Raw genomic sequence first — 285,292 nt, 5'->3', positions numbered from 1 at the left:
GTTCGATCCCTGGGTCAGGAGGATCCCCTGGAGGAGGGCACAGCAACCCACTCTAGTATTCTTGCCTGGAGAATCCCACGGACAGAGGAGTCTGGCAAGCTGCAGTCCATAGGGTCACAAAGAGGCGGACACGACTGAAGCGACTTAGCACATGTGCTGGAATGCTCCAGGCAGGAGCTCCCTGCTCCTAGAGGCAGCTTAGTCCTGTTTTCGGAGAGCTAATATGTGTTAGTAAGTTTTCCTTGCATCAAGCATCAGCCTTGTATGAGGATCTGGAGTCAGAAGACACTAGATTTTGATTCCCAGCTGTGGGACTTGGGTGGTCATCTGAGATCCCTGTGCCTTCTCTTTACAAGGTAGGTGGGGCGGGGGTGGGGGGGAGGGGGGGGGGGGGGGGGGGTGGTTAACATACCCACAGGTGTGTTAGGGTCTGGGGTTAATTAACACAAAATCAGAAACAACTGTCTTGACAGAACCCTCATCTTGGTCTGAAACTATAAGACACACAGCTGAATCTCTTCATTATAAATCTTTATTTTCCCAGATGAAGATAATTTTAGGTGTGTGTTTTTTAAATCTTCGATTCATTGTTATATGTATTGTAATATTAAACTATTTCAAAGGTACTCACTTGGATTTTTTCTTTTTTTTTTCCTTTTTTTACCAAAGTTGTTTTTATGTTTTACATTTATGGCAAAGGATATTGATTTTTCAATTAGAGCATTGGGGTAATGTGTTTTTTAGAGTCCAGAGTTTGAGAAACACCAGACTCTCAAAGTGCAAACTCTGTTACCCAGCCTGTGCCCATCTTTATAGTATCAAATCTGAGCTGCTTCCCAAACTCTTTCTAGCCACTTGGATCTCATCCCCCAGTTATACCCTACTATTCACAAATTGGTTTCCTGATCCACCCAACCCTCCCCACCTGTTGGCCTGGCCTCATTCTTCAAGACCCAGCTCAAATGCCGTCTCCTCTGTGAGGCTTTCCAGGGAGCTGGCCTGAGGTTCCTGCTACTAGAGACCGACTTGCACTCTCACAGTGACAGGCTTACGTGCTGGCTCCGCTGACTCCTCAGGAACATAAGGCAGGGTTCATATCCTATTCTCACTGTGTCTCCAGCAACCTGGCTACACACTCTGCAAATATCATTGGTTACTATTAATAAGCGTCAAAAATTTCTTTCTTTCTAGGTTTGTTCACCACTAGGTTACAAATGGCTTCCCAGGTGGTATAGTGGTGAAGAATCTGCCTGCCAGTGCAGGAGATGCGAGAAACACTGGTTTGATCCCTTGTTTGGGAAGATCCCCTGGAGTAGGAAACAGCAACCCACTCCGCTATTTCTTGCCTGGAAAATTCCACAGACAGAAGAACCTGGCAGGCTACAAGTCCATGGGGTCGCAAGAGTCAGACACAACTGATCACAGACACACACACAAATTACAAACTCAGCATGAAATGTTTCCAGGAAGATTAACAGAAAAAATTGTATCACACAGAACCCAACCTAGTCATGGCAACAACAAAAAAAATCCTTTAAAAAAAAAAAAGATCAAGCTACACAGGTTTTTATTTAAATGATAATGTACTGTTCTGAGCATACAGGGCAACTGTAACTTCATATATTGTGGGTAGAGGTGTAAACTGATGCAAAAAATACTTACTCTCTTTGTCTCAATAATTTGACTTTAAGACTGCTATCTTCAAAAACACTCTCAAGAGTATGAAAATCACACATTCACAGATGTTCTTGGCAGCATTGTTTGTAATGGCGGAAAAAATTTAGAATCTACCCCAAAGTTCATTGATGAGGAATAGGGTGAAAAAAAATTATGAAATACTATGCAGCTATTAAAGAGAACTATCAACCATTAGCTGTGGCTACTCCTGGGGTGTGGGTTTTGTGGGACTTCCGCTTTCTACTCACACAGTGCACAAGGAAAGTTTTGAGTGAAATTCTGAAAACAAATCTAATTGCCAAGGCTATTTACTATTCAGTATCCTTTAAGATTTTTCTTCTGATCATGAGATACTTTTGTAATTAACAAATACAGGATTTAAAACCAAACTACAGTTTGATGTTCCTTCGATAAAGGGCCCCTAGGACTTACCTAGCGGTCCAATAGTTAAGACTCGGTGCTTCCACTGTGGGGAGGCGGAGGAGGGGCAGGGGACTAAGATCCCACTGGCAGCAGTGTAGTCACGAGAAAAAAGAGGGGGGGTGCCCTACCCCTCAATAAATTATATATTTAAAGCCACTAGATGTCACTCTGAGCAAATGTTCTGTGTCACAAAGCTGTAGCTGTAGAAAAAGCTGATCCCTCTGATGTTCCCAACTAGCTAGAAATATAGATGTCATCTGGTCTCAGGGAAATGCTGACTTGGGGAAGAGCCCCCCCTGAACTGCAGATGCTACTCTCGGTGCCAAGTGGCGACAATCAGGAAAGGAGAGGCACAATCACCCAGGTAGAGTCAGGATAGGATGTCTGAGGGAGGCAGGGCTGCACCTGGACCCTGAGCTGGGACAGGGATCCTCCTGGCAGGGGCTGGTCACACCATGGCCACAGGCAGGCAGGCCCCGTCTTCCTCCTGGGCCATGAATTTATGTGTATTGGCTGCCTGGCCTTCACGATTGATTTTGCTTCCCAAATTTCTACCTTCAGGCCATACTTTTCCAGCACTTAGGAAGGTATTTGGCGGGGGCAGGGGTTGGAGGTGGGGGGTGGGATGGTGTGTGGGAATCCAACCCCAATCTGATCAAACTTCTGGATCTACCTACTAAATTATAGACGCTACAGAGCCCAAAGGACAGTATGAAATACAAGAGCAATATACAGTCAGCAAAACCCAGACAACTGGGGGCAGTATGTGACATATGACCTGGTTTCTTCAACAAATAAATTATAAGGAGACAAACAAAAAGAGACCAAGGGAAAACCCTCAGATTAAAAGAGATTTAAGGAAATGGCAACCCACTCCAGTGTTCTTGCCTGGAGAATCCCAGGGACAGGGGAGCCTGGTGGGCTGCCATCTGTGGGGTCGCACAGAGTTGGACACGACTGAAGCAACTTAGCAGCAGCAGCAGCAAGAGCCATATCAAACAACTGTAACATATAGAACTTATTTAGACCCCTAGTCAAAAACACTGTTGAAGGGAAAAAAAAGACAATCAGATGTGTAAATACTGACTGGATCGTGCTTTTACTTGGTCACTAAGTCGTGTCCAACTCTTTGCGACCCCATGGACTGTCTCCTGCCAGGCTCCTCTGTCCATGGGATTCTCCAGGCAAGAATACTGGAGTAGACTGCCATTTCCTTCTCCAGGGGATCTTCCAGACCCAGGGATCAAACCCGCAGCTCCTGCTCGGCAGGTGGATTCTTTACACTGAGCTACTAGGGAAGCCCCACTGACTGGATGATATTTAGGTATTACTGTTAACTTTTTAGGTATGATAATGACACTGAGGTTATTTTGTTTTTAAGTCCTTAGAGAAACACACTGGAATATTTACTGGTATTTGTTTCAAAAGAGGGGGCAGTGTGTGGGGGTGTAGATAAAATCACGTTGACCCTAAGTTGATTCTTGTTGAAGTTGGGTGATTACATGAGTTAATTATACTTTTTTAAATATAATTTTGTTTGAATTTTAATTTAAAGCATAAAGTTAGACATCAGTGTTAAGGTGGGAGGAATAAATGACATACTTAACAAGCAACAGAGAAACTTTCTCAAGGCACTACTAGAGCCAGATGAGAACCACAGCAGTCATGAAATTTCTCAGTGGATGAGAGTTAAGCACAGTTTATCAGTTTTGTGGGATTTAGGACAGGAAACCACCTAATCCCCTTAAGCCTCTGTCCTCAAGTGTAAACGGGCATCACATCAGTATTTTCCAGGGGAGTCACAGACTTAAATGAAAGGAACATAAAAAAGAGTATTTTGAAACCCAAGACATTCTACCAAGTGCTATTAATAGTTTATGTGATAACACTAATTCATTTAGGGCTTCCCTGGTGGCTCAGATGGTAAAAAATCTCCCAGTCCTGGGTTGGGAGGATCCCCTGGAGAAGGAAATGGCTACCCATTCCAGTATTCATGCCTGGAGAACCCCATGGACAGAGGAACCTGGTGGGATACAATCCATGAGGTCGCAAAGAGTTGGACACGACTGACCCAGGATTTTCCAGGGGAGTCAGAAGACTTAAATGAAAGAAGCCGATAAAAGTATTTTTAAACCCATGATATACTACTTGAGTGCTACATGACATACTACTTGATATACTATTAGTAGTTCATGTGATAACACTAACTCATTTATTCACACATTCCATAAACATTTATGAAGAGCCAGATACTATGTTCAGTTCAGTTCAGCTCAGTCGCTCAGTCATGTCCGACTCTTTGCGACCCCATGAATCGCAGCACACCAGGCCTCCCTGTCCATCACCAACTCCCGGAGTTCACTCAGACTCACGTCCATCGAGTCCGTGATGCCATCCAGCCATCTCATCTTCGGTTGTCCCCTTCTACTCCTGCCCCCAATCCCTCCCAGCATCAGAGTCTTTTCCAATGAGTCAACTCTTAGCATGAGGTGGCCAAAGTACTGGAGTTTCAGCTATAGCATCATTCCCTCCAAAGGAATCCCAGGGATGATCTCCTTCAGAATGGACTGGTTGGATCTCCTTGCAGTCCAAGGGACACTTGAGAGTCTTCTCCAACACCACAGTTCAAAAGCATCAATTCTTCGGTGCTCAGCATTCTTCACAGTCCAACTCACATCCATACATGACCACTGGGAAAACCATAGCCTTGACTAGACGGACTTAGTTGGCAAAGTAATGTCTCTGCTTTTGAGATACTGTGAATACAAAGATGGAACATTAGCCTTGCTTTGTCTAATTCCCTGTTTATCAACCTTGGGTACACATTAAAAACACCAGTGCCTGGGCATCCACCCAGACCAATTAAGTCATAGTCTCTGGGTGTGGGTCTTGGTTATAGGGATGTGTTTGTTTGTTTAGAGCTTCACAAGTGATTGATTCAACTTTGAGGGTTGAGAACCAGTCTTCTCATCAATTTCGATGAGTAGTTCTAAGCAATCTTTTACAAGCCTGGGTCTTAAAAAAAAAAGGTACAAATGAATTTATTTACAAAATGGAAGTAGAGCTACAGATGTAGAAAAACTTGTGGTTATCAGTGGGGAAAGGTGGGGAGAAGGATTAACTGGGAGACTGGGATTGACATACACACACTACTATATATAAAACAGGTAACTAAAAAGGGCTTATTGTATAGCACAAGGAAGTCTAATCAATACTCTGTAATGATCTATATGGGAAAAGAATTTAAAGATAAATGGATCTATATATCTGTTGTTATTGTTTAGTCATTCATGTCAGACTCTTTTGTGACCCCACGGACTGTAGCCCACCAGGATCCTCTAATGTGTAACTAATTCACTTTGCTGTACAGCATAAACTAAGGCAACATTTTAAATCAGTTACACTCCAATAAAACAATTAAAAAAAAAAAGAAACCTGGGTCTTGGTTTATGTAATTTTCAACACCCTCTAGCTGTTCGATCTCTGAAAGGACAAGGACTTGTCCAGCTGTGCACCAAAAGGCCATCTGGCCATACCTGCCTTCCCAGTGGTCGACAAAGTCACGTAATTTCAGGTGATTCCCCTGGAATTTTCCATTGTGTCTTTCTTCCGTAGAGGGGATTTACCTTTTTTGATTATAAAAGGTTTTCCTGTTGTTGTTCAGTCACTAAGTCATGTCCGACTCTTTGCAACCCCATGGACTGCAGCATGCCAGGCTTCTCTGTCCTTCACGATCTCCCAGAGTTTGCTCAAATTCATGTCCCTTGAGTCGGTGATAAAAAGTTTGAGATTGTGCAAGTTTCTCAGTTTCAGACATGAACGAAGGAGACTAGGCAGTGTTCTGACTCACATTTCAAGTCAGACTTTCTTTCCTGAGTCACGCGGAGCCCTGAAACCACGGGGTGTGAAGGAGGAGAGCATGAGCCTAGCCACACCAGTCTACCCCAAACAGAATTCCCCACAAACACTTCCTGTTTGACTTTCCAGTTTGTTCCAGAAGGTTCTGGAAAGAGAGAAATAGGCTCTGCTGAAATGGTTAAGAAAGGAAAGAAAATCAGGTTGAGAGTAAAATTTCTGGAGAAACAGTAAAATAATGCTCTGAAAGCAGAGTCCCAGATTCTCCAAGTCTCATGAGTTATATAAAACCACAGAAATACGGATTTATTTGCAGGAGATCTTATTTTACTTCTTGCCTCTACATATCCAGGTATCTTTTCTTCCTCAACGCATATCCTCAAATGCAAGCACCTGGTTGGGATCTTTCTGGGCACAAAGCAAGTCCAGAAGGAAGACAATATATGCTCTGAAACTACAGATACCAAGTGACACCCTAGCTCTACCCCTTACCCACTGTGTGACCTTGAATAAAATGCTTAAAGTTTCTGTCTCGGTAAAGTGGGGCTCATGATAGATAATACCTACTTGAGTCAAGTTGCTGGGAAGATTAAATGAGATTACACATAAATGAGACTGAGATAAAGAATGCTTAGCACAGCATCCGCTGCATAGTAAACTATGATTAAGTTTAACACACAATCTACTGCCAGAAATCCCTCAGACCAATGCTTCTTAAACTTTGTGCACATAATTATCTGGAGACTTTGCATATTCAGGAAACAAGTTTCAGTTTGGGAAGATGAAAAAGTTCTGGAGATTGCACAAGGTTGCACAACAATGTGAATTACCTAATGCCACTGAACTGTACTTTTAAAAATGGTTAAAATGGCAAATTTTCTTCTGTACATTTTTGCCACAATTTAAAAGCACTTTCAGGGGCTGCCCTTGTGGCTCAGTGGTAAAGAATCCACCTGCCAATGCAGGAGACATGGGTTCAATCCTTGATCTGGGAAGGTCCCACATGTCTGGGAACAACTGAGCCCTGCGTCACAACTATTGAGCCTGTCCTCTAGAGCTTGGGAGCAGCAACTACCGAGCCCACATGCCTCAGCTACTGAAGCCCTCAAACCCTAGAGCCTGTGCTCTGCTACAAGAGAGCAACCCCCGCACGCTGCAACTAGACAACAGCCCTCACAGTAGGGTCCAACTCTTTGCAACCCCGTGAACTATAGCCGGCCAGGCTCCTCTGTCCATAGAATTCTCCAGGCCAGAATACTGGAGTGGGTAGTCATTCCCTTCTCCAGGGGATCAATCCTGGGTCTCCCTCATTGCAGGCAGATTCTTTACCATCTGAGCCACCAGGGATGCCCAATGAAGACCCAGCACAGCCTAAATAAATAAATAGAATGCACTTTCAGTAGCACTTTGAGTAAGCTCCTAGATGAGGCTGATGAAGATAGTTTGCAGACCATACTTCGAGTAGCAAGGTCCTCTGGGTATTGAACCACCACCATCAAATTGATATTACACTTTACAGTTAACGTAAGGCATTTCTACATCCCTTGTCTCTGTGATCCCCAGAATAACAACACATGATACTGTATTCAAAGCAAATGCAATTCTTCCTCTCCTTTAAGCAAAACCTTGATCTTGGGTCATAGCCCTCTTACATCAAATCAGGGCTGTTTCTCTATGTAAGCAGACAGGATCTTACTTGACGGTGTCTTCTTTTTTTCCCCTGTATTGACTGCTCTTTTTATGGAAATCTCCCAAGCAAATGCTTCCCATATCACCTTAGGCTTTCCTTCCCCATTTACATTTATGGTTGGGGTAAAGACAGGTTCTCCAGCCTAAATGGGGTTCCCAGGTGGCGCTAGTGGTAAAGAATCGACATGCCAATACAAGAGATGCTTTGGGTTCCATCCCCAGGTCAGGAAGATCCCCTGGAGGAGGGCATCACAACCCACTCCAGTACTCTTGCCTGGAGAATCTCATGGACAGAGAAGCCTGGCAGGCTACAGTCCATGGGGTCACAAAGCGTCGGACACGACAGAAAGACTGAGCACCAGCCTAAGCAGGGAGCATCTGCTTCACCCATGGATGCTGGCCTTCCTCCCAGTCTGACCGGGGGCATGTCAAACATCCCTGTATTGACCATCTTACTGACAGGACACACAGAAGACTGCTTTGTCATGCCTGTTGAGCGTGGGACCCGACAGCATTCATTAGAATTCTAGTTTTTATTCAGTCGTCACTGCTATGTATCAGCAAGTGAAAACAGACTGGATGTGCTCAGCCACACTGTGTGCTGGGCATGACTGGCAGCCCAAAACAACAGTTCTCCAAACGTGCCTGCGTAAGCAAGTGACAGCATATTTCCCCGGAGAGCTGCGAACGGAGCTCTAATTAGTGCATTTGCTCACAGCTGTTCCTTGTACCAGAGGTTCACACAGCCTCAGACTGTGGGCTGCTGCTGCTGCTGCTAAGTCGCTTCAGTTGTGTCCAACTCTGTGCGACCTCAGAGACGGCAGCCCACCAGGCTTCCCGTCCTGGGATCTCCAGGCAAGAACACTGGAGTGGGTTGCCATTTCCTTCTCCAGGGCATGAAAGTGAAAAGTGAAAGTGAAGTCGCTCAGTCGTATCTGACTCTTTGCAACCCCACAGACTGAAGCCTACCGGGCTCCTCCGCCCATGGGATTTTCCAGGCAAGAGGACTGGAGAGGGGTGCCATTGCCTTCCCCTGTGGGCTGCTACTATTGTGTATCTCTCCGTGGAGTGGTCTGCAGGAATCCTGCAGTAATGGGTCCATTTCCTCAGCCACTGGGAACAGCATCAACGTCACTGGGCACAAGAACAAGGTCATCAGGCATCTTTAATTCCACTTGAAAAAGCTGTTCTGTCCACAATCTAATCCAAGAAGAAACTGCTGTAGAGGCCAAAGTGCCTGCCACCAGCCCCTCCAACAGTAGGATTCCCTTCAGTCAGCAGCACGAATTCTCAGGGGTCTCCAGTCTCAAAGGGAGAGGCGATAGGACAGATACCCCAGGGGTCAAGTCCCTGAGAACCTGGTTCTCCACATTAGAATCATCTGGGGAGGCAACCGTTTACTGATGCCTGAGCTCCATTCCAGATCAACATTAAAATAATCAGGATGTCTGGGGTTTGAAACTGGGCATCGATCGACAACTATTATAAAAAGTCAGTCTAGGGTTTCCCTGGTGGCTCCGTAGGAAAGAGTCCACCTTCCAATGCAGGAGTCACGGGTTTGATCCCTGGTTTGGGAAGATCCCACATGCCATGGAGCAGCTAAGCCCGTGTGCCGCAACTATTGAGCCTGTGCCCTAGAGCCTGGGAGCCACAACTACTGAGCCCACACACCACAACGCCCGTGTGTCCACAACAAGAGAAGCCAGCTCCACAAGAGAAGCCAGCGCAACGAGAGGCCTGCACACTGCAACTAGGGAGTAGCCCCCCTTCGCCGTAACTAGAGAAAAGCATGAGCAGCAACGAAGACTCAGCACAGCCAGAAATAAATAAATAATTGCTTAAAAAGTCAGTCTAATGTGTGGCCATATTGAAAACCGCTACCTCAGGGGGTTTCTGTTTTGTTCAGACTTTAGAGCAAAAATTATGATGACCAGGAAGCAGGAGCCTCTCATTACAAAACAGATTCTAATGTCTCTAATGACACAGTGGGAGCACTGTGCCTGAGCACAGCAGTAGTTGGGGTGAACTGTAATCATGGTGTAAGTGTGTTTACTCCAAGGGTGAGGATAATTCGCTCTTCAGTGAGGGCATAGCACCAAGGACCAGCTCCCACCTTGGGAAGCCCTGGCTGCTGACCCGGCCCCAAGGGGAGACCTGCAGGGAAGAGGCTTTGGTGTGCCTCACTCACACTGGCTGGATGCATTGGATTTTGAAATAAAAGGCATTGTAAACTATAAAAGAATTCCAAAAATTAATCTCTTTATCTGAGAGGCAAGTTTGGAATGAACCATTCCATGAAGTAGACAGCAAACATAGCAGAACTTGGAAAACTACTAACACATTCACCAAATTCTCTTAAGATGAATAAGGATTAAAACTTGATTTCTGGATTTCCTGGCCACTTTCATATACTCCTCTCTATCAGGAGGAGTATTTGGTTGAACATGCTTTAAAAAAATGACATCTCCAAAGATAAAGGTTTTATCTACAAAATTAGTGTTCTAATTTTTTTCTTATATCTTTATTGCTCTTCAGTTTTCAATTAAGTTTATTTGTAGATAGTTCTTAGTTTTTAATTCATTCCTGAGGAAAACAGCATAGAACCTCTCATTGCAGTTATAAGTAGTATAGAAAACAGACATAATACAAAATACAAACCAACTTACTAAAAACATTATGAATTGACACCTTCTATGCAGATTGGAGTCATACGTGAACACACAGTTATTGTGTGTGTGGGTGGGTATATGTGTGTTTTCATTGCAAATTGCTTAATGTCAAAAAGCTAAGAAACCCTAACTCCACAATCTTGTTGAGGTTTATTCTATCAGTTAAAAATAATCTGTTATTATTCTTATTTATTTGTTTTTGGTGGCACTCAGTTAATGGTTGATTCAGGGAGGATATTGTGATTCTGTCTTCATGTGGTGAGTATTAAAAATTCAGTTTCATAAATAAAACCTATAGATATTCAGAGATAAGAAAATATATCCTACTTCATGATGTTAATTACATTCATGTATATACAATGTATTAATATATCAATTGTATGAGTGCAGTGACTATATGTATGCTGTTGTTGTTTAGTTGCTAAGTCATGTCCAACTCTTTTGCAACCCCATGGACTATCGCCAATCAGGCTGCTCTGTCCTTGGGATTTCCCAGGCAAGAATACTGGAGTGGGTTGCCATTTTCTTCTCCAGTGTTCTAATTTTTAAGAGATTTTAATATATGAAGAAACTGAGTCAACTGATACCTGACCCTTTCCTTTTGATTTCATTAATGACTGAAGTTTGCTCTTTCCTAAGGGAGAGTGAGGATCTGGTGATTTTTGCTTATCTCTTTTGGCTTCTGAATCACTCAACTAGTCAGGATTTCTAAAGCGTCACAGTGCGTGCAGACACTCCTGCCACTGCCTGCTTCATCATCCTTTAAGAAGACTGACCTACCTACGGATCCATCAATCCACCATGTTCTTCTCACTTCCATGATTTTGCTCACACTGTCCCCTTTGCTTGGCAAGTCTTTTTCGTCCTTCCCATTAAGCCTGGGTGAAATTTTGCCATTTGCAACATGGATGGACCTGGAGGGTATCACACTTAGTGAAATAACAGAAAGACAAATACTATATCACTTACATGTGCCATCTAAAACATAAAACAAATGAATGAATATTAAAAAAAAAAACAGAAATAGACACAGATACAGAAAACAAATGAATGGTTACCAGTGGGGAGAGGGAAGAGCAAGATAGGGATAGGGGATTAAAGTAGTACAAACTACTTTGTATAAAACAAGATACAAGGATTTACTGGAGAAGGAAATGGCTACCCATTCCAGTATTCTTGCCTGGAGAATCCCATGGACAGAGGAGCCTGGTGGGCTATAGTCCATGGGGTTGCAAGAGTAGGATATGACTTAGTAACTAAACCACCACCACCCACAAGGAATATAGCCAATATTTTATAATAATTTAAAATGGAGTATTATCTATAAAATATTGAATCATTATGTTGTATATTTTCAACTAATATATAAATCAACTAAAAGAAAAGAAAAGAACAAAAGGCACACTGAGAAAATGTGTTACATTCTACTCTAGGTGGTAGTCTGTGCTTCTTAGTGCTGAGAGCTTGTGAATCTTAAAAGGGAAAGCACACACTCCTTTAGGATGCCACACCTCAGAAAGTTGAGAGGTCCACCCCCTCAAATTTATTCCTGAAGGACCAAAATTTTGATCCCCACTGTTGAGAAGCCAAGAGTTAGTGCCTCAATTTTAAGAGACACAGATAGGTTAACAAGCAAGGTTCTCTTGTCGGTCAGCCACCCTTTTGCAAAGGCAGGAGGAACAAGCAGGGTCTTCTGACAACTATGGTCCTGAGGAAGCAGACTGGAAAAGGTGAAACCTGTATCTTTCAAGACTGGTTGCTTCTTGGAAATGGCTGCTCTTCCTTGGACGCTGCCAGGTTTTGTGATCCTGGTATTGGCAGGCCATGCTGGCTGTTAATTTGCCCCTCAAGTGAGTGGTGCCACATCTTTTGTGTTCTGTCTTTATCCACATTTTCTGTTCTTACACCACACCACACCTTTCTTTTTTTTCCAAATATAAAATTTCTTTAAGGTTTAAAAACAAGCAAGGTTCTCATATGGCTCCCAGACTATCCTGTTTGCTGCTGCTTAGTAGGGTGGTTGGGTCCCCATGAGGATAGATCCAGAGGTTTCTTTGACTTTTCTCACTTATCACTATCTCTGTTCCAGAAAAGATGAAAGAGAAGAGGGGATACTGCTTTAAAAGGGCTCAATCTGTTTCACCAAACTAGAGAAAAAGAGTGAATTCTGGGTTGCAGGCAATTACACTATTCACATAGTTTCATAGCTAGAACATGGGAGGTCTCTGAGGCAAAGTTGTGAAGCTTGCATTTTATTTCATTTTGCATTTGAGCTTAAAAGTACTAGAATCTTTTCACAGAACTAGGTTATATAGCCCAATAAAAGACTGCTCATTAGAAAGAAATACTGTGAAAGGAATTGGGTTTGGCAAAGTGATGCCTTAGCTAAGCTGTTAGTGTCTCACAGGTGATGTTATTCAAGACTGAATAACCAAGATTTTGATTTAAAAAAAAATACTACAGACCAATTTCGGAGAAGGCAATGGCAACCCACTCCAGTACTCTTGCCTGGAAAATCCCATGGATGGAGGAGCTTGGTAGGCTGCAGTCCATGGGGTTGCTAAGAGTCGACACAACTGAGCGACTTCACTTTCACTTTTCACTTTCATGCACTGGAAAAGGAAATGGCAACCCACTCCAGTGTTCTTGCCTGGAGAATCCCAGGGACAGGGGAGCCTGGTGGGCTGCCATCTATGGGGTCGCACAGAGTCGGACACGACTGAAGGGACTTAGCAGCAGCAGCAGCAGCAGACCAATTTACCTGGACCACAGAAGTAAAACTTACGGACATGGAGAGTACAGGACTTCTCCAAAAGGAACTAAATATTAATCCTACCAAACACAGAGCAAGAGATGAGTGAGCTTTTGTCAGAGGAGGGAAGAATGTATTTTCTCTGGTACTGAGTTAGCAGGAACCTGGACTCGGAGATAAGCAGAGCCCTGGAGTGTTCTCTGTGGGAAATCGAACTGACCTTCAACAAGTGACGCCCGCACCGGCAGAGCTGAGCTTGAACTCAGGGGCTAGTGCTCCCTCCACTTATCCAGCTCATAGCCTCTTGTCTCCCCGATGAATGAGATGGCGAAACAAGATTTCCTCTGTCAAGGCATGACTCATGCAAATGTCAATGGATTTATGTTAAGTCTTTTAAGCTGAAATTCTCAAGGTGTATCTTTCAGCCAAGCTACTAATACAGTTTGGTACTTTTCTAGTTGTTGCAATTATTTGTCCTGATTGTTCATTAGCAAAACCATAGGTCTCCTGAATTATTCATATCTCAAGAACAACCAAAGAAACGTATTCTGATCGGAGACAAGGGTCTTGGCCCCGCCAAGAATGAAATATTGGCCCTGTCCTAGTCCCATGCAAATGAGGGTCATGAGGACTCATTGTTTTTTAATGTACTGATACTACACGTCATTAGAATCCACATGTATAAATACCTTCCAGTTATCCAGATCATCTGGAAACGAGGCGTCAAGGAAATCTCAACCATCTTGAACATTCCGTTTTTCCTGGTGTACAAGGTAATAAATACCCTTTCAATTATAAATTTTATTATTTTATCCAAAATATGGACAACTGGAAAGGCTGAGGATTGAAAATTTTAGTTTAATTTATTGACAATAACATTTTAATTGTCTTTTATAGTCATGTGGCCTATGTGTTTAATTCTTTAAATATTATCCCATGGACTCACATTTTATTTATTTTAAATATGTTACTCTGATACTTGTTCCGGGTTGTATTAGGGTTTTAAAATAGTGAGTGAAAACAACTTATAGAAAAAGAGAAATCACAAAAATCCTACAGAGGTAGAATTTTAGAAGTTATTCTTATTTCCCTTCTCCATATTTAGAGCAAATGAATATATGGAAAAAAAGAGGAGCATCAATCAACAGTTTTAAGAGGGGAACATACAGGATGCAAGCCTTCCAGTAGGCAATAACAGTAACAAGAATTTGGTCTTGATATCATCCTCTCGAACGCTCTCTCCCCATTTCAAATATTGTTTAACCTCGAAGATGGATTTTTAAAAATCAATCATTGGCAGCTTGTTTTAAGACATATTATGGCATTTCACAGATCTAAGGTTACTGGATATGTGTTGTCATTTTCTGTCTTGATTTATTTTAAAATTACAGCTCCCTTTGTAAGAAGTATTCCAAATGACAGAATTAATTTCTATAATAAACATTTACCAAGTGACCCCTCTTACAAGAATGAATCAATTAATATACTCTTGGCAAAAATTATAGCATTCTTATGGAGAAGGAAAACAATTATTTATCTTCAGAATGCCTCATCTCTCTTCTCTTACTGCAAAACAACAATAAAGGGCATTTTGTATATCATTTTAAAAGATGTTCTAATAACAGTGTAGCTTTTTCTTGTTTTCAAGAAAAATGAAAATGATTGAAATAAGAGTTACCATGATATAGCAGAAAACAGAAAACCATAAACCTATTAGAATTTACTATCACATCAAATAAACCCTCTATATCATAGTATAGGAGTATAGACAAATACCCACTTCTAAGTGGATATTATACTAATATCTACCTATCAAAGTCACTGTAAGAACCAAATGAAATAATAACTGTATTTCAAAAACTGTGTTTTTATAAACAGCAACTGATATTCTTTTAAACTCACTAGGTAAATATTGCTAATAAGTATGAAATCCGCCTGCAATGCAGGAGACCCCAGTTTGATTCCTGGGTTAGGAAGATCCACTGGAGAAGGGATAAGCTAACCACTCCAGTATTCCTGGGCTTCCCTGGTGGCTCAGGCGGTAAAGAATCCACCTGCAATGTTGGAGACATGGGTTTGATCCCTGGGTTGGGAAGATCCCATGGAGAAGGAAATGGCAACTAACTCCAGTATTCTGGCCTAGAGAATTCTATGGACAGAGGAGCCTGGCGGGCTACAGTCCATGGAGTCACAAAGTGTCACACACAACTGAGCAACTTTCCCTTTATGAAATGTTTTATACTGTACCTGAATGTGTGTGTGTAAGATGTCGATCTTGAATTAGAGCCACATGCCATTCATAAGGCATGTGAATCATAATCTATATTCCAATTGTTTAACAGACTTAGAGACTAAACAACAACAACAAAATTATCTTCCAGAATCTCTGATCTATACATCCTTTGGTTCCTAATAGCATAAGCTTCAGTCAAATTTCTTAAGAACATGCCTGATCCAGGGTCAGGCTACATAAGCAGGAAAGCGTTACATATTTTCTAAGTTAAGAATTAATACTCTTGTTTTACTTACAGATAGAGTCTAAAGATGAAAGTGGTGTTTCTGATCACTTTCCTTTTGGTCACGGCTCACTGCACACCAGTAAGTAACCTCTTAATGTTTATTTCTGCAAATCAGCCTTGGTTCACGCATTCTAAACTTTAATACTCAATCTTAAAAAAAAAAAAAAAACACCTATCATTGGACTCAAAGTCAAAGTCTCCCTTTTAAGTTTCTTGGGAGCTAAAAGTAGCTCCTTCAAGGTATTTTTCCCTGTTAGTGGGCTTCCCTGCTGGCCCAGTGGCTAAGATTCCCAGCTCCCCAGGCAGGGGGCCCGGGTTCGATCCCTGGTCAGGGAATTAGATCGCACATGCCGCAAAAGACCCACAGGAGCCAAAAAAACAAATACAAATAAATATTTAAAAATAAAACCTGTCAGAAAAAAGAAAAGAAGACTGTCAGAAAAGCAACAGATTTGAGTCAAACGTAGCAGGGAACCTCGCCTGGCCTCAGAGCACAGCTGTGGTTCTCAATCTTGGCTGCGCTTTGGAATTGCTTGGGAAACTACAAAGTCCTAAGGCCTGGGTCCTGCCCTCCCAAGCCTGACTTAATTGGCCCGGGGATGCAGGCATCAGGATTTTTATCATCTTACCAGGTGACTGTTCCACTGGGCAGCCAAAGTTGAGAAGTGCTGGTGGAGGAAGGGGAGTTGACAGCTCTGGAAAAGCCCTTGATGAACTCTGAGACAACCGGAAGCCCCATGGTGGTTTAGGAAGACGGCAGCTCAGGTTGTTACTGTGAACAAAGCAGAAAGTGAACACAATGAGACAATTACAGGCTTACCTCAGAGATATGGCGAATTCAGTTCCAGACCAAAACAATAAAGCAACTATCTCAAGAAACCAGGTCATACAAATTTCAGTTATGTCTATATTATAACCTATTATACGAATTTCAGTTATGTCTATATTATAACCTATTATGTATGTATGCAGCAGCGTTATGTCTGCCAAACAATGTGCACCTTAATTTTTTTTGTTTGCTTAAATTTTTCCTTTTCTAAAATTTATTTTTAAACCATGTGCACTTTTATTGAAAAATAATTTATTGCTAAACAACACTAACCATCATCTGAGCCTTTAGCAAGTCGGAGTAGTAACATTAAAGATCACTGAGCACAGATCACCATGACAAATATAATAATAATGAGAAAGAGAGAATTACCCAAATGTGACTCAGTGAGCGAAGTGAGCGAGTTCTAGTGGAAACATGGACAGTAGACCTGCTCGTCACTGGGTTGCCACAAACCTTCGATATGTTTTGAAAAATATGTACTCTCTGTGAAGCACAATAAACCTAGGTGTACTTATATTTGAGATAATGTCTTTGGTACTAAAACAGATTAGTGACTGATGTTAACAGATACAATATTCATTTGCTTATTCTAAAAACAAATGTTTCTTGAGATGGACGATCATTCGAGGTGCCAGAACTACACAGATGACAAAACATAGTCCCTGCCTTTTGGGAACTCAAAGTCCAAGCCTCCTAGTTAATTACTTTTATTATCATTACATCTATTTCCTCAGTCTCCATATTCTGTCTCTCAATTTCCACAGGTACAGGAATTTTATCCTGGACGTCACCATGATTACTTCTTAAACTGGCAGGTAATTGTGTGCGTGTATGTTTTAAAAACCACCTAAATTAGGAATATTTGTGGTCTCCTAGGAAAATGTGATTTAAAGAGAAAATATGTGAGACATTTTCAAGAAGTAATATTTTCAGGAGCATAAAGTATGATTACAAGATCTTCTCTTAGGAAAGGGAACCCTCCTACACTGTTGATGGGAATGTAAATTAGTGCAGCCACTATGGAGAACAGTATGGAGGTCCCTCAGAAAAATGAAAATAGAACTACCATATGATCCAGAAATTCCACTCCTGGGCATATATCCAGACAAAGCTATAATTTGAAAAGATACGTGCACCTCTATGTTTATAGCAGCACTGCTTACAACAGCCAGGACATGGAAGCAACCTAAATGTTCACTGATAGAGGAATGGATAAAGAAGGTGTAGTATATATACAATGGAGAATTAGTCATGAGAAAGAATAAAATATTAATAATGCCATTTGCAGCAACACAGATGAACCTAGAGAGTATCATACCAAGTGAAGTTAGGTCAGACAGAGAAAGACAAATGTAATATGACATCACTTATGTGTGGAGTCTAAAATATGACACAAATGAACTTCTCTACAAAACAGAAATAGACTCATAAAGAACAGATTTGTAGTTGCCAAGGGAGAGTGGGATGGAGGAGAGATGGATTGTGAGTTTGGGATTAGCAGATGCAAATTATTATGTATAGAATGTGTGTGTTAGTCACTCAGTCGTGTCCAGCTCTTTACGACCCCATGGACTGTAGCCCACCGGGCTCCTCTGGAGGCTCCTCCCCCACTGGGAATTCTCCAGGCAAGAATACTGGAGACAGCTGCCCTTTTCTTTTTTCTTTTTTTTTTTGCCCTTTTCTTCTCCAGGGGACCTTCCCAATCCAGGGATCAAAGTCAGGTCTCCCACACTGCAGGTAGATGCTTTAAAGTCTGAGCTACTAGGGAAGCCCACACATAAAATGGATAACAACAAAGTTCTACTATATAGCACAGGGGAAATACATTCAATATCCTATATTGAAAAGAATATGAAAAAGAATATATATGCATAACTGAGTCAGTGTACCGTACAGCAGAAATTAATACAATACTGTAAATCAACTATATTTGAAAAACATTAAAAAAAATATTTTCTCCAAGGTAAAAATGAAAAAATCTAAGGTGGGAAGCATTGGAACCAGCCTCACTGGCATAGCTAGGAATTCTGTGGACAGCTCCTGCCAGTTGGGAAAATCATCTCCAGAGAAATAGACCTCTCTAGGCCTGTGAAAATCAGAACATCAGCCTTGAGTTATCTCTTGTCTGAGTGAACACCACCGTTCTCAGTGTGCAACTGATTTAGATTCTTCTCTTTTTGCAAATAAGTGGACAACATAAGTCATGAAACTGCTTTTACAAATTTAGCGTAATCTGACTTCAATAATCTAGAACCCAGAAATCACCAGAATATTTTGTTTTTACAACGTAATATTGTTTTTACTTTTTAGAGGATACATCACAGAATGAGACCATATCAACGATTCCTGTATCACATGGTAAACTCATTCAATCTAATATCTAAAAGTCCTCATTAAAAAGTTACAAGTGCAAAAAAAGGAAAAAAAAAGTTACATGTGCGATTAATTCCTTTTAGAAGACTTCATCTCAATTGACAAATGTCTTTTTTTTGCTAAACAAGCTCAGAGATAAATTTATACTTATTTTCAGGAATTATGTTTTGTATAGACTTTTTGATCTGTAAATGGCAGCTTCTTCGCATCTCCCTGAAGATACTTGGAACATCTTTGAAAGCTTAGGTTTCTGCTCAGAGAGAACTGCCAAAGCATATAGCTCTCTGTTCCTCACCTTGGTACTTGACTGCCCTTTCCTTTCATAGGCAGGGATGAATCTCTATGTTTCTATGGATCCTTGTTGCTTTTTTTTTTTTTTTAGTGAGGCTGCTAATCTCTGGAAAATTTTTGTACCAGTACTCTTCTCGGCTAACTCCTAACTCCATTCTCTTCACATGATTGTCCAATTAACATTACAACAAGCCCCTTTATTATTCACAGACCTCAAAATAATTTTTGTAATTTCCTCTTGGAAGTAATTTTTTTTTTTGAGAACTTAATAAAATATCTTTGAACTGAAACAAAATTTCCTAACAATTAAGTGTCAGATAACTGTTTGGGTTTTTCTTTTCCCCCTTACAGTGCCTTCAGAGGCTTTATGAACTCTGCAATACCTGTGTAAGTTTTCATTCTTGATTTTTCTATCATTACCAGCACCTGAGAGAAGAATGAAGGCTCAGGAAAATAAAGGGAAAGACATAGGAAACGTGAATCATGTTTGAGGGTTTGTCATCATAATATTGGCTAATTTCCCATTTATATCTTGTTTTTAATACAACTTTAAGTCACTTATTATGAATTAAGAATGTTCCACATACTAACAAAATTACTAATTAATGGAAGAACTAACATTTGTGAATTTGTTTGAAAAGGCTTAGAATTTTTTGAAAATGTTGAAGACAGTTATTAAGCCAAAGTCCTCTCAAATTTTTATTACATGTATCCTACTAATAATATCTGAGAAGGAACTTCAATTTTTTAAAAAATACATATATTCATATATTTAAATATGTGAAATCATTTAATAAATCATATTGTATTCCCTTCCTTCCACTTTTCAGCTCTAAAATGTCCATTTTATGTCAAAGTCACCATCTTATCTTTTAATCCCTTGAGCATTTTAATCATAGCTATCTTAAAGTTGGTGTCTACTTTTTTCCATAACATGGTGATGTATTTTGTAGCTGTGTTCCTGGCTGGTGGTTCCCTCTTTGGTATCATTTATTCATATTCTAAGACAGTGTTCTGCATATATGAAATCTCATCCTCTCAGGGGAAGTGTAAAGCATTTTCTACCTGGGCATCTCACTTCTCAGTTGTCCCCTTATTTTATTGTACAGGTTTAGGAGTGTACCTTAGCTCTGCTGCTACCCACGGCTCACACTCAAGCGTAACAACCTCAGTGATGTACACTGTGGTCATACCCATGCTGAACCCCTTCATCTACAGTCTGAGAAATAAAGACTTAAAGAGAGGTCTGAAAATACTCTTTGGAAAGGTGACTCTAAAAGGGCCTATTTATCCTAGGACTTATGAAGCATCCTGGTAGCAGAGCTCAACACAAGAGCCAAATGTTGCCACTCTTCGATGAGACTGTAAACATAGAACATGCCTCTTTCATTTTTTGGTGGGGGTGGGGGGTGGAAATCTATTTTGATTTCAAATTCTCTATACAATGTATGTAACTCTATTTTATGTTTTGTAATATCTCTCATAACCAGGATTTTTCCCTTTTTCATTTTTCAACTCCATCATTGTATTCGCAAACTTGTTTGTGAAATATTTGGAAATTCCCACTTATCCCAAGGGACCGCATGGATCCCTTCAAGGATAATTTCTTCTCAAATAAAATAGATCATATGGAGTAAAAAATAAATAAATAAAGTCGGTGTCCAATAACTACGACTATTTGGATCTCCTGAGAGTCTGCCTCTCTGATCTAATTTTTTTTTTCATTGTCAGTCCAATCTTGTCCCCACCACTCCCTCTGATACTTTTTTTAAACCTGGTTGTTGTTGATTGAGCAGTTAACATTGTTTTTGAAAACTGTAGACAATTTGAGGTTCTAGATGAAATTGCCTTCCTCCAAAGAGAAAGTATTTTTTTCCTTAGACTGTGTAGACTATGGGCACAACATTCACAGACCACCTCGATCCATACAGAGACTGAGTTGATTAGAACAAGTCCCGCTGGCTCACTCTTACTCCCAGGGTGAGGTCTTTGGAGTTCTAGCTGTAAGACTGGTTACTTATTAAGTCTCCTTCTCCCTGCGTGCTAAGTCGCTTCAGACTTGTCCGACTCTTTGCAACCCCAGGAACGTGTATAGCCTACCAGGCTCCTCTGTCCATGGGATTCTCCAGGCAAGAATACTGGAGAGGGTTGCCATGCCCTTTCTTCACTCCTTCTCCCTGGCAGCCCCTGAACTTGGAACTTTTGTCCCCTAGCCCTGTGAGTTTGTTAAAAGTCCTGCTCAGCTTCCAGCCTTCCAGCCACTACTTTTGGGATTGCCAATTGCCTCCCTGGGATTCTTGCCTCCCCACAATCTCGAGTCCATAAGCTTACTTTCTTATAACTCTGCTACCTTCAGAAGCATGCTTAAACATTTGTGGGGAGGGGGAGTCCAAGTCTTCCAGTTGTTCTTCCCAAAGGGATTGGCTGGAACACCAGGTTGGAAAGAAAGTCATTGATTTTCTTTTCAACTATCAAATACAAACAATGTGAAATTTCATTAACTGTCTTACACATACAGAGAACTAGAAGAAGCTGATAATTTTAATAAAACTTTAAAAAAATGGTACTGGTTGAAAATTCTCTTATCTATAATAAATTTAACAATGTCTTATGATGCAAGTAATGGCTATGTAATATTTGTATGTTGAGTATTTATACATGCATTCTTGTGTTTGGATTTTTGTCTTATCAGAGGAAACCACCAGTGACCAGACAGACTACCATAGACTCCATGCTACCGTTCTCACCAGCGACAGAGATTGCTCCTCCTCTGACTCCTACTCCATCAGGCCCCTTTACCCCACCAGGCCCCTTTACCCCTGACACACGGGGAGACATATGATTCATGAAGTTCCACAGAGGCTTCCTAGCCAAACACAGCATTCTTTCTCCCGCATTGTTTATCACCACAACTGATGATTAAAGTTTCTCTCTGCTCCTTGGACCACAGCGCACCCTTTTCAGTATCCTGGATAAAACAGCAATGTTTCATTAAAAGAATGCTTTTATCACTCCTATTATTCCTGAGTGGAATGTAATTTTCCATCATTATTGACATTTAAAGATAGATCAGGAAAATGAGCAGAGGAATCTCAGAAACAGGATCTCTTTCTCTGGGAAGTCACAGGCCTATAGTTAAGAACCAGAGGTTCTATGACAAAGGAAGGAAGGAAAAAGAATTTCGGGGAGGGGTATGCAGCCTGCATTCTCTGCCAAACATGGGGAGGTGAGAGGTGACAGGACCATCCCCAGCCTACATCCAAGCCCGTGAGAGACTTCTGGGATGCTTTCCAGCAAGAGGAGATGGCGTTTTGACCCTTTTAACTGGGAGAGAAACTGATGAAGCCATGAAGAAATGCACTTAAAATTTATTTTTGTCTTATTTGAGAGGCATAGTTACAAGTTTCTCCCTGATCTGTTTATCCAGATGTACAAAGCAAAAAGGAAGAAAGATTTTATGGCTATGACTCCTTCTCCATCTCTACAAATACCAGGCCCACTGTTCAGGAAAGAGAATGGTTACCTTGGCACCTCTGAATTAAGAACAATGGTCACAGTCTATTAGTCCGCTCTGTTCCTCCACAGTGAAAAACCACTACATGACATTCATAGGGGACTTTGGTTTTGTTGGGAAGTTTCCCAAAGGTCTCTCCTTAGACCGGGTTGCAACAGGCTATACCTAGAAATCAAAGGAAACGAAGTCTGCATAGGAAAGGTGTGTGTGCATGCTACGTCTCTAAGTCGTTTCTGACTCTTTGTGGAAAGAGCCCGCCAGGTTCCTCTGTCCGTGGGATTCTCCAGGCAAGAATACTGAGTGGGTTGTCATGCCCTCCTCCAGGGGATCCTCCCAGACACAGGGATCGAACCCTCATTTCTTATGTCTCCTGCACTGGCAGGAGTTCTTTACCACTAGCGCCACCTGGAAGCCCATAGGAGAGGACACACAATCAACTTCACAGAAGTCAAAGTCTCAGACTTGAAAAGAACCTTAGAGGCTCCTGAGTCGACATGACCTGGGGGCTTGTTAGAAATGCAGGTGAGATCAGCCTCCACTGGGGACCAACCCAAGCAGTATCTGCATTTAATCAGGAACCCCTGATTAAGCGTTCCTCCACAACATGACTGACAAACAGACAGCTGCCAGAATACCTCAGTCTATGCAAGAGAGCCATTCCATAGTCCTTTCTTGGCTAACTTTGATCTTGAGAAGTTATTCTTTAAAACACCAATACAGTATACTAACGCATATATATGGAATTTAGAAAGATGGTAACAATAACCTTGTATGAGAGACAGCAAAAGAGACACAGATGTATAGAACAGTCTTTTGGACTCTGTGGGAAAGGGAGAGGGTGGGATGATTTGGGAGAATGGCACTGAAACATGTATATCATATAAGAAGCAAATTGCCAGTCCAAGTTCGATGCAGGATACAGGATGCTTGGGGCTGGTGCACTGGGATGACCCAGTGGGATGGTACAGGGAGGGAGGAGGGAGAGGGGCTCAGGATGGGGAACACGTGTACACCTATGGCGGATTCATGTTGATGGATGGCAAAACCAATACAATATTGTAAAGTAATTAGCCTCCAATTAAAATAAATAAAATTTTTAAAAAGTTATTCTTTGTATGGAATTAAAATTTGGTTCGAATCCACTCTTTGTGGTCATATCGGATAAATCCAGTCTGTTTTCTCAATGTTAACCTTTCAAATAAATAAAAATAATTTAAACAGTCCTGCATTCCTCCAGGCAAAACTTGCCCAGTCCTCCAACTATTCTCTGTGTGACATGGTTCAATTTTTCCCCCACATCCTGGGAGTCTTTGCCAAATATTCTCTAGTTTTTATATTGTCCCCACCCTCAATGGTGGTTTTCAGAACTGCACATAATACCACAGATGTGATGTGGAAAAGGACAAGAATGGGATGATTGCTTCTGACATTCCAGATCCTACACCTGTTAATATGATCCAGGGCTGTCTCTCTGGGTAACCACAAAGTCCTTTCCATGCATTGCTAAAAACACTGCACATGTCTTCTGTGCCTGGAGCCTTGGACAGAAGGATGGGGCCTCACTTACATTTACTCCTGTTATCACTTATGTGATCAGACCTAGATCAACATTCTCACACACAGATATTTCTAATCTAGTTATTTAAATGTATCCTCTAGTCTTTAAATGTATTCAAGTTCACTACTCAATGTTATGCTGTTAGGCAACCTGGATAGAAGGAGAGTTTTGGGGGAGAATGGATACATGGATATGTATGGCTGAGTCCTTTCACTGTCCACCTGAAACTATCACAACATAGTTAGTTTTGTTTTGGCATACAAAAAAAAAAAACAGTAAAAAATAAAAAGTTTAAAGTTTGAAAAAAATTTTTTTAAAGTATCTTTTTAAAAAGCAATTAATACATTTGAGTTCAGTAGTTCAATATATGGTCTTAACTCAGTTTGTTCACCTATCCATCCAAAAAATTTTAAGTATCTCTTCAGTTTCAGGGGAAATAGATGAGAACAGGACAGTCTGGGCTCCTGTCTTCATCTGATTCTACTGCTTTGAAGCAGTATTTGCCATCCCTGGGAGGGTGCTTTTAAATATAATGAAATATATTTGATGGTATAGCAGATACTTTAAGGGCTGTAAATTACAGTTTCATGAGCACCGAGAATGAACAGAGGAAGGACTTAGTAAAGCAAATATTTACATGGCTAATAAAGGATATGTTACATGCATCTTGACAGCTGGGTCCTGTACAAAAATGCTTATGCAGAACTACCCAGCCCCGGCTCCACTTCAGAATCATCTGGGGACTTTAAATACACCAAAGTCCCATTCCAAGCCTACTGAATTGACCATTTGTGGTTGCGGAAGGAACCAGAGCATCACCATTTTTTAGTTGCCTAGGGTGGTCCTAACATGTAGTGCGGTTTGAGACCCACAGCTCTAAATGGATTCTCGTAAGCACAGAGGTCCCTCTGCTCTCAGAGATTGGTTCCAGGACCTCCTCCCCCTCAGATACTAAGACCTGGGGGTGCTCAAGTTCCTTACATAAAATGGCCCAGTATATGTGACCTATATACATCCTTCCTCCCTGAATACTTTAAATCATTTCTAGATTACGTGGTGGGTACACAGTTGCTCAGTCCTGTCTGACTCTTTGGGACCACATGCACTGTAACCCATCAGGCTTCTCTGTCCATGTAATTCTCCAGCCAAGAATACTGGAGTGGGTTGCCATTTCCTTCTCCGGGGGATCTTCTGCACCCAGGGATCCAAATCCGATCTCCCGCAGTGGCAGGTGGATTCTTTACTACTGAGCCACCAGGGAAGCCCACTTATAATACCCAATACAACGTTAAGTACTATGTAAATAGTTTTTACATTGTACTTTTTAGGAAATAAGGATAAGAAAAAAGAAGTCTGCCTGTGTTCAGTACAGACACAACCATCATTGGCCTAACTACATAGTACAGGTCAAAACCAACCTAACATTTTCTTTCAACACTTAGACTGCTTTTGTTTAATGACCTCAAAGAGAACTACAGAGAATAAAACAGTATTTAAAACACAAGTATATAGAGAAAATATAAAGAAACTATAAATTCGTTCCCTCTGTCTTCCACACACACACATACACTGTTAACACTCACCAAAACCCTGGTTTTTCTCTCCTGATAAACCTAGATAACCAAGTCGATGATGCTGAGGATCACTGCCTGTATGGTGCCTACAGGGTCCACATGGATGTCTGGCACTGAGATTTAAGGCTAAGCTGAACTTCTGACAGAACATCAGAAGGATCATCTCAGTGGGAGAAACTGAGTCCTGATTATAGATTATGTATACTTCAGAGGAGGCTCAGTAACAGCCACAACCTGTTATATAATAGAAAACTGTTCCCTTTGGAAGTGTCACTAACCCCATGCTCGCTGAAAATCAGACCCCTCAACACTTATACATGTTAGAAAGCTGCCACAAACTTCTCAAATTTCCAAACCAAGAAAACCCACTGTAACAATTCTATCCAAGGCAAACCATTCAATATCACGATAATCCAAGCCTATGCCCCAACTGGTAATGCTGAAGAGCTGATGTTGAACGGTTCTATGAAGACCTACAAGACCTTCTAGAACTAACACCCAAAAAAGATGTCCTTTTCATTATAGGGAACTGGAATGCAAAAGTAGGAAGTCAAGAAACATCTGGAGTAACAGGAAAATTTGGCCTTGGAGGACAGAATGAAGCAGGACAAAGGCTAATAGAGTTTTGCCAAGAGAATGCACTGGTCATAGCAGACACCCTCTTCCAACAACACAAGAGAGGACTCTACACATGGACATCAACAGACGGTCAATACCCAAATCAGACTGATTATATTCTTCGCAGCCAAAGATGGAGAAGCCCTATACAGTCAGCAAAAACAAGACCGGGAGCTGACTGTGGCTCAGATCATGAACTCCTTATTGCCAAATTCACACTTAAATTGAAGAAAGTAGGGAAAACCACTAGACCATCCAGGTATGACCTAAATCAAATCCTTTACAATTATACAGTGGAAGTGAGAAATAGATTTAAGGGACTAGATCTGATAGACAGAGTGCCTGATGAACTATGGATAGAGGTTCGCAACACTGTACAGGAGATAGGGATCAAGACCATCCCCAAGAAAAAGAAATGCAAAAAAGCAAAACTGCTGTCTAAGGAGGCCTTACAAATAGCTGTGAAAAGAAGAGAAGCAGAAAGCAAAGGAGAAAAGGAAAGATATACCCATTTGAATGCAAAGTTTCAAAGCATAGCAAGGAGAGATAAGAAAGTGATCAGTACAAAGAAATAGAGGAAAACAATAGAATGGGAAGACTAGAGATTTCCTCAAGAAAATTCTCTTCAGAGAAGGCAATGGCAACCCACTCCAGTACTCTTGCCTGGAAAATCCCATGGTCGGAGGAACCTGGTAGGCTGCTCTAAGAGTTGGACACGACTGAGCGACTTCACTTTCACTTTTCACTTTCATGCTTTGGAGAAGGAAATGGCAACCCACTCCAATGTTCTTGCCTGGAGAATCCCAGGGATGGGGGAGCCTGGTGGGGAGCCTATGAGATTGCACAGAGTAGGACACGACTGAAGCGACTTAGCAGCAGCAGCAGAGATCTCTTCAAGAAAATTAGAGTTATCAAGGGAACATTTCATGCAAAGATGGGATCAATAAAGGACTAAAATAGAATGGACCTAACCAAAACAGAAGATATTAAGAAGAGGTGGCAAGAATACACAGAAGAACTGTACAAAAAAGATCTTCACGACCCAGATAATCACAATGGTGTGATCACTCACCTAGAGCCAGACAACCTGGAAAGTGAAGTCTAGTGGGCCTTAGGAAGCATCACTAAGAACAAAGCTAGGGGAGGTGATGGAATTACAGTTGAGTTATTTCAAATCCTAAAAGATGGTGCTGTGAAAGGGCTGTACTCAATATGCCAGCAAATTTGGAAAACTCAGCAGTGGCCACAGGACTGGAAAAGGTCAGTTTTCATTCCAATCCCAAAGAAAGGCAATGCCAAAGAATGCTCAAACTACCGCACAAATGCACTCATCTCACACGCTACTAAAGTAATGCTCAAAATTCTCCAGGCCAGGCTTCAACAATATGTGAACCATGAACTTCCAGATATTCAAGCTGGCTTTAGAAAAGGCAAAGGAACCAGAGATCAAATTGCCAACATCCTCTGGATCATCGAAAAAGCAAAAGAGTTCCAGAAAAACATCTGGTTCTGCTTTATTGACTATGCCAAAACTTTTGTGTGGATCACAATAAACTGGGAAATTCTGAAAGAGATGGGAATACCAGACCACCTGACCTGCCTCTTGAGAAATCTGTATGCAGGCCAGGAAGCAACAGTTAGAACTGGACAACAGATTGGTTCCAAATAAGAAAAGGTCCCTCTAGTCAAAGCTATGGTTTTTCCAGTAGTCATGTATGGATGTGAGAGTTGGACTATAAAGAAAGCTGAGCACCCAAGGATTGATGCTTTTGAAATGTGTTGGAGAAGACTCTTGAGAGTCCCTTGGACTGCAAGGAGATCCAACCAGTCCAACCTAAATGAAATCAGTCCTGAAAATGCACTGGAAGGACTGATGTTGAAGCTGAAACTCCAATAGTTTGGCCACCTGATGCGAAGAGCTGACTCATTTGAAGAGACCCTGATGCCGGGAAAGATTGAAGGCGGGAGGAGAAGGGAACCCACAAGGGATGATGGTTGGATGGCATCATCGACTGAATTGGCATGAGTTTGAGTGAACTCCGGGAGTTGGTGTTGGACAGGGAAACCTGGCGTGCTGCAGTCCGCGAGGTGGCAAAGAGTCGGACACGACTGATCGACTGAACTGAACAATTTTACCTCGTCATCGAGCTCTCAGTGGTTCACGTTATACCCCTCTCCAAACACCTGAAGTAAAAAGTGCGCCGGACACTGCTTACCTTCAGATTCCGAACACTCCGAATATTCGGTCATTCTCTTCATACAAGCTCTAGTCTGTCATTTACAAAAGAAAGACATCTCCGAACTACAAAAGCCAAGCAATAATATTTTGGATCCCAGAGTATCTGCGAAAATCGTACAATGTGAACAAGGCCAGAAGACGCTCCGCAAATTGACATGCTCCACACCCATTTTAAGTGACGTCATTCTCTAGCCCCTGAGCATGACGAAAAAATCCGCAGGTTTTATGAAGGTGGAAGGCTGAATATGACAGCCCACCAAAACTGTCGACAGCCCACCAAAACTGTCCACATCCCAATCTCTGGAACCTGCGAATATGTTCAGTTCAGTCGCTCAATCGTGTCCGACTCTTTGCGACCCCATGAACCGCAGCACGCCAGGCCTCCCTGTCCATCACCAGCTCCCGGAGTTCACCCAAACCCATGTCCATCCAGTCAGTGATGCCATCTAACCATCTCATCCTCTGTCGTCCCCTTCTCCTCCTGCCCTCAATCTTTCCCAGAATCAGGGTCTTTTCAAATGAGTCAGCTCTTCGCATGAGGTGGCCGAAGTATTGGGAGTTTCAGCTTCAACATCAGTCCTTCCAATGAACACCCAGGACTGATCTCCTTTAGGATGGACTGGTTGGATCTCCTTGCAGTCCAAGGGACTCTCAAGAGTCTTCTCCAATAACACAGCGAATATGTTACTTCATACAAAAAAAGAAAATTTGGCAGATGTGATTAAGGATTTGAGCGGGAGAGCAGTACTGCAAATTACCAAGACGGCCTTAAGGAAAGGCCAGAGAAAATAGAAGTCAGCGGACACAAGATGCTAACATTGCTGGCTTCAAAATGAAAAAAGGGCAACAGCACGTAATTCACAGAGGTGGCAGAGAAAGAAGAGGAGAGTGTAAATTCTTCCCAGGAAAAGAAAGGGAGCTTCTACATTTCGACGTTCGACCTGTAAAAACTGATTTTTTTGAACACGTTCAAAGCCGCGGTTAACGTAGTACATCCTCAAAAAGTAGTACTTTGAAGATCAGAAACCAAAACCGGCGGCAGCTCTGGAGTCTGACACCCGCCTCTGCGCACACCCACAAGAGGGCGGAGCTAAGGACGGAAAACAGGACGCGCGCTTCACTCGCTGAAGTATTGAAGAGAAAAAAAACGATTCATGGGAAAAGGCTGATTCTGGGAACGATTGAAAACGAAAGAAAAACGAAACGACAAAATAGATTGTGGGACAGTATCAGCCACTCAACTGACCGTAAACTTCAGCCAATTCCAGAAAATAGTTAAGGACAAGAAAGCTAGGTGTACTACTACGGAATCGCAAAACACCAACTTACTATCTAAATAATAGATAACAACCGTCCCGCCTTAGAAAAAAAACTGAAGCTCCAATCACTTAATTTTCATTGAGTAATAAGAACCCAAAAAGTCTACTTTTAAACAAAGAAAGACCAGGGGAAAGCGCGAACGCAGTCCCCCACTACCACAAATTATGCAGTCGAGTTTCCCACATTTGGGGAAATCGCAGGGGTCAACACAACCGGAGTGCAATGGATGAGTCTCGCCCTGGGAAAACCACCTTCGTGATCATGGTATCTCCCCTGCCAGGTAAGTATGAGTTGGTATCGCTGCTTGGAACCACACCATCAGATTCAAACCACTCTCTACGTAGGACGACTTTTCTCATACAGTCTATACCACTCCCCTTCTGAAGTATAAAGAGTTTCCAAGAGATAATTACCACCAGCAACATTTGACATCTGGAAATTGTCTAAACTCTTAGGAAATATATATGTTGCTTAAGCACGACCAGCAGTCACTGCGCGTATCTACATATTCCACACCCCTTTCATGATCTCATTTAACGCGCGTCCTGTTCTTAGCATTGTTAGTGGCGCAGTTCCAATAAAATTTACAAAGGTAAATACGCTGCACAAACTTAGACAATATAAATAAGCTTCTATCTTGAAAGCCTTGGGACAGGTGACGTCGATGTTGACATCTGGCGCGGTTCAACAAGCCGCTGTCCATGTAACTAAAACAGCAAGTCAGGAAAGATGAAACTTGACAAAAAGAAAAACTATGTTTGACGGTCCAGTCCTTGGGTCGATAAAAGTAGGTTGTCAGTTTAAAGCTTCAAGCCCAAGGACAAAACACGCTTTCTTTCAAACAAGCAGCAAATGATCTCCCTTAACCTGAAAGGTCAGTTGCATAAACACTCACTTTGACTCTGGCAAACCAGACGGACAAGCTCACACAAGCGCCCCCCTCCCTCATATCTGTGCAGTCTCCGGACTTTGCACAGCCGCAGTGATCACACTCCGCCAGCGGAAACCAGCTTCGTGATCAGTGTCTCCCTTCCCAAACAAGAATAAACTGTTTCCTTGTATTCTTAAACCCTCGTGCTCAACTCTACGAGCACAGGATCATCTGTTCCCTTTTTCACAGACCTTTAAAATCCAAAACAAGACTGCAGGAGAATCCATCTTGCAAGAAAGAAACTTCCGAGCCCTCCTAGACTCATATTAAACTTCCCAAAGAGCAAATCCTGTCTCAGGCAGCAGTTAGTAATTCACATTTCCACCTTCACGAAATAAACATTATCAGTGTCCCCAGTCCTCTTCCCCCCTCTGTTAGGAAACAGAGGTCTTGGCCTTCCCCAATCAATAGAAATTGACTAGCGGCCCATGCTGCTGGCAGAAGACGGGGATAATAAACAACAGGTCCCCTTGATTGCTGGTTCCCCAGAGTGGGGGAGAAGCTTATTCCTTATATGGGGTGAGGGGAGGGGTATATGGCTGGGGGCAAAGGAGTGATTTAGGTGTTTTGCCCACTCCTTCAGGTGGTGCAGTGTCCAAGGTGAATGCTCAATACTCTGCTTTTGCTCCTAACACTGTTTTTGCTCCAGGCTCCTCGAAAGGGGAAGTTGGATTTTTTGCTCTCTCTTCATCTTTTGGGTCCCAAATTTGCCGCAACTGCACATGCACACAGTTATTTTTACTCCCATAGAGTTTCTTTGTATTTGTTGTTCCAGGAGAGGTGTGTCCAGGTACAAGCATTGAAACAAAGTGTCCCAGGTCCCAGCCTGACTCACTTCTTCGCTGTGAATTAGAATTGGAGTTTCCAAGTTTACCTAGTCTTGAATCGTCTTTCCTGGGATTGCGCTGAAGGAGGAAACAGAACAGGCTCTATCTTGAAAGCAGGACTCTTATCTTGGGCCAGACTATGGGTTTTGAGCTATATGCCCAGTATCTATGGAAACAACATACCACCTGGAAAACCAGGCCCCTGGAAAGAAGAGCCCCAAAGCTCTCCATCGCCTAAAAGAATACCCTAATTATCTGCGTAACCTAATAGAATCATACATTCTGTTATGCTTATTGGGATATGACCACAGGCCTATTGATAATTGTTCACTGTTAACTACCTAGGCTTAAGGCATATGATCACGGATTAAATTTGATTGTATCTTTCTTTTTCCTTTGTTCAGACTATTTTTAGGGAACCTTATACACTTAGGGTATATAAGGTTTTCTCGAAAACTGGTCGGGGTCCTTGGCTAAGAGGAGACTCTGCCTTGGACCCGCCAGTGTAATAAACTGCACTCCACTATCTGCATTATCCTTCTGAGTGAGTTTGTTTCCGGGAACGCATGGCTACAACAGCACCAGTACTCTTCTGGTATTCTCCCTTTGGCCAAAATAAATTAGCCAGAGTTTTGTATCTTTAAAACAGGAAGAAATATTGCTGTTTTTAAAAATCTTAATAAAAATGAACCAGAATAACTGAGAACACAGAGGTGTTTGAGGTGGGTAGAGACACAAATATTATTAGAGCAAGAAAGGACCGAGCTCTGTTGTTAAAGGGAAAAGCCAATTCTGACTCCATGTTGGAACTGTTCTTTGACTTGCATTTCCTCACATTTATTATTATAATCATACAGAATGGCATGCCTCAGAGAATCCTGCCCTCTCAGCCTGACCCTGTCCACCTGCTGGAAGAAATTAACACATCCCCTTGCCTGAGGCTTGCCATTCTAGGACGTATTAGAAAGGATTAATGACCTTTTTACTTTGTTTCCTCATCTCCCCCATCTCTGTTCAGTAAAAGAACCTGGCACTCAGAGGACCCCTCCACTCCCCAGAAGATGGCCATTTTGAAACATTAGTTTGGTATTTTCTCAGTGGGAAGCTTTCTGAGCTTTCCCAATAAAGTCATATTCCTTGCCTCAACACTTCCTCACTCAGATTCACTGGTCTGTCCTGCCGGGAGTGGACTTGGTAATAATGTGAGCTGCAACTATTCCTGAAATCTGACCTTTTGACAGTCTACTAGTTTGATTTTTTACAGACTATCTCCTCCAAAGTATTATGTAATATAGACATACATATGATACATACATACACCCACATAAACTTATATATAGATAAAAATCTATATATAGTTTGTTTTGTGACATAAAAGTTAAGATACTTGGAACTCTGGTTTGGGAACCACTCATGTAAGGGGAAAAAGTGGTGCTACACTGGGCTTCCCAGGTCGTTCTAGTGGTAAAGAACTCTCTTGCCTATACAGGTAGACTTAAGAGATGTGGGTTCAATCCCACATCTTGGGAAGATCCCCTGGAGGTGGGCGTGGCAACCCACTCTGGTATTTTTGCCAGGAGAATCCAATGGACAGAGGAGCCTGGCAGGCTATGGTGATCACACAGAGCTGAAAACGACTGAGCGAGTAACACACTATAGTCTAGTGTATGTGCGCGTGTTTGCTCAGTTGCTTCAGTTGTGTTCAACTCTGTGCAACACTTTATACTGTAGTCCGCCAGGCTTCTCTGTCCGTGGATTCTCCAGGCAAGAATACCAAAGTGGATTGCCAATCCCTTCTCTAGGGGATCTTCCCAACCCAGGGATCAAACCCGTGTCTCATGCATTACAGGCAAATTCTTTACCAACTGAGCCACCAGATTACTGTTACCATCAAACAAATTTTAAATGCAAAATGCCATTTTCATATTTGCAACTAATAGTGGTTTCTTAAATAACAGAGCTGTTCAAGAGCCCATAGTCTTTCAAGACTAGTCTCAATATTTTACAAAAACATTCAGGGGCTTCCCTGGTGGTCCAGTGGTTAAGAATGCACCTGCCAATGCAGGAGACAGAGGTTCAATCCCTGGTCAGAGAACTAAGATCCCACATGTCATGGAACAACTAAGCCCATGCACCACAAGTATTGAAGCTTGTATACCATTACTCCTAAAGCCCCCTAGAGCTGGTGCTCTGCAACAAAAGAAACCACCACAACTCGAAGCCCGGGCATCACAATGAAGAGCCCCTGCTCACCGAAACTAGAGAAAGCCCACATGTAGCAATGAAGAGCCAGTGAAAGTGAAACTGAAGTCGCTCAGTTGTGTCCGACTCTTTGCGACCCCGTGGACTGTAGCCCACCAGGCTCCTCCGTCCATGGGATTCTCCAGGCAAGAATACCGGACTGGGTTGCCATTTCCTTCTCCAGGGGATCTTCCTGACCCAGGGATCGAACCAAGGTCTCCCACATTGCAGGCAGACGCTTTAACCTCTGAGCCACCTGAAGAGCCAGTGCAACCAAAAATAAATTAATTTAAATTAAAAATTTTTTAAGAAATTCATTGATTTTGGCCTAGGAATCAAAATATTTGTCTAAGACAGTCTACCTCAGGGCAAGAAGGTCCTCCACTCTCTGGTAGCTCAAGCGGGTTTATTAAAGCATTAGCGTTATAATCCTCACAGAAGCCCTGAAGATCTGGATATCCTTTGAGGAGAGTCATATTTGATTAGAAAAACATAAGGAAATACACATGTGTGTTCAGTTCAGTTCAGTCACTCAGTCTTGTCTGACTCTTTGCGACCCCATGAATCGCAGCATGCCAGGCCTCCCTGTCCATCACCAACTTCCGGGGTTCACTCAAACTCACGTCCATCGAGTCGGTGATGCCATCCAGCCATCTCATCCTCTGTCATCCCCTTTTCCTCCTACCCCTAATCCCTCCCAGCATCAGAGTCTTTTCCAGTGAGTCAACTCTTCGCATGAGGTGGCCAAAGTACTGGAGTTTCAGCTTTAGCATCATTCCTTCCAATGAACACCCAGGACTGATCTCCTTCAGAATGGACTGGTTGGATCTCCTTGCAGTCCAAGGAACTCTAAAGAGTCTTCTCCAATACCACAGTTCAAAAGCATCAGTTCTTTGGTGCTCAGCTTTCTTCACAGTCCAACTCTCACATCCATACACGACCACTGGCAAAACAATAGCCTTGACTAGACGAACTTTGGTGGCAAAGTAATGTCTCTGCTTTTCAATATGCTATCTAGGTTGGTCATAACTTTCCTTCCAAGGAGTAAGCGTCTTTTAATTTAATGGCTGCAGTCACCATCTGATTTTGGAGCCCCCAAAAATAAACTCTGATACTGTTTCCACTGTTTCCCCATCTATTTCCCATGAAGTGCTGGGACCGGATGCCATGATCTTCGTTTTCTGAATGTTGAGCTTTAAGCCAAAATTTTCACTCTCCTCTTAAATACTAACATGAGTTAGCATAGAGAAAGCTTCTTTAGTAATTTTACAAAGGTTGAAAACCTCATGCCAAAACCAAAGTAGACATAATAATCTCATAGATAAATCTCATCTGTGAACAAAAACGTAAAACTCTTAACTAAACCTATAAAATCTTTATGCACTGAAGCTGTTGCTGCTACTGCTGCTAAGTCGCTTCAGTCATGTCTGCCTCTGTGCGGCCCCAGAGACGGCAGCCCACCAGGCTCCCCCGTCCCTGGGACTCTCCAGGCAAGAACACTGGAGTGGGTTGCCATTTCCTTCTCCAATGCATGAAAGTGAAAAGTGAAAGAGAAGTCGCTCCTGGAGTGGGATGCCATTGCCTTCTCTGGCACTGAAGCTAGTAGGGTATTATTGAAAGACATATGCAATAACTAAATAGGATTCACACCAGGAACATAGGCCTGAAGTACACGTAAGTATACTGTACATATATGCAGGATACAAATTCACTCTCTAGAAATCTCTGTTGGAGGAACTCCCCTTGCAGGTTGTGGATGTGTATATTTTCTGGTACATTTCTATGTGCCTATCAAGGGTAACATTGGAGCAAAGGCCAGCACAAGAGATGTGATGTAACTTGCTGCTGTTGCTTAGTCACTTCAGTTGTGTCTGACTCTGTGCAACCCTATGGACAGCAGCCTGCCAAGCTCCTCTGTCCATGGGATTCTCTAGGCAAGAGTACATGCCCTTCTCCAGGGGATCTTCCCGACCCACAGATTGAACCTGGGTCTTCTGCACTACAGGCAGATTCTTTACCACTGAACCGCCAGGGAAGCCCCATGATATGACTTAGCTTCACTCAATTAGAATTTGACATCTGCCTTGTATTTTTCTCTGACAACAGTGGTAGTTTCAACTTGGAAAAAAATAAAACTGACACACAAAGCACTTCAAATGTTACTCGTCTGCAGTATTTGGTTCTGTTTCTTTGATGGGTTCTCTGTTGGTTAGGAATTCATTGTCGGTTTGTGTACGGTACACCCGGGCCTCACCCAGCTTCTGACATGCGCAGTCCCCTCCAGCCTCTGTATAATTATGTGAAATCAGGGATGTGTGGTTGGCTGCAAAGCCAGGGGTAAGCAGTTCTTTTAAAAGCAAATCCTGAAAACAGACTGTCATTCCCCATCTGACATCATGTTTTGTAAGGCCTCCTGTCTAGAGAGCGCAGAAAGCCACGGGCATCTTGTGGGGCTAAGAGAAGGCCTGGTCGGTATTACTCTCAGTGGAGCTTCCTGTCTATCTCACAAAGCTCCAGCGGCAGCAGGTGAGTCTTGAGGAGTCTGGAGGGAAACACCTACCCTCAGATTTATTGATTTATGGATCTGAGGCTTAGTGAACCTTTTGGTGTCAGCTAGAGGGGGAACGCCTTCTGGTGGATGTGGCAACAGGAGATAGTCACTGGAGTAGAGTGGAGTGTTTGTATCCTAGGGGTGGGCAAAAGGCCCACTGGGAAGGGAAAACATTTTGAGATTTTTATATTTTTAAATCCCATTCTTTTAAACTTATTTTTCAGTGATTTCTATAATGTACACAATAAATATGCAGTAGAACATGTTTAAGGATGGATACATAATTAAATGATATCTATAGTCTATACATTTATATATACATAGTGCATGCTCAAAATTTTTTACTGATGAAATGTATGATAAAAAAACAATAAGAAACAAGACCATGGTGGTAGAAGTCTGTGAGGGCCTGATTTGCCTGCAAGGTTTCCAGTTCCTTCTCCCTAAAGTTCTCCCCCCGCAGTTTTGCTGAAGGGAAAAGGCAGAAAGGGAATCAGCCAAGTTTGTGGCTGCAAATGAGAAAGATTTCTCCATACATTTCTTTGTTATTCAAACTTGAAATGATAAGACTAGGTCATTATATGTTTTCCCCTTTGCCAAACATCTAGAGAGGAGCGTATAGTTTAGTAGAAGAGCTGAAGGAACCAAATCAACCCCAATCCTACAAGACATTTTAAAAATTAGGATCTACTGGATAAAAGGGACATTTTACTTAGACTGTTCACTTTACTAAAGTCATTCCAGCCATGCTTTTAAAAAAAAAATTTAACAGAGCAGGTAATTTAAACATGTATTGATTATTTTGTAGCTTGTGTGTGTATGCCTAGTCACTCAGTCATGCCCAACTCTTGGGACCCCACAGACTGTAGCCTGCCAGGCTCCTCTATCCATGGGATTCTCCAGGCAAGGATAATGGAGTGGGTTGCCATTTCCTGCTCCAGTGGATCTTCCCGACCCCGGAATCGAACCTAGGTCTCCTGCATTGCAGGCAGTCTCTTTACCAACTGAGCTATGAGGGAAGCCTCTTGTAGCTTGTTGGGAAGGTAAAACAGATAGCACTGTAATGAGAGCTGTAATGAGAGCTTAGTGAGGATTAGTTTTATTATGATTGGTTTTTAAATTATTTTTAAAAAATTTTTATCGCTATGACAGAGCTCCCCACTTGGCCTAACTTTCTTGAGGTTGTTCTCTAGATTTCTGGAAGCTATTTGGGACCCTGAGAAATGTATTCTCTGTGACCCTTTCTCCAGGCAGTTCTGGCTTCACTTCTCATTGTCCCTGACCAAACACCAGTGCATAATTCTCCTCTGACATGGAGCATTCTTAATAAGCAGATTGGGCCAGGTTGCTTTTCCTTCATAAGGGCCCAGTGTAACTGGCAGACTGACAAGCCTTCAGTAAAAAGATACTAACTTTCATCTCTTTATCCCTATCACCTTTCACAGTAAATGTTTATTGGATTGAACCAAATATTAGGAGAGGCAGTAACTTAAGTCAAAGGAATGATTATTTAAAGGTGCAATATCACACAATGTCATAGGGAGGGACAGAGAGCTTATCTTTGTGGGTTAACATTTCTCAGACAGAGAATCAGCTTAATCAGCCTCCATAAAGTCAGGCCAGCTGTCCTTCATTAATACAGAAGGCTGAGTGGTGGGTGGGGAATGGCCCGCTCTGGGGAGTGCTGGTCTGGGGTGTGTTAGAGGAAGACCCTAGATTCATGGGAAGATAAAAGTAGACAGGCAGGTGGCTCCCAGGTGCAGAGGTATCCCAGCACCTGGAACTGTACCACACTAGAACCAAGGGGCTTGAAGAGCAAGTCTTGGGAGCAGTACAGTGGGCCTGTGTCTTAGCTTGGGCTCCTATAACAAAATACCAAAGGCTGGGCAGATTGAGAATCGGGTATTTGTTTCTCACAGTTCTGGAGGCTAGGCATGGTCAGGGGCCAGCATGGTCAGGTTCTGGTGAGGGCTTTCTTCTTAGCTTGCAGGCAGCCTCCTTCTTACTGTATCTTCACATGATAGAGACACAAAGAAAGAGAAGCATGCAATCTGTCTGATCTCTTCTTAAGGGCGCTAATCTTACCAAGGGCTTCTCTGGTGGCTAGGTGGTAAAGAACCTGCCTGCAGAGACCTGGGTTTGATCCCTGGGTCGGGAAGATCCCCTGGAGAAGGAAATCGCTACCCACTCCAGTATTCTTGTCTGGGAAATCCCATGGACAGAGGAGCCTGGTGGGCTACAGTCCTTGGGGTCGTAAAGAGTTGGACATGACTGAACAAATAACACTAATCTTATCATGAGGATCCCAGCTTTATGACTTCATCTAAATTTACTCATCTTCCAAAGGCCAACCTGTAACTATAATCCCAGAACACAATGTTTGTCAGCTCCGTGGCCTCCAGGCAGACTGCCATGAATACAATAGGCACTTGCAAATGCAAGTGGCAGGCAGTTGGCCATTGGCATTGTGATTTTCCAAAATGGTGGACGACTCCTGGGAAAATTCCAAATAAAGTTCAATTTTGCCTGGATCTACCTGAGAACCACAGCTTTAGGCTGTTTTGAGAAAAGGATTGTGTAAATGGTAAAATATTTATGCATGCCCATTACCCTGTCCAACTCCAAAGAGCCTAGTAAGAAACAGAGGCATAGAGATCAGAAAAAATCAGCTGGAATCAGACAGACATTCAAACCCTGCTCTACCACCTCCTTTGGTGTGACCTCGGAGATCTTATTTAATTTCATGGCTGCAGTCAACATCTGCAGTGATTTTGGAGCCCCCCAAAATAAAGTCTGACACTGTTTCTACTGTTTCCCCATCTATTTCCCATGAAGTGATGGGACCAGATGCATGATCTTCGTTTTCTGAATGTTGAGCTTTAAGCCAACTTTTTCGCTCTCCTCTTTCACTTTCATCAAGAGGCTTTTTAGCTCCTCTTCACTTTCTGCCATCAGGGTGGTGTCATCTGCATATCTGAGGTTATTGATATTTCTCCCGGCAATCTTGATTCCAGCTTGTGTTTCTTCCAGTCCAGGGTTTCTCATGATGTACTCTGCATAGAAGTTAAATAAGCAGGGTGACAATATACAGCCTTGACGTACTCCTTTTCCTATTTGGAACCAGTCTATTGTTCCATGTCCAGTTCTAACTGTTGCTTCTTGACCTGCATACAGATTCCTCAAGAGGCAGGTTAGGTGGTCTGGTATTTCCATCTCTTTCAGAATTTTCCACAGTTTACTGTGATCCACACAGTCAAAGGTTTTGGCATAGTCAATAAAGCAGAAATAGATGTTTTCTGGAACTCTCTTGCTTTTTCCATGATCCAGCGGATGCTGGCAATTTCATCTCTGGTTCTTCTGCCTTTTCTAAAACCAGCTTGAACATCAAGGAGTTCACAGTTCACGTATTGCTGAAGTCTGGCTTGGAGAATTTTGAGCATTACTTTACTAGCATGTGAGATGAGTGCAATTGTGCGGTAGTCTGAGCATTCTTTGGCATTGCCTTTCTTTGGGATTGGAATGAAAACTGACCTTTTCCAGTCCTGTGGCCACTGCTGAGTTTTCCAAATTTGCTGGCATATTGAGTGCAGCACTTTCACAGCATCATCTTTCAGGATTAGAAACAGCTCAACTGGAATTCCATCACCTCCACTAGCTTTGTTCATAGTGATGCTTTCTAAGGCCCACTTGACTTCACATTCCAAGATGTCTGGCTCTAGAGTAGTGATCACATCATCATGATTATCTGGGTCATGAAGATCTTTTTTGTACAGTTCTTCTGTGTATTCTTGCCACCTCTTCTTAATATCTTCTGCTTCTGTTAGGTCCAGACCATTTCTGTCCTTTATTGAGCCCATCTTTGCATGAAATGTTCCGTTGGTGTCTCTAATTTTCTTGAAGAGATCTCTAGTCTTTCCCATTCTGTTGTTTTCCTCTATTTCTTTGCATTGATCGCTGAAGAAGGCTTTCTTATCTCTTTTTGCTATTCTTTGGAACTCTGCATTCAGATGCTTATATCTTTCCTTTTCTCCTTTGCTTTTCACCTCTCTTCTTTTCACAGCTATTTGTAAGGCCTCCCCAGACAGCCATTTTGCCTTTTTGCATTTCTTTTCCATGGGGATGGTCTTGATCCCTGTTTCCTGTACAATGTGACTAACCTCATTCTATAGTTCATCAGGCACTCTATCTATCAGATCTAGGCCCTTAAATCTATTCCTCACTTCCACTGTATAATCATAAGGGACTTGATTTAGGTCATACCTGAATGGTCTAGCGGTTTTCCCTACCCTCTTTTCCTGTGGTCATGTGTGGATGTGAGAGTTGGACTGTGAAGAAGGCTGAGCGCCGAAGAATTGATGCGTTTGAACTGTGGTGTTGGAGAAGGCTCTTGAGGGTCCCTTGGACTGCAAGGAGATCCAACCAGTCCATTCTAAAGGAGATCAACCCTGGGATTTCTTTGGAAGGAATGATGCTAAAGCTGAAGCTCCAGTACTTTGGACACCTCTTGCGAAGAGTTGACTCATTGGAAAAGACTCTGATGCTGGGAGAGATTGGGGGCAGGAGGAGAAGGGGATGACCCAGGATGAGATGGCTGGATGGCATCACGGACTCGATGGACGTGAGCCTGAGTGAACTCCGGGAGATGGTGATGGACAGGGAGGCCTGGCATGTTGCGATTCATGGGGTTGCAAAGAGTCGGACACGACTGAGCGACTATACTGAACTGAACTGAACTGGAGATCTTATTAACCTTTCTAACCTTGACTTCCTCACGTACAAAATGTGCATATAAAATACCCTCCTGATGCAGTCACTGAAAGGATCAAATGAAATAATATGTGAAAAGCACACTACATGGGACCTGGAGTATAGAAAGTTTTCAATAAAGGATTTTGGGGTGGAACTTCCCTGTGGCTCAGTGTATAAGAATCTACCTGCCAATGCAGGGGACATGAATTCGATCCCTGCTCCAGGAAGATTCCACATGTCACAGAGCAAATAACCAAGCACACCACAACTACTGAAGCCCATGTGCCGAGAGCCTGTGCTCCAGGAACAAGAGAAGCCACTGCAAGGAGAAGTCCTCCCACTGCAACTAGAGAGCAGCCCCCTTGCCGAAACTAGAGAAAGCCACACATAGCAAAAAGACCCAGTGCAACAAAAAATAAATAAATGAAAAGGATTTGGGGGTGACAGGTAGGCAGGAAATAGGGAAGGGAAAAAATCCATTTTCCTTTACTCATTTTAGGATCTCCAGTTGGAACCCTGGAAGACTGACAAAGACAGATAAACAAGAGAAAAACAAGCAGAAGTTTGTTAACATGTGCATTGCACATGTGCATAAGGGAGCACCCAGCGATGAGAAACCTTAAAGGTATTGTTAGAACTTGGGCTCATAGCCTATCTTGTGCTAACACAAAGGAAAGTGATTTGGGGCTTCTGAGGGCGAGGGGACAAGTTATGTGTGTCAAGAAGCATCCAGGATCTCAGCAGTGTCCAGTGCTTAACCAGAACCTGATTTTCTAGGACCCATGCAACCACTAGGTTGCTTTAAATATTTTTCAATGTCAAAATATTCATCTTCTGATCTAGACAGCTGTGCAAGGCGCTGTTCAGGTCAAACTCACTCTGAGTTGCATCCAGTTTATGGATCCTCTTTATCCCATTTCCCTAGTGGCTCAGACAGTTAAGAATCTGCCTGCATGAGGGAAGACCCCGGTTCCATCCCTGGGTCAGGAGGATCCCCTGGAGAAGGGAATGGCAACCCACTCCAGTATTCTTGCCTGGAAAATTCCATGGACAGAGGAGCCTGGCAGGCTCTAGGCCATGAGGTTGTTGTAGGAAGGGGTTGCCGCTCTCCAGGGCCCCAAGAGTGGACTCTTGTCTAACACTTGGAAAAGAATTGTCCGAGGAGACACATGCTGACAAAGCAGGAGACTTTATTGGAAGAAGGTACCCAGGCAGAGAACAGCAGGGTAAGGGAACTCAGGGGAGCTGCTCTGCCACGTGGCTCGAAGTTTCGGGTTTTATGGTGATGGGATTAGTTTCCAGGTTGTCTTTGGCCAATCATTCTGACTCAGAGTCCTTCCTGGTAGCGCACGAATCGGTTATTAGTTCCGTATTCCTTACCAGGGCCTCCTGTCATAAAATGACTCATGTGAATGGTTACTAGAGAGCCTGGCCAGGGTGGGCCGTTTCAGTCACTGTGCTTCCCCTGACAGGGTCACAGAGAGTCGGACATGACTGAGTGACTAACACAAGGGATAAAGCAGTAAGCCATGGAGGCAGAAATCCACTCCTTTTATGTAGTCTCTTGGACAGACTATAAATTCTTCACAGCCAGGCCTCTATTTTATTTATCTCTCTATTTGCTGCCCAGCTCAGAGCATGGTAATAATAATAAAAGCTAAAAACGTATAGAGGGCTGCCGTGTTCCTGCACTATTTTAAATGCATCATATGAACTTCCTCATTTGAATTTCATAATCACCCTTGAAATAGCTTTTAATGTTATCTGCATTTTATAGATGAGAAAAATAAGGCACAAAGAGGTTAAATAATTTGTCCCCGGCCTCACAGCTAGCAAGTGTTTCAAAGTGAGGATTTCAAACCCCACCTGCTCTGGTACCTTGTGCTCACGGTACATGGTCACTGTTAAATAAAGACTGATCAAGACATCATCTGTGTATATACACACTTGTGTTCATTTACATGAATAAAAAAGTTTCTCTTGTGCTTTCAGCCACTCAGCATGGCGCAGCATGTGAGTCTTCTCGTCTTTCTCCACGGACTTCTCACATTTCAGATGGTGAGTCGCCACTGATGTCTTCACATTTCTTTCCCTTCCAGGTCATCTAAATTTACCTATCAGAACACAAAGGCACGTGACATCTAGATTTCTCATGCTCTGGACATAAGAGTGACTTTATCAATTCTTTTTTTTCCCCCCTACATTTTCCACCCTTTTATATCCATTCTCTCTTTCAAGAAAGGATCTAAATTCATTTATGGTAAATTGAAAGCAACTAAGGGTAACTTGCATGAGTGCTCAGCTGCTTCAGTCGTGTCCAACTCTGTGCGACCCCATGGACTGTATGTAGCCTGCCAGGCTCCTCTGTACATGGGATTCTCCAGGCAAGAACACTGGAGTGGGTTGCCATGCCTTCCACCAGGGAATCTTTCTGACCCAGGGCTTGAATCTGTGTCTCCTGCATCTTCAGCAATGCAGGCGGATTCTTTACTGCTGAGTCAGCAGGGAAGCCCTAAGGGTAATTTAGGTATCCATACAATGAAAGTGAAAGAGGAGAGTGAAAAGTTGGCTTAAAGTTCAACATTCAGAAAATTAAGATCATGGCATCTGGTCCCGTCACTTCATGGCAAATAGATGGGGAAACAGTGCTTTATTTATTTATTTTTTTGCTCCAAAATCACTGCAGATGGTGACTGCAGCCATGAAATTAAAAGACACTTACTCCTTGGAAGAAAAGTTATGACCAACCTACACAGCATATTAAAAAGCAAGAGACATTACTTTGTCAACAAAGGTCCATCTAGTCAAGGCTATGGTTTTTCCAGTAGTCATGTATGGATGTGAGAGTTGGACTATAAAGAAAGCTAAGCACCGAAGAACTGATGCTTTTGAACTGTGGTGTTGAAAAAGACTCTTGAGAGTCCCTTGGACTGCAAGGAGATGCAACTAGTCCATTCTAAAGGAGATCAGTCCTGGGTGTTCATTGGAAGGACTGATGTTGAAGCTGAAAGTCCAATACTTTGACCACCTGATGTGAAGAGCTGACTCATTTGAAAAGACCGTGATGCTGGGAAAGATTGAGGGCAGGAGGAGAAGGGGACGACAGAGGATGAGATGGTTGGATGGCATCAGCGACTCAGTTGACATGAGTTTGGGTGAACTCCGGGAGTTGGTGATGGACCGGGAGGCCTGGAGTGCTGCAGTTCATGGGGTCACAAAGCGTCGGACACGACTGAGCGACTGAACTGAGCTGAACTGAAATGTTCCGAAGTGATGTTTAAGTTACTGACTCCAAGGCGTGAAGAGAGACTAACTTGGATAAAGGGAAGATCTTTCTCCTTAAGAATAGCTCCACAACACATTCTACCTGAAAAATATTTAAGTTTAGGTTTTGTTTTTGAAGACTCAGAGAAGAGCCCATGGGCATAGAGGCAGAAGAAAAAGGAGAGCAACAGAGATCTGACTTAGTCTCCACTGTTGCTGCTTGCTTCCTCTGAAATATTTTTTCCCTCCAGCCTGCCCCAGAGCTGCCCTCCTCCCCATGCCCAAACCTTCACTGCTAGTCATCGCTGGGAGTGTGGTTTGAACTTCACTTCTCTGATCCTCCCTCCCCATCCCCAGTCTAGTCAAATCACCCCAGGCTCACTTGCACTCCCTGCAGTTCTTTGTAGCACTTCTAACAGTCCTGACTGAATCATCCATGCTGTACTTAGTTGTTTGACGTGTGTCTTCCCTACTATAATTTATGTTCCCAAGGATGGGGGCTCTATCTTGCTCAATACTGTGACCCCCGCGCCTGGCAAAATAGTGTCTGCTCAATAAATGTGTGAGTCATGAGTGCTGAATGAACTTCCCAGTATGGTGGTGTCGGGGGACTTGGTGAGCAAGTGTGAATCCTCTTCCTGTGCCTCTGTCTGCCTTCGGTAGGGCCTGTCCCGGAAGCACCAGTCTTGTACGGCATGTGAGCATGGCAGGAAGTGGACACCATCTGAAGCCTGGATGGGGTCCGAGTCCCCACTGCATCACTCACCAGATTCTCGTCACCTTGGGCAAGCCTCCCAGTTTCGTCGATTTTTTTTTTTTTTAATGAACTGCCTTGAGAATCAAACACAATCACACATGTGAAAGAGCTTTGTGTGCCAAACCTTGTAAACATTGCCCTCTGAGGGGATTCATTTACGTTGTGTGGCATGAAGCCAGGTCTGCTCAGAGACTAAAGGTCTTCATGTGGAATTCCAGGTACCTTACAGGCAGGTAGGTAGAGTCAGGTGATAATAAAGTGTCTTCTCAGTGCCCCAAATCATACTAAATTGGTGGCCACTAACATAAGGCTTGTGGAGAAGGAACTGACACCCCACTCCAGTACTCTTGCCTGGAAAATCCCATGGACGGAGGAGCCTGGTGGGCTGCAATCCATGGGGTTGCTAAGAGTTGGACATGACTGAGCAACTTCACTTTCACTTTTCACTTTCATGCACTGGAGAAGGAACTAGCAACCCACTCCAGTGTTCTTGCCTGGAGAATCCCAGGGACGGAGATCTGGGGAGCTGCCGTCTATGGGGTCGCACAGAGTCGGACACGACTGACGCAACAGCAGCAGCAGCAGCAGCCACATAAGGCTCGTCGAGAAGAAAACATCCTAAGAATAAAGACAGAGTAAAGAAAAATCATGAAACACTGAAATTTAGTGACAATCTGGCTAGTGCATTTATTCCAGTTATTGTCATTTTGCCTTTGACTGTTTTATTTTAAATTTTTATTTATTTATTTTTGGCTGTGCTGGGTCTTCGTTGCTGCACAGGCTTTTCTCTAGTTGCAGTGAGTGGGGGTTAACTCTTTGTTGTGGAGCACAGGCTCTAGGGTGCACGGATTACAATAGTGGCAGCATGTGGGCTTAGAAGTTACGATTCCTGGGCTCCAGAGCACAGGCTCAACAGTTGTGGTGCAGGGGCTTAGTTGATCCAAGGCATATGGGATCTTCAAGTTCTGGGGATAGAACCTCTGTCTCCTGCAACAGCAGGTGAATTCTTTACCACTGAGCCACCAGGGGCTCTGCCTTGACTGTTTTAGAACACTGGAGAGATAGAAGTTAACTTGCACGAAACTGATAGTAATGTAATTAAATCCTGTGCATAGAAATGAGAACTGTCTGGTAGGACACAATTGATTGTCGCCTGTGGATATTGACCAGTTGTGCCCATTTTGCACTATCTGTAAATTCATTTCAGTTTCCCTTATGTGAGCAGAAATGTGTGGTATTTAGTTCTTTTTTAAACTGTTGTAACAGCTTGCCAGTGCCCTCATTAATTAATGAATTAAATATAATCCTTTACACTTGTTTCTTTTATGTTTGTGTAAGAATCATGGCTACATTCTCTTTTTCTAGTGAAAGTGAAAGTCCCTCAGTCATGTCTGATTCTTTGTGACCCGATGGACTATACAGTTTGATCCCTGGGTCCAAAAGATCCCCTGGAGAGGGAAATGGCTTCCCCCACTTCAGTGGGAAGGAGATACCCACTCCAGTATTTTTGCCTGGAGAATTCCATGGACAGAGGAGCCTGGTAGGCTACAGTCCATGGGGTTACAAAGAGCTGGACATGACTGAAGCAACTTAGCCCACACATACACACAAACTCTCTCACACAACACTCTGGACTTCCCTGGCAGTCCAGTGGTTAAAACTCCATACATCCAATGCATGGGGTACGGGTTTGATCCCTGGTTGGGGAACTAAAATCCCACGTGCTATGCGTTGCTGCCAAAAAGTAAAAATTATTTAAAAAGAAAGAAAACCACCATGTGATCCATTAAATACCATTATAGTAATGTTTTTAATGTTTACAAAGTCAGAGCATTAAAGATCACCTCAGCATCTTAAACACTGCTTATTCTGATTTTGTTTTCTAATCAGTTCTCTTTCATCAGCCATGTATAAAATGCTTTTTCCTTTTCTAGCATTTTGTGGATCATTTTCAAAGTTTTAAAATATATGTGTCTGTTAAATATTTGAAAAGGAAGCCACAAAACAACAAAAGGGGTTCTAAGACAACTGCATTTTTCTGTTTACAGAAAGGGGTGCTTGGTTTGTCTGAAGAGAGCAGTGACAGCAGTCCTGGCTACAGAAAAGGCTACTATATAGTTCCAGTGCTGGTAAGTCAGGGGCGTTTATGTTTCCTCAAAGAATTCAGTTACTTTGGATCAGTGTGTCTCAACAGCAGCACTGTTGACTTCTGGGGCGGGATAATTCTTTGTTGCTGGGTTGTGCTGCATTGTAGGATGTTTAGCCAGCATCCCTGTCCTGTCCCCTCTAGATGCCACTAGCACCCTTATCCTCTATTGGGACAGTCAACAATGTCTCCAGACATTGTCAAGTGTCCCCTGGAGGGCAGAATTTCTCCCAGACTAGAATCCTTGTTATAGATCACTTACAAGAGAAGTCCATATCTGAATTGTAGAAACTGCACACTGCTAATATTTGAGGGACTGGTAAAATTAAGGTGTCTAAATTTTTCAAACTTTTTGTGTACTGAACCCAAATAGAAATGTTTTAGATTCAGTGAACACAGATTTTTTTTTTCTTATCATATTGTTATCATATCAGAAAATTTCTGTACTGGGAATTTTAGTTTAGAAGATATAAGGTTGAAACTATTTCAATTCCAGTATCATCCTGAAGGGAATCCTAAGTCTACAATAACAGCTACCTCAGGAAAATATTTAATCATTTAGGACACAATGATTAGGATGTTTGTAGGCCACTTAAGAACTCTGTGGCTCCCTCAGCAAGAAAGCCCAGCAGAACTTGGGCTCTGTAAAAACTACGTGAGACTTCCCTGGTCGTCCTGTAGTTGAGAATCAGCCTTCCAATGCAGGGGATGTGGGTTTGTTTCCTTCTGGGGAACTAAGATCCCACATGCCATGGGGCAACTAAGCCGTGGGCTGCAACTACAGAAAGCCCACATGCTGCAATGAAGACCCAGTGGAGCCAAAATTCAAAAAGAAAGAAAAAGTTTGACCTATTTGTATTTGCTTGTGGCACTTTACCATTCTAATAGGAAACTGGTGACAAAAAATAGGTCAATGGAGACAAGAAAGATACAAAATATTAGACCAAATTAAAGGACACTGATTGGTGAAAGGGTTTGTAGAATATAGCACAGTAGTGCCAGAAGGATTTCTTTGTTGAAAATGTCTTACCGTTTTGACACACTAATACTAAAGGGGAGAAAAAATGAAAGGACAGGAAATATCTGGCCCACTGTAATTGTTTGGTCAAAGTACCAGCATGGACATGACTCAGGCCGTGGGTGGCAGGGATCAGGCTACAGCAGGGATCTAAGGACACTTTAGAAACTTTCTCCTTGGGGACGTTGAGGTGGACCTGTCCTCGGGACTTGCTTCCTTACGCTCTGTTTGTATCTCTGGGGACAGATGGCATTCAAAACCTAGGCAAAGCAGGCAAAAGTCAAATCAGTTTCCCAGTTTAGCCCAACTTCAACCACACCTACCTTTTGCAAGTCACCCCAGTCTCAGACACTCTCTTCATCTCTTGCAGAAGCCATACACGCGCTGTGTGTGTGTTTTAGTCACTAAGCTGTGTCTGACTCCTTGCGACCCCATGGACTGTAGCCCTCCAGGTTCCTCTGTCCATGGGATTTTCCAGGCAAGAATACTGGAGTGGGTAGCCATTCCCTTTTCCAGGGTATCTTCCCGACCCAGGGATCGAACACGGTCTCCTTTATTGCAGGCAGATTTTTTGCCACTGAGCTAATTCTTGTGCACTGCTCCTTCTAAAAAAGAAGATGTTCTTTCAGGCCAAAACAGTCAATTAGCACAGAGCAGCCTGTATATTCCAGCCAGGAAGTGTCTTCTCTAACTTGGTCTCTCCGTCCTCCTTACAGCCAATTCAAAGACCGATGGAGCAACCAGAGTATGCTTACAACAGGGAGGCAGCGCCCTTGCTAGCTTTGTGGCCATCCAGCATTTTTGGAGCGCCAGACGGAATTAGGCCCAGAGTCAGCACGGTGGCACGCGTCCAGCTTCAGCCAGTGCCCGTCATTTCCAGACCAAGCGCGTCCACCCGGGCCCCTTCCTTGTCTGGGAGCACAGCTGTGAGCGGCCCTGTCCTCACACCCTCTGCCCAGCCCAAGACCTCGGAGGGGAACAGAGAGGCCTCTGCACCTGGGAACCTGGGGAACTACTGTGGCATATCAGCTAGGTTTTCCCCAACACCCCAAGTTCTGACAACTCCAGGTCTCCCCACAAAGGGTGTACATCACAGCACCAGCTCCCCCACCTCCTCTCCAACTAAGGAGCCCCGAGGAGACATGTAAGCTGAAGTCTGGGAGGAGGCCAGGCCCCACGTCTGCAGGGACTGCTATCTGTGTGTGGAAGCTACTCTCAAGGGAAGTTTTCAAAGTGCAGGTGGTCCTGGTCACAGTCAATCACCCCCGGGGATGTATCCGCGGAACCTATTTTTATCACAGGATTCACCTCAATCACCAACTCCTGTAGAAACGAAGTTCCATAAGGAAGCTCCATAGAACCAGGAAAGTGGCATAGTCTTTGAGGCAATTTCTCAGTTACCTAAAAATAAAACAGCACAACTTTTAAACCATCTCTGAGCTATTTATTTTATTTTTTTTTAAGCCAATTGCAGGCAAAAGTGGGAAGCCATAGGAATTTGCCATCTGCCGCCCTATCCTATCTTTTTCTTTTTGCTTCTTTTTCCTGCCTGAGGGATTGGAATCTCCTGTTCTCAGATTGTCTCTACCACATCTGGAAACATTCTGATGTTGGTAATTTACAATTTTAATTCCTATAGTACTCTTTAGATTATTGAGATTATCTTGATGTCATTGTTTTCCAACATTTGAAATCTGGCCTCCAAAGAAAAGGAGAAAGCCTGGACGATAACAAAAGGAATAATTCTAAATTGCAGAATTCTTTTTTTTTTCTCATAAAAAATAAGGAACGTTTCATGAATTTGAGTGTCATCCTTGCGCAGGGGCCATGCTAATCTTCTCTGTATCATTCCAATTTTAGTATATGTGCTGCCGAAGCGAGCACTAAATTGCAGAATTCTTAAAAGCCTCAGAAAACTATGTACCGTTCTGGCAGGAAATTAAAAAAAAAAACTACATTAGTTTTCTTCTCGGTTAAATCAGAGTCTCCTTCAAATGGAAATAGCTGTGTTGACAAAGTATCTTCAGAGAGTGAATTGGGAGACTTCCCTGGTGTTCCAGTGGCTAAGACTCCACACTCCTAAATGCAGGGGGCCCAAGTTGGATCCCTGGTTAAGGAACTAGATCCTGTGAGTGCTCAGTTGCTCAGTGGTGTCTGACTCTGCAACCCCATGGACTGTAGCCTGCCAGGCTCCTCTTTCCATGAGATTTTCCATGCAAGAATACTAGAGTAGGTTGCCATTTCTTTCTCCAGGGGATCTTCCTGACTCAGAGATCGAACCTGTGTCTCCTGTATCCCCTGCATTGGCAGGTGGATTTTTTTATTGCTGAGCCACCTGGGAAGCCCTCTAGATAGGGAAATCTACCTAGATCCCACATGCCGCAACTAAAGATCATACATGCAACCAAGACCGAAGATCCCAAGGGCCACAACTGAGACCCAGTGCAGCCAAATAAATAAACAAATATTTTTTTTAAAAAAGCAACTGTATTTAAAAAACAGAAAGAGAGAGAGTGAATTGGTAGAGATGATAAAAGAATAGTGAACATGAGTTAGAAACTAAACTATGCCAAGTATGCAGATGACTGTAATTGAAAAGCTGCAACAACTACTACACTTTGATTATGGTACAACTGACAGAGATTCAAAGAGTTTAGTGGTGCTTGTGTGCAACAAATGAAATAAAAAACTTAGAGCTGACTCAAAGGAAGAAGCTCACCTACTCAATGAGACAGATGTTGATCTTCTGTTAGCCAACTTCTGTTGTCTAAACCAAAGATAAAATTATCCTGTTTAGCCAAGGTTGAAAGGACAAAGCATATGACTTGGTAGAAACCTTCCTATGAACTGATTGCACCAATCTTGAAACTGGAAGAAAGAAGAATGATGTTAAGCACATCAAAAGTTAGGATTTGGTCATTAAAACTTAATAAATGATCAAGCAGATTTTTATAGGCTTAGAGCAGTGGTGTGCTGGCTTTCTAGGGGGATTAAACTCCAAATTGTGGCTTTTGCCCTGACATCACTAAATATGAAGTTGGAAAGAGGTAGGCAGTAGCACACCATATACAGTGTTGCCTCCATGCTGATTGATGTATGTGAGTGCGTTCTCAGTCACTTCAGTTGTGTCCGACTCTGCAACCGCATGGACAATAGCCCACCAGGCTCCTCTGTCCATGGAATTCTCCAGGCAAGAATACCGGAGTGGGTTGCCATGCCCCCTCCAGGGGACCTTCCTGGCCCAGGGATTGAACCCAGGTCTCCTGCACTGCAGGCAGATTCTTTACCACTGAGCCACTGAGCTAGTCCCATACAGATGGACAGAATCAGGAATCAGCATAAACATCCTCAAGAGCACAGATAATAGTATAGTAAAATAATTATGAAGTGTTGGGTTGAGTTTGAAGTACTTATTACCTATGTTTTTAGCATAATTTATTTAATTGCAAGTTTATATAAGTCAATTTTTAGTAATAGCCATGTTTAAAAACCAGTTCACAAAATCCCTGAAAAATTAGCAAGCAGCTCCAGCACACCACCAGGCATGAAGATTAAATCAGAAGACAAGGAAATCTTGCCATACCAGAATGGCTATATTATTGTGTTTCTACATGTAACACAGGAACATTAAAAGAAGATGAAAAATGAAAGTGGGAAATAGACATCCTGGTGCTTACAGTTGTAAAGTACCACAGGAACTTTTCTATACTGTACTGCAGGTAGGAAAGCATGTGCATTAATAAAGAATCCAGAGGAAGAAAGTGAAGAGAAATATTCAAACAGATGGGGCTGTGCTAGAATGGGATGAAGAAATAGAAGGAAAGGAAGAAAAGGACGCAGCCGGTGAAAAACAGAGCAACCTGAGAGATTTAATGTGGCCTTTCTGTAATTTGGAATAAATTTTTGTATTTTGGGGTCTTAGACAACACAAAAGCTCTTGCAGTGAGAAACAAAATTTAGAAATTTAAGTTGATTCACTTGCTTTATAGATCTGTTGACTCCCAATGGAGACTGAGAGGAGGCAGTGTCTTCAAAATCCAATTTAAGGAGCTGGGAAGCAATCGCTTCCTTCTTCCACAGAAATCTTCCACTCTGAAAATAGGTAAGCATTTGAAAAGGATCAGGATGCACCCCCTGCCCACCACCCACCAAGGATGCCACTTTGGCACAAGGATTATTTTGAGCTAAAGGCAATGGAGAATCAACAGATACAGGGAAGTTCTCTGCCTTCCCCTCATCTGCCTGAAAGCAAGCTATACATTTCCCTTTAGGATGGTATAGTAAAATAATAAAATGTATATCAAGCTTTACATTTCCCACTGTACTGGGAAGAGAAGAGCATTCTTATCATCAGAGACTGGGAGTCAGCACTGTGATGAGTTTACATAAATAGGCTTTACTAAAATAACACTGTCTTCCATTTGTTGTTGTTGGTAGTGGTCAGTCACTAAGTGGGTCCAACTTTTTGCGATCCCATGGACTGCAGCATGCCAGGGTTCCCTGTTCTCCACTATCTCCTGGAGTTTGCTCAAGTTCATGTCCATTGAATCAATGATGCTATCTAACCATCTTATCCTCTGCTGCTGCTCTTTTTGCCTTCAGTCTTTGCCAGCACCTTCCACTAGTTCTTCTATACATTTCCTAGTCACTTCTCCATAATTTATCTTCCTTTGAACTTCAAATGCCCTTTCCTTTGTTAAAAATGGTATACAAGTCCCCAAGTCTAGCCACTTTAACTTTTTTTTTTCCTGTGCACATAAAAAACCCAGTAAATTTAGGGACTTCCCTAGTGGTCCAGTGGTTAAGATTACCCTCCCAACTCAGGGAGCACAGGTTTCATCTCTGGTCAGGGAATGAAGAGCCTATATGCCATGCAGCAGGGCCCCAAACTCCTCAAAACAAACACATTTATATCTTTTTCCTCTCCTATTACCCTGTCTTTTGTCAATCAAATTCACAGACCCCATTCACTAAACAAACCTAACAGGGTAAAGAAGTTTTCCTACTGTACACATTAATGGTAACTCAGGGTCTTTCAAAGTTTGTCTAAAAGCTTAACTGTGCTTGGGCACAATCATAGAAACTGAGCCTACTGTTAATGGCCTGTGTATCCAGTTGCCTTTAATGGAGATAAAATAGCCATTAGGATCTTTTCCAATTCCTTGGGTATTCGATGAAAATTTTGCAATTAGTGTAGCAGGAGCTTTTGGCTTTGAAGTCCCTGAAGCCATAAGTTTGACTTTAAGCAGCTGTTTACTTTCTGAGGCAGTAGATTAGATGATTTATGTCTGTTTCTTATGACCACTTGAAATTTTTATAGTTTTTAGAATCATTTGAAAGTGAGTTTATTGTTCCCTCCCAAATGGTTTATCTTTCTCCAACACGTCACACACACACAAATACACAAGAGAAAACTTAAAAACTCAAAAAGAAGGAAACTCTGAGAACAAATGTTTTAAAAAATCAAGGAGTGCTTAAGTTTATTAAATGGCATTTTAGCCCATAGAGAACTTTTTGATTCAAGAAGGTAAAGTTAGTGGACAGCAAACACAAACCATAAAGGTCTACATTACTCCTTAAGTAAGATGGGAAATTGGAGAAGGCAATGGCACCCCATTCCAGTACTCTTGCCTGGAAAATCCCATGGATGGAGGAGCCTGGTGGGCTGTAGTCCATGGGGTCGCTAAGAGTCGGACACGACTGAGCGACTTCACTTTCACTTTTCACTTTCATGCATTGGAGAAGGAAATGGCAACCCACTCCAGTATTCTTGCCTGGAGAATCCCAGGGACAGGGGAGCTGGTGGGCTGCTGTCTATGGGGTCGCACAGAGTCGGACATGACTGAAGTGACTCAGCAGTAGCAATAAGATGGGAAATTATTTATTAATATCTCTGTATTATCGGTCTTCCCTGGTGGCTCAGACAGTAAAGCATCTGTCTACAATGCGTGAGACCTGGGTTCGATCCCTGGGTAGGGAAGATTCCCTGGAGAAGGCAATGGCAACCCACTCCAGTACTCTTGCCTGGAAAATCCCACAGATGGAGGAGCTTGGTGCAGGCTACTGTCCATGGGGTCACAAAGAGTTGGGCACGACTGAGCGACTTCAAATATTAAATACCTAATCAGAGGAAAATACTCATTATAATCAAAACAGATTTATCATGAATAAGCACTAGTGGATAATATAAGAAAAATCACTATTAATTTCACAAAATGCACAAGTTAATCAGCTACTTAAAGGCACTCCTTTGAACATTTTGGAAGAAAAAGGCCTTTTGAATGAAAGATAATGAATGTTCCATGTAAGTTATCCATAAAACCAAGCAATTCTATGCCTGCTGCTGCTGCTTAGTCGCTTCAGTCATGTCCAACTCTGTGTGACCCCCATGGACTATAGCCTGCCAGGCTTCTCTGTCCATGGAATTCTCCAAATGAGAATATTGGAGGGGTTTTCCATGCCCTCCTGCAGGGGATCTTCCAGTCTGCCCTCCTCCAGGCAGACTACAGTCCTTGTGGTTGCAGAGTCAGACACAGTTGAGTGGTCTAGTGATTGTGAGGGTGTGGCCCCATGATGGGATTAGTGCCCTTATAAGAAGAGATACCAGAGAGGCTTTCTCTCTGTCTCCCTCTCTCTTTCTTTCTCTCCTTCCCTCTTCCTTTTCCTTACCTTCTCTTCATGTGTAGACCAGGTCAGGATGGTGGGAGCTGCCTACAAGTTAAGAGAAAGAGCCTCAGAGGGAAACCTACCTTTAGGGCACATTGATCTTAGATTTCTTGGCTTCCAGAAGTGAAAAAATAAAAGTCTGTTACTTACGTCAGCTAGTCTGTGGTATTTTGTTTTGGTGACCTGAGCTGATGAAGACACAGAGACATTTGACAGTATAGATGCAAGGGTTTGTACTTAAGTCTGCCCATTCTTTATACTCCTTTAAGTATCGAATCTGTTTGCTCACCGCCATTACACGTGTAGGATAAACTGGAAAACAAGTTGAGACTAGTGCCCACCAGCTGTGGAACACAATGTTTCTAATAAACTCATTCTGCAGGTGAATTACTGCTTGCTAAGAAAGAACTGTCTTGAAGGGGGAAATCTCCCCCACCCTGTATCCCCCTTGTGTTCTTGCTGCTAGACTAGTAATAAAATGGACACAGGACAGATTAAGAGGAGAAAATTTTTTTTAAATTTGTGCAGAAAGAGGTCTCAAAGAAATGGGATGAAAGGAAGTGGCCAAAGTGGGCAGCTTTTATATTTTTTTAGACAAAGACTATAAATTTGTGAGGAATTGACAGGACAAAGAAATTGAGGTTTGAGATGCTCAGTTAGCAAAGGATCTAAACAGAATTTCCGCTTAAGGTACTAAACTGAAGAAGCAACGTATTTGTAATACAGGCCTCTCAGCCTTCATTCCCTGTCACTGACTATTAGCGGTGTCCTTCTACTTCCAGATGTGGGGTGGGGGTCAGGGGGTACCTTTCACAGGAGAGATTTAATTCCTGTTTCAGGGAGACAGAGAACGTCTCCCATAATACCCTCCTTATGTTGACCATTTCTTAAATAACTTTAATTCAAAATAAGTGATATGCCATTGAAGCCCATGTTGGTGACCTCCCCTGGGCCCCATCAAAACAAATGAGTAAAAAGTAAATTTAGGAAGATAACTGAAGTACTGTAATGAATTTTTCAACTAATCTTCAGATATTGGTAACTTTGCAGTACTTTATGCATGACAATCACAAAAAAATACATCAAATAGAGATCATTTGATAGGGCCTAGCATTCAGAATAATGGCACCCTACTCCAGTACTCTTGCCTGGAAAATCCCATGGATAGAGGAGCCTGGTAGGCTGCAGTCCATGGGGTCACTAAGCGTCGGACACGACTGAGCAACTTGATGACTTGACTTTCACTCTTTCATGCATTGGAGAAGGAAATGGCAACCCACGTCAGTATTCTTGCCTAGAGAATCCCAGGGATGGGGGAGCCTGGTGGGCTGCCATCTATGGGGTCGCACAGAGTCGGACACGACTGAAGCGACTTAGCAGCAGCAGCAGCAGCGTTCAGAATATTTTTAAAGCCATAAGATGTGAATTTCATATAAGTGTGACCATTATATGAAACAATGGGAAGAGTGGGTTTGGTGCTTGAGTTACATATCTGGTCTGTGTTATAACTCATGCCTAACATGAAATAGCCAACTTTTCAGTAGGATTTTTGACATTAATCCCCATCTCAGCAAACAGCTACAGAGACCTGAGAGAAAATTCAGTTTTACCCTGATAGTGTGTATGTCTTAAATATATACAACAGAGGCAACATATTGCCTACACAATCTCCTTTCACTGCCAGCCCTTGGTACCTGTCTTTCCTTCTTCTTAACATAACCCTTGTTTTGTTCAGTATGTCTCACGCATACAAACCTGTGGGCTCTCAGAGAAGCATTCCCCACTTATCCACACACCCCAGGGTGAGCTGCAATTAGTCCATGCAATCACTGTGGTCTTGTTTCCTTTGCCATTAATCCATTTGCCAGTAAATGGGTCTGTGAGCCAGTTCTGGCCAGGACACAGGAAGACACAAATCGAGCTAAGGATTCAAATGCCAACCCTGTTCAAATGCCATGCTTTCCCATATCAGCAGTAGCTTGGGTTTTGACTGTCAATCAAACTCATACAGTAGACTTTATTCTAATACTTCATTTTTTTTTAACTTCACAGAGAGATGAAGAGAGGAGTATTGAGTGCACAGTACCTTCATGCTATCCACAAGTTGAGGGACTACCAATACACACAGCTTCTTGGCCCCTGTAATCCAGGTGCATTCATTTGATTGGCTTCTCACCAGTTTCTCTCTGGATGCCAGCTTAGAGCTTTCCCTCTGCAGGCGCAATTCCACAGACCAGGGATTTCACAGAAAACAGGCAGATAGCTTCCAGCACAAAGCATTCCTCTCTAGCTTAACATGACATTTGCCAAGGAAACAGTGTTGTGAGAAGGAAGATCCCAGGTAGGTCTAAATCTCTGTGGAGCTCCAGGCCTGATGTTAATTCTTACTCATAGGCAACTGGCTGGGAGCTTCAAGGAAATGCTTCCAGGCTCTCAAGAAGGGACAAAGAAGATAGTCTTATTCCTCCTCACGTTTTTGTGTCTGAAATTGATGCCTAGAACTACATTTTCCTGGTTCACTGAATTTCCCAGCTCCACTCTAAGATATCTGTTTTCACGACTTCTCCACTTTCTTCAAACCTCTTTTCCCAGTTCTTACTTCCAACTGATATCTTGCTTTCCTACTTAATGGAGAAAATAAAAACAGTTAGAGGAGAACTTCCACACACACCCACCACCACCACATACCAAAAGGTCTCCACATCCTCCACCTCCCCTCTTGTTACTGAAGATGTATTGTCTACCCTCACTCTAAGGCCACCTTCCACTTGTACTTTATCTCCTGACCCCATTCATCTATTCACGGACATCACTTTAGCAACTGTAAACCCTTCTCTGCTCTAGTTGGTTATTCCCATCTGCAAACAGTCATTAGTATTTCCTATCTGAAAAATCTTTTACACTGGACCCCACTCCTAGTTCAACTGTGGACTATTTCTCTACTCCCCATTAGAGCAAAACATCTCTATGTCTGTTATTGCCAATTCTTCTAATGTTATTTTTCATAATTCTTTGTAACTCAAGTTGCCTTAAATATTATTGCATGAACTCAATAATTTTTTCATTAAATACTGTAGTTACTATGACTCAAGGTTATTAAGTTGTGAGAAAGAGTGCTTCAGTATGAGAAATCCATCACTGAATAGTAGTGTATTGGATTAATTTTCGAATAGCAAACAAATAAAAGAAATGCTCATGTCCAAACTTGAACAAGGAAGTTACTTCTTTGAATCACTCAGTCATGTCCAACTCTTTGTGACCCCATGGCCTGTAGCTGCCAGGCTCCTCTGTCCATGGAATTCTTCAGGCAAGAATACTGGAGTGGGTTGCCATTCTCTTCTTCAGGGCATCCTCCTGACCCAGGGGTTGAACCCCGGTCTCCTGCATTGCAGGCTGATTCATTACCATCTGAGCCACCAGGGAAGCCTTTGAATCTTATATACACATATTTTTTCATAACTGATTTATTGCCTTGGCCTAATATGGGAGTATTTGAAAGATTATGATTGACAGCAAAGTATAGTATTATCTTAGCAACCCAATTATATGCTTTGTCAATTTTTGGGCGCAAGATGATTTTTAAACATTTATCAATAAGAAAAATGTTAATTATACAAGATTAGAAAATTTAAGTTATTTGACATGTCATGTATGTATTAGCCCTGTGGGCATGATTAGTCGCTTCAGTCTTGTCCAACTCTTTGTGATCCTTTAGACTGTAGTCCACCAGATTTCTCTGTCCATGGGATTCTCCAGGCAAGAACACTGGGATGGGTTGCCATGCACTCCTCCAGGGGATCTTCCTGACCAAGGGACTGAAGCTACGTCTCCTGTCTCTCTTGCATTGCAGGCAGATTCTTTACTCGCTGAGCGATCAGGGAAAGCCCATGTATTAACTGAGGTAGTTTAAAGTGAGCTTCAAAGTTCTGTTATCTTTATCACATATTTATTAAATATCTTTATGAGATATCTCGGAGAAGGCAATGGCACCCCACTCCAGTACTCTTGCCTGGAAAATCCCATGGACGGAGGAGCCTGGTAGGCTGCAGTCCATGGGGTCGCTGAGAGTCGGACATGACTGAGCGACTTCACTTTCACTTTTCACTTTCATGCATTGGAGAATGAAATGGCAACCCACTCCAGTGTTCTTGCCTGGAGAACCCCAGGGACGGGGAAGCCTGGTGGGCTGCCGTCTATGGGGTCGCACAGAGTTGGACACGATTGAAGCAACTTAGCAGCAGCAGCAGCAGCAGCATGAGATATCTTATTAGCTGCTTTAATCCATGAGTGATATCAGTTATGTCGTATGTTTATAGTATTTCTTTAAAAATTATTTGGCCATGCTGCACAGCGTGTGAGATCTTAGTTCGCTGACCAGGGATAGAACTGATGCCCCCTGCATTTGGAAGCATAGAGTCTTGACTACTGGACTTCCAGGGAAGTCTTATAATTTTTCTTAAATAAAAAACAAACTTGAAATTTTATGTTTTCCCTTGTGTGAGTATATTGAATTGTGGCAATAACCTGGTGAAGTCAATGAAAGTGTTAGTTGCTCAGTTATGTATGACTCTTTGTGACCCAATGGACTAGAGCCCACCAGGCTCCTCTGTCCTTGGAAATCTTCAGGCAAGAATACCGGAGTGGGTAGCCATTCCCTCCCTGGTGGCTCAGAAGGTAAAGAATTCACCTGCAATGCAAGAGATCCGGGTTTGATCCTCGAGTTGGAAAGATCCCCTGGAGAAAGTGAAGTCAGTAGAGCAAAACAATTCTTCCATTTTTTAAAAAAGAGATGGCTAAAATGAAGTGCTTATGATAAAAACCAGGATATGATAAACATCCAGAAAGGCTCAAGAAATGCAGGGGAACCACACGCAAGTCTAAATTTAAGCAGGTATCCTTTGGAGTCCAAAGAACAACTACACAAGTACAGAATGGCTGAACCATAACAATGATGGAAAGCAGGGCAATGAGCCCGCAATTACATTTTGTCTGCAGTTGTATTTCAAAACTCTACCAAAATCTTAGATTGAGTCGAGAATAGGAATTTTTGTGTTTGGCCTACATTTACTGAGCATTGTACTGGCCTTGCTTTACAAGGAAAAAGCAGCTGTAATACAAGGAATACTCAGAACATGGAGGTGATTGTTTTTTCCACTCAATTTGGGCACTATGTACACAGACACAGTTTCTCCCAGGAACCACTAAAGAACACCTGAAGGAGCAGGGAAGATTTCTTGGAGTGCAGCCCCAGGGATACATGTTTGCTGTTTAAGTCTGCATGACCCTAAAGACTCAAGCTATGATCAGTGAACAGGGCCACGGGAAAACAGATTTCATCCCAGTAAATATGGCAGAAATTTGGGATGGTAAAAAGCACCAAAATTAGAAAGGAGACTTGAGAAAGGAAAGGGAACCAGTACTATGTACCATACAACACGGATGAGCTCTTTATAGCTGCATCATAAATTACCCCCAAACTCAGTGGCTTAAAACAGCACACACTTATCGCCTATGGTCTGCAGGTCAGGCTTTGGTCCATGGCTTTGCTGGGCCTTTTCCTACAGGGTCTCTCAGAAGGCTGCAATCGGGTGGCAGCCAGAGATGACGTCATCTCAAGATTCAGCTGGGGCAAGAACTGCTTCCAAGTTCACTTTATGTTTGTTGGGCAGGACTAAGTTCTTTCTGGGCTACTGGACCAAAGGCCTTAGTTGGATGTTGGTTGGAGGCTGCCCTCAGTTTCTTGCTCTTCATCAGAGCAAATGCTTGGGGAAAGACTTCTCAGGTGGTGCTTGTGATAAAGAACCTGCCTGCCAACACTGGAGACATAAGAAACGTGGATATGATACCTGGATCAGGAAGATCTCCTGGAGAGGGGCATGGCAACCCACTCCAGTATTCTTGCCTGGAGAATCCCTGGATGGAGGAGCCTGGTGGGCTCTGGTCCATAGGGTAGCAAAGAGTCAGGCACAACTGAAGTGACTTAGCACAGCACACACAAAGGGTACCCTAAAATGGAAGAAAATAGAAACGAGAACGTCTTAGTAACTGAAGCCAAAGTTGAGAGGTAGGTATTAAGGATGACTGAAATTTCTTGTTTGTGCAATAGGAAAAAAGCATGGCACTAGTCCACCTGAAACGAGCCTATAAGGGGACCAGGCTTAGGGAGGGAAGGAACATAAATTTGGTTTTTAACATGTTGTATCTGAGATAGCTTTGTGATACCACTTGGAGACAACGAAGTGGACATCAGCTCTGAGCACAGAATTGGCCTGAACATAAAAAAATTTGTGACAGTATGTCTGGATGGTGGTTGATAGCTTTACACTGTTATTACCGACCACTGTTACGGTTACTCTGACTTGTTTAATCATTCATTTGCAGGGATCCCAGCCTAGAATAAGGTGAGGTTAAGAGATCAGTCAGTTCAGTTGCTCAGTCATATCCGACTCTGCAACCACATGAACTGCAGCATGCCAGGCTTTCCTGTCCATCACCAACTCCCGAAGCTTGCTCAAACTTATGTCCATTGAGTTGGTGATGCCATCCAACCATCTCATCCTCTGTCCTCCCCTTCTCCTGCCTTCAATCTTTCCAAGCATCAGGATCTTTTCCAGTGAGTCAGTTGTTCGCATCAGGTGGCCAAAGTATTGGAGTTTCAGCTTCAGCATCAGTCCTTCCAATGAATATTCAGGACTGATTTCCTTTAGGAGTGACTGGTTGGATCTCCTTGCAGTCCAAGGGACAGGGACTCTCAAGAGTCTTCTCCAACATCACAGTTCAAAAGCATCAATTCTTCAGTGCTCAGCTTTCTTTATAGTCCAACTCTCACATCCATACATGACCACTAGAAACACCATAGCTTTGACTAATGGATCTTTGTCAGCAAAGTAATGTCTCTGCTTTTTAACATGCTGTCTAGGTTGGTCATAGCTTTTCTTCCAAGGAGCAAGTGTCTTTTAATTTCACCATCTGCAGTGATTTTGGAGCCCAAGAAAAGAGTCTGTCACTATTTCCATTGTTTCCCCATCTATTTGCCATGAAGTGATGGGACCGAATACTGTGATCTTAGTTTTCTGAATGTTCAGTTTTAAGGCCACAGGACTGCAACAGGTCAGTTTTCATTCCAATCCCAAAAAAAGGCAATACCAAAGAATGTTCAAACTATCGCACAATTGTACTCATCTCACCCCCATGTGGCTCAGCTGGTAAATAATTCGCCAGCAATGCAGGAGACCTGGGTTCGATCCCTGGGTTGGGAAGATCCCTTGGAGAAGGGAAAGTCTACTCACTCCAATATTCTTGCCTGGAGAATTTCACGGACTGTAAAGTCTGTGGGGTCGTAAAGAGTTGGACACTACTGAGCAACTTTCACTTTCACATGCTAGCAAAGTGACGCTCAAAATTCTCCAAGCCAGGCTTCAACAGTACATGAACTATGAACTTCCAGATGTTCAAGCTAGATTTAGAAAAGGCAGAGGAACTAGAGATCAAATTGCCAATATCCATTGGATGATCAAAAAAGCAAGAGTTTCAGAAAAATATCTACTTCTGCTTTCTTGACTATGCCAAAGCCTTTGACTGTGTAGATCACAACAAACTGTGGAAAATTCTGAAAGAGATGGGAATACCAGACCACCTGACCCGCCTCGAGAAATCTGTATGCAGGTCAAGAAGCAACAGTTAGAACAGGACATGGAACAACAGACTGGTTCCAAATCGGGAAAGGAGCACGTCAAGGCTGTATATTGTCACCCTGTTTATTTAACTTATATGCAGAGTACATCATGCAAAATGCTGGATTGGATGAAGTACAAGCTGGAATCAAGATTGCTGGGAGAAATATCAGTAACCTCAGATATGCAGATGACACCACCCTTACGGCAGGAAGCAAAGAACTAAAGAGCCTCTTGATGAAAGGGAGAGGAGAGTGGAAAAAGTAGGCTTAAAATTCAACATTCAGAAGTTAAGAGATACTTGCTATTAAATTTATTACCTCCTTCCAACTGCACTCATCATGTCCCCCACCCTCAACACCTTGTTTTGAAGAGTTAAGGTTCAATAAAATAAAAGCATGCAGCATCTCATGATCTCCACATCCTGGTATTCATGCCTCTGGGTAATTCCTTCTCAAGAGTGGGCAAGATTTGACTTGCTTCTAGCCAACAGACTATGGCAAGGTGGTGGATGCCACTCCTGTGATGTATTTATATAAGACTCAGTCTGCTGTGGCTAGACCTTCCCTTGCTGTCTTGATGAAATCAGCAAGCATGCCGAGGGAGCCCATGAAGCAAGGAACTACAGGTGACCACTAGTTACTGAGAACAGGCTTCGGTCAACTGCCAGCAAGAAACTGAAGCCCCACTTCTACGACTGTAAGGACATGAATTCTACCAACAACTGAATGAACTTTGGAAACCTATTCTCCTCTAGTTGAGCCTGCAGATGAGAATACAGCCTTGCTGCCACCTTGACTGCAGCTCTGGGACAAAAGCAGAGGATCTAGTTAAGCTGTGCCCTGACTCGTGACCCAGTGACTGTGCAGATAGTGAGTGTTGTCACTAAATTTGTGGTAAGGTGTAATGCAGAATAGAAACCTAGGTAATATTTAAGCTTTTATTCGGCTCATCCTACTTTTAAACATGCTAACCATTTTTGTTGCATAACACTTGCCTGCTTTTTTTCACAGGCTTTATTTATGCAATCTCATTTTGGATCTAGAACATAAGGGTGAAAAAAGGATCAGAAAGCCCTCATCATGTCCACTGCAGCAACTAATTTACATCTCACCTTTTCCCTGATAGTTATTATTATTTCAGGGTGTTTCAGGGTATTAGCAACATGAAACCAGAGAGGTGAGAGAGCTTATTAAGAGTCACAAAATGGTGAGCTTTACCTCTATAGATATCCCACTAGATTCAATACATTTAAATAAATCTAGAATTAAGAGCCAGAGCTAAAGAGAGACTAGCAAAGCAATTAATGGAACTCCTGTTTACATTCTCATAGGTAGAATAATGTAATTACAAAGTGGTCTCATGTTTTTGTAATAAGAAAAAATCAAAGGTAATATATAATTGTAGCAAGGTTGCTGTGTAAAACTTTTTCAAACTAAGACTAGTCACAACTGCTTAGAATGAATACGGAAAAACTTACATCAAGACAAAAAAAAAAAATGAGTTAATCCAAAGGAAGGGAAACTACATTTAAGATACGTGTGTCATACCTCAATGTTTTTCCCTCTGCAAACAGTTATTTTCATTCTGAAAGGTTATAGAAAACTGTAAAGCTTCTGAGTTTAGACATTGAAAACTGCAAGAATAATTTTAGTTTCTGGAAGGGAAAGTCACTAATCCACAAAAGGGACAATTTGATAAAGTAACCTGCATTAAAATGAAACCTTTCAAAGGATATTATTTTCTTTAGATATATATCTTCTATTTGGTTAGCAGGGCAGATTCTTAACAATGAAAACAGTTTGATTAGGTTCACTAGTAAAGAACTAGTCTACATTGATGATGTCTTTCATTAAAGCTGTTGGGAAAGGCTTTTTTCATTTTTCAGAATTGCAGTAAGAAACCAGTTTGAAGGTCATAGCTTGCTGTTTTTCCGTTAATTCCAAGGCTCAGATTTGCTCTGGATAAGATGATTTCATTGTTCATTTAATATATCTTAAGATCCTTCCCCAGGACCCAAGGCTGAGCCGTCCAAAGGTTTAGTTCTTGGCTGTCTTCTCCCTATACTCACTCTCTGTAAGAACTTACTCTGATGGGTGGGCTTAAATTCCATCTATTTACTATTTTTTCCAGCCCTAATTAGCTCCAAACAGCCTACCAAACATCTATTTGCAGAAATATATCTACTTGAGTTTCAGATTTAGCAAGCCTAACACACAACTTTAGATCCCACACCAAACCTGCTCCTCCCACCTTCCCCGAGTTATTGTCTTGCTCCTCTACTCCCCAGACACGTGCAATTCACCAACCAGTCTTCCTGAGTCTACCAGTAAAATGTATCCCAAATCCCACCATTTTAGACCCTACCACCCCTACAGTGTAGTCTGAACTATATCTGTTTTTGCTTAGATGAGGCCAATAGCCTCCCACTAGTCCCCTGGCTTTCTCTCTTAACCTCTTCCCCAAAGACAATTCTTGACATAGTGGAGAAAGTAATCTATGAATACAAACCAGATCTAATCACTACTCTGGCTTCCCATCAGAGTAAAATATAAACTCCTTTCTAGAAGCTACAAAGCATTTGATACTTACATACATGTTTACTGTTGTTTATGCTGCCAGATATATGGGGAAGTTAAATGGGGAAGGGACTTTGTCTCATTTATAAACTCAGTAAATATTCATTGAATGAATGCATTTTGCTCTAACAGTAAAGCTTTTTGTTCTGATGAGCATTATGAGGCCTCTACCTCGCTGCAACAGAACTTTCAAGAACAGGTTTGATTTTCAATCAGCATAAGTTCAAAGTAACTAAGTTGGTGATAGATAGGGAGGCCTGGCATGCTACAGTCCATGCGGTTGCAAAGAGTCGGACATGACTGAGCAACTGAACTTACACATTTAAAATGTGAGCTGTTACTTAACCTCTTGTAGTAATCTTGGATGATTATTCTTTTCTGACATGCCAGAGACATGCAACTGTACTTGAATAAAACTTAAAATAAGGAAAGGTATGTTTTGTGCTTTTATGATTGCTCCACTGTTGTAGTTTCCAATACATGGGAATAGCCGCCCTCCACCTTTTTCTTTCTTTTTTGGCTGTGCCACACAGCATGTGGGATCTTAGTTCTCTGACCAGGGATTGAACCTGCACCCCCTGCATTTGCAGTGTGGAGTTTTAACCAATGAACCTCCAGGGAAGTCCAGAAATAGCCTTTAATGTGAAGGCTGACAGTTGAAAGAACATGTTCAAAAGCAAAGTGAAGGATGAAAAAGAAGGTTATGTGCCCTGATAGCTAATATATTGGTATAGATCTAAAATATTCTTGAAGGAAGCGAAATTAGAGTGGTAGAGCACTGAAGGTCTTATTCTTCTGGCTAAGGACTCCAAACAGTAGGCAACTGGAGTCTCTTTGGCTCCTGTTTTCATTTCAGGAAGCTTCAGTTCAGTCGCTCAGTTGTATCCCGACTCTTTGCGACCTCCAAAATTGCAGCACACCAGGCCTCCCTGTCCATCACCAACTCCCAAAGTTCACCCAAAATCAAGTCCATCGAGTCGGTGATGCCATCCAACTATCTCATCCTGTCGTCCGCTTCTCCTCCTGCACTCAATCTTTCCCAGCATCAGGGTCTTTTCAAATGAGTCAGCTCTTCCCATCAGGTGGCCAAAGTACTGGAGTCTCAGCTTCAACATCAGTCCTTCCAATGAACACCCAGGACTGATCTCCTTTAAGATGGACTGGTTGGATCTCCTTGCAGTCCAAGGGACTCTCAAGAGTCTTCTCCAACACCACAGTTCAAAAGCATCAATTCTTCAGTGCTCAGCTTTCTTTATAGTCCAACTCTCACATCCATACGACTACTGGAAAAACCATATAGCCTTGACTAGACGGACTACTGTGGTGAATACTGAGGACGGCCCCGAGAGGCAATGACCAATTGGAGGTGGAGACTGGGTTAGGAGGCTTCAGAAGCAATTCAGGTAAAAACAAACAAACAAGACCCCCAAACTATGGCTACGTTAGGAAGGTGTCCTTTTGGGCTCCAGGCTGGACTGTGCAGCTTCGAGGGCTTCTTGCATCTTCTCTACTCCAAGCCAGCCTGAGTGACTTAATTCTGGCAAACTCTCACTGATTTTGCAGCTATTTCTTTCTGAAGATCTTTGGTATTCTGTTATTCTTGGAAGTCTTTTTCTTTCTCCTGACCCACTTTTCTTTATTCTTATATTGGCCTGAAAAGGTCACAACATGGTGTCAACTTTAGAAGAAACGTCACACAGTGTGAGCTGGTCTGGTAATAATCACATGGTCCTCTGATGGCTGATGCCATCTCCAGAGGCGTGGCAGTGTGAGGGGGTGGGATGTGGTGCATATTCATGGGCGCTCTGTAACATACAACCACCTTCCTTTTCAATACTTCCTTTAAACGTTTGTGCCTCTTAGTGGATTCCTCAAATTATTACTGAAACCAGGAGGTAGAGGAAATATATTATGCCCCAACTCTCTTGCTGTCTTGCCTTTAAATAAGCCTGTTGTCACTGTTCAGTCACTAAGCTGTCTGATTCTTTGTGGCCCCATGGAGTGCAGCACACCAGGCTGCCCTGTCCCTCACCATCTCCCAGAGTTCACCCAAGTTCATGCCCATTGAAATGGTGATGCCATCCAACCATTTCATCTTCTGCTATCCTCTTCTCCTTTGCCTTCAATTTTTCCCAGCATCAGGGTCTCTTCCAATAAGCTGGCTGTTCACATCAGGTGGTAAAGGTACTGGAGCTACTTTAAGTGAAAATCATTGTGAAGAAAGAACTCCGTTACTCAGTTTACAAACCCTACTTCATCTGTTTTTGTTCCAATTAAGTCCCCTCCAATCTTATGGAATCCCAATTGTTAGATTTAAATGATAAGACTGCTGTTATCACCCAGTTATAGCAAAGTCCTCTTAGTAAGAGAAGGACGCTTCTCACCGCCTCCCCCTGCCTCATCCTTTACAAAGAACAAAATACTACTCTCAAAATCTTATAAAGAGAACCAAGACCAGGGATTAAGTGAACATAATATCTATTTTTATTACGAAAACATTAAATTTTGACACATTGCTTCATTGCTTTTTTAAAAATCTATGATCTGACTTAAACCTATTCAGCAAAAATGCCAATAAATTATATAAACCATAGTTTGAGTCTTTTTTAAAACTAGGAACATAATATGTTTTATAATAATCAAACAATAATACTAAATCTGAGTTGTATGAGCTGTTAATTTGTAATGTGTTTTAATGTTTAGCTAAAAATAAAACCAAAACCAAACACATGCTAATACACTGTTGGAAAAGTTTCTCAGAAACCTCCTCTTCACTGCGTGTCTGCAGCCTTCTTCACTGAGGTACAGAACACCGCCGTGTCAAGTGTCAAGGCACTCACTCTGAACTGTCTTGTCCTGCTCACATTAGGAGTCATACTGGGTGAAGGGCTGATGATGTGTTACCCCCAGACCATGCTATCTTGCCTTTAAGTACATCCATTTCTTGAAAAGGAAATCATTAGCTAGGAACTCCAATACTTAATTTAGAAACAGTGATTCCAACATATATTAAATCAAATGTGTTAGTACTTAAAAGTCACAAATTCTGAAAAGTAAAAATAGCAGACAAATACAGAACTTCCATAAACAACCCATGAACTAAGGCAAATAGCACTGCCACCACATGCTTGAAAAAAAATCGTATATTTTTGGTGTCTGTAGTTCTTTGCAAATTATATTTTGGGACAGTTCAGTTCAATAAAAGATGTATATTCTACATAAAGTCAGAGTAACAGGATTATCAACATGGGTGGCATCATTTAAAAAATACATCAATAGTCGTATTAGTGAATGTTTTTCACTTGATTTCTAAATCTTTATTTTCTGTGGAGGCAAATCAAAGCACTGTCTTAAGACTCCATCTTCAAAGTTACAATATAGTCTCTGTCATTCCTAGAGATTTTAAAGCTAGATATGACCCTGTTCCTTGCCATCATCTTCATCTTCATCATCCTCATCATCTTGGTCTCCGGATTCAAGTTCATCCTCTTCTTCAACCTAAAGGGAAAATACTCATTTAACATTATGAAGATCTGGTCACGTCACATTCAACACAAAATGATATCTACTCCATGGATAAACTCTTTACTCTAGTAATTACAGTAGATTATGGACCATCTGATTTCCTTGATTTAATATTCAAGGTTTCCTGTTATTTTTAATATGAGACAAGATACACAGGTAAACTTGCTGCCAGATGGCTACAACTCTCTACACATAAACCTGAACCAACCCAGCAAAATGGGGATGGTACATTCGGATGGTAAGTGTCTCTGTTACCACAGGAGCAAATAAATCAAGTCACTTTCCAGGCTCAGATTCTGAAAGAGAAGAGTTAACAAAAGCTGGAAACTGCATCTAATCTGTGTCTTAAGTCAATTCACATACCTACAAGTCTATGCCTGTAGTGTTGATATACAAGCATAACAACACTCCCATGACACAGGACAATGTTTAAAAGCACATCATAAAGAAACACATATAAACCATTTTTTGAAACATCACAATCTTACTGGATGACCAAGTTCCTTGAGTTTATTCTTTAATGAAATTATTTTCTGATCTTGATCGGCCAACAGCACCAACAGATCATCTTGTTCTTTTTTAGCATCTGTAATGTCCACCTCGAGCTTGTTTTTCTCATTTTGTAAGATGGCAATGGTACTGTTAGATGAATCCAGCTGTTCTTTAATAGCAGTTCTTTCCTCAGACAGAGCTTTAATTTCATTCTAAGAGAAGAATGGTGAAAATCACAATCAAAAATTAGTATTCACTCTCCTATGGTTTTAACAAATATATTCTTTTTATGACAGATCTCTGTACTCATGCAATCTGAAGAGTTTGGGGTTAGGTGTTGGGGGGAACAGGAGATTTAAAATACACACACACACAAAGTCATCTAGTAACATGAGAATTTATGTTAGGCTATACATCAAAGATGATTGCTGTGAAAATCAGAGTTTCACAACAAAAACATAGTTTTAATTACCTACTCCTCAAAAAATCCTACTATTTCAGATAATCAGAGGAATAAATACAGACATTAACATCTTACAGCAGAAGCCTGGTTAGCACCAGAGTTAGGACTCAAATTAAAAAAAAAAAAAAAATTTATCCCAACTTCACATATACAATTAAATGGGAAAGAAAGATAGCTTCAAGTAAAAACCATAGCTTAAATATAAAATAATTTGACCACAATCCAAATGGCAAAATCACATATTATCTTCCTCTTGCCATGTTTTAATTCCTACCTTTCTATTTTTATTACTGTTACCTCATTCTTTACTTCATCCTATCTGTTTTGATTTTTCTGTCACACAATAGGCTGGCAGGATTTAAGGAGTTTGTGTTCTTTAGCTTATGGCTTGTGTATTAGCCAAAGCTATACTCCTTCTTACTGTGATCAGAGATTGATAAGAAAACTTAACTCTTTTTCACTTTGACTAAACATGTGCTTTTACTTTCAAGTACACTCATATACAATCTTATTTTACATATTTGATACCATTATTTGAAACAGCATTTAAAAATATTTATTTGTGCCACCTTTAGTCATCAAAATAGGAATGGACTTATTGTGAGGTAAGATTATGTCCCATTAACTTTCTCCATAAATGCAAGAATTTGAGAAATTAAATGAAATAAAATAAAATTCCCTAGAGTTCATCTCACATAATAGACAATGAATAAAAAGTTTCACCAAACCAACTTTTAACTCTTTAGTTTCTTGTAGTAATGCTGACAGTCTTCCTTCTACATCAGTAGTTTTTGTAGCTATTACAGTTTCACTCTCTCCTGGTACAGGAGCTGATTTTGCCTGAAAGTAAAAATTGGGAAAAAAAAAAGCTTCTTTAAAGTTATAATCAATATGAAATTCTAATGATGATTTTTCTTGCTATTTTGAAATTTTATTTCCAGTAACAGAAAAATCTAATCCCCTCAGTATTTACCCTCAATATCGTGCTCTCCCTAAACAGATGAGTTGCCCTTACAATGGAGCTGGAGGCTGGGTCAGGAGGGGTGTGGTATAAGCACTCATCAGAGATAAGGAAGGTTGGTTTAAGCAGCCTCAAGGCCAGGTCAGGCAAGTTATCAATGACACAGCTCTAATGTAGCTACGGCATAGCATTTAATATGTACAGAGTACAGAACACTTTTCAGTCTTCCTCATAAAATTCCTGTAAGTTAAGGGTACACTATCATTTCAGAGAGACAGATGGGAAAATCGAGTTGAATGCCATTAACTGGTAAAATGCAAGTATTTTCTTAAGAGTTATAGTAATCCTAAATCAAAAATTTTTAGTCCTTCCCTCATCTTTTTTCTTCCAAAATACAGGGAAGCGGGGGTGTTGATCTCACAAATACCTTAAAATGAGGAAAGAGCTTTGGAACTGGAAGAGGAAAAGAATTTTGAGGTTCATGTTAGACAAAGTCTCAACTGCCTTGAAGACACTGTTGGTAGAAATATGAACATTAAAGGCAGTACCAGTAAGGGCTCATAAAGAAAGAGGCAGGCTGTAGAGAAAGTTTCTATGGTCTCAGAGAAAACACATGGCATCATAAACAGAATGCTGGTAAAAGTATGGATGTTAAAAGTTTCGGTGAGGTCCCAGATAGAGGTAGAGGCTTCCCAGATGGCTCAGTGGTAAAGAATCCACCTGCCAATACAGGAGACTCAGGTTAGATCCCTGGGTTGGGAAGATCCCCTGGAGTAGGAAATGGCAACCCACTCCACTATTCTTGCCTGGAAAAATCTCACGGACAGGGTCACCTGGCAGGCTGTAGTCCACGGGGTCACAAAGAGCTGGACACAACTCAAGTGACTGAGCATGCACACACAGAAATAGAGACAAGGAACATGTCATTGGAAAGTGGAGGAAAGGTGATCCTTGTTATAATGTGGCAAAGAACTTGGCTGACTTATGTTGTAGTGTTGTGGAAAGCAGAACTTGTGAGTGATGAACTATTCTAGCTGAGAAAATTTCTAAGCAAAGCATTAAAGGTGTGACCTGGTTTCTCCTTGCTTACAGTAAAATGTGAGAGGATAAAGATGGATTGAAAAAGGAACTATTAAGCAAAAGGGAGTCAGAACTTGATGATTTAGGAAATTCCTGGCCTATCCCTACTGCAATCAATGACAAAGCATGTCCCAGTGAAACACCAAGTGTGTGGCTGCACAACCATTTGTGAAGAGGTTACTCGTGTGACACACACGGACCCAATCAACCATCTCTGCAGAAGCTGGAATAGAGATGCGGTTCCCCAGGAGAGATCCAGGAGAACCTTCTTGCTTGTTGGCTTGGAACCCTGGGAATTGCATGGGTCACCAATAAGGTTTTTGATAATTTTATACCAGCAGAAAACTTGCCAGCTTAGACTGAAAGATGAGGTGAAATATAAAATACCAACAGGGACTTCCCTGGGGATCCAGTGGCTAAGAGTCTGCCCTCCCAATATAGGGGTCGGGGTTCAATGCCTGGTCAGAGAACTAGTGCCCACACACTGCAACTAAGACCTAGGGCAGCCAAATAAACAAATAAAATGCCAACAAAATGAACCATAACTAACTGATAAAACTGACCTGGCAAGTCTGACTATAATACACTGTTTGCATGGCCAAGAAGCCTATGTATCTGAAACTCTGGCTAATGAATAACCTGAATGGAAGGTGCTATCTGACAAATTTGCTTCTTTTCCATAGTGGCTGAGAAATAACCTCCTGACGTTATATATACTACCTTTCAGAACAAACAAACAAAAAAATAATAACTTACAAATGCTTCAGTTTTCTGTAACAGCTCCTGTTTTTCGGTCTGTAGTTTGGTAATCTCCACAGACTGTGAGTTTAACTGAGACTTTAAAGTTGCCAGTTCCTAAGGGACAAAAATAGTTGGGTTGTAACATTAAATAGTATTAATTTCATTAAGGAAATATCTATTTACAGGAAGAAATTATTTCCTTCCTTGGCCCTTCTCTCTAAAATCATCACTTCCAAGTTTTAAAATTTAAGTGAAAGAAGTACTCTTGAACTTTGGGTTCAAGATGGAGAATTAAATGCGTACATTAAACATGTTCACCTCTGCTTCCTTGCAAGATCCAGTGTAAAAAATCGCAAAGGGAGGATAGGAGGAGGAAAGGAAGAAAAGGTGGGAAGAAGGGAGGGAGGAAGGTGGGGAAGAAGGAGGGAGAGAGTGAGAGAGAAAGGACAGGCAGGAGGGAGAAACCCACAGGGACAGAGAATAAGAGAAGAGAAAATAGCACTAAAGTGTGGAATTTCAGAAAGCAAATGACAGTGGTAACCAACTGGCACACCGGAGAGAGCTGAAACAGAAGCTGACCTTTAGAAAGCCATGCTGCTTGCTGCCTGATTTATAATGCAGAACTACCAAAAGGCCTGGGAACTGGTACCACCAGATGTTTTGGAACTGTGAGTAAAACTCGGGTCAAAAACAGTAGGGTTGGAACTTTCCTGGTGGTAGAGTGGTTAAGAAACTGTCTTGCAATGCAGGGGACGTGGGTTTGATCCCTGGCCCAGGAACTAAGATCCAACATTCCATGGAGCAACCAAGTCCACATGCCGCAACTAAGACCCGATTCAGCCAAATAAGTAAAAACAACAATAACAAAAACCCAGCAGGGCTGGTTGAAAGTCTGCTTAGAAAAAAGCACTGAATCCCTGTCCTAACTCATGCTTCAGGTAACGTCTCCTTTTCTTTTGTCTGAAGCCTAGAGGTATATTATTTGGAATGGGCAAAATAAGATGGTTTTAGACTAGGGGGCCACCAAACACTGATGAAAGTAGTAGTACTGTAGTGAAAGTGGTGGAATTAACTGGAAGTTTATGTATTAAGGTTGAAGTTTCCAAACTTCTTGCTCACTCCCCTCAAAACAAGTCCAGGAAAATGAAGCAACACCAAGGGCAATCTTCCCCCACAGTATCTGCCAAGGTCTGGAGATACTAGGATGCTGTCATGTAAAAAGTTTCCTATTCTCTTAATATTTTCCATCATGAACATACATGTCTTTTCTCTGACTGTTTTGTTTCTTCGGTTATCAAAGTAAATTATGTAAAAATTACGGACCATTTGGTCTTCTTTCAAAATACTCTATTTTTACTATATATCATAAAAAAACCCCAAAACTGTTATTTAAAATATATCTTTGGCAAATATGAAAAGTAAATTTTTACTTGGGAGTTATAGACTAAGAGTATATATTAATAACTTAATTTCACTTTAATATAATTTAAGATTTCATAAAATCAGAACAGCATATTAACTCTTCCTCATAAGAAGAAAACATTATGGCCACATTATTGGAGAATTGTAAATCATTATTGACAAATTATTATTATTTTTTAAAATGTTTCATTGTAGAATCCACTCTAGGGTACAGAGACATTACCAAAATAAGACATTTTGCTTCTCTCTGTCCAGGCATTCCCATCTGATCAGGCATGTCAGAGGGTGAGGACCAGCTGACTACTGGAGAAGGAAGTCAGTCCTAGGTTGGTCAAGCTGTTATTTTTCTTTTTTTAGTATTACTTTTTTTCTTTAAAAAAAGAAACATATATTCCTTTTATAGAAAAAGAAGGAAGGAGAGGGGGATGGAAGGAAGAAAAGGCACATTTGCATTACTACAGCAGAAAAAGTTATTTTGGTTTATTTTTAGCTAGAGTCATCTAACTGAAATATATACAAGTTTACTTTCTGTTTTTCCCTTTTCCAATTCTAATAACCAACATTTTTCTGGATAGAACGATTTAAATGCCTGATACATTTAACTAAGCAGTTACCAAGACAATTAAGCACAAGATTTTGTATCTTCATATTTGCAGCTTACAAATGTATTTAAAGTTTCCTTAATTGCTTATTGACAATCTACAAATAATCTGGGTAAGATGCTGAGATCTATTAAAAAGAACACCATTGAAAAATAAATACACCATAAAAAGCAAAATACCATTACTGTACAATTAAAACAGCTTCTGTATTTTCAAATGGCTGTTTTCACTTGATAGAGAAGTGAAGATGCCTGACAAAGCAGTTCTAGATTAATGCAGGGCTGTTATGCTATTATAATTAAAACAAGACAAAACAGAGCCTGAATCAAGTTGAAAAGTGACCTGTTTTAACTCTGCAATTTGTTCAGAATCTCCTGCTGTTGTTGAAGACTGTTCATTTGTGCCAGGTGATGGTTGGGAAGATTTCTACAAAGAGCAGAGAGATAAACTGTGAAATAAATTCAGTTTAAATAGTTAGGAAAAAACAAAACAAAACTGTACTCATATAAGCTATGCCTGGTACATGTATACCAAAAAATTCCACACTGACATTTAATATTTTATGCCCAAAATAACATTTCAACATAGCACATCTTGTCAACAAATTTTCCATAGCTAATCAACTCATACCAAGTAATTTATTAAATCTAAGCACTTAACTGAGATAATATGAAGAGAAGAGCATAAAAGCAGGTATTTACTGAGTGATTTCCATGTATTAAAAGAGCTTCATATGTGGTACCTCATTCAAATCGCACAGCAATGGGACAGATACCACCACCACCATTTTACAGCTCAGGAAACAAGTTTAAAGAGGTTAACTAAGTTGCTCAAATTCAGTTAGCTAGGATGCACTCATGCTTTAGACAGTCTGACTCCAGAGCTCACGTTCTAAAACCTTAAAATGATAACTTTAGCTTAAGGGATCCAGAAATAGAAACAAGCAGAATAATGAGAATTATTTTTGACCTCGTTTAAAAATTTTATAACATTCACTTACCAAATTTTCAATCAAAGAGTCTTTTTCAGCCAGCTGACTTTGTAAAAGTTCCCGATTACTTTTTAATTCTTCTATCTCTTCTCGCAGCCTACTAACTTCTTCTGGCTGAACGCCATTAATCTGAGCCCCATCACTGTAAGGACCTTGATGCTGACTGTCTTTTCCTATTAGCCATAAAATTTGAGAAGTCAGCATGAAACTTTTCATTTTTTGAGCTGACAATTCAAGTATAAAATAAATACATAATTTCCTGAATAATTACTTTGGAGGCACTTTTGTATGCACATTTCATCTTTGCAAACCAGTGCACTGACAAAAATAATGAACTGATATTTTCAGGGTTTCTGGGAGGAAAAACAGCATAGTCTTAAGACTAAACTGGCTCAGTGATCTAAAATTAAGAATTATAGTAGTTTCAATTCCAATTCTATCACTTAATATAAGAGAAAATAAAATCTTTTTAGAAATCTTCACAAAAGAATAGCTTCCTTTACGGCCTAAAAAAACTGATGAATTATTGTCATAAACAGAGGAAGTAAAAGTTATTTTCTTCTGAAAATTTTGGCTACCTTCATATAAATAAAGTGAAAGTGAAGTCGCTCAGTTGTGTCCGACTCTTTGCGACCCCATGGACTGCAGCCCACCAGGCTCCTCCGTCCATGGGATTTTCCAGGCAAGAGTACTGGAGTGGGTTGCCATCTCCTTTTCCAGGGGATCTTCCTGACCCAGGGATCGAACCCGGGTCTCCCGCATTGTAGGCAGACGCTTTTACCGTCTGAGCTACCAGGGAAGTCAAACTATGTTTCTAAGTAGCCAGCATTCCAATCATAAGCAGTATAGAATGAGGCTATTTACAAGCATTTGAGCCCTTAGCATGTGCCAGACACCAAACTAGAATTTTATATATATTATTTTATTTAAATCTCTGCTCCACTTTGCAGATTAAAAAAAAAAAAAATGGAAAGGTTAGACCAGTGCTTCAAAACTGGCTATATACATTAGAATCACCTGGGGAGCTTGTAATAATCACTGATGCCTAGACCCAATCCCTAACTAATTTAATTAGAAACTTCAGTGGGGGTCTCAGTATCGGTATTAAAAAAAATCTCAAGGGATCTCAATGTGCAGGTAGCTAAGGTTGAGAATCAATGGAAAACAAAGAGATTAGACTTCAAATTCTGACTTACACTTCTGTCATAGCGATTAAAGTTAAAGAAAAATGAGTCCACAAGAATAATCTCTTGGAGACACTACAATAGGAATGGCTAGCTACACTTACCTAGCTGTACTTTAAGAAGATTATATTGATCCTTGTGTTGCTGAATCTGAGATACTTGTTGTGTGACTGCTGTCTGGAGCTGTTCATTTTGACATTTTAATGTAGAAATCTGCTGCTTTAATTCCTCCAGTTGCAGATCCTGTGAAACAAAACATAATTCAAGTGTTTTAAATTCATACTAATGAGCTAAAATTAAGAACAAATTAAAAATTAGAGATTACTTTGGATGAGGATGTTAAACTACTCAACATTTTCAAAATCATTCAATAATTAAGCAATAACATATTAATATATGTACTAAGGCCAGTTAACATGTAGCAGAACTGTAAAATTTCAAGGCCCCACTACATGACACAACCTGCAATCTCACTGTGAGTTTTGGTTTGGGGGCAGTGGTGGGAGGGGGGTGGTGGTGTCAATTTTAAAAACTTCATTTTATGGTCCATCAAACTAAAAAATGTACACCAAATTATTTACGCTTAGCATATGTATGCACCTCTATTACTTTTAACACTAAAAGACAAGCAGGGGACTTCCCTGTTGGTTCAGCGGTTAGGACTTCGCCTTTCAATGCAGAAGGTGTGGGTTCTGTCCCTGGTCAGGGAGCTAAGACCCCACCTGCCTCTTGGTCAAAAAAACCAAAACATAAAACAGGAAGCAATACTGTAACAAATTTAGTGAAGACTTTAACAATAGTCCACGTTAAAAAAAAAAAAAAGACAATCATAGAACATTTAGAATTAAAAAAGAAGGCTTTCACTTCTTACCACCTCCTCCTAATTTAACTGGTTGGAATGTGATCTGTGTCTTTATTTTCTTCTAATTTTTTTCCAATCCAAGTTTTTTAAACTTATCATAATCAGTCCATACATCATTTTTTAACCTTTAATCTGCCTACTATTCAATCATAATTTCAATATAACTTATATTCAAAAACAACATGAAGGCTGCTATCCATTTTTCTAAATGATAGTATCATTATAATAAATATCTTAGTCAATATAACTATTTTCCTGAATTTTGAAGAATTTCCTTAGGATTGATTTCCAAATATAATTCAAAGTTTATATAAACATTTTATAGCTCTTGAGGCTTGTTGCCTAATTGCCAAATGGTATTCTAATTGGTGAGAATATTTAAAATTAACATTTCTAAAGAAGAGTCATTATAGTAATTGTGTCAAATCACTCTTTTCTTCTTCCAAATCAACCATATTTATCAGCTCCAAGTATAGGCTATAATATTGCCTTCCAAGTTCTTATTTCCCACTGCTGTAAAGATTACATTTTACCATCTGGAAATGACTGTGATTTTGTACTAAGATAGATGAAAAATTCTAATAACCACAAGCAGAGTAATGATTCAAATTTGGATCATTCAAAGATGATTCTAATTTACTAATTTGCTTATAAACTGAAAAGCTCAGACTGAATGCTAAATATACCTCCAGTATATTTTTATTCTTTTTTAGAGTTTCATTCCCAGCAGTATACATTGTGGGGAAAAGAAAGTGAAGGTAGCTCTCATTTACAGGGCTCTACCCTAAAGCTCCTTCTTGCCACACCTGCCTCAGCTGTGCACAGTCAGCAGGGGCTGGAGGGCAGTGCAGGAAAGGGATGGTGGACCTGCCTCACGTGAAACTGTCTCCAAGACCCTTGAACTTTAACACCAGTAATCTCATTTTACAGATAATACTGCAGCACTTTCTAGGATTCCATTCCAATAAAGGTACATATGCCACAGTGAGGAATTAAATGAGAGAAGAAAATCAAGAAACACAGCTTGAAAGAATGTAAAGAAGCTAAGGTGCTGAATACTATTCAAGTGTGGGCTTCACTGGTATCCTGCAGAGAAAATGTCAGTTGATGACTGTGAAACTATAGTTTCAACTTCAATCATTACGTACTCTAATAAATCGGCTCCCCCTACTTTGTAGGGATATTGTGAAAATTAAATGTGACAGTATTTAAACGTGCTCAGTGAGTACCCACAACACAGGAGACAAAAACCAGCAGTCACCATCATCACTGTCAGCTCCCTAATTTCCACCCATCACCACCATATTCTTCCTTCCCACCAGCCCTGCCTCTCAAATTTCCCTTTATATAGCCAACAAAGATTCTGTGTACACATCAGCAACAGGTCTTCCTTCTCTTTCCTTTTGCTAAGCTTACTCAGTTATCCTTTTAGGGGGACTCAGCTTCTCTGTTTTCCCCAAGCTCCTACCTAGATAAATTAGGTACCTCTCAGTGCTGCCATACACCTTTGACTATCTTTACTGCTCGACTTGCTAAACACATATTAAGCTCTCAGTTTGCTGAACACTCAGAAGCTTTTGAGTTATTTAGGTAAATGATGAGTTTTACTTTGTGTATCCTCTTGCATTTGGAAATGCCAGATTCTTCCCTAAAGCAGAAAAGTATGAGTGCTTAGTCATGTCCAACTCTGGGACTCCATGGACTGTAGCCCACTAGACTCCCCAGGCAAGAATATTGGAGTGGGTAGCCATTCCGTTCTCCAGGGGCTCTTCCCAACCCAATTACTGAACCTGGGTCTCCTGCGTTCCAGGTGGATTCTTTACCATCGGAGTCACCAGGGAAGCCCCAGAAAAGTATCTAAGCTTCTAGTATAACACAGACTGTATACAATTTATCAGTACGTACTTGCTCTCGAATCATATTTTTGTAGTGAGTCACAATACTGTCATGCTGCTCTAATGTTTTCTTCACCTCTTCTTCTTTTTTATCTTCTTCACTGGACTTATAAATAGCCTTAGTTATCACACCTATAAAAGAAGACATTTAAAAATACTGTTTTATTATCAAGACTTATCCGTAAAAACACATGGCCTAACCTCATGAGGCTTTGGGCTTCCTGGTGGCTCAGCAGTAAAGTCTTTTGCCAATCCAAAAGACGTGGGTTCAGTCCCTTGGTTGGGAAGATTCCCTGGAGTAAGAAGTGGCAACTCACTCAAGCATTCTTTTCTGGGAAATCCCATGGACAGGCTACAGTCCTTGGAGTCACAAAAGAGTCGGACATGACTTTGCAACTAAACAACAACTGCATGAGAGATCAGAAGTCATCTTTCCAATCTTACTGAATGCCAAAAGTCCTTCAATGGGCTACAGACCAAGAGCTAAAAAAAGGATACTTTTAGGCTTATCATATAATCTGCATGCATCCAGAATATACATATAAAATAAAATCATAGGTACTTTCTAATGAGTGTCAAGATGAACTCTTGTTGTCTTACCTTCAAGTTCTTTTACCAGTTTTGTAAACTCATGATCAAATATCATGTATTCTGGACTGGGGAAGTTTGGCTGGGGTTTCTGAGACGCTCTGGAATACAGCTCATGTTTGCTAATAAATCCTAGTTTCTCTATGAAATTCTCTTTGCCAATCCTCTTCTCTATCAGTTGTTTTAGTTTCTCTCTACAGAGATAAGTATATTGAGATGCTTAAAAAGTCATAACAAGACAGAAAAGCCTGGTCTACATTATGCTTTGGCAGAAAAAAATTTATCATTATCTATTGATGACATCAGCAAATCATTTTCCCCTTACTTACTTCATATAGGTCTCAAGAGAGTTATCATTGAAGTAAATTGAAATGCCCAACAAGAGAGCACATAAGCCTTGGACCAACTGTTCTTCTTCTCCAAGATTTTCTGCAATTTGTCCTGTAAGCTGAAATCTTTGTTAAGGAAACTAACGGTTCATAGTATCAAGAATAATTCGTTTTACAATTTGAATCTGACATGTATTTCATGTAATTTTCAACAAGAAATTCTATATGCAATCCAAGAAAACATAAAACAGTGGTATATATGTACACACACCGCCCACCCCCAACACATAGCTTAAGCAAGCATCAACTACCTTTAATTGAGAAGAAGAAATAGAAAAAATAAACACTTACATGTATTTTACTAAAACATAAAGGATACAAATGGAACATTGGCTGAATTGTGAAGAAAGTGTGTCACTGCAATGGGGCAGTTGCTAAGCCAGGTACAAAGCAACATTAGTAATCCAACTCTTGTCTGTATTTTGCTTCCCTGCAATAAACAAGTTAGCAGAAATCTTTTTATGTTTTTCAAACTTGAAGTTGCCCTAAGATCCCTCCCCATCTACATAAAAAGACATTTAACAGCTTATAAAAGATGTACCAGGAATCTGGATTTTAAAAATTGAACAAGAAAATGCACTCTTGTGTCCTCTTTGGACTGTACTTCCGAAACAGAGAGCAGAAATTAGACTTGATCCATGTTTATAATCATAAACCAGGTTATCTAAAATATTGTTAGTGGAAAACCTGATATGCTCAGGAAGAAATATATGATGTGGATGCTTATAATTTATCAATCTTAAAACACTTTAGCATAAATTTGCTGGTAAATTTAATATGTTTCAATAGGAATTAAAAAAAAAACTAGTTCCTAATAAAAACACAAATCCTACCTCCTTCAAAAAATATTAAAACAAAACAAAGACATAATCTCCTGAATTATTTAGTTAAATTCCATTAAAGAATATATTTCTCTAACAGGAAAATAAATAAACCATGTTACAAACTCCTGAGAAATGCCAAATAATGAGAAATCACAAGCATAATGGAGAAGAAAAAGATTTATTTAAATTAACTAAGCGCCTCAAACCTCTAACTATACTGCTGCTAAGTATGTTAAACAATACTGAAAACTAGTATGTCCATCAACATTACACTTTCCTAAATTTTCATACAGCACATTTATATCCCTTATATGAGGTATTTTCTTAGCTCATAATATTCAGTTCAGCTTAGTCGCTCAGTCGTGTCAGACTCTTTGTGACCCCATGAACCAGAGCATGCCAGGCCTCCCTGTCCATCACCATCTTCCGGAGTCTATCCAAACTCATTCCACTGAGTTGGTGATGCCATCCAATCATCTCATCCTCTGTCATTCCCTTCTCCTCCTGCCCTCAATCTTTCCCAGCTTCAGGGTCTTTTCAAATTAGTCAGCTCTTTGCATCAGGTGGCCATAATATTGCCCTTGCCCAAATTATATTACATAACCTGTACTTCTGTTTAAGCAAAACAAAACTTGCTTGAAAGAAAATAATGGAAATTAGCACAATAACGCATTGCTCTGGGATTAATTTCAGAAAATATCCAAAATACAATTGTTTAAAAATCCAGACAAGGGAGGGATTCAAAAGTAACTATTACTATGTTTTGAAAAATTTCTACCACTCACCCAGATTATTCTAATTTTATGAACCTTAATATCAACATCTTGGGCTTTCTATAACCTTTTTTCAAGTATATTTAATTAAATTTAAATTAGACCTCTTCAAATGCCAAGTAAGCATTTATTAGTTTTTACATAAAGCACTAGTTTTACTTTTTCCTTGCCTTTATGTCATTATTGTGTCCACAGTATATCTTCATGTTACCCAGGTAAACTGAAAATAAAATTTATTATGGGAATACCATTTGCAGGTACCAAACACACTGACAGTGGATGAACAAGGGCATCCTATCAAATCACTGACTGATGTCTGAGTAAACAAAAACGGAATTAGGTTCAGTTCTGAAAAGTATGTCTTTTGGGGTCTAGATGAAGGTTAAAAAGAGCAAAGTCAAACACAATTGGTTAGAACCAGGTAGAAGATAGAATGAAACACCTTATTACAGCAACATTTTTGATTAGGAATGAGCCTAATCAAAATTGTATATGTACACTACTATGTGTAAAATAGATAGCTAGTTGGAAGCTGCTGTATAGCACAGCGAGCTCAGCTCAGTGCTGAGATGACCTGGGCAGGTGGGGCAGTGGGATGGGGGAAGTGAGAGGGATGCTCAGAGAAGGAGGGATATATGTATACATATGGCTGATTCCTGCCGTTGTACTCAGAAATTAACACAACATTATAAAACAATTATCTTCCAATTAAAAACATTAAAAACAAAACAAAACAGGAGGGAAATTCAATTAGAGTAGTCATGGAGGGCTCTTTTTATTTAGAAATGAAAGTTCTAAAGATGTTCTCATCAATAGTATTATAATAATAACAAAATGTTAATTTTTTAATATATGATTTAGAAAAAATAATTCACTGCTATATCATGATGTCATTTAATTATAGTGAAGCTAACTGCTACTAAAATCTCTCTCTCCTGAACTTCCCTGGTGGTCCAGTGGCTAAGACTCCGACTACCAATGCAGGGGGCCCACGTTCAATCCCTGGTCAGGGAACTAGATCCCACATGCTGCAACTAAGGGTTCATATGCCACAGCTAAAGATCCTGCCTGCCACAATGAAGACTGAAAAGTCTGTGTGCCTCAACTGAGATCCAGGACAGTCAAAAATAGAAAAAAAATCTGTCTCTCACTGTTATCAATTATCCCCCACTGTAAGAAACAACCAAAGTCAACTATTTCTACATGTTGACAACATGGATGTACTCATTCTACTACTGGAATTTTTTCCAGCTTGAAAAAATAAATAGATAAAAGTATCATTAAAGGGAGCCTTAAAAAAGTGGGAGAGGCTAAAACTGACCAAAAATCTTAGTTTGTTAACTAGTGAAAAATGCTCTCTTTTTTTAGTGGGGGGGGAAGCTCTATCTAAACTAAAAATGTTTCAAAATATTATTGGAACCTACTTTTGCCTACCATTCACAAACTGCATGATGCATTTGAGTTACACATGTACTGAAAAAAAAAATGGCTGATAATTATTTCAAATCTTGTTGCAGAGAACCTCGAACATTTCAGAAGAAATAAAGTATTATTCCTAAAAATACATTAATAATAAAAAATATGTAAAGTTAACATTTTAAACAACTAGTGTTTAAGTATTAAAATGAGGTTCAAGAGTGTTATGATCAGATTTACTTCCTAGTGGTGGCCTCTGGAGACAGAGAACTAACAGGAAAGGGACAAGATGGAACTTGTGGGATTATGAACACTATGCTGCATATTTTGTCTTGGGTGATGGTTACAGAAATATATTCAACCATAAAAATCATCAGACTGAGCACTTAAGGTCTGTGCATTTTACTGTATATAAATTATACTTTCCAAAATTTCCCTTTTAAATGAATGACATGCACACTTATAAAATTCTTTACTTAGTACTGAAAATTCTGACAGCTAAAGCTGCCAAATCTGTGTATGAGGTATTAACACACGTTAAATCATGCTCATACACAAAGATACAACTCCCAATGGAACTTCAGTTATTAGTATCCACACTGCATAACTGAATACATGCCCAAATATGGAATTAAAAGTACACACCTTTTTGGCAAAATATCCCAGAAAACAGATCAAAATCAAACACAAATCACACTCTCCCCCAGCACACATCAAAAACGAATCTGAAATGGTAGTGTAGCACATACGTAACACCCAGAATAACTCAAGATGTTTAAACTCTTTCAAATTACAAATTTATACTTACTATTGTATATTTTCAATAACCTATATAATACAAAAGTCATCATATTCTTTCATACTCTGATTAAAGACAAAATTTTTAACTCTTAAATTTTACTACCTCTGAAATGGTTTTATTGGAAACAAAGCAGCAAGCTTGGGTGAAAAATCACACCAAAAACCCCAAACCAAGGAATTCCAGAAAGTGCAAGCATCCCCAGAGGAAGCACAAGAAGAGCTTCAGATGCTCACTCCCACAGTCCTTAGTAACACCACTACAGTACCCAGAGAGAAACCCGAGAGTCACGGTAGAGATTAACTTGCTGACACATACAAGTGTGAGTAGGATATAACTTCAAACAAGCAGTTAAAAAAAAACAATTAACAAAACCCAAGACAAAGAAAAAGGCTGGCTGTAGGAGGAAACGCCTAAGCCCAAACAAGTGATACATACCCGTCGGTTGATCTTATCGCCCTGCAAATTATACATTAAAGATTATTTGAAAATATTACTGTTTGAGAAAAATGTATACCCAGAAAAATCACTCAAATACAGTCTCTCTAGCAACCCAAGCCAACAGTTTGGAACAGGATAGATCTAATCTTTTATTATACCAACGTATGTACATTTTAGAGGAGAAAGGCTAATTTTATAGCACTATGATTACTTAAAAGTGGGAAGACATCACTATCTTGAGGATTTCTCATTATGCATTAGTTAGAATTGCAATGTTAGAGCTAAGTATGTGGTGATGATGGTCAGACAGTTAATTACTATTTGGCTTAAGAAAAGCTGTCAAACACCACTATATTTAAAATAAGAAACTAATAAGGACGTAGTGGGAACTCTACAGGGAACTCTACTCAATATTCTGTAAAAATCTTTATGGGAAAGAATCTAAAAAAGAATGGATATATGTATAACTGATTTACTTTGCTGTATACCTGAAACTAACACAACATTGTAAATAAAATATACTCTAATACAAAATTAAAAAAAGAAAAGCTGTTTTCCATATACAGCAACAAGAGAAAAACAAGTATTAAATAAATAAGACTATGAATATTTTGGAGAACTTCTAAAAAATCACTAAGATAGATAATAAAGATAAAGCAGTGTACTTTCAATCAAAGTACACTGATTCTAAGTAACAAAGGAGAGTTCAACTCTCTTTTTACTAGCTAATTTTTAAGCCTTCATTTATAACTCCCTATGGATGGTAATGATGTTTAAAAGCTCATAATAAAACAATTCAACAAGTATGGCAAAATTAAAAACTGAGAAGCACTCCACATATCATGGGGAAGGAATAAGATAATACCAGTGGATAGAGCAATTTTAGACTTATGGACATTTTCACTCTCCTTGAATGACTCTGAACATCTATGACTTTAAAGTTTTGCTTAAGCATCAACCTGAATCATTTAACAGCAAGGCTGGCACATGTGGGCAAATCATCTAAAAATAGTAAGGGATATTCCTAAATATCAATCCTTTAGCATTCACGTTTCAATGAAGCTTTGCTACTTTCATTAGGCGTCTAAAGGAATGCAAACATTTTACGTTTATTTCCATCTTACTAGGTAAACTATACACCTTGGGGTTCAGAGGATTTGGGAGCTCACAAACATCAAGGGGTGTACTGTTTAACTATGTAAGCAATGGATTGGTATTTTATTTCTATTTTCTGAAAGGAAGATCAATTGCCCTGGGAAGAGAAAGAGCAAGCTGTGAACCACTCTATTCTATTCCCTCTCATACACTGACCCGAATTCAGCTACTGAATAGTAAGAGAAATTGTGTGGATGATATAAAAAGAAAACAAATCCCCCCGCCTTCAAAAAAAAAATCCACCACCTTCTGTCCAGAACATGTGTTTCCATCCTGATGCAGACCTTATTCATTATTTGGCAAAACCATTCTGATAGGAGTATTATTTCCTGCTTTCTCTCCACAAAACCATTTCTTGTAACAGTAAGCTAATGAGCAGTCTGCCTTGTTCCCTTTCCATCTGTATCTATTAAGGACATCCTTAAATTCTTGTGTCACTGACATCAAAATGAAACTTTCCACCCCTTCCCTAGAGAAATCTTGCTGGTCACTTTACCTGTGAAAGAATGTTGGTGCACTGCTGCAGCAAAGAAACTGGAGGATTGCCGATACTTGTAGCAAGCTGAACCCTGAGCAACTGTTCTTTCTGGGTAGCATTTTCTTGCAAAGCGTGGGCAAGGGCCACGGCAGCACACCAATTTGAAAGCGAATCAGTAGAAAATAAACCTCCGCATAACAACTGACCAGCTGAGACCGTATTGCCTGTTGCTAAAAAGGTGGCAGGCAAATAACAATAAGGTGAAAATGAATTATGTTGTTTCCAAACACACAAAAATAATATGAAATAATACTTAAAAATCTGTTAATTAGCAGTATTAAGTAACACTTTCAAAAGTCTGTTTTTACAAAATAAAATTTAAAAGATGACAAAGAAGTATCTTGAAAGAAGAGTAGCAAAACAAAGAAATATTAGAACACTTCAGGCATCAAACAGATGATGGTATATTCCAGAAATTATGACCTTAATTGAAAACTACACTTCTAAAACAAATTGAGAGGAAATGTTATATTTTAAACATTACATGACATACTAATATTCTACATTTTAAATATCTACTACACTTTTTTTTTTTACTATTAAAAGATAATTATTTATTTTAAAAGTTAGAATTAAATTATTTACCATCAATAGTGGAAGGCAGAAGTGTTGACACAATTTCTCCTTGTCCTTTCTGATTTTTATATAAGAAACACTGGAAACAGTAGAGAACAGCACAGCGTAACACAAATGGCTGCCTTTCATTAACCATGGACATGAGAAGTACTACGATGGCTGGTCTGTTGCATTTAAAAAGAAAAGAACAAACAGAAATATTGCAGTCTACGTACATACATCAATAGCTAGTCATTTTTGTTGACTGAAAAGCCACAGGCAAAATACCAGCAAGTTAACAATTTCATCTCCATTTCACAGAAAAGATATTTGCAGCTGAGAGAAATGAAGTGATCTGCTTGCTAAGGCACACAGCTAGGAAGTGACACCCGAGTACAAATACATAGGTTCTAAAGACTGGAAACTCTTGAAATACCAACATATTTATCTTGTCAGATAATTTCTTGTTTCAAAACACAGAACTGAACTCCTTAAAAGAATAAGATGTGCAGACAAGTTATACTAATTCATCTGCAGGATCTCAGCATTTCTCTTTTCCTACCTTGGTGGGTTTGAAGGTGCATTTACAGAAGCAAAGTAGTCTTGGTTTACTTGGCAGCCTCGAATAACTTCTGATACAGTATTAATGGTCTGAAATGAACATGAGTGGAGAAGAAAATTTAGAGAAAGTGAGTTGAAGGAAAAACCACTTTTAAAAGAAGAAAATGTTATATTCTTTTGCTTTTAAACAACAAAACTTAGATAACAAAAATGTAAGTTACAGCATTATAATCTTGTAACACTTTTGTAAGATTATATTTTAAAACACTGAGCACCTCCAACTAAACTTGACCACATGCATTTAAAATCTCAAAAAAACTAAAATTAATAATGTCCTCTACGAGAGAGAATCTATTTCTACAAAGCAAGAAAAAGGATGCTTAAAAATAAGATCAGAGAACAAATTTAAAATGTAACAAATTACAAATTCAATTTAAGGATGAGGCTGAAAAAAACCTCCAAGTAAACAGAATAAAAAGACACTGCGTCCAGAAAGTCTAATAATCTATTAATAAAGTTCAAGACACAGAAAAGAGGAAACTGTTAAGGAACACATAAAACTTCCTCAGAACTGAAGTACTTATGTCTCTAGTTTGAAAGGGCCCAATGAGTACTAAAATTTAGTGGGGTTGAGAGGTAGAGTCTGTAATACAGCACATCATCAGTAAATTTCAGAAACCAGAAAGAAAGATTCTAGAGAAAGAAAGTAGGTTACATAAAAAGACTCAAAATGGCTTCAGACTTCTTAGTAGCAACACTGGAATAATGTTCTGAAAGTTGAGCATTGCTGCTGCTGCTGCTAAGTCGCTTTAGTCATGTCCGACTCTGTGTGACCCCACAGACCGCAGCCCACCAGGCTCCCGTCCCTGAGATTCTCCAGGTAAGAACGCTGGAGTGGGTTGCCATTTCCTTCTCCAATGCATGAAAGTGAAAAGTGAAAGTGAAGTCGCTCAGTCATGTCCGACTCTTTGCAACCCCATGGACTGAAGCCTACCAGGCTCCTCCGTCCATGGGATATTCCAGGCAAGAGTACTGGAGTGGGGTGCCATTGCCTTCTCCGAAGTTGAGCGTTAATGATTTCCAATTCTGAATTCCATACATAACCAAACACTAGACTAATTCTGAAGGTGGAGGAATGACATGAAAAAGCTAAAACCAAATTATCTTGCCATTTACCCCCTTTCAGGAAGTTAAGTAAAATAAGATAATGAACCAAGGGGTGGTAGAAAATGACACAGAATCTAGATAACCAAGGAATCCCCTGAGGACTCAGACGATAAAGAATCCACCTGCAATGAGGGAGACCTGGGTTTGATCCCTAGAATGGGAAGATCCCCTGGAGGAGGGCATGGCAACCCATTATAGTATTTTTGCTTGGATATTCCCAATGGACAGAGGAGCCTGGTGGGCTACAGTCCATGGAGTTGCAGAGTCGGACTGAGCGACTAAGCATGGCAAAAGGATCATTAGAGAAAGTGAATCAAAGTGCCAGGATAGGGACTTTCCTGGTGGTCCAAGAGCTAAGACTTAATTAATGTTCCTAACGTAGCGGGCCCAGGTTGAATCCCTAGTCAGAGAATTAAGATTCCACATGCCACACACAACGAAGATGCAAATAAATAAATGAAAGGTAAGTTCCAGGATAAGAGCCGTGTGACGGAAGAAGAGAATAAGCAGCCCCTATGGGAGCAGGAGGATAGAGGACTTCCAGAAGGTCTGAAGTGGGGAACATACTGTTAAGCACGTGACAGTGTTAATATGCATAGATAGACAGAAAATCAGTAAAATGAAAAAGAATCTTATTATAACTCAGGAAAGAAAAAAAGGTTATTTAAAAAAAAAAAGCATGGGGCTCTGTTTGGCTTAGCAAAAAACAGTATTGGAATAGTGACAAAACTAGAAATTCTGATTATCAATTTAAAAATAAATTACTAGGGTGACAGGAGGAAGTAAAGTGGGATGGTTATACACGGGGAAGTGAGGCTTAGATAGGAAGGAGGGAGTCCAAAGATAGTTTTTCTCATAAAACTTTCACTATTTTCTGTACTTTTAATGTACATGTGTTAATTTGAGAAAAGAAATTTAAATAAACCTTTCTTTTCTTCAAACTAACTTCTTTTTCTTAATAGGCAGGAAACAGAAAATGCGATGTCAAGGAAAAGAATTTATTATTCTACGAATAAGACTCACGTCTGACTTGACTAAGTCATACTGTTCTCAAAATTAAAAATATAAATCATTACTGTGCACTCCTGTTGAATACAATAAAATTAACAAGAAATGTTCTAAGCGTTAACATTATTTACGTGCTATTAAACTTGCGGAATGAATACACCTTTTGGAATTGCTACTGTCTTCATTATGCTAATTATACTTTATAGTGTCAGTAAGGAATTTAACAGACAAGAATGGTTAACAATTGCTGTTTCTCATTCAGCTGATATCTAGTTCTTCCCAGGCTTCCTGACTTCAGCTTCCACAGAGTGGCTGCTGCCATCACTTGGTTTACCTCAGTCAGGATATCAGCAGGAACTCCAGTGGCCATTAGGATAGTACAAAGCTGCTGCAGTAAGCCACACTGGAACATAGCTTTTTGGCAGCTACTGGTAGCACCAGGAGGGTTGTTGGGAGATACTAGTACACGAACAAGCTGCAAAAGAAAGAGAACACAAATCTGTCTTTTAGAGATTTGAAAAGTCTTGAGACAAATTTGATTTATATGAATAGAAAACCTGTGTAATGGATTCCCCAAAATGCTCAGCGAGATCTATAGCATTCAATGCTTTGACAGCATTTTACACATACTTCTTTCAAAATGGGTATTAAAGTGTTAGTCACTTAGTCATGTCCAACTCTTTGCCACCCCATGGACTGCAGCCTATCAGGCTCCTATATCCGTGAAATTCTCCAGGAAGAATACTAGAGTGGGTTGCTATTCCCTTCTCCAGGGAATCTTCCTGATCCAGGGATCAAACCTAGGTCTCCAGCACTGCAGACAGATTCTTTACTGTCTGAGCCATCTCCTCTCAAACCCTGACACTGCTTAATCAGCTAAGTTTTTGTAATATCCCGTGCTGTCATTTCCTCCTCAAGGGGATCTTCCCAACTCAGGGACTGAACCCCCATCTCCTGCATCTCTTGCACTGGCAAATGGATTCTTTACCACTGTGTCACCTGGGAAGCCCCATCAAAGTCCTAGATGGCATCTTTTTCCAAGAGAAAGCTGTTTTATCTGCACTGAAAATCTGTTGCTTTGTGGAGCCACCTTCACTAACTTGCTGCAGCTTTGACATCAGCACTTGTTTCACCTGTGTTAATACTTCTCTGTTATGAAGAAGATGGCTTCTTTCCTCAAACCTCATGAACCAACTTCTGCTAGATTCAAAATTTTTTTCTGCAGCTTCCTTACCTTTCTCAACCTTCATGGAATTGAAGAGAGTTAGGGCTTTCTTCTAGAGTAAGTTCTGGCTTAAGGGAATGTTATCACTGGTTTGATCATTTATCCAGGCCACTAAAGCTTTCTCCACATTAGCAATAAGGCTGCTTCAGTTTCCCACCACTCATGTATTCACTTATTCTTTCCTTCAATAACTCTTCCTCTGGATTTACAATTTGGCTAACTGGTACAACAGGCCTAGGTTTCAGCCTATCTTTGCTTTCAATATGTCTTCCTTACTCAACTTAATCATTTCTAGCTTTTGATTTAGAGTGAGAGACATCCTTTCACTTGAACACTTAGAGGCCACTTTAGAGGCCAGTGTAAGGTTATTAACTGGTCTAATTTCAACACTTACGTCACAGCAGATAGGGAGACCCAAGGAAGGGAGACAGGGAATGATCAGGTAGAGGAGCTGTCAAACACACACATGTATCGATTAAGTTATCCATTTTACAAGGGCATGACTCGCGGTGCCACAGAACAATGACAACACTTATAGCAAAGACCACTGATCACAGATCGCCATAACAAGTAATAATGAAAAGGTCTGACATACTGAGAATTACCAAAATGTGACACAGAGACATGAAGTGAGCAAGTGCTGGTGAACAAAAGCTGACAACTTGCTTGACACAGGGTTGCCACAGACCTTCAATTTGTAAAAAGTACAATTATCTACAAAGCACAATAAAGTGAAGCACAGTAAACTGAGGTATACCTGTATTTAAAACAAACACCAAATTATGTGTCATCTTTCCCATAAATATTTCTACATGCCTCCAATAAAAAGATTTTAAAAATATAATCATCATGCCATTATTATACCTAACAAAATCAACAATAATTCCTTAAGTAAGTAAGTAAGTGTTAGTCACTCAGTTGTGCCTGACTCTTTGCAACCCCATGAGATTTTCCAGGCAAGGATGCTGGAGTGGGTTGCCATTTCCTTCTCCAGGGGATCTTCCCAACCCAGGGATCAAACCTGAGTATCCTACACTGCAGGTAGATTCTTTACTGACTGAGCTACGAGGGAAATCCAATAATTCCTTAATGTCATTTAATAGCCGTTGGGTATCTTAACTGATGCTATAAATAATCACATTTCTAGATAACAAAGAAGTAGGAGGGATGGTTGAAGAAAGAGGTAATACTTATAATGATAAGAAAATAAGTGAAGAACTAATAGTTATATTCAAATACATTATAAATATGCAAAATATCACAATAAATTGATTTATATTTTCCCAGAGAGAAAAACCAGGGGAAGTTTGTAGATGTTATATCCAGGCAGATTTTGACTCATTATATAGATTAAGCTTTTTATAATTAGAACTATCCAACAACAAAAAGGAGTCTCTCATTAGGTAATGAGTTTTCTGAGAGTCAATGGCAGTATCAGTCCAAAAAATGAAATAGAAGGGATTCCTACAGGTAGAAACAATCATGAAATTATCATTCCAGGAAAAAATTCAAATGTTTCACAACTAAAAAAATTTCAAAAAGATGCCTTCTTCACATTTAATTTGCGAAATTTAAATGAACGATCCTCAAGTGGATCAATTTCAATCTTTAGTGGCTTAGAATTCTATCATAATTATAACTGGGATGATGAATAATTCCAGTTTGGACATATATATCCAAAAAGGATTGTTTATCACCATTTACAATGCATTTTCATTTGTTATATAACCGAGAACTTGAAATATAAGCAACCCTAAATATAAGCAAATAAAGCTATCAAGAAAGCCTTCTAATAGTTTGAAAAGCAGAAGATAACCTGTGGCCTGTGAAGCTATGAAATACATCAACTACTTCGTCTTTGAATGGAGAATACATTACAGTGAATTAAACTCAGTTTATTTCAAAGTTTATGTTCTTCAATAACTACTATCTAGTTTATTCACTTTCTAGAAGAATACTTAAAGAACTAACTTACTAACTAGAATACTGTTTTTCTGTTTATATGCAGCATTCTATTCTAAATTTTTTTTGGTAAAATAGTGCTTTACTTTTTAACAAGTGACTTTCTTGTTAACAATTACTTTTTGCAAAAGTTAATTCTTTAGGTAGTACTCAAAGCTATAAGACATGAGTAAGCTCCTCAAGCAGTTTAGATTTTTACTCTGGAAGGAAATATACAATGTAACTGGTACATCATGAGAACCCTTCATTTTCTCTAATCACATTTTGAAAATCATTTTTCTAGAGGAATTTCCTTTGTTAAGAAGGCAGTGTTGAGCAAAGATATCAACTTTACCATTGGGACACTATTTCTGAAACATTAAAAACTAACAGCCTTGAAATGTGTGATACTGACATGTAAAAACAGAAACAATGAAGTTGGGAATATCAACAGATTCTGCCCATGTTCCCTGTAAAATATTTCCCTAACAGTTTTTAAGGCATATTCTAAATAGGCTAACTATAGTTTGTTATCCAAACTGGGACACTTCTGACGTGAAAGAGGACATGATTAGTAATTACAAAATGAATACTGACCTGGTAAACTGGAGCATATGGTCACCCTAATTATCAATCAACCCTATGTGGGAAATTCCCAGAGAAGGCAACAATATGCAGATTCTAATTATCAGTCTGATTAACCACCTAGTTTTGAGGAACACAACTTTAGGAACACAGGGACATTCAAAGACCCACAAGAATCACTAGAGAGTAAGTTAGGAAACCAGTATAAACTTAAGGGTCTGGAGAAGGGGGATTCAATAAAGGGATAAATAAGTAAAATACTTAAAAAATGTCATAATTTTCTGATACAGAATTCATTTGGGATCCTACTGTCTTCACCTTTACTATCCATCACCACCAAGCTTTCACCACAGAGCTTAAATGAAATTACATGTGACTTGTTAATTTAATTTATATCAAATTAAACATAAAACTCAAGACTATTAATCTTTGAGGGTAGGGACATCTTCATCCACTTCCAAGCATCCAGTGTCTGGCTCTCAGTAAATGCTTACTGAATGAATTTCTATGCTGAACTTAACATTCTGAATACTAAAATGTATGATATTAGAACCTTAAATGAAGAAAATAGATTTAAAAAATTCAACTCAACAAGCTAACTTATTATCTTCTAGTGCAAAACCTATCAGGAAACTATGTTTGGATGTGCTTTAAAATAACCCAACAGGGCAAGAGAGGGGAATAAAAGATGAAATAGTGTTGTCAGATGTTAACAGTTATTGAAACAAAGCGTATGTGTGGGAGGAAGGGAATCTCTATTTCTGAATATAACTGCAAATCTCCATATCAGAACATTCTTACTTTTTTTTTAAAGCCCACCTGAAACCAACTCACTATCCTGGATTGACCAAAGGCAAAACATTTTTTTTTTCTTTAAAAGTATTGTTGTGAAAATTATCACATTTATGTCTGAGGACAGAGTACCTGTAACATTAGGTGCAGATTAGTCACTTTCTGTGCGGACCAGCCAGAATTTTCATCCCCAACTTCAAACCAAGGTTTCATACGCTGAATATATGAGCCTTCTTTAAAAAAATTTTGATTGGAATTGTTGTTTTTTAACAAGTTTTGGAGCAGAATCAGACAATCTTCCACTACTATACCTGGGGAAAGAATGTAAAAAACAGGAATGTGAAGGCTGATAGAACCTGAAGGAAAATTCAATCCCCAAACATTTAAAAAACAAAAATCTCCAGGCACAGCATCTCCTCAGCATGCACGGCGGTGAGCCTGATCTTCCTCAGGTCCCCCAGGGATCTCTTGACTTCTCTTTTTGACTAGCCACTCATCTCAGTAACTCACACTGTTTCTTCACAGTCAGCTTACACGTCATTTCTTCAGGAATGATTAGTGAGATCCAATGACTACGTTAGGATCACGAGCTATATGCTCTCACAGTAGCCTGCTCCTTTTATTATTATGTAGCATCTGTCTTCTCCACTAGATTGTAATTCATGAAGACAGGAATTTGTGAATGTCCTACTCACTCTGTATTCTCAGCAGATAGAGATAAGACATCAGACATATACAAGATAAAGTGAAAGTGAAAGTTGCTCAGTCGGGTCTGACTCTTTGCGACCCAATGGACTATACAGTCCATGGAATTCTCCAGGCCAGAATACTGGAGTGGGTAACCCTTCCCTTCTGCAGGGGATCTTCCCAACCCAGGGATCGAACCCGGGTCTCCCGCGTTGTAGACAGATGCTTACCGTCTGAGCCACCACGGAAGTCCTCCAATATTTAGTCCTACTAAACATTTGTTAAATGAATCAATCATTGTAATCTCTAAGAAGCACTTGACATTGTTGTCTCAATGTCTCTCCCTTGAAACTTCCTCTTCTCTTGGTTTCTAAAACACTAATGACTCCCTCCCTGGTTTTCCTTACAGATGTCTGGTCACTCCTCAGGCTTCCTAGGCAAAGAGCTCTGTTTCCTCTGCAAAGCCTATGACGAAGGCTGGATGCTTATAGTGAGTAGGTTCCTCTGTGTATATACCCACACTTTTGTGCCTACTACTTGAGCTGTATGATTATAAGAATTAATTGCTTTTTAAAAATTAAGACTATTTTTTCAGAGCACCTTCAGGTTTAAAGAAAATCTGAGCAACAAATATAGGGAACTCCCACATATTCTCTCCCTGCCAGTGTCCACTACTCTTACTATTTAGCATTAGCGTGAGGTGCATTTGTTAGACTGATGAATGAATACTGATACATTATTAACTCCTGGTCATAGTTTACATTACGGCTCATTCTTTTTAAGTTCTATAGGTTTCAAAGTATGTATTAATTTTATGTACCCATCATTACAGTGTCACATAGAATAGATTCACTGCTCTAAAAATCCTGTGATCTACCTATTCATTCCTCTTTCTCTTCTTCAAGACTCACTCATGATAAAAACTCTTAGCAAAAATCAGAGTTAAAGGTGAAACATCAACATTTTCATTAAAGTCAGCAATTATTCTAACACTGTTTTATTAAAGATTCTAATGGGATTCCCTGGTGGCTCAGATGGTAAAGAATCTGCCTGGAATGCAGGAGACCTGGGTTCGATCCCTGGGTCAGAAGATCCTCTGGAGAATGAAACAGCAACCCACTCCAGTATTCCTGCCTAGAGATCCCAAGAATAGAGGAACCCAGCAGGCTACAGTCAATGGGGTTGCAAGAGCTGGACACCACTTAGCAACTAAACCACCACCAAAGATCCTAGTCTGTGTGATGAGAGAAAGAGGACAAGAAAACTGGTGCAAGAAATGAAGAAAGAAAGCAGGACTACACTATTTGTGGAAGACATCGTATCTACCCAGAAAGTCCAGTGAGAACTAATGATTCAATGAGATAACTGAGTTCAAAATCAGTATATAAAAAATCAAATAGCAGCCATTTGGAAATGTAATTAAAAAGAAAGATCTCATTCATATGTAACAAAAAGCATAAGATGCCTAGGAATGAATCTAATTAAAAAAAGGTATATAACTCTTGTGTTTAAAATTATAAACATTACTGAAAGAGATAAAAAGATGACTTGAATAGATTAAAAGATATACCTGGGTTCATGGAGAGAAAACATCAATGATGATTCTCTTTAATCTTTAAACTCTGTATATTTTCAATAAATATCCCAATTGGGATTTTCAGATAACTTGACTAGCTATTAAGTTTCACTTAAATGAAGAATAAAGAAAACAGACACTAAGACAAATTATGAAGAGGGCCAAGATAGGAAATTCTTTCAATATTCTAATAGGAGATTATTATGAAGCTTTAGTAATTAAGAAAGTATGGTTTTAGTGCAGAACTAGACAAACACTAATGGAACAGAACAGAGAACTCAGAAAGACCTTCACATGTATGAAATTTGATTACAAATCTTATACCATCATTCAAAAGAAAATCTGTATTAATTAAATGCAAAAGGCAAATTTTTAAAGCCTTTAGTACAAGAAAGTGATGGAAACTCTTTTTATGACCATGAGACAGATATAGATTTCTTAAACAAAACCCAAAAGCATAAACTATAAAAAAGTCTAACGTGATTATATTAAAATTTTAAACTTTAATAGAAACACTATAAACAGACTAAGAGAAGATAACTAAAACATGTATAATCAACAAATGATTAGTGTCCAGAATATATAAGAGCTTCCAAGTAATCAACTGGAAATGAAAAAATGATCTTACATAAAAATGGGCAAGAAGGTAATTCAGAGGGTTCAAGGATACACAAAAATAGACAGTGATTATACTGCAAATGGTGACTGCAACCATGAAATTAAAAGACGCTTACTCCTTGGAAGGAAAGTTATGACCAACCTAGATAGCATATTCAAAAGCAGAGACATTACTTTGCCAACAAAGGTCCATCTAGTCAAGGCTATGGGCTTCCCTGGTGGCTTAGAGGTTAAAGCATCTGCCTACAATGCGGGAGACCTGGGTTTGATCCCTGAGTCAGGAAGATCCCCTGGAGAAGGAAATGGCAACCGACTCCAGTATGCTTGCCTGGAGAATCCCATGGATGGAGGAGCTTGGTGGGCTATAGTCCATGGGGTCACAAAGAGTCGGACATGACTGAGCAGCTTCACTTCACAGTCAAGGGTATGGTTTTTCCAGTGGTCATGTATGGATGTGAGAGTTGGACTGTGAAGAAAGCTGAGCGCCGAAGAATTGATGCTTTTGAACTGTGGTGCTGGAAAAGATTCTTGGAAGTCCCATGGACTGAAATGTGATCAAACCAGTCAATTCTAAAGGAAATCAATCCTGAATATTCACTGGAAGAACTAAAGCTAAAGCTAAAGCTCCAATACTCTGGCCACCTGATGTAAAGAGCTGACTCATAGGAAAAGACCCTGATGCTGGGAAAGACTGAGGGCAGGAGAAGTAGTGACAGAGGATGAGATGGTTGGATGCAGCAACTCAACAAACACGAGTCTGAGCAAACTCTGGGGCATAGTGAAAGACAGGAAGCCTGGCATGCTGTAGTCCATGGGGTCGCAGAGTCAGACATGACAGTGACTGAACAACAACATACCCATGAAAATATGCTCAATCCCAGTATTAATTTAAGTAATGAAATAAAATCTCAGTAAAGTCACTCTCTTTCTTTGCATGTGCGCTCAGTCCATGTCTGACTCTTTGCAACCCTGTGGACTATAGCCCGCCAGGCTCCTCTATCTGTTGGAGAGAATACTGGAGTGGGTTGCCACTTCCTTCTCCAGGGAATCTTCCTTACCCAGAGATTGAACCTGTGTCTCCTGCATTACAGGTGGATTCTTTACTTGCTGAACCATTGGGGAAGCCCTAAGTAACTCATCCAATCTTCTCTGCTTATCTAATTTTGTTTCATCTATATTCTAATAACCCAAATCTTTATCACCAGCGTGGCCCTGCCCTCCAGATTAGTGAGCCTACTCTCAACCATACTATGGTACTTACTAACTCCAATTCAGTGAATGCAAATATACTCATTTTTCTCCTCTGACTCTGGTGCTAGGTTTTTTCAATCAATTTCTCACTAAAAATATCTAAAAATGCTGAACTAACAAAAACAAGTCTAAGAGCAATGAAGTGACAGTACAGCAGGCTAAAACTGACAAGAAAATGGCTATCTACACAGCTAGCTAATAAAAATATCTTTTGGCTGGCGGTACATTTCTCGATTTTGATAAATCTAAACTTTTCATTTTGACAGTCTCACGGGACAGAAGGAAAATAAATCAAAGCCAAGGGTATACACAAGGTAGGCAAGGAATCTAACAGAAAACTCTTCACCTAATAAACCAGAACCTCAAAAGGACATATCCCCAGGGGGCAAACAGTGAAAAGTTAACCAGTACTCATAGATTGGCCTGGGTTTGCCTTGCCTGATGGTCCAGGAAATATCAAGCCTTCAATCTGGAATAAGGTGATCCCACATAAACTGTAATCCCAGGGCTTGCCAAAGACAAACACATTTTCTATGCAAGAAATTACCTTCATCCTAGGATTCAAATTCCTGTAACTAATTCTCTTAAGTCCGACACAAAACACAGTAAAAGAAAGCCACGTACACAAAAAACATTGTACCATGTGTAAAAACCAGTAGAGCAAAGTACCACCAAGACTTAAAATACTAGGATTATCAGAGACCATAAAATAATTGTTTCTTACATTTAAAGAAATGAAAGATAAACTGAAAATATATATAGAAAAAAGAAAAGTGAAAGTGAAGTCACTCAGTCGTGTCCGACTCTTTGCGACCCCATGGACTGTATAGCCTACCAGGCTCCTCAGTCCATGGGATTTTCCAGGCAAGAATACTGGAGTGGGTTGCCATTTCCTTCTCCAGGGGATCTTCCAGACCCAGGGATCGAACCCGGGTCTCCCACATTATAGGCACACGCTTTACCGTCTGAGCTACCAGGGAAGCTCCATACAGAAAAAAGGAAGTTGTAAAAAAATTACCTAGCAAATTTGCCGAAGTACCAGACAGAACTTATAGAAGGGAAAAATTTTAAACTCAATGATACATGCAAAAGCTGATCAAATACAGGTGAAGAGAGAATTGGTGAAATAGGAAATAGATCAGAAGAAATAATCCAGAAGAAACTCTGGAAAGATAAAAAGACAGAAAACACAGACGAGAATGTACGATGATAAGGTGAGAATCTAGTCAGATGTCAGAGAACTGACTCTGAGTTTAGGTAGATTTCAAAAAACTTGACAAAGCAGTATTGGAAGAGATATAGCTGAGATTTCTAGAAATGAGGAAAGACACCAACAGATTCTGAAAGTCTAAGAAATATTAAGCAGGATAAATAAAAAGAAATCCATACTCAACAAACCACAGAGGAAGAAAGACTATAAAGCACCCGTCCTCCCTCAGGAAAGCCTCTTTCAACATCTAACAAAACAACAAAAAAAGGCATAAGCCCTCCTTTCTCCCTTCAGTTGCATTCCTCAGAAGTTAACAATTCAATGAGAGCAAAAGGAACCTTCTCAAATCAACCTCTTCATACTATACCTCCATCACTGTTCCCCTCCTCTGTAATAATGTCCAGTAGTCTCTCAAAAGCATTTTCAAAAGCAACAATTTTCTGGATTGCTCCATTGCTTCTTGTTAGTGCCTGTAGTAGTAAGACGCCCTTATGGAGAAGAAAGATAATGTTGAGTGCAATACAACTTTTTAAAGACATTTAAAGATTACTTTAAAAATCACAGAGATTTAGAAGTGGCAGGAATTTTACAAGTCCAACTCCTTTGCTTTATAGATAGGGAAAAAAAGGATACAGAAGGTGAGCAATTTGCCTCCCTAAACTATACAGATTTCAAAAGACAGACCCCCTGACTAGAATCCATGTCTAGCAATTCCTAATTCAGTTCCTTTTTTCACCACTCAATTACAAATATACAACAATTCTTGTACATTCATCAGTCATTACGTAGTTTTCACTGTGGTCTAAGAGAGCTGAACATGATTGTATCTATCTCGGTAATGCCTCTGTATGGACTTCACAATAGTAACAGTAAGAAACTGTGAAATCAGTAATATAAGTCAATAAACACCACCACATTCTAGCAGGGAAAGTTCAAGTATTCTTGTAATTAGTCAGCATGCAAATTCTCCAGATTTAATTCTAAAAGTTGACAGGTGGAAAAAAAAAAAAGGAAGGATGAGAATTCATATCTCACGACTGGCATGTCTAGTACAAAACAATTCTCTGTAGTCTTTGATTATGATTTTTAGTTTTACTCAGTTCCTACTGAGCCAGATTTAGTTTATATATCTGCAACCACTTAATCATTCAAGAAAAACTGTTAACCATTTCTGCTTATTTCATTATCAAACAAGAATTTTACGAGTTCACAGGGAGTCTAACGATATCATAATGGTCAAAGAGACAGAAAATATTTAATGAAAAAAGCAGATATTACTTAGAGGAAGAGGAATATCAACTAATTCAAAAGTGCCTAAGAGGCCAATTAGCTGTTGGCCGTCCATACTTGGCAGGTCAGTATTCATACAAGACAAAAATGCCCAGAGCCTTATTGCACTTGTCCTACTCATCTTTCTGACTGTCCACTCTCAACATTAATATGAGCGAGAAAGAGAAAGTGGTTACGTCAAATTCTCCTACTTAATGAGTTTAACTGCTAACAAAGGAGGAAGAAATACAGTGGAAGAACACTAAGGCTATGAATTAGATACAGCAGGTTTTATAAAGTTCTGGTTACTGCCTGTACAACTTGAAGCAAATTACATAAATTCTGTGTGTAATTTATATAATGTAAGTCTCAGTACACCCATGTGTAAAACGAGGATGGTATCTTTGTCAGAGGGTTTTTACGAGGACTAAAGGAAATAAAATAGCCCCCACAGAGCCCAAGTTTTCACTGCATATCAGTTTCTTTTACCTATTATGAGAAATATTCCTCTATTCAAACATATCCACTAAAATGTTATTGAAAATCAAAGTATACACTCATTGGTCATTGAAAGTAAGTGGACACCAATTCCTGACTTTAAAAACTGGCAATTAAAGGGATTTATCGATTTATCCTTTCTTTCACATATGAATTATAATTCAGGGTAATAAAATACACTGTTCCATGAAGTAAACTTCCTCTTTGAGGAAGATTACAGCTGAATAAATGTGAAAGAATGATAAGTTCTAGAAATCATTTTGAAACTCTTAACAAAATAACTGATTCAGGCAATGTTCATTAATGAATGATAGGCTATAATGGACGAAAGGATCCACGAAGGGATCTGAATGTCATCACCTGAATCAAATCCACTGATCATACAAGTGAGACAGCCAGGTATTTCATTTTCTGATGTGTTGCAAACTACCTCACCCAGGGAACATCAAAGCAAAGAGGTGAACCAAAATCTAATCAAGGCCTTTAGAAAAGTAACAGATATTAACAATCAAATGTAATGAGAGAACCTTGTCTGGATCCTGATTTGGAAACCAACTGTGAAAGACATTTATGAGAGAACTGGGAAACTTGAGTACAGAATAGTTATCTTATTTAAACTGAGGGCTAAGACAAACTTGTTATCTCATTAAATGTGATAATTGCATTGTAGTTATATAAGGAAACACATACACACTACATGTATACTGAAGTATGCAGTAGTGAAATTATACAGAAATAGTGAAATCAGACAGGTTGATTCCTTTTAAATATTTCAGTTAAAAATAAAGGAGAAGAAATAAATTAAAAAAAATAAAGGAGAACGGTGAGGGGAGGGGTAGATGAAGCAAGTATAAAATCTTGAAAATTAAGGGGTTTAGGGGATGGGTTTGTCTGTGTTTTCTCTACTTTTGTGTGTGCTTACATTTCTCATAAAAATAAACTAAAGAATGCAATTACAGACTATCACTTAGAAGTGAGCTGGTACCTAGAGTTTTCTCAACCTTTCTCACTAATTTTTAAGCACTAACTTGAATAAATATGATATTTTAGTGCATCTATGAAAAATGACCAACTAATTCTCTAAATCCAGATCAAAATCAATTTTTCAAATATAGAACAAACTGAGACTAAAAATCTTTACCAATAGGCTCCCTGAGAGATTTAGTCATGTTGGTAACTATCACTGAATGCAATGAGAAATATTAAAAAGAAAGAAAAAAAGGAAATCAAAATTTTAAAAGAAGGATGAAGAAAGAAAACAATACAAAAGAGCGAGGGGAAGCAGTATACTATTCTAGGCAGTCACAGAGTGCCACTAGTGACTGCCAGGGTGCCGGTTAGTTTCTTCTGATTGCTATACGGTATAATACGCTGCTTATTACATAACACTCAATAGTAAGTATGCACAAAAAAATCAAATGAATTTATTAAACCAAAGAAAAGATGGCTGTAAAACTCCAAAATCTAAGAAACATTATAGCAAAAATATAACTTAATCCCTAATTGTAAAATTAATGAAAATCAACATAAATAGAGAATCATTTTATCCGTCTCAAATAAAAACAGGAAAAAAGGTTAGGAGTAGAAAAAAAGAAAAACACTAGATAGTTAAAAGAAGTGCTATATTTAAAAACCAAGATAATGCAGTTATATACACACACAAATTATATCTGAAAATGAAAATAAATGATAATAATAAAAAATAAAATAAATGATACAGGAAGAGAGAATTTCTTTATTAATTGGTTTGTATGTATGTAATAATTCTTTATTAATTGGTATGTACCTTATTTGAACTGAGGACCAAGAAAGGAGTAGAATAACAAATTTGGGTTTAAGATACATAGTAGTATTTTAGTCAAGAAAAGACACTAAAAATTCCTAATAGGTACACAATTCTTAAAACAATATTAAGGAATAAAAAAAAGTCCTCAGAAACTAATACATTTTAGAGCAATTTTCCTCCAATTAAAAAATAAATTAAAAAAATTAAAAAGCCCTTCTTACGAGTTTCATTACTATATTATTTCGTCACTTATAATACTGCATTCACATACATACTACAAAGTTTTAAATACAAAACTAAAAATACTGTCTGTATGGATAAGAAGTCAAGAGCACTTCAGTTTTGTCTTTGCTTTGCCATGAACCAGTTGTGAGACCAAGAACAATCCAAATAGTATTTACTAGCACTTAAGATGGGGAAGGAACAAGGCCGGGTGCCACAAATACAAAGATCATAAGACATCCCTAACAAAGAACAAGTCACTTGGTTTCTGTGCATCCTGGGCCTCTCAGTGTGAATATGGAGACTAAATTAGTTTGATAAGATCTCCTAGCTCTAAAGTTAATTTTAAAGATTTTTCCAATTGCTATCTAAGTACTGTAGTTTTGGTCAAGTTGTAGATAACAGAAAAAAATGGTCAAGCAGCAAAACAGTATTGCATCAAAACAAAACAGTACAGGTCAACATAAAATACTCAAATGTATATGCAAATATTAAAATAAATCAGAATGAAGAATTAACTCCAGAGCAAATCATGTGAGTTACACAGAGATTACAAGGAAAATCCTTTGAAATATATTCAATCAATTAAGGGTGGAGAGTTCAAATGCAGCACTTTGTTAAGTTTATGCAGTTCAATGTCTAGGGATGTTTCTTGTACTCTCTCTGGAGACACAGTTTGGGATCAGTACAACCTTTCAGAAAAAGATGGAAGAAATCCTAATCTTGTAGAAGGCATAAAGTCGAATAGCAAAATCATTTCTGCCTACTGAATAGGCAGAAAACAAAGAAATAATGGGGCCTTGTATATAACTTTAAAAGGTCTAAACCATTAACCCAATTTTCCAAATCTAATTTCTTATAACTCTGAAAAAGGGTCAACAAAGATTTCATTTGCAAAGAGAGAATAAAAGCTGCATATTCTTAGGCTTAAAAAAAAATTTTTAACTTACATCATTACGTATAACTTCCCTGGAATCTGCTAATAAGTCCATCAATCTTGAAACACCTAGAACATATAACCATGTGTAAAACACTGGCAGATAAAAAATACCAATAGTGATTCAAATTATAAACAATTTATTAACACATCATTTCAGTTATAAAAGTGATCCTTACTTTTATTTTCTTGTTATTTGTTTGTTTGTTTGTTTTGTTTATGATCTTCACTTAGACAAAACATCTTTTTTTGCCTTGTCATGAGGCATGTTGGATCTCAGAACCCTGACCAGGCATAGAACCTACACCCCTTGCATTCAAAGAGCAGTCTTAACCACTAGACTACCAGAGAAGTCTGTGATCCTCACTTTTAAATCAAAATAATATAAGGAAGATGAGTCACTTACCCATGGGACTGACTAAAATAATCTGCTGAACCTGAGGCCCTAGTTGTTTTAAAAGAGAAGTAAGAAGCTTCACACCAGGCCAGCGGACATGGAAATCAAACTCCTACAATATAAGAATTCGAAATATTTAACATCTGTAATTCATATTTTCAAGATAAACTTTTTTTTTTCAATTAGTAGTATGGTACCAAAAACTATAAGCAAACAAAAAGAGTTTAGCAAACTTTAAAAAAGTAATTTAAGAAATAAAAAGAAAAGTTATAAATGATCAAACTGATTAAACTATTATTGACTAGATATAGTTGTACTTTGTAAAAATGGAAACAAGCAGACAGTATTTGAAGAGATTATTTAGGTCTTAAAACAAACATGTGAATCTATTGCAAGGATACAACAAATTTCACTATCTTAAAAAGGAACATATGTATTGCTTCCTCAATAACACCCAAAAGGGCAACAAAAGCAGCTTATTAAGATGACAAAAACAACAAAGTTCTTTACTTACCTCCAATAAAGATAAGAGAAGAGTGACATTTTCTTGCTGCTTAATGAAAATTTCTGTAAACTGGCTTCCCAAATCTTCACTCTGTCTTGTGGAGTTTTCTTCTGTAACATTCAAAGATAAAGTACTTGAACATGATGCTTTATTATTTTAAAGTATCTGTTTTGCTGAAGATGCTAAGCAGAACTGATAATTTTCTTGGAACAGTGTGGCTGGAAGTGGTATCACGATTATGCTGGAAGGACATATCCTTAAAATTACTTTCAGTGTCATTTAAATAAATTTTTATTCTTTAAATGTTTATGATATTCAAAGAAAATGTATTTAGATCTCCACATTTTCTCAAGGTCATTTTTAGGTTAAACTTCTAATTAGAGTACAAGGGAACTTACTGGGGTGATGAAAATATTCTATCTCAAATTGATACTGGATACTGGTTATGCTACTATATACACACAGCACTGTACAACCCCTAAGAATAAATTTTAATGGACGTAAATTATACCCCAAAATTCCCTCCCTGCAAAAGATTGCTTAACACATAGTCCTTGCTGACTCTTAGTCTCTTACTGTTACTGAGTTAAATAATTTGATTTTAAAGTTAAACCAAACATCTAAAGAGTCTTCAGTATCTTTTTCAAAAAAATTAACATATACATCCTAGAAAGTTATTTGGCAGTAAAAACAGAATTTGCATGTAATTTTTCATTCATTTTTTAAAAGATTTTATATTTGTCCTTAAGATTTAATTCTTTATCCATTGTTTCAATGTACTCTGTCAAAAAAAATATAAAGGGTCACTAAAAACTGAGGCAACAACTGCCAAAGCAAATTAGCATTTAAAATCTGCCTACCCTATAAATGCAATATAGAGATGGCAAATACACTACTCCCATCCCCTCATCTATTCCAGACACATCTATTCCTTTTCCACATGTTGCTCCAGGCAGTGACTATAGACAATGGAGTTGGCAGTCAAGATCAAACATATTTATTATCCCTCAAATTGTTCTTTTTTCAAGTGTTAGGTTTTAATATTAATATACTTTAGAAATAGAAAAAACACAGCAGACCCAAAAAGCAAGACAATCCAACACTGATAGTGATATTCTCATTATTTGAAGAGAAAAGAAAGAGACCAAAGTAGAAAACAAAAGTTTTCACATTTTAAGTTATTAATATAACCTAATTTTGTAGCATATTAATTAATATGCTGGGTTCATCCTTCAGAAATCCTAAGAAATATTTCTCTTATCATCTTTTTTTTATCAGTAGAAGAATTCACTGTTTCTGAACCTTAAAACTATATTACTAAAATATACTTTACTTTTAAAAGGACTAGTCTGGCTGTGCTAAGAAGATGCCAAGGGAAGGAGGGAAATAATAGGCAGTTCATTTAGGAGGCAATAATCAAGGTAAGCAGTGAAGGTGGCTTAGAGAGTGGTCATAATTCTCATGAAAATAGAAGGAACAGGATTTGTTGGCATATTCCTTAGAGGAGTGTGAAAAGGGGAGAAAAATAAAAGGAAGAGTGATTCTGAGGTTTCTGCCTGAAGAAGTGGAAGGATGGCACTGCTACTTACTGAAGATTACAAACACTGGAAGAAGTAAGCTGACAATACATAGAGAACCAGAGGTTTAGTTTTGAATGTGTTCAGTTTGAGGCACATAAAAACTTGAGTGGGGTTATCAATCAACTGGATAAACGAAAGCATAACTGTTAGTGGATAGGTTTGGGTTGGACATATATATTAAAATGGTAAACATAAAAATGGTATTTATAGTCATAAGACTGGATGATAAAGGACATCTACAAAAAACATAGCTAACATCAGAACTTAATGGTAAAAGACTGAATGATTTTCACTTAAGATGAGGAAAAAGGCAAGAATATCCACTTTCACCAATTCTAATCAACATCATACGGGAGTTCTTAGTGTCACAGGGCAGAAAAAGAATAAAAGGCATACAGGCTGAAAATAAAGAAGTGAACTGTATTTATGCTTGTCTATGTAGAAAATCCTATGGAATCTACAAAAAACCTATTAGAGAGTGAGTTTAGCAAAGTTTCTGAATAAAATGCCAATATACAAAATTAATGGCATTTCTATATACTGATGATAAAAAATTAGAAATTCAAAATTTAAAAATGGCACTAATTAAATAAGAGTGCCAGAAAGTATTAAAGACTTAGGGGTAAATCTGATAAAAGATGTATAAAATCTATATACTCTGAAAACTCCAAAATGGTGATGAGAGAAATTAAGATTTAAATAATATACATACTGCATTCCTGTATTATTGTTGTTGTTATTTAGTTGCTAAGTAGTGTCTGACTCTCTTGTGACCCCATGGACTGCAGCCCACTAGGCTCCTCTGTCCATGGGATTTCCTAGGCAAGAACACTGGAATGGGTTGCCATTTTCTTCTACAGGGGATCGTCCCAATCCACCATCTCCTGCATTTGCAGGAGGATTCTTTATCAATAAGCCACTAGGGAAAAGCTTTTGTATTAGAAGGCTCAAGATTGTTAAAATATCAGTTTGCTCTCATATCAATCTGCAGATTTAATGGAATCCCAATCAAAATATCAATAAGCATTTTTTAGGTAGAAACTGACAAAGTGATTCTAAAATTGATATGGGAGTGTTAAGGACCAAAAAGAGCCAAAATAATTTTGAGAAAGAACAAAAGTCGGAGGACTTACACTGGTAAAGATTTACTATAAAGATAAGAGTAACCAACAGGGGCTTCTCAGGTGGCGCAGGGGTAAAGAATTCACCTGCCAATACAGAAGACACAGAGACACAAGTTAGATCCCTGGGTCAGGAAGATCGCCTGGAGTAGGAAATGGCAGCCAACTCCAGTATTCTTGCCTGGAACATTCCACGGACAGAGGAGCCTGGCGGGCTACAGTCCAGGAGGTTGCAAAGAGCTGGACACGACTGAGCATATTCACACGCACAGTAACCAATACCATGTCATGCAGGCAATATGAAAGACACAGAGACCAATAGAATAGTAAGTCTAGAAACAGACCCATTGGTTTGCAGACTTAATTACAAGAGTTAAAACTATACAACTTTTAAAAGAAACCACAGGAGAAAATGTTAATGATTTTAGGTTTGGTAAAGATTTCATAAATAGGAAAAAAAAAAAAGATTTCATAAATAGGAAAAAAAAAAGATTTCATAAATAGGAAACAAAAGGCCAAAATTATATAAGAAAAATAATCAATAAACTGGAATTAATGAAAATTAAAAATTTTGCTCTTCAAAATACGTTAGGAAAATAAAAAGGCTCAAAGACTGAAAGTATTTGTGAAACATATATCACAAGGACTTTTATCTAGAATATATACAGAACTCTTACAAACTGAAGTATAAGAAGACACTGAGTTAAAAAAAAAAAAGAACAAGGGATCTGAATAAACATGTCACCAAAGAAAGTAAAAGGGCTTCCCTGATCTCAGTTGGTAATGAATCCACCTGCAATGCAGGAGACCCTGGTTCAATTCCTGGATCAGGAAGATCCCCTGGAGAAGGGAAAGGCTACCCACTCCAGTATTCTGGCCTGGAAAATTCCATGAACTGTATAGTCCATGGGGTTGCTAAGAGTTGGACATGACTGAGCAACTTTCACTTCACTTCACAGAAAGTATATGGGTGGCAAATAGTCACATGAAAAACTGTCAATATAATTATTTATTGTGAAAATATAAATCAAAACTACCATGAGATACCGTTTCACATCCATCAGAACCGCTAAAATTTAAAAAGATAGAAAGTATTGGACAGGATGCGGAGGAAATAGAATTCTTATACACTGCCAGTGGGAATGTTAAATGGTATAACTACTTGGAAATACAGTTTGGTTACTTCTTGTAAAGGTAAACATACACCTACTCTATCACTTAGCTAATCTCTTCTTAGGTATTTATTCAACAGAAATGAAAATATATGTCCACAAAAAGACTTGTACATAGAAGCTTCACGGGTAACAGCTAAAAACTTGGACAAACAATCCAAATGCTCACCAACGAGGGAAGGGATTAACATATTGTTATATATTCATACAACAGCAATAAAAAAAGGATTAAACTCTAGATATACACTATGAATGAAACTCAGAATAATTATGCTGAGTAAAAGAAGCCAGACCAAAATAAACCAAAAAGAGAGTATATATTGTATGATCTTATTTATATAAAAATTCCAGAAAAATGCAAATAATCTACAGTAATCACAGATCTATGATTAAATGGGGCTAGAAGGAGGAATTGATTACAAACAAGCACAAAGAAACTTGGGATATGTTCGTTATTTTGGTGGTAGTGATGGTTTCATGGGTTTATACATATGTCAAAATTCATCAAACTGTATATTTACACATTTATTATATTTTAATTATAATTCAATAAAGTTGTGTGTGGGAGGAAAAAATTTAATTGGAGACATCAAGTTAAGTATTTGAATATACATATATGGATATCAGTGGAGAGGTCTGGGTTGGACATATATATTTGAGAGGCAGGCATCCAGACTGTACTTGAAGTCACAAGCCTAGATGAGGCTACCGAAGGAAAAAATAGAGAAGGAAAGAAATCCAAGCCCTGGGACATTCCAATGTTAAAGACTGGCGAGAAAAGAAAGAAAACAACAAATGAGACAAAGAAAGAGGAGCCCAGTGAGACCGGAAGAAAATCAGGGAGACTGAGAAATGAATGAAGAAGTGTTTCAAGGAGAAAGGAGCAATTACCGGTCAAATACTATCTCTGAACTTAACATGACTGAGAAATAAAGTAGCACTGCTAACATAGGCAGAATTTGTTTATGAACAGAATGGCTAGCCTGTGTGGTGTAGTCAGACACTTTTCTGAAAGGCAGTAAAGTGAAAAGAAAGCTCACAAAGGTTTTAAGTCAGACTGATTATACCCATATTCATCCATTTAGTCACATTACTTTGGGCAAATAGCCCAACTGTATCAAGCTTCAGATTCCTTACTTGTAAAATGGGAAGTTTTCTTTTACACAGGCTTTCCCTTAAGGATCTGAAGTAACTAAAACATCTAGCACAGTGTTTGGTGAATAGTAAGTGCTCAGTAACAGTAACAACATGGTCATCATCATCCCTAACACAGGATTTCTCAACCTTGGCACTACTGACCATGACATTGTTGTTGAGAGGCTCCCCAAGCAATGCAAGATGTTTACCTGCACCCCTGGCCTTTACCCACAAGATGCCAATTGCAATTCATTACAGTTACTCAAGTTGGGACAACCAAACATGTCTCCAGACGTTGACAAATGTCCTTCAGGTGGCAGGAGGGGCCGAACTGCCCTTAAGAACCACAGTCCTAAGATTTATAACACACTATATATCTACATGCATTGATATTATCAAGTTTTGTTTTTTTTGGTCAGTTCCTTGATCAGGGATCCAATCTGGGCCCTTGGCAGTGAAAGTGTGGACCACCAGGGAATTCCCTCAAGTTTCAAATTATACAGAACATAACAACCTCCTTTTAATGATTCAAAAAAATTTTCAGATTCTTATAAGGTTACTACTAATGAGTATTATACCAAGATGCAAAAGATGTCTAAGAAAAAGTATAACCTATGATATTCCCAGAAACATGCTTATCTGTAAACAAATCCTGTCACTGATATTTTACCTTATATCTTTCTCATAAAAGTTGTATGCAATCTACTAAAATAAGTAGTTACTTGAGTTCATGATTGATTGGATGCCAAATAAACTTGTTTCATTTTTTTTAAACATTAGTAAACAATTTTTTCTCCTTTTAGTTCCATTTTTTTAGATTAATGGTGGCTTCAGAAGAATTGCCTAGGGAAGTGGTCATTATTTCCATTATTTCAGGGAAAACAGGTAAAGGACGACATGAAGGGATTAAAAAAGCTACATTTGAAAGCTATCATCATGTTACTTCATAATTATTATGTCAAGGGTATTAAATTAAAGGGGCAAAGGCTTGATGCAAAAAAGGCCTAATAAAATCATAAGGAAGTCTAATACTCAAACATAACTAGCACAGACTCAAGGGACAATATCTATCACTGATCTGCTTAAAAGATTTCCTGCTGTTCCTTTGGGAGCAGATAAAACCCTGTGCCCTGATTATTCACACATCTCTGAAAGTAAAATTCTGCATGGTACATTGTGGTTTTCAATACTCAAAGCTAAATTTATCTATGGAGTTGGAAAAAAACTCAGACTAGGTAAGTAGCAGGAACTACACTCCCTTTCCATTTTATTTGCAAGGTGATGTGATGATGGGAAGGGAGATAACAAAGAAACTGGGAAAGATACAAGAATTGGGGAGCTAATAAAACCTTTTGAAAATCTCCCTCTTTAGAATCAGCTATGAAAAACAGCCCTGATTCCCATGGTATGGTAAATGCCCTTTATCCCATAAAATTTCACAAGGTTTGCTGGGCTAATGAGCCTATCTTGTTTATCGCTACCCTGGAACCCTAAGAAACCATGGCTATGTGGGGGATGGCACCAAGAACAAATACTTAGCCAAAATCTATAGATAAAAAAGCAAAGAAAACTGCGCAAAAAGCGGCCCACACATGTCAAGAGAAAAACTCCATATATATGAGAAATGTTGAAAAGGCAAGTAGCTTAACTGTCTCCCCCTTAGAACTGTTTCCTTCTAACAGAGTATTAATACAATCGCAGCAATGCAATGACCTAATTGTGATGCTTTGAAGGTTATTTTACATTTGCATATTTTCATATTTATTACATGAAAGCATACTTGGGTATATAAGTAACAATGCTTTTGAAATATAATTTATTTTAAAATGGTTTTTATGAGTGTTGCGAATATAGTAGAGAATATAAACTCAACTACAGGGACAAGACAGGAATGCACATGAGTGAAGCAGTCCAGGTGTAAGACTATAAATGAGGATGGAGACTATGTGCTCATCTAAGGAAAGCAGCAGCTCCTCAGCTCCAACTGACTGCTGCCATGGGACAGTGCAGGCCCAGGTGTCATCAGTTTTCAGATTTTTTTAGCAGTTCAAAATCTAAAAAGTGATATCAAAGTACCCCATTTTTAATGCTGCTGCTGCTGCTGCTAAGTCGCTTCAGTCGTGTCTGACTCTGTGCGACCCCATGGACGGCAGCCCACCAGGCTCCCCCCGTCCCTGGGATTCTCCAGGCAAGAACACTGGAGTGGGTTGCCATTTCCTTCTCCAATGCATGAAAGTGAAAAGTGAAAGGGAAGTCGCTCAGTTGTGTCGTGTCCGACTCTGTGCAACCCCACGGGCTGCAGCCTACCAGGCTCCTCTGTCCATGGGATTTTCCAGGCAAGAGTACTGGAGTAGGGTGCCATTTTTAATGTTAGCGACTTATTTATTATTTAAAATACTAAGTGGTCAAACAACATTTCATGTAAGACAGACAATGCCCTTGGTCCCAAAGACTGTGACCTCTAGAGAAGGGTTCAAAATAAAAGTCAATGGAATTTGGGGGACTTCCCTGGCGCTCCAGTAGTTAGGAGTCCATGCTTCTACTGCAGGGTGCATGGGTTTGATATCTGGCCAGGGAACTAAGATCCCACATGCCACACAGTGCAGCCAAAAAAAAAGATTGACATTTGGGAGAATATTCAAACTTATAAGTTAATCTTAAAAGGAAGGGAGGAAAACCAAATACAGATTTGATGGATTCTTCCTATGAAATATTTTTATGTGGACAAATGCAAATAACCAAGCTGTGGGTTTAAGTCTTGGTTAGTATTTCTCAAAATCCAGGATTGTGTGGCATGTGTTAACAGGTATCTCATGAAAGCAAGCACAGGTACACAAATATATCTGGATTAAACAAAACTGAATAGGCTTTTTGCAGAATTCTCAATATTTACTACACTAATGTAAATTTTGGGACATTTCAGAGGGAGATACAGTATGTTATACTTAACTACAGACATCTTTTAATACAGAGAACTCTAGAACTTTTGTGCTATACTATAAGGAACACAAATTTAACCAAAGAAGAAGTTTAATTTAGTGCAGGCATTGAGCACAAGCTAATAACTTAGCAAGAAGTAGATTTAATACTATACATGCAATTTATTCTGTAGCTATACTCTATAAAATACTATAGCTTAGCAGTATATAATTAAGATCTATGTTTTGAATTGAATTAGTAAAGTAAGAGCCTGTTCCAAGGATCTATGGTTCCTTCTGATTTAATATTAACTAAAAAATTGTTAGTGAGATGTACTCTACTTCCTTCAAGTTACAGTCATAAAACAACACTTCTAAATTTTAATGAAGAGTCCCACAAAAATTTGCTAAGTGATTTAAGTAACATACAAAGCTACTTTGATGTAGAAGTTAATCAAGCTAAAACTACAACACTAATTATATCTAAAGATTGTAAAACAAAACTAGATTCATGAAATACTATGTTTTTATAAGTAGGCAAAAGTATGAAACACGTAAACAATCCCTTTTCAACCAATATAATTATTTAAAAAATTCCAGAGTTAAGTCTATTTTTTAACATCCTATAGGTTATGTACTATTTGGTATACTTATTATAACTTGTAAAAGCTTTGTTGTTTAGTTATTAAGTTACGTCTGACTCTGTTGTGACCCTATGGACTGTAATCCGCCAGGCTCCTCTGTTCATGGGATTCCCCAGGCAAGAATACTAGAGTGGGTTGCCATTTCCTTCTAAAGGGGATGTTCCCCACCCAGGGATTGAACCCCAGTCTCATGCACTGGCAGGCAGATTCTTTGCCACCAGGGAATCCCAAATGAAAAATTAAGAACAAAATGACCTTTTGAAATTATAGTGAAAATAAACCTAAGACAGGCATATCAAATTAAAGATTGCTTTTTAAAAAGTCCATATAAACCTCTGGAAACATTTCACACCTATTTATGTGGCTTTTAACTAAATATGTATATATACATTTACTCTTCAAATGTATTTACAGTTGTGTTTTTTCCAGTTATATATACAATATTAAAAAACATTCTGGACCTTCTCGTTGAAACTCCACATTAAGTTCATAATCCGTGTTACGGAGGACAAAAGAAATATTCTGATAAAAGTAGTTATAACTCAAAGTGAGGGAATACCAAGTAATCTTTTGCACTGTGGTCAATTAGTTAAAGAAGCAGACCTAAACTTTTAAACATCTGTCTGCTTTTCTGATTATTAAATCAGAAAACTATGGACTTCAAAAAAAGGTATAAAAAATTTGTTACCCTATTTAGTAGACAATATTATGTAAGTTATATATCTCTGGGGTTTCTCTTTAGTAAAGAGAAAAATGCTACCTACCTCACAGTTTGCTAACAGGATCAAATAAGATAAAGGACATAAAAGCACTGTAAACTTTAAACTCTATAAATAGGATGAAATAATAATAGTATTACTCAACAAGGACACAGCATTTTCGCAAGAATTAATTAATATTAATTAATTAGGCAGTCAATATTATCTACTTTGAAACAAGGGGTTCAAATTTCACAAAAGGTAATGTTATATAGCTTAAAAGTTAGTTTCTTTGTTAGCTTTTTGTTAGGTATAGGAAATTTTGTCATGTACCATTTTAAACCTACTTTAGATGAGGATTTTTCTTCTTCATTTTAAAAAGTTAAGGATCTCAGGAAAAATAGTAAAACAAAAAAAAAATGTGGTTACTTTAAATTAACTATGAGGAAAAGAAGAATCAATGTTAAAAAGTAAATGGAAATTGAATTGGACCACTAGAAAAAAGGCAATATTGGTGAGTTTTATAAATTAATATTAAAAAATGTCAGTAACCAGGCCTTGTGCATGCATAATTTTAAAGGGACAATATAAACATATAAGTATTCTCTGAACTGGAATACCTTCCAGTTCTTCTTGAATATAGGTAAAATGTATATGTATACACATATATGTGTATACATACTCAAATATTATTTTTAAATAAACTGGCTCAAAAATTCCCCTCTGGAAATACATAAGTAATTCTAATAAATTGTCCTACCAGAGAAAAAACTTTAATTTCATTAAAATATGTACTAGAATATTTTCTGTGTCCTGGACAATAAATAATTTAGTAGTCATAGAAATGATAAATAATAATATAAGATTATAAAATATTCCTTTTTAATGAAGGAATTCTTATATATTAAAATAAATCTCAAGATTTTTTTTTACCAGCCAGAAGAAACTCACTTGACTGTGTCCTTTTATATTATCAGAAATTATGCCTAAAAGCATCATGCATATTAAATGCAATCTTTTACCTTCAACATCATCTGAAAAGGTAGACAAATAAAAGTGGGTGATAAAGAAAACTTTTTTATGTAGCAGTATTCACAATAAAATAAATAAGAGCTTAAAAACATCAAATAAGCAGTATCATTTCTTAAAGGAAAAGCTTCATACTCATTTTACTCAAATATTTTAGATATTCTAATAGATATAGCATGTGCTATATATGCAGAGTTATGAGATATATTTACCAATAAATTGAAGGATTATTAAAATAACTCCAATGAAGTTGAATTCATTTTAAAATGAAGTTCATTATGTCAGCTAAGAAATATCTTTTAATGAAGCAGTAAAGAGAAAGTATCAATAATAGAATTGAAGGCCCTATTTCTCAGTATCTAGATTTCTAAAAATTGACTCAGGCTATTAGCCTGCTGCTGCTACTGCTAAGTCACTTCAGTTGTGTCTGACTCTGTGTGACCCCATAGATGGCAGCCTGCCAGGCTCCCCCGTCCCGGGGATTCTCCAGGCAAGAGTATTAGAGTAGGGTGCCATTGCCTTCTCCAAGGCTATTAACCTAAGTTCGTATTTTAATCTTTCCTAGAAAAAATGACTCCACTATTGTAGTTTCTAGAATTGTTTACCTGGTTTCATCCAAAGAATCACTTTTTGGATGGTAAATTAAAAATAAGGAGCCCAAATACATTAACAGAAGCAAAAAAATAGACTTAAACATTACTAGATTATGAATTTATAACAAAGCAAAATCACCTAATTGATGCTAAACAGTTTCTTAAAAACACAAAAATTATATTAAAAAAAAGAACTAAATTTTCAATCTGAAACAACTAAGAAAAAATGTAATGTTTTCTAATAAGTGTAACTGCATCTAATTTTCTGAGAAATGACTAGTGGAAATAAGTATCTTTTTCTTCAAGATGGTGGTACTGTATTTAAGCACTGTTATGTAACTGACAGCCTCTTTTTCAATGAGAACCAAATTATGTTTACTAAAGATTTTTTTACCCCTGAGAAATTAATAAAGCTGTAAGGTAGATATCACAGAGAAATAAAAATTTAAGAGAAAGGATATTCGACTCTAAGAAATTGTGATTATGCAACACAACCCAGTTTCAAATGTTATTACTGGTATTTTGTGAAATTAATAATATCTATATATATTTCTGTTCCACTTTTACTTTAATAAAATATGAATAAATATTATCTAAACATTTCTTTATGTTAGCTACTCAGATTTTGGAGGACCCTATAATTTCAGTCTAAATTAGACTTATAATATGCATGAATATCACCCTTTAGATTGTCTAGAAAAATGAAAAACCCACTATGTCCTATTGCAACAGTCAATGTGAAATAAGGAAAGCACTTTTCAAGAGCATTGTAAAATGTTACTCAGTGTCTGTTTTCATAATACATGGAATAAAATGTATGGACTTCCAGTCAAGTATTTCACATGCTGGGATTTCCCTGGTGGCCAAGAGGTTAGGATTCCAGGCTTTCATTGCCATGGCCTGGGTTCAATCCCCAGTTGGGGAACTGAGATCCTACAAACTGCATGGTGTGGCCAAAAATCAAACACACAAAAACAAAAAACCTTCTAAATATAAAAAGTTAACATAAGATCTATGTTAGAAATTCAAGTATATATCAGGAACAATTCCTCTAACTTCATACTGCTCACCATATAACATATAAATAAATGTTTGATTTTTAATCAATAGCCAAAAATGATTATTTAACTGAGAGATTACTAATATTCATTCTGCTTAACTAAAATCAATAAAGAGAGAATAATATATTTTAAAAAGAAGAATCTAATTCCACCTCCAAATCACATACAAAGCAGTCATCTTAAAGATATTTTATGTTTTCCCTTTATTGATTAGAACAAAAGAAGAAAAAAAAAATCTTAAAAATAAATTTATAAAAAAATCAACCCTAAAACAGCAAAAATGGCACAATCCAGTTAATTTTATGTACAGAAAATACAGTGAAAGAAACTTACCTACTTCTTCCTCTTCATCATTAGATATTATATTATACAGTGTGTCCAAAGCATAACCTATTATTTCAGAATCCGAACTGGAAGAAAGAAATTATTACACTTATACACTGCCAGTTAGAGTATAAGCTGTTATGACTATTTTAGACTTTTCTTTGACAAGATTGTATAAAACACTAATCTCACTTCTGAAGACCCAACCCTAAGAAAATATCAGAGTGCAAACTGTGAAGACATATAAAGGTCTATTTTTTGTAATAATAATGAAAAATTAGAAGCAACCTAAATGTCCAATATTTTTAAAAAGTGTGGTAAATCCATATAGCAGCAATTAAAAAATGTATGTTTAAAGAATGTTTAATGACATGGTAATTAAAACACCCCTGATTTAATGCCAGTAGGAAAAAAATGGAATACAACAATCAATGTGAAGAATGATCCCATCTACGAAAAACCATATATATATTCACGTGTGTATGTATATATTTTAAGGAAACCTTATAAATCAATTTGGAAAAGAAATCCAACTTTAAAACAAGCAAAATCAGCACAAGCCAGGTAATTTTTTAAGTCTGTGTGTATGTTTACATATATGTTTTATCATAAATATGTTATAAAGTGTTACCTCTAGTTGGATCTCTAGAATTTGTTTCCTTGATCTGTATTTTATTTTCTTAAAAAAAAAAATTACAGTAAACATTTACGACATTTATAACATCAGGAAGTATAAAATTTTTTCCTTTTACTCATTTGTTTCAGGAAGTATAAGATTTTTTTATCTTTTTCTCTTTTGTTTCAGGAAGTATAATTTGTTTTGTTTTGTTTTGTGGCATGTGGGATCTTAGTTCCCTGACTAGGGATTGAAACTATACTCCCTGCATTCAAAGTGGAGAGTCTTTTAATCACTGGACTGCCAAGAAGTCTAAGGAAGTAAATTTTTTGTTGTTTGATGAACAGATAAAATTTGAAAGCACAATGGAAGATGATGGCATTCAGACTGAAAAGCAAGAATGAGACACAGGTCAGAAAGATTCAATAAATATAAAGAAGTGATGAGGAGTGAAAGCAAAAATGAGGTACAGAGGGTCCCAACCAGAGGATGTAAATATCAAATAAAACAGATCTTTAAAATTATTATTACTTGTTTTTGAGAAACTTAAGAGGGACATCTCTTAAGAGACCTTTGAGAAAGCAGGAATAGAAGGAAACTTCCTCAAAATGAAAATCTGACAACTAACATCATATGTAATGGTGAAAGACTAAATGCTTCACCCCTAAGATTAATAACAAGATAATGATGTCTCCTCTAGCCACTTCTACTCAACATTGAACTAGAGGTTCTAGCTAGAGCATTTGGCTAGAAAAGGAAATAAAAAACGTACAGATTAGAAAGGAAGAACTAAAACTATCCCATTCACTGATGACATGACCTCGTACATAGAAAATTCTAAGGAAACCACTAGAACTAGTAAATAAATTCAGCAAGGTTGAAGGACACATGCTTAACATAGAAAAAAAAAATCAACTGTACTTCTCTATACTAGCAACGAACAATCAGACAATAACAATTTTTAAATTTCATTTAAGTAACATAGAAAAGTTTTAAATACTTTGAAATAAATTTTACTAAAGTCCAAGACTTATACACTGAAAACTACAAAACAATGTTGAAAGAAATTATGTAGAACTCAAATAAATGAAAAGATATTCTGTGTTCATGAATCGGAAGATGTAATGTTGTAAACATGGTAATATACCCCAACTTGACTTACAGATTCACACAATCCCTATAAAAATCCCACCTACCAGCTGATCGTAAATCTGTATGGGAATGCTGGGAATGCAGCGTATCCAGAATAGCCAAAATAATATTCAAAAAGAAGAATGAAGTTGAAGGACTCACATTTTCTGATTTCAAAACTTCCTATAAAATTACAGTAATGAAGACAATACTGGCATAAGGACAGACACAGATTAATAAAGTAAAGCCAAACATTTCTTTCAGTTTATTTCAGTTGATTTTTGGCAAGGGTGCGAAGACCGCTCAATGAAGAAAGAATAGTGTCTTCAACAAATGGTGTGATGGACAATTTACACCCACATGCAAAAAGCTGGATTCTAATTTCACACCTTATATAAAAATTAACTCAAAATGTGATACAAGATTTAAAAATAAGAGTTAAAACTATAAAACTCTTAGATGAAAGCACAGGTACAAATATTCAAAACCCTGGATTAGGCAATGGTTTCTTAGATATGATACTAAAAGCATAAGCAAGAAAAGATAAAACAGATAAACTGGATTTTGTCAAAAGTAAAAATATCTGTCCTTCAAATGACACTGTTAAGAAAGTGAAAAGAAAACCCAAATATGGGAAAAAATACTTGCAAATCGTATGTTTATTAAGGGATTTGTATCCAGAATAATATACAACTGAATAATAAAAAGAGAACTTAAAAAAAAAGACAAGTAAACAAATTAAAATTAGGCAAAAGGCTCAGTCATTTCTCTAATAAAGACACATGAATGGTAAATAAACACATGGAAAGACACTCAACAATAATTAGGAATATGCAAAGCATAAGTCATTAGGTATGTGCAAAGGAAAACTACAAGATACACTCACTAGGATGGCCATTTTTAAAAAAGGGCAATAAAAAAATGTTGGTGAAGAGAAACTGGACCTTTACACCTGCAGACTAAGATGTAAGATGGCATAGCCCCCCTACGTAAGAGTTTGGCAGTTTCTCAAAAGTTAAACTACATGACCCAACAATTGCATTCTTTTATACAAAATATATGTTCACTCAAAAACCAGTACACAAATGTTCATAACAGCATTATTCCTAACAGTCAAAAAATGGAAATACCCCCAAATGTCTGTCAACAGATGAATGGATAAAAAACAGGCAATATCCGTGTGTGTGTGTGTTAGTCGCTCAGTTGTGTCCTACTCTTTGTGACAGCTCCATGGCCAAAGAATTTCCCAGGCAAAAATACCACAGTGGGTTGCTATTTCCTTCTCCAGGGGATCTTTCCTGGAATACTATTCAGCCATCAAAAGGGATGGAATATACTAATATATGTTACAACATGGATGGACTTTGAAATACTATGCTAAGTGAAAGAAGCCAGACACAAAAGTCCCACATTTTAGGATTCCATTTATATGAAATGTTCAAAACAGTCAAATTTATACAGACAAAAAGTAGATTAGTTGTTGCTAGGCACTTGGAACGGGGTTGGTAGGCATTAGGCAATGACAACTAATGGATACTATCGTTTTTGAAGTGATGAAAATGTTCTGGAATTAGATAGTGGTGATAGTTATACAACTTTGTGAATATACTAAAACCACTGAAATGTACACTTAAAAAAAAAAAACAATTATTGAGATGACATGGTTTGGAAACATTAGTTTCTGTCAGACAACTTTCAGGCCCCAAATGTGAGACTTGGGAGAATAAAGAGTTGCTCCTCAAGTTTTAATAGAAATGGACCCATGGACAGATGGAGTTTCAAGACATGCCAAGAAAGGGAACACAGCTCTCTGTGATGCAGCCAAGGATGAAGGGGATTCAGTTGAAGGATTCTTAGAGTATTAGTTAGATGGGCCAAGAGCATAAGCATAAAAGAGTAATGAAGATGAGAAGTGGAAAGAGATGGCTGCAGAATATATACCTTTGCAATCAATGAAGTTAAGAAAGCACTCGTAGCATGTTTTGAGAACAGAAGATAACAGATAAATATAGAAGACAAATGGATATGGAATTTGACACAAGAAAAGAAATAAAACACAAGAAGGTTCACAGACGTTTGGCTTTGTTGTCTAAGATGCATAATAAAATACCCATCAGCCTCTAATACAATCAATTATTAGTTCACACATTCACAAGGCTACATGGTACACCTTATTTCTATATGGTACACCTTATGATGCCTGGCACAGAGTAAATGTGCAATAAATGTTTTTTAAAATGTATTTCTTAACCTTTATATCAAGACTATTATTTTCTACTGTGCCCTAAAAGTGACAATAAGGGCCACTTTATATAAGGGGTAGCATTCTGCTTTCTGTATCAAGAGAGTAGTTGTTTCATAAGCAATTTTGTAAGACTCAATGAGAAATGGCATGCATAAAGATACATGGAAAAAAATTACATGTATGTTTAATAATCACACTAATTTTTTTGATCTAACATTTGTTTTCTCATAACTTATTCTTTAAAGCAGATAGCAATCTTGGGTTACTTTATTAGTTTTCTATTGACGCTGTAGCAAATTACTACAAATTCAGTGGTTTATACAACGCAAATATACTGTTCCGGAAGTCAGAGAGCTGAAATGGGTCTCAGTGGACTAAAGTCAAGGTCTCATCACAGGTGCCTTCTTTTCTGATGCCTTTCAGGGAGAATCCATTTCCTTGCCTTTTCCAGGTCTAGAGGCGCCCTCTCACTTCTAAAACCAGCAAAGACAGATGGAGGTCTTTTCATTTTACTTCATTCTGACCTCTTCTTTTGCATTCCTCTTCAACTTTTGAGAAGCCTTAGGATTACCCTGGGCCCACCTGGCTAATCCAACATAATTTCTCTATCTAAAAATCCATAACTTAATCATATCTCCAAAGTTCCTTCTGCCATCTAAGGTAACATTTATAGGTTGTGCTGAGAGAATATAAACATCTTTGGGTGACCATTATCTTCCTACTGCAGTTGCCCACCTGGTATTAAAGTAACAGATAGTACTGCAGCTGCCCACTCCAGTGTTAACAACAGATAGTTCTAGAATAACATCTGATGGATTTAATCAAACACATTAGAATTAATTGGCTTTGGGGGCTTTCCTGGTGGTCCAATGGTTAAGACTCTGCGATCCCAATGCAGGTGGCCCAGGTCCGATCCCTGGTCAGGGAAGTAGATTCTAAATGCAACTAAGAGTCCGCATACTGCAATAAAGAGCAAAGATCCCATGGGCTGTTAAGACACAGTACAGCCAAATGAATAAATAACAAAAACAAAAATTAGTTGGCTTTGAAAGGTGGCCAACATGAGTTACACTGAGGAGGATAGCAAAGATTCTATTCAGTATGAACAAGCAGCTGGGCACTGATGAAATACAATTTTAAAAGACGTTATGAGTTTTGACAGACAGGCAGCATCTAAGTCTTTAAAAAGCTTACATGCGGGACTTCTTTGGTGGTTCAGTGGTTAAGAACTTGCCATCTGATGCAGGGGACATGGGTTCAATCCCTGGTGGGGGAAATAAGCTCCCCCATGTGCTCAGAACCACATGCTGGAACTACTGAGCCCACAAGCTCTGGAGCCTGTGTGCTGCAACTAGGACCTGATGCAGCCAAATAAAGAAAGAAATCTATATATATTTTTTAATGCTTATATGCTTTGCTTTGTTTGAGGAACTTGGACTTCACACTGCACTCAGTTGCTTAAATGCATTAAACAGGTGAGTAATAGAAGGTTTACACTTCAGACAGATAATTCTTGAAATGAATGGAAAGACAAAGAGGTCAGAGGCAAAGAATAGAGTCTGGAGGTGGTGGGTGGTTTTAAATTATGTTAAAAAAAAAAACAAAAAAACCTCTCTGTTACAGCTCTCATCAAAAGGTGGACCCTAAGTCTCCTCTTCTTAAGTACAGGCTGTATTTATTAACTTGCTTCTAGTAAAGTAGAATGTAATGGGACTGACGATAGGTGACTCCTAAGACAAAGTCCTAAAAGGCATTGTGGCTTTCTCTCTATTCTCACTTGCTCTGGGAGAAGCCAGTTTCCCGTATCATGAGGATACTCAAGCAGTCCTTTAAAAAGAGTAACAAGGTGAGATATTGAGGCCTCTTGCCTCAGGTGAGTGCGCCATCTCGGAATCAGATACTCCAGCCCGAATCAAGCCTTCAGATGACTCCAGTCCTGGCTGACATCTTGTGCACAACCTCATAAGACACCTTGAGCCAGAACCAGCTAGCTAAGCCACTTCTGAATTCCTGACCCACAGGAACTGCGACATAATAAATATTTGTTATTTTGAGCCAGGAAGCTTTGAGGTAATTTATTACACAGCAATAGATAACTAATACAGTGACTGTGAAAATGACTTAAGTGATTGATACTGAGAGCCAAAACTAGGACTGACAACTGAAATCAAGAGAATTCAGGGACTCCAGCTTTTTTTTTGGTCTGGATGGGCATAATGGGTTAAGCAGAGGGATGAGTTCAGCACAAAACTTCCAGTTTCTTATTTTAATGGAAAGGTGATACTGGGATAAACTTGGGTCAAAGGCAGCTGAGGTGGATCAGGCGGGTGAGGGGATGTGGTGGAGTATTATATTAGCAGGACAACCAGAGACATATTAACTTTTGAACATTTTGAATTTAAGACACCTGTGAAGAGATCTTGATATGGTGGAAATGTAAACTGAGGAGCTAAAGCTTGTAAGATATTTTTAACTAGGGATAAGATCTAAAGTTGTTCGTGTACAGTTGTTAATTAAAAACAAAGATGCAGATGCTCTCTTAAAGAGAAACTGAAAGAACAAAAACTAGGCTGAGTGACTTTTCTCTTAAGACTTCACTCTATTAGTATGAGTTTAATTCTCTCCCCTCAGAAAGACAAAGTCTAGATAACTGATATAACATATAATATGTATATTACAGAATAGTACGCTACAGTATATCTAAGTGAAAATCAATACATTAATTTGTTCCATTCAAACTCCAAATTTTAAACCTTTAATTGACAGTTACTTCACTCCATTTTTATATAATGGTAAGCTCTCAATCCCTGAAGGTTTAGATTATGTCTGTCCTAAATGCTTAGCACAATGGTTTGGATCTAGTGTCCAATAACTGTTTACTGAAATGACAACTGAAAGTAAAAACTTAGGTAGCCTTAATCATTTCTGGACCAGTGACTCTAAAACAAATTAATTAAAATTTTAAGAAAAATTAGGGAGAAAAATCATTAAACAGACATACCGATCTGTTTGTAAAACACGAATAAGATGTTCCATAGCTTGAATACCCACTTCCAAGCGGTATTTCTGCACAAAAGAAAAATGTTATTTAAGAAAGGAATATCCAACTTAATAACCTTACTAACTGATAAAGTGTTACAGACCTTAGATAACGATTTGAGGGCTCGCACAGCATCTCTTCGATCATCCAGTAAAGTAGATGAAGCTACTCTGTCACAAAGCTTTTGAATCTGTCATGGAAAAATGAAATAACATAAATAGAATAAAAAGGAAAAAAAAAGATACATAAAGTTTTCTCCAAAATTTATACCATTTAATCTGAGGGGGAAAAAAAAGGATGTCACTATTTAGGTAGTATTACACGTATCAAATAGATTTTTCACAGAGACTTGAAAAATGGAAGCGGTACAAGAGAAGTCAAATAAAGTTAAGTCATATAAACTGAAAAATTAAAAGAAATTAATAGAATCAGAGGTTTGCAAATGTACCTATTACAGCTCTTTGAACTAAGAAGGATCCATTAGGGCTATGGTATATGATGTGTTAATAAAGTTAATAAACAAAAATTTTTAAAGTGATGATTGCTTACATCATAACTTCACTCTAATGTTTCCACTACATATCTGAATGAGAATAGTCAGAAACTGTTTATCAAAAATTTAGTTTTAAGTGTGCCTCAAAAATCTAAAAGGGTGAAATGTTTTAAGCATCTAATAAATTTTCAGGAATTAAAATCTGAACTCAATTTTAAAATAAACTTAGGAGCATTATTTAGAATAGAAAAAAATTAGAAACAACTGTCCATCAAGAGAAGAAAAACTAAATAAATTATGGTATATTTGCCAGTCAAATACTATTAAAACTACTCAAAAGATGTTAACTTTACTGACATACAAATACTATGATTTAATAAACAGTGAAAAAAAAAGAGCAAGTTGTAAAACTATGTAAATTGTGAGCTCACTGTAACAAAAGAACCAAACTGTGTATGCATATAAAACTGCAGGAAAGAAGAATTTGGAAACTTAGAAGCAACTATAAAACTTCTAGAAGAAAGCACTGGAGAAAATGCTTGTGGCCTCAAATTAGGCAAGAGTTTCTCAGACACATATACTAACAGTACAATCCATAAAAGAAGAACATAATAATTTGGCCTTCATCACTCCTGTTCTTCAAAAGACACTGTTAAGAGAATGAAAAGATAAGCCATAAAAAAGATGAAAAAACATGGAAAACATGTGATAAAGAACAGTTTTTAAAACCATTACACTCGGGTCCTTTATAGCTCCAACATTTTCTTCCTATCTTATTATGCTATTATTCACTCTAATAACAGTTTTTACTCAGATTCTATAAACGATTTTGGCATGTCACAAATTTTGCATCCAATGTATCAAAATTAATGGTGTTTAAATACATATAGTGTCTTCCAAATTATTTTCTGTAGACTTCCAGTGTCCCAGCAGATATTAACAGACTTCCTAAGATCACAACCAATGGGAAACATAAGGTTATATACAAAATTAGGTTTCTGCAATGAAAAATTTCTATGTCTTTACTATATTGATTTGCATTTCTTCACACTACAGATGCAGTATGTTAACCAAGCCTAGCTTGACCTTTTGATTTTATTCTCAGTTCAGTTCAGCTCAGTTGCTCAGTCATGTCAGACTCTTTGCGACCCCATGAATCAGAGCATGCCAGGCCTCCCTGTCCATCACCAACTCCTGGAGTCGACCCAAACTCATGTCCATTGAGTTGGTGATGCCATCCAACCATCTCATCCTCTGTTGTCCCCTTCTCCTCCTGCCCTCAATCTTTCCCAGCATCAGGGTCTTTTCCAATGAGTCAGCTCTTCGCATCAGGTGGCCAAAGTATTGGAGTTTCAGCTTGAACATCAGTCCTTCCAATGAACACCCAGGACTGATCTCCTTCCTTTATGATGGACTGGTTGGATCTCCTTGCAGTCCAAGGGACTCTCAAGAGTCTTCTTCAACACCATAGTTCAAAAGCACCAATTCTTCAGCGCTCAGTTTTCTTTATAGTGCAACTCTCACATACATACATGACTACTAGAAAAACCATAGCCTTGACTAGACGGGCCTTTGTGGACAAAGTAATGTCTCTGCTTTTCAATATGCTGTCTAGGTTGGTCATAACTATCCTTCCGAGGAGGAAGCGTCTTTTAATTTCATGGCTGCTCACCATCTGCAGTGATTTTGGAGCCCCCCAAAATAAAGTCAGCCCCTGTTTCCACTGTTTCTCCATCTATTTGCCATGAAGTAAAGGGACCAGATGCCATGATCTTCGTTTTCTGAATGTTGAGCTTTAAGCCAACTTTTTCACTCTCTTCTTTCACTTTCATCAAGAGGCTTTTTGGTTCCTCTTCACTTTCTGCCATAAGGGTGGTGTCATCTGCATATCTGAGGTTATTGATATTTCTCTCCTCAATCTTGATTCCAGCTTGTACTTCCTCCAGCTCATCATATCTCATGATGTACTCTGCACAGAAGTTAAATAAGTAGGATGACAATATACGGCCTTGACGTACTCCTTTTCCTATTTGGAAGCAGTCTGTTGTTCCATGTCCAGTTCTAACTGTTGCTTCCTGACCTGCACAGATTTCTCAAGAGGCAGGTCAGGTGGTCTGGTATTCGAATCTCTTTCAGAATTTTCCACAGTTTATTGTGATCCACACAGTCAAAGGCTTTGGCATAGTCAATAAAGCAGTAGATGTTTTTCTGGAACTCTCTTGCTTTTTCGATGATCCAGAGGATGTTGACAATTTGATCTCTGGCTCCTCTGCCTTTTCGAAAACCAGCTTGAACATGTGGAAGTTCATGGTTCACGTATTGCTGAAGCCTGGCTTGGAGAATTTTGAGCATTACTTTACCAGCATGTGAGATGAGTATAATTGTGCGGTAGTTTGAGCTTTCTTTGGCATTGCCTTTCTTTGGGATTGGAATGAAAACTGACCTTTTACAGTTCTGTGGCCACTGCTGTGTTTTCCAAATTTGCTGACATATTGAGTGCAACACTTTAGCAGCATCATCTTCCAGGATTTGAAATAGCTCAACTGGAATTCCATCACCTCCACTAGCTTTGTTCGTAGTGATGCTTTCTAAGGCCAACTTGACTTCACATTCCAGGATGTCTGGCTCTAGGTGAGTGATCACACCATTGTGATTATCTGGGTCGTGAAGATCTTTTTTGTATAGTTCTTCTGTGTATTCTTGCCACCTCTTCTTAATATCTTCTGCTTTGGTTAGGTCCATTCCATTTTAGTCCTTTATTGAGCCGATCTTTGCATGAAATGTTCCCTTGGTATCTCTAATTTTCTTGAAGAGATGTCTAGTCTTTCCCATTGTTTCCCATTGTTTTCCTGCTCACATTTAGAAATTATTCCTACCTTAAATTGAATTTATTTCTTAGTAATTATACTGACTTTCAAAAATGGAATAAAACTTTCTCTTTATTAAGTAATTGGTTGACAGGTTTTCTCATTTTTTTTTAACCAGGAGAAAAACTTCACAATTATCTTCTGAAAACACGAATCTCACTATCCTCAGTTTGAACAATTCCTAAAGCTAAAGAGTTTTCCTGAGTATGACTGTAAGATAAAACTGTTAGCTAAAGATAGATTTCTTTTCTAATGAGTTCAAATTATATATCTTCAATTAACTTTGATTAATAAATAAAATCACTAGTTTTTTCAGAAAGTTGTAAAATGTAACTTAAAAACTAATTACTAAAGTGTACTATGTATATATAAAAATTCCTGAGTTTGGGTAAATATGTCTCAAGACTATTTTTAAGATGACAAACATGCTGGGAGTTCCCTGATGGCCTAGTGGTTGAGATTCCAGGCTTTCACTGCTGTAGACAAGTTCAATCCTTGGTTGGAGAACTGAGATTTTGCAAGCCACCTGATGCAGCCAAACAAAATGAAAAGAAAAAAAAGACTATAAACATGCTTTTTATCTATTAAACTTGGGTTTTAGTGGCAAGCACATATTCTTCTCAACTGGTGATTTTAATCCAAACTTTCTCTCTAGTGCCTTAAGACAATTAAATCACCACGCTGCAAAATCAATAAGTCGAAAATGAATGTAAGAACAACTTATTTATCCAGAGCCATAATTAAGCTATTTCAGATACTTTCTGTCAGCCACCAAAACGGCCTTTTTGTATTATTGATTTCTGATAGCAATCTAAACTAATTACAAACTTCTCTGGCTTCTTAAAGAACATAATTATAAGCTTTGTTGGCATTTAAACTTAAGTCCTCTCCAATATCAGATACAGGGATGTTTTAGGTGGTAAATGAAATGAATATAAAAATCTTTGAACAGTACCTGGCACTATAAATGCTCAAGAAATGTTAACAAACTTAATTATTACTAAACTTCTATGATTCCTTTGTATTATTTTTCTACTCTATTAGGCTTTTGACCGTCATTGACATCACGTATGTTTCTAACAGATCATTCAAATTTTGCAGATTTTCAGTGAGAAATCTGATAATTAAGCTAGATAGTAATATGTCTCTAACTCCAAACTATTCAGGCTTCAAGTCAAGACTGAGTACATGGACTTTGCAACTTGTACTTTTGCTGTGAGAAAGCCTTATTACCTTGTAATAATATTTCACAGAGTTGAAGTTTCTGAATAAGTGATCTCTCCAAGATGAAGTGTTATGCTCCTAGTTTTTACAGACAATGGAAACCAAGTGAAAGGAAATTATCATATATGTTTCAAACCTTACAAAGACTTAGCCATATTTTAGGTCAAACACAGGTCTGTATTTTTTAGGTGACATTTCAGTCCAGTTCAGTCACTCAGTTGTGTCCGACTCTTTGCAACCCCATGCACCGCAGCACACCACGCCTCCCTGTCCATCACCAACACCCGGAGTTCACCCAACCCCATGTGCATCGAGTCAGTGATGCCATCCAACCATCTCATCCTCTATCGTCCCCTTCTCCCGCCCTCAATCTTTCCCAGCATCAGGGTCTTTTCCAATGAGTCAGCTCTTCGCATCAGGTGGCCAAAGTATTGGAGTTTCAGCTTGAACATCAGTCCTTCCAATGAACACCCAGGACTGATCTCCTTCCTTTATGATGGACTGGTTGGATCTCCTTGCAGTCCAAGGGACTCTCAAGAATCTTCTTCAACACCACAGTTCAAAAGCACCAATTCTTCAGCGCTCAGTTTTCTTTATAGTGCAACTCTCACATACATACACAACTACTGGAAAAACCATAGCCTTGACCTGATGGACCTTTGTGGACAAAGTAACGTCTCTGCTTTTCAATATGCTGTCTAGGTTGGTCATAACTATCCTTCCGAGGAGGAAGCGTCTTTTAATTTCATGGCTGCAATCACCATCAGCAGTGATTTTGAAGCCCCCCCCCCAAAAAAGTCAGCCCGTTTCCACTGTTTCTCCATCTATTTGCCATGAAGTGAAGGAACCGGATGCCATGATCTTCGTTTTCTGAATGTTGAGCTTTAAGCCAACTTTTTCACTCTCCTCTTTCATCAAGAGGCTCTTTAGTTCACTTTCTGCCATAAGGGTGGTGTCACCTGCTTATCTGAGGTTATTGATAGTTCTCCCGTCAATCTTGATTCCAACTTGTGCTTCCTCCAGCCCATCATTTCTCATGATGTACTCTGCATATAAGTTAAATAATAAACAGGGTGACAATATACAGCCTTGATGTACTCCTTTTCCTATTTGGAACCAGTCTGCTGTTCCATGTCCAGTTCTAACTGTTGTTTCCTGACCTGCATACAGGTTTCTCAAGAGGCAGCTCAGGTGGTCTGGTATTCCCACCTCTTTCAGAATTTTCCAGTTTGTTGTGATCCACAGAGTCAAAGGCTTTGACATTTACCAAGAAAAAAATTTGTAGCACAAATATACTTAACTCCTATTCAGAGTATTTCAAATACTTCAAAGACCACTGAATGTTTCAAAGACACTTATTCTATTTATTCCTGACTTGAAACACCAACGAAATGCAGTATAATTGTGTTCATTATCTATTCTTTTCTTCTTTATTAGAATCCTCTGTGTTTTAGCTGGGCACAAAGGCTGTCCATCTAGACTACCTTTCAAGCTCTCCTTACACCCAGGCATAGAAAGTGACTACCTTCTGGCCAGTGAGTTGTACCTTCCAAGTCATGTCCTTAAAAGGAAGCTATATGCTCATTTCTCTTTCTCCTTCCCTTAGCCTGGGACTTAAATCTGATGCTAGTGAAGCATCTCCAACAAGACACTATTATAGGGGATGGCAGAACAAGATAAAAAGCAGCAGCTGGGCCCAGACCACCCTGAGGAGCATAACTAACCTACCCAAGGGATCACCTTCTAATGGGACTTTTATTGGAGAAAGACACAAACTCTTATCCTGGTTGCTGCTGCTGCTGCTAAGTCACTTCAGTCATGTCCGACTCTGTGTGACCCCTTAGACGGCAGCCCACCAGGCTCCCCTGTCCCTGGGATCCTCCAGGCAAGAACACTGGAGTAGGTTGCCATTTCCTTCTCCAATGCATGAAACTGAAAAGTGAAAGGGAAGTCGCTCAGTTGTGTCCGACTGTTAGCGACCCCATGGACTGCAGACTATCAGGCTCCTCCATCCATGGGATTTTCCAGGCAAGAGTACTGGAGTGGGGTGCCATTGCCTTCTCCCTTATCCTGGTTAGACCTCTGTTACAGTAGCTGATCCAATACCTAAACTTATAAGACATTTTACAGGAGTGGAAACTAAGGTTCAGGGATGAAGAAATGCACCCCAAAGTACACTGCTAGTTCGGTGGTATGGTCCAGATTCTAACTGAGCCATAGAGGTCTTATTCCAAAGCCCATGCTGTTTCTACTATTCTTACACTGCCTAACACTTATCTTACACTGTGCAGGGAAATGTGAGCCTGAGCACCTGCTGCAAACTACAGGCATTGCAAGATTTCTTCCTTGGAAACAGGGGAACATGGTAACATAGTTTCTGTGAAATGCTTCCACTAGCACTACACCCCACCAACGATGCTGATTAGCCTTGGCCTTAACTGCCCAGCCACAGTATGGATGAATAGCCCCTTGTTCCAAGGGAATTGGAGCTTTATGTTGGGAAAGCTATAATCAGAAGCTGCTGCTGCTGCTGCTAAGTCGCTTCAGTCGTGTCCGACTCTGTGCGACCCCATAGACGGCAGCCCACCAGGCTCCTCCATCCATGGGATTTTCCAGGCGAGAGTACTGGAGTGCGTTGCCATTGCCTTCTCTGATAATCAGAAGCTATCAGGTATTTAAGAAAAAGGCAGCACCATATATAAGTACTTCAGAAATTAATACACTCACTTTGAAAGAATCTGGCTGAGATAATAAAGACAAACTGGAACAGAAGGTTACAGAAAATATGTCAGTTCATTATAACAAACATGAAGTAAGGTTTTTTTAAAAAAAGACATTAGGGTGTGGACAATGGGCAAAGAGCTGTAGATATAGATACGGCAAAGGGATATTTGAAAAAACTGAATTTAAGAGGCCAAGAGGCTTGAGAAGAATAAAATGTCTGAAACAGCTACTGTTTAGAATTCAACTTCTAGCATTTTGTCCTTGGGCAATACCTGCACATGTGCATTCATAATTACAAGAACCACCACTCCAGCACAGTAATAGAAAAGGAACAAGACAGAAGTACCTTCAATGCCCATTTCTAGAGGACTTTCATTTTTCACTTTACATACTTCTACAGCTTTTCCTTCAACAAGTATGTATTCAAATGTCTCTCTTATCATTAAAAAACAAAAAAATTCAGAGAATCAAAAAGCATCAGTGAATAAGCTAGCTGAAGTTTGACATGAATCAGCAATCACTCTTCAATATCTCAGAATATTCTAGCTTTGATAAGGTTAAAGGAATGACAGAATCTGAAGAACTTGGTGCCATAATTTTGAAGCTGGTAATTCATTCATTCATTCAAAAAATGTTATAGAGTGCTGCTACCCTCATGGGAGACATGGTCAGTGCAACCAGAGTCATGTTTGTGACAAGGTAAATTCAGAAACTGGACTAAGCAAAGGCACGAGGGATGAGTAAAACGGTGAGGAAGATGAGGTACAGTCATAAAATAAGTCACAGAGATATAATGTACAGCATAGGGAATATAGTCAGTAATACTGCAGAAGCTTTGTATGGTGACAGATGGTAACTAGACTTATAGTGATGATCATTTTGTAATGTATAAAAATATCAAACCACTACATCGTACACCTGAAACTTATAAATCAATTATACTTCAATAAAAAAGAAACCAAGACTATAAATTAGCAACTTCTCTAACAATTGGTTACGCTTATGGTTGTTTAATTAAAAAAACTGGGCTTATATATGTTCATGAGTATGAGTGTCTGTGTTGTCATTTCATTTTTCCTAGCAATCCATTTTTACTATGTTTTACAAAAGTATTGGTCTGTGATGGACTGGAAATCAGGGGGCATGGGGAAACCAATCCACTCGTCCTGCACCACAGTCAGTCTGAGAAATACTGCTAAACTGCTTAATATTTTGCTGGGGCCTGCAAAATTCTATTTTGGGAAAACAGCAGTGGATCACTTTAGAAGATACCTACTCAAATGAAACTATAAAAGCAAGGAGACAACAGAATAAATTAAAAACAAGTAAGAAATATACAGAAAATACTAAGTATGATGAAGGAAATGATTATAGAGAAATGAGACAGAGACTGGAAGGACAATACTGCTTTGGAGAGCACAGCTGATCAGAAGGCCTCAAGTTAAGCAGTGATTTGGATTTGGTGGACGTGTGGGTTAAGGGTAACAAGAAAACAGCAAGCAGAAAAGCAGGGAAGCAGAGTGAAAGAGGACCTTACCATCAGATGAAAAAAGGACAGTATTTTAGAACTGAAGAATATGTTTATTCAGTGTCCCAAATGGGATCCTGAGGTGAGGGACTTTGTTGCCAGCAACTCACTCATTCTCTCAGAAACTGACCAATGAGGCTACTTAGTAATTTAAAGAAAAATCCACGAATTTACTAGTCAAAGGCTGTTATCCTAGTTGACACTCTTACCTACAAAGGAATTACAAGTTTAAATCCCACAGATTTTAATGCTACCTTGCTCCTTTTCAGGTAACATTTTGCTGCTATTATTGATGAAAAGAATGAGTTACAATACTGAAAATATGAATCCGGTCTACTTTTGTAAAAAGTCAAATATTTCCTAGGCCTTTTAGCAAAGTACTCATCACAGCATACTACCAAGGCATAACATTTCAGATGACCATTCTGCAGACTTGAAACAAGTGACCTTCAAAGAATTTTACTGCCTGAATCAACAGAGATGTAAATGTGGTTGACCCTTCAACAACAGATCTGAGCTGTGCAGGTCCACTTATATTTGGATTTTTTTCAACAGTAAATACTATAGATTCTCAATCAATTAAATCTGAGGATATGGAGGAACAGAAGATACACAGAGACAACTATAAATTACAGGAGGATTTTCCACTGTGCAGAGGTTGGTATTGTTCAAAAGTCAATGCACAGTCAATACATGTAAGGTTATATAACAGAATACTGGTAACAACCAAAAAAGACACCTTAGCCTATTTACTTTAAAAACTTTTAATTAAAAAAAAAAACACAACTCTTGCTGTGGGGACCCAACTATGTTCATTAATTAGTAAATAGAAATATTCTAATACCTACTGCTAAAATTAAAAAAATCAAATATCTGTGAATATAACTACCTTAGTTTATAAATAAACTTGTTTATGTGATAAACATTGGTAAATGCAAAGCAAACACTCTGGAAGGACGTACACAAAACTTCCTTTGAGATTACTCCTGGTAACAGGAAATAAGATTGTGGAGAGAGGAAGAAAGGGGCAATTTGAGCCTATATATTGATTTGGATTATTTATAATAAGCATGTTTTCAACTAGTGCTTCAATAACAGAAACATTTAAAGACATTTCCAGAATATATCAGCCTTTGCTCTTATTCTAGTACCTGCTTTAACAGATCATCTGACTGACTCACTGTTCATCTACTTTCTGAACACAACTGGTGCTTGTAATTCCTGATAGTTATGCTCTACAGTTATCATGGACACTGAATTGGCAGATACTTAACCACTGTACTGGAGAAGGCAATGGCAACCCACTCCAGTACTCTTGCCTGGAAAATCCCACGGATGGAAGAGCCTGGCAGGCTGTAGTCCATGGGGTCGCTAAGAGTTGGACACGACTGAGCGACCTCGTTTTCACTTTTCACTTTCATGCATTGGAGAAGGAAATGGCAACCCACTCCAGTGTTCTTGCCTGGAGAATCCCAAGGACGGGGGAGCCTGGTGGGCTGCCGGCTATGGAGTCGCACAGAGTCGGACATGACTGAAGCGACTTGGCAGCAGCAGCAGCAGTACCAAAGGGAAATGCAGGCCCAGGATCTTATGAGCCTCTGGTAACATTTTCATCATTGGATCAAACACATAACCTTGTTTAATGTGTGCTTCTGTTTAAAGACACCTTGCTCAATATATATCTTGATTCATTAACACTGAACTCACAGCTAAAAGTGCTATTACTCATGTCTGAGGGAAGCTAATCTAACAAACATATTTTCTCCCTAAGGCACATCACAACTTCCTTATCCTTCGGAACACTAGGTAAGAGCTCAGCGCTATACTTGGGGCCAGTTTTAACTGTGAAATCAACAAAAAGCACAAAAATGCAAAACACACGACACTAAACAGACTGTGAAAAAGACCTTTACAGTATGGAGATGGGATTTAAAACCATTAAGCTCTGCAGCAACTAGGTGAAGCTGAACACTAGCTACCTTCTCAAGGCAGGATATGCAGGCTTCCGCTCCATCCCAGGCCTCTCTGCTCTCTTTTCTAACCGGATCTGCTTCACTGAATAATGATGTTACCCACCCGACACTGCTGGGATTTGCTATTGCGACTCTTGCATTAAACAGAGTACTATGTACTAACAACAACAAAAACCCAGTTCTAACGAGAAAACACACACATGAGTAAAATTTAACCCACAGTTTTATTTAAAAGGATTGAAGGGAGTAATTAAGAAGGAAAAACTTCAGAGACAGCAGTATTTCAACGAATTCATACTATGCTAACTAGGTACTAGATTTTCTCAGAGATAAATACAATGATGAATTAGACATGGATTGAAAAAGAGTCAGACAAAATTGAACAACTGACCACTCACTCTTGTTATCAAGATATAGTCTCTTAGAAGAGGGTACGGAGTTAAGAAAACTAAAAATTCGGTGTCTTAAGTAATTTCTAATAAAGTAGCTTTATTTTTAATATGCAAAGATCTCCAAGATATACCAATGAAAAAGATACGAAAAAGAGATAAACATGCTCATACAAATATATAATTCCATACTGAATTATTATTTATAAGCGTGTGGAAAGATTTATACCAAAATAAGAATAGTAATTATTTCAGGAAACAGAACTGAAATTGGAGACGGTAGTCAAAGAGGACTTAAACTTTACTAGTATTGTTTGCCATTTTGCATAATAAAATTAAAAGGCTAATTAGTAAAATAATTATGTATAACATCATGTAGCTCATGGAGGTGATTATGTATCAGGACCCTTGCCTGATGAGATTGTCATGTGAGAGTCACAAGTTCACTTGTCAAGAAAAATATGAAAAGGACAAAAAATTCCATTAATAACTGGTAAAGTGGGCATAGTCAGAATTACAACCTCATAACCTATGGCACAGTGGTAAAGAATCTGCCTGCCAATGCAGGAAATGGGGGTTCAATCCTTGGATCAGGAAAATACCCTAGAGTAGGAAATAGCAACCCACTTCAGTATTCTTGCCTGGAAAATTCCATGGACAGAGGATCCTAGTGGGCTACAGTCCATGGGATTCTAAGAGTTGGACACAGCACAAAAGCGCAGCATAATTTGAATTTGTTTGCTTGTTGTTTACTAATAGTGCAAATTTGTTTACTAATAGTTTATTTTTACTCAGTGAAACACAAAAGAAACCAAAAAAGAAGCAAAAGGAAAAGGAATGAATAGGGAAAAAAATTTGAGATGAGGAATACGAAAATAAGAAATCACTGAGAATTAACAAGGGAAAAAGAGAAGGTACCATAAACCTAGGATGCTGAGGTACGTTTAAAGGACTCTGACATAAAGCAGTTTGGAATATTTTTTCACAATTCCTAATAGAAATTCATATTTTCTAGTATTCAGTAACTATTGAACTGACATGCAAAAATGAAAGTCAGTAATGCCAATCAAAAAAAATCAAATTCAACGATTCAATCATTTATTCAACAGATACTTATCAAGCACCTAACACCAACTTTTTTCTTTTCTTTCCTTCCTTTTTAAAAACATTTTTTTGGCTGCTATGCATATAGGATCTTAGTTCCCCAACCAGGGATGGAACCTGTACCCCCGGAACTGGAGGCACAGAGTCTTAACTAGGAGACTGCCAGGGAAATCCCCCAAGTTATTTGATATAACTTTGCCTTCATGAGGTTTAAAACACAGTTATAACTTCTTTGGAGAGAACTTCCCTAACTATGACTACAGGACTAAAATAATTCATGCTAATCAACAGTCAATTCGATTTATGTTGTTTTAATGAAATAAAAAGTTACTGGTTTTGATTACATAAAGAGCCAGAAATTTGTTTTAAAACAAATTCTATCACTGAGGAGATTTTATAAAAAAAAAAAAAGCAAGAGCCAGACTTATCTTCAGATGATCTGAACTGTTTCAATCTTAAAGTGGGTGGGGGGATTACAAAGTCAAACACCAGTCTCTTTTCAGATCAATCCATAAACCTAACACAATCTATTTCCATTACAATTACTAATAAGTTAGCCAACATAATATACTGCTTCACATATTCCCCACGCTTTCTCTAAGAAATTACCTGTTTTCCAAAAGCAAATGCTTTTAAGCAAGGCATCATACTGAAACTTGTCTAACAAATAACCTATCACAAATGCTAGCATTTCAAAGTCTAACAGTATATGTTTCCAAATTATAAACTTTAATTATAAATTTTATAAATTATAAAAATTTGTGACTTTTTATACAGAGTTTATGGCATTTCTGCCTGAGGTATAAAAATATAAGCATGCCTTTTCTAGGATATCTACAACAGAAAAACCAGACAAAGCAATATAAATAATAAGAGGAACATGTACAAAAAGAAAGACAAATTTACATAAAAAATTCTTATATCCTCTCCTAAAAGATAATTCAAGGGATTACAATTATAAATCATAAAACATCAAGAATTATTTAGTTTTTTAGGTTACCCAAAGGGCAAGAGTTCATGAACTCTATAAAGCTGATGATAACAAAGGATTTCTATTTTATTTATTTTTTTAATTTTTATTTTTACTTTATTTTGCTTTACAGTACTGTATTGGTTTTGCCACACATTGACATGAAGGACTTCTATTTTAAATGCAGCATTCCTTTAAAAAAATATATCCTCTGGGAACATTTTATCCAATATATGTTTCTCAGAACACTAGACCTACATGGTTTCCTGGAGGGAGAAAAAGGATATGATCAATTAGATTTGGCAAACACAACTTACCTTCTAACTCCATCTTGAAAATATTTGAAGCGTAACATACTATTTAATAAACCTTGTACAAATATCAGGTTTTCTGTTTTGTTTTTGACCATCACACAGTATATGTCTTTAGTAACAAAATCCTTTCAACACAGCTACTCACATTCTTTGGGACACCCTTTGATATGTAAATTTTAAATGATACAAATACTCTACATAATTAACCGTCAAGAAAGCCATGTAGTTTTCAATAGGCACTACTTTTAAAGACTATGAGACACCTTTGGTTGGGTATAGTGGTAGGCTGCAGTCCATGGGGTTGCTAAGAGTTGGACACGACTGAGCGACTTCCCTTTCACTTTTCACTTTAATGCACTGGAGAAGGAAATGGCAGCCCACTCCAGTGTTCTTGCCTGGAGAATCCCAGGGACGGGTGAGCTTGGTGGGAGGCCGTCTATGGGGTCACGCAGAGTTGGACACGACTGAAGCGACTTAGCAGTATCAGTGATCAAAACACAAATCATTATTATGGCTTTCTCTGATACTGTTATTGTAAGAGAGCTAAGAGAGAAAATACATACCAGTTCCAACACTGACTGGGTTATTAATACAGAATATGAATCACAAATCCAGATATAGGAGTTTCAGGCTACACATTTTATAGTAGCGTGGTACATAATGTGCTCGACTAAACCAAAACTATGTCTAAATTTAAGCGCACATTCCTTAATAACAATTTTTATTAAAAGAAACTACAGCTGTGTCCATATAGCCCTTTTGCTTTTCAAGTCAGCTGACCAAAGTCTGATCTAAAAAAAGACACTTTAGCAGTACAGTAATCCTACACATCTTTTCTGGACTTTTGCAGCTTTCATGTTTTGGGACACCCCTATGATTTATCATCACAAATTGTTAACATTTTTCTTGGAATCTGCAAGAAACTCACCTTCAGAAAAAAAAAAAAAGAAGATATTAGTTGGAAGGCAGATGGAAAATTAAGCATGTCTGAGCTCTCAAAAGGGCTTCCCAGTTTGAACTAGTAGTGAAGAACCTGTCTGCCAATGCAGGAGACTTAAGAGACGAAGGTTCAATTCCTGGGTCAGGAAGATTCCCTGAAGGAGGGCACTGCAACCCACTCTGGTATTCTTGCCAGAATTCCATGGACAGAGGAGCCTGGTGGGTTACCAGTCCATTGGGTCACAAAGAGCTGGACAGGACTGAGGTGACATAGCACTTAGCGCAAGCACTCAAACAAACAAGTAGGATATTTACTATAATGTGTTTATCTGGACCTAGCAAAGTATGCCAAGGCTGCTGCTGCTGCTGCTAAGTCTCTTCAGTCATGTCCGACTCTGGGCGACCCCATGGACTGCAGCCTACCAGGCTCCTCCGTCCATGGGATTCTCCAGGCAAGAGTACTGGAGTGGGGTGCCACCGCCTTCTCCGATGCCAAGGCTAAGGAGGCTTTAATCATCAGAAATCAGTTACTGCCTTTCTCTACTGAAGTAAAAAACAGAAATCAAATTAAAAAGTATTTGACTCTATGAAATATGAAAGGTTTAATGTGAATGAAACTCCAGACTTAAAATATTTCAAACTTTATAGAATTATTGACCATCATATGATATAAACACAAATATTTACCACTTTGTTTCGAGAGAACATCTTAATACCAGTCCAAAGTTACTGTTAACTGAGTATGAAAAGCGATATACCATACAATCAATAATACAACTCAAACATTTAGAAGAAATTTGAGTTAAGGAAAAGCAGGAAAGCAGTCAAAGCACAGCAAATCTGAAAAATCCCTGAAGTAAAAAGTTTGACATAATTAATTTCAATCATTTCAGAACTTTGATTTCTAGTCTTTAAAAAGTATTAACACCTAGTAAATTTGCAATTGCTATGATTATAGATCTGTGATTTCTTTCATAATACCGTAATAAATAATTTAACAAATATTGAGTACTACTATGGAAAAACAGTTTAAAATATATAAGAAAACTGCACCAAAGATGCTTAAGAGTCTAGAAGAGATGGAGCAGATATAAAGGGTAGAAAGTCTAACAAATGCACAATCTAGCTAATCTGAAGATTAATCAGAGGAGAAATATTATCTGCAGTTAAGTGGATGGAAAAATAAGGGGTACAAATTGGGGAAGGGATCCATGATGGATTTGAAGGAGAGGTAGAACTTAAGACAATGAAAAGAGGCTTTCCACTGGAAAAGATGAGAAAGCAAGAAAGAAGGGAAACCACAATGGAAATAATATAATTTTGCAGAAATGGACAAAACTACAAAATACTGATAAAGCAGAAGTTAGAAATTCTAAGCTCTGGCAACTAGAATATCCAGGTCACATCAAATCACCAATTAAAAGATCTAATACTATACCAATAGTCTACCAATGCTCTATAAATACTCCTAAATTAGTGGCTTATGATGCTGTATACCAATTACTCTTCCTGATGGAATGAGATGGTGAAATAAATTTTATTCATACTGAGTAAATAGTATAATAGTAACTCAGAGTAAACTATTAATTCTCATTAGAAGACATTGGTTTTCCAATTTTGAATATACACGTTCAAGGTTAGGCAAGAACAAGGGCCCCCCACTTCCCTTTCAGTTTATATATACATGATACACAAGTGATTCCAGTTTCACTTTGAAATCATGATATAAAAGCTGTGTTGTTCCATTCACTATGGCAAGATCAAAGTGCTCTAGTCTCAGCTCTGCATTACTGTGCAAGTGGCTTCAGTGCTTTGTGCTTCAGTCTCCTAACTTGTAAAATGATGGGGTTCCACCTGGATGATGTGTAAAGGGGCTTTCAGCTTTAAAATCCAATACTCAATTAGTCGTACACCATCTTTTCTGGAGAGGACATTGTGACAAGACTATAACAACAAAAAAACAACAACAAAGTATTCTTTTCCTGAAAACATGTGATAAGGGACTTCCCTAGCAGTTCAGGGGTTAAGACCTCAAGCTCCCAAGGCAGGAGGTACAGGTTTAGTCTCTGGCCTGGGAACTAAGATGACACATGTTGCATGGCACAGCCAAAAAGAAAAAAAAAAAAGTAATAAAAACTTAGCTTTTATTGAACACATACTAAGTGCTAGTTTCTTTCCATTTTTTATTTCACTTAATCCTCATTACACCCATCAGAGTAGGCATTTTTCTGATTTTACTCATAGGGTATTAGTCATCTCTTGCCTGTTCAATCTCATGAGAGGTGGAAGGCAAGGATTCAAATCAAGTTCTAATAAATCACACTTTAAAACCTGGTGCCTCAAACAAAAATATCTGATAGATAAAATACATGAACAAAAGCTGAAGAGGTGGGCTGTGACTATGGTAACCTGAAGAGAGCATGTGTATGTGTGTGCACATGTGTGTGTGTGCACATGACTGTGTGTGAAACCTCCTGATTTTCAAATGGGGGAAAGCAGATTCACCAGCTTTCAGCTTCTGCTTCAAACAGTTCTAACTCAGATGACATTAATTTTAATAATTACATAAATTCCCAAAATTCCCAGATATGTATTAAAATACAGACATCAGCAATAAAGTCTAGGCTTTGATGTAAGGCAAGCTGTGGTTGAATCCTGGCTCCATTACTAGTAGTGTGACTTAGGTCAAGTGACTTCACCTCTCTAAGCCTCAAGTTTTCATTTGTAAAGTGAGGATACTATCACCTATCCTACAAGGTGGTTGGGGAGCTAAGGAAAATGAGAATGTAAACTACAAAGAACACAGAACCCAACACAAGGTAAGAACCTGGCAAATGAAAGCTATTATTGAACCTTCAGGATCCTAGTAACACAGAACATAGGATCAACGTTCACAGACAATTCAGTAGTGTCTACGAATACTAACCACAGTTTACTTTTACAATGCCATACTTTGTCACTTTTTTGTAGACCTAAAATTACTCTCAAACCAATAGTTTAAAAAAAAAAAGTCATACACTTATTCCTAACAGACACTAACCAAACTTCGAGATTTATCCTAAACCTAAAATCGAACCAACTTATCAAAAACTGTGTTGAGTACCTAACAATTTTTTTAACGTGACGCTGCAAATCCTGTTACCACGAGTTCAGACTTCTGAATGGGGAGAATGGAAGGGACGCGTGTTCCCAAAGCATTTTGAGCGCGAAAGATCCTCACAACGTCCAAGCGAGTATTTCCCAAATAGTGGGCGAGGCTGAAAAACGGGGTCCGAACTAATGACACCTGAAAGAACGACCTGCCTCCAGTTGAATGGGCAGGGGCAGGTGGCTTTGTGACTCAAACTATCGTATTATGCTTAGCCACTTGCTCTGATCAACTGCTGGGTTTTAAATCTTCCTGCAGTCTTCCTCAAAGCCACATTCCAGACTGCGAGGAGGTGGACTTTAGGTTAATCACCGCGAGTGAAGACACTGGAGAAAAGGGAGGGACAGGCCCGCAGCCCCGAAGGGCGTGAGAGGCAGGTCGGGCCACTTCTGCCCAGAAGGGATGCCTTTCCCGGCGGTACCACCGCGGACCACCACCAAGCGGCCTGCGGAGCTTCGGACCGCGGCTTGCTGTCAGCAGGGCCAAGCCGCCGCGCTGGGGGTAGTGCTGCGGGTGTGAGGGAATAACTTGCGGGTTTCAGGAGAGGAAGAGAGGCACGGGGGCAAAAGGGGAGGCGGCATGTAGACTCCCGGCCCACGGAGACGTGCAAGGGGGTGACCTCCGGGCCCCTATGCCCTCCGTCCCGGTTTCTGCCCGGACCCTTCCCAAGTCCCGGACCCGCCGCTCCTCTCACCGTCTCGGCTTCTGTGTGCTGGGGTCCGGCACTCTGACCCCCCATAACCCCGCGGAGGAAATTCATCTTGCCGCTCAGCCACGGGCTCTACCGGCCTTTTCGGGAAAGAAGAGATAACTTCCCCTGTCCTCCGCAGGGCCTGACCCCCCAAGCTTGCACTTTGCACTCCCCGGCCGCCACCGCCACAGCCTACTCGGCGGCCGCTCCAGCCCCCTAAGCCCGGAAACAGCGTCCGCCACCAGTTGAGGTGCGCATGCGCGGCGACGTGGCATTACGTGGCGGCTCGAAGGGCGAAGGCAAACGAGGAAAGTAGCCGAGAGGACGCTGGTAGCCCAGGTCCTCCTAAGCCCCGCCCACTGCGAAGGCTCCGCCCTCCCCCTTAAGAACACGCCTCCCACTCCCGCCTTCGGCTGGTGCCTCCTGCTGGCCCCAACCACCCACGTGGTCCGAGCCCGGCCCTGCCGGCAGGGGACCTTACGGATTGTGTACGCATTTTGGCTTGCAAGGTGTTTAATTGTTGCCGGGCGGGACTTACTGCAAGCTGTCAAGTCTGGGGTTGTATTTTGTTGAGTCGAAAGTGAAATTTTCCTTCGGCCGACGTGACAGGTAAGGGGTCCCGGCCTCTGGGAGGGTTCATTTGGTTTTGCGGTATAGCAGTACGAGCTTTGTGGCCTTCTCATCCCCACAAATTGCATTTCTTTACAGGGCTTTGTTTGGTGAAAAAAAGGGTACTTGAGCCCCCTCATTCCATTGCCACGGGAGGGCGCATTTCTCAGCTTTTGCTCTTCCAACCTGCTAAAAGGAATTCCTGGATCTAAACACCAGGTACACCGCTATTTTCTAGGGGTGTGAGGAGGAAACCAATCCAACCCTGCGTTTGGCTTACTAGAGAAAATACGTTTATCTGCAGTGTCATTTTGGCAGCAGGGAACATGATGTCTTGTTGTTCATGCTAAACTCTTAGATTTTCAGCGTGGGTGGGGGGGTTAGCATGAAAAATATTCTTTTTTCAAATCGGTATGCCTTGTTTCTTTTGAAATGAGAGTGCCAGATACACATGCTGATGGAGTAGTCTTGTCAGTGTCTTGAACGTGAAAGCGCAGCGTCTAGTTATAACTGATTTATACACCACTCCCCTTGGATGCCCCACAGGTCTCAGACTCCCCAACCTTCCTTTAAAAAAAAAAAAATCAGTATGCTTCGTTCCTGTACCCTGCTGCACTCATCAGTACCACTAGCCAAATAATTGCCTAAGCTGGAAGGAGGAGGCTGGGAGGAATCTGAAACTCTGGATTTCACCCCCGCACGTCCAGTAGTCAAATCCTGTCATGCCTATTTATAGACTATTTCTCAAATAGGTCTCTGCCCTCCATGCTCTCTGCCTCTGACATGGTTTATGTTCTCATCATTTTCCACCAAGATTACGGGCAATAGCTTCCTAACTAGTTTGTCAGCATTTAAGCCTTGGGTTTCTTGCAGTCACCCAAGTCCACTCTTGGGTGAGCCTGACGATGACAAGACATCTGTCCATGTTAGTCCTCGTCTGAAAATCCTCCGGTTGTCGCCCATTCACCCCAAAATAAAATCCAGACTCCTTAGCTTGATGTATGGGCCTGTTTTGTTCTGGCTCTTGCCTGTTTTTTCAGCTCCTGCCTCCCACACATACTCTGGATATATGCCTGGATATGTCCTTCCCCTCCCTCCGCTTCATCAAGGAAACTCCTGCTAGTTCCTTAAAATTTAACTTTGGTATCTTCAGAAAGCTCTCCCTGAAATCTAGATACATGTGTATATGCTATTCCTTTGCAGTTGTTGATACATGGGAAGCTCTCAATAAATGCCTATTGAGCCAGACTGTTAATGGCAGAATGTGTTATTCATTTTTATATCTTTGTGGCTTAGCATTGTCACATAAAAGGTGATATTGTTAGACACATGAAGAAAGCATTAAAGGGTATATGAATATAATGATGAGGAGGAAGTTCCTTTTTTTCATCTGTAAGGTGGGTTTGCAGATAACACATATCACAAAGGCTATGGTGCAGTTTCCTTTGCTAGTGCCAGGGTTTTAAGCTTCTGTAAGTTGGAGAACAGTGGGGATCATACTGCCAAAAATACTGTACACTAAGCATTGTCCTCTGTTTTAAAACTGGACACTTGACAGTTTGCTTTAGACATTTTCCACCAGGTCATTTCCTTGCAGCCTAAAAAAAGTAACCAATAAATGCTCAGCATTTTTATTACCAAGTAATATCTGCAAAGAACTTCATCTAGTCCTTAAGTGTCACCCCTCCCTGAGCCTCTCCTCACCTCTAGGGGTAAAGCTCTGAGATGGAGTGGGGCTCATGAATGTCTATTACATGTATTATTTGGTAATAAAAAGCAGTGCCTTCACATTTTAGCAGAATCATTTTAAGGCACCAATCTTTCCAAAATGCCCTGCTTTGTTTTAAATTTCCGTGAATATAGCAGACGCTCAAAAACCATTTCTTAAATAAAGGAAAACATGAAAAAATTGTGACTGCCCGACTTATGCCGTTGTACTTCTCACTTTTATAAATTCAAGGAAGAATGCGAATCATTAAAATACATATAATTCATGGCTCAACTGGTAAAAAATCTGCCTGCAATGCAGAAGACCTGGGTTTGATCCCTGGATTGGAAAAATCCCCTGGAGAAGGGAAAAACTACCCACTCCAGTGCTCTGGCATGTAGAATTCCATGGACTGTATAGTCCGTGGTGTTGCAAAGAGTCAGACATGACTGAGTGACTTTTAGTTTTCAAAATGTTAACTTGGGTAAATAAAAGTGATTTTTCTGAGAACAGAACAACTAACAAAACTCTGATTTGAAATTCATTTTTAGATTTGCTTGCTTCCAATCCCCTAGCTCAGTGGCTCTCTTCAGTGGTCCACTTTCCTCATCCTTTTTTATTTTCTATAGCAAACTCAACAATAACAATGAAATATCATTGCACAAGATTGGTTGAGGGTGGTGGTAATGCAGTAGAGTTTTGTCCTTACCTGCTTTGGAGGATGAGTGGAGGTGATAATTTGTGTCTAAAATGTATCAGTCACATACAGGTTTTTAAAGACTAGTTACTGGAAAAGTCAGGGTTCAAAAATATTGTTGATAAAATTTTGCATTAAATTTTATTCATTAACCAAACAACACACAGCAAAATAATTTGATAATGATGAAGCAGTAATTGACATTCAGAACCAACCAATAATAACAGTATCAAATACACTTTTGCTCTTTCTTTGCCAGACTATTCAAAGGACTTTACAAGAAATAAATTACTTAATTCTCCCAACAACCTTATGAACTGAATAATCTTATTAGCCCCATTTTTCCCGTGACAAAACAGGGACAGAGAGTAACTTGCCTGATGTCATATAGGTAGAAAGTGGCAGAGCTGGAACATAAATTGGTGATCTGACTCCAAAGCCTGTGCTCTTATGTACTACCCTGTCTGACCTCTCTAGACTCAAGACAATGATCCTGCTCTAAGTAGAGAGGTGGTCTACAAGTCCCTGTGTAATCTGGCCTCTCTGTTGTCTCCCTGACCTCACTCACTTCCTGCTTTATTCCCTCCACTCCAGCAACACTGGCTTCCTTAGGTTTCTGAGACTTGATTTCCTCTCATGGCCTTTGTGCTTGTCTTTGCTATGTTTTGGATGCCTGCTCCTCTACCTACACAGAGAAATGCCTTACTCCCTTCACCTTATTTAAGTCTGCTCAGATGTTACTTGGGCTTCGCTGGTGGCTCAGATGGTAAAGAATCTACCTGTAATGCAGGAGACCTGGGTTCGATCCCTGGGTAGGGAAGATCCCCTGGAGAAGGGAATGGCAACCCCTCCATTATTCTTGCCTGGAGAATTCCCTGGACAGAGGAGGGGGGCAGACTAAGTCTATGGGGTCGCATAGAGTCAGACACAACTGTGCATGGACGTACACGTAAATGTTACTTGGGTCTCTCCTGACTGTTGTAAGTTGCCATCTCCCCATACTCCTTCTTCCTCTGCTCTTCTTATGGTCCTCTGTAGTCCTTATCAGTCTTACTTTATTCTTCCATATATATATATATATATATATATATAATTTTTCCATATTTCATCAGATCTAAGATGCCATCAAGTGTACCTCAGAGAAAGAAAAAAAAAGATTGTTATTGTTATTCATTTGCTAAGCCATGTCCAATTCTTTTTGACCTCATGGTCTATGGCATGCCAAGCTCCTCTGTCCTCCACTGTCTCCCAGAGTTTGCCCAAATTCATGTCTATAGAGTCAGTGATGCTATCTAACCATCTCATCCCACCTCCTCCTACTTTGCGTTCAATCTTTCCCAGCATCAGGGTCTTTTCCAATGAGTCAGCTCTTCACATCAGGAGCTTCAGCTTCAGCTATAGTCCTTCCAGTGATTATTCAGGGTTGATTTCCTTTAGGATTGACTGGTTTGATCTCCTTGCAGTCCAAGGGACTCTCAAGAATCTTCTCCAGCACCACAGTTCAAAAGCATCAGTTCTTTGGTGCTCAACCTTCTTTATGGACCAACTCTCACATCCATACCTGACTATTGGGGAAAAAACCATAGCTTTGACTGTAAGATGCCACCTATCAAAAAATGCATCCCAATTTTAGGTTTCATAAAATGTGAAGAAATGTTCATCATAGGATTAATGGATTATAGTATTTATTTTACATCTTTATTTTGTTTATAGTATATTTCTCCACTGTCACCTGAATGTAAACCCATAAAGGTAGGGATTTTAAATGCGCCCTTTTGTAAATTGCTCTTCCTTCAGTAGCTCTCCCTGGTGGCTCAGATGGTAAGGAATCTGCCTGCAATGTAAGAGACCCGGGTTTGACCCCAGGGTTGAGAAGATCCCCTGGAGAAGGGAATGGCAACCCACTCCAGTATTCTTGCCTGGAGAATTCCAGGGACAGAGGAACCCGGCAGGGTACACCCATGGGGTCACGAAGAGTCAAGACACGACTGAGCGACTAACACTTTCAGGTTCTGTCTTCAGTGCTTAAGCACAGTATATGACACATGGTCAGCACTTAGTAGCTCTTTAAGGGATGAATGAACTCCTCAAATGAGGAAATTCCCAGTTCAGCTTGTGTGCATGGAAGCAGAAATCCTGCAGTGCTGTGTTGCATGGCATGCACACTTCCTCAACAGAGTCTGAGAAAATTTTCCTCCGAAAATTTGATTAACTAAATTAAGTTTCTGAATATTTTCTTTGCTTTCAGCAGTCAATTTAGTAATTAACACTTAGTCATATGTAAAGATAAATGTCAAAGAAAGGAGTTAAATTTTGGGGATCAGATAGCAACCCATTGGGAGAACCATTTCAACCTCCCAGTGGCAAGCTCACTTTGGCTTGAAATTCATTACACTAATGCAATTATTGTCATCATGGTGGTCTCCTCTTCCTTCTTTAAGACAGGTAATACATTCACGTGGTTAAAATATAAGTGACAAAAGTGTACTTAGCAAAAAGTTTCCCTACAATTCCTTGGCCACCCAGGCAAATATAAACAATTCTTGTTTATCCTTCCAGATACACATATATGTATATGTACTCTTTTTTAATAACACAAATCAATGTAGCACATTGTATAAACTGTTCTGCACCTTACATTTTCCTGTTTAATAATTCTTGGAAATTGTTCCATACAAGAAGTAGTCTTTATCCTTTCTTATTGTGTTCTGTGCAATGCTTTTAAAATACTTTTTGAAGCCCTAGGAATTCCTTGGAAGAGAGGGGTGCAAGACAGAGGGTTCTGGGGCCCCATCCTGCTCCATTTGATGGATTTCATTTACTTATACTTCCTGTGTCATTTGGAAGAAAAGAGGCTAAAACGTTGGATAGCCACCTCTCTTAAGAGATGTGAAACGTGACCAAGGCAAGGACCTGAATAGTCAAGTAGTTTCACGTGCTCTAGAGTCCAGGATGCAAATTCCTGCTCTACCTGTTTTGAGAAGGATAATAATATCCTCCTCATGTGGTTGTTGTTAGAATTTTATTACATAATAGCTTTAATGTGCTTAGTACTTTAGTGCATGAAACAGTAAATACTCAATAAAGGTCAGAATGGAGACCTAGGTATCTTTGGTGCGTATCATCAATTTCTTAACAACTGAACATTTGAAGATATTACCCTATAACAGTACTCACTTCAAACTGTTGGCTCATATTACAGAAAAGTCCGTTACTTCAGACATGGCTTGCTCTGGGGAACATCCAGATAATCTCTCGAGGACCTGGACTTTAATTATTTTATCTGGACTCTGCTCTTTCTGTTGATTTCTTTTTCTGACTCTGTGCAAGGGCAAGTTTGCTGTCAGTTCCTGCAGTCCTGTAACCTCCAAGGACCGAGTTTATAGAGGAAGACTCCTTACCTCTCTCCTTCGAATTCCAGCAAAAGTCCTTATTACTCAGTGGACCTCGGTGGGGCATGTACCTTTGTATTGGGCAAGTTCCTATAGTGCAGTGTGTGAGATGCTCTGACTAGCCTTGGTTTACATGCCCACCTCTAAAATAAGCAATGGGCATATGGCATAAGAACAGGGAAATAGGGACTTTCTTCAAAGGGAAGCTGGACTACTGTGCCAGCAGAAAATTTATCAGGATAGGAAAAACAATAGATGCTTGCTACATCCCTGATGGACTTGACTGCTTGCCAGTTTTTTTTTTTTTTTCCTGCAGTGCCACTAGCACTAGCTAGCATAAGTACTGTTGCTCTACAAAATGTTCAAAAGATCATGTTGCATTACTTAATAAAAGTAATTTTACATTGCTTTGTATTTATATCTGCAAGCAAAGCTATAGCTATACCCACTTTTTACAAGAGTACAGTCCAGGTGTGTTTCCATTCTTTGGAAAATATAAGAGAAGTGCTTATTTAATAAAACACTTAAATTAGGAAATCCCATTTTCAGTTCCAAAGGACTTTTTGTAAGACTGAAAATTTTAAGTTAATTAATGTATTTCTGGCTGTGCTTCGTCTTCATTGCTGCAATGGAGAGCTACTTTAGTTGTGGTGTGTGGGCTTCTCATTGCAGTGGCTTCTCTTGTTTTGGAGCACAGGCTCTAGAATGCAGGCTCAGTAGTTGTGGCTCTCGGGCTTTAAGTATGTGAGCTGGGTAGTTGTGTCACGCAGGCCTAGTTGCTCCACAGCATGTGGGATCTTCCTGGACCAGGGATCAAACCCACGTCCCTTGCCTTGGCAGGGGGATTCTTAACCGCTGGATCACCAGGGAAGTCCTATAAGAGTGTTTATTGAGGGATAAATTTATCAGCTCCAGGCCCAGGCACTCTTATCTCCTGTAGAGAATTTGACTGTCATCTCTCCACACCCACTGTGTTCCCCAACTCCCTGCAGCTAGCTAAACAGGCAAGTCCTAAAAAGCCAGAATAGGGTTGAAGATTTTGCTGCCCCATTCCACAGCTAAACTGAGTCTTTTGAAGTTCGAATTACTGGGTGATGCTAAGACTTCCTGGAAGTTTAAGGTAACTTCTCATGAAGTCATTGCCATGTTAATTAGCAATCCATGACCAGGCAGTTGCAGCTGACTGTCTCATCTGCCTGAGCCTGTGGTCAGGTGAGTACAAGAGCAGGGGACTCTGTCAAAGTAGATTGGGCCTCCAGGGCCAGCAGGGTGGTAACTGATTTGGACCAGAGCATTTCAAAGCCAGCCCAGATCTCCAAGGACTCCTCTCTCCCCAGTTCCAGTTCCTTAATGATTTTGACTATAAGCAACCAACATACTACATGAATAATTGGGGTAAGCTCAATAAGCTGCAGATACTAGATGGAGGGTCCAGAACTGACATACAGTTTGAGGAAAGAAGAGGGAGTTGGCTGTGGATGTAATTGTCTGCCAGCAGCTCAAGAGTCTACGTGCAAAGGAATAGAAGATAGAAGATTATGAGCATAGAGAGGCCGAGGGACAGAAACCTTCTCTCTGGCTCCACTGTCTTGCCTGATGCTGTCTTGCCCAGGATCTCAAATACCACACTAGTCATAGGTAATATAAAGAAATAGAAGAGCTCCAGCTTATTCTCCCACTACCTTCTCCTTGGGCTTTCCAGGAGGCGCTAGTGGTAAAGAACCCACCTGCCAATGCAGGAGATGTAAGAGATGTGGGTTCAGTCCCTGGGTTGGGAAGATCTGCTGGAGGAGGGCATGGCAACCCACTCCAGTATTCTTCTTGGAGAATCCCATGGGTAGAGGGGCCTGGTGGGCTGAAGTTCATAGGGTCAAAAAGAGTCAACTTAACATGCATGCATGCATGAACCCTCTCCCTACCTCTAATACCCCAGTACACACATGGCCTTTCCAGGGCAGGGCCATAGTTGGTGAGACCCAAGATGACCCAGACCCAAGTCCTTAAACTGCTCCCTCTCTCCCAGGTATATGCATGGTGAGTCCTAAATAGCAACCAGTCTTCTTGTGCAGGTGCTGCTGTCTAGATGTGGTTCAAGTTTCTATGTGTGTGCATACTAGGTAGCTTCAGCTGTGTCCAACTCTTTGTGACCTCATGGACTATAGCCCGCCAGGCTTCTCTGTCCATGGGATTCTCCAGGCAAGAATACTGGAGTGGGTTGCCCTCCTCCATGGGGGATCTTCTCAACTCAAGGATCGAACTGCAGTCTCTTATATCTCCTGCATTGGCAGGTGGGTTCTTTACACTACTGGCACCTGGGAAGCAAAATGACTATACTTGTATTTGGGTCCTTCTTTCATGGTATAGTAAATACCAAGATCTTTGTTTTTTTAAAACCAAAATTCATAACCATTGAAAACATATCGATGAAACTACAAATTTAACCCATTTCATTTTAACAGAATGAGTGGTTCTACGTTCTGCTATATCTTGCATGCCTGATGGGCTGGTTAGGCCTGAATTCAGCACCTTTCTGTACCTTTCACTTTTCTGTTTGGGGCTTTTGGAATCTTGGTCTGTAGGTAGCTACTCGGCTCTGGCCAGAGACTCGGGCTCCTTGTTTTTTATTTTTCCTTGCCAAATTTAGGAAAGATGGTCCTTGTGGGTTAACTCCTGACCTCCCTGGCAGAATGAGCCCCTTTATTTGTAGAACTTTCTCCTCTAATTCATACTCAGCCCCTCCCTTTTCGGGGGTGGGGTGGGGTGGGAGATGGAATTGCAAGAGCTGAGTGATAAGGAAGGGGCTTAGAGGGGGTTACTGGGGCTTCTGTGAAGGAGAGAACAGTCACGGAAAAGAAAGGGGAGAGAGTAGAGAAAGAGATCCAAGAAACTGAATGAAACTGCTGACTAATATCTGCAGCTAGAGTATTACACCCACATAAATACAGTGTTTTTTTTTTTTTCTTCAGTACTTAAAAATAGCTCAGTATAGCAGAATACTGAAAACAGATGTGCTTGGTTTCCTGAGCTACTGATTCAGCAAACATTTGAGTGTCTGTCCTCTCTGCCAGGCCCTGCTATAGCTTCTTTCCCACTATACGTTCCTTCTGGAGTGCTGAAATTCTTATTTGTATTTTCACAGAGTGAGGCCTGGGCTTCAGCATGGTATAGAGTAGAAAGGAATGTTTTGTTTGCAAACCTAGACAGAATTGGGTCCTACCTCTTTGGAATGGTATAGTCTTGGGCAAATTAGACTTAACTTTGCTGTCTTGGTTTTGATTACCTACTGCATTGCAAAAGAAAAACAAAGAATGCCTTAAAACAAATTGTCTGGGATCTAAGCTGGTACCTTTCTGCTAAGCCATGCTTGGCTTGAAGTGTTGTCTTTTTTGTTAAAAGCTGGTTGTGGTTGTATCCTTATCTGGGAAGAAAGAAGGAGAAAGGTCAAGATCAAAAGTTATCTATGGACAAGTTATCTGTCTATCCTCTACTTTTTTACTCATGTAATTTTTATTCTGAATTAATTTTAGAATTGAGAAAAGGTTGCAAAAGTTATACAAAGAATTCCTAAATATTTTCACCCAGATTCCTTGAATGCTAACATTTTTATCACAATTACTTTATCATTTTTTTCTCTCTAAATTATGCATTTCCCCCTAAACCATCTGGGAAAGAATTTTTAAGCATGATGTCCCTTTATTTTAGTACCCAATTCCTAAAAAAAGTTTTCTTAAATAACACAGTGCAGTGATCAACTCCAGGAAATTAACACTGATATCAATGCAGTTATCTAATCTACAGACCTTATTCAAATTTTGCCAAGAGTCCCAATTATTTTCCTTTCTGGCCCGATATCCAAACCAGGATTACACATTGCATTTAGATGTTATCTGTCTATAGTCACCTTTAATCTGGAATGGTTCTCTGTTTTTGTCTTTTGTGATTTGATATTTGGAAGAATACAGGTTAGATCAGTTACTTTGCAGCACGCTGCTCAACTGGAGTTTGTTGGATCTTCCCAATTAAGTTCAGATGGTGCATCTTTGGCACCTTTGCTAGGAGTGTCCCGGACATGCTCTTCTTCTCACAGTGCATCATCTCAGGAGATATATAACATATACTTGACCCACTATTATTTTGATCCTTTGTTTAAGGTGTTGTCTGCCTCTCTACTGTACATTTAACGATTTTCCCTTTGATATTAATGTATATCATTTGAGAAATGTGCTTTAATATTGCTAGATATTCTGTTTCTCCTCAAACTTTCACCCTTCTCTTTTAGGATCCACTGATAATTGTTACCTGAATCAATAGTAGTTGCCAGTCTGTTGTTTAGGGGCTTCCCAGGTGGCACTAATGGTAAAGAATCCTCCTGTCAGTGCAGGAGATGCTGGAGATATGGGTTTGATCTCTGGGTTGGGAAGATCCCCTGGAGGAGGAAATGAGTCGGACACGACTGAGCACACACAGTCTGCTGTTTGCATAAAGCCTTTCCTGGAAGCTCCATCTTTCAGCCTCTACCTATTTTGCTAAGAACCAAGTCCTTGTGCGTGCGAAGTTGGTTCAGTCATGTCCGACTCTTTGCAACACTATGGACTGTAGCCCACTAGGCCTCTCTGTCCATAGAATTTCCCAGGCAAGAATACTGGAGTGGGTTGCAGTGCCCTTCTCCAGGGGATCTTCCCAAGCCAGGGATTAAACATATGTCTTGCTTCTCCTGAATTGGCAGATGGGTTCTAGCGCCACCAGGGAAGCCCCTTAAGAACTGCATCCAACCTTAATTGGATCCCAAGAGAGCCTGGGAAATGCATTCTTATGTTATTTTTTTTTTGGTATAAGCATATTTGTTTCCCCAGGAAAATTGGGGTTCTCTTAGTAAAGAGGGGAGAATAAAAGCTTACTACAACTTGCCAACCCAATAGCATCATTTATAAGAATTAACTTTTCTTTTTTGTTTTTAAATTTTGGCAGCACCGAGGGGCATGTGGAATCTTAGTTCTTAGTTCCCTGGCCAGAGATCAAACCAGAGCCCCCGGCATTAGAAGCACAGAGTCATAAGGATTAAATTAAATGGTCTTTGTAAAACATCTACCAAGGAACCTATAACATGGTTGATACTTTAAAATATTCCTCCCCAACCTATGGGAACAGAAATTTGTTTGTTTTTTTGATCACTTATGGTCACATAGCTAGTAAATAACAGAACAGGTCTACAAACCCTAGTCTAGTTCCTACACTATAGTTTCCTTTTGCTGGTTTTAAACATTCTGTAGTCTCTTAAATCCCATGGATGGAGGAGCTTGGTAGGCTGCAGTCCATGGGGTCGCTCAGAGTCAGACATGACTGAGTGACTTCACTTTCACTTTTCACTTTCATGCATTGGAGAAGGAAATGGCAACCCACTCCAGTGTTCTTGCCTGGAGAATCCCAGGGACAGGGGAGCCTGGTGGGCTGCTGTCTATGGGGTCGCACAGAGTTGGACATGACTGAAGTGACTTAGCAGCAGCAGCAGTCTCTTAAATCTTCTCAGCTATATGACTAAAACTACCTCTATAGTGTTTTAATATACAAAACTCTATATTAATCTATACAATTCCTATGGAATGGTTCTATTCACTAGATGAAAATAACATTATGTGTATGTTAAATAAATAAAAACCGGACTTAATTTCTTTATATTTGGGCATGTTCCTTTTTGTGTAGTCCCAGGCAATTGTTCTCTTTTGGGGCAATGGCTATTTATTCTTCCAGGAATCATAATCTGGAAAAACTTGGGAGGGAAAAATGGTTAGAGAATAAGTGTGTTTGCTCAGCATTATAAATAAATACAACCACATGTTTTATTGATTCTTTGTAGTTTTTAAAATATTTAACAGAAAGAGAGAATTGTAAAACTCTTTTGTCTCCTGCCAACAATAAGAATTGGAATTTTAAAATTCCCTTGTCACAGAATCAGTATGAAAGAACATGAAATTTTAATACCAACTGGCAGTAGAAAACCTCAGTTCATTTAACTTAAAATTTTACACTGAACGTCATGGAGGAGAATAATATCAGTACATGACAGAAATAAAATATGATGGTAGAAAAATGATAAATCAGGATACACAAAATTGTATATGAAAACTAAGAGTGTTAGTCGCTAAGTTGTGTCCAACTTTTTGTGACTGCTTGGACTCTAGCCCACCAGGCTCCTCTGTCCATGGCATTCTTCAGGTAAGAATACTGGAGTGTGTTACCATTTCCTTCTCCAGGAGATCTTCCCAACCCAGGGATCAAACTTGGGTCTCCCTTGTTATAGGCCGATTCTTTACCATCCGAGCTACCAGGGAAATTAACAGCTAAGTTTAAAATATATGGGGAATTCCCTTGTGGCCCAGTGGTTGGCATTCTACATTTCCACTTCATGGGGCACAGGTTCGATCCCTGGTCAGGGAATTAAGATCCAGCAAGCTGATCCTGCCAGAGAAGGCAATGGCACCCCACTCCAATACTCTTGCCTGGAAAATCCCATGGACGGAGCCTGGTAGGCTGCAGTCCATGGGGTCGCTAAGAGTCGGATAAGACTGAGCAACTTCACTTTCACTTTTCATTTTCATGCATTGGAGAAGGAAATGGCAACCCACTCCAGTGTTCTTGCCTGGAGAATCTCAGGGACACAGGAGCCTGGTGGGCTGCCGTCTCTGGGGTCGCACAGAGTTGGACACAACTGAAGTGACTTAGCAGTGACTTAGTAAGCTGATCCTACAAGCTGTATGACATGGCCAAAAAATAAAAGATAAAATAAGCAAATAAAATTGAGTAAATATTTTAAATGTATGCATAGGAAGAAACCTAGAAAGAAATGTAGGATGTGAATTCAGAGTGTTTGTATTTTGATGGAAGGATATGGGTCATGTGTTTTTCTTTCAACTGCTTCATAATTTCTACTGGATACATTTTTCTTTAAACAAACATGCATTCTCCCCCCCCCCCAAATAATCACAAATAATAGCAGGGTTAGAAAAGATATTAAGTAGAAACATTTTCAGAAGGAAACATCAGGAGCTCCAGACAACAGTTAGTTTGCTTTGGAGGAGAGACCCAAGGGGTGGCAATTTGCAGCTGATGCCTGAGCCTATTTCATTTTATGCATCTTGGTACCATCTCTTTTCCTCCCTCTCTTCCATTCTTTCTTTACTTCTTTTCTCTTTTACTGTAAGGTAGGTGAAGAGATTGAAGAAGGAAATGGCAGCCCACTCCAGTATTCTTGCCTGGAGAATCCCATGGACAGAAGAGCCTAGTGGGGTCCATGAGGTCACAACAAGTCAGACATATCTGAAGCACCTTAGCATGCAGGTGAAGAGATTAATTATAAGAAAGAGAGCTTCATACAGTAGAAAGAACATTACAGTTTGAAGTCAGACTGACTTAGATTTAAATCCTGGCATTCATTCCACAAACATTAATTGAGCAATGAGTATGCCATGTCCTGCTGTAGGCATCGGAGATTCAGCAATGATTAAAACAGATAAAAATGTTCATCTTTGTGAAACATGTTCTAGTGGGGGTAGACAGTGTGATTTAAAAGGTCCAGGAAAGACCCTTGGATGAAAAAATATCTTCCCAACAGTTGTTTATAATGCATAAAAGTACGCCATGAAGGACTTAGCCTTTTGGATCCACAAACATCTTTTAAAACGCAAATATCGGTGGAAAAAGTACATCATCATCATGCTTAACTGCCCTTCGTAGGTTAGTATGAATTAATTCTGTCGTATACCTCAGGAGCTAAATGAAAGCCATGCTTTGTAAGAATGAACACTTTAATTGAAGAGAGGACCACTAGGTACTATCTGAGAAGGGGAGACCTAAGTGGGTTTCAGAGTAAGCAGGAGGAGGGTCCTGTATCAAGGGGCAATTTCAGAAGGGCAAGACAGAGGAAAAAAGGACAATGCGGGGATAAAAAGAGAATGGTGGTAGAGAACAATGGTAGAATTCCAGGAATAAATTTAATTCTTAACATATATGAGTTTGTCTTGGGGAAAGACGCGGAAGTCTTCCCAGGTTTAGATAGCTCCCCCTTCCTCCTTCTCTCCCTAGCCAATTAAAGAGTGTCTTAGGACCAGGACATTTCTGAGGTATATACTTGTGACCTTCTTAAATCCTCACATTGTCAAATACTCCTAGAATGTGTAATCTCTCTCATGAAATGCTTAAGATATGAATAAAAGAGTGAATGAATACCTTTTCTGAAAAGGTGTAAGAATCAGTAACAGTCCCACTGGGGTAAAATGGAGGTCCTCTACTCATTCAGTAGCCTGCCTCTTCCTCAACATTTTTTAAAATTTTATTTATTTTTTTAATTGAAGGATAATTGCTTTACAGAATATTGTCATTTTCTGTCAAACATCAGCATGAATCAGCCATAGGTATACGTATGTCCCCTCCCTCTTGGACCTCCCTCCCCATCTCACCTCTCTAGGTTGATACAGAGCCCCTGTTTGAGTTCCCTGAGTCATACAGCAATTTCCCACTGGCTATCTATTTTACATCTGGTGAGGTCAGTTTCCATGTTACTCTCTCCATGTATCTCACCCTCTGCTCCCCTCTCCCCCGTGTCCATAAATCTGTTCTCTATGTCTGTTTCTCCATTGCTGCCCTGCAAATGGATTAATTGGTACCATCTTTCTGGATTCCATATATATGCGTTAGTATACAATATTTATCTTTCTTTTTCTGACTTACTTCACTCTGTATAATAGACTCTAGGTTCATCCACGTTATTAGAACTGACTCAAATGCATTCCTTTTTGCCTCAGTATTTTTAAATGACAGTTCATTAACTGTCAGAGACCTCTGGGTCTCTGAAAATTACAAGATTTAAACCACGTAGATACTGAGATTCATACGTACATCTCTGTCTCCAAATCCTCCATCCTCTCTCTGGTTCACTTTTCTCCTCAGCCATGATGGTGCTTCTATTCCTGTTATATTGAGATTGTATCACTTAAGGTTGTGAAGAAGTTCCCTGAGAGTCTGGAGTCCATCCTGAATCTTGCAAAGGAACTCAGCTCAAGAACGGTTTCTTGTTAAGGATAGAGGGGAATCTTCAAAGAAATCTTTAGAAAGTCCAGGCTGGCCTCATGAGAACCGAAGAGTGACAGGCAGGTAGTGTGTGTGTGGTGGAGATGTATGTGTTTCTATCTGTGTCAGGCTTTGTAGTCTCACAGTCTCGTCTGTGCTTTTTTCAGTGAGTCTGTTCCATTCTCCTGCTTTCTCTGCAGACTCACTGCCTATCGGCTGCCAAGCTTGCAAGCGGCTTTGGCCATTGCCTGGACCCCAGCCCATATTCAGTGTAACCTCACAACTCAACTCCCTCATTATCATTGCCTACGTTCTCTTTTATCTTGGCTTACAGTGTAGTGGGAGGGGGTGGAGGGTGGGAAGACAGACAATTTGCTGCATCCTGTTGTGAAGACCCTTTAGGCTGTTAGGTTTTACCTGAGTGTAGTGGGAGTTGGTATTAGTTCCTAACAACAGCAGTTACTGGGCTTCCCTGATAGCTCATTTGGTAAAGAATCTGCCTGCAATGCAGAAGACCCCAGTTCAATTCCTGGGTCAGGAAGATCCCCTGGAGAAGGGATAGGCTACCCACTCCAATAGTTCTAGGAGTTACTACCAGCAAGTTCTTGTGCTAAGCCATTTACATATATTGTCTCCTAAAAGTCTCAACCTGCTTACTTTCATCTCGTTTATGCAAAAGGAAACCAACTGTTGAAGGAGAGAGGTTAAGTAACTTGCAGAGGTCACAGACCTCAACTACTGGGATTTGAGCTGAGATTTTTCAGAAGGCAGAGGTTGCGCCCTTTCCTGGTTTTCCACATCTCTCCCTGGGCGTGTCACTGACTGCTCCTGACCACTGCCATAGCTTAACCAGGCTACTTCCCCTAAGTAAGCTTTCCCTCTTTGGAGAAGTAGATACTTTGTGAGAAGGGGAACTCTCATCAGTGGGTTACAGAGGTCCACCCTGTAACAGTGTTTCCCAGTTTCCAGTCTGAAACAAAGCTGTGATCTTGTCAGAACTTATGTAGGCAAGAAGAGGCTGCTCTCTTGGTTTCTCATATTGAGTCATCTACCAACTTAAGAAATAGTCCAAACAGCCTACGCTTTGGCTTTTATATAAGTTATAAATTATCATTAATGTTCAATAATAGTTTAGTGCTTAGTACCTGGTATGTGGTGGTATGTTCAGTAAGCTTTTTTCCCACGTTACACTGAAGTAACCAACTTTATCTTATGTCCTCTAATAAAATTGAAGCCAAGCATCATTAGAGCTGGTTTGTTATTACCCAAGGGTCTTACTCCATTTGAGCCACTGTAATAGAATACCATAGACTGGAGAAATTTATTTCTCCCAGTTCTGAAGACTAGAGCCCAAGACCAAGGCACTAGCAGATTTCATGTCTGGTGAGGATCCACTTCCTGGTTCATAAACTTTGGTCTTTTTGCTGTGTCCTCACAAGGCAGAAGTGACAAGGGAGGTTTCTTAGGCCTCCAGTTTGAGGGCACTATGATCTCATCACTTCTCAAATCCCATGGGATTTTCCAAGCAAGAGTACCTCTGTAGGTCTCTCACAAATTACTTCTGCCACCAACATGGTGGCCTCTAGGAGGCACCGTTTCCCCTCCGTGGCTGTGGACCCATCGATGGCTATGAATCAGATCTACAGCTGAGCCTGACTCAAGCTGAGTTCTATCTGCTAGGAGCTAACCACAGGAAAATAAACACCCAGAGTGAGAGTGATACCAGTCTTTATAATCTGGTTTATGAGGAGAGTGTATTGATCTTGTCTTCCAGCTCTTGAACTGTTGAGCACTGAAGAATTATTTACCAGACTTGGTGCTTGGGGTCTGGCAGAACAAAATGCAAGGTCCCTTATCAGAGTCAGAGACATGGCAAGAGAGAGGCCTGCCAGTCTTCCTTAGAACCACCCTCATGGTGCCTGGTTTGGCATTGAGGCTGCTTCCTTTCAGACAACACCTGTCCCTAGCAGGGAGTAGCCACTCCAGCACTCAGCACTGTCCCAACTCATTTTGTAAATTCCCACCCCACGTAGTCTATCATAGAGGGTCTGTTTGTTGCATATGCATTTGAATTTACTATGAAATAAATATCTATATAAATTGGCCAAAAAGCAGATATTAAGAATAACAACTAAGAAATTCAAATTAGCTAATTCATTCCATTGGGATGGGATTATGTTTACATCTTTATTCTCAAGATTCAATCTTTAAAATTGAATAATAGATTCTACTTTTATTAAATCCAATTTTGCTCTGAATAAATGTTATAAAATTTGAATGATACAAATTTATTTTAATATTATAAAATTTACATTTGGCAAGACTAAGGTCAATCAACCTCTTTCTGCGTTGATACATTAAATCCTAGGATTCTAATAAAGCTATCCAATAGATGGCTCAGATGGTAGGTAAAGAATCTATCTGCAATGCAGAAGAGCTGAGTTTGATCCCTGGGCGTGGAAGTTGCCTGCAGAAGGGAATGGCAACCCACTCCAGTATTCTTGCCTGAAGAATTCCATGGACAGAGAAGCCTGGTGGGCTACGGTCCATGGGGTTACAGAGTTGGAAATGACTGAGTAACTGACACTTTTACTTTTTCTTCAGGATTTTAATAAAGCTAAACAATAGAAGAAATGTGAATGGTATCCTCCTTCATCAATTTGATGATTATTTGAAATTTTATAGATATTATCTCAAGTTCATTCCTTCTCCCTCACCTGGTTATGAATGTGCAGGACTGAAGGGCCATGTGTCATGCCCACATATTTTTTTATTATGCTCTTCTCCTATCAAACATGTTTCTGTGTTTATAGTTGGTTATTTATGCTTTTACATTCCCCTTTTGTTATTAAGGTTGTTAGCTTTCAGTTCTTGCTGCTATCAGGATAGTCCTTTGCACTCTGATTTGCTATTTGTGATTTAACGTGGGCCCTTAGTAGTGGCTAACTTTTATTGTACATGTACTGTGTTCCAGGCATTGTTCTAAGGACTTTGCAGGTATTAGCTAAAACAATCCTCATAACTACTCTTAGATGGTTAGTAGCGTACCTACTGTTATCATGCCACTTTGTGGTTTTTTGGCCAAAGTCACACAGCCAGAAAGAAGCACAGCTTGGGATTCAAATGCACTGGGGCTACAGAGTCTATGACACTATGCAAAAATATTCAATACTGCCTCAATATTCAGGTGTATTAGACTAGCTGAAGTCTAAGAGTTAGTAGAATCTTAGTAGAGTTTCCAAAGGACTCACCTGTGAATGTTATCTTGCTATGTATATACCCTCTCTGAGACTATTTCCTCAACTATAAAATAGAATAATAGAGCCAACCTGATATGACTACTTGAGGATTAAATGAGTAAGATGTGTGTATTATGTTATATATCAATATGTACACGTGCATATGTGAAGAATCTTAAACAGGACCCGGCATATAGCAAGCACTCATTATGCTAAGCACTCTTCCTGTGCTCAATAAGTTATAGCTGTTCTTACAATAATCCACTGGTTTCAAGGCTAGTAAGGCTTTCTGATATCCAATGGTCTAGGTACTGAGAAGCCCTTACACTCATTCCTCCTTCATAGTCCTTGCCCACAGCTCGTTTACCCTCTACCAACACTTTTATTTCTTTTTAATAATTTTATTTATTTAGTTTTGGCTGTGCTGGATCTTTGCTGCTGTGCGGGCTTTCTCTAACTGTGGCAAGCGGGGGCTGCTCATAGTTGCCGTGCACCGGCTTCTTATTGCAGCGGCTTCCCCTGGTGCAGAGCATGGGCCCTAGGATGCCCAGGCTTCAGTAGTTGCAACAATTGGGCTCAGTAGTTGTGGCTCAGGGACTTAGTTGCTCCAAGGCATAATCTTAGAAAACTAAGATCATGGCATCTGGTCCCATCAGTTCATGGCAAATAGATGGGGAAACAATGGGAACAGTGAGAGACTATTTTTGGGGGCTCCAGAATCACTGCAGATGGTGACTGCAGCCATGAAATTAAAAGATGCCTGCTCCTTGGAAGAAAAGCTATGACCAACCTAGACAGCATATTCAAAAGCAGAGACATGACTTTGCCAATGAAGGTCTGTCTAGTCAAAGCTATGGTTTTTCCAGTAGTCGTGTATGGATGTAAGAGCTGAACTATAAAGAAAGCTGAGCACCTAAGAATTGATGCTTTTGAACTGTGGTGTTGGAGGAGACTCTTGAGAGTCCCTTGGACTGCAAGGAGACCAAACCAGTCAATCCTAAAGGAAATCAGTCCTGAATATTTATCAGAAGGACTGATGCTAACACTGAAACTTAAATTCTTTGCCACCTGATGAGGAGAACTGACTCATTGGAAAAGACCCTGATGCTGGGAAGGATTAAAGGCAGAAGGAGAAGGGCACGACAGAGGGTGAGATGGTTGGATGGCATCACCAACTTAATGGATATGAGTTTGAGCAAGCTCCGGGAGTTGGTGATGGCCAGGGAAGCCTGGCATGCTGCAGTCCATGGGGTCCCAAAGAGTTGGACACGACTGAGCAACTGAACTGAACTGAAGGCATGTGAAATCTTCCTGAACTAGGAATTGAACCTGTGTCTCTTACATTGGCAGGCATATTCTTTAACCATTGAGTCACCAGAGAAGCCCTTTATGTTATTATTATTATTATTATTGAAGTATAGTTAATCTACAATGTTGTGTTTCAGATGTACAGCAAAATGATTCAGTTATATATATATATTCTTTTTCAGATTCTTTTCATTATAGATTATTACAAGTTGTTGAATATAGTTCTCTGCTATATTACAGGTCCTTATTCACCCTCTTCCAGCTCTAAAGGACACTGCCAGTGCTCAGATGTGAACTGTCATAGGTGACTGTAGAAAAACATTCCCAGCTTCCTTAGGGACCTGCTCCACACGCCGCCGCCCCCCACACTGCCCCGCCGCCTTCTTTCCTGGCCAGGCTGCCCCCACTTTCACTCTTTCTTGGGAGACCCCTCTCCCCAGGTCTAGTGTGGGTGGGAAGTGCTCAGGCAGTCCTGCTCAGCACAAGCCTTTTGTTTTCTAAATAAGCTTTACAGCTAATCCCTGCTGGGGAACTGACTGGAAACAAGCCTAGAAAAATCTATAAGAAATTACAAAAGTGACTTAATTTGGCTCTAGTCCATAATCTTGACTTCCATTGAAATGGTAAACTAGAGCCTCCTTCAGGCTCTGCCTCTGTGCTTTTGCTTTTGAGAATAAAACAGATCTTATTTTCTCTTGGTGGGCTTTTACCTCCTAGGTAGCCTGAAGGTGCAGCTCAGGCTGGTGTGGGTGTTCTGTTTCCTCCGGTGGGCAATTTGCATCTTTGAGGAACTACAGGTGGGGACCTCAGGCAGTTAAATGTACCCTCCCCTCCATGGGGATTATCCCTTCTGGGCATATCCTCCCTAAATTGGGCACTGAGTTTAGGAAATCTCAGGGCAGGGCTAGAGATTAAAAATAAATAAATAAAAAATAAAAATTCTTAGAAAAATTACAGAGAGCATTTAGCCTAAGAACCAAAGTATATTTATCAAGAGAAGCATTTCCTCTGTGATAGACAAGAGACATTGCCATAAAATGAAATTATATTTAGGTTCAAATAGATCTTCTAATCCACCTCATAATAAAAAAAAATGAAATGACCTTGAAAACATTTTATGAGTCAAATGAATAGTGAAAGTGGGGAAGGAATTATGAATGCAACGTAAGATCTTAGGCCAGCTGCCTAAGATATTAAAGGCACACCTTGCCTTCTGTCTTTCTCCTGCTCCTTCCTATGTTCTTACTGGAGCCTGTGTGATATTTTTAAGAAGGAAAGCACTTCTGGTTTCTCTCTTGGCTAACATAAGTCAGTACTTCCCCGCTGCCTTCAAATTAAATTTAAAATGTTTGATTTATAAAAGTCCTTGATGCTTCAAATTTGGCCTCTCATTACCCCAACTTCCTAATCTCCAGCTTCAGTAAATAACTTTCAGTTCCTAACTGTTCTTCCTTTTAGGAATTTGCCTCTGCTTACCCTCTACCTAGGCCACTTCCCATCCACAAAGTTGCCTATTCTCTTTCTGTTCCAGTGCCCCACCCCCCAGAATCTGCCTCTCTCACAGATTTTATCTGGCTCTGTTAAACTTCCCTGTTGTATAGTTCAGCAGACGTCGGTCTACAGAAGGCCAAGAACCCAGCTTTGTCTGTTTCACAGGCCTTCATCCAGATTAGTGTTTGACTCGTGTGTGAAAGTTGCTCAGTTGTGTCCGACTCTTTGTGAGCCCATGGAACTCTCCAGGCCAGAATACTGGAGTGAGTAGCCATTTTCTTCTTCAGGGGATCTTCCCAACCCAGGGATCAAACCCAGGTCTCCCGAACTGTGGGTAGATTCTTTACCAGCGGAGCCACAAGGGAAGCCCAAGAATACTGGAGTGGGTAGCCTATCCCTTCTCCAGCGGATCTTCCCGACCCAGGAATCGAACCGGGGTCTCCTGCATTTCAGGCAGATTGTTAACCAACTAAGCTATCAGGGAAGACTCTTGTAGACAGTAAATAGCTGTTGAATGAAAGGATGGCCAGGGGGAGAGGCTACAGTGGAAGTTGCATAATTGGTAAGTGTCCTGGATGGGAGGATGGATAGGTGGAGTTTTGTGGACTAGGGACTGCTCCCTCATTCTGTGTCAGATCTCTGAGTGTCTAGTCTTCACGACTGGTCCATAAATTGCTTGAAACCCAGAGAAACTGGCTTCTGCTAACTGAACCTTGCACCAGCCTGAAGTCTGTTCGTTTGTTAATGTGTAAGAAGATGTAGTAACTGTCGGGAGGAAGAGACTACTTGTCAGCACTTTTTCTTCCCACAGGAAGTTACAAGGAAGCCAGATTACACTCAGAAGCTTGCTTGCGGGAGCCTTCTTCCTTCCTTCCTCTGTAAGCATTTACTTGTTAAGTGCCTGCTCCGTTGGAACAGAAGCTTGTGAGTGATTTTAAGGACAGTCCTTCAGCAGAGGCAGTTAGGAGACTGCTCTCTGTGCTATGGAGGCAGCACCATAGCGGTGGAGTGGGGCTAGCCCTGAGCTGCAGGAATCGCCCCCAGACTGGGCCCTGGGTCCCTTTCTTTTATCCTTTCAATGTTGACCAGCTGCCCTTCTCACTGACTCCTGTTTACATCTTCAGTCCGGTTAGGTCCAGATTTACCTCACGGAAGCATCTAGAAGTCTCTTCTGGGCCATTGACACATCTCTGGTGTTTCTCATGCCAATCTCATTTCCAAACTCCAGCATGGGCCTGGTGGGCAGGGATGTCCAAGGCAGTAATCACCTTGCTTGTAGCTTCCAAATATGCTTCTGCTGTGCTGTGCTGTGCTTAGGTACTCAGTTGTATCCAACTCTTTACGACCCTATGGACTGTAGCCCGCCAGGTTCCTCCGTCCATGGGATTCTCCAAGCACAAATACTGGAGTGGGTTGCCATGCCCATCGCCAGGGGATCTTCCCAACCCAGGTCTCCCGCATCGCAGGTGGATTGGTTCCCATCTGAGCCACCAGAGAAGCCCATACGTCTGCTGATATATCCATAAATAATGCTTATACTTATAGCAGGGCCTATTAGAGATTTACAATTGAGTATTTGCAGTGAAATATTGGATTATCAGGTTGTCAAGGAGAAAGAATTGCTCTATATTCTTAGGTTCAGTTGTTGGGGACCTTTGAATTCAACTGACAAAGGACAGTTAAGGAAAAAAACTAAATTCAACTATTTGTTTTTATTAATGTGTGTATAGGAGTTCACAGAGACTGTGACTCTGGGGGAAGTTAGGATTTGGGGATTATATACCATCTTAATGGAGTTTCCTCCTTTCGGGAGGGGCAGAAGGGCATTTGCAGGAAAACAAGAGACTTCTTAAGAGAAGGGAGAGGGAGAAAGGGCCTATACTGGAAAACAGATGAGTTTTTGGAAAGGTAAATGGGCCCTGAGAAGTATCACAGGAGTTGGCAGTGGTGTCCAACTCTTTGCGACCCCATGGATTGTAGCATTCCAGGCTCCTCTGTCCTCCACTGTGTCCCAGAGTTTGCTCACATTCATGTCCATTGAGTCGGTGATGCCATCTAACCATCTCATCCTCTGCTGCCCCCTTCTCCTTTTGCCTTCACTCTTACCCAGCATCAAGGTCTTTTCCAGTGAGAGGGCTCTTTGCATCAGGTGGCCAAAGTATTGGATGCAGCTTGAGCTTCAGCATCAGTCCTTCCAATGAATATTCAGGACTGAGTTCCTTTAGGATTGACTGGTGTAGTCCAAGGGACACTCAAGAATCTTCTCCAACACCACAGTTAGAAAGCAGTTCTCGGGCGCTCAGCCTTCTTTATGGTCCAACTCTTATAGCCATACATGACTAGTGGAAAGACCATAGCTTTGACTATACGGACCTTTGTCAGCAAAGTGATGCCTCTGTTTTTTAGTATGTTGTCTAGGTTTGTCATAGCTTTCCTTCTAAAGAGGAAGCATCTTTGAATTTCATGGCTGCAGTCACTGTCAGCAGTGATTTTGGAGCCTAAGAAAATAAATTCCACTTTTTCCCTTTCTGCTGCGCTGCTTCTGCTGCTGCTAAGTTGCTTCTGTTGTGTCCGACTGTGCAACCCCATAGAGGGCAACCCGCCAGGCTCCCCTGTCCCTGGGATTCTCCAGGCAAGAACACTGGAATGGGTTGCCATTTCCTTCTCCATTTTCCCTTCTATTTGCCAGGAAGTCATGAGATCGGATGCCATGATCTTAGTTTTCTGAATGTTGAATTTTAAGCCAGCTTTTCCACTCTTCTCTTCACCCTCATCAAAAAGCTCTTTAATTCCTCTTCACTTTCTGCCATTAAAATGGTATCATCTCCTTATCTGAAGTTGTTCATATTTCTCCTGGCAGTCTTGATTCCAGCTTGTGCTTCATCCAGCCCAGCATTTTGAATGCCGTACTCTGCATAGAAGTGAAATAAGCAGGGTGACAATATACAGCATTGTTGTACTCCTTTCCCAATTTTGAACCAGTCAGTTGTTCCATGTCCAGCTTTTTGACCTGCATACAGGTTTGGCAGGAGACAGGTAACGTGGGAAATACGGTAGTTTTTGTGACAATGTCTGTGTAGGTGTGGTGTGGTGACTTCTCATGATCTCTGGTGATAAGAATGTTCTTTGGTTGACTTCTGACAGTTTCTTTGAGTTCTTTGGGGAGGCTCTGCTCTTACACATATAAGAGATTTCAAGAACTCAAATCCCTTCTGCTCAAAATAAGTGTTATGCTACAGTGACATATTCTGGACCTTTCTTTTTTACTCTAGAATATTTCAGTGGGTAGAAGATAATTGGATGAAATTCTTCTCCCAAGTTATATCAGTATTTGTATTTGAGCCCAGAAACCTTCAAACAAGTGACTAGAATATAAAACAAATAAAAACAAACATAGTGACCAGGATATTATTTACCGGATCCAGATGACACTGTTGTTCCAAGCATAAAATATTGTTTACTCAACATGATTCCTTTTAGCAAATTAAGAGGAGTAAGAAAACAATTTGATTCAAACCAAATGGTTTAAAATGATTAGTCTAATTCTAGTTAATCTTTCCCTGGTATTACGTGTGGAATTAATAAACTCTAATAGTATATTTTCAGCACCCTTTTTGCTTTTTATGATAGCAAAAAATAATCTTGGTCATTCAAGAAATATTTATTGTACAAGCATTTTCCTACTTGCTGGGAGTTTTATTTTAGCTTGATTTCTGATATGCCAAAGATGGACATGGAAACGAAATACAGGATTAAAAAGACCAGAACTTGCTACCCCAAGGGAGAAGAAGTGAATGAAAACTGTGAGGAAGAAGCCACCAAAAGAGAAAGGGAAAAGCATAGGCCAAGAAAGGCAAAAGCCAGCCACCAAAAGAGAAAGGGAAAAGTGCAGGCTGAGCGGTCAACTCTTGAAAGGTTAGAATTGGTAAATTATGGCTAAAGCTGGAGAAAAGATCTAATACCTACAAAATAATGTAGCAGACCTTATCTTTTTGGGAAGTAGGACACAGAAGAAGAAATATCCTTTATCGGTTGGGTTGGCAGAATGATCTCATCTCTTTGGAACCTAGAAATCCAAAGAGTAATGAGGCTTTCTAGAATAGTGATACCAAGTTAAAGAAGTTCGACCTGAGCTGGAAAGGGCTAATTAGAAAATATAGAGTTGAGGAGATAAGCTGTTATACAAATAATATGCTTTCTGATCAGTTGTGTTTAACATATTATATGCTTTCTGAATATTTTTGATTTAGTTCTTATAACAATCTCATAAAGTACTAGTATTTTGACTTTAAAGAAGAGGAAACAACTTATGTTAACCTTTTATTGATGGATATTTATTTTTTTCATGCTGAATTAAACATTCATATGTTTAAAACATCCATTCATGTCCTTAAGTACTCCTGTTTTTATTTATGTTGATTTCTTTGCATATCTTAATGGATAATACAGATTTACTTTTCCATATTTGCTATGCTTATAACTAGAAAAAGCATACATATTTAAACGGAAGGAAATAAAAGTGCTAACATTATTTGTATTCAGTGGTATAATTATGGCTGATGTAGTCTTGCTTCCCATTTTCTACTTTTTGTGTTGAGTACGTATTACTGAAGATGAAAATAATGAGTAAACTAAATGAATGGGTGATATGGGGGATCATGAGATCTTCCCTAAAAGCAAGAGCTACAGGAGAACAGGCAGATAAAATCTGAAATATAATAGTTTCAAGATCAATATAGTATGCTGTGGCTCATAAACTAATTAGAATCAAATCTAATAAACACTTTATAAGACATGCACATAGGCCTAGTGTTACAGGAGACTGGCTGAGTGGTCCAATTTGTAGGAGAAAGTAAGAAAGGACAGTAGGAGGGCCAAGCTGAAGCAGTGGATAGGAACAGCCCAGCCTTCAGAGTCAGCTGTGAACTGATGTGTGGTTTTGAACAAGTTCTCTCTTCTGTAAATGGAAATGATTCCTGCCATGCAGCTCTGTGCTGAGAATGGCACCAACGGGAATGGGCTCAAAAAGAGAAGAAGAGGAATTAGAGACAGCAAGTATAGAAAACTCTTTTTTGAGGAATTTTACTCTAAGGAGAAACAGAGAAATGGAATGGTAGCTAGAGGGAAATGTGGTAGGACAGTTTGTTATTGCTTTAAAGTCCGTTCATTGGGGCTTCCCTGGGGGCTCACCCTGCAATCCAGGAGACGCAGGAAACGCGGGTGTGATCCCTGGGTCAGGAAGATTTTTGAAGGAGGGCATGGGAACCCACTCGAGAATTCTTGCTGGGAAAATCCCACAGACAGAGGAGCCTGGCGGGCTATGGTCCGTGGGGTTGAAAAGAGTCAGACACAAGTGAATCTACTGAGCAGCATGTGCTGATGGGAATGATCCAGTGGAGAGAAAGACTGGTGATGGCTGGAGAACTGCAGGAGCGATGCTCTTGAGTACGTGAGAACGGAGGATTGGCCTTAGGTGGGAGCGCAGTGTAGGCAAAGCAGCAGGTGGAACAGAAGAGTGGGTGGGTGCAGATGCTGGCAGCTGGGAGAGTTTGACTTGGTCACTCTTGACTGTTGTGGAATTAAGTCTCGCTAGCAGACAGCACCACCAAAGAGCATGTATTGGGGGGAGGTGGGGGAAGCTGGCACCTTGAAGATGACAGAGAAGCTGTGATATAGTCTCTAAGGAGAGTAAATTGATAGGAAATGTTGCATGATTGCAGTGGCTGTGGTGGTAGGGTCCCTAAGGGCCCACTGGAAGTCAGTGGGCTGGAATTTAAAGTGAGACCAGCCAGCGTTGTGTTTTCTTCCAGCACTGGAACTGGGCTGATGTCAAGGTGTCAGCAGGACTGCTTCCTTCCAGAGGCTCCAGGGGAGAATCAGTTTTTTTCCCTGTGCCAGTTTCTAGAAGCTACTTGCTCTTCTTGGCTCATGGGTCCCTTGCTCCATCTTCAAAACCTGCCACATAGTGTTGCTGAAGCTCCGTCCCGACTCTGCTTCCTTTGTCCTTCCTCTCTGACAGAGGCCTTCTTGCTTCCCTCTCTATGGGACCCTTGGGATACTTGGGGCCCACCCAGATAATTCTGGACTGCCTCACCATCCCCAGATCCTTAATCAATCACATCTGGTGAATCCCTTTTTTGCCATGTAAAATAACATATTCACATGTCTGTGGATTAGGACTCAGACATCCTTCAGGGGGCCATTATTCTGTCTCCCATCATTAGTGAAATTGAATATGTTTTCATATGATTATTAGCTTTTTGTATTTCTTCTTTTGTGAGTTACCCATTCCTGACATTTTTTTTCTATTAGCTGTTAGTCTTTATCATTCATTTGTAAGAAGTCTTTCTCCCTTAAGGGTATAAACCCTGACAGTGCAGCATCTTGCATTATTTCCCCCTAGTTCATTGCTTGCTTTTCAACTTTGTTTACAAAATATTATCCTACTTATAAAAGTATTATTTTTACAAAGTTTATCTTATGGAACATGTCAAACAAAAGTAGAGAGGTTACTATATTAAATTTCCACATATTTATCACCAAGCTTAAATAATGATCAATTCAAAGCTAACCTTATTTTATTTGTATTCTTACCTACTTCCCCTATGTTATTTGTTATATTCAATACCAGATATCATTTCATTTTGTCCATAAATATTTCAGCAAAATACATTAACTTTATATTAATTTTCTTAAAATTTTCACTAAGGTTTCTGGTTTTGGTACTGCCTATGAAAAAGCCCAATCCACTTGTGTTTTTAAAGAGGATGAAAATAAAGTCCGAATGTAAGTTTTTTACCTTTTAAGGGAGTCGTGTTTCTTTTTCCTTAACTTTTTTTTAGAAGTGACCATTTCCTGACTACTTAAACACGTCTATTTGAGCACCTACCATGTGGAAAATGATGTGAATTCAACTTCATGTTACCCTTTGCATGCATGCAAAGAGGGAACTGTGTAAAAGGATTACAATTATAAAATTAGCAGCCTGCCCATTGGTGTCCGCATTCCTGATTTAGTCCTCTTTCCATGATGACACTGATGGCTGGGGACAACTGCTAGAAGGCTGGCAATTGTCAGCCATGCCTGCATTATTTACACTTTTCAGTGCTTTATGCCAAGGCCGCTGGGCACTGGCAAGTAAAAACAAATATGAAATGGAGGGGAAGACCATATCCCTTTCTTCATAGTCTGCTGCTTGGTTACCCCTTTTCTGTTCTCAAAGGCATGAGCCCCATGGTCCTTTGTTTAACACAGCCCACTCCATGATGGATTGTTGGCAACCAGAGATGGAATTAGAGAAGCATTGACTTCCACATCAAAAAAGAAGAAATACGACCAGTACAGTTATTAATTAGGACCGGGTGTGGACATGAGTTTGAGTGAACTCTGAGCGTTGGTGATGGACAGGGAGGCTTGGCGTGCTGCAATTCATGGGGTCACAAAGAGTCAGACACGACTGAGCGACTGAACTGAACTGAACTGAAGACTGAGTAATTCAGGTGATATCTTAGAGTTCCTGACGTAAAAGGCGGGTAGTGGGGCAGGAGTTCAGTGTGTGCTTGTCATAGCCTAGCAACTCCACAGCCAAAACAAACACAGCTCAAACTTTACTACCATAAATACCAACCGATTTGTTTGGCAGCCTCTAACATCCTACTCTTAACTCCTTGAGATCTGGTTTTGTGAAAATTCTTTTGAAGGTTACCAGCCGGATTCTGGACATCATTTCAGTCTCTGTGCTGTGTGTCCTTTCTTTGGTAAGTGACTGTTAAGAGGCCCTTTGTTTGAACTTCTTGTCCTCTTATCCTCTGCGATGCTAAGTGATTCTGTTCTACCCATGTTTCCTGTGAGTCTTTGACGACTATGGTAGCTGCTTCCTCTCCCTTCATCCCTTAATTGCAGCTCCACTTCAGGCTGTGAGAGTCACCTGTGCTTCTGTCTTACAACTCACTCCTTAGCTTCAATTCTTTGGCTCCCAAATCTCTCTTTCACGCTCAACTTATTTCCCATGTTTCTGGCTAATTTCTGGGGATATCCAAGTTGATTTGGCTCACCTTGGACTTCTTAGCTCAACTCCTGCCTTAAACTTTAGGACCTGGGGACTTCCCTGGTGGTTCAGTGGTGTAAGACTCCTCACTTCTGCTGCAGGGGGCCAGGTTCAATCCCTGGTTGGGGAACTAAGATCCTGCATATCATATGGCACAGTCAAAAAAAGCCAAAAACAAACAAACTTGAGACCTTGGACACCCAACACCTCCAGGCTTGGACTCAACTTGTTTAGGAGATGATCATGGTAGCAACCGAGAAGCCTCACAGTTTCACAGATCTTAGAATTGAGTCTTACTGCTATAACCTGGGTAGGCCTGAATTGAGCCTGTGGTACCTGGCAAGGGCTACAGTTGTACCACCTTTCCTCCTGGGCACCAGAATACTGCTTGTCTTTTTTTCCAAGAATTTCACTTTCCCTCTAGGCCTGAAGCCTCTTTTGCTGAGGCCCTGAAAGTGCTGATGAGTATTACCACGTCCCTTCCCAAACAATTGCTTTGTGTTTTCTCAGCCCCACGAGAGCCTCCCGGGCACTGGGCCTTAAGCCATAGGGCTATTCTGGCTGTCCCTAAGTCTTGACCGTTCTCAAAGTCTGGCCTTCTTTTGTGTCCCGCTATCCCAGCTGCCTCCATTGCTTCACTTACCTCATGCTCATACTTTCTGAAAATCCCTCCAGCTGTTATTTCTGGATGTGGTACTTCACACTTCAGCTCATCCTACCTTCTAGTGTCATCTTAAATTCTTCGTGGAACTTGGTGAGGTATGAAGATATACTTACCTTTAAAATAGATTTTCTTTTTTCTGTAATTATTCATTTTCTTAGCATTATTTTTTGTTGTTTATTCCCAACTGCACAGCATATGAAAGGTTGGAGGGCCTGGCTTTGCCAGTGTCTCTTAAAGTACGCACTCTTGATATATGTGCTTATTTATTCAAGTTGTACCTAAAATATTTTCAAGCACTCATCTTATTGTGTTACTATGTGGGAAAATGCCTGTGGTTACCTCTCACCCCAGGCCATAGTCCACACTTACTGGTCTGCTATTGGAGGTCTTCCAAGAACACACTCTAGTATTTTTTTCATTCTTTTTTTTTTTCATTGAGACACAGTTTATTGAGATATCTTTATTGAGATATGGTTGACATACAACATTTTGTACTTTTGTACAGTGTGAGGATTTGATATAACTCATTAGCATTTTTTAAAATTTCTTGCTTTTTAATTAAAGGATAATTGCTTTACAATATTATGTTGGTTTCTGCGATACATCAACTCGAATCAGCCATAGGTATACATAAGTCCACTCTCTCTTGAATCTCTCCCTCACCTCCCACTCCATCCCACTGATATAACACTTTAGTATTATTAATAGGGGGGTTCTCTTTCTTCTTCCTCCTCCTCTTCTTCTTCTCTACCTCCCATTCTAATTGACTAAATAATTATTGATCACCTAGAGAGGCAGGTCAGTAAATGAAGACCTGAAGCTGGTGGCAGTGGGGGTTACAGAGACTGGAGGGAGGAGCCCCATCCCAAGGGAACAGACAGCATCTACTGCTCTCTCCATTGTTTCTGTGGACTGTGGGTCCAATGTTGTCAAATTGTTATCTTTTTCAAGAGAATTTGGGCATCTGTTTCAGTTAGGGCCCCACGCTTCCACTGTAGGAGGCACAAGTTCCATCCCTGGTCAGGGAACTAAGATCCTGTATGCCACGCAGCCAAAAAAAAAAAAAATTAGCAACCAATTAAAAATCTTTTAAACCCTGTGACACTAAGCAGAACAACTGTGAGCTGGATCTGGCATGTGGGTTCCTAGTTTGCGCTTTTACTCTCCAGAAATCCCCTCCAAGCCCCTCCATGTTCCCTGATACCTTGTGTTTTCCTGCCTCTTCCTTTTGTTCTTCATGTCCCACTAGCTGGACTGCCCAACCCCATTCTCTCCATTGATCCAAATCCTAACTCCTACCTGATCTCGAAGGTCAAACTCAAAAGTTTGCTGTGTGCCATGCTTGGCTTTTCAGCAGCAAGCAGGAAAATCCAGAATCAGCAGTGAGTTGACAGGTGGTCTAGACAGCAAATCTGGGAGGTCATCCAAGGCAGGGATCGCATTCCCAATCTACATGGCCAGGGAACAGGGAACCAGGGGACAAGGAGTTCAGTGACTTGGGCGAAGGAGTCTGAACAAGTCCTAGACACAGGACACAGAAGATTGGAATGAAGCTTGATAATAGTTCCAAGACAACCGCTTTTAAAAATAAAACAGAATTCTCTAGTTTTTGAAGGGAAAGAAAAAAGGAAGGGCAACTTTCTGTCCTAGGTAGGTCTCAAAGTCATACTGCAGTTTAGAGAGATCAGATAGCATAGTCATGTCATATAGCTAATAAAATGCAGGGCTAGAGTTTAGATTTTCTGTTCCTTGGAGCTTGAGCTTCAGTATCAGTTCTTCCAGTGAATATTCAGGGTTGATTTCCTTGAGGATTGACTGGTTTCATCTCTTTGCTGTCCAAGGGACTCCTCAAGAATCTTCTCCAGAACCACAATTTGAAAGCCTCAGTCCTTGGGTGCTCAACCTTCTTTATGGTCCAACTCTCAAATCCATACATGACAACTGGAAAAATCATAGCTTTGACTATATGGATCTTTGCTGGCAAAGTGATATCTACACTGTCTAGGTTTATCATAACTTTCCTTCCAAGGAGCAAGTGTCTTTAAATTTCATGGTTGCAGTCACTGTCCTCAGTGATTTTGGAGCTCAAGAAAATAAAATCTGTCACTGCTTCCACTTTTTCTGCTTCTATTTGCTATGAAGTGATAGGACCATGTGCCATGATCTTAGGTTTTGTTTTTTTTTTTTTTTTTTTTGGCTGTGCTGGTTCTTCATTGCTGTGCAGGCTTTTTTCTAGTTGCAGCGAGCGGGGACTACTCTCTAGTTGTGGTGCGCCAGCTTCTCATTGCTGGAGAAGGAAATGGCAACCCGCTCCAGTGTTCTTGCCTGGAGAATCCCAGGGACGGGGGAGCCTGGTGGGCTGCCGTCTCTGGGGTCACACAGAGTCGGACACGACTGAAGTGACTTAGCAGCAGCAGCAGCTTCTCACTGCAGTGGCTTCTGTTGCTGTGGAGCCCAGGCTGTAGCGCATGCAGGCTTCAGTAGTTGTGGTTTCCAGGCTCTAGAGCACAGGCTCAATAACTGTGGCACACGGGCTTAGTTCCTCTGTGGCGTGTGGAATCTTTCTAGATCAGGGACTGAACCCATGCCTCCGGCATTGGCAGGGAGATACTTTACCCCTGAGCCATCAGAGAAGCCCTTAAGTTTTTTGAATGTTGAGTTTCAAGCCAGCATTTTCACTCTTCTCTTTCACCCTCATCCAGAGGCTCTTTAATTCCTCCTAGGGAGGCTCTGAAAGCAGGGGTGGGAGATGTGCGTATTGGGCTGTGCTCTGTTAGCCAGAATATCACAGAGCCACTGGGGTGTGAGGTCAGTGTCTTGGTTTGAGACCAGCCAGAACAGAAATATTAAAAATGAAGGCTCTGCAACGTCTAAATATATGCAACAAACATCAGTTCAGTTCAGTCACTCAGTCGTGTCCGACTCTTTGCGACCCCATGAGTTGCAGCACGCCAGGCCTCCCTGTCTATCACTCCCGGAGTTCACTCAAACTCACGTCCATTGAGTCGGTGATGCCATCCAGCCATCTCATCCTCTATCATCCCCTTCTCCTCCTGCCCCCGATCCCTCCCAGCATCAGAGTCTTTTCCAATGAGTCAACTCTTCGCATGAGGTGGCCAAAGTACTGGAGTTTCAGCTTTAGCATCATTCCTTCCAAAGAACACCCAGGTAACCAATGAATATGCTTCCTTCACTAGATACTGCTTTCCGGTGCCCATAAAATGAGCAATGATGTTTAGTCCTCAGACCAGAAATCTCCAAAAATGATATGAAATATGTATCCCTAAGCCAACTGGCAGAAACCAGTCACTTCTATGGGTTTCTTTGACTAAATGTTATTTTAGCTTCCTCTGTGATTCCTTTATAAGACCCCACATTTTATAGCAAAGGTCATCAGACCCCTTCCTAGTCCAAGAGAAAGAAAAAGAACTGCTTTTAAATATTTAAAATCTCTATATTTTCTCAGTTTGTGCAGAAAAATAGGGAAGAAATGCAGAGGTTTTTCATGGAGATTAAGCCCAGCTTTTCTTAGACCTCTGTGTTGTCATCTTTGCCCGTCATAGAAGTAGGTTCTGGGATGAAAGTATTTGTGCAAATACTTTTTCTGGGATTTATATACAGTGGAAAAGCTTAAAGGTAAAATTTCTTTAAATGCTACTTGCCCTGCCCCCCTCCTTTTTGAGATATTGGGTTCAGCCTTGAAGCTGATGTTGTGTTAACACCAAACTACCTCTTCTTGCCAATACATGTCACCATTGCTCCAGCTTTGTACTTGCTCTTCCTTCTGTCTGGGACAGCTGTTGTCAACCATTGCACTTTCTTCCCTGGCTCATTCTTTTGTTGTTGTTGTTTAGTTGCTAAGTTGTGTCTGATTCTTTGTGACCCCATGGACTGTAGCCTTCCAGGCTCCTCTGTCCGTGGTGTTTCCCGGGCAAGAATACTGGATTGGGTAGCCATTTCCTTCTCTAGGGGGTCTTCTGACCCAGGGATCAAACCCACATCTCTGTTGCAGGCTGATTCTTTACCACTGAGCTACCTGGGAAGCATGGCTCATTCTTATGTCAAGATTCAGCTCAGGTGTCATCTCCAGGAATTCTGAGCCTCCAGGTTGATGTCATTGCCCCTTCTGTTTGTTCTCACCACGCCCTGAGCAAACCTCCATCTTAAACCTTAGTATAGACACTCCTTGAAAGCAAACTATTAATAAAAATGATGACTTATATAATGTCCTTTTATTTTTCTTTTAAAAACCATAATATTGGCCAATTTCCAAGCTTTAGGTTTAGTTATATCCTTAATGGAAAACATGTGGCTTTGTGAAATTCACAGTATCATTATTATTTTGTCTACTATTAAACAGAAATGATCTAGATGAAGATTCTAAGTCCTTAAGTACACCATGATGCTGAGCAAACATGGGCTGGTGTACACATTGTGAAAAATTGCCTCATCTGCTTTTGTTTTGTGTGTCTTTCGTGTGTTCCTTCCTTTACTAACCCCTTATGGTCTCTGTTGAGGCTTCCCTGGTGGCTCAGATGGTAAAGGATCTGCTTGCAGTGCAGGAGATCCAGGTTCAATCCCTGGGTCGGGAAGATCCCCTGGAGAAGGGAATGGCTACCCACTCCAGTATCCTTGCCTGGAGAATTCCATGGACAGGGGAGCCTGGCAGGGTCTCAAAGAGTCGGACATGACTGAGTAACTAATACTTTCACTTTTCACTACTGTCTCTGTTAAACTAGATTTTCTTTCTTCTGATTTCTAAAAAGTAGTTCCTTGTTTATGCTGTTTACTACCACTTTAAGGATTTTTGTTTCCAAGATTACCCCAAAGGAAACAATTTCCACTTTAACAACCATATATGAAAACCATGTATCTGTCACTCAATGAAGGCTGATATCCAGGCTATGAGCATTTGGCCTAACAGTAATCATAATAGCAGGTCTATGAGATAGGAATTGCAATTGTGCCTTTTTACAGATTCAGAGAACTTAATAACTTTTCCAGTGTCATGCAAGTTATAAACGCAGAGCTGGGTTTCAGAACAAAACTCCACCAGATTCCAGAACTTATGTTTTAAAATTTTTAACTGTTTTTGCAATAAAATAAGGATAGATTAATAGAGAGTTGCAAAGAAATGTGTGGGGAGGTCCTGTGCAGCCATCACCCCATCGCCCCCAATTTGACATCCTGTATCACTGTCAGTTCAGTTCAGTTCAGCCGCTGAGTCATATCCGACCCTTTGCGACCCCATGAATCACAGCACGCCAGGCCTCCCTGTCCATCACCAACTGCTTTTGAATATGCTATCTAGGTTGGTCATAACTTTCCTTCCAAGGAGTAAGCGTCTTTTAATTTCATGGCTGCAGTCACCATCTGCAGTGATTTTGGAGCCCCCCAAAATAGTCTGACACTGTTTCCACTGTTTCCCCATCTATTTCCCATGAAGTGATGGGACCAGATGCCATGATCTTCGTTTTCTGAATGTTGATCTTTAAGCCAACTTTTTCACTCTCTTCTTTCACTTTCATCAAGAGGCTTTTTAGTTCCTCTTCACACTGTTCAGTTCAGTTCAGTTCAGTCGCTTAGTCATGTCCGACTCTTTGCGACCCCATGAATCGCAGCACACCAGGCCTCCCTGTCCATCACCAACTCCCAGAGTTCACTCAGACTTGTGTCCATCAAGTCAGTGATGCCATCCAGCCATCTCATCCTCTGTCGTCCCCTTCTCCTCCTGTCCCCAATCCCTCCCAGCATCAGAGTCTTTTCAAATGAGTCAACTCTTTGCATGAGGTGGCCAAAGTACTAGAGTTTCAGCTTCAGCATCGTTCCCTCCAAAGAAGTCAACATGAAAACCAGGAGATAATTCAACACCCCTTGGTGTGGTATCCCCCAATTTGACATCCTGTATCACTATAGTCAACATCAAAACCAGGAAATAGTTTAGCAGCCCTTCATGTGGTAAGCCAAAGTCACTGATTAGCATAGAATTTTAGTTAAATACGGCTTTTGAATGAGAATAGCTTCTTTATATTGTAAAGCCTTCTTTTAAATAAACAACTCATTATTGCCATGATACACACTGAAGTAGAATGTGGTTAGATCATTAGTTATTAACCTTTTAGATTAGATATATTTTAGAAGACAATGCAGTGTGGACCTTCCGGGCAAAAAAGATACATGCACGCATATGAACAAAATCATGGTTTCCTAAACATCCTCTATCTCCACCCTTCAAAATGTGCTGAGACTTAGATTAAAAACTTCTGGTTTACGAGCAACATTTAAGGAAGTCACATTTACTTAATCTGAAACAGTCTTTCTTAGTGCTTTTTTATCTTTTCCCAACTCTGCTTATAGAGAAGCCTCCAAACTCTCTTATTACTCTTTTGTTGACATTTAAAGGGCTGAAAGTTCCTTGGGTTTCCTACAACTCTTGGTGGCTTAGGGAAAAACTGTTTCCAACATTATTGCTCTTATGAACACACTTTATCTGGGTCTGCTTTCGTGTGCATAGAAGTCATTTGGTCAATAACTTTTAAGTTGTCTTTCCCTTTTCACAACTTGGGTAATCTGGGGTCCTGGCTCTGGAGTTAGGGATCAGGCCTGGGATCTCTGAAGCCCGGCTATATATGAGAATGTCATTGAGAGCTTCTGTCAGTTTTGAGCCAGCTGCCAGGACCCTGGAAATGTATTTCTACAGCCAGGGCTCACCCAAGAGGGTTCGAGTTAACAAGTCAGATGTCAGAGCTGCAACCTGGAAGGAGGAGGGTAGATATATATCTATATATATAAAGTCAGGCTGATGGTCTGGTCAGAAGGGTAGGACAAATCTTTGATTATGAAGAAGATTCTTGCTTAATCATAAACCTCTTATATGCTTCCTGCTGAGGTAAAGCTCAGAGGCGTGTTCTGCTGCCGGAAGCCAGAGTTCAGCGAACCAAAAACCCACAAGGAAGTGGTCACACCTGGAAATGTGTGGGTGAAATTAAGGCCTGATGCTGACACTTTGCATGAGGAATTGGCTGTATTTTGCGCTCAACTGGCTAAGGCAGAAGAAAGCCAAAATACTTGTACTGTGTATCAGCTACCTGATTTTTTATGATGATCTTTTTCCAGTCAGAAGAAGTTTCATACCAGCTCTATCACTTTTTTTTGAAGTTTTCTGTCTGCTGATGAATGCATTTTATTTTGCATACAGTTGGCTTTTTACTGCCCTGAGTAATTCTGTAGCCTGGTTGCTGAAAGAGACTAGTTGGATAAATAGCTTTCAAAGGTATGGTATCCATTTCCTCCTCCTGAATTTGTCTACTTAAGACGAAGTTTTTTACCGTGGTTTCTTTGTACTGTCAAACCAAGTATTTGACCCAAGAGGAGAATGAAGATTGGAAGAAGGGAGGGTAGTCCTGGGCTAGTGTCTGTTTCTAACTTTGTCAAGTGCTGTGTTGGGGTCCCCTGTTGTTGAAGGTTTGCCTCAGTTTTATAACAGGAATCAGACTCTTATATCTACCATGCCAGACACTGTGCTAAACACTATAAATAATCCTCCCAACAACCCTAAAGTTGGCTCTTTTCTCTTGGCCATGCTATGTGGCATTCAGTATCTTAGTTCCCTGACCAGGGATTGAACCCATGCTTCCAGCAGTGGAAGCACGGAGTCTTGACCCCTGGACCACCAGGGAAGTCCCCTAAAGTTGGCTATTTATCCATGAGGAAACTAAAGGTCAAAGAAATAAACTAACTTGACCAGTGTACAAAACTAGTGAGTGAAGAAAAAGGGATTTGATCCCATATGTTTCATCCTTCTGTATTTAAGGGGAGGATTTGGTCCTCAGCTCTGGCTTCTCATGCTACAACCTCTCTCTTCCCCTCATCCCTCCATGAGGAAATCTGGCTCAGGGATAGGAGTTGACACTTAATCCATTGAAGACTGATTAATGACCCCAGAATGCCTTTTCACAGAAGCAGATATGCCTTCCCAATAAACAGAATATCCACTGACCAGGGACCCTCCTCTGGGTCAGAGTGCTTAGTGAGAACTGCTGCTGCTACTGCTGCTAAGTCGCTTCAGTCATGTCTGACTCTGTGCGACCCCATAAACAGCAGCCCACCAGGCTCCCCCGTCCCTAGGATCCTCCAGGCAAAAATACTGGAGTCGGTTGCCATTTCCTTCTCCAGTGCATGAAAGTGAAAAGTGAAAGTGAAGCCGCTCAGTCATGTCCAACTCTTTGCAACTCCATGAACTATACAGTCCATGGAATTCTCCAGGCCAGAATACTGGAGTGGGTAGCCTTTCCCTTCTCAGGGGATCTTCCCAGGGATCAAGCCCAGGTCTCCCACATTGCAGGCAGATTCTTTACCAGCTGAGCCACAGGGAAAGCCTGGATACCTTCAAGGCATCTCATATCCAGGCTGTAGTGTTAGTTGCTCAGTTGTGTCCGACACTTTGCCACCCCACAGATTGTAGCCCACTAGTCTCCTCTGTCCATGGAATTCTCCAGGCAAGAATATTGGAGTGGGAAGCCATTCCCTTCTCCAGGGGATCTTCGCAACCCAGGGATCGAACCCGGGTCTCCTATATTGCAGGCGGATTCTTTACTGTCTGAGCCAAAGGCCTGAAGAATTAAACACAGCCTGTAGCCCTGAGATGGCTATAGGCCATGTAGCCATCTGCCAAATATAGTCTACCCTGAACAGTGCAAGATAAACACTGATGAAGCTTCTTTCCAAAGTCATCATTTTCTGGACTCCAGGCAACTCAGGGCAGATGACTCTTCTTTTATTTATATTATCTTTAGTTGTTAGGATTATTGTATCTCTTAGATCACTTAGCCTGAGGTGATTTTAGCTGTCATCATAACTTTCTGAGCATTGGATAGAATTCATTAGAATTTACAAACCATTATTCAGGGTGGCTTACTTTTGTAATCCCAAGCTTATTTCTTTAGGTTTTGATTTATGATGAGATTATTGTCTCTAAATTCTGAAGAAGTTTTCTCAAGAGTTTGCAACCTTTATTCTGTCAAGCTTGGTAGCTTTTAGAATCTCCTCTACTTGAAGACTTAGTGATCTAAACCAGCTACATGGCTGAAAATCCACCGTCTATAGCAGTCATTTATTTACATTTTATACTGAACAGCAAATGGGCAGGCTGCACAAGTTTTTAATGCACTTTATGGATGTGTGACACTTTCAAATACAATGCCTCAATGGAGAGGAAGAACATCTCTTCAGTCCTAGCCTGTCCCAGTCTCACAAAGATAATGGATGGAAAGATTTCAGGAGAAATGAACATTATGTTCTTTGTTCAGGCCGTGATAGTCTTTTTCCTCTTCTGCCTTAAAAGGAATGAGGTTTATCCTACTCACCAAAGTAGGTTTCTCTTTGCATCAAAAAGCTTTGTAAAGGAGCCAGCTGCACCAAGAGAGTCCTGAAATTCTTGAGAAACCAGTTTTCAATTAGGAAGGCTTGATCCAAGGCTAAGGGGGTTCATCATTTAGTGGCACTAAATTAGCCATGGGGGACTCTGGGGTCTCTTTCTAAATTGGCCACTTTTAGCCTTGTGCAGCCTGCCTGCTTTGTGAATTGCTTGTGAAACTGCAATGAGGTAATGTTTTGAAAGTGTTTGAAAACCATGAAATGCTACATACAACTCTAAGTTGTTCCTTCAGAGCAAAGCAGTGAGCAGTGAAAAAGGAATCAGCTGAAAGCAACTGGTGCATTTACTTTTTCATGAACCAGACATGAAGTGCTGATGTTTACACTCCAGCACTCTTGCCTGGAAAATCCCATGGATGGAGGAGCCCGGTAGGCTGCAGTCCGTGGGGTTGTGGAGTCAGACATGACTGAGCGACTTCACTTTCACTTTTCACTTTCACGCATTGGAGAAGGAAATGGCAACCCACTCCAGTGTTCTTCCCTGGAGAATCCCAAGGACAGCAGAGCCTGGTGGGCTGCCGTCTATGGGGTCGCACAGAGTTGGACACGACTGAAGCGACTTAGCAGCAGCAGCAGCAGCAGGCATGGTATAAATGTTTTGCTTTTATTAACAGATCTAATCTTTATAGTGTTGTAATAAGGTCGAGACCATTGCTGTTGTTTAGTCGCTAAGTCATGTCTGACTCTTTTGTGACCCCATGGCCTGTAGCCCACCAGGCTCCCATGTCCATGGGATTTTCCAGGCAAGAATACTGGAGTGGGTTACCATTTCCTTCTCCAGGGGGTCTTCCTGACCCAGGAGTTGAACCTGTGTCTCCTGCTTTGGCAGGTGGATTCTTTACCACTGAGCCATGAGGGAAGACCATAAGGTAGATATTTATGGCCCATTTTACAGATGAGAAACACTGAAGCACAGAAAAGTTAAGCATCCTGTCCAAGGTCATATAGAGGAAATATACTCAGGTCATACATTTAGTAAATGATGAGATGAAGCTGGGATGCAAATCCAGGCAGCCTGGCTCCAGAGCCCAGACTATACTGCTGGCAGTCTAATCCTTCCTTACTAACTGAATTGGTAGCAGGTCCAAGACATTTGTTATGTATGTCTCAAAAGGTTAAATGTTATATAAATCTTGAAAGGTTAAAATTGTGATGAGTAAAGACACTAAGAAAAATGAGAATCCTTTAAGGATTTGGATTTGATTCTCTTCTAATGCCTAGTCTTCATAGTTTTGGGTCCTATCTTACTTATATAGAATAAGTGTGGTCCTTAAACATGTTTGTAAAGTCATCTCTTACACACCCACTTCATCAGCAAAATTGTGGTAATGGAATTGTTTGATCTTCAAAGACCAATAAGATTGAAATGAGAGGGTGTAAGGAAAAACTTTATAAAGTAAAATGTCAGTGAAGTATTTTATGCTGAAGTCTATAATAAAAATCAGCATCAGTTAATATAATTCTAATAATTTTACTCTTCTAAAAAATTCACCTGCTGATGGTGATTGGATCTCTTTTCCTTTTTTTTGTAAAAAAAACAAAAACAAAAAACCCCAAACTGGCCGCACTTGCCCTCTGCAATGGCCCACACTCCGTCTGTGGACTGCGCTTCTCTCTCAATCTGAATAAATCCATTTCTTACCTAAAAAAAAACAAACAACAATAACAACCAAAAGTATCAACTATATTTTTTAGCCTAAGATTGATTCATAAACATGTTTGATTTCATACTAAAATATAAATATATAACTTAAAAATATATTCTTAAATATTTAAATCTATAGCTTTTGATGTATATGTGTCAAGGATATGTGTCATAGTTAACCATTCACTATTATCGGATATTTAAGATGCCTCCAGTTTTTAAATGATAATAAATAATATCACAATGAATTTCTTGGTGCATATCTTCAGAGGAATAAATACCCAGAAGTAGAATTACTGACCCAAAAAGTATAGACATCTGAAAGCTTTTAGTATGTCTTGCTAAACTTTTTTTAGAAGGATGAATTAATATTTACTTGCGACAATAATGTCCAGGGTATCTTTTTTTTGAAAATCGGATGTTTTCGTTTAAAAATATTTGCCATTTATGGTTTGCATTGTTTCCATTTAACAGCTCTTCATATATGTTTGACGCTAAGTCCTTTTTTTTCTATAAATGGAACATACTTTTCATGTCTATTGGTTAGGTTTTCATACTGATTTCTTATGAAGTTTATTAGTCCTTTTGATTCACATTTGTAGCAGAAATGTGTTATTACGTAGCTTATATTTATTTTGATTCCATCCTCATAATTTTCTTTGTAGTTTAGCTTAAAGTCTCTAAGCTTAGGATGTCATTTCTCACCTATGGAACCATTGAAAAGAATTAAGTACTAATAATATAAAGTGCAATGGCACCCCACTCCAGTACTCTTGCCTGGAAAATCCCATGGATGGAGGAGCCTGGTGGGCTCCTGTCCATGGGGTCACTAAGAGTCGGACACGACTGAGTGACTTCACTTTCACTTTTCACTTTCATGCATTGGAGAAGGAAATGGCAACCCACTCCAGTGTTCTTGCCTGGAGAATCCCAGGGACGGGGGAGCCTGTTGAGCTGCCGTCTCTGGGGTCGCACAGAGTCGGACACGACTGAAGTGACTTAGCAGCAGCAGCAGCAATATAAAGTGATGTCCGGTTACACTGTTAAGAAAAAAAGAGAATGTCTTGCAAAACAATGTTAATTATGATCCCATCTCTCTCCCTCTTTCTATCCCCCCATGCTTCTCTCCCTCCATACACACACACATACACGTTTATTTATTTATGAATTGATTTTGAATGTCTCCTTTGTGGCACAGATATAGCATTGGTCAAAGCAGACAAAATCTGAGTCCTTATGGAACTTGGTTCATTGGAGAGGCCATACACCAAAGGATTGGGAATTCCCTGGTGGTCCAGTGGTTATGAGTCTGCACTGTCACTGCTAAGTACCTGGATTTGTTTCCTGGTCAGGGAACTAAGATCCCACAAGCCACGGGCGAAAAAAAATAATCACCAAAAATAAATAGAATGTCAGATCATGGTAAGTGCTATTAACAGAAGTTCATTTCGGTTCAGTTCAGTCACTCCGTCGTGTCCGACTCTTTGCGACCCCATGAATCGCAGCAGAGGTAGAGCAGGGTAAAGAGATGGAGAGTGAGGGGGGCTCCTTTAGATTCAGTGGTTAGAGATCTTTCTAATGTGGCATTAAGATCAGAAAGTATTGAATGCAGTAGCTAGTATAATATTTTATATACCCATATGGATCGAAGAAACCCAAGGTTCTATATTCCCCTTCTCACTGAATATTAATGGTGGTTCTTTTGTCACTCAGACAAATCCAGCAAAGGAATCTATCCTAAACTTTTCCCTTACCTCCCATACCTAGTTAATCATCACATCTTTGCCACTTATATATTTCTAAATTTCTTTTCTATTTGCCATTGTCTTCTCTTAGGCCTTTGTAACTTTTTGTTTTCTTTTACTTTTTGAAAAGATATAGTGGTTTATTTTTATGCACCAAATAATGTGTAATTAAAATCTATAATACATGAGAACTAACTTGGTGTGGCTTCCACTGGTCAAGGGGGGGTAATGTGAGCACGAAAATAAACATTAATAGTAATGGATTATCAAATAGGAATCTGGGAGTTCACACTGATATAAACAAAAGAATTTTTAAAAATGAGGAAGAAGAAAAGGTCTTCCCTATGGTAGAAATGCAGCTGATCAATGTGGAAAGAACAATAGAATTAGAAAAATCATAACTAGGTAGCCACTATTACAACAGCTGACCTGGCCAAGAGTCATCAATGGCTGCTAAAACTGGGTGAAAGTATGATGATAAATGGGATATGTATATAATCTCAAAGTAGTCGCCTACACAAGGTACTTACTGATTACAAAGGGGAAAATAGTAACTGTATAGTGGAGAATTCCTTCAGACACTGCATTAACCAAGCAAAGCAAGCATCCCTGGTCATAGGACACATGAACATCACGTGCTTCCATCAGGCATTGAGGGCAGAACAGTACTTCTCTGGTATTTTTGCCAAAAATGCGTAACCTAGATCTAAATACCATGAAACCACATAGGTTACCAAATGCAGGGGCATTCTTCAAAATAATTGTCCTGCACTCTTTAAAAGTATCAAGGACATGGGACTTCCCTGGTGGTCCACTGGCTAAGACCCTGTACTCCCAGTGCAGGGGGCCTAGGTTTGATCACTGGGTGGGGGAACTAGATCCCACATGCTTCAACTAGGACTCGGTACAGCCAAATAAATAAATATTTTTTAAAAATAATAAAAATATCAAGGTCATGAAAGAAGACTGAGAAACTACTTTAGACTACAAAAGACTAAGGTGACAGATGATAATTAGATTCATTTGTAATCCTAAATTGCATCCTGGTTAGAAAACAATTTTTCCTTTTGATATCAGACAGTTGATGAAATCTGAATGTCTATAAATTACAGGCTTCCCTGGTGGCTCAGATGGTAAAGAATCTGCCTGCTATGTAGGAGACTCATATTTGATCCCTGGGTCGGGAAGATCTCCTGGAGAAGGAAACGGCAACCCACTCCAGTATTCTTGCCTGGAGAATCCCATGGACAGAGGAGACTGACAGGCTATAGACGGCGGGGTCGCAAAGAGTCAGACATGACTGAGCGACTATCACTCATTCACTCAGATTATAGTAGTGTATAAATGTTAATTCCTGATTTCAATAACTGTATTGTGGGTATAGAAGGAAAAGTCCTAGTCTTTTAAGAAATAATACTAAAGTGTTTAGGGTAAAGCATGTCCAAAGAAAATTTCAACTAGAACCTCTTCTAGATGCTTTTTTATGGATGGAGATCATATGACAATCTATCAATTGTCTGATGGAGTATCCATAATAACCACTTGCAGGTTTCTTTGATACTCCTGGATTTGTTCCTTCAGGAGCCATCACTGAGTGCCAGTGTGTAAACACAGTACTATGTATGCACGGGATGAGGCAGGAACAATTGAAATGTGTCCTCAGGGAGTTGACAACCTATAGGAGACAAGCCAAAGAAAATTAATGAGAATGAGAAAGCAAATGTAGTAAATACTAACATTTGAGGAATGTAGGCGATGGGTATCCATTTATTATTTTTGCAAATTTTCAGATCTATGAAATAATTTCAAAATAAAAAGTTAAAAAAGGTAAAAACTATTAGAACGATGAAAATAAATTAAAAGACAGTAAAAAGATTTCAACCACAAAGGAAAATAACAAATTCTACAAAGCACAGAAATGTACACACCATACTCACAGACTACAAGCACTAAAGCAAGTAAAAATAAAGTGTTTAAAAATCCAAACCGCTTAGACAATCTCAACTCTCTCTAAACCATAACTGAATCAAAGAAGAGATACTATATACTTCCAAACAATTTAGAATACGTGTTAGTTGCTCAGTTGTGTCCAACTCTTTGCGACTCCATGGACTGCAGTCCACTAGGTTCCTCTGTCCATGGGGTTTCCCAGGCAAGAATACTGGAGTGGGTAGTCATTCCCTTCTCCAGGGGATCTTCCTGACCCAGGGATCGAACCCAGGTCTCCTGCATTGCAAGCAGATTCTTTATCAACTGAGCCACCAGGGAAGCTCATTTAGAATATATTTATATATTTAGACTAGAAATATACACTTCTGTATTTAGAATATAATAGTAATGAATAAAACCTCTGGGATGTTGCCTAAATTATAGGCAAGGGAAAAATCTGCAGTCTAAAAACTATTATTATTCAGGAAAGAATAAAAATCATAAGCTGTTTTAGAAATTAGGGCAAAAGTATAAAAACTACTAGAAGTCCAAGAGGAACACTGTGGTGCTCTCCCTTCTCTGCTTTCACAAGGCTTTGTCAGCTACTTTATGGAGCAATTTAGGGAGCACTTTCGGTGGGCCAGTACCGAGTGCTGGACTGGAGAAGCAAATAGGAGTATCTCTTTGTGGAACTTTCAAGGTTTGTGTGTAAGAGAGGGAAAATATCAGATAATAAATTATAAATCCAAAAATTCAATGAAGGTTAGGAAGGTGAAGTACACAGTGCTATTCAATATCCCTGGTGTAGTGTCACTTAACAGGACTGTCTGTTGGCACTGCCTCCTTCCCTCCTGTTTTTCTCTAACTCTCCCTCTCCCTCTTTTCCTGTCTCTCCCTGTCTTTTTGTTTTTCTCTTTTCTCCTCTCGCTTTCTCTCCCCTCCGCCTCCCAATTTCCTGAAGACAATATGCTTATTTTTGCCTCATCTTGAGCCTAGGTCTTTGCTTGATAGCACTCGGTAGTGGCCACTGAATGAATGTATAGCGAAATTAATGAATGAACCCTATAGGCTATTACTGAGTGGACACTCTGCCAGACAATGTGTAGGTTACCATCTGATAAACTATTTATAAAAAAATTACCTAGAAGAGAACATAGGAAATACATACTATAGAGTACAAAATAGCCCCAAAATACTGTTTAGACAAGCTAGTAGACTGTTTAAGCAGTATAGGGTTAATTGAAATTCTATGAAGGGTAGTTTGTGTAAGGGAAAATCATGCCTAGTTTATTTTTTAGAATGCCTGAATGAAGTATTTCAGTGTACTCTGGGAAATCAGTACATGCAGTTTATTTTGATTTTTCACAGAATTTTGATGAAGGTTCACATTCGAGACCCACACTGGGGTGGGAATGTAAAGTGTCAAAGGAAGGACTGAGGTGTATGAGAGAAAAAGTAGTAAGAAAAGACGTGGAAGTAGTAAGTGAGGACTAAATTAGGGACACCTTGCATCGTAAGGACTTGGGATTTTATTGTGCTGCCTTTGGAGAGTTTTGAGAATGTTATCTGATTTATAGCTGTAAAGGATCTGGTTGCTGTGAGGCTAAACCATAGTTAAATAAGAGCAGTACATCAAGACTAAATAAAAGGTTGCTGCAGTAGGTGACGGTGGTATGAACTACAATAATAGCAGTAACAGTAGTTAAGGTGAAGGTGAAGGTGCAGCCGCTCAGTCATGTCTGACTCTTTGCGACCCCGTGGACTGTAGCCCACCAGGCTCCTCCGTCCAGGGGATTCTCTAGGCAAGAATACTGGAGTGGGTTGCCATTTCCTTCTCCAGAGGATCTTCCCAACCCAGGGATCAAACCCAGGTCTCCTGCATTGGGGGCAGACGCTTTAACCTCTGAGCCACCAGAAGGTAGAGGGAACAGAAATTTACTGTGATTTGCTGTGTGGTGTAAGAAAAACAGAATCAAGAGTAACTTAGAAGTTTTTGACTTGAGCCATTGAATGAATACATTTATACTTGTCTCCTTGCCATATTGCCTGAAGAGCAGTGAGTATTTCATGGAGGTTGTTTCTGTAGGACAGGGAGATTACTTAGGAGGTTGTTGCAATCGTTCTGGAAAGATGAAAGGGGCCTGAATCCAGGTAGCAGCTCTAAGTACAGAGAGATATTCAAAGGTCACATTCTTGAGAGACATTTAGGAAGTAAAAATAACGATTTAGGAAAGCAGTTTCGGGTATTTCAATAAAAATTCAAGATAATGGAATTTTTCCCAATAACTCCACCTACTGATATACTAAACCTATGAGCAAGGTTTGTCTGAGGCCTATTTTTACACAGCCTAAGAGCTCAGAATGGGTTTTCCAGGTGGCACAGTGGTAAAGAATCCACTTGCCAATGCAGGAGACTGAGGTTCGATCCCTGGGTCGGGAAGATCTCCTAGAGTATGAAATAGCGACCCACTCCAGTAATCTTGCCTGGAAAATTCTATGGACAGAGAAGCATTGAGGGCTACAGTCAATGGGGATTGCAAAGAGTCAGACATGACTGAGCACACATGGACAGAGCTAAGAATATTTTTTTTTAACATTTTCAAAGTATTTTAAAATGCAGATGAGCTTGGATATGTAACAGAGAACATTTATGGCTTCCAAACCTAAAACATTTACTGTCTGGCCTCTAACAGTGTATGTTTGCCAACCCATGGTGTGGATCAGTGGCTTTTTTTTCGTTTGTCTTTAATCTTCTATTTCTTTAAAAAATTATTTTTTAATTGAAGGATAATTGCTTTACAGAATTTTGTTTTCTGTCAAACCTCAACATGAATCAGCCATGGGTATACATATGTCCCCTCCCTCTTGAACCTCCCTCCCATGGATAAGTGGTTTTTAAAGTGTGGTTCCTAGAGCAGCAAGCAGCGCCTGGTAACTTGTTATAAATTCAGATTTTCAGGCTTCAACACAGACTTGCTGAATTAGAAACCCTGGGAATGGGACCCAGCATTGTGTGTTTTAACAAGTTCTCCAGGTGATTCTGATGCATGTTAATTTCTGATAATCACAGATCTAGAGAAATTTTTGTACCTGGTGAAAAATCACGGCTTCTCTGGAGGCTCAGTGGTAAAGAATCTGCCTGCCAGATGCAGGTTCGATCCCTGGGTGGGGAAGATCCCCTGGGGAAGGAAATAACAACCTATTCCAATATTCTTGCCTCGGAAGTCCCATGAACAGAGGAGCCTGGCAGGCTATAGCCCTTGGGATTGCAAAGAGTTGGAAACAACTTGGCAACGGAGCACATGAAGAATAACAGTATTGTGCATAAGAGCTTCAAACTGCAAACAGAAATGTCAACCAATAGAAAGGTTGGTACGATGAGAATATTTAATAGCTTGTGGTAAAGGGCATGTCACTGAGTGTACATAAAAGGCAGACTGCTTGTGTTTGAATCCCGGCTCCACCAGAGCAACAGCTGTTATGACCTTGGGCAAGTTACTTGACCTCTCTAAGCCTCAGTTTCTTCATGTGTTAAATGGGCATAAAAATATTAACTACTTTATAGGGTTATTGTGAGGATTAAACAAAGTAGATGAGTGGCTGGTACATAAGTATTAGATATGAAGGGCAATCTGCATTTAATGTATTATGCTACTTCTAAGGAAAAACATGTCAAAGTTCACTTCATAAAAGTGACAGCCCATATATTTCGCATATAACAAAATGAGCAACCTAAAAGTGTAGATTTTGGAGGTTCAAATGTTGGCACTGCCCCGTAAACCAGTTTTCACACGTGAAAAAAAAACTTTAAATTGCTTTAATAAGATTGTGAAGAAAACTGCTGAAATGTGTATGCCTACATTTTGTCTGTATATGGGCATTTCCTAATTGCCTTTAATTTCTTTCACCATTTCCTCAGCTCCTCTATATTCCTCAGCTGTCTTGATAGTCCCTGAGAAACATTGCCAGAACTAAGGTGCAAAGTGGCTTCCTTGACTGTAAGCAGATTTGGCTTTTTCCATGAATCAAGGTCATGAGAGTCGGTGTCTAGTGTTTTCTCAGCTATGCCCCCGGGGCCAAGTCTGAGCCTAGATCTAGGACAGGGCTGTAATCCTGATATCTCCTCTGCTTTGGCATATAAAATGCTTAGCATGTATGTAGCAACGCCTGAACACTGAACAGGCACACAAAGAAAAATAACCCCCCTGGACACCCGTGGAGGCCACGTCGTATTTTTTTCTACATCCCAGTACCTAGAAGGTAGTAGGCCCTATAATGTACGTTGCGTTAAACCTGTTTGAACGGATGTGCCCTTCTCGGTGGAGCTTTAAAACCTCCATTTCCTAGACTGAGTTTACGGTGCAAGCAGCTAGAGCCACTGACTGCATTTTACGCTCGTCTAGAGCAGCAACCTGCAGATACCTAGTTCAGAAAGAACAATCACTACATTCTCTCCCCCCTTAACATTAATAATATAAACGGACCAGAAAAATCAGTCCCCAAAAGGGCACAGCGCAAAAAGCACAGCGCTGCAGCCACCAGGCTCCTGTTACGCCGCGATCTCGAAGGGCGACGAGGCCCGAGCCTTGGGCCGGAGAAAGGCAGCCTCCTTGTGACGTCAAATCAGCGGACTCTCGCCCCGGCTTCAGGCCGGTTCCGGTTCCCCGGCTTTCCGGGAGCGAGAGTACGTGAGCGCGGCGGCGTTCTGCGCGTGCTCCGCAGAGGGACGCGAGAAGGTTGGGCCCAGCTCGCGGAGGAGATGCTTGATTGGCTGAAGCCGTGCTGGGGGGTTCCCCAGCCCTTTCGGCAGGGGTAAAACAATAAGAGGGGGCGGTGGCAAAGGGGGCGGGACGTCCGTGTTCCTTGTCGCTCGCCGCAGTGCCTGGCGCCCGGGAAGAGGTGTTTGTGAGGGGACCCAGCTCTCGGCTCTCCGGCTTCCTAGGCTTGAGATTTGTCAGAGGGAGGGGGCGGCGAGTGAGAAGAACCCGCTGCAGCCGGTCCTCGGCGACTCTCCCGCTGACCTCCGCGCGACGTACCCGCCGCCGCTGTTGGTTGGAGGTGTGTACGGGGGCCGGGAAGGGCGGTCGGTGTGGTGGTCGGAAGGGGACATTCCCGTCGCGCGCAGCGGCTCGCGGCAACCGTTCTGTGCGTGAGCCCCGGTGTCGGAGGTGTTGAGGCCGAGAGAGACATTGTTCTTGCCGGCTGCCTACGCTGCTGGTGTGTGCGTGAGAGAAACCGAGCCTTTCCTCTCAGGTGAGGGATGGGAGGCCGCGTGGGCAGGGAGGTGACCGGCGCGCGTCGTGCGGACGGAGGGCTCCGAGGGCACAGGTGGGGCCGGGGTTGGTTGGGGATGAGATGGCGAGCTGGGTAAGGGGACGCAGCGGCTCCCAAAGGCGCGCTGATGGAGGCTTCGGACGGGATGTGGGGGAGTGGGCTTGCCGGAGAGGGTGTTTTCGGGTGCGGAGCCCCCAACTCTCGTCCTCGACTCTTGCGGCTCTTATTCCCGGTTCCCCAGGAACGGGGAGGCCGCCGCTGCCGCCCCGCCCGTGGGGGAGGGGAAAAGAGGCTGTGTCGGCGGAGGCAGAAGCGACGCAGATGCGAAAGTAGCGGCCTCCGGGCACCATTTCTCTGCACGGAAACAGAATCCGGGTCTGAAGGCAGCCGCTGCTTTGGTTACCCAGTACCTGGTGTTCCGCGGTCTCTGACCCCCCTCGGTTTTATCCCGAACGAGTTCTGAAACCCCGGCTATATATAACGTGCTCCTTCTCCGTGCCCTTTTATGCAGGCGATCTCTTACTGACTCAGGAATAGAAAAGATGTTTGCGTGCTCTGGGGAGGGGGTTTATTTCTTTTCTCCCATCTCTTTCTTGGGGAGAGTGGGAAGGATAGTCAAGGGGAGGAACATAGCGTCCCTAGGTTGTGTTAATTTTGTTAGTTGAATCTGATCGAATTTTACCTGCATCTCTAAAGGCAGATTTCTTAAGATGGCCCTGTGCCGCTTTGGGGCGAGTGTAGATTGCAGCTACAATTTTCCGCATAGATCAATTTTTTGTTCCTCCAAGGTATGCCTAATTTCTTAACAGAATTTTTTGGGCGGGGGGAGGGTCAGTGCCTTTGCTGTGTTAAAGATCAAAACACAAACAAAACCACACACGTGCACCGAAGCTGGAATAATAGCAAAGTTATTCCGTCTTGCCCCCCATATGATTATTGTGATAATAACTTGTGTCGAAATGCTTTAGCACCTCGTACTAGTCTTTCAAATGTTAGCATTGCGTGTACCTGGATTCGTGAAACATTAACTTCAGTTTGGGGAAGCCTCCTACATTAGAGGGGAAGAAAATGGGAATTCCTTGTCTAGCTCCATATTTGGCAGTTAATATAGCCTTAGGCATGTGAACAAAGTTTCAGAGTAAACATTTGGCCCTGTTAGTATCCAGTGGTCCTTTTGATGTCCAAAATTCCTGGTCTCAGAAAGTAGACTGTATGATTCGTTTAAACTGAAATGTGTTGTTTCTTTGGTGATATTAATTTCCCGTTAAATATTTGGGATTAGCTATAGTATTTGGGATTACCTCCTTCCCTGGTGGCTCAGAGGTTAAAGGGTCTGCCTCCAATGCGGGAGACCTGGGTTCGATCTCTGGGTCGGGGAGATCCTCTGGAGAAGGAAATGAAAAGGCAATGCACTCCAGTATTCTTGCCTGGAGAATCCCCTAGATGGAGGAGCCTGGTGGGCTACACTCCACGGGGTCGCAAGGAGTCGGACACGACTGAGCGACTTCACCTTCATGAGTAAACGTGTTATGATTTCATCTCTTGAGGCTGTTTAATTCTGAAAAGTTAGCAAGGAATTGAAGGGAGGATAAGGACCTCAAATGGATTTCTTTCTATTTAGGAGCTATTATAGTTCAAGTTGTTGAATATTTAGGGGTTGAAATATAGATAGCATATTGAAAAGCAGAGACATTAGTTTGCCAACAAAGGTCCGTCTAGTCAAGGCTATGGTTTTTCCAGTGGTCATGTATGGATGTGAGAGTTGGACTGTGAAGAAAGCTGAGCGCCGAAGGATTGATGTTTTTGAACCTGTGGTGTTGAAGAAGACTCTTGAGAGTCCCTTGGACTGCAGTGAGATCCAACCAGCCCATTCTGAAGGAGATCAGCCCTGCGTGTTCTTTGGAAGGAATGATGCTAAAGCTGCAACTCCAATACTTTGGCCACCTCATGCGAAGAGTTGACTCATTGGAAAAGACTCTGATGCTGGGAGGGATTGGGGGCAGGAGGAGAAGGGGACGACAGCATGAGATGGCTGGATGGCATCACTGACTCGATGGACGTGAGTCTGAGTGAACTCTGGGAGTTGGTGATGGACGGGGAGTCCTGGAGTGCCTCAATTCATGGGGTCGCAAATAGTCGGACACGACTGAGCAACTGAACTGAACTGAGGAAAGAGGAAAGAACTAGACTGCTTGTGGGGTGGATAGGGATCAAAAATGGAAGGAGAAGTAAATGTCTTTAATTTGGTAGTCAAGTGAGTGAGTAGTTAGTAGGTGAGGAGAATTGCTACCAGACAGCTCTTGAGTTTGAATAGTATTGGCACTGTTGGTAGTAGGTTATTTTCATTACCCACAATTCACTTAATGAAAACGTCCTTATCAGTTACTGAAAATATACAAATACCAGTAGTATCTTTAGGTTAACAGTTTCCTTGTCCTGAAGAATTATTGTTGTTAATTGCCCATTATCAGGATTGAAAATTCTTCCCTTGATTGCTTTAAATAAGACTTTTGCCCTCATATTTTATACTGAGTAGCTATGGAGGTGAGGAATGACCCCTTTTCAAGGCTAATTTTGATAATTACAAACTAGAGGGTTGTTCCTGAACTTAAATTCAGTAGAATTTAATTGACAGACATGACTCTGTCCACTGGGAAACATTTAAAAGCTGACAGAACAAACAAGTTCCATCTTCTGGAACTCTGGACTGGCTTCAGCAGCAGTGTAATCAGTTTCTTAATGGCTGTCCCTCAGCTTGTTTTTATCTTTTAAATTCTAGATGTTTTACCCTACGTTGATAGTGTAGGTATGTTGGGATGACTGTTGTGGATTTCCTTTTATGTTACTGTCTTCTGTCTTTTAACTTCTCCCTACAGTATCAAATAAACTAACAGTTGGACTTTAAATTTTTTTTTAATATTCTTGCATCCTTGGATGGTCTTCAAAAGTGGTAGTTCTTAAACAGATATAATGAAAACATCACTGTCCTAGGGAGGAGACCTGATTTCAAATGCTCTCTCTCATAACTGAGGGACTTTGAACTCCTTTCCTTAGGCTCTTAACATTGTGGCTTCCTTTTCTATAAATGAAGCTATTAGCCTATCTGTCTCAAGGAGGTAAAGGGATGTGTAGGTTACTTGTTTAAGGTTACCTTAAAGCATAATATAAATACACACTAATTTTTGTGGGGCAACATTTCTACTTTAATGCTTGGTCACTTTTAATACCTTCTGAACTTAAAAACTCACCTCCTTACCTTTGGGGCCCTTGGAAAGAAAAGGCTTAATCCACAACTATCTCTCATTTCTGTGACTGGTGCTTAGATCTTGTTTATGATGCTTTCATTCCATGGTGTGCCACAACAAATTGAAGGTTGCTGCTTTCAGATTAGATAACCATTGCTGTTTTGATTGGTAAAGTCATTTTAAATAGAGACCCTTTGGTAGTTCCAAAGGTTTCTATTTTAATATGGGGTTAGCTGTTAAGAATGAGTGTTACAGCCCATGCTTCAGTGACAATGGACCTGAGCCTGACTAGTGTGCGCCAGCCAGGAGTAAGGGGCTCTGGAGAGGAAGGGGTGGGGAATAATTATTCAATAGTAGAGATAAGTTCTGTCCTAGCATAGACACAGCCTTTGGTAACATAGTTTCTGATAAGAGAACTGCATCTTCTTTCTAGGATCTCACTTTTTTTTTTTTTTTAATAGAAAGCAAGATAGAGTACTACTTCTAACTTCACAATACTGAAAAATTATTTTTGTAGAATTTTTTGTTTTCCAAAATGTCATTTTCTTTTGGCTTCTTGACTTTTTTAAAAAACAAGACAACATGGGGTCTCAACTTTTTTAGCAGTTTTTATTTTGGACTTTTTTTCCCTAAGTATTAAATTGTGATGGAATTTCATGTAATTAGTTTGCAATAACTGAAATTCCCCATCCCCAACTGTTTGAGCCAAAGATCCTGCAGTTCTCATCACTCGTTATAGATGGTGGTCAGAGTATTCCAGGCTCTTTGAAGAGTGAATTTTCGATTCTGCATTTTGATGCTTATGGGGATTCCCAGGTGACTCAGTCTTAAAAGAATCTGCCTGCAATATGGAGACCCTGGTTTGGTCCCTGGGTTGGGAAGATCCCCTGGAGAAGGGAATGGCAACCCACTCTTAGTATTCTTGCCTGGAGAATCTCCAGGCAAGGAGGAGCCCCAGAGGAGGCTGGTGGGCCACAGTCCATGGGGTTGCAAAGTGTCGGGCATGACTGAGCAACTCTCACTCACTCACTTTAATACTTATATATGGTTGAGGTACAGCTAGGTGTTTAGCAGTTTCGTATAGTTAGATTTTATGGTCATGTGTAGATAGAGCCATTTTATTACTGAGTAGAGAATGGAGGTGCCATTTCAGAGATCCCTAAGATTAAAAATTATTAAAAGAACACAAAAGTCTTTCACTTGGATAACCTTTTCTTTTGTATTGTATTCTGCACTGATCATTGTTTTGCAGTAGTAGATCTAAAGAATTAATTTCATTTTCCTGTCCAAGTGCATACATTGCCCTTCATGTTATTGAAATCATACTTTAGTTGCAAATTTTATATTTCATTATTTTCCCCCTATGGTTTTAGCCTTTGACAATATTTTAATGACTGCATATGAACTGATGTTCCACAGTTGGGGTTCAGTATATTACATTTTTGTTTTCAAGACCATTAAATTAACATTAGGCTATCAGAAAAAAAAATAGTACTATATCAGGTAAGCATACCAGATGTTTTTAAAATTACCTCTTGGAAACAACAATATTCCACTGTACCTTTGAATCTAGGCAGTAAGTTTCTTTTTGTTTCTCTGTGTAGCTGCTCATTTTAAATTCCAACATGGTATAGCTTTACTAGTCTGTTCCCCTCCACCTCCACCTACTCAACTTTATCTTCAATTAGTTGGTAGTATTTAAGCACTCTCAAGATTTTAATGATAAATTGTCACTAATGTAGCCATAATGTCAGATTATTTTTGCTCTGCTACTAGTGCTAAATTAATTTTCACACTTTTGATCTTTATTTTAGAGCCATGTTTTAGAACCAATAACATATATCTGTTATGGTTATCAGAAAGCCAAGTGAAAATTTTAAAATGTTTTTTAAAATTACAAAATTAATTATACTCTTTTTAATACTCAATAAATAGTTTACCAGTGGTGGTGCAAATTGATATGCAGTTTTTTTTTTTCCCCTAGACCCACAACACATTTTATCTTGTATACTTGTTTTTGTATTATCCCTTTTTCCCCCCCTGAAGATGGGATTTGTAGCATTCTAGAATTTACTGTTTCTCCCAGCAGTCTTGATTCCAGCTTGTGATTCATCTATCCCAGTATATCACATTATGTCCTCTGCATATAAATTAAATAAGCAGAGTGACAGTATACAGCTTTGTGTTCCTTTCCCAATTTTAAATTCTGTTGTTCTCTGTCCAGTTCTGTTAATAACTCACTTCTTGACCTGCATGTAGATTCCTCAGGAGACTGGTAAAGTGATCTGGTACTCCTATTTCTGAAAGAATTTTCCACAGTTTGCTATGATCCACACAGTCAAAGGCTTTCTCGTAGTCTATGAAGCAGAAGTGGATGCTTTTCTGGAATTCTCTTGCTTCCTTTTATGATCCAACAAAATGTTGGCAATCTGATCTCTGGTTCCTCTCTGCTTTTTCTAAATCTAGCTTGTACATCTGTAAGTTCATGATTCGCATACTGTTGAAGCCTAGCTTGAAGGATTTTGAGCATTATGTTGCTAGCATGTGAAATGAGTGTGATTATGTTGTAGTTTGAACATCTTTGGCTTTGCCTTTCTTTGGGATTGGAATGAAAACTGATTTTTTCCAGTCCTGTGGCCACTGCTGAGTTTTCCAAATTTGCTGACACATTGAGTGCAGCACTTTAACAGCATCATCTTTTAGGATTTGAAATAGCTCAACTGGAATTATATCACCTCCACTAGCTTTGTTTGTAGTGATGCTTCCTCAGACCCACTTGACTTACACCCCAGGATGTCTGGCTCTAGGTGGGTGGGTGATCACACCATCGTGGTTATCAGAGTCATTAAGACCTTTTTATATAGTTCTTCTGTGTATTCTTGCCACCTCTTCTTAATCTCTTCTGGTTCTGTTGGGTCGTTACCATTTCTGTCCTTTATCATGCCTATTCTTTGATGAAATGTTCCCTTGGCATCTCTGATTTTCCTGGAGAGAGCTCTTCTTGTTGTTATTCAGTGGCTCAGTTGTGTCCAACTCTTTGCGGCCCCATGGACTACACACCAGGCTTCCCTGTCCTTCACTGTTTCCCAGAGTTTGCTCAAACTATGTCTGTTGAATTGGTGATGTGATCCAACCATCTTGTCCTCTGTCATCCCCTTCTCCTCCTGCTTCAATCTTTCCCAGCATCAAGGTCTTTTCCAATGAGTCAGCTCCTCACATCAAGTGGCCGAAGTATTGGAGCTTCAGTTTCAGCATCAGTCCTTCCAATGAATATGCAGGGTTGATTTCCTTTAGGATGGGCTGGTTTGATCTCCTTGCAGTCCAAGGGGCTCTCAAGAGTCCTCTCCAACACCACAGTTCAAAGGCATCAGTTCTTCAGCGCTCAGTCTTTTTTATTGTCCAGCTCTCACATTCATATATGACTACTGGAAAAACCATACCTTTGACAATATGGAATTTTGTTGGCCAAGTAATATCTGTGTTTTTTAATACACTGTCTAGGCTTGTCATAGCCTTTCTTCCAAGGAGCAAGCATCTTTTAATTTCATGGCTGCAGTTACTGTCTGCAGTGATTTTGGGGCCCAAGAAAGTAAAGTCTGTCACTGTTTCCATTGTTTCCCCCATCTGTTTGGAATGAAGTGATGGATGGATGCCATGATCTTTGTTTTTTGAATGTTGAGTTTTAACCAGCTTTTTCACTCTCCTCTTTCACCTTCATCAAGAGGCACTTTAGTTCCTCTTCACTTCCTACCATTTGAGTGGTATCATCAGCATATCTGAGGTTGTTTATATTTCTCTCAGCAATCTTGATTGACAAGGGCATTTCATATGATGTACTCTTCATGGAAGTTAAAAAAAGCAAGGTGACAATATACAGCCTTGATGTACTCTCCCAGTCTGTTGTTCCATGTCCTGTTCTACCTCTTGTTCTTGATCTGCATATAGGTTTCTCAGGAGGCAGATAGGTGGTGTGGTATTCCTGTTTCTTGAAGAATTTTCTACGGTTTGCTGTAATCCACACAGTCAAAGGCTTTAGCCTAGTCAGTGAAGCAGAAGCAGATAATTTTTGGAATTCTCTTGCTTTTCCTATGATCCAACAGATGTTAGCAATTTGATCTCTGGTTCCTCTGCCTTTTCTAAATCCAGTTTGTACATCTGGAAATTCTCAGTTCACATACTGTTGAAACCTAGCTTCCCATACTGAAAGAAGTCTAGCTTCTTTCCCATTCTGTTGTTTTGCTCTATGTCTTTGCATTGTTCACATAAGAAGCCCTTATCTCTCCTTGCTATTATTTGGAATTCTGCATTCAGTTGGGTATATCTTTCCCTTTCTCCTTGCCTTTCCCTTTTCTTCTTTCCTCAGCTATTCGTAAAGCCTCCTCAGACAACCACTTTGCCTTCTTGCAGTTCTTTTTCCTTAGGATGGTTTTGGCCACTGCCTCCTGTACAATGTCATGAACCTCCCTCCTTATCTTCAGGCACTCTGTCTACCAGATCTAATCCCTTGAATCTACTTGTCACTTTTGCTGTATATTTATAAGAGATTTGATTTAGGTCATACCTGAATGCCTAGTGGTTTTGCCTACTTTCTTCAATTTACGTCTGAATTTTGGAATAAGGGGCTTATGATCTGAGTGATCCTCAGATTGCTCCAGGTCTTGTTTTTGCTGACTGTACAGAGCTTCTCCATCTTCAGCTGCAAAGAACATAATCAGTCTGATTTCAGTATTGACCATCTGATGATGTTCATGTGTAGAGTCTTCTCTTATATTTTTGGGAACGGTGTTTGCTATGACTAGTGTGTTCATTGGATGAAATTCTGTTATCCTTTGCTGTGCTTCATTTTGCACTCCAAGGCTAAATTTACCTGTTATTCCTGTACCTCCTGACATCTTACTTTTGCATTCCAGTCCTGTATGATGAAAAGGACATCTTTTGGGGGGGTTCTAGAAGGTGTTGTAGATCTTCATAGAACTGGTCAACTTCAGCTTTTGTAGCATCAGTGTTTGGAGCATAGACTTGGATTACTGTGATATTGAATGGTTACCTTGATAATGAACCAAGATCATTCTGTTTTTGATGTTGCACCCAAGTAGTGCATTTCAGACTCTTGTTGACCGTGAGGGCTACTCCCTTTCTTCTGAGGGCTTCTTTCCCACAGTAGTATGTAAAATAGTCATCTGAATTAAATTCAGGCATTCCCGTCCATTTTAGTTCACTGATTCCTGAGATGTTGATATTCACTTTTGTCCTCTTCTGCTTGACCACATCCAATTTACCTTGATTTACCTAACATTCCAGGTTCCTATGCAATAATAATGCTCAAAATTCTCCAAGCCAGGCTTCATCAGTACTTGAGTCATGAATTTCCAGATGTTCAAACTGGATTTAGAAAAGGCAGAGGAACCAGAGATCAAATTGCCAACATGAACTAGATCATCGAAAAAGCAAGAGAGTTCCAGAAAAACATCTACTTTTGCTTTATTGACTATGCCAAAGCCTTTGACTGTGTGGATCACAACAAACTGTGAAAAATTCTGAAAGAGATGGGAATACCAAACCACTTGATCTGTTCCCTGAGAAATCTGTACGCACGTCAAGAAGCAACATTTAGAATTGGACACGGAACAGCAGACTGGTTCCAAATCAGGAGAGGAGTACGTCAAGGCTGTATATTGTCACCCTGCTTATTTAACTTATATGCAGAGTACATGAGAAACACTGGGCTGGAAGAAGCATAAGCTGGAATGAAGATTGCCAGGAGAAATATCAATAACCTTGAATACGCAGATGACACCACACTTAGGGAAGAAAGTGAAGAACTAAAGAACCTCTTGATGAAAGTGAAAGAGGAGAGTGAAAAAGTTGGCTCAAAACTCAATATTCAGAAAACTAAGATCATGGCATCCGGTCCCATCACTTCATGGCAAATAGATGGGGAAGCAATGGAAACAGTGAGAGACTTTATCCATTTGGGCTCCAAAATGCCTGTAGATGGTGACTGCAGCCATGAAATTAAAAAGATGCTTGCTCCTTGGAATAAAAGTTATGACCAACCTAGATAGTATACTAAAAAGCTTTAATAATGCTTCATTAAGAAAGAGACATTACTTTACCAACAAAAGTCTATCTAGTCAAAGCTATGGTTTTTCCAATAGTCATGTATGAATGTGAGAGTTGGACTGTAAAGAAAGCTGAGTGCTGGCAAGAATTGATGCTTTTGAACTGTGGTGTTGGAGAAGACTCTTGAGAGTCCCTTGGACTGCAAGGACATCCAGCCAGTCCATGCTAAAGGAAATCAGTCTTGAATATTCATTGGAGGGACTGATGTCGAAGCTGAAACTCCAATACTTTGGCCACCTGATGTGAAGAACTGACTCATTTGAAAAGACCCTGATGCTGGGAAAGATTGAAGGTGGGAGGGGAAGGGGACGATAGAGGATGAGATGGTTGGGTGGCATCATTGACGTGATGGACATGAGTTTGAGTATGCTCCAGGAGTTGGTGATGGACAGGGAAGCCTGGTGTACTGCAGTCCATGGGATTGCAAAGACTCGGACACGACTGAGCGACTGAACTGAACTGAATGTTCCAAGTTCCTATCCGCTGTTGTTTTTTACAGCATCAGACTTTATCTTCACCACCAGACACATCCACAGCTGAGCATCTTTTCTGCTTTGGCCCAGCAGCTTCATTTTTTCTGGAGGTGTTAGTAATTGCCTTTACTTCTTCCCCAGTAGGGCTTCCCTGGTGGCTCAGAGGATAAAGCGTTTGCCTGCAATGTAGGAGACCCGGGTTTGATCCCTGGGTGGCGAAGATCCCCTGGAGAAGGAAATGACAACCCAGTATTGTTGCCTGAAGAATCCCATGGACAGAGGAGTCTGGCGGGCTACAGTCCACGGGGTCGCAAAGAGTCAGACACGACTGAGTGACTTCACTTTCTTTCTTCCCCAGTAGCATATCAAACACTTTCCAACCTGGGGGCATCTTCTGGTGTCATACCTTTTTGCTGTTTCATACTCTTCGTGGGTTTTTCCATTCCCTCCTCCAGTGGACCTCCTCCATGTTTTATCAGAACTCTTTGCTATGACCTGTCCTCCTTGGGTGGCCCGACAGGGCGTGGCTTATAGCTTCATTGAGTTAGGCAAGCCCCTTCCCCCGGAGAAGGCAGTGAGTGATACATGAAGGGGAACATTAACTTTATCTTTGAGTAATACTTTGGAAACTCGTTTATGTTGTTGCATTTTGCGTGCTAAGTTGCTTTAGTTGTGTCTGACTCTTTGCAACCCTATAAATGCAGTGTAGCCCGCCAGGCTCCTCTGTCCATGAGATTTTCCACACAAGAAGAATGAGCTGCCAACCCAGGGATGGAACCCATGTCTCTTAGGTCTCCTGCATTGGCAGGTGAATCTTTACCACTAGTGCTACCTGCATATTATTGGTAAATTATTTTTATTGCCAAGTAGTATTTGATTATTTGGATTTACCACAGTTTGTTCATTCACTTGGCTAATGATCATTTAGTTGTGTTCCAGGTTTTGAGTGTTAATAAAGCTGCTACAAAAAACATACAGTTCTCTGTGTAGACATATGCTTAATTTCTTTTGCATAAATATCTAGGAATGGAATTGCTGGGTAATATGAGACATGTATGTTTACTTTTATGAGAAACTGCCATACTGTTTTCCAAAGTAACTGTACCTTTTTTCAGTTCCTACCAACTTTTCCCATCCTTGCAAGCACTCAGTATTTTTAGATTTTGATGTTTTATTAAAGATATTTAGTGCTATGTCATCATGGTTTTAACTTGCAATTTTAAAAAAAGTATTTATTTATTGGCTTTGCTGGGTCTTGTGCTTTTCTCTAGATGCAGCAAGTGGGGGCTGCTCATTGTGGTACCTTCTCTTGTTGCTGAGCATGGGTTCTAGAGCACAGACCCAATAGTTGTGGCACATGGGCTTAACCCACCTCTGTCAATGGGGCTTCTCCAGGCAAGAATACTGGAGTGGTTTGCCATGCCCTCCTCCAGGGGATCTTCCCAACCCAGGGATTGAATCCCGGTCTCCTCCATTACAGGCGAATTCTTTACTACCTCTCTGAGCCACCAGAGAAGCCGAAAAATTCTTGAGTGGGTAGCGTATCTCTTCTCCAGGGAAACTTCCTGACCCAGGGATCGAACTAGGGTCTCCTGCATTGCAGGAGGATTCTTTACCAGCTGAGCTACCAGGGTTGCAACTAAGGGCTGGGGCAGCTAAAAGGAAAAAAAAAAAAACTAGAGTGTAAAAGATTGACTTTCAGAATGTTTTGAAATTACATGATTAATGACTTAATTATTTTTTCATTAGCATTCCCACATTGCATCAGATGGTAAATCATATGCCTGCAATGTAGGAGACCCAGGTTTGATCTCTTGGTTGGGGAAGATCCCCTGAAGAAGGGAATGGCTACCCACTCCAGTATTCTTGCCTGGAGAATTCCATGGACAGCGGAGCCTGGCCAGTTACAGTCCATGGGGTTGCAAAGAGTCAGACACAACTGAGAAACTAATACACAGTTGTCATAGCATTATATAAGTTTGTGTACAGCAAGATGATTTGACTTACATATATTATGAAATGATTATCACAATAAGTGTTTGACTATCCATCCTCTCATACAGATAAGAAATTATAGGAATAGAAAGAAAAAGTTTGTGATGTGACCTCTTTGGATTTACTCTCAACAGCTTTCATATGTAACATAGAGCAGTGTTAATAACTTAAATTTATCATGTACATTACATCCCTCATAGCACTTTAGAAACTATTGAAATACCTTTGTATTTTGGTAGGCTCCTTCTCTTAAGAGTGTTTTGTGTGTTTTTTTAGGCCGTGCTTTGTGGCATGCACAATCTTAGTTCCTTGACCACGGATGAAACCCCTGCTCTTGGCAGTGGAAGCATGAAGTCATAACCACTGGACCACCAGGGAATTCCCTTTAGAAGTCTTCAGCATCACAGATTTGTTCAGCAATTGTTTTTAATCTTCTTAAGTACAAAGGAATTGTAGATGCTGCAAAGAGTCTCTTGAGCATCTCCTGAAAGCATAACACTGCCAGGCCTTTGTTTAGCATTAACTTAAGGAATCTTCCAAACAGGAGAGGGTTATGCCTGTGCACACGCACACATTACTAGGACTAAATGTGTTAATAAAAAGAGCCAAAGATGATACACGTAGTACTTAGAAGAAGAAATGACTAGTCCTGCCTCGGGGACCTAGTTAAGAAAGCCGGGTAGGATTGGAATAGGATCTTGAGTATGTTTTTGAAAAGCCCATGAAGGAGAATTGATGGTTTTGAAGAGATGGTCGTTCCCTAATATTTTCTCTTTTATTAATAGCTTTGACTTGGAATACTTACTTCCATCTTCTGCATGCCAGATTTCTGTTCCTGTTCCAATTCAAGTGGTACATTCTTCGCGGTAGGGCTATAGCATTTATCACATTAGATAATTGCATTTAGGAATTCTGTCTCCCACTGGACTTGAAATTTCTTTGGAGCAGCAGATCAAGTCTGTCATATTCACCTCTCTTTTTCCTTGCATAGTTTCTGGCCCTTAGACAGTATGTATTTAATAAATATTGAATGAATTTGTATTGTCCCACCTATTTATCCAGCTGGTGTTGAATGAAATAGGACAGTAGCCTAGAGTATGAAAATTGCAAGTTCAGGGAAAGATGCTAAGTGGTATGATACTCTTGCTTATTTGCTCAGTCATGTCTGACTCTTTGCAACCCCACGGACTGTGGCCCTCCAGGCTCCTCTATCCCTGGGTTTCTCCAGTCAAGAATACTCGAATGGGTTGCCATTTTCTCTGAGGGATGTTCCTAACCAAGGGATTGAAACCAAGTCTGCATTGCAGGTGGATTCTTTACCATCTGAGCCACCAAGAACATAGAATTTGTTTAGAGAGGTGAGAAGTGTAGGGGAAGGTACATTTGAAATGTTGGTTATGGCTGTGTATGTCAGCCTGGATTTCTGTGGAAGGCATAATACTTCAAACTGAATGCAGGTGTTTCAATTTTACATGTACAATGAATGCTACACATGATACAGAAGTTTGGAAGACTTTTTCTTTTAATGAGGGCATTAAACTTAGAAAAATCATTCCTTTATTTTTGGTCGTGGTGGATCTTTGTTGCTGTGTTGTGGGCTTTCTCTGTTTGAGTGAGCAGGTGCTGCCCTTCCTTGTGCTCCGGCTTCTAATTGAGGTGGCTTCTTTTGTTGCTAAGCACCTGCTCTAGGTGCAGAGGCTCAGTAGTTGTGGTCACGGGCCTAGTTGCTCCACGGCATGTGGAATCCTCTCTCAGAACAGGAACCTCACCCTTGCCCCCTGCATTGGCAGGCGAATTCCCATCCACTGTACCAGTTTGGAAGGCTTTTGAGAACGAACTGAAAGAGTCTGAATTTAGTGGGAAACAGAAAGGATGGGACAAATTCCAAGAGATTTGTGAGTTGTCAAGATTTTAGTTGGAAGCTTTTTAAAGAGGGCAAGTCACTTAGGACTGAGCTTTCAAGCAAAAAACGTGGTGGCATTATTAACAGACACAGGGAAACTGCTCTATCTGTATAGGGGAGCGTGTATGTATTGGTTTACTTATGACATCATGTGTGCGTATTCAGCAAGGGGTTAAGATGTCAAATTTGAATTCTAGCAGAAATTTAGGTAAATCTGGGAGCTGAAGTTGTTTGATGATCAGGAATTGACGCATTAGAAGACAGACCTTGAGAACTTTAAATTTTAATGAGAAGGAAAGTTGCCTCGTGGTAGAACTCGCGTTAGGAGGAGGTGAGCATCAATGGTGATGCAGACTGGTAGAAGACTGAGGTCATTGGATTTTTGAGAATCGTGACTTTCTAGAGAATTACATTTAAGGGAGAACTTGGGTTATAATATTTGAGAGGGGAGTAGAGAAGGGGAAGACTAAGATAGATGCACGGTTAGTAATTTAGGTCAGAATATGATTAATAGAGTGCAGAGTGCATGATAGCTCCTTGGCAAAGTTATGACCAACCTAGACAGCATATTAAAAAGCGGAGACATTACTTGGACAATAAAGGTCCATCTAGTCAAAGCTATGGTTTTTCCAGTAGTCATATATGGATGTGAGAGTTGATGCTTTTGAAGTGTGGTGTTGGAGAAGACTCTTGAGAGTCCCTTGGACTGCGAGGAGATCCAACCAGTCCATTCTAAAGGAGATCAGTCCTGGGTGTTCATTGGAAGGACTGATGTTGAAACTGAAACTCCAATACTTTGGCCATCTGACGCGAAGAACTGACACATTTGAAAAGACCCTGATGCTGGGAAAGATTGAGGGTGGGAGGAGAAGGGGATGACAGAGGATGAGATGGTTGGATGGCATCACCGACTCAATGGATGTGAGTTTGAGTAAACTCTGGGAGTTGGTGATGGACAGGGAGGCCTGGTGTGCTGCAGTCGTTGGGTCACAAAGACTCGGACACGACTGATGACTGAACTGAACTGAGTGCATGATAAAAAGTACTTTGAGAATTCAGAGGAAAGACAGGAACAAATAAAAAGATGTTTAAGATACACAGGAGTAACAGGCAGAGTTAGTGAATGACCTCTGAGGTAGTTGAGGTTCTGTTACATAGTATGGAAAGCCAGATGTAATCAGGTTGGTATCTTGATGAATAAATAGGATGATATTGCTTTTAACTGACAGGAAAAGAGTACCTTTTACACTGTACGTTCCAGTGTGACAACAATCTCCACATAATCACGTGTTTTTGGAGAAAGTAGGACTTTATAGGGGAATTTGACATTCTGTAAAAAGGTGTTAGATGATAATTCCTCTTTGAAGATGATTTGAGCCTAACAACCTTCTGAAGATTCTTTTTGTACATAAGTATTCTTAAATCTTGCCTGGAAAATCCCATGGACGAAGGAGCCTGGTAGGCTGCAGTTCATGGGGTCGTTAAGAGTCAGACATGACTGAGCGACTTCACTTTCACTTTCCACTTTCATGCATTGGAGAAGGAAATGGCAACCCACTCCAGTGTTCTTGCCTGGAGAATCCCAGGGACGGGGGAGCCTGATGGGCTGCCGTTTCTGGGGTCGCACAGAGTCGGACACGACTGAAGTGACTTAGCAGTAGCAGTATTCTTAAATCTTGGCTCTCTGTTAAACTATATAGTCTTGTAGGCTTGACTAAAGATCACTTCTTAATTTGTGAGTTGAGAAATCACTTAACCATCCCAAAAGGTTAAGGCTTTTTCATGGCTTTAGTTAAAACCCTTTCCTTACTTTCTTGTTCAGGGCTTTATTTTATATACAAACATAAGTGAAAGGACCCAAATCCCATAAATTTCTTGCCTATGACTTGGTTTCTTTTCTGTGAATGCATTTTCCCCCTCCAGGGGAGAAAACTGAAAGATGGCAATTGTTTGTGTAAGTAAGTGCAAGTGTTTGTGTAAGTAAGTGTTAGTCGCTCAGTCATGCCCAACTCTTTGTGACCCAATGGACTGCAGCCCACCAGGCTCCTGTATCCATGAAATTTTCCAGACAAGAATACTGGAGTGGGTTGCCATTTCCTTCTCCAGGGCATCTTCCCAACCCGGGGATTGAACTTGGGTCTCCTGCGCTGCAGGAGGATTGTTTACCGACTGAGCTACAAAGGAAGCCCTTGTAGCTTCCCATGTTGTTTGTGTAGAATACATTAACCTGTTAAAAGTAGAGTGAGGTTGCTTTCCATACCCCTCCACTCCATACTTTTTACTTTCTGGTTAATGTAGTTGATTTCCCATCAGTCAGTTATATTTTAGCCCTCTAAATTGAGTCCATTTAAGTCAGTGTCTTTAATTGGAACACCGTCCTCTATGTAACATCTTCATTTCATCTATTCCCTGTGGGAGTTTACCTGTAACTTTAAAAAACTGGACTTTGCACAGCCTCTTATGTATAGCTGTTTGTTTAGGCATTTACCAGGTTAGCACTGCTTTATCTTATTCCCCATTCAAAGTTCACTTTTCAGGTTCTCTCTTTTCGAATAAATGTAATTTACTGAGTAATCAAATAAAAAGTTACCCCCACTGCCAGTTTCCTTTGCCTGTCGCTCTGATCTAAATTGATGATACCATGGCTTCATGGCCATCAACTTTAGTGACTATAAAGGTAGTGGGCAGTGTGAAGCCTCTCTTTAACTTTGTTACAAAAACTCCAGTGTATTTTGACCTTGCTTTGATATTTATTTGTGTAAACTTTTTTTTTTTTTTTTACTTTGGCAGTACGTAGGTGACAAAAGTGGCAGGTGAATGTGTACTTTATAAATGTGATGGGAAATTGGGATAAGTAACAAAGTCTCACCGGAGAAGGCATTGGCACCCCACTCCAATACTCTTGCCTGGAAAATCCCATGGACGGAGGAGCCTGGTGGGCTGCAGTCCGTGGGTCGCTAAGAGTCAGACACGACTGAGCGACTTCACTTTCACTTTTCACTTTCATACATTGGAGAAGGAAATGGCAACCCACTCCCGTGTTCTTGCCTGGAGAATCCCAGGGACAGAGAAGCCTGGTGGGCTGCCATCTCTGGGGTCGCACAGAGTTGGACACGACTGAAGTGACTTAGCAACAGCAGCAGCAGCAGCAGCAACAAAGTCTCGCTGAAGGAAATCTGGAAGTAGAGAAGAACAAAAGGGGAAAATGAGAATCCCCAAACTCAGAAACAATACCTAATAGTGTTTTTTGTCATTGACCTTTGAACAAAACTGTTTTGTACATAATATTTTATTCAGAGGGTAAGTTAGTATTTTGCCACAGCTTGACATCAGTTGTTAACAGTAGTATTAAATGTACATAATTTCCACGTTTTTGTTGTTTTATAAAATTTTACTAGATAAATCTCCTGTTCCTCAACCTTGCCTATCATTCTTAATAGAAATACTGTGGTTTTTTTCTTCGCTATTTTTTAAGAGTGTTTATTTGCCTGTGTCTTCATTGTGTCCTAGAGGAGCTTTCCTTTTGGTGCTTGGGCTTTCTAGTTGTGGTGCATGGGCTCAATGGTTGCAATGCTCAGGCTTAGTTGCTCTGTGACAGGTGAGATCTTAGTTCCCCAAACAAGGATCAACCCCATCCCCTTGCATTGCAAGGTGGATTCTCAAACATTGAGCCATCGGGGGGAAGTCCCTGCTTCATTTCTTTAAACATAGCAAATAAGTCTCTTTATGCATCAGGATTTGTTAATCCTTATTGTTGGAGGATTTTAGGTTTGGGGGAAACTAATGGCACCTGAAATGACTGTGTCTAATTTTGCTTTGTGCTTTATCTTTTTTTAAATGAGTTGATTTAAATGTAGGTTGCACAAAATTTAAGGTAGAGCAAAGATTGAAGAACAGACTGCCTGGATTCTAGGCTGGGTTTACTTTGATCTCACGACTAGGATAGAAATGACTAAGGGAGAACTGAAGGGATAAGCCACTGTGTGAACATTTCTTGAATGTGCCGTGGGCTCCAAGACAGCACTTTATTCTAGCTTATTTGTTGTTGTTAGTTGCAGAGTCATGTCCAGCTCTTTTGTGACCCCTGTGAGCTGTAGCCCGCCAGGCCCCTCTGTCCGTGGGGTTTGGATTACCCAGACAGGAACACTGGAGCAGGTCGCCCCTTCCTTCTCCAGGGCATCTTCCTGCTCCAGGGGTTGGAGCCACTGCTCCTGCGCTGGCAGGTGCATTCTTTACCACTGAGCCACCAGGGAAGCCTTTTATTCTAGCTATTGGTGGCAAAAAAATGTTACGAAAGAGAATGCAGTGTTTAAACAGCAGTGGAAGTAAGGATTACCATCACCTGAGGCATAAGGAACAGCTTTTTGCCAGATTTCCAAATTCTGCCTGTGGCCTGGGGCGCCTTCTGCATGGCCTTCGCTTTTAGCTCCTCCAGCTTCTCTGCTCCTCTTTTTGTTACTGCTTGAAAGCCTTACCTTCCTCTTCATCTCCTTCTCCTGTTTCTTGGGCTGCTTCAAGGACTTCTTGCCAGTGCCTCTCCCCCCAGACCCTGGCACTGGAAGCAGTTAAGCATTATATAAAAATATAAAAAGAATTTTTTTTAATATCAACTGGGAGTTTCAAGGCAATCACAAAAGGAGAAACAGGGAACCTAATACAATATTATGTAAAAATTGAGTTGGGAGTCACCAGGATTAATTTAATAGAGTTTTATCTATAGGCTCCTTTATGGCTGGTATCTGATTTTTATTAAAAAGCATCACAGTTGTAATGATAATGGTGGGCTATCTTTGTGAAATTTTTTAAAAGGGGTCCTACTTTGGGGGAATTCCCTGGCAGTCCAGTGTTTAGGACTTCTCACTTTCACTGCCGAGGGCATGAGTTTGATCCTTGACAGGGAGCTAAGATCCAGCAAATTTAGTGCAGCAAAAAAACCCACGTTGAAGTTTATTTGTTAACAGGAATTTAAACTGCATCTTGATTTGCTCAGTAGTTTGACACACACAAACGTGTGTATATATGTGTATTTAAACTAGTGATACTCATATTTTCTCTTTCTTCCTCCCATTTCTGTTAATTCCTAGTGTTATGACTTTTACTGTTTGGAGGGCTATAGACATAAATTATTTACTTTAAATGATGAAAGGTTATGTTTCTATTATATTTTTTACTTATCTTTGAGAGTTGGGGCTTAGAGGTACATTTAGGTCACACCTAACCCATTCTGTTCCCTGTTTGCTTGTCTATATTCCATGATAGATTATAAACTCCGAAGGCTAGAGTCCTGTTCACTGAGATATCCCACTTACTATGAACAGTGCCTGACATGTAGTTAGATAATTAATGGCAAGAAAGGTTGAAAAGACATACACTAAATGTGAAACACCATTTCTGAGTATTTCGAGTATTGCTGATTTTTAATGGTAATTATTATGATTTTGAAACAGTGCAATTAATCCCTAGAAGGTGAGAGTATTACATAAAGAAGACAAAAGCTAGTACTGTCTGTAAGTGCAGTCTCCCAAGTCTTGAGTTGCGCCCTCTGCCTAGTTTTCAAAAACAAACCATTAGAATCTAAGAATGTAGGAGATAATGTTCCCCAAAGGAAAAATATACTATGAGTAAAAAGACTTTATTATGGTGCCACCTATTCTGAGACAGCACTGGACATGCCACTTCCCCTTGTATTGAGACATAGGGAGATCAAGAAATAGAGACATTGAGACAAAGAGGAAATGGCAAATGTTGGAGGTTATAAGTAGTTACTGGGAATTTATTATTTTACTGTTATTTTTTAATAAGTGATATTTTATTTTCATTTGAATGGCTAAGAAAACTTGCTTCATGGTATTTAACAAAGATGACTTTTAAGAGTTATTATTCCTGTGTTTGTTTCCCTAGTATTTGACATTGTGCAGCAAAGAAATGGTTATGGAGAAGCCCAGTCCGCTGCTTGTAGGGCGGGAGTTTGTGAGGCAATATTATACTTTGCTGAATAAAGCTCCAGAATATTTACACAGGTAAATTTTAATTGGGTTATTTACTATCTTTATTTACTTATATTTTCTTGAATATGACTACATATAAATTTTGTCTTTCCTGTCTCCTTGCGTCCTGACAAGTATCTTTACAAAGCTCATCTAATATTTTAACAAACTGGTGGCATAAAACCCATCTTTTTTCAAGTTTCCTCCTTGAACGAAATCTGCAGTAAGAAAAACACTTATCAGATCCCATTATATAGCACATTCACATCTGTACACACACTTAACATACACAATTACATAGTCTGGTATTTTATGTTTCTTTTTTTAAACCACAGACTTGACCAACTAATGGGTTCTAGTCTTGATGGGAATCACAGGTTAAGTTTTTCGTTTGGTTTTTGTGTGGTTTTTAAAAGTTCTCTGTAGCAGTGTTAGGAAATGAATCAGTTAATTGATTTCATTTGTGAAAATTCCTTTAGATTGATTCACAAGAAAATATTCCTTTGTGAGATGGCAACAATAGCCTTGTTTACTAGTTTGGCAAGACATGTATAAGCTTACTTTTTTCCAGAGATTGAAATGAAATTGATTGATATTATGAGTAGTATTTATCATTTTTGTTCTACCTGTTGTATTTTTTAGTAGGTCAAAGATACGTGAGACCTTTGTAAGGATTAGGCTTTGCCAGCGTTTGTTGTAGAACACCCTAGCCAGATGAGTTAAGGATAAGTATGTCATTGCCTCTTTGCGTGGGAAAGAATGTTAAAGGACTTTTCTGTTTTATATATAGGTTCTCTTTGTAAATGTGCTGGGCATTCTAAAATTCTATTTTGCATTGTGCCCTGCCATTGTTAAGCATGTGTGTAATACTCCCTGTGTTACTCCAGGAGACATTTTTAGATAACTAACACTGGCCCCCCCCCCCCCCCCGCCAAAAATGAATCAGTACCTGTACATTTTTATGATTATAAAAATAAAAACATTCCTGTTGACAGTATATGTGAGTTTGAGGGAGAATGGAATCATTAAGGCTTTTCATTATCTGAAATTTTATCTTCACTGTAGGTATTAGCATTTTTAACTTTTTCTCAAGTTTGTTTAAAATTTTTCAGTTACTAACACTGTAGTGCATATCCTTACACGTGCATTTTTGGGCATCTTTCTGGTTGTTTCCTTCGGATAACTTCCTAGAAACAGAATTGTTAAATCAAAGGTATGATTTTCTCTAAAGCTTTTCTTATGCACACTTAACAGCCAAATTGTCCAAATGATAACTCTATACATGCTTGCCAGTAGTACATGAGAGAGAACAGTGTAAACGTTAAAAAAAAATATGGGTAGTGGTTAAAAGCATGGGCTCTGGAGCCAGCTGCTCTGACTTGATAGGTGTGTAACATTTGAGGAGTTAATTTAACCTCTTCTGAACTTCAGTTTGTTCATTTAGATAACAGCACTTAGGTTAGTCCTGAGGTTGTTAGGAGACTAGAATGAATCAATACATGTGTAGTGCACTGAGAAAGTTGTTTGTCATAGAGGAAGTCTTCTTGATTTATTGCAATAGGAGCTGAGTTCTCTTTATGAAAAAATTAATTTTACATATTTGATAACCTTAATTTAAGATCTCCTAGTTGCTTTATGTAATACCAGAGAAACACTATAATTTATCATGTACTTAAGAGCAGTATAAAAAATACTGAGAAATTAGATGCTAAAATAATATATATATATATATTTTAAACTTGATCTCTGAATTATTTCAATTAATTTAAATCTAAACTTTTAACCTTAGCCTTTGGAATTAGTAGTCATTTGGAACTCTTAGTAGAATGAATGTTCAATAGTATCTGATTCTAAACAGATCTAAACAACTGAGTTTTTATATTTGACAAAAATGGGTAAATAAATAGCAGCATCAGTATTTAGAATATTTTGAATGTCTCATTTTCCCTCTTAACAGCATATAGATACAGTAAGATGAGAATAGCTAAAGACAGCATAACTAATAGCCAAGCACACTAAGAATTCTATGTCATTGCTCATTTAATCCTTACAGTAACTCTGTGGAGAAGTTACTCTTGTTCCAAGTTACCAAGGAAAGTGAACTTGAAGACTGTAAGTCTTAAGGTTACACAGCTAATAAATGACAGAGCCAGACCTGGAAACTAGCTCTGCTTAATAGCGGGACTCTACTCCGTCTTAGACTTCTTTCTCTTCATAACTTAGTGTTAATCATTATCAATGCTTTCACAGGTTTTATGGCAGAAATTCTTCTTATGTTCATGGTGGAGTAGATGCTAGTGGAAAGCCCCAGGAGGCTGTCTATGGCCAAAATGTAAGTGTCAATTCCATATACATTTAAGATTATTATAACTTACTTAAACTTACTTTAACTTGTTTAAGATTATTTTATTTAAGTTAAGTTAGAGATTTGGAAGATAGCCTTCTTGTGCCCATGGATTTCTTCTTGACTGTAATCAGTTAGCTGTGCTAAAATTTATGTTGCAATACTTGTCAAATGTGGTTTGAGTTCTTATAAACATTGATTTTGTAGGAAGCACAGTATTAACATTGGCATGGATACAAAAGAGAAAATGGGACATTTTTATATCACTGGTGTATTTCATACCTGAAACAGTTGAGACAGTGTATAACATTTATAGAAATGTGGGCTAAACCTTATGTTGCAGGAATGAATAGAAACATATTCCTTATGACTACATAGAGGATGTGGGATTTCAGCTAGTCTCTGAATTACAGGACTGGCCTTACCAAACAAGAGGAAATTGAAGGGAGAAATGCAGACAGGCAGCAAAGTAAAACCACGTGTGAGGTCATGTAGTAGTCAACATAGTATGGAATATGCGTCTGTCAGTAACGCGTAGCATGGCGGAATGGATTCAAATGAGCAGAGAGCTTAAGCAGTTAGAATTCTAGATTTGTGAGGAAATCCATGGAAGTCTGTAGTACTGAATAGGTAACCTAGTATTAAAAAGGTAATGCACTATCATGAGTTTGTATTTCCTCCCTACCTTCTCCTAATAAAGGATATACACCACAAAGTATTATCTCTGAACTTCAGCGAATGTCATACTAAAATTCGTCATGTGGATGCTCATGCAACCTTGAGTGATGGAGTAGTGGTCCAGGTCATGGGTTTGCTGTCTAACAGTGGACAACCAGAGAGGAAGTTTATGCAAACCTTTGTTCTGGCTCCTGAAGTAAGTTTTCGTTTCAATTAGTTTTCATTTATGTGATTTCATTTTGCAGTTAACTAGTTGCTGGAAGTGGCTAGAGTTTCCTCTTACAGGTATAGATATGCATGTAGCTGTTTTTGAGAAATCTGTGTTGGACCTGTTGGTTTATTTGAACTTTCTGTGCTTTGACTATTTAGCAGAAAAAAATGAGATCCTGATACAAATGTGCAAACAGATGATTAAGATTACAGAAGTAATATTAAAAGTGTATTAATAGTTTGAAAGTAGTCATTTCTTGAGTTTAGGTATTCTGTCATTTTCTTTATATTAACATTATAGCATGTTCAGCTTTGGAAAATTATATTTAGTCTATATATTATTCTGTATTAAAATAAAAACTATATTCTCTTTATGTCATACCATGTTTATGGGTATTTATGGAGTATTTGGGTGTTTTTTTTATAGGGATCTGTTCCAAATAAGTTTTATGTTCACAATGATATGTTTCGTTATGAAGATGAAGTATTTGGTGATTCTGAACCAGAACTTGATGAAGGTGAGGTTACTTTCAAGATACAAGGGTTTTGTTGGTATCAGTACTCTTTAATAACATGTAAAGTGTGAAACTTACAGAAATTTGACTCTGTAACTGAGTCAAAGCCCCTTTGCTCCTTTTTGTTCTTTTTTTTTGGTTTGTTTAAAAAACAGATGTTCTTTATATGAAATTATATAAAAATCATACACAGAAAGTAGAAAAAAATCTCCCTCAATGTCATTCTCTATAGATAACCAAGAATTTGGTGCCTACTACAGAATTTTGTTGTATTCTATACTGACTGATACTTTCCTAAAAGTGGAAGTAGCTGATTCAAAGCTAGGCCTTTTTTTCATCTAATGTATCTTTGTTAGCTGTTGATAATTTTTTGTCTATACATAATTATTTAATCTTCTATTGATACACATCAGCTTGTTTCTTATTCTCTGTCATTATTGCTTCATTGAATTAATGTGGCAAAGGAAACTGAGTTATGACTTTAAGACCATTTTTTCTGGGGACTTTGCTGATGGTCCAGTGACTAAGACTCCGCACTCCCAATGCTGGAGTCCCGAGTTTGATCCCTGGTCAGGGAACTAGAACCCACTTGCTGCAACTAAGATATGGCACAGCCAAATAAATAAATTTTTTTTTTAAGAGACCATTTTTTTCTACTCTTTCCTTTTCTTACTAATAGATCTTTTTAAAAAATAGTGTAATTCCAAACTTCTTCTTGCTTGCTCTTTTTTAAGAGAACAAGGAATATTAAGTGCCTTTGTACTTTCAAGAAATACGCTATTTTTAAACTATTTTATGATTTCTTTGAACCTTAAATATATATATATGAAATTGTGTATTAAGCCTCTTAAAAAAAGATGTGGTGTATTATGTGTTGTCAGAATCAGAAGATGAAGTAGAGGAAGAACAAGAGGAAAGACAACCGTCTCCAGAACCTGTGCAGGAGAATGCTAACAGTGGTTACTATGAAGCTCACCCTGTGACGTAAGAATAGTGCTTGCAAGGCCACCTTTGGCCTAAACTATTTATATCATGTAGTTGCAAGTGGTTTTTGTTCCTAGAATTGTTGCTGAAAGTAAATTCTTGATAAAGCTATATAGCCAGTGCCTGAGTATTTACCATGTATATGCAAGAAGTTTAGAAAGCATTCTTATGTTTAATTCAAAAATCGAACGTGGGTTTGACCTAAAACTAATCACTTGCTAATAATGTGTACTGTTTGGGACAACACAGAGTAGGCACTTTATTTTTTAAATAATAGGTTTTCCTTATTTCCTAATAGTTAGTGCTAAAGTAAACATGTTGAGTAATCCAGTTTTTACATTTAGGTTAAAGAAATGCTGCTTGAGAGTATTGTTCCTTCTGCCTTCTGGTTCTTAATGAACTTTGCTTCAAAACAGTGTATATTACTTGTTCTGCCCATTAATTAGAGAAATGCTGAATTTTCTCCTATTTGAGTTGATCATTTCACTCCTGCTGAAAAGTGAACGAAATGTTTTGTTGTAGTAATGGCATAGAGGAGCCTTTAGAAGAATCCTCGCATGAACCTGAACCTGAGCCCGAATCTGAAACAAAGACTGAAGAGCTGAAACCTGCAGTGGAGGAGAAGAACTTGGAAGAGTTAGAGGAGAAGTCTGCTTCTCCTCCGCCTGCTGAACCTGTTTCTCTGCCACAGGAACCACCAAAGGTTAGATCAGAGGAACTCTTTAGACCCGTAACATCACGCTTTCATACGGTGCCATTAATGAAGCATGACCTTTGTTCTGTTATGTTAATTGCTGAATAGTAAACTATGCTTTTTTATGTGTATGAAAGAAGCTGTGGGGTTTTTTTTTGTAATTCTGAGGAAATCATATTTCACCCCCTAAAAAACACCCCTCAGAATAAAATTTAAGATTGATTCTTATCTGTGTGCAGTGTTTAGTACCATATGTGAAATTATTCAAGTCCATGTAATAAAGCCAAGAGTTGCTCTTCCATTCTGTATTAAGTCCTCTACACACGGATGCAAACAGGAGTCATGCAGTTTCCCAAGTTAAAACAAATTGGCCTATTGTTAAAACAAGTGATACGTGTGCTATTTCTGGTTTAAATGGGAACAATTTCCTTACTATACCAAACTGTCTTGGAAAGATGAGTGATACCCATAGTGTTTCATTTAAACCTACATAAAACATCTTTTATCTTTCTGTAAAGTAGGTATATTTGGGTAGTGAGAGGAGGAGATTGCTTGTTCTATTTGTGAATGTCTGTTAAAAGTTTCCAGCTAGTACTCTCTTCTTTCCTGTCCTTCCTCTCTCCCCTTAGCGCCATCACAACACCTTATCTTCCTCCCAAAAGGGGAAATAAATTGATTCTATTAGGTTCTTATTTTTCTAGCATGTGTAGTTGTTAGTGGTTTTGCTTGCCACGTGCTCATCTACTTAGAGCATATAGGAACTTGCTTGTGGATTTATTTAGTAGTTCAGACAAACAGTCATAATCTTGCATAATGAGATTTTGAAACCTGGCACATAGACTGGCATGTGTGTGTGTGCCTTTCTTTTTAGGAGTCCTCCAATATAGAGCAATAGTTTAGAAATGAAAAGAAAATATATATTTGGAAGTTTCCCTATAGGAATGTTGGTGGTTTTCCATGATTAGTAGTCTAGGTTTGTTGCATTTCCTGCAGGCTTTCTCCTGGGCTTCAGTGACCAGTAAAAACCTGCCTCCTAGTGGCACTGTTTCTTCCTCTGGAATTCCACCCCATGTTAAAGCACCAGTCTCACAGGTAACCAATCTGTGAACACATTGGATTGTATCCTTGTTACATTGCCAATTGCTTATCTTTTTCATACTTTTTGAAATGAGTCAATCAGAAATTATGGATTAAATATACAAAAAAATTGTATTAAATGTCAGTTGCACCCACTTTAAATGCCAGATCTCCATTCATCATCTATATAGGTGGTATTTGGGGTATGGGTGTGTGAAATACAGATTTAGTTAGTTTTAACAATATATATTGTAATTTAAAAGCCTTCTTAAAATAACCAAAAAACTCCTTTTTATAAGTTTAAAATATCATTTAGCAAAAATATTAGGGAAGAAATTTGAAAGCCACAGAGTAGTATGGCATTATAAAGAATCATTGTTATTTTTTTTAAAACAGAAAACTAAAAAAAAAAAAAAAAAAGGCACTGCCTAAGCTCTCAGTCTGTAAGTGGTTCATACTGTTTAATTGAAGCCTGTACCAACTTATGACTGTAGTGTTCACCTTAACTGATCATTCTAGTATTCTACCTTTTGTCTGTCATCTTACCCACCTCAGAGCTTTCAAAAACATTGAAAAATAAAGACACTGGCTACCTTATGTGTTCATTAGATATACTTTAGAGTTAACCAAATTCTAAAGTAAATAGGCACAGTTAAAGGGTGTCCAGTACTTCTCCTACATTTTGAGTCAAGCTTCATTCTGGTATAAAATTTACATGTAAAATGGTTAGTGCACATAAAATTGTGTTTATACACCTCTTTTTGTGCTCTAAACATTGAAACTGTGAGATTTCAAGAGTAGCTAGGAATTATTAGGCAGTCTGCCTGGTGTTGGTACACATAATTAGCTATGTAATAGAATACATGGCCTTGTGATAGCTTTTCTTTTTTTTTCAGCTAGATATTCAGGAAATACTGAGTAATTACCTCAGAACACAAACTAGAAGTCTGTCTTAATGAAGAAAATTATTTTGCCAAGTACTGATTGTACTTTTCTACCCATCTGAAGACTCAATAAGTGATTTTCTGAATTTTCTTTTGGAATTCTTGGTTTCTTACCAGATTTGTGTTTGGAATCTTTTGACTTATTACTTGAATTTCAGAGAGTTGGCTACATTTATTTTAAACTTAGCGCCAGTTAAAAGTTAGAGTAACTAATGCCTATTATGCCTTTAGTATGGCACCACACATTGTGCAAAGTACTTATTTAATCTTACCTAATCCCTACAACCACCTTGTGAGAATGGTTACTATTATTATTCCTGTTTCACAGACAAGTAAACTGAGACCTCGAGTACTTAAGCTAAAGTCAGACAGCTATATAAATAAAATAGCAGGGCTTCGAATTCATGCAGTTGGATACCCATGCAAGCCTGTAGGTTTCTTCAGCCCTTGCAGGGCAGTGTACCTCTGTTTACATCAAAGAAGAGGAGTGCTATATCTAAGTCATGTTACATTATATTAGATCCTAGCCTTTTGTCTAGAGAAATAAAATTTTAAGAAAAAAAAAATAAGGGTGAGAGACTGGATTGTGTTTTAATAACCTACCCCCTTATTAAGACAAAATTTTAAACATTTATAATATAAACTGTAAGTTTCTGATCTCCTTAAGCTGTATAAGAATGGATTCATAATTGTTTTCCTTTTGATTTAATAAACCATTCAGTTTTATTTTGTCACTTCGGTATAGTATCCATTTCCTTAACACTTTGAGCATAGATTATTAATAAAAGGCTTCCCAGGTGGTGCTAGTAGTAAAGAACCCGCCTGCCAATGCAGGAGACATAAGAGACACGGGTTCGATCCCTGGGTCAGGAAGATCCCCTGGAGAAGGAAATGGCAACCCACTTCAGTGTTCTTGCCTGGAGAGTGCCATGGACAGAGGAGCCTGATGGGTTTCAGTCCATGGGGTCGCAAAGAGTCAGATATGACTGAAGCGACTTAGCACACATTAATAAAAGGAGAATTAAATGTAATTCCAAAGTATTGGTAGGCATGAATTTAGAAGTAGTTATTTTCTTGGCAGCTTTGTTGGAAGTTGATTAGTTCATTTAAATAGCTTTTGTTTGGTTGAAGTACACATTAGTTGTGGTTTTACCTGCCGTTACTGAGTTGATTTGATGGTTTCATTTTTATTTCATATTCTGTTTGCTCTCATTTGTGGAATTTGTCATGTGAGCACACTTTCTGGTGCATGGAATCAATTTTCAGGCCTGAAGGTTGTATGTGGTTGTCTTAGTTACTTTATCTCCTTGGAGCAAGAAGTTTTCATGAAATTAATCCTGAAGAATTGTAAGTGCATAGCTGGCTTAGTTGACACATATTGAAAGAAATATTGATAAATTTTTTTTGTCTCATATTTTTCTTGTACTGACATAAAATATCTAAAAAGTTGCTAAATTCATGTATGGGTTATTTGTAAGATGTTGGAACTTATTTAAACTTGTGTTTTTAATATTAAATCCTTAAAGGATAACAAGAACTTTTTTGTTTTGCTACTTGTAGTTATTTTTCTTTTAGTTATCTTTTGAAAAGAATCTGAATCAGTCAGCTAGAATTCTTTTTCTTGGATTGAATGAATTGAGGTTTTTCTAGGTATTTAAATTAAAAAGTGTGATTTGCTATTTTTGTTAAGTATTAGCTTCTTCAAACTTTAGAAAATATCTGTTTTTTAATAAGGTTTTTTATTTATACTGTTCAAGTTGTGCTTTTAGGCCCTGCCCTCCTCAGTTGAAATTTCTAAATAACTTGCCCTTTCCAGGCATCACATCCATCAAATTATTATGTAGTCTTAAATTCTAAATACAGATAGCAGTGGTCTCAGGGCTGTAATATTGGCTCCCTGGTCAGGCTAGAACATTCTCCTACAGATTTTGAATTAGAGAACCAAATATAATTTAATTTTAAATGAACTATTAGTTACTGAACATCTGTGTTTAATAGCACTGTACTTGGTACTTTTTCTGGTGTAGAAATAAGATATGGTCCTTGTAGGAATAAATACACATAAATAATTTAAATACCTGAAAGAGTTAAGACATTGAAAATTTGTTTTTTTAGCTAAAAATTCTAGAACATGGGAAGCAGCTTCATTTTGAGAGAAGTAGGAAATCTAGAAGAAAAATAACTGAGTGAGACAGGCAAATTTATTAAAGACTGTTAGGATAGGAGATAATATACCTTTTGGTTACAGTGGGTGAAACAAGAAATTGTTTTTGGAAAAAACGTAGCTCTTTGTATCAAAATTTGTCCTTGCAAATTATAGTATCCCAGTTATATAAACTATGAAAGAGTTCGAGCCACTCTTGGGCTGAGGTACTCAGAGGTGGTCAGCCATAAAGATAGCTAGTTTTCTGCCTGGAGGACACATTCTCCATATTCCTGCTGAGTGTTTTCAGCATTCTTTGAAGGTGCATATGTTTTCTCTCTTCCTTGGACCATAAATATTTGGGCAATAGATTGCCTGAAGAAGTTGGAAATACTGAAAATGCCATGTATGAAAGAAAAGGTAATAGATGTAGATGTCATTTTATGTTTTTAACATAGTTATTTAATTACATGTATTTAAAATTTAGCAGTTAGCAGAAACTTTTGGAGGGTAACTTAAAATGATCTATTACTTCTACCACCCTCAGGAAACAGTTAAGAAACATTATTGGGGTCAGTCCTTAAATAAATGCATACCTCTCTCATAAGGAAGAACAACAGGGAGCTAAAGGACATCTTTGACTGTTTGAGATGCTATAAACGTTCCTGTGTTGTTTTTTGTGTGCATCTTAACTTTAAAGTAGTATTTTTAGGTGCCAGCATATACTAAATTTTATATTTTGAATTACCAAAATATTGATTTAAAAAATTATTCATGATGTGGAGTTTACATGAGCACTAAATTTGAAGGGCAGCAAACTAGATAATTAGAAGTATGTATCATATATTCTTGTCTTCCAAAGATAAAGACGGCTTTTTATTTTGTATATGTATTTACATGAAATGGCTCTTCTTGCATTTTTTACTTCTGTAGCAGTATCTGTCTCAATGTGGATGTAACTTCACTGAAAAAATATGGCTGTAAAAGCAGCTTATTGTGAATTATAACCTCGAGTGAGAAAATTCACCCTACAGTCCTAGATTGGTACAGAATATCTTTATAAAGTTCATGTGTCACATACACAGGACGTACATTAAAAGTATTCTAGACTTAAAGTGGCCATAATGCCTGCTGGTGACTTGGTTGTTGCTTTAGTTTGGTTGTTTTTCTCCTGTGAAATGTGTTTTTTTATAATGTGTTTTTTTCCCTTGTATTTTAGCCGAGAGTGGAAGCTAAACCAGAAGTTCAATCTCAGCCACCTCGTGTGCGTGAACAACGACCTAGAGAACGACCTGGTTTCCCTCCTAGAGGACCAAGACCAGGTGAGTCAGCCCCTCCTGTGATCTTCAGCAGTTAGCACCTGAAAAGTTAGAGAAAACTGAACTGAAAAAATTTTTTTAAAATTATAATGTATTTTATATGCAAATCCTTTTAGTACCAAGTTGCTTAAAGTAATCTGATATATATACAGCCTGGGTAAAACAACTAACTTTGAGGGGGAAATTAGTTGACATGCCATAGAGACATGTATTTTGAAAATGTTAAGAGAATTTTGAGACACATTTTCTTTGGTTATTGTCACTGGTTCTAAGAATTCAAAACCGAGCTGCCAATAACCTACTCTCTTACTTAGCACTCTTATCTCTTCACAGATAAACAATAAGCACACCCTGATTCTTCTTATTTTGATTGTCTTAGGTATTAAGTAAGTTGCCATGATTTTTGACTTGTTTCCATTGTTAGCTAATATATGTAGAACCTCTATTTGAATTCTATAAATATGTTTAGATTGCTTTTGGGAGGAGGTGGGAGATAGTATACATCATATTTAGAAAATATACTTTTTTTAATTAAAAAAAAGGGTGTTATTAAACCAGGAGTTATGGGAGTTGGGATTTATCCAACCTTGTCACTGAGTTTGTGATTTTGGGTAAGACCCTTAAATCATGACATTCTCTTAAACCATTCAGTTACTACACAAATTTTTTCTGTGTGATGCCTTTCTTTATATGCCTCATTCTGTTCTTTGTGTTAGTGGGAGGATCATATAAGATTTTATATATGTATATATGAGCACCCTGAAGTGTATAAAAGGTTATATAAATGACAGTATTGCTGTTAAAATGACAGTATTGGCTATAATTTTATACAATAATCTTTTATACAAGATTAATTTGTGAACTGTAAAGTACTAAACAAATATTTAGTACAAACACATCTCACTATATCTAAAATCAGCTTGGTGCCTGGGTGATGCAAGAGTTTGGTTAAGGAGAAATACTTGTACTGCTGATACTTGGCTTTCACATGATCAGACCAGTAGATCTAGAAGGGACTTTAGCAATCTAGTCAACACCCTCGGTTAACACTTCAGTGTCATGTTGTTTTCTAACTAACCTACTAATAATAGGCAGTTCCACAACTCAGAGGAGCTTATTATCTTGTTAAACTAAAACAAGAATATCAAGTGTTGGGGTTTTTAACTTTCATTGCTTTGAACTAATTTTTATTATATGACATTGTAAACTTTTAATATCTGCTCTGTTCCTCTTCTCAGGCAGAGGAGATATTGAACAGAATGAATCTGAGAACCGTAGAATAATTCGCTATCCAGATAGTCATCAACTCTTTGTTGGTAACTTGCCACATGATATTGATGAAAATGAACTAAAAGAGTTCTTCATGAGTAAGTGGTTTACTTTGCTTTATGGTAAAATTAAGCAGGAGGTGAAGAGAATTTTTTTTCTAATCATAAGACTTATTCTTCTTGACTTTTATTTCAGAGAAAGCATTCTGTTGTTAATAATCAGGATTTTCACATAATATTATATTCCAGATAATTGACGGTAATGCCAAATATTTCTGACAACTATTTTGATTTGCTGTAGTTTCTAGAGTTTAAAAAAAAATTTTTTTTTTTAGACTTTTCTTCCCCTTTGTTAGTTACCCATTATTATTTTTTTAAACTTTTCATCTTGTATTGGGGTGTAGCCAATTAACAGTGTTATAGTTTCAGGTGAACAGTGAAGGAACTCAGCCATACATATACATGTATCCATTCTCACTCAAGCTCCTTTCCCATCCAGGCTGCCACATGACAGTGAGCAGAGTTCCATGTAACTCTACAGTAGGTCCTTACTGGTTATCCATTTTAAATATAGTAGCATGTACCTGTTGATCCCAAACTCCCTTAACTATCCCTTCCCTTTTATGCACGCCCCCCCGCCTCCTGAAACCATTAAGTTCATTCTCTGTGAGTCTGTTTCTGTTTCATAAGTAAGTTCATTTGGGTCATCTCTTTTTAGATTCCGTGTATCATGTCATATGATATTTCTCCTTCTCAGTCTGACTTACTTCACTCAGTATGGCAGTCTCTAGGTCCACCCATGTTCCTGCAGGTGGAATTATTTCATTCTTTTTAATGGCTTAGTAGTGTTCTATTGTATATGTGTTCTACACTGAGGAGAGTTCTTTTTTCATAATACGATTTTTAAAAAAACATTTACGTCTGTACATAGTGTGTATCTCTAGGTACCGGTCACCTTTAATTGATCAGGAGTATAAGGTTATATCAGATGTTTCCCAGTGAGTGTACTTAGTGTTGATTGACCTGGTTCTGTAGAGGTTAGAAGAAAGAGCTGGGTGAATCAGTCTTAAATTTGGAAATGGGATTCATCCAGCAAACACAAATCTAATATAGAAAATAAAGTTGTCTCTCTAAAATGTGTAGGTAACTTTTCCTTTAGAATGGACTGATAAAATGATAAAGATTGCAGGGCAAAGGAATAGGCTAGTTGTTGGCATGTTAAGTGAATGACCTATAAGAGTGAGAGTACCTTAATGCACTGGCTATAGCAGCTTGCAAGTTGTGTTTTGAAATGGATCAGGAAGAATGAGGTATTTCATTCTGAACAGTTAAAGTTACAAAATATTCTGTTAAAATATTTTATTTTATCCTTTGTGTAATGTATATTTTCACAGGTTTTGGAAATGTTGTGGAACTTCGCATCAATACCAAGGGTGTTGGGGGAAAGCTTCCAAATTTTGGTTTTGTGGTTTTTGATGACTCCGAACCAGTTCAGAGAATCTTAATTGCAAAAGTAAGTGACTTAAATGGCATAATTGAATACCTTATTATTCCTGTTGTATTTAATGTGAATAAGTCTTTTTTAAATGGTACAGTTAAAAATACTTTACTATGAACTAGTATTTATGCAAAGAATAAAGATGTGTTAGTAATTTTAAAATTTGAGGTATGGGTCATTTAAAAATAAATTTGTTTGATTATTTACTCTGGTAAAGAAGGTTGGATATTGAGAAACATTGCATATTGAGAATTTTGAAAGTTTTTTTTGTCTTTTAGGATTTTCTTACTTATGTAAGAAAGTAAGAAAATCACTATTTCTTACACCACTGTTACCGTCTAACCTGCCCATGTACATGTTTTTCTTCCTTTTTAAAGCCAATTATGTTTCGAGGGGAAGTACGTTTAAATGTGGAAGAGAAAAAGACAAGAGCTGCCAGAGAGCGAGAAACTCGAGGTGGTGGTGATGACCGCCGGGATATTAGGCGCAGTGATCGAGGTCCTGGTGGTCCCCGGGGAATAGTGGGCGGTGGAATGATGCGCGACCGAGATGGAAGAGGACCCCCTCCGAGAGGTGGCATGGCACAGAAACTTGGCTCTGGGAGAGGAGCCGGGCAGATGGAAGGCCGCTTCACAGGACAGCGTCGCTGAGGCTCCACTCTTGGCAGAGTCTTGGCAGTGGTACATTGTTCATCGTGTTTGCATTCTTGTTAATTTTTTTTTTGGCTTTGGAATGTGACACAGCCTTTTTGATCATTTCTTTGATGTGAAAAGCATCTTTCGGTTATCAGTTAAATTGAGGTGGACATTATTTCCCCAATTTTACAACAGGATTCGCATTGTTAATTTATAAATCTAGACTTGGAGAATTAAGGACTGAGAAATGACCATATCTTAAACTGTCTACAACAAAGTGAACTTAAAAGGACATGCCCAACTGAATTCAGGTCCTTTGAGTCAAAAAAACCCTCTGCTGCACATTTTGTTTAAGTGTTACTGTTTCTGCCTGTTATTGTTGGAAACACAAATAGTGCAATTTGTGCAATTGGAGAATCTTGCCTTTTTTTCTTGGCTCCCCCCCAAAATACAAACCAACAGAAACTTGTTATGCACTCATCAGAATGCACTAATGGGTACTCTGAACTCATTAACCTTGACATCTGCAACAGGAGGCAAGAGGGGAAAAAAATCTTTCATCTTTTTTTCCAGTAGAGCATAGTTTGTGAAATGATGAGGGCATTTTTACCTGCTTGCTGTGACCAGCGTGTGTACACATAAACCTTAACAAGACTACAAGTATATTCCAAAAGGAAGTCATTTAGTTATGAATGAAATAACAAAGATCAGAACTTCAAATACTATGGTCTTGAATATTAGACCAGATTTAGTAGCTCCATATCTAAGGTTTTTTTCTACCTGCCCCTCTTCAGTACAGGGATGGCTGGCTGCTCAACACACTCCTCCTCCCCCTTTTCCTTTCTTTAAGCTGTGTACAGTGAAAATTGTCTTTACTGTATTTTTGTTCTCTGGTAATGTAATACGCATGATGGTGCCTTCTATTAATACATCATTCCAGTCTTGCTGGTAATTTTGTACAGTATAGTGTATAAATTGCTGTGCTGCAAAGCCAAACAGCTGCAAAATGTTGAGAAATCATTGAAGTATATAAAAATTGCAGTATCTTTAAAATCAGTAAAATTGACTAGTATATTATTTACCTTGTTCTTCAGTTAACAACTTTGTGTTCTCTGTGGGAGGGAGTCTTGTGTGTTTGGGAGGCAGAGGGAAGGAGGAAGTCAGTTATTTGAGTCAAAGTCTCTTGTTGACTTTTCTCTTAGCCTGAAGGTGAACATTGAAGCGTATCACTTGAGAGGTGCTTGGAAAAGTCAGTCAACTTGATGTACATTTTTAGTGACCTTTTAAAAGCAGTCAGATTCCATAAATGGCACGTAAACCTGAAGTAAGGATACTGCAATTTTCAGAGAAAAGAACAGCAGCTCTTAAGTGTGTTTGCATTTTCTATTTGGGGGGCGGGGCAGGGAACTGTCATTCATTTTGCACAATTCTTGACCTGATGTCAGCACCCGAGTGGCTCTGAATTTAAGTCTGGGATGACATCTTTTATTTTTACATGAATCTCTAAACAATTCTGTGAGCAAAGTTTGTAGCTGCTGGATTATTGTCTGTCTTTATAGCAAGTTCCGGTAAACCACAAATATGACAAAGGATATCCGATTTTATGCTTGGAGTATTTGGTACCTACCAGTTTCTGATGTTTCAGGCCAGGAGTGGGGTAAATAAGTGTGACCACTTAAAGCTGCTTGTAGCATGGAAGACTTCTCCATTCTGTCTTAGTAAAAACAAACAAAAAATGCACTTGACATAATAGCAAACTGTTTCCTAATTATGAAACTGTTTGCTATTTAGTAAACTAGCAAATGATGCACATATTTTGTTTTCCATGTACTGGGCAATGTAAGTAAAATTAAGCCTATCCCCTTTTTCCCCACCTTGAATGAGGTCTTCCATGTTCGAGGAAAATTCTTGCACTATTGGATATATTTTGGGGACACAGATTTCTCAGTTTCCATTTTGGGGGGCTTAAGGATTTTTTTTCCTGTTTGAAATACCTTTACGCTTTCTAATGTATAGTACTTGAAGTTCTTACAAGAAAATTACTTTCGAGTTTTGAAGCTTTTATTCAAACTGCTTTTAAATAAGTGGTTTCTTGTCAGTGTTTTTTTTATATATATATATATATAGCATATGTTCCTCTTTCATTTCTTTCTCCTCCTTCATTTGATATATATATATGTAAAATTTTCAATCCAAGATATTGCCCTACCGCCCATGAAAACTGTTCTGGCACCAAAAGTAATGATAAATGTTAAGTGTAGTAGAAAATTAAAGCAAAGAGCCATTCAGCTTCAGTCTTTACATACCATGAATAAAACTTTAAAACATCACATGGAGAAGTTTACACGGTGATTGTTCACCTGCAGTACTGTGGACTTTTAACATTTTGTCCCCTTTTCAGTGAACCAGAGTAAAAATATTCATCTACCATAACTGTTATTTGCTGGGTTTTTTTTATTGTTGTTGTTTGTTTGTTTTTATTTTTTGGATGGTAATAATTCTATTCTATCCTTATGACACTATTGCAACCAAATTGGCTTTACCATCTTGGCTTTAGTAGGTATAGAAGACAATGGATTACCATCTTTATTGCTGTAATGTGTTAAGCATTATATGCTAGTAGTATCTAGTTTAATTGTTTCAGGTGGAAAGTATTCTTTGAGTTTCCATTTTGAATGTGTTTGGACTAAACAAACAATAAACTACTGATGTCTGCAGCATTTTATCTATGTCCCTAATTTAATCTGTAGGTTTGTGTTCTGAAATATTTTCTCCCAGTTGCATTTACACAGCCTCAGTAAAATAAGGACTTGTTCTAACATCAACTGATTATTATTTGTGAAATTTGATACATAAAATTATTTAAGTAAGACTTGAACATAATAGATAATTGGTAAACAAGATAGAGAATGTTAGACCAGAATAATAAGTGGTGAGGAAGGTGAGAAGCAGACTACTAAACATTTATTTATTTGTTTTTAATAATCTTGGGTTTTCCAAAGGATTGCTACTTCATCTCAGAAGGAAAAAAGGATGGGAAGATCGAGGTGATCTGAAGTTATGGACATGACCAGTTCAGCAATTGGAACAAATTTGTGAAGCTCTAAAAGAATATTAAAAGGGAAAAGAATCATTCAGTCATAGTTAACAAATACATTCTTCAAATGAAAAATAAAATCATAAGGCATATGTAATTTTAGAACTTGAGACTTTTACTTTGTTAATAGGGATAGTACAAGTGAATTTTTCCTGATATATTTATAACACTGTATGAAGATTCCATAAATCAATCTTTACTAGTTTGTACTGGAGAAAAGCTAGACTGTTATTCAAGTACTTTTAGGAAGTAAGACTTAAGATTTTTTAAGTGTCTATTAAGCTCGCTTTCAACTTTAATTATGTATAATATTTAATTTTATGGCTATGGAAAAACATTATTCAGAAGGGATAAAATGTATGTGCCATACTATATTGAAAAAAATTTGAAGAAGTAAAGTATCATTTGGTCCAGGAAATATGGAACAAAATATTTGAAAGTTGAACCACACATGATGCTTCATTTCAGTTGCGTTATATAATATAGTCTTTGTATCAAGTAAATGAAAATGTAATGAATAGCTGTTCATGTTTTTTCTTCAGGATAACTTGCTCATCATGATTTGTATTTCAACTTCAGGTGAAGACTTGATTTTTTTTTTTTTCCTTTACAGTCTGTTTTCATAAGACTTTCTGATTTTTGTCTTGATCATTTTAATGCCAGAATTCTAAAGTATCTTAAATGACTGGATAAATGAATTACGTTTCATTATGTTCTGAAAGAGATTTCCCTTCATAAAAGATATGAGTAGGTTCATAGATCATAAAAGATGTGAGTAGTTTTGTTTAAAGCTATTTGCATAGATAAGTCAAAATTCCTTCAGTTTTCAAGGTTTTTTGACAATTGAAGTCTTCCAATCTGTTTATGTAGTATGTAACCACACCTTATACTTAAGAATTAATAGGAAATGAAATTGGTTTTTAGCATTACTGAATACTGGGCAAAATACTATAAGTGAGAGTTTAGAATTAAACATTCACAGTAAGATTACTACTCTTGTCCTTGATTTCCTAAGAATTTTGATAAAGCTGGCTGCCTACTTGGAATGCTTTCAGTTTTATGACAAAAAACTCATCACCCCATAACCACCACCACCTGCCCCCTACGCACATACAGATCCTTTCTGTCCTCAGCCTCTTCCCCCACAAGTTTTCTCTGAATGGTTTCATTTAGGCCAGGAATTACCTTAGCTTCAGTATATTGTCCATTCAGTAGATTTCATGTAGTATGATGATAAGAGGTGGGCTTTGAAGACAGCCTGGCCTTGAATGGGAACTCCACTATTCAGTGGTGAGCCATTTTCTATGCTCCTGTTTAACTCATTTGTAGACTAAAGAGGAGTGTGAGGATTCAGTGAGTTAATAGGCGAAGCTCCTGAAACAGTGTATGGGGCCTTCAGTAAGTGTTTACCTGTTACTTTTTTTTTAACACAGTTGAATTTCTGCTGTCTAAGGATAACTATGTTTCAAACATTTCTTTTTTTAATCCTATTTTGCCTTGTCCCCTTTTAAAGTCCTGGTGGTGGTTTAGTTGTTAATCAGTCTGACTCTTGTGACCTATGGACTGTAGCCTGCCAGGCTCCTCTGTCCATGGGATTCTCCAGGCAAGAATACTGGTGTGGGTTGCTGGCTCCTCCTCCAGGGGATCTTCCCCACCGGGGCTCCTGCTTGTAGGAAGATTCTTTACCAACTTCAAAGAGGCAAGCCCTTTGAAGTCCTAAGTAATTCAAAATTCAGAAGTCCAAAGCAATGTGTTTTCTAACTGCCATGCTTCTCTAAGTGATGTGCATACTTAATTCTGTGATAGTGAACATCTCTATTAACCTAAAAATGTTTGAAGTCTCTCTCATCTGTTCTGCTTAATATTTTCTCTGTCTCCCTTCTGTCCATTTTTCAGGATGCAGGAAGATTTGTTCATGCTATTCTGATTAAGTTTCACTGGCTTATTTAATTCATTAACGATTGAGCTTCTGAATGCCAGGTGTGTTTTAGGTACTGTCGATAAATGATGAAATAAAACAAGGTTGCCTGTTCCCAGGTTAAAAGGTCTGAAACAGTGGTTGCATATTTAAGGTAGCTAAGGGGACTTCCCTCACAGTCCAGTGGTTAACATTCCATGCTTCCACCTCCAGGGGAGCTCAGGTTCCATCTTTTTTTTTTCTTTATAAGGAGAAACTAGGAAGCCGACTGTGAGGAGGTTGGTCTTTATGACAAAATCAATAGAAAGTTGAAGGTTTATTTGGCAGGATGGTAATTCTATTTTGAAATATCTGGCTACAGAGTAAACAAAGGAGTTAATGAGTAGGTTGGGTGAAAGGATGCTGTATTTCAGTAATCCATGATAGAGTGGTTGTACTAGCTTGGACTAGAGTGATGTTAGAAATCTAACCAATTTGAAAGACTTTGTGGGTAAAACAGCCAGGTCTTGGTGAGGAAAAAGGTAGTATCAAAGAATCCAAAGTTGTTCCCTTGCATAACTACAAAAGCAAAGTGATATGTGGAGTGTTTTAAAACCAGCCTTTCATGATAGGGAGGCAGGAGTATTCTAAAAAAGTAGATGTCTTAAAAAACCATGCTTTCATGATAGGGAGGCAGGAGTACTAGTGGAACCCTCTTGGATTTTGATTAGATTTTGATACGAAGTGGACCTAAAAAGAAGAAGCTGTATAGGAGAGTGTAATTTTGACTTGTGCCTTTTAATTTCAAAAAGAGTATATAGAATGATTTATGTACGGTGCTTTAACATAAAAAAGCATGCTGTGCCCATTGTAGAAAGTACAGATAATCCCAAAGAATGAAGTTGACAATGTAACCCATGGGTGATTTCTATAAATAGCTTGGTGGGTGGGTGGGGGGTGTTTTCCTTCATAATTGTTTTAATGAAGACAGACCACTTAACACTGTCAAGTGTTTACTGAGCACCTGTGTGCCCCAGGCCCTGTTCTTGAAGATACACGAGCAAGAAGTTTCCTTAGTAAATGTGATGTAAAAGAAGATAACACAAAGCAACTGAGTGGCAACTTTAGAGAGTGTTCCCCAATCACCTATAGAGAGTGTTCCCCAAATTACCTAGAGTTGACATGGGACATAGGAGCACTCCAGTCAGAGGGACTAGCTTATGTAAAGCCTATGCAATTAGAAAAGTGAAGAGGGTAATGAGAAGCTGGGATAGGTGGAATTGGGGTTCAAGGGGTGGCAAAGTGGTAAGAGGTGAACTAGACTGGATCATGTAAGCCCCCCACATACTTAGTTTATTTGGAGAAACTAATTGCTACATATATACTATACTACCTAAAGCAATCTACAGATTCAGTGCAATGTTTCAAAATTCCAATGGCATTTTCCACAAAATAGGATTTTAAAAAAAATCCTAAAACTTGTTTAGTAAGTAAGCATTAGTTGCTCAGTCATGTCCAACTCTGTGACCCCATGGACTGTATAGCCTGCCAGCCTCCTCTGTCCATGGAATTCCCCAGTTAAAGAGTACTGGAGTGGGTTGCCATTTCCTTCTCCAGGGGACCTTCCTGACCTAGGGGTCTCCTGTGTTGCAGGCAGATTCTTTACCAACGGAGCTACTAGGGAAGCCCAATTGCAACATGAAGCCATTAGTTATGAAGACAGTTAATCATGGGAGTGATACGCTGTGTACAGGTTAGGTTGTAGGAGGATAAGAATGGAAACTGGAGGCTGTTGTGATATCTGAGGGAGGAGGAAATAGATTTAGGTTATTTTTTGGCAGTTGACATTAGGTGTCTGAAAGGAGTTGATGGTTCAAGTTCTAAATAGCATAAATATACAAATCAGTGTAACCAGTAAAATAGTTATCTTTACACCCATTTTCATCTCCAAAATTGAGTTTTCTCCAATATCTGACCTAATATTTAGGCAAACTCAGGTGTAGTTATCTTTTACAGACAGCGAGACTGAGGCTCATAAAGTTTATATAGTTATACAAGCATGAAGTAATTTGAAATACTAGATTAGCTAAAAGTGTTGATGTGCTTCAAACAGTAATTTTAGAAAAAAGATGAGTTTTAAGCAGTGAGAGTTTAAACTTTGAGTGCAGTGCATTTTATTCTGGCTTTATTTTAGAAAATTGAAAAAAATCCGTTTCCAGCATGAGTAGGCCGAAAATTAAGGATCCTTTAATCAGGAACTACAACATTCAGGAAGTTCAGCATTAATTAATGAGGCAGGGTGTGGACTTGGAACAGAAACTAAATACCTGTTAAATACTGAGAAGAGAATAATTTTTGAGGACCTGTTATTTAGGTTACTACATCTTAAAATCTGATAATCTGATTTTCCTTTATTATCTTTAAAGAGGTGAACTAAATCTTGGAGAGGTGAAAACAAAGCTTTGCTTGACATGTAGCAATGAGGATAGTGACCTGGAATAGAAAACAGATGTGAGACATTTCAGTTGGAATGTGGCTTACCAGGAAGGATTAGTGATGTTTCAAAGCAAGCAGTGAAATTACCAATATGTGTGAAGGCAATGAGAAAGATTTGTACAGCAGTCAGTGAATATTAGCATCTTCTTTGGTGGCACAGATGGTTAAGAATCTGCTTGCAATGGTGATGCAGGAGACCCAGGTTTGATCCCTGGGTCAGGAATATCCCTTGGAGAAGGGAATGGCAACCCATTCTAGTATTGCCTGGAGAATTCCATGGACAGGGGAGCCTGGTGGGCTACAGTCCATGCAGGTCACAAAGCGACATGGCTGAAGGACTAACACATGTGCCAGAAACTCTGCTCCTTGAGTGCTGGCTGGCAATACAGCTGATCCAGCCTACCCTCAGAAAACTTGTAGTTTTTTGAGGGAGGCAACAGACAAGCAATTTCAGTCCTCATTAGTCCTGGGCTTAATATAACTCATTTAGTTCCAATAGTTATCCTGTGAGGAGTCCTATTTTACAGATGGGTAAACTCAGGCACAGTGGGGTTGACTGCTTTTCCAATAGCACGTGGCTAACAGTAGAACTAGTAGAGGATGTCAGTGACTAGAGATGGGGCTGTTCCTTCATCACTCCCAGGGGTGGTATGAAAGGCTGCAGGAGGTACATTTGAGATCTGGAATGAAGAGATGGCAGCTTTAAGGAAGAAGAGCATTCCAGATAGAACCAATGCTGTGCTTGCAAGGAGCTTAGTGTGTTTAAGGACATAAACACCAGTGTGGCCATGATAGTAAGCAGATGATGTCAAAAGGTAGTGAAATGAAAGTTGCTCAGTCATGTCTGACTCTTTACGACCCCACGGACTGTGCAGTCCATGGGATTCTCCAGGCCAGAATACTGGAGTGGGTAGCCGTTCCCTTCTCCAATCAAGAGGTAGCTAAGAGCTAAATTGAGGATGGCCCTGTAGTTGGATTTTACTCTTGAACTGGGATTGTAGGCATCTGGGCAAGGAAATGATGTGAGGAGCCTGTCAGGAAGGGATGCTGCATTATGGCAGTGGTCTCTTGGAGTAGTGAAGATGGTGATAAATGGTCAGTAATAACTGGGATACAACCTATAAGACTGTAATGGATTGGATATTTTGCACCTCATGGCATGTGGGATCTTAGTTCCTCCACCAGGAGTGAACCCTTGCCCCTGCACTGGAAGTGTGGAGTCTTCACCACTGGACTACTGGGAAAATTCCATTATGGACTGAATTTTGAATGTGAGAGAAAGATATTCAAGGATAACTCCTAGGATTTTGAAACAACTTGGGTGGAAGGCAGTACTCTTACTGACATAGAGAAGGAGATAAGGAGGAGCATGAATTAAATGTGGAGGGAAAATCAACATTTCTCTTAGGGATTTCCCTGGTGGCCTAGTGATTAGGATTTGGGGCTGTCACTGCTAGGGAACTAAAATCCCTGTGGAACTAGAAGCACATGGTGTGGCCCAAACAAAATATCAGTTTATTATATCCATGTTTTGTATGCCAATTTAATATCCAAGAAAAAAATGTAAGGCAGTATGATTTTGGAGTTCTGAGAGTGCTTTGCTGTGACTGGTCAGTATAGGTCTTTGCAGTTACTGGGTTAGATGAGATCATCTAGGAAGAAAGCACAGAAGAGGCTGAGGACAGCGCTCAGATAATCCCCACCTTTAGGGTTCTACAACAGGAGAACATGCAGAGAACACATAAAATGTGGCAAGTATTGGTGTCAAGGGAAGCTACGTTTCGGGAATTTGTTTTGCAAAGTATAGTAAGTTGTTTAAATGCTGCTGAGAGGTCAAATAATTAGATGGACACTCAGATGGTAAAGAACCTGCCTGCAATGTGGAGACCCAGGTTCAGTCCCTGGGTTGGGAAGATCCCCTGGAGAAGAGAATGGCTACCCACTCCTTTATTCTTGCCTGGAGAATTCCATGGACAGAGGAGGCTGGTCGGCCACAATCCATAGGGTTGCAAAGATTCAGACATGGCTGAGTGAGTAACACACAACTGCTAAAATAAACAGACCCTGAAATGTGTAATAGCTCAAACACAATAGTTTCCCCCCCTCATATAAAAAAGGAGTGGTGGTGAAAAGGTCAGTAGTCACTCCCTCACTCAATCATTTAGGGACCTAGATGGATGAAGGCTCTACCAGCTTCACGGTGTGGTTTGAAGATCACATTATAGTCATTTCCGTTACTGCTAGCTGGAAGGGAAAAGTAACATGGAGGATCTTGAATGGAGATTTTCATGGGCAAGATCTGGGAATGGTATACATCTCATATTCCATTGACTTCAGTCACATGACCACCCCTAACTGCAATGGAAATTTCAGAAAATAAGCAAGCCACACATAGAGAAAAAAGGATACAGCTTATTGTGAGTGTCCAGTAGTCTGCCACAGATAGCTTTGTATAGGTCATAGTGACTTTGGGGAAGAACTATTCCAATGAAGTGAGAAGGATGAAAGCCCAAGAGAGAACAAGAAATTAACAATTTTTTTCTGTAGGTTGGCTATGAATATCTTGGAGAAGGAAATGGCAACCCACTCCAGTATTCTTGCCTAGAGAATCCTGTGGACAGGGGAGCCTGGTGGGCTGCCATCTATGGGGTTGCACAGAGTTGAACACAATTGAAGTGACTTAGCATGCATGCATGCTATGAATATGAACAGAGGAAGGGGTAGAGGCTAGAGGGAGAGAGGGAACATCAAGGGAGAGTTTGTAAGAGTCTTGTTATCAGTGCCAACAGAATATGCTATTTTTAACATTTGAGGAATGGATTCCAGGTTTATACTATTATGATATAGCTGTGTTGGTGACTGACAGATCAAATATGGTGTATATTGAACTTGACCAAGTAAGTGGTGTATTGTACTTTAGGTTTCCAAATCTATTTGTCTTAATCACTTAAATGTGGCAGTGAGGCACTGAATCAACTACTAGGTTGAGACAAATGTCCGTCCTTCCATCAAAGAACAAGAACTGCAAAATGAGTCAGTCTATTAATACAATGACAGAATGCATTCATAGCTGCATGAGCCATAATATACTGAAGATAACCTTACTTTTTGTAGTCTGAAGATTTTATGGCCCTTCCCTTCACTTGGTAACTCAACTGAAGTGATCCCCAAATCCCATGATCATTCAGTATCTCAAGAGACCTAAGTGAGAGGTTTTTTAAAGTTTTCTGGCAAGAAACTGACTGAAGCACATTGTTTTGGGATATCCAGATACATAGAGAATGATTGTTGCCAAGAGTTATTTAACAGATGACTGCTAAGGTGAGAAAGAACTGGGCTGCTCAAAGCTAAAATATATAAATTTACTGAAAAAGATTTCTGGGCTAGCTATGAATTTCTTATCCTCCAGTATGTCTGTTGTTTTATTGCAATATCATTCACATACATAAAATGCACCCCTTTAAAGTGTGCAATTCAGTTTTTAGTGGATCTCCTATCCAGGACACTGTCCTAACTGGATCAAGGAATTACAGAGACCAAATACCATTATAAAATGGTTTTTATGATTTAATGTGAAAATAACAGTTTAAGGTGTCCTCATACCTTACCTTGCAGAGGTATGGAATGAGGAAAAACCCTGTTGTTGTTTTTTTGTGTGTGTGACTTAAGCATCTACATGAGTCTGGCCTACCAGTTTTGCATAGTCATGGATTGAGTTAGTTTGTGCCTTAAACATAGCATTCTTAACTGCAGCCTGCTTGGCTGTCTGTCATATGCCAGTATTGCTCATGTCGTTTAGTTCCCCAACCGTCTTAGCCACTTTCCTGTTATTTCATCCCTGCCCTCCCTTCCCCTTTCGTTATCTCCAAAATATTTCCCTCACCTTCAGTGTCCAGGCTGTCCTCCCCAAGGTCCCTTCTAACGTCAGTTCTGTCGTCACTTACCTACCTTCACCTTGCCTCGCCTACTTATCACCTCCTATACTGTCACACTCATCTACCTGCCCCACACTGGCCCCACTGCCCAGACCGGAAAGGAAGGGTCGAATCGCTCTCAAGCCCGAACCTTCCCGGGTGAGGGCTGCAGAGCCCACTTCCCGGCTCAGCGGAGGAGCTTGAACAACGCTTCATCGCGCTATTTTCACGGTTTCCCCCTTCCATTTTCACCCAATCCTACAAAACCACCACCACTTTTAGTGTCTCCGTGAGCACCAGAATCGCTGTTCTCCCAGTCTAGAGGAGAGATCTCCCAGCGAAGGAAAGAAGGAAAGGTGCTCCCTTACTTGAGAACGTAGGTGTATGCTGATACTAAGGTCTGCGCATCAGAGATTAGATCCAGAGCCCAGCCCCAGGTGAACTGGCTGGATGGGTGATGCTAAGCCAATCAGAGATCTTGACGACAGAGCTCAACCAATCAGAACACGGGCGGCTTGGCGCACTCGGGGGCGGGCCTGGGCGGGTGAGGATCCACCCCCTTGCAGCTTGGTGGCCAACGCCTTCGCTTAGGGCTAGCCAGAGCTGAGCAGTTTCACTGACTACAAGGACCAGGCGTCTTAAGAGCTGCGGGGCGGTGCCCTCTCACCTTCGCTAATTTCCGTACAGGCCTTGGCCTTAACAGGTGTTGGTGCCTGCCGTGGACGCATTTATACCTCGACCTTATCTCTCTCTGGAGACTTTGTGCCTATGGTTGGGGACAGAGTGAGGTCGTTGCCTTGACGACGACAGCATGCGGCCCGCGGTTCTACTGAGTGTAAGCTTGCGGCGGGTTGAGGCCAATCTGCCTACCTGCCTGCTTCACCTGGGACCCGTGACTGTGTCCGCAGAAGAAATAAAGACAGCAGTGGAACTGCTAGTTTGCTAGTCAGCATCTTTTAGACCTGCGAAGAAGATGCTCTTCACCTCAATTTTGTCTCCAAGTTGAAAACCTTTGGGATTTTCCACGCGGAAAGATTTAAAACAAACAGTAAGTATAATACTTTTTAAAGCTTCGATTATCTCGTTCTTTCACCTATAATAGATTTGTGTCTTTAACAAATAAAAACAGCATTATTTTTATTATCTAAATTATTGGTAGAAGAACCCTATGCTTCCTTGGCATATGTTCAGAACTACCGCATTGCCAATTGGTCAGATTTCCTTTTAGTTTGTATCACCCTTTACATTCACAAGTAGAAGGCATGAGAAGTTATGGTTTATGAGTAACTGTTTCACGAAACAAGAAGCTTTTTCAGCCTTGATACTTTTAAGGTATTTGTAGGCAGTGCCACTTGAAAAAGCAAGTGTGTTCAATGTACCGTGACCCAATGTGCAGTTGGTTGGAGAATACATTTGGATTAGTTAACTTGCTGAATGTTAGCTTGTGACATGCTTAAGGTAATTTTAACTTTGCATTTCCAAATATTGAGGACACCAATTACAAATTTTTTTTTAATGGTTCCAGTTATAGATTCCAGCTATTTTTGTCCTTGGTATAATAAGCCTAAAGTCTAGTCCTTAATAAAATATGCTGTCTTAGTGGAAGGAAAAAAACTTAAGGAAAGGAGAGAGAGAATTACATTGATGTTTTTTCAAACACTGACATTTTATTTAAAAATAGTTAATAGAAGTTAAATGGAAGTTTAAATGACAAATGTATGACAAGTTAGTGTCAGGGACAGTTTATGGGAGAACCTCCTATCAGAGCTGGTAGTAAAATAATGACATAATTGGGTTGGTGTTGACTGGGATTTATTTTTTCTCCTTTCGAAGATCAATCTTCTGATTTTCCATGTTTATCAACATATATATATATTTCATTTAATCTCTCTCTATTAACTATTTTCAAATAAAATGTCAGTGTTTGGAAAAAATTATCAGTGTAATTCTCTCTCTCTTCTTTCCTTAATTTTTTTCCTACCACTAAGACAGCATATGTTACTAAGGACTAGTCTTTAGGTTTATCATACCAAGGACAAAAATAGCTGGTATATATATATATATATATATATATCTCCTAAATTGTCGAATGTAAACTGATGAAAATGTATACATTGGGTTTTCACAGTTTGCTAGAACAAAGAGAATATTTGTTTTGTCGTAGTCATTAGTGTACCAATAGGGAAGAAGGGAAAATATAACAGTTCACAGGCTGGGTGGGTAAATTAATTTTAGATTTTCATAAGTACACAACTAATGTTACACGTAAGAATTTGATTCTTTCCAAGTTTTATGAATGAGTGTTTCTATATTGTCAGGTTAAAAATTTCAATTATGAATCATCATTTGAATACATATTTTGTTGTTGCTTAGTAGCTAAGTTGTGTCTGACTCTTTTGTGACCCCATGCACTGGAGCCCATCAGGTTCCTCTGTCCATGGGATTTTCTTTTTCAGGCAAGAATCTGGAGTGGGTTGCATTTCCTTCTCCAGGAGATCTTCCCAGCCCAGGGATTGAAATTGTGTCTCCTGCACTGGCAGGTGATTATTTCTCAGCCACCGGGGAAGCCGGAATATATTACCAAAAGACTTTTTTTCCTTCCAAAACTTTTAGAATCACATTGAAATTAAAAGCAATATTTTTTATTTTCTGCTTCTGAAATTTAATTTCAAAAACAGATATAAAAATAAATTTAACTTTGAGGTTGTAGTTTATTAGTTTTTATATTTCTTGACAATCAAAAATTATGAATTAAAACCTGTGTCTGGACTGAAAAGTTTCTTTCTATTCCACAATATCAAGTGGAATGGTTGCTAGTCCTTCACCAATCATTGGTAAAGTAAGACAGATTTTGTTAGGATTGCCGTTTTTCAGAAGATGTCATATAATGTGATGTAAAATAATTCTAAACACAAAATTCAAATAATCATACTTCTAGTGATTAATCATTAAAGGATTTTTGAAATACAGTATTTGGAACATTAACATTTAATTTTTAAAAATTTGCTTACATACTGTGTGACTGTTATTTAGTAGGTTCAATATAAGAATTTAATTACTATGGTAAGAAAATTAAAAAAAAAAGTTTATCAGAAGTTGTTAGTGTTAACTTATGTAATACGTTCCCCGACTGATTAGAAAGACTATAAAGATCCTTAATTTTGATCTTTTAAACCTGATGTAAAAAAATAAATTTTATCTTCACTAAAACCAGATTCACTTGGTTTTCACATTTGAGTGAAAAGGAACTGTGTTTTTCTAAGGTAGACTGTAATTGTTTTGTATAATAGTTCAAGCATTGCTTTATCTGCATTAAAAATATATTGAGATTTCACTAACATGATATTCAGTTATTTAAATTTGAAGTTAATGGCTTCAGTTCCACTTGCCTTGTCTATTATGAAATGTATGTGAATATTTTGAAAACATAGCTTAGATGGGAATAAATACACAGGACAGCTATTAATGCAGTGTCTGCTCTAATATGGAAAACAAGTGAGGAAGAATTAATTTGGGAGGGTAGAGGAATTAATGTATTCAACATAATTAATGCCATATTTCGGTTCCCACAGAGAGAAAAATTCCTAGTGGTTTTGAATTAAAATGGAAAAATATGAGAACCTAGGATTGGTTGGAGAAGGGAGCTATGGAATGGTGATGAAGTGTAGGAATAAAGATAGTGGAAGAATTGTGGCCATCAAGAAGTTCTTAGAAAGTGATGATGATAAAATGGTCAAAAAAATTGCCATGCGAGAAATCAAGTTACTAAAGGTGAGTAAACACATATATTGAATTGAAAAAAAAAAAAGTTGTTTCTTGGTCAACAGTTTTAGAAAGTGCTTTTTTAATATTTGTTTTATTTCCATAAATAAAATAAACAGAAGGATTACATCTGAGTATTCATTTATCCATAACATAATTTTTTATTATTAATTTGGATGCTCCAGGTCTTAGTTACTGCAAGCAGGCAGGATCTTTAGTTGTGGCATGTGGGATCTAGTTCCCTGACCAGGGATTGAACCGAGGTCTCCAACACATTGGGAACCCAAAGTCTTAGTCACTGGACCACCAGAGAAGTCCCAAAACATAATTTTAAAAGTATTTGTTGCCCCTCTCTCTATCTGTCTGCCTATCTATTTACCAACAACTGTGTTGGGAGTCTTAAAGACCACCCCAAGTTTCAGTGATTAGGAGGACTCACAGTACTCAGCAAATAGTTGTACTCTTGGCTATGACTTGTTAAAGTAAAAAGATATACAGTAAAATAAGCAAAGGGAAAAGGCACATGCGGTGAATTTCAGAGGAAATCTGTCACTTTTCTCCCAGTGGATTAACACAGGATGCACTAATTTTCTCCAGCAATGAGTTATGACACTACGTGTGGTTGTCTAGTAAGGAAATTCATTAGAGACTCAGTGCCCAGAGTTTTTTTACGGGGCTTGTCATAGCAGTACTCCCTGCTTTGCTTGTACCAAAATTCCAGACTCTTAGTAGAACTGCAGGTATTCAGCATACACCATATTGTTTCACCATGAGTCACTTTATCAGTTCTAGAAATGAAGGAACACTTCTGAAATCCAAGTACCTAGGTACAAGCCAAGGGCTTACTTCGCAAGCCAACTTTCTAAGGATAAAGATCTCAGACCTGCTATGTTAACTCTGTCCCCCGCCCCACCCCCATCAATCTAACTGGAAGTTTATCCATTTTATTTATCTTTGGAAAGAACCAGTGTTTGGCTTTGTTCGTCTTTCTTGTGTATTTCTTTTCTATTTCATTAATTTTTGTTCTTTAGCATTTTATACCTTCTACTTATTTTGGGTGGGTTATTTTACAGTTCTTTTCTCTAATGTTTTGAGTTATATGCTTAACTTCTTTTATTTCTAGTTTTTTTTTCCTCATATATACATTTAAGGCTGTCATTTTCCTTCTAAGAATAGCTTGTATGTATCCTAGAAATTTTGATTAGCAGTGCAAAATATTTTCTCATTTTCCTTCATTTCCAAACGTGTGGAAATTTTCTAGGTTTTTCTCCCTTGGTTATTTAGTTTTGACACAATTGCCCTGTGATCTAAGTATGTACTATGTAAGATTCTTATTCCTTTGATAAATACCTAATATTTGTCTTTTCCATTATTTATCAATTATTCCTACATTTCTGAGCTTCCATCTGGGATCATTTTCCTTGTACTTAAATCACATCCTTTTATTTTCTTTGAAGCAGATCTGCTAGTAAGGAATGTTGTCCGTTTGTGTTTGTCTTTCAAAAAAAGCCTTTGCTTTCTGTTTAGAGAGTGTTTTCACAGGATATAGAATTCTACGTTGGCAGTTAGTTACATTTGATATGTTCAAGATAACATTACACTGTTCTGCTGGCTTTTATTTGCATTGCTTCTATTGAAAGGTCAGACATTCCTTAGTGGGTCTTTTTTTTTTTTTTTCTGGATGCATTGAAGCTTTCTCTTTGACTTTGGCTTTCAACACTTTTACAATAATATGCCTAGATGTGGGTTTCTTTATATTTATCTTGCTTGGATTTTATGGCCCTTGCATCTATAAAATAATGTCATTTGTCACTTCTAGAAAATGCTCAGCTATTACTGTTTCAGGTATTGCTATGGTCCCATTCTTTCTCTTTTCCATATAAGATTTCAGTTTCATATATGAGACCTTCCTCATATGTGTCTTATATTCTCTTGCGTTTTTCATCCTTTTGTTTTCCCTTGCTTCATTCTACAGATTTTCTTCTGACCTATCCTCTAGTTCAGTCGTTCTTTTTTAAAATTTTATTTGTTTCTGACTATGTTGGGTCTTCGTTGCCGTGTGGGCTTTTCTCTAGTGAGGCATGGGCTCTAGGGCACTCGGGTTTCAGCAGTTGTGGCATGTGGACTCAAGGAGTTGCAGCTCCCAGGCTCTAGAGCACAGGCTCAGCAGTTGTGGTACACAGGCTTAGATGTTGCGAGGCCTGTGGGATCTTCCTCGATCAGGGATCAAACTCCCGTCTCCTGCATTGGTAGGTGAATCCTTTACCAGTGAGCCACCAGGGGAGCTGCAGTTCAGTAGTTCTGTTTCAGCTATATCTAATCTATTGGTAAACTCACCCACTGATTTCTTAAAGACATATTTTAATGTTCTAATTTTTAATTCAATCTTTTCCCCTTTAATTTCCATTTTGCTGCCAAACCCTCTATTTTGCTTTCTATTTAAATCACAGGTTTTTCTAAAGTCCATGTCCAGTAAATAGATCTCCCACATGTTTATTTCCATTGTTTGTTTTTTCTCTTGGTTTTTGATTGAGTCTTATCTCTTGATATGCCAGTATTAATTTCTAAAAGTTCTATAGAGTTTCTGGATGATGTTATCTTCCCCCCTGAGAGGAGTTCTGTTTGCTTAAATGAGGCTCTTGAGGGTACCTTTAAGGTGCTTGGTGGCACTAACATTCAGAAATTTTCTAGAACTTTTCTGTTCTAGAGTTTTTCTTTGGGTTCAAATCTATTGTATCACTTTTTTATGGTTTTTCAGTTTCCCTCAGTTTTTTGACGTTGACTTTTTATGCATAGTCACTTATATGTGATAATTCCAATATCTGAACTCATATTGCATCTGTTTTGATTAACTTTATCTTCTGATTTTTTTTTTTTTACTTATAGTAACATTTCTTTGTATGCCCTGGTTATCTTTATTTTTTCTCTGGATATTACATTTGAAACATTATTTTTTTTAGGAATAATTTGAGGCTAAAGTGAAGATGTTTTCTTCCCAAGATTTTTTTTCTTCTATGTTCATGGGCTACTATGCCAGATATCAATTTTCAGCTTCGAATCACTCCTTTTTGCTCTGCTTTGTGAAACTGGAGGGGGCCTCTGCAGACAGTTCTCCTTTTGCCAGCTTGTATGATTTTAGGCATTGTCATTAGAGGCTTCCTTTCCTGGTGGGTCCTTTTTTTGGCATGAAGTGAGCAGATAATTGGGGGCAGGAGAAGAAGGGGACGACCGAGGATGAGATGGCTGGATGGTATCACTGACTCGATGGACGCGAGTCTGAGTGAACTCCGGGAGTTGGTGATAGACAGGGAGGCCTGGCGTGCTGTGATTCATGGGGTCACAAAGAGTAGGACACAACTGAGCGACTGAACTGAACTGAGCAGCTCATCATATGGTGGACTTGGTAGCTTGTGTCAGCATCATTCATGGAACACCTCTGGTGCACTTGTACTTTCTCCACTTGGCTGGCTGATGTCCTGTGGCAAATGTCTTCACCACTGGCAGTCTGTACATTCCTATCGCAGCCATGCCTTCTCTAATGAAGTTGGAATCTCAGCTTTGGTCCATTAGTAAGAAAAGCAGAGCAATAGAGGGAGAGAGAGGGGGATAGGGGATAATATGAAATAGATAGCCTGTGTTTTAATTTAATTCAGAAGTGTATTGTTCAATCTCTGCCTATTTTGAGATTTTCCAGTTATCTCTATGTTATTGATTTATAGTTTAATTCCATTTGATCTGACAGAAGGCATTGCATGATTTCTTTGTTTCAATTTGTTAGTGTGGTCTGTGGCCCACAGAGTGGTATATCTTGGTGCATATTCCACATGAGGTTAAGAAAAAAGTTACTTCTTCATGTTGTTGGATGAAATAGTCTATGGATGCCAGTTCTACTCAGTTGTTGGATTGTGTTCTTGAGTTCAACTCAGGCCTTACTGATTACCTGCCTGCTTGGATCTATTTCTGTAAATGTTGACATTTCCAACTATGATAGTAGATTCATGTATTTCCCTGCACTTCTCAATTTTTGCATCACATAGTTTGATTCTTTCTTGTTAGGTGCATTTTGTTGTTGTTGCTCAGATGCTAAGTTGTGTCTAAGGCTTTGTGGATACATACTGTAGCGTGCCAGGATCCTCTGTCCTCCGCTATCTCCCAGAGTTTGCTCAAATTCACATCCATTGAGTTGATGATGCTATCTAACCATCTCATCCTCTGCTGCCCTCTTCTCCTTTGCCTTCAATCTTTCCCAGCATAGGGTCTTTTTCAATGAACCAGTTCTTTGCATCAGGTAGCCAGAGTATTGGAGTTTCAGCTTCAGCATTAGTCCTTTCAATGAATATTCAGGGTTGATTTCCTTTAGAATTGACTGGTTTGATCTCCTTGCAGTCCAAGGGACTCTCAAGAGTCTTCACCACCTCAGTTCAAAATCATCAATTCTTTGGCACTCAGACTTCTTTATGGTCCAACTCTCACATCCGTACATGACTATTGGAAAAACCATAGCTTTGACTAGATGGACCTTTGTTGGAAAAACGATGTCTCTGCTTTTTAATGTGCTGTCTAGGTTTGTCATAGCTTTTCTTCCAAAGAGCAAGTGTCCTTGAGTTTCATGGCTGCGGTCACCATCTGCAGTGATTTTAGAGCCCAGGAAAATAAAATCTGTCACTGTTTCCACTTTTTCCCCTTCTATTTGCCATGAAGTGATGGGACTGGATGCCATGATCTTAGTTTTTTGAATGTTGCATTTCAACCAGCTTTTTTAATCTCTTCTTTCACCCTCCTCAACAGGCTTTTTAGTTTGTCATCACTTTCTACCTTTAAAGTGGTGTCATCTGCATATCTGAGGTTATTGATATTTTTCTCAGAAATCTTGATTCCAGCTTGTGATTCATTCAGCCTGGCATTTTAGGTGATGTCTCTGCATATAAGTTAAATAAGCAGGGTGACAGTATACAGCCTTCTTGTACTCCTTTCCCAATTTTGAACCAGTCAGATATTCTGTGTCTGGTTTTAACTGTTGCTTCTTGACCCTAAATGATGATGCTGTCAAAGTCGTGAATTCAATATGTAAGCAAAATTGGAAAACTCAGCAGTGGCCACAGAACTGGAAAAGTTCAGTTTTCATTCTAATTCCAAAGAAGGGCAATGCCAAAGAATGTACAAACTACTGTACAATTTTGCTTATTTCACATGCTAGCAAGGTTGTGTTCAAAATCCTTCAAGCTAGGCTTTAGCAGTACATGACCTGAACTTATAGTTTACAAGATAGTTTCAAAGAAGCAGAGGAACCAGAGATCATATTGCTAGCATTCTTTGGATCATGGAGAAAGCAAGGGAATTCCAGAAAAACATCTACTTCTGCATCATTGACTATGCTAAAGCATTTGACTCTGTGGATTATGAACAGTGACAAATTCTTACAGAGATGGTAGTACCAGACCACCTTACCTGTCTCCTGAGAAACCTGTAAGTGGGTCAAGAAGCAACAGTTAGAATCAAACACAGAACAACTGACTGTTTCAAAATTGGGAAAGGAGCACACAAGGCTATCTGTTGTCACCCTGCTTATTTAGCTTACATGCAGAGTATATCATGTGAAATGCCAGGCTGAAATAAAGATTGCTGGGAGAAATATCAACAACCTCAGATATGCAAGTAATACCACTCTAATGGCAGAAAGTGAAGAGGAACTAAAAAGCCTGTTGAGGAGGGTGGAAGAGGAGATTGAAAAAGCTGTTTTGAAACTCAGCATTCAAAAATTAAGATCATGGCATCTGGTCCCATCACTTCATGGCAAATAGAAGGGGAAAAAGTCGGAACAGTGACAGATTTTGTTTTCCTGAGCTCCCAAATCACTGTGGACGGTGACTGCAGCCATGAAATTCAAGGATGTTGCTTCTTGGAAGGAAAGTATACAAATGTTAACCGCTCAGTTGTGTATGACTTTTTGCTTCTCCATGGACCTGTCGCCCACCAGGCTCCTCTGTCCATGGAATTCTCCAGGCAACAATACTAGAGTGGGGTGCCATTCCCTTCTCCAGGGGATCTTTCCCACCCAGGGATTGAACCTGGGACTCCTGTGTTCACAGGAAGACTCCTTACCATCTGAGACAAACCTAGACAACATATTAAAAAGCAGAGACATCATTTTTCTGACAAATGTCAGTATAGTCAAAGGACCACAGCCTTGTCTAACTCAATGAAACTAAGCCATGTCATGTATGGCCACCCAAGACAGACAGGTCATGGTGGAGAGTTCTGACAAAACGTGGTCCACTGGAGAAGGGAATGGCAAATCACTTCAGTATTCTTGCCTTGAGAACCCCATGAACAGTATGAAAAGGCAAAAATATAGGACACTGAAAGATAAACTCCCCAGGTCGGTAGGTGCCCAATATGCTACAGGAGATCAGTGGAGAAATAACTCCAGAAAGAATGAAGAGACGGAGCCAAAGCAAAAACAACACCCAGTTGTGGATATGACTGGTGATGGAAGTAAAGTTCAATGCTGTAAAGAGCAATATTGCATAGGAACCTGGAATGTTAGGTCCATGAATCAAGGCGAATTGAAAGTGGTCAAACAGGAGATGGCAAGATTGAACATCGACATTTTAGAAATCAGCAAACTAAAATGGACTGGAATGGGTGAATTTAACTCAGATGACCACTGTATCTACTATTATGGGCAAGAATCCCTTAGAAGAAATGGAGTAGCCATCATAGTCAACAAAAGAGTCCAAATGCAGTACTTGGATGCAATCTCAAAAATGACAGAATGATCTCTGTTCCTTTCCAAGGCAAACCATTCTATATCACAGTAATCCAAGTCTATGCCCTAACCAGTAATGCTGAAGAAGCTGAATTTGAATGGTTCTGTGAAGACCTACAAGACTTTCTAGAACTAACACCCCAAAAGATGTCCTTTTCATTATAGGCAACTGGTACACCTGGAGTAACAGGCAAATTTGGCCTTACAGTACAGAATGAAGCAGGGCAAAGGCTAATAGAGTTTTGCCAAGAGAATGCACTGGTCATAACAAACACCCTCTTCCAACAACACAAGAGAAGACTTTACGCATGGACATCACCAGATGGTCAATCCCAAAATCAGGTCGATTATATTCTTGGCAGCCAAAGATGGAGAAGCTCTATATAGTCAGCAAAAACAAGACTGGGAGCTGACTGTGGCTCAGATCATGAACTCCTTCTTGCCAAATTCACACTTAAATTTAAGAAAGTAGGGGAAACCACTAGAACATTCAAGTATGACCTAAATCAAATCCCTTATCATTATAGAAGTGACAAATAGATTCAAGGGATTAGATCTGATAGAGTGCCTAAAGAACTATGCATGGAAGTTTGTGACATTGTACAGGAGGCAGTGATCAAGACAATCCCCAAGAAAAAGAAATGCAAAAAGGCAAAATGGCAGTCTGAGGAAGCCTTACAAATAGCTGTGAAAAGAAGAGAAGCAAAAGGCAAAGGAGAAAAGGAAAGATATACCCATTTGAATGCAGAGTTCAAAAGAATAGCAAGGAGAGATAAGAAAGCCTTCCTCAGCGATCAATGCAAAGAAACAGAGGAAAACAATAGAATTGGAAAGACTGAGATCTCTTCAAGAAAATTAAAGATACCCAGAGAACATTTCATGCAAAGATGGGCACAATAAAGGACAGAAATCGTATGGATCTAACAGAAGCAGAAGATATTAAGAAGAGGTGGCAAGAATACACAGAAGAACTATACAAAAAAGATCTTCATGACCCAGATAATCACGATGGTGGTATCACTCACCTAGAGCCAGACATCCTGTAATGTGAAGTCAAGTGGGCCTTAGGAAGCATCATTACAAATAAAGCTAGTGGAGATGATGGAATTCCAGTTGAACTATTTCAAATCCTGAAAGATGATGCTGTGAAAGTGCTGCACTCAATATGCCAGCAAATTTGGAAAACTCAGCAGTGGCCACAGGATTGGAAAAGGTCAGTTTTCATTCCAATTCCAAAGAAAGGCAATGCCAAAGAATGCTCAAACTACCACACAGTTGCACTCATCTCACACGGTAGTAAAGTAATTCTCAAAATTCTCCAAGCCAGGCTTCAGTAATATGTGAACCGTGAACTTCCAGGTGTTGAAGCTGGAATTAGAAAAGGTAAAGGAACCAGAGATCAAATTGCCAACATCTGCTGGATCATGGCAAAAGCAAGAGAGTTCCAGAAAAACATCTACTTCTGCTTTGTTGATTATGGCAAAGGCTTTCACTGTGTTGACCAAAACAAACTGTGTAAAATTCTGAAAGAGATGGGAATACCAGACCACCTGACCTGCATCCTGAGAAATTTGTATGCAGGTCAAGAAGCAACAGTTAGAACTGGACATGGAATAACAGAATGGTTCCAAATCAGGAAAGGAGTACATCAAGGCTGTGTATTGTCACCATGCTTATTTAACTTCTGTGCAGAGTACATCATGTGAGATACCAGGCAGGATGAAGCACAAGCTGGAATCAAGATTGCTGGGAGAAATATCAGTAACCTTAGATATGCAGATGACACCACCCTTATGGTGGAAAGTGAAGAAGAACTAAAGAACCTCTTTAAAGAGGAGAGTGAAAAAGTTGCCTTAAAACTCAACATTGAGAAAACTAAGATTATGGCATCTGGTCCCATCACTTCATGGCAAATAGATGGGGAAACAATGGAATCTGTGAGAGACTTTATTTTGGGGGGCTCCAAAATCACTGCAGATGGTGACTGCAGCCATGAAATTAAAAGATGCTTGCTTGTTGGAAGAAAAGTTATGACCAACTTAGCATATTCGAAAGCAGAGACATTACTTTGTCTACAAAGGTCCATCTAGTCAAAGCTATGGTTTTTCCAGTAGTCATGTATGGATGTGAGAGTTGGACTATAAAGAAAGCTGAGCACCGAAAAATTGATGCTTTTGAACTGTGGTGTTGGAGAAGACTCTTGAGAGTCCCTTGGACTGCAGGGAGATCCAACCAGTCCATCCTAAAGGAAATCAGTCCTGAATATTCACTGGAAGGACTGATGCTAAAGTTGAAGCTCCCATACTTTGGCCACCTGATGCAAAGAGCCCACTCATTTGAAAAGACCATAATGCTGGGAAAGATAGAAGGTGGGAGGAGAAGGAGACGACAGAGGCTGAGATGGTTGGATGGCATCACCAACTCAATGGATGTGAGTTTGAGTAAACTCTGGGAGTTGGTGATGGACAGGGAGGACTGGCATGCTGTAGTCCATGGCATCACAAAGAGTCAGACACAACCGAGTGACAAGATCTGAACTGATGTTTTTTCCATTAGTAATGCATGGATGTTAGAGCTGGATCATACAGAATGCTGAGTGCTAAAGAATTGATGCTTTCTAACTGTGGTCCTGGAGAAGACTCTTGAGAGTCCCTTTGACTACAAGAATATCAAACCAATAAATTATAAAGGAAATCAACCCTAAATATTCATTGGAAGGACTCATGCTGAAGCTGATGCTTTAATACTTTGGCCACATGGTGAGAACTGACTCATTGGAAAAGACCCTGATGGTGGAAAAGATTGAGGGCAGGAGGAGTAGGGGGCAACAGAGGTTGAGATGGTTGATTGGCATCACTGGCTCAATGGACATTAGTTTGAGCAAAATCCAGGAAATAGTGGAGGACAGAGGAGCCTGATGTGCTACAGTCTGTGGGATCGCAAAGAGTCGGATACAACTCAGTGACTAAACAACAACAAATAGTTGATTTAAAATGTTCTGTTAGTTTCTGGTGTACAGCAAAGTGAATCAGTTACACATATACATACAGTAATTTTTAAAAAAATATTATTTTCCCATATTACATTACAGAGTGTCCTTCTCTTTTCTTATTGTATCTCTGAATGGATTCTGAATTTGTTCCTTTTTGATTGTTTCTTATCTTGCAACAAAGTGAGACCCTTCTGGACCAGCTATCTGAAGGAGGTTCATTTTCAGGAGAAGCCGTGATCTTGTTCCAGGCTAGCAGGAATCTACCCTGGTTCACAGTGATATTCCTAACAACAGAAGCCCGAGTGTGGGATTTATTTACATTCTCCTTAATTTCTCTGAAACTTGTAATTGCAGGTTTGTTCATAATGAATTGTTTTGCCTTCCACTTGGTTTCACTGACAGACTGCTTCCAGCAAATGAGTTTCTATGGGATTGTTCACCCCTCCTCTTTTGTTTCCTGGTACCATTCAGTTCTTAGGATGCTTTCACTGACAGTCTGTGAACCCTGTTCTCATTATATCAAAGAAGGGCATTTTTTTGGTTTTGTTTTTCTTTTCAGGGTATGTCATCAGCTTTGGAAAACTCTTCTCTGCTAGCTTTGTAACCACAGATAATCTTATGGTATATCCCTAGACTCCTGTTTGACCTTGATGGTGCCACCTCATTTGTTGGGGGTCGGGGTCCTCAGTTCAGTTCAGTTCAGTTTCTCAGTCGTGTCTGACTCTCTGCGACCCCGTGAATCGCAGCATGCCAGGCCTCCCTGTCCATCACCAACTCCCGGAGTTCACCCAGATTCATGTCCATCGAGTCAGTGATGCCATCCAGCCATCTCATCCTCGGTCGTCCCCTTCTCCTCCTGCCCGCAATGCCTCCCAGCATCAGAGTCTTTTCCAGTGAGTCAACTCTTCGCATGAGGTGGCCAAAGTACTGGAGTCCTAATTTCATCAAAGATGAAGCTACCCTTCTTTTTCTCATTGGCTTTATTGTGTTCTCTGAGAGGAGAATGGAGCAGTAAGGTCTTTTAATGTATTTTAAAAGCCAGGATATAGTTTCACAATTTATACTGTTTATGCATTTTATTTAGATATTTTTCTTGTGCTGAGGTCTATTTTAGACTGTGACTATTACTAATAATTTGGTCCTCTAAAAAATTATTTTTCACTTTTTTTTTGATAGCAACTAAGGCATGAAAATCTGGTGAATTTGTTGGAAGTATGTAAGAAAAAAAAGCGATGGTACCTAGTCTTTGAATTTGTTGACCATACGGTTCTTGATGACTTGGAGCTCTCTCCAAATGGACTAGACTACCAACTAGTTCAAAAGTATTTGTTTCAGGTTATCAATGGGATTGGATTTTGTCACAGTCACAATGTAAGTATTCAATTTAAATAATTATTTATAAAGTTGAAAAGTTGGGAGCATATACAGTGAATACCCATATACCTATCGCTGGATTCTATACTTGCTAACATTTTGTTATATTTGTTTTATGAAATATTTATTCATCTTTTCTTCCATTTGTCTACTTATTAATCTGCCTGATTTATTTATGCATTATTTGAAAGTAAGTTACAGACATCAACTTCAACTCTATATACTTGAGCTATGCATGTTATTAACTCGCCTTTACTGTGGATATCTAGGATATAATAGAAGTTAGTAGCTTTAGCCTATGCAAAATGCTCAGCAGTGTCAGTTTCTGGTCCTCTGAGAGTTTACAATAAACATATTTTCAAAATTTTCAAAATAAAATTTACTTGTATTAGAGAATTAGACCTAATTGAACTGTGGTGTTGGAGAAGACTTTTGAGAGTCCCTTGGACTTGCAAGGAGATACAACCAGTCCATTCTAAAGGAGATCAGTCCTGGGTGTTCTTTGGAAGGACTGATGCTAAAGCTGAAACTCCAGTACTTTGGCCACCTCATGCGAAGGGTTGACTCATTGGAAAAGACTCTGATGCTGGGAGGGATTGGGGGCAGGAGGAGAAGGGGACGACCGAGGATGAGATGGCTGGATGGCATCACAGACTCGATGGACATGAGTTGGGGTGAACTCCAGGAGTTGGTGATGGACAGGGAGGCCTGGCGTGCTATGATTCATGGGGTCGCAAAGAGTCGGACACGACTGAGCAACTGAACTGAACTGAACTGACTGAGAATTTGTACTGTTGTTTCCCAGTGTCCTGTTTTCTCTTTCCATAGTCTCTCTTTTATAACCAACTGAGCTTTTTTACATTTATAATTTTTACAAATGTAAAAATTTATATTTTTTGCCTCTTTACATTTATAATTGCTTGATGTATGCCTCCACTTGGGTGCTCAGAAATCCACCTAAAAACACATATTGCTGAAACTAAACTGCTAATTATTCTTAACCAAAATTAACCTTCTCTAGACTTTTCTATTTTTGTTAATGGATCCACCATTCTTTTAGATTCCCAAGTTTAAGGAAAGTATCTGAGATTACTTCCTAAATTCTGTTGATTTAGAATATTTCTACACTTCACCTCTTCCTTTCCATTCCTTTGAGCACCAGACTAGCGCTGGCCCTTTGTTTTTGTTGTTCAGTTGTTAAGTCATGTCCAAGTCTTTGAAACCCCACAGACTGCAGCACACCAGGCTTCCCTGTCCTTCACTATCTCCTGGAATTTGCTCAGACTCAAGTCCATTGAGTTGGTGATGCCGAGCAACCATGTCATCCTCTGTCGTCCCCTTCTCCTCACAGCCTCAATCTATCACCTCCTATTTGTCCCACTGCTCTTCTCCCCACTTCTAGTCACCCTCTTTGCTTTATCTTGTTTATGGCCTTCTTTAAATGTTCAGTATCTTCTTTCAACACCATATGGGTTCCCAGGGGTTCCTATCACCTTGACATGAACTCAGACTTCCGAGGCTGACAGTTGAGGCATAACCTATTAAGTAGCCTCTACTCCAGGAAAAACATTTCCCTAGTGGCTACTGGTCTACTCCCATTCTCACGCTTTTGCTCTTTTTGTCCCCTTCACTTGGATTGCCCTTTCATTTCTACATTTATCTAGGTCACACTAGTATTAAAGACCTGTCTTAGAGCCCACCTTTTTCCTCAAAAAATTTCCCTGACCACCGCAGTCTTCAGTGATAGCTTTACTCTCTTAGTCTTGAGAGCCCTCATTATCAGAGCAATTGATTGGAAATTCACTGAAGGCAAAAGAAGAAGGGGCTGGCAGAGGATGAGATAGTTAGATAGCATCACCAATTCAATGGACATGAATTTGAGTGAACTCCAGGAGATAGTGGAGGACAGAGGAACCTGGTGTGCCACAGTCTTTGGGGTTACAAGGGGTTGGACATGCCTTAGTGACTGAACAACAATAGCAACATATATTTCATCCAATATCATTAGTCGTTTAAATAAAATTTAATTGTTTAAATAGAATTTCAAGCATAAATGTTCTTTGTTCCCCAGCTAGGTCTCAGGTTCTTTAAACGCAGGAACAACTTTATCTGCTTCTATCTGTCTTCATTATAGGAACAAAACCAGTGCCCTGCACATAACAAGTGCTAAAAAAGAAGTTAATTTGCTTAACTTGATGTGCCGATCAATATATGTCATACTCTGCTTTTTATATCATAGATTATACACAGAGATATTAAGCCAGAGAACATATTAGTCTCCCAGTCTGGCGTTATCAAGCTATGTGATTTTGGATTTGCACGGACACTGGCAGCTCCTGGGGAGGTGTATACTGATTACGTGGCAACGCGATGGTATAGAGCTCCAGAGCTGTTGGTTGGTGATGTCAAGTATGGCAAGTAAGATGTCGTTAGCAAGGTGGGGGTACAGAGGGCAGACTTGACTCTTTTTTTTTGATAAAGTAGAATATGTTTTCAATATAATGACAATCCCTCTAATTGGGCTTCCTTGGTAGCTCAGCAGTAAAGAATCTGCCTGTCAATGTAGGAGCCATGAGCTCGATACCTTGGTTTAGGAAGATCCTCTGGAGAAGGAAATGGCACCCCACTCCAATACTCTTGTCTGGGAAATCCCATGGACAGAGGAACCTGGTGGCTACAGTCCTTGGGGTTTCAAAAAGAGTCAGACACGACTTAGTGACTCAATACTCACCCTCTGCGATGGCCCACATCCTTGTCTGTGGAGTGTGTTTCTGTCTAAATAAATCCTACTTCTTACGTTAAGAAAAAAAAAACAAAAAACAACCCTCTAATACTGAAAGAAGTTTTCAGTTTAGAAAACTTTAGAAAGTGATTTGTAATCATTTTTGTGTTTCCCCTTTAAACATTCTTGTGAAATGGGTTGGTATGAGTATGATTATTTTAGAGGTAGAGAAATCCAGGTGAGTAAGTGGTCTGTTTTTAACAGTAAGTTAGAAATATATATATTTATCACTTGTAAAGAGAGGTAACTGATTAGGTAAGTCTGACACTTGCATTGAGGCCGAGTAGAGTGGGCAAGGGTGGGGGTAGAAATGGAATTAAGTGAACCATTTTAAAAATACAAATCATCTTCATAAATGAATTCTTCAAAGCAGAAGGGATTGCACGTTTTACCAGTTTCAATAGAAATTGTTCTAAAATATTTTCTATAATTTCTCTGTTTTTAGAGCATATATCATTTAATATTTTCTTGATTACTCTGAGCTCTCATTTACTGCCATGCTGTAATTTCTGCCAGCTATGGCCTTAAGCAATTTCAAGGTAGTTGTTCCTATGGTAATGATGCCAGAATATTCTAAGTTCTTGTGACCAATTTTTAAGAGAATTTTTCTGTTTTCTCAGTATTAGCTTTCTATTCTCCTTGTTGTTTGTTTCCCCAGTAACCATCTTGTTCTGGTATGCTGTTTTCAGTGTCTAGTTGGATAGACTGATGAACCTTGTTCAAATTATGTGTAAACAAAAATGAGTAGCCTCTGAAAACAAACCTGGAAGGCTTACTTCCAGAATAAAGTATACTTAACAAGCATTTTGACTCTTTGGAAGCCTTGTGTCACATACTTGAAGTTTCCTGAAATCTGATTTATGTAATATTGGAAGTTAATACTTTAAGTTTATAGAAAAAAAACTTGAGGAGCATAATTTAAGGCTTACTATTACTTTTCTTGATGCCAAGAATACAAAAATAGTAATATGCAAATGACAGAGGATGAGATGGTTAGACGGCATCACCAACTCAAACATGAGTTTGAGTAAACTCTGGGAGATAGTGAAGAACAGGAAAGCCTGGTGCACTGCAGTCCACGAGGTGGCAAAGAGTTAGACGTGACTTAGTGATTGAACAACAACAGCAACAATATACAGAACAGATTCAGTCATAGTAAACATATTAGGTGTTGGTGATGGACAGGGAAGCCTGGAGTGATGCAGTCTATGGGATCACAAAGAGTCCAACATGACTGAGCGACTGAACTGAACTGAAACATATTAGGATCCTGGATTTTACATCACATTGCTTTTCTTTCAGGGCTGTTGATGTGTGGGCCATTGGCTGTCTGGTAACTGAAATGCTCATGGGGGAGCCCCTCTTTCCTGGAGATTCTGATATTGATCAGTTATATCATATTATGGTGTGTTTAGGTAAGATTATGCATGTGTATTTTAAATTTTAGTAATTTTTTCCTATGTGTTTTTGTTTGTATTGATTTTGCAAGTTGTTGGTACACTAAACATGATGCATGTTTTGAATGAATATAGGGAGCAAATAGGAAAGCATCTCTCTCTCTCTCTCTCTCTATATATATATATATATATATATGTATATATTCATATATTCACTCATTCATCCTCTGCCTGGCTTTTGTCTGTCTGACATATGATCCTAATATGCTTTTACCTGTCCTCCTGCCCAGCTCCCCTCTAAAGAACAGAGCAGACATTGGACATTTTTCTGCACTTTTGCATTCAGTAAGTCACATGTAGAGAGAATACAAATGATCATATTATCTTTGGGTCAGCAAGCATTTGGTATAATATGACTATTACCTCATTCTCATCTTGACATTGAGTGGCACAGGGACTTCCAAGGTAATTTAATCTTGCTTCAGTTAGGACTTTTGCTGTTTGGACAGAATTTCAAAGCGACATTATCAAAGTCTTCTCATATTTGTTGAAATGTCAACTTTCTGTTGGGTGAAGGAGTTTGGAAAATGGAAATTATGGGAAATATCTTGAGGATTAAGTGTTTAGGTTAGAAATTCCATAGACAACACAGAGGTTTCTTACAGCAGAATTTTCATATGTATATTTTATATTCAGTCAGTTAGTTCAGTCACTCAGTCGTGTCCAACTCTTTGTGACCCCATGGACTGCAGCACGCCAACTTTCCTATCCATTGCCAACTCCTGGAGCTTACTCAAACTCATGTCCATTGAGTCAGTGATACCATCCAACCATCTCATCCTCTGTCAACCCCTTCTCCTCCCACCTTCAATCTTTCCCAACATCAGGGTATTTTCTAGTGAATCAGTTCTTCTCATCAGGTGGCCAAAGTATTGGAGTTTCAGCTTCAGCATCAGTCCTTTCAATGAATAATCAGGACTGATTTCCTTTAGGATAGGTTAATTGGATCTCCTTGCAGTCCAAGGGACTCTCAAAAGTCTTCTCCAACACCACAGTTCAAAAGCATCAATTATTCCGTGCTCAGCTTTCTTTATAGTTCAACTCTCATATCCATACATGACTACTGGAAAAACCATAGCTTTGACTAGATGGACCTTTGTTGGCAAAGTAATGTCTCTGCTTTTTAATATGCGGTCTAGGTTGGTCATAGCTTTTCTTCCAAGGAGTAAGTGTTTTTTAATTTCATGGCTGCAGTCACCATCTGCAGGGATTTTGGAGCCCCCCAAAAGAAAGTCTCTCATCTCTTACTGTTTCCATGGTTTCTGCATCTGTTTGCCATGATGTGATGGGACCAAATGCCATGATCTTAGTTTTCTGAATGTTGAGTTTTAAGCCAACTTTTTCACTCTCCTCTTTCAAGAGGCTCTTTAGTTCTTCTTCACTTTCTGCCATAAGGGTGGTGTCTTCTGTGTATCTGAGGTTACTGATATTTCTCCCAGCAATCTTGATTCCAGCTTGTGCTTCATCCTGCCTGGTATCTTGCATAGAAGTTAAATAAGCAGGGTGACAATATACAGCCTTGACATACTCCTTTCCTGATTTGGAACCAGTCTGTTGTTCCATGTCCAGTTCTAACTGTTGCTTCTTGACCTGCCTACAGATTTCTCAGGATGCAGGTCAGATGGTCTATACAATTTTCTATAGTTTTTTAAATTCTATAGAATTTTCCATAGTTTGTTGTGATCCACACAGTCAAAGGCTTAGGCGTAGTCAATAATGCAGAAGTAGATGTTTTTCTGGAACTCTCTTGCTTTTTCAATGATCCAGTGGTTGTTGGCAATTTGATCTCTGGTACCTCTGCCTTTTCTAAATCCAGCTTGAACATCTGGAAGTTCACATACTGTTGAAGTCTGGCTTGGAGAATTTTGAGCATTACTTTGCTAAGGTGTGAGATGAGTGCAATTGTGGGTAGTTTGAGCATTCTTTGGCATTGCATTTCTTTGGGATTGGAATGAAAACTCACCCCTTCCAGTCCTGTGGCCACTGCTGAGTTTTCCAAATTTGCTGGCATATTGAGTGCAGCACTTTCACAGCATCATCTTTTAGGATTTGAAATAGCTCAACTGGAATTCCATCACCTCCACTAGCTTTGTTCGTAGTGATGCTTCCTAAGGCCCACTTGACTTTGCATTCCAGGATGTCTGGCTCTAGGTGATTGATCACACCATCGTGGTTATCTGGGTATTTTATATTAGGTTAGGTATTAAAATTGAAAGTAAAGACAAAAGTGATTAAATCAGGCAAAAATCACTTGGGTAAAAATCAAATTCTTAAAGAGTGGAAGTTATTTTTTTAGATTAGATTCTGACCATACAACTATTAGTATTTTCACTTTGGGTCAGCATTTTGTGTTTTGTTGTTGGAAATAAAGTATTTTTTTATACAGTTATAAGAAATTATACAATGTTCTTTACCTGTCCTTTTCCTAAGCTCCACCCTCATGTCTTCAAGTTTCTACACAGTGGCGTGGGAACTTTTTGAATGAGTATGTTGAGATATGAATGTCAATTTCCTTTGAGTTGACTTTGTGTCAAAACCACCATAATGACTTCCTGGCACCACCACAATAAGAGCACTGTCTTTGGTTGCTTTTGCATGCTGAGAGAGTCCCCACTTTACATACTGAGTTCCTCTCAACTCAACTCCACACCGCCTGTCCTGTGATGCATAATGACAGAGATGTGTGCCATTCTCACTGCCAGGGAATCTAATTCCAAGACATCAGGAGCTGTTTTATAAAAATCCTGTGTTTGCTGGAGTGAGGTTGCCTGAAATCAAAGAAATGGTACCTCTTGAAAGACGCTATCCCAGACTCTCTGAAGTTGTGATTGATTTAGCAAAGGTAATCAATACTTTTTTTTTTTGCTCTTTCTGACAGGGAATTTATATTATGGGGATTTGATTTTCTCTTTTTCTTTTCTGATCTACTTGATCTTTTCGGTCAACAGTTTCCTCTGACAACTTAAATTTTTGTTCATTAAGAAAGGAGAAAGGGGGCGGCAGAGGATGAGATGGTTAGACAGCATCACTGATTCAATGGACAGGAATTTGAGCTAACTCGGGGAGACAGTGGAGGACAGGGGAGCCTGGTGTGCTGCAGTCCATGGGGGCACAAAGATTTGGATACAACTTAGCCGCTGAACAACAACAACATTAAGAAAGAGTTTAATTTGGTGGGAACAGAGATGGAGGAATGTCAGAGATAAAGGCCTGAAAATTTTGCTTGTTTTTTTAAAAAAATCATTTTGTATTATCTAGCGTGTTTTAAGTGTGAAAACAGTCCCATAATGATGTGTTTTTAATGCTTAACATTTAAAATGTAGGCCTTGTATAAGTGGCAAAGAGAAGAAACTGGATAAGCAAATAAAAAGACAAGTAGAAAAGTATTAAAGTCTAGGGCTTTAATGTAAAGTATTAAGGTCTACAGATCATGATCTGTAGTATATTGTTAAAAAGCGGTTTTGTTCAACCACTAGATTCACTGAAGCTAATTTTTACATGATTATTACCTTTGCCTTGTATTTAATTGAGGAAGATATTAGGGACATTCTCACTGGATCAAATTGGTTTTAAAAGTGGACCTTTTGAAATTATTAGCTCAAAAAAACCTCATTAGTTAGGATTGTCCTAAAGTGTTGTGTTTTTTTGGGGGGTGGCCCACACCATGTGGCATGTGAGATCTTGGATCTTGGTTCCCTGAACAGGAATCAAACCCAAACCCATGCCCCCTGCTGTGAAAGCACAAAGTCTTAACCCATTGGACGACCAGGGAGGTTCCTGTCCTAAAGTCGATAAAATAAATATCTCTAAAAGAGCAGGGTCACTAAGATATTTTTTGCTTTTTTACTTCTTTAAATAACTCATTTTAAAAAAGCTTAGTAAGCTTATGAATAGTTATAACAAGTTCTTAGAAAAATACATTGTTATTTTTCTACATAATGTAACAGATCCAAATATTCTTTATTTAGACTAGCTTTATGATCTGTCTATAAAGAGATTTAAAAGGAATAAAGGTAAAATGATTGTCCAGCTTCTGCCCCTTATGGTAGAATCGTATGACGTTTTGAACATTTTATTATAGGAAATCTTAAACATAGAAAAGGAAGTAGAAAAAATAGTGGTGTCACAAACCCCCATAAGCTGGTCATTAGCTACAATGGTTAGAAATCTTTGGAAAATATTTCATCTATCCTATCCACACACTTAGGAGTTTTGTTTTCCTCATCAGTTTTTTACTCTGCGGCCTGGGGATCTTATTTCCTTGACTAAAAGTTGAACCTGTGCTCCCTTAGTGGAACCACAGAGCCTTAAGCACTGGACCACTAGGGAATTCCCTCAGCAACATTTTTTTTGGAGTATTTTGAAGCAAATTGCAGATATTATGGTATTTCACTTACAAATACCTTAATTATTTGTATAATTTTCTTGTTCATATAAAGCTAGTTATTGAGTCCGTTTTATTTTTACTAGCTGTGAGTGGTTCCACTGGGACAGAACAAGATATAATAAAATGTATATGAAAATGAAAGAACAAGATAAAATGAAATCACCTATGTCAAGTATCTAGCACAATAATAAGTGCAGAGTAGTTCCCTTCCCTTCCATTCTGCAAATACTGTAAATTTAAAAAATTCTCAAAAATTTCATAATGTAAAATGTCTAATCAGTGCTCAAAGTTTCATTAATTTTCTCATAATTCCTTTTTATGGTTTGAATTAGGATCCACATGAAGTCTAGATATCACAATCAGTTGATATGTCTCTTTAAGACAATTTACAAGCTCCTCTTCACCTCTTTGTTTTTTATTTAAACCTTGCCATTTATCTGTTAAAGAAAATAGGTTGTTTGTCCCATAGAATTTTTCACATAGTATAGTTTAATATGTTCCTCCATTTCCTGTATTTTGTATAAACTCATAGTGGAACTAGAGCTTGATCGGAATTAGGTTGAATTTTTGGCAAGAATACTTCGTAAGAGGTTTATATATTCAGAGATGCTGAATGTTTGGTGGTCTTTCTTTTTGTGATATTAGCAGTCATTGGTGTTCACTGTCTAGATTTGTGCTTTATTCCTTATCACTTATTATAGATGTTTAAAATTCATTGACTCTGAAGAAGAATTTTCTATGTTTACACATGTAAATGTAGGCAGTTTTTCTTTGATATGAACTATATATACTGAACTGATATATATTCCTTGGTTTCCCAGAAATGCTTACATATTGACCCAGACAAAAGGCCCTTCTGTGCTGAGCTCCTGCACCATGATTTCTTCCATATGGATGGATTTGCTGAGAGGTATGGTACTATGTGTTCTATGTCATATCAACCTAGAGTCAAAGTAAGGCTGCCATAGCAGTACATAACAGTAACAAACAGTATTTCTTTACCCACCTATTCTAACAGGATCTCAAATATTTACCACCCTACCTCCATTCACCGTTAGCAACAACACATTCTTAGGAGTGGTCCCCTGTATTCGCTAAGTTAGGGCTCTTGGTTTTCACAAAGCAGTCCCTTCATGCCATTCTTTCTGTCCCTGTGATGACCTCTGCCACTCGGGTCACTGATTTCTGGTCTTGCTATCAGCTGTGTGATGCTATCATCTTGGGTCCTGATGTATTTGCAAAGGTGTCATCTCCTGTTGCTGCTGAACTTATACCACACCCAGTCCTGTGACACTGCTGCCTCTGTGAATGCACATGGAGACCCTGATGTGCCAAACCTGTGGGTACCAGAGTAGCTGGCATGGTCTCCTGTGCTGCTCCAGCTGCTGGCATCAGTACAGCTGACAAAACAAAAAATAGTGAGATAAGTGGCAATGACATTGCTTTATGTTTTTGCCAATCTATTTATTGTTTAAGTTAGTAAAAGATAACTGGATCCTCGTATTTGCTTCCACATTCGATTTCTTATGATATGTTGTTTTGGTTGAAATACACAGAGAAATTGTGGCCTCACATACATATGTAGTTGGAAAATGGAAGAGAATTTTGATAGTTGTTTTAGGTCACCATGGGTATTTTTCTTTGATTCCATACCAAAACACTTTGATACTGTACCAAAACTTGACAGTGGTGGTTTCTTAAAGGTCGCTTGTATTGTGGAATCTAAAACCGTATCAATGAACTTTTTTTTCCGTTACATTAAAATCCACTTGTCTGTCTTGCACTTTGAGTAGATCATGCATGCTTTTCTAGAATCATTCATTAGTCATTTGAAAAATATTCTTTTGCTAACTTATGTAGAGCTTTATTTAATAATGTTGACATTTCATTGGACTATATAAAAAAGTCACATTCTCATCAGAAAAACCTTTAGTATTAGGAATCTGCTAAGTTCACGGTACTGGATACAAGTTGAATGAAATGCTAATTTTTTATAAAAGTGTGAATTTTACCATTAACACAAATATTATTGGATTTTCCCTTGAAGTAACAAACTCCTTTGTTCATTTTTTAAAAGAAAATATCTGCTGATTACCCCAAGTCTGAGTAGTAATAATTTTTCTGTCAGTTTTTCAAGTAATAATGTTCCGTGAAGAAAGTGGCTAGTTTAGCTTGTAGCTCAACCAGCTACACAAGTGCTTTTCTTAAGACAACCATTGTACTTTGATTTGCAGCAAAGGTACCTTTTCAGGGGTATAGACTTGTTCCATCAGGGACGTTCTTAAAACTGCCCCCTCCCCAACTTAAACTTGAGAACTTGTGGCTAGAAGAATAGAATAAAGTCTGTGTAAGGTTTGTAAAGGTTGATGCCTCTGCTTCAATCTTGGTAAAGTACCTGCAGTTTACCCCCCATTGCTTTTTATTTCATCAAATGTCAGATGGTGAAAAAGAAGTCACCTTCATGATAAGATAAGAGCTTTGATCTTATGAACCTCCTGAAAGATTTTCAGAGATCCCCAGTGGTCTGCAGAAACCTCATTTCTCATTTTGAATAACACAGTCTAGTTTAGTACTCAATTCTTAAAGATAAGTATCTTGAACACCAATTTTTCCTAGATTTATCTGTTTCATACGGTCTTATTGACAAATGTATTTTTATGTAGGTTTCCTCAGGAACTGCAGTTAAAAGTACAGAAAGATTCCAGAAACATCTCTTTATCTAAAAAATCTCAAATCAGAAAGAAGGAAAAGGAAAAGGATGAGTCTTTGGGTGAAGAGAGAAAAACACTTGTGGTACAGGTAAATTTCCATGTTTTAATGCATATTAAATTTTAAGTTTAATATATCCTTAAATTTGAGGGAGGTATGAAGATCTTAAAAGTTTCCTGGGTGGTTAACAAGTTCACTTTTAGCTTAGTATAAAAATGTATTTTCTGTAGACATTACCTGTTTTAAAAAACATCTTAGGATATCATGTACTGAGTGCCTACTGTACACAAGTCTGTACAATAGGGCTTGTCAGTAAATCATACTCATTCAAGAACATGTAGACATGCATGTGTACACTCATATGCAAATACATACACCATTTTTCCCCCTTAGATAATAGGAGAGAAAAATAGAGTTTTTAGAATTTTATATAAAGTAGAGCATTTAAAGGAGAAGGTGATGGCACCCCACTCCAGTACTCTTGCCTGGAGAATCCCATGGATGGAGGAGCCTGGAAGGCTGCAGTCCATGGGGTCGCTGAGGTTCAGGCATGACTTCACTTTCACTTTCACTTTTCACTTTCATGCATTGGAGAAGGAAATGGCAACCCACTCCTGTGTTCTTGCCTGGAGAATCCCAGGGACGGGGGAGCCTGGTGGGCTGCTGTCTATGGGGTCGCACAGAGTCGGACACAACTGAAGTGACTTAGCAGCAGCAGCAGAGCATTTAAAAATTGAGATTGGGTACTCAGTTTATTTGAAATTTACTTTTCTTGGTAAATTATCCAGAATCTGTTCTCAGTAAGATAATTCAAATCTACCACCAACTCACTCACATTTTCTCAAATGAACCCAAAGAAGAAAGAGGACTCAATTTTGTGTTCCCTGACTCTAAGTACAAGAGAACAAAAGTCAGCATGCTGGAGTCCTCTTTCATTGTTTTCCACTGAAATATCATTTGGTGTCTGTATACCTGCTTATGTGTATATATAATTTTTTTGAAAGTTATTTATGTTTGACTGCACTGGTCTTCTTTGCTGCATGTGGGCTGTCTCTGGTTGCAGTGAGTGGGGGCTACCCTCTAGTTGCAGTGTGTGGGTTTCTCACTGCAGCGGCTTCTCTTATTGTGGAGCATGGACTCTAGGGCATGAGCTCAGCAGTTGCAGTGCTGGGCTTCAGTAGCTGTGGCTTACAGCCTTAATTACCCCTTGGCAAGTAGAATCTTCCTGAATCAGGAACTGAACCTGTGTCTCCTGCATTGGCAGGCAGATTCTTAACCACTGGACCACGAGGGAAGTTCTGTGTATACGTCATTAAATCTGATATATATATGTCAGAGCTAGTGTGAGTTGCATTTTCGTTTGAAATAGGTGTCTGACTGAGAATCCCAGATTTAGTTTTAATTCCATAGGTAGAATAAGAAAAAAACCGGAGCACAAGAAGGTGTTCTGTCTGGAATTCTGGTTTTGTTGACAAGTACTTCATAGGAAAAGGTGATTTTTCCTTCTCCTCAGATCATTAATGTTGTTAACATTTTATAACAGGATACCAATGCTGATCCCCAAACTAAGGATTCTAAAGTATTTAAAATAAAAGGATCAAAAACAGATGGAGAAAAAGTGGAAAAAGCAAGTCGAGCTTCAAATGCCAGCTGTCTCAATGACAATGGGATGAGCCCCATCAAAATAGTGCCTTCAACAAGCCTCCGAGATTGCAGCAATGGCAGCGTGGACCAAACAAGAAATCCAGGCATGGCAATTCCCCCACTCACACACAATCATTCTGCAATAGCTCCCACTATTACTTCTGGAATGGGAACTATCTCAGGAATTCAGAGTTACAGGTATGAATTAGGAAAATAAGAACAAAATGTTCTTACATATTTACAAGCTGCAAATATTAATCAGTCCAACCACCTGCATTATTACTTTCAGACTTCTGGATACTATTCATTCTTTTTTTTAAAAATTATTTATTTATTTGGCTGTGTCAGGTCTTACTTGTAAAACACAGGATCTTTCATTGCAGTGCACAGACTCTCTAGTTGTGTCTCACCAGCTTTAGAGGGCACAGCTCAGTAGTTGAGGTGCACAGGCTTAGTTGCTCTGTGGTATGTGGGATCTTAGTCCCTGACTAGGAATTGAACCCAAGTCCCCTGCAATGCAAGGCAGATTCTTAACCACTAGACCACCAGGGAAGTCCCTGCTATTCCTTCCTGTCAGGCTGCTGTTTCAAAAGACTTCTTGGCCAGTGTGATGAAAATTATTAGTGTTTGATCAAAATGTTTACCGAGTCCTAAGAAAATAGAGTTGTATTATTTAAGGTGAAGAAACTCTATAGCTATTTAGTTTAATAACACAAAAAGAGGTTGTCATAATAAAAGAGATAACTGGTTTTGCATGTCTGCTGCTCCATGGTGTGGCTGTGGGCATTTAGTAGTACAGTTCAGTTCAGTTCAGTTCAGTCCCTCAGTCGTGTCTGACTCTGCAACCGCATGGCCTACAGCACGCCAGGCCTCCCTGTCCATTACCAACTCCCGGAATTTACTCAAACTCATGTCCATTGAGTCGGTGATGCCATCCAACCATCTCATCCTCTGTCGTCCTCTTCTCTTCTCACCTTCAATCTTTCCCAGCATCAGGGTCTTTTCAAATGAGTCAGCTCTTCGCATCAGGTGTCCAAAGTAGTGGAGTGTCAGCTTCAACATCAGTCCTTCCAATGAACAGTCAGGACTGATCTTCTTTAGGATGGACTGGTTGGATCTCCTTGCAGTCCAAGGGACTCTCAAGAGTCTTCTCCAACACCACAGTTCAAAAGCATCAACTCTTCAGCACTCAGCTTTCTTTATAGCCCATCTCTCACATCCGTACATGACTACTGGAAAAACCATAGCCTTGACTAGATGGACCTTTGTTGGCAAAGTAATGTCTCTGCTTTTTAACATGCTCTCTAGGTTGGTCATAACTTTCCTTCCAAGGAGTAAGCATCTTTCAATTTCATGGCTGCAGTCACCATATGCAGGGATTTTGGAGCCTCCCCAAAATAAAGTCAGCCACTGTTTCCTCTGTTTCCCCATCTATTTCCCATGAAGTGATGGGAATGGATGCCATGATCTTAGTTTTCTGAATGTTGAGCTTAAAGCCAACTTTCACTCTCCTCTTTCACTTTCATCAAGAGGCTCTTTAGTTCTTCTTCACTTTCTGCCATAATGATGGTGTCATCTGCATATCTAAGGTTATTGATTTCTCCCAGCAATCTTGATTTCAGCTTTTGCTTCATCCAGCCCAGCTCTGATGATATACTCTGCATATAAGTTAAATAAGCAGGGTGACAATATACAGCCTTGACGTACTCCTTTTCCTATTTGGAACCAGTCTGTTGTTCCATGTCCAGTTCTAACTGTTGCTTCCTGACCTGCATACAGATTTCTCAAGAGGCTGGTCAGGTGGTCTGGTATTCCCATCTCTTTCAGAATTTTCCACAGTTTGTTGTGATCCACACAGTCAAAGGCTTTGGCATAGTCAATAAAGAAGAAGTAGATGTTTTTCTGGAACTCTCTTGCCTTTTCGATGATCCAGCGGATATATTGGCAATTTGATCTCTGGTTCCTCTGCCTTTTCTAAAACCAGCTTGAACATCAGGAAGTTCACGGCTCACATATTGTTGAAGCTTGGCTTGGAGTATTACTTTCCTAGTGTGTGAGATGAGTGCAATTGATCAGTAGTTTGAGCATTCTTTGGCATTGCCTTTCTTAAGGATTGGAATGAAAAGAATAGGCAATAAATTCTGATTAAACTGCGTGTCACTTGGTGGTAAGTTTTTGTTCAGTCACTAAGTCGTGTCCAACTCTCTGCGACCCCAGGACTGCAGCACACCAGGCTTCCCTGTCCTTTACTGTCTCCTGGAGTTTGCTCAAATTCATGTCCATTCATGTCACTTGGTGTTGGGTCATTTAATTTTGTGCTTGAAAAAAATAATTACTGCTGATTCTAATGTAAATTTTTTTGTTGTTTTTGTTACAGAGTGGATGAGAAAACCAAGAAGTATTGTATTCCATTTGTTAAACCAAATAAACATTCTCCACCAGGAGCTTATAATATTAATGTGACCACATTGGTAAGTGAACTGTTCTCAGTGGTAGAAGAGCAAGCATTAGTCATTTCTAGATTTTATTAATATTAAACATGGTAGTGAAGAACTGAGAGTTTTGTTGGGAGACACATCATAATGTAGAAACTTAACTATGTATATATCATCCCAGCCCATCAAAGTCAAGTTTAAGTTTTATAAATCTAGAAATTTAAATGTAAGATGTTATTATTATATAGAATGGATAAGCAACAGTGCCCTACTATATAGCACAAGGAACTATATGTAATATCCTAAGATAAACCATAATGGAATGTATATATAACTGAATCATTTTCCTGTACAGCAGAAATTAAAACAACATTGTAAATCAACTATACTTCAGTCAAAAATATGTTATTAAAATGACATCTGCTTTAATTTTTTTCAGTAATCATAAATTTTTTTAACCTAATGTTTGGTGATCAGTACTTTTATAGAGTAGACGAAAAGGTAAATTATCTTGTCTTACCCAGATCAGATTTCTGGTAGAAATATTCTATTTATTCACTTAACATATTTATTATCTATTAAGCAGAAAACACTGGAGAAGAATAAGTTAATCTTTTTTTTCAAGGAGCTCGTGGTCTAGTAGAGAATAAACAAATTAAAACATAGTGTCAGATTGCAGTAGTGGAATCATGTCAAGGTTCAGAGGTCTTCTGAAGGTTTAGAGGAGTATTATCAGGCCAGAAGTCTTCTTCTTTTTTTTTTTTAATTTAAATTTATTTATTTATTATTTTACTTTACAATTCTGTATTGGTTTTGCCATACATTGACATGAATCCATCACAGGTGTACATGCATTCCCAAACCTGAACCCCCCTCCCACCCCCCTCCCCACAACATCTCTCTGGGTCAACATAATAAAAGCTATATATGACAAACCCACCGCAAACATTATCCTCAATGGTGAAAAATTGAAAGCATTTCCCCTAAAGTCAGAAGTCTTCTTTTAAAAGTTAAGTTGAATCATCGTTGCTCTTCCATTCAAAACCCTCTGTTGGCTTCTTATCTCTGAGAAAAACCCGAGTGCTTTCAGGGCCTTTTGACCCCTGAGTGATTTACCCTCGCCATCCCTCCATCCCACTCCTGGCTACTCTCATTTTGATCACTGCAGTCCCTCCAGCTTGATGGTGTTTAAGAATCTACCTGCTAATGCAGGAGACATAGGTTCAGTCCCTGGGTTGGAAGATCCCTGGGAGTAAGAAATGGTAACCCACTCCAGTATTCTTGCTTGGGAAATCCCATGGACAGAGGAGCCTGGGGGCTCATGGGTTTGCAAAAGAGTCAGCCATGACTTAACAACTAAACAAGTCCAATCACATTGATTTCCTTGCTATTCCTAGAACGTGGCTAGACACGCTCCCACATTTGGGTTTTTGCATTTGCCGTTTCTTCTCTTTTAGAGTGTCCTTACCCCAGATAATCCAAAGAATTTGCTTTCTCTCCTTCTTGACTTTGATGAAATCTTACTGTGAAGTCTTCTCAAATATTTTAACTAATTTTGTCTCCTATTATTTTCTCCCCTCCCCTTGTTTAATTCCTCACCCCTGATTACCTTACCCGACATCCTCTGTATTCTCTTGTTTATATAATGTCTTTCCCCGCTACCCCTTTCCCCGAATGGAAACTTCCCAGGAGGAATTTGCGCTTTCTTTGTTTTCATTACTGTTCTGCCCCACACCTTGAGTAGTGTCACATGCATTTAAACTGCTTAAGAAATGTGGTGAATGGATTCTTCTGCCAGGAACAGGGAGGTATGGATGTATATTTCCAAAGGAGTATTTTTCTCACAATTTTCCCTTCTCTACCTCTCTCATCATCCTCAGAGCTGAAAAGTATACCCTTCTTTTCCTATCTCTCATGATTGAGATATTGCATTTATTTTTCTTTTAACTATTCTTAGCCTATAATTTCTGTACCCATAGTACTTTCCTTTTTTTTTTTTTTCTTTTGCTATACTCTGCTCATTTATTTATGGACTTTTTGTGTGTTTTACATTCCTGATCTGCTTTGGAAGACTATTTTAATCAGCAAGGCTTCTCAAAGTAGCTGGCTCAACACCGTTTTGCTGCAATTGATATCAGGCTTCTTTCAGACATTACATAATCAATGCTGGCTGATAATTTTAGATCTCATTTCTGTTTATCTTCCTTTGGAGCAGGGACTCAAGAAAGGAGGTAAGGATTAGTGGGGAGAAGACCCATGGAGTCTTTTCTTAATGAAAATTAACAGAGGCAGAACTAAGCATACACCTTCTTCAACTTCTAGGTTGAATATCAGTACCCTTCTCCCATGCTTTGTACCCTGATTCTGAGATGTAGATAAGTATATTATTATAAACATCTCTTACGTATTTTAACTTGTCACTTTTTGAGTATACAAATCTAGTAGTTTGTACTCATTATTTTATTGTTTTTTACTTGTGGATAGTTTTTTTTTAAACTAATTATTTTATTTTATAGTTGATTTGAAACTTGAGGCTTAGCACTAATTCTATTAAAAGAGTAAATAGAAACATCCAAAATAAAGAAACTCAAAAGTTCACTACAGGACTTCAGAAGACTTTCTGGGAGGCAGAGTAGTTCACAGAATATTAAACTCAAGACATCTGGAACCTCAGGGGCTTAACACTGTCATTATAGTCTTTGTGTGTATATTTCACTGTTTATACATGTATGTGAATATACATGGACATACATATGATTTCATCATCTATATGTGTTTTTTTCCTTTTAGCAAATCATATAATATCTCTGTGTATCATCTGTTTTGAAAATGTGGAAAAGATTGTAGAGTTTCTGTTCTTCTTAAAGGAAACAGATTGGGAAAATGTCAGACTCACAAAGGTGCAGAATTGAAGCGCTACGGCTGTTCTTTATTATTTTCCCAGACTTTATAAAATATGATGAAATAGTACTAAGAAAGATTAGGAAAATAATTTGAATAATATTTTTATACTTTACCTTAATAAAATGTATTTCTAGGAAGATAATATCATTTGCTAATGCTGAGGAGCAAGACAAGGACAAATGTAAAAAAAACGAGTAACAAGATTACCATTGGGAAAGTGAAAAATGTGCTAGGCAATGTGATCTGTAACAAGATGAACTATTCACAATTCAGGTGTCAGTAACAACTATTTGCATAAAAGTCCAACAAGTGTCACAAGGCCTGACCTTGCTGGCCTGAAAGACCAGGACACTGATGCCCATCTTTTAACCTTGTGACACTTGCCAGACCCTTGGAGGGAGAAGGAGAAACTCAGCCACCAAGCACCCCACTTGTTAGCAATTTTAGTAAATTTAATTAGGAAGAGATTTGAAATAACTGGGTGAAGTTGTTTCATTTGTTATTAGTGTTCCTCAAACTTTATATTTTTCCAGCTTTTGAATTCCATAAATTTTAAGATATGAATATAGTAGTTATGAAAGGGGACAAGCTTACCTGGAAGCTAATTCATTTGTGTTAACCATTCTGATGATATTAGGTTGCTAGTGAAAAGAGCCTACTTCAGGCAAATAAGAAAAGAAGGGAATACTCAAAGACAGATGTCCGTTTGCCTGAACTAAATTATAATCATCTCCCTGAACTAAAAGCCCTGGAAGGCATCGGTATGTTTATAATGCTTTTACTATTTCAGCTCTTTTGTATACATTATTTAAATGTACGTTAAGTAAACTAACAATATTAAAAATTTTTAGTAACTTTACATATTTAAGTATGTGAAAATGGTAGACTTATGTACAATAACTACAGATTGAAGGACAGATATAGAATGTGAAAAACTAACAAAAATGTCTCATTTTCTCACTCTGTTTATGGTTATTTTTGTCTAGCTCGGAATTCCAGGCTAATAAAGAAAGAGAACAAAAATCTTTCAGAATCTCGAATTCCATCTCTGGCCACAATTGACTTGCACACCCCCAGTATCGCATTACAGCAGGTACAGAAATATTGTCCGCAGGTTTCATGGAACTTGGGTTTCTCTCATACTTTCTTTTGGGCTTACTGGGTGGCTCAGTGGTAAAGAATCTGCCTGCAATGCGGAAACTGCAGGAGACGTGGGTTCTATCCCTGGGTGGGGAAGATCCCCTGGAGGAGGGCATGGCAACCCACTTAATATTCCTGCCTGAGGAATCCTGTGGGCAGAGGAGCCTGGTGGGCAACAGTCCTTAGGGTTGCAAAGAGTCAGACACAACTGAAGTGACTTAGCACGCACACAGACTTCCTTTTAAAGTGTCATATGGAGAGTTTGCTTTTATTGATTGGGTAGGTTTATTAGTGGTATCTATAAAATTTGCATGTTAAATTTTATTTTATGATTCATTGCATTCAGTTCAGTTCAGTTCAGTTCAGTTGCTAAGTCGTGTCTGACTCTTTGCGACCCCATGAATCGCAGCACGCCAGGCCTCCCTGTCCATCACCAACTCCCGGAGTTCATTCAGACTCACGTCCATTGAGTCAGTGATGCCATCCAGCCATCTTATCCTCTGTCGTCCCCTTCTCCTCCTGCCCCCAATCCCTCCCAGCATCAGAGTCTTTTCCAGTGAGTCAACTCTTCACATGAGGTGGCCAAAGTATTGGAGTTTCAGCTTTAGCATCATTCCTTCCAAAGAAATCCCAGGGCTGATCTCCTTCAGAATGGACTGGTTGGATCTCCTTGCAGTCCAAGGGACTCTCAAGAGTCTTCTCCAACACCACAGTTCAAAAGCATCAATTCTTTGGCGCTCAGCCTCCTTCACAGTCCAACTCTCACATCCATACATGACCACAGGAAAAATGATAGCCTTGACTAGACGGACCTTAGTCGGCAAAGTAATGTCTCTGCTTTTGAATATGCTATCTAGGTTGGTCATAACTTTTCTTCCAAGGAGCAAGCATCTTTTAATTTCATGGCTGCAATCACCATCTGCAGTGATTTTGGAGCCCCCCCAAAATAATATCTGACACTGTTTCTACTGTTTCCCCATCTATTTCCCATGAAGTGATGGGACTGGATGCCATGATCTTCGTTTTCTGAATGTTGAGCTTTAAGCCAACTTTTTCATTCTCCTCTTTCACTTTCATCAAGAGGCTTTTTAGTTCCTCTTCACTTTCTGCCATAAGGGTGGTGTCATCTGCATATCTGAGGTTATTGATATTTCTCCCAGCACTTTTGATTCCAGCTTGTGTTTCTTCCAGTCCAGCATTTCTCAGGATGTACTCTGCATAGAAGTTAAATAAGCAGGGTGACAATATACAGCCTTGACGTACTCCTTTTCCTGTTTGGAACCAGTCTGTTGCTCCATGTCCAGTTCTAACTGTTGCTTCCTGACCTGCATATAGGTTTCTCAAGAGGCAGGTCAGGTGGTCTGGTATTCCCATCTCTTTCAGAATTTTCCACAGTTTATTGTGATCCACACAGTCAGAGGCTTTGGCATAGTCAATAAAGCAGAAATAGATGTTTTTCTGGAACTCTCTTGCTTTTTCCATGATCCAGCGAATGTTGGCAATTTGATCTCTGGTTCTTCTGCCTTTTCTAAAATCAGCTTGAACATCAGGAAGTTCATGGTTCATGTACTGCTGAAGCCTGGCTTGGAGAATTTTGAGCATTACTTTACTAGCATGTGAGATGAGTGCAATTGTGCGGTAGTTTGAGCATTCTTTGGCATTGCCTTTCTTTGGGATTGGAATGAAAACTGACCTTTTCCAGTCCTGTGTCCACTGCTGAGTTTTCCAAATTTGCTGGCATATTGAGTGCAACACTTTCACAGCATCATCTTTCAGGATTTGAAATAGCTCCACTGGAATTCCATCACCTCCACTAGCTTTGTTCGTAGTGATGCTTTCTAAGGCCCACTTGACTTCACATTCCAGGATGTCTGGCTTTAGGTGAATGATCACACCATTGTGATAATCCAGGTCGTGAAGATCTTTTTTGTACAGTTCTTCTGTGTATTCTTGCCACCTCTTCTTAATATCGTCTGCTTCTGTTAGGTCCATACCATTTCTGTCCTTTATCGAGCCCATCTTTGCATGAAATCTTCCCTTGGTATCTCTAATTTTCTTGAAGAGATCTCTAGTCTTTCCCATTTTGTTGTTTTCCTCGATTTCTTTGCATTGATTGCTGAAGAAAGCTTTCTTATCTCTTCTTGCTATTCTTTGGAACTCTGCATTCAGATGCTTATATCTTTCCTTTTCTCCTTTGCTTTTCACCTCTCTTCACAGCTATTTGCAAGGCCTCCCCAGACAGCCATTTTGCTTTTTTGCATTTCTTTTCCATGAGGATGGTCTTGATCCCTGTCTCCTGTACATTGTCACGAAACTCGTTCCATAGTTCATCAGGCACTCTATCTATCAGATCTAGGCCCTTAAATCTATTTCTCACTTCCTCTGTATAATCATAAGGGATTTGATTTAGGTCATACCTGAATGGTCTAGCGGTTTTCCCTACTTTCTTCAATTTGAGTCTGAATTTGGTAATAAGGAGTTCATGATCTGAGCCACAGTCAGCTCCAGGTCTTGTTTTTGTTGACTGTATAGAGCTTCTCCATCTTTGGCTGCAAAGAATATAATCAGTCTGATTTCGGTGTTGACCATCTGGTGATGTCCATGTGTAGAGTCTTCTCTTGTGTTGTTGGAAGAGGGTGTTTGCTATGACCAATGCATTTTCTTGGCAAAACTCTGTTAGTCTTTGCCCTGCTTCATTCCACATTCCAAATCCAAATTTGCCTGTTACTCCAGGTGTTTCTTGACTTCCCACTTTTGCATTCCAGTCCCCTATAATGAAAAGGACATCTTTTTTAGGTGTTAGATCTAAAAGGTCTTGTAGATCTTCAAAGAACCATTCAACTTCAGCTTCTTCAGCGTTACTGGTTGGGGCATAGACTTGGATTACCGTGATATTGAATGGTTTGCCTTGGAGACAAACAAAGATCATTCTGTTGACTCTTTTGTTGACCATGATGGCTACTCCATTTCTTCTGAGGGATTCCTGCCCGCAGTAGTAGATATAATGGTCATCAGAGTTAAATTCACCCATTCCAGTCCATTTTAGTTCGCTGATTCCTAGAATGTTGACATTCACTCTTGCCATCTCTTGTTTGACCACTTCCAATTTGCCTTGATTCATGGACCTGACATTCCAGGTTCCTATGCAATATTGGTCCTTACAGCATCGAACCTTGCTTCTATCACCAGTCACATCCACAGCTGGGTATTGTTTTTGCTTTGGCTCCATCCCTTCATTCTTTCTGGAGTTATTTCTCCACTGATCTCCAGTAGCATATTGGGCACCTACTGACCTGGGGATCATTTTGCCTTTTCATACTGTTCATGGGGTTCTCAAGGCAAGAATACTGAAGTGGTTTGCCATTCTCTTCTCGGGTTGGACCACATTCTGTCAGAGCTCTCCACCATGACCCGCCCGTCCTGGGTTGCCCCTCGGGCATGGCTTAGTTTCATTGAGTTAGACAAGACTGTGGTCCTAGTGTGATTGGATTGACTAGTTTTCTGTGATTATGGTTTCAGTGTGTCTGCCCTCTGATGCCCTCTTGCAACACCTACCATCTTACTTGGGTTTCTCTTACCTTGGGCATGGGGTATCTCTTCACGGGTGCTCCAGCTAAGCGCAGCCACTGCTCCTTACCTTGGACGAGGGGTATGTCCTCACAGCCGCCCTTCCTGACCTTCAACGTGGGATGGCTCCTCTAGGCCCTCCTGCGCCTGCGCAGCCACCACTCCTTGGAGGTGGGGTTGCTCCTCCTGGCCACTGCCCCTGGCCTCGGGCGCCGCCCCTGGCCTCAGAAGTGGGGTGGCTCCTCCCGGCTGCTGCCCCCGGCCTCGGCGGGGTAGCTCCTCTCAGCTGTCGCCCCTGGCCTCGGACTCGGGGTAGCTCCTCTCGGCCGCTGCCCCGACCTCAGACGCAGGGTAGCTCCTCTCGGCCGCTGCCCCTGACCTCGGACTCGGGGTAGCTCCTCTCGGCCGCTGCCCCTGACCTCAGACGCAGGGTAGCTCCTCTCGGCCGCTGCCCCTGACCTCAGACGCAGGGTAGCTCCTCTCGGCCGCCGCCCCTGACCTCGGACTCGGGGTAGCTCCTCTCGGCCGCCGCCCCTGACCTCGGACTCGGGGCAGCTCCTCTCGGCCGCCGCCCCTGACCTCAGACGCAGGGTAGCTCCTCTCGGCCGTTCCTGCGCCATTGCAGCCTGGCCCTCTAGGCCGCTGCCCTTGAGCTCGGATGTGGGGTAACTCCGCTTGGCCGCCACCCTTCGGGCATGGCGTCCTCCCGGCTTCTACCCCTGACCTCGGACATGGTGTAGCTCCTCTCAGCCGCGCTTAGTGTGCCAGCTGCAGTACAGACACATTTATACTTGTTTTGTCTTTCTGATACATTGTCCCTTTTATCATTTTGAAGTGTCTCACTTTATCTCTCTTGGTGCTCTGTGCCTCAAAGTCTATTTTATCTGAGATTAAAATAGTCACTTCAGCCTGTGTGCGTGCTAAGTCACTTCAGTCACGGCTGACTCTGTGCAACCCCGTGGACTGTAGCCCACCAGGCTCTTCTGTCCGTGGGGTTCTCCAGGCAAGAATGCTGGAGTGGGTTGCTGTGCCCTCCTCCAGGGGGTCGTCCTGACCCAGGGATCTAACCCATGTCTTGTATCTGCTGCACTGGCAGATGGGCTCTTTACCACTAGTGCTGCCTGGGAAGCCTTCACTCCAGTGTACTTACAGTTATTTGTCTCCATAGTGTATCTTTCTATCAGTACTTTCATTTACTTTCAGCTTATCTGGTTTTTATGTTTAAAGTGTTTTTTTTGCCAACAGCAGATAAATTAGGGTCTTCCTTTGTATCCATTCTGTCAATTCTGATTCTTTTAATTGGAACGTCTGTTTGTTTTCTATTTCTTCTAACAAGTTACTACCAATTTAAAACAATCTCCATTTGTTCAACTTCACAATTTCCATAGGTCAGAAGTCAAGGTATGGCTGCTGGTCTCCTTAAGAGTCTCATAGGCTGAAATTAAGATGTCAGCAGGGCTGCGTTTCTCTCTGGAGGCTCTAGGGGGGGAATCCGTTTCCAGGCTCATTCAAGTAGTTGGCAGCATCTAGTTCCATGTGGTTGTGGGGCTGATGTCCCGTTTCCTTTCTGACTGACACATGGGGGGTTGTTCTCGGCTTCTAGAGGCCATTCACATGGCTTGTGGCCTAATTCCCAGCCCCCAAAACCAGCAACTGTGGTTGAAAATTTTCTTACTCCTTTGACTCACTCTTACCTCATCTGCCTCACCTCTCATGACATTCTTCCGCTTTTAAGGGCACATGTGATTCTTTGGGCGCACCGGGATAATCTCTCTGAGGGTCAGCTGAATTACTAAATTAATTTCATGTGCAAAGTTCTTTCACAGAAGTAGCTAAGTGAGTTCAATTGACTAACCAGGGACAGATATCTCAGGGGAATATCTTTAGAATCCTTCCTACCACTGAATATTTAGGCCAGTTACATTAATGTGATTATTCAAGTGTCTGGATCTAGCACTATCTTTTTATTAGTTGTTTTTTGTTCCTCTGTTTTCCCTTTCCAGTCTTATTTTGTATTTAAGTATTTTTAGTACTGGCTCTTTGGTGATAATCTCTGCATTATTTTTTTAATGAATTCTCTAGGGATTACAATGTATGTAACTAATTTTTTTGTAGTGTACTTAGAACAAGTATTGTATCACTTATAAAACGTAGAATCTTTGAAAACCTATTTCTCTTCTCCACACCTAAACTTTATCTTAGAGTTAGCATATGTATTTTATTCATATACATAGAAAGCCTCACTACACTGTTATCTTTTTGCTAAAATAATCATAAGTATTTTAAGCAGTTTGTGCAAAAAAAGAGTAGTTTTCTATGTTTACCTAGCTACTGACTTTTAATGTTGTTCTTCCTTCTTTCTTAAAGATTACAGTTTTAATTTCTGATATTATTTTCCTTCTGTCTGGAAAACCTCCTGTAATGCTTTTTACTGAGTAGGTATGATAATGACAAACTTACTTTTCTTTCATTTGGAGATGACATTATTGTTTTGCCTTCTTTCCTGAAATATATTTTCACTGGATATAGAGCATGAGTTGGTAGATTTAAAAAAAATTTTTTTTTTCTCTCAGCACTATAAAGATAATTATTTCTCTGTCTTCTAGTCACTACAGTTTCTGGTGGGAAATAATCAGGTATTTGAATTGTTCCTCTATATGTAGTGTTTCATTTTTCTCTAGCTGCTTTCAATATCTAATCTTTGTCTTTTGTGTTCATTAGCTTGAATATCTTATGTTTGGGCATAGTTCTCTTTGAGTGTATCCTTCTGAAATTTGCTGAGCTTTTTGAATCTGCAAACTGATCTCTGTTACCAAATTTGGCAAGTTTTGGACATTATTTCTTCAAATATTTTTTCCTGCCATAATTTCTTTCTTTTCTCTTTATGAAATTCCAGTGACTTATATGGTAGACCTTTTGGTAGGGTTTTTATTTTATTTTTTTTTACAGGTTCCTGAGGCTTTTTACCTTCTTCAATCTTTTTTTCTGTTTTTCAGATTGAGTAATTTCTACTGATCTATCTTGCACTTCCTCTCTACTCTGATAGCAGGGCTTGCCCTTTGGGCAAAGTCACAGTGGGGAAAAACAAACAAAACTGGAAACTTACTCCCACACGAAGGGTTGTATCTCCAAGTTTTGACTCTTGTCCTTCATCCTCAGTTTTTTTTTTTTTTGTATTTTTTCCCAAATGGTTTTGATTTGTTTATTTTGTTGATAGGTAGTAAACATGCGTTACAGCAGGTTTACATTGCCCTGGCACATCAGAAGTATCATTTAGCATATATATCAACAACAAGGTCAAAGAGTAAGATGAAGCCCTTACTTCATCTTTTTCTGTATAAGCAGCTTGAGCTATTCATATGAATAGTTAACCCTGATCATCTGATGTTTGAACAAGAATTGGGATTTGGGGAAAGTAGGACTTTGGCAATTACTGAGAATCTATTATGCTCAATTATTAACTTCTAGGTATCAAAATCTCCCCTGTCAGATGATTCAGAGGCTGATTTTCCTCCCGTGGAACACCACCAGCACTGAGTGTCCTGTTGATTCTGAATTGGGTAGGTCTGGTTTCTCACACTTGGAGCTGTGTTAACCTTCATGGGAAATGTTTTGTGTTGATAGCTTGCTAAAGCTACAGATTTTCAGCCAAAATATCCTTCCATGTTTGGCTCTGTGGGAACTCCTGATAGACAAAGAATTGTACCACTTAAAAAAACAGGAGTAGCATTTGTCTCTGGGATGAAATCCTTTTTCATAGAGTTTACATCTCTTGCTTTTAAACTAATCTGCTGTATTTCATTGGATACAGTAATGTGAACTTAGGGTTACAAGTGCTCCAGGAGGATATGGACTTATGTCTCTTATTAGTCATATGCCCTTTGGGCTTGTAAAACAAGAAAGAGTAAATGATTGCTAGATAATCTTTTTCCTAATAAAGAGGTATCAGCACTAAACCCAGTTATTGCTTTCCTTTTAAATAGAACTTTTTAACGCTAAAACCTTCTCCCCCTCCAAACCAGACCTTTTGGGGGTGATACTTTTCTATGAGAGTTCACACAAGTCATTCAAAATTGAGTATCTCATTAACTCTGTGAAATGTATTGGTAATAAAATCCCACATTCTCATAACGGTGTTGTTGGAATTAATCTTTCAACCTCCACAAAGTATTTTGAATGTCTATGACACAAAATGTGAATTTACTGTGACATGAACAAATTTTAAATTATAATTTCTCATTTTTAGAGGTCCTTTCCAAGGCCCTAGTGGAAGTCATTGCAATGCATTCATTATATATACTGTGTAAACTTCAAGCTCTCTTAAAACTTGGATCTGTTCTGTCAAAATTAGTCATTATTTATATAAAAAGTGGATTGCTACACATGATAGTTTTGGTGAGTAATTATCCTGAAGACTGTCTTTAAAATCTTGTTTTTGATATGCATGGTTTTCTTAGACCATGTAATACCTACCAAGACTATCAATATATACAGGGTAAGAAAACAAGAGAGGTAGAAATCAATTTCTAGAAGGAATTTATATAAACTATTGGGTGGTGTATATCCCCCTTTGCTTTTAGATGCTGCTATGGTAACTGAGATAACACTCTTGTGCAACAGAATTCTAGAAGCAGAGATTCATGGCTTTGAGCATTGACTTCTGAACTGCCTGCATTTTCTGAGAGAGGCCTTGCAGCAGAAGAAAAGACATCATCCATGTGTTTCACAGGAAGATTGAAAAACTGTTATCCCCTCACCTTTCAAGTCTGTTGATGCTATTTCAAGATATATCAAATGAAAGAATAGTGATAGGGTTCTTATTATATGAATGTGTACTTAATATTAGTAGATTGTGTATTTAAAGTGAGTAAAAAAAGAGAGAGAGAGAAGCATTTAAAAGGTTTTGTTATTTATGCGTTGAATCTTGTGTGTTATCTGTATAAATGTGTACATTTATTTGAAAGTGAGTTCAGTGGAGGTAGATGATCAAAACTAGGATCAATTGAAGAAAACGAAAAAAAAAAAGATCAAAAAGAGATCTTGTTTCCTTTACTCAAACTTAATTATAAAATATTTAAAAATCTTGCTTGTTTCTATGCTTTATGGAGAAAAGTAACTACTCTCTATGGATAGAAGTGTATCTTTGGTTTCTGTGATTATTGTTAATGTTTGATCAGTGTTATTGTGGGAATTTGGCCTCTCTGCTGATCTTCTAAGAACCACACTAAAGCAAATTTTGCAAAGAAACCTTTATTTCTAATAACTTAGTGTGGTTCTGGCATTGGATAGTCCTCTGTTTTGTAAGATTCTAGTGCTAATGTTCCTGTGTGTAGGAATGAGATTGAAATGAGTGGTGAAGAAGAATTTTGTTAAGTTTACCTTGAAGCTGAGTACTGTGCTTCTCATTTGAAAAAAAAGAGGTAACCATACAGAGTTTGAGGGCTGAAACTGCGTTATGCCAGTCGACTCAGGCTGATTACTCTTTTCTGGGCCAGTGTCTATGAAACTCCCCAGTTGGAAATGCTTTAGGGAGGGAATGTCCACCGTTAGGACTTCACTCTTGTCCCACTGATAGTTTGAAGGTGACATTAGGCAGAACCTAGAGATGTTCCTCTCTCCTTGTTTCCTCAGATACTTAGGCCTTCCCCCAAACTTTTTATCAAGGTGCAAAATCATTTACCATCAGCCCATACATCTTTTCTAGTGCACTGGTCCAAACTTAGGTGGTAATGTTAAACCAATTGGACTGTAGGTTTTTGGTTTCTGGGTTGTAAGTCATGCTCTGCATTTAGAGAATGGTTGTTAAGGGGACCAGAATTTGTGTGGACACTTTTTTTTTTGCCTTAACCAATTAACAACGTGTTGTTTTTTTCCAAAAGGCATTGGCTAGAACTTAACTCCCAAATTTAACTAGCACTTTTCTCTATTACTCTAAGGAGCTTAATATTGAAATTCTGACCTTAGATATTTGGGCTTCAAAAGAGTAGGACATTCCAGAGGAGGCAAAATAAGAGGCTCCAATGTGGAGTCTATCCGTGGTTCAACTAAAATTTGGTCTTGATTCTGAAGTTCTATTTTTAACCTCTGACCAGGTATTTGACTAGATTGTTATGGCTAACATGTTGAACAAAATTTGTGTATAAGTACTAATTGGCTTCACATTAAAATATTATTTATTTTTACTTTGAAAAATATTGCCAAGAGACTCTATAGCATTGAAAGAAGATGATACTTAAAAAGCCAAGTGTTTCTCTAGTTTATTTCTATGTTATTTTAATTTATAGATCAGTGTGAAAATATCATCTCATTGTCTAAGGATCTAAGATCAGTAACCTTCTCATTTCTATATTTGCTTTCGGGCAGTTTTTTTTGTTTGTTAAAACATATTGTGAACTTCAGAGTTAAGGAATTAAAAATGATTCACTGTAAGTCCAGGTTGAGACTTGAGGATCTTATCTGGTTAGAACTTGCAGAACTACTTGAAAAAGAAGATTTTGCAAATTGGGGCCATAGATACTGAACCAAAATAATCCCCCTTTTCAGTTTGAGGTTACTTTACTTTTTCTCACCTACAAGGATATGATTGAGCCAATTACTAATAGAAAATATATGTATGTACTGGTGGGGGAAATGGGCTTGCTGTGTGTATGTGTTTTAAAATTAATAAATATTATATCTTACTGAGTTCCATCTATGGTTTTTGCTTGATTTTTATTTGAGACCATGAATAATGCATGCAGCACTCTATCGTTTTAACAAATAAGTTTGAAATAATCTGTTCATTTTCTTTGCAAAATTTAGGAACCGGGGTAGCAGGTTAATTTTCTTGTACAGCCAGTGATACAAGCAGCCTGGTCCTGTCTTGTCCTTTACTTGTCTTGTAAAGATGACCTGGTAAAAACTGGGACAAACTCAATCTTAGAACCTGGTTCTTTTGATTGAGAATACCTTGCTTGGTTAGGATAGCTAACATCCTATAGAAATGGGGACACAGAAGACGCGTCTTCTCTTGTGACTCTCTCATCATGGGTTCCTTCACTTTAGTTTTGCTACAAGGCTGATTCTATAATAAATTATGTGTTACACTAGATGGGAAAATGTGCTTGACTTGTTTTCTAAGCCCTGCTTCCTATGACCGAACCATTGGCAGGAATTAGAGACCTCAGCATCACTGCTTTTCAGGTTTTAAGGCTGGTCCTAGAAAATTGGACTAAATGGATTTTTTCCCCATTGTTTTGTGTTGTGTTTTAGGAACTTCCCTGGTCGCTCAGATGGTAAAGCGTCTGCCTACAATGCGGGAGACCCAGATTCAATCCCTGGGTTGGGAAGATCCCCTGGAGAAGGATATGGCAATCCACTCCAGTACTATTGCCTGGAAAATCCCATAGACAGAGGAGCCTGGTCGGCTACAGTCCCTAGGTTTGCAAAGAGTCGGACACGACTGACTTCACTTTCTTCATGGGCCCTTAACACTCCTCCATGTGAATGAAAAAGTATGTTCTCACATTATGTTTTAAAAGGTCTTATTTTCTCTCTTTGTAGCTTCAGACATGAAGTAACTTGAAAGTGTAATTACCATGTTGTTTAGTCGCCAAGTGGTCTCTGACTCTTTTGCCACCCCGTGGGCTGTAGCCTTCCAGGCTCCTCTGTCCATGGGATTTCCCAGACAAGAATACTGCAGTGGGTTGCCATTTCCTTCTCCAGGGGATCTTCTTGACCCATGGATAGAACCCAAGTCTCCTGCATTAGCAAGCAAATTCTTTACCACTGAGCCACCAGAAAAGCTCATAATTATGATAAAGCTTATCTGTTTCTTAACATGTCTTTCTGAGAAGTGCCTTACCACAAATCACTTGTCATCACTCGTAAGTAACTTGTGATTTAGAGCTTGGTGTTTGTAGATATTTTGGATATTATTATTGTGGATATTTGTGATGTTATTATATACTGAGAAACTGAAAACAAAACAAAAACTCACCCACAAAAATGTTTTCCTTTGCTTTCAGTGAAATTTTATTTCCCTCCATTGCATAGTCTTATTTAATCTCTTCTTGTTCTACTTTGGCGTGTAGGATCATCTCCTGTAGAAGTGAGGAAGGCTGTAGCCAAATTTCGGAAACAGTGTTATTGGTTAACATGAATTAAATGAGGAGTCAGGAAAATGGAACCAAAATATTTCAATTGAGCATGTTTTCTTCTCCCTATAGTAGAGTAGGATCTCAAATCAGTCGAGAGAACGGGCTTTTGTATCAGTTTATCTCCATTTAGCCATCTCCATGCTTCAAGAGCTTTGCCAGTGGCTCAGTGGTAAAGAATCCACCTGTCAATGCAAGAGACACAGGAGACACAGGTTTGATCCCTAGGTCAGAAGAGACCCTAGAAGAGGGAATGGCAGCCCACTGCAGTATTCTTGTCTGGAGAATTCCACAGACAGAGGAACTTGCAGGGTTACAGTCCTTAGGGTTGCAAAGAGTTGGACATGACTGAAGCTGCTGAACACACACATGCCTCTAAATCTGGAAAACAACCTCCATTAACTAACTGCTGCTTGAATTGAAAACAATCCTTCTGTCCCATAACAATGTCTCCGCTGGTTACTTCTCTCCTGAACCTGAAACTGTTTGGTGTTGTTTCAGGGGTTCTGACAAACTCTGGTACTATAGTCTTTTATGTCTCAGCATAAAAAAGATTTCAGTGAGAGAAAAGTGGTAGATAAGAAGTGATTTATTACAATAGGACACTTCTGAGTCTTACAAGTGGGTGGGCAAGAAATGCT

At 39.5% G+C, this 285,292-nt stretch overlaps 3 protein-coding genes and 2 non-coding genes across 13 annotated transcripts; 2 read left to right on the top strand and 3 right to left on the bottom strand.

Annotated features, from left to right (window-relative positions):
- Window positions 1-30,027: 30,027 nt before the first annotated feature.
- LOC120862303 lies at window positions 30,028-30,191 on the bottom strand. Its single transcript, XR_005720733.1, has one exon. It is a non-coding gene; the product is annotated as a U1 spliceosomal RNA (small nuclear RNA).
- A 19,973-nt stretch (window positions 30,192-50,164) lies between these two features.
- On the bottom strand, window positions 50,165-50,271 carry LOC120862309. The gene has a single exon (XR_005720737.1). It is a non-coding gene; the product is annotated as a U6 spliceosomal RNA (small nuclear RNA).
- Window positions 50,272-67,766: 17,495 nt separating this feature from the next.
- USO1 (USO1 vesicle transport factor) lies at window positions 67,767-143,256 on the bottom strand. 4 transcript variants are annotated; one of them, XM_040237083.1, is made up of 26 exons: window positions 142,913-143,154; window positions 124,649-124,735; window positions 124,507-124,571; window positions 117,523-117,599; window positions 115,529-115,540; window positions 105,246-105,346; window positions 104,741-104,843; window positions 104,348-104,403; window positions 99,990-100,110; window positions 94,413-94,591; window positions 90,072-90,212; window positions 87,564-87,652; window positions 87,032-87,186; window positions 86,405-86,616; window positions 84,751-84,771; window positions 80,820-80,930; window positions 80,441-80,559; window positions 80,124-80,305; window positions 79,534-79,655; window positions 76,871-77,009; window positions 75,592-75,755; window positions 74,934-75,017; window positions 72,583-72,681; window positions 70,518-70,625; window positions 69,319-69,534; window positions 67,767-68,803 (listed from the first exon to the last, which is right to left on the bottom strand). In XM_040237083.1, the coding sequence occupies exons 1-26, from the start codon at window positions 142,976-142,978 to the stop codon at window positions 68,714-68,716; spliced, it is 2,919 nt and encodes a 972-aa protein (XP_040093017.1). In that variant the 5' UTR covers window positions 142,979-143,154; the 3' UTR covers window positions 67,767-68,713. The 4 variants fall into 4 exon arrangements, with proteins under 4 accessions (XP_040093017.1, XP_040093020.1, XP_040093018.1 ...); XM_040237086.1 differs by lacking the exon at window positions 84,751-84,771; XM_040237084.1 differs by lacking the exon at window positions 115,529-115,540 and having other exon boundaries at window positions 68,590-68,803; window positions 142,913-143,166.
- On the top strand, window positions 143,170-229,915 carry G3BP2 (G3BP stress granule assembly factor 2). 6 transcript variants are annotated; one of them, XM_040237092.1, is made up of 13 exons: window positions 143,170-143,518; window positions 143,618-143,737; window positions 212,796-212,914; window positions 215,132-215,213; window positions 215,926-216,099; window positions 216,541-216,631; window positions 217,510-217,612; window positions 218,135-218,315; window positions 219,300-219,398; window positions 223,690-223,792; window positions 225,028-225,156; window positions 226,452-226,570; window positions 226,933-229,915. In XM_040237092.1, the coding sequence occupies exons 3-13, from the start codon at window positions 212,820-212,822 to the stop codon at window positions 227,203-227,205; spliced, it is 1,449 nt and encodes a 482-aa protein (XP_040093026.1). In that variant the 5' UTR covers window positions 143,170-143,518; window positions 143,618-143,737; window positions 212,796-212,819; the 3' UTR covers window positions 227,206-229,915. The 6 variants fall into 6 exon arrangements, with proteins under 6 accessions (XP_040093026.1, XP_040093025.1, XP_040093024.1 ...); XM_040237091.1 differs by lacking the exon at window positions 143,618-143,737 and having other exon boundaries at window positions 143,333-143,518; XM_040237090.1 differs by lacking the exons at window positions 143,170-143,518; window positions 143,618-143,737 and adding an exon at window positions 171,830-172,173.
- Window positions 229,916-239,179: 9,264 nt separating this feature from the next.
- Window positions 239,180-284,507, top strand: CDKL2 (cyclin dependent kinase like 2). Its single transcript, XM_040237082.1, has 14 exons — window positions 239,180-239,642; window positions 242,167-242,365; window positions 253,294-253,488; window positions 255,731-255,909; window positions 257,576-257,688; window positions 260,433-260,572; window positions 262,939-263,027; window positions 264,781-264,916; window positions 266,370-266,668; window positions 268,848-268,941; window positions 272,447-272,570; window positions 272,796-272,902; window positions 279,985-280,076; window positions 281,097-284,507. Exons 2-13 carry the CDS (start codon window positions 242,198-242,200, stop codon window positions 280,051-280,053), a joined length of 1,713 nt encoding a protein of 570 aa, XP_040093016.1. The 5' UTR covers window positions 239,180-239,642; window positions 242,167-242,197; the 3' UTR covers window positions 280,054-280,076; window positions 281,097-284,507.
- The last annotated feature ends 785 nt before the right edge of the window (window positions 284,508-285,292 follow it).

Source organism: Oryx dammah, unplaced genomic scaffold (genome assembly GCF_014754425.2).
Source record: "Oryx dammah isolate SB20612 unplaced genomic scaffold, SCBI_Odam_1.1 HiC_scaffold_3, whole genome shotgun sequence".
Lineage (NCBI taxonomy): Eukaryota > Metazoa > Chordata > Mammalia > Artiodactyla > Bovidae > Oryx > Oryx dammah.
This window is presented reverse-complemented; position numbering and strand designations above follow the sequence as displayed.

Coding starts and splice junctions, on each gene's coding strand:
- USO1 (XM_040237083.1), bottom strand. CDS start 142,978: ATGAATTTCCTCCGCGGGGTTATGGGGGGTCAGAGTGCCGGACCCCAG. Junction 124,736..142,912: donor AGCACACAGAAGCCGAGACG/GTGAGAGGAGCG, acceptor TTTCCATGACAG/ATTCAAAAGCTTTGTGACAG. Junction 90,213..94,412: donor ATCTGCACCTAATGTTACAG/GTACTCTGTCCT, acceptor TTTCTTTTGCAG/CTTGTTCGTGTACTAGTATC.
- G3BP2 (XM_040237092.1), top strand. CDS start 212,820: ATGGTTATGGAGAAGCCCAGTCCGCTGCTTGTAGGGCGGGAGTTTGTG. Junction 216,632..217,509: donor TGAACCAGAACTTGATGAAG/GTGAGGTTACTT, acceptor ATGTGTTGTCAG/AATCAGAAGATGAAGTAGAG. Junction 225,157..226,451: donor ACTAAAAGAGTTCTTCATGA/GTAAGTGGTTTA, acceptor ATATTTTCACAG/GTTTTGGAAATGTTGTGGAA.
- CDKL2 (XM_040237082.1), top strand. CDS start 242,198: ATGGAAAAATATGAGAACCTAGGATTGGTTGGAGAAGGGAGCTATGGA. Junction 242,366..253,293: donor GAGAAATCAAGTTACTAAAG/GTGAGTAAACAC, acceptor TTTTTTTGATAG/CAACTAAGGCATGAAAATCT. Junction 263,028..264,780: donor ATGGATGGATTTGCTGAGAG/GTATGGTACTAT, acceptor ATTTTTATGTAG/GTTTCCTCAGGAACTGCAGT.